A 288,358-nucleotide genomic window follows, 5' to 3' on the forward strand; every position below is an offset into this window, starting at 1 on the left:
TTCTGCCCAGTTGCCTGGGGGCTGCTAACCCAGGCACGCAGGACATCCTCCCCGATTTACTGCATGTGCAGGGCTGGCCGAGGGCAGTGGGAATCCACAGCTGGACCACATCTGTCTTGTCCACCACTGTATTCCCAGAGTCTAGCACAGTTTCTTCTCAATAAATATTTATTGGCCAATTAAACTAATTTTTCCAGCTTTCAGATAAACGCACAGATTCTGTCTCTTGGGTTGTGGAAAGAAAGTGGTGGGGAAGAACTAAGACCCTTCTCAGTACCAGCAGGCTTTTTTGACATAGAAAAGTCTTATTTCCTTGGGTACTTTTTTTTTTTTTTTTTTGCAGTGCGCGGGCCTCTCACTGTTGTGGCCTCTCCCGTTGCGGAGCACAGGCTCCAGATGCGCAGGCTCAGCGGCCATGGCTCACGGGCCCAGCTGCTCCGCGGCACGTGGGATCTTCCCGGACCGGGGCACGAACCCGTGTCCCCTGCATCGGCAGGCGGACTCTCAACCACTGCGCCACAAGGGAAACCCTCCTTGGGTATATTTTAAGCTCCCTGAGGAGAATCTATTTATATTTATATCTGTATCTATCCATATCTATATCAATTTTTATTCATATCTAAAGCTATATCTTTATCCATTGTGATTTGTGGCTCTGAATGAACAGGTAGAGCCCAGCTAGCTAACCATGTAATTAATCACGTAATGAACTAATATGAAGAATTTTCATATTCTTCAACTGATTTCATCCTTCAAGCAATCCAGGGTGATGTGCAACATCCTCTCCCATTTGCTGAAGAGGAAATCAAGGCCCTTTGAAGATGAGAGCTGCCCAGGTTGCAGTGGTGATAAATGGTGAAACTGGGATCCGTATCGGGACCCCTGACAACACATTCCATGATGCCTCCCACTCCACCCGTGGGTCCTAGTACTAGATTCTGAAGAGCTCAGGCAGGAAGTGTCGAGGGAGGACTCTGAAGATAAGCTCTTCCTACAAGACATGGGTGGGTTGAAGAGGGGAGACTCATAGCCAGGTCTGCAGGTAGCAGTGGAAGACTTAGTCCGTTTTCTGATTTCAGGGAATCTGTCTGAAATTCTTCTCTTGGTGTTGAGCTTACTCCTGAAAGCTATGTTCGAACACAAACATCCCTGGGAAGGGCAGTCCAGTGAATTAATAGCCATTGGGATTAAATGTGGATGCATTTCAGATGCTTCCCTCAGAATATATTTTGACGAGGGCTGGGGCGGTTTGAGCAGAGGGCATAAGATCACAGAATAACTCAGATGCTATTGAATGAAAGAAAAAATAAGCCCCAAATGTCTTTAATTTAGTCTTATTTAAAATTAAGTTGAGACCAGAGGCCACAGGCTTCAACAGCAAGAAACTTAAGAGGCTATATATCCTTAGAGAATGCAAAGCTTTGAATTAGCCATGGTTTATGGATTAGAGAAGAGCTTAGACGATATTTAAAGACCCATTATTATACATTGAAGTTAAATCTGTACTCATTTTGTAACTTGTTCCCCTAAAGTAGAATTTCTAAGTCTGTTTGCCAAGAAGAGTGAAGCGGTTTCTCATAAAATTATTATATTGACTTGTAAATTTGAGACTGTGAAAGTTGGTTATACAGAAAACCGTCCTTGTCCTAGGAGATTGACTTTACTCACAGACCCACTGTCTGGGACTCACAGATGTACTTCAAATCAACTCAACCCAACTCGAAGATCGGGGACGTTCTCCTAGAACTAGGAACATCGTTAAAGGCCTTCTGATATAAATATAAATAAAGTGATGTATTCATCAAGGTTCTCCAGAAAAACAGAACCAATAAGATATAGATGAGGGGATTTATTATAGGAATTGGCTGGTTGCAGTTAGGGAGGCTGAGAAATTCCATGATCTGCTGTCTGTAGACTGGAGACCCAGAAACACTGACAGTGTACTTTAGTTTCATCCAAAAGCCTGAGAACTGGGGAGGGGTGGATGGGTAGGGCGTGTACGTGATGCTGTAAGTCCTGGTTTGACTGTTCTAACCTGAGAAACAAGAGCACCAATGTCTGAGGGCAGGAGAAGACAGATGTCTTAGCTCAAGCAGCGACAGCAAATGCACCGTTGATCCGCCTTTTTGTCCTATTCAGGCCCTCAGTGGATTGGATGGCGTCTGCTTGCACGGGTGTGGCTGGTGAGGGCGATCTTCTTTCCTCAGTCCACCAATTCAAAAGCTTACTTCTTCCTGAAATCTCCTCACAGACACACCCAGAAATCATGTTTTACCAGCTAGCTGGGCAACCCATGGTCCAGCCAAGTTGACACATAAAATTAACCATCACAAGTGACTCTTGTAAAATAAAGTGACTTGTAAACTAACGTTACTCTGATTAACTTTTTTTAAAAAGGTGCGAAATTTCAGAATAAGTAGTAGAAAACAGATGATAAAGATTAAAATATAGTAACGACATAGAGAACAAAGATCAAATAGAAAAAAATCAACAAAGGCATAACTTGATTCCTTGAGAAAACTAATAAAATAGTGAAATTCTGGCAGTATTGACCAAGAGAAGAAGAAAAATGACAAAAACAGTATAGAATTTCAAAATTTCCCTGACAAAGGGGAGGGAAAGGACATCACAAAATTGGGGAAAGAGAAGAAAGAGCTTTGAGAGGCAAAGCTGGGGACACTTACTGAGTTTCACCTGCTTCTCAGTTTCATCTTGAAGGCGCTATGTATTGTCTCTGATGTCTGCATGCACTAATGATGTCTGAATGAACTAGTGATGTCTGGATGGACGAGGCAGGATTCATCTTGTTGCAATAAACCAAAACCCATACTCCGGCTAGTTAAACAAAAAAGGGAAGTTATTATCTCAGAAAACTGCAGAATTTAATGGGTGACTTGATCTGAGACCCAAATGATACCGTCAGGATTCCTCTCCTGGGTGTGGGGGGGGACACCTTCTCAGGAACCTGTGTGGGTTTCCAGGCTCACACCACCACAACTCCTCGGCCAGTGGAAGAGTGAGACTGCTTTCCAATATGTCAAGCATAGGTCCTGTCAAGCAGTTTTGTTAGCCCTGATTGCTCCAGTTGGATGAGGTAGTCACCACAGAACCAGTCACTGTGGCTGGGCGAGTGGAATGTTCTGGAATGCTCTAGTCTAGAGCCATGTGCCATGGGAAATGGAAGTATTCATCAAGTGAGCCACATGGATTGAATGTTGGGAAGGAATGATTCCCTCCAAAGCAAAACTGTGTCCTGTTGTCATGAGAAGGGGTGGCTCACGCTGGGCTATAGGTTTCCCACAGGTGTCCGTCCCGCTGGTGGTATGGCCAGCGTCTTGAAGGCCTTTCAGCTGATTCGGGAAACTGCATGAAATATCCACAGGCGGCTCTTCAAGAACATGACTGAATTCAAGAGGCCAGCCTGGAGCAGATTCAGAACGAATTCCAGACTTGTGACACCCACTGAGTTTATGAAGCAAGGAAATGATGGGAAGCCAGAAACGGCATCTACATTTGACCAGCAGCCAACCACAAGAGTGGCTTATTAGGGTGATGTGGTCAAAGAGGGATTGGCAAACTCTTTGATTAAACAACAAGAGAGAGACAAGACTCTGTTTTGTGTTATTTGGGGTTTTTTTCCCCAGAGAATCCAATTTGTAGCCATTCAAACCAAGTGCCTTTGAGGTTTGGATGAATACGTTTTCTTCGGTTGTTACAGCAAGCATCAGAGCCAGTTAGATGTTAGTGAACGCTTTCCAAAGCTTAGAGCTCCGGTGAGAACACCAGCAAGGTGGGAGAGGGGGTTATTTGGAAAATGGGGGAGGGGGCTAAGAAGCATGAAGAAGTCTCTGAGATTCTTACAAGATTTACAGTTTGGTTTCGAATTTGAAGATTATGCTTGGTTTAAAAATAGATCCCCAAACTGCAGTATTCTTAGATTTGCAGTTTTCTGCAAGATTTCTGTGATTCCTTGCTGATTGCACCTGAGAGATATTTTCTCTTGAATGTCTTTAATGTTCTTATGTACAAAATGTCATTCATTCATCCCCTCATTCATTCATTCAATCAACCAACATTACATTGAGGGCTCACTGAGGGAGAATCAAGGTTTCATCTTGAAGATGTCCTACCCACCACCCCCCATCTCTTCCTTACCATTTCCACTGGTCCTCTAGCTGCCAACTCAGCATCGGCATGTGGATGGCTCATGGGCATTTCGGAGTCAACACTTCCAATATCAAACCGTTGATACCTGTCTCCCAGCCAAACCTTCTCCTCTCCTAGGCTTTCTCATCTAAAGGGATGGTGTCTCCATCTACCCACTGGCTCCAGTCAAAACCTGGGAGGAGGCATTTTTGACTTTTCCTTCAACTTCATGCCTAAATCCAACCCAGCACCTAGTAGGCTCTGAATCAATACTGACTTAATGACAGGTGGTTGAATGAGAGTGAATGAATGAACAACGCTTTGAGCTGCCTACACATGCTCCTCCAGCCTGTGCCATTTCATCTCCCATAGGAATGTGTGCTCCTGCCATGGAGATGCAGCTTGAGTAACCGTACATATGAACAAGGATTTTTACATTTTGAAAAACTTGCTATTTCCTGGAAACAGATTGTGTCTCTCTGATTGTCTATTAAGTTTTTTTTTTTTTTAACCACTGAAGATCTTGGAATCAAACCAAAGTAATCTGCATTTCCATTTTTATATCTTAATTTATAAACTGCACCTTATAATTTACAAGCATTCACTTAGTGTCTCTAACAGAGATGAAACAAATACCAACCGTGCCAACTATACCACCCAAGTCTTCTCTCTGCACCCTTCCTATCAGGAACTTTCTAGTTTTTCAGGTTGGAGGGAATGGGTTGGAGCTAGACCTAGCTTGGGGAGGGTAAGGATAGAAGTAATAATGATATGTCACATTTATTTAGGGAAGAAAGAGGAAGGTCTCATTATACCCATTTTATAGATGATAAAATATAGGCTGGAGATAGGAGTGACATGACCAAGAAGGTTTGCTTATGAGTGATGGAGCCAGGCCTAGAATCTGCACCTCTGGAATTCTTCATGCCAAGGGTCTTTCTAGGATACTAGATTAGGATCTCTCCACTTTGGCACTGGTGGTATTTTGGGCTGAATCATGCTTTGTTGTGCATTGCAGGATGTTCAACAGCATCTCTGGCCTCTACTTATTAGATGTCAGTATCACCCACCCCACTGTGACAACCAAAACTTTCCCCAGACATTGTCAAGTGTCACCCCTGCTTGAGAACCACTGTGCTAGACTGTGCCCTTGTCCTTGATTAAAATGGAGGCACAAAGGTTAGGAAAATTCATCCCCTTTCACTGCCTCTCACACCCCACACCCCACCCGTTCCCTCCAGTCCCAGGGTTTATCTGAGATTTGCCCTGCCCACAATATCACACAGATCTCTGAACAAATACCTAGTACCTCTTGTGTGGCATTGGATCCTTTATAGTCTTGATCACGTTTAGCTCCCAAAGGTGCATACAACTATCCCATTTTACAGGTGAGGAGACTGAGGCATTGAGAGGTCATAACTTGCCCACAATTATACAGTTAGTAAGTGGCAGTCTGGGCTGCAAACCCACAGCTGTCTAGCTCTGGGGACAGAGAGTTTACCTTACCCACCCTTTTCTCCTTGCTCCTCTTCAACACAGCTGAGAACCTTTGCCTGGGTCAGCAGGAAGGCACTGTGTTTGAGAATCCCCGCACCCTCCTCTCCATAAAGCAGTAGCCCATCTCACTTAAGGCAAACATCTTTCAGGATGTGCAGGACACACACCCATGATTGTGGGTTCATGTGCCTATCACCCTCTCCAGACCGTGGTTTGCGTCCTCAGTGCCAGCACGGCCTTGCTGAGTAAGGCATGTGGGCAACGCATGTCCACACAGCAGTGAAGGCTATGCACAGCAGCCAGCTCTGGAGCAGGATTCTCCTGGCTGTGTCCTGTGTGACCCTGGGCAAGAGAAAAAACATCTCTGAGCTGAGTTTTCCCATCTATAAGATGGGAAGACCCATTTCTCAGGGCAGATGTGAATTGTGTGATGATAAATGTACACTGGTTCCCATGGATACTAGGTGCTGGCTAAATGGTGACCTGCCGCGAATGTCAACTCCCTCCATGAAGTTACCTGCAACAAACTGACTTTCGATTCCTGAACCCCTTTTGGTCAATGTGTGACCCCCCCCATGTAGCCACGTGGGGTTACTTCTTCAGGGCTATATGCCCAGCTAGACTTCAAGCTCCTTGAGGATAGGACCTGTCCCTTTGTTCCCCTGCCCCCTCCAACCAGTGGCCAGCCATACGTGCTCCAAATGACTGCTGAAGGAGTCTAGTATTGGTGATTCCTACAGTAATAATAACCTTTTGCATCAGTCACTGCCTTTTCGGGGTATAGCTTAACATATGAAATGGTTTTCCTTGGTTAGTAGCCTGATGATGGGCCCTTGATTCCCCACTCTGAGCAGCCCTGGTTTTTAGCCATTTTGATTCTGCTTTGGCCATTTTCTTTGATTTCTCCAGTTCACACTACCTTGTGGTAAGATTCAAGCTCCCTGCACCAAAGGTGCGGAGAGAAGAGGGGCCCAGTAGGGCCTGGTTACCAATCCCCAGCCCAGGCTCTCATCCCCATCTCTCCCCAGCCATTTCCTCCTTGATCACCGGCCAGTTACTGATGCTTTCGGTGCCTCAGTTTCCTAATTCGTAGATTAGGACCTGCCTCAAAGGGTTAGAAGATTAAATGTACAGAGCCTAGAACGTATCACACCATTGATCTCTATTAACAATTGCCCCCTGTCCTTTAACTGGGGTGAGTGCGGAGCCTAGTGAGCCGCCGAGGGAGGGAGAACTGGTACGGGCGTTTGAGCTCTGCGGCAAGCAGGCGGCAGGCCCCAGAGCAGCCGGGCGCGCACTGCCGTAGCAGCTTTGCTTGCCTACATGCCTTCAGGAGGGAAAGGGGGACGGCTTCAGTGAGCCCAGGGCGCTGTGGGCAGGGAGCCAGCCCCATCGCGCACCCCAAAAGACAAGCAAAGCCATGCCCGCTGAACTCAATGGCAGCATTCACGTCCTTTAAACATTAATAAAGGCTGCTCAAAATTCCGTACTCTTCAAAGACCCGGGACAAAGTCTCCCTTCCCAGTCATCAAGCCAGTTCCCCAGGCTCTACTCTTTCCGCCGCCAGCCTCTCACGTTTTGGCCCGGCTAAAAGGAGCCCAGTGTCTCCCCCAAATTATTTCGAGCCGGTGGAGGGACTGCGGGCTTCTGATCCCCAACCGCTCGGCCAGGTCCACAGAGGGTCTCCGTCCAGGCCGGCTCCTCCCCTAAGGTCACCCAACTTTCTCCTCTCTCCGCAGCTCCTGGGAAGGGGCCGGGAGGGGCCGGCGGGGCGCGGCGGGGGGCGGCGCGAGGCCCCCTCCCCCGCGGGCGGGCGCCCGCCCCGCATTATTCATTGGCCAGAGCTGGCTGCGGGCTCGGGTGCTGATGTCAGGCGGGCGCGGGCGAGGCCCGGGCGCTGGTGGGGGGGCGCCGAGTGGGGGTGACGGCCAGCATGCTGCTCGGCTGCGGCTCGGCCTCCCACACCCGCGGCGCCCTAGTCCTAGCCAGCAGCGGCGGCGGCGGCGGCGGCGAAGCAGCGAGCAGCGCCCGCGTCTGCAGCGGCGCGGAGTCCGAGCGCGCGGCGCGGCAGCGGGGTTCGCGGCCGGGGCGGGGACCGGGGACGCGGCATGGCGCTGCGGCGGGGCGGCGGCGGGGCGCCGGGACGGCTGCTCTTGCTGCTGGGAGCCGCGTGCCTGATCCCGCCGAGCGCGCAGGTGAGGCGGCTGGCGCGCTGCCCCGCCACTTGCAGCTGTACCAAGGAGTCCATCATCTGCGTGGGCTCCTCCTGGGTGCCCAGGATCGTGCCGGGCGACATCAGCTCCCTGTGAGTGAGTGGGACCCCGGCAGCCCCTGCCCCGTCCTGCCCCACCTGGCGCCCGCCGTCGCCCGGGAGTTGCCTCTGGCGCCGGGACAGCGCGACCCTGACCCCACTTCCCGGCCCCTTCCTTTGCGTTTGGGTTGGGGCGCGCGGTGGGACGTGGGTTGGAGTCTCGGGCCCCGGGGAGTATGAGGGGAACCCGAGATCCAGAGTCTGGGAAGCCAGACAAGTCCCTGGGGCAGTGTTTCTCAAAGTCTGGCCCGCGGGCCACCTGCATCAGATCCACCTGGGGGGGCTTGTGCCAATGCAGATTCCGGGGCCCGCACCGAATGATGCAGGGTCCGAGAGCGGAGCCTTGGAGTCTGCGTTTGGCCTCCCCAGGTGATTCTGAGGTGCATTAAAGTTTGAGAGGATGTGTGTTGGGGGTGGGAAGGTTGTGTGGGGGGCTTGTGTATGCAGCCGAGCATGACTGGAGCGCTTGCAGAGGAATGAGGCCTCACCGTCCCTCCTGAGGTCTGGGGCTGTGGTTTACACGGTGCCCTCCTCTGGACCTGTCCACACTGCAGGTGGGGCAGTACCTGGGAGAAGGCATGTCACCTCTAGAAGTGGAGATGCCGCCGCATGTGGCCCGGAAGAGGGAAGCACAGAGGACCTGGCGGAGCATTGGGGAATGTGGGCATCCAGCCCAGAGGGCAAGTGCTGGGAGTCAGCCGGACTCCTTGCCCTGAGCTCATAAGGGCTTCTTGCCCCCCTCCTCACCGCGTGTTGTGCTGGCTGCTTATTCAGTGCTGGAGGAACGGACAGGAAAGGGCTTCCCATTATTGGTCCACCTGCTCAGGGGCTTTCAGCCTGGCCTCACACAGCCACTCAAACCACATGGCCAGCTCTCATAATGGCTGGGGAAGGGGCTACTGGGCAATATCTTCACTGCCGGGAAATGTTTCCTGCTGAAATGACTCCCACATCCAGGCCAAGGTGCTGGGTGATGCCCACTCCATCGTAGAGGCAGGGATTCCCATGGGGCAGCAGGGGGTTGCTCTCACTTGCTCTTGTGCTCCACTTCCGTGTCTCCACCCCAGGCAAGGCGCTGGGGCCTGGACCCAGGAGTGAAGGGCTTCCTGTTTGCATTTATAGGCAGTCAGGAGAGTCTGGCTGAGCAGAAACAGAGGGCCTGTTTGACGCCTAATATTGCTAAGTCGGGTGACATGGAGCATTCCAGAAATGAGAATTCCCCTGGTTAAATCCCTTAGACCAGCAGCTGCTTAACGGATCTGCATATTAACTGAAATAATTCTGAAATGATGTATTGAGGTCCTACTGCGGCCAGAAAGGATAGGGGCCCTGGTGGCTAAAATAGTCAGGTTCCTTGTTCTGATTGGCCGTTAACTCTGGCAGATGGCGTGGCCTCCCACCACACATTCAAGTTCAGGTGTCTCTGGGTTGTTTCCCAAGGCTCTCACGGTGCATTTAATCAGAAGTGCTCTGAGCGACTTTCAGAGATGTGCTCCCAAGGGGAACACTTAATCCTACCCTTGAGTTTCGTCGGCCAACACTAATGCTGTGTCTACACGGACAGAATCATGGGCAGAGGTGAAGGAATTATCCGTCTTCAGCTAGGGCCTCCTGTAGTTAAGAAAAGGAAGTGAGAGGTTATTGATGTAAACCGGCTGAGATGATGTCTATGCAAGGAGCTAGACTGATAGTAACGGTTTCTGTTATTCAGTCCAGTTTTCCTATTGATCCAGTTCATTGGAAAATGGCTGGACTCATCTTGTTCTTACTCCTGAGAAGAACCTGGCCAACCATTTGAAGCCTCATTCCTGAGTGGAGGAGTTTAAAGCACAGGTAGAGGATAAGGCTTCTCGTCCACCTTGCCCGGCACTTCCTCAAAGCAACCTAGTCCTTGTTTTGTTCCTCTCTTGCCCGTAGGAGCCTGGTAAATGGAACGTTCTCGGAAATCAAGGACCGAATGTTTTCTCATCTGCCTTCCCTGCAGCTGCTGTGAGTATGGGAAGTCCTCTCTGGAAATGGCAGTCCTGGAGGTGCGGTCCTGGGAAGAGCCGTCTCTGTCTCTTGGGTATCAGTCCTTCCCAAGATACCCAAACTCCACAAGTAAACTGTGGCTGGCTCTTAGTGTTTACTTGCCCTGTTGTGTCCCCACTGAGCTGAGTCCCCAGTGCGCAGTGTCCTTTCCTTCTTTCAGCACATGTTTTCCTCAAGGGCTTTATTTATTTATTTATTTTAACATCTTTATTGGCGTATAACTGCTTTACATTGTTGTGTTAGTTTCTGCTTTATAACAAAATGAATCAGCTCTATGTATACATATATCCCCATATCCCCTCCCTCTTGCGTCTCCCTCCTACCCTCCCTATCTCACCCCTCTAGGTGGACACAAAGCACCAAGCTGATCTCCCTGTGCTATTCGCTGTTTCCCACTAGCCATCTATTTTTCATTGGGTAGTGTATATATGTCAATGCCACTCTCTCACTTCTTCCCAGCTTACCCTTTCCCCTCCCCGTGTCCTCAAGTCCATTCTCTACATCTGCATCTTTATTCCTGTCAAGGACTTTACTGTAGATGCCATCGCCCATATCCAGCAACTGGGGACATGATTACATTGAATTATGACCTGAATTTCACCTAAACGTACCATTTCCCAAACACCTCACTTTAAAAGAGAACCTCCATTTTTAACCTCTAAATGTTATTATGGAAATAGGAGCTCTCAGGTCATATTTACTGAGACCCGTAGGGAAGAAAGGTGAAATAATGGGGGTGACCAGAAAATCTGGCCAAAGAGAATCCACTTGCCATTGTCCATCAGTGTCTGAGTCAGGTTGCACACCGAATGGGCCAGTTTTACACTGAGAAGAGCCCGTGTTTGCCCACGGATCAGAACATAACAAAAGAAACAGAAATGGCTTCACTCTGTGACTCAAATTTTACACTTCTGCATTGAAACCTAATGTCTCTTCTTTTCAGATTGCTGAATTCTAACTCATTCACAGTCATCCGGGATGATGCTTTTGCTGGACTGTTTCATCTTGAATACCTGTAAGTTTTGTGCTTTGTCTATTTGCTGAGCGTTTGGTATGTCAGTGAAATGGCTGTATTGCTTTCCAAGCTGGGACAGCATCTCTTAGAGAGCTTAAGGGTGGAGAAGATTCAGAAAACCCCATTCTGTTTTCAGCGCTGACCTTTTATAGTTTACTTGTGTATAAACATGCTGAGACAGGAGGAGGTTGGAGCCAAAGAGGGGGAAAGGAAACAAAGAAGGAAAGATATTCACTCATTCTCTGCTGACATTTAATTTGTCATGTCATAAGCACAATTGGAAATTATATTGGATATTTTTACCTCTCAAAGCTAGACATGGATTTGCTGATCAGCCAGAAATGAAGCTGAAGGATTCTGAGGGTTACATACTTTTAAGAAAGTCTCCCTGTTTGGGGATACAGCTTCACGTTTTTAGTTTACCTGTCCTATATCCCGTTTGCAGTGTCTCCTGTGAGCTGCAGCTGAGGGTCTAATTTTGTTTTTTCTCCTTTAAAATAAAGGTTATTTTTCCCTTTTCAGTTGTGCATTTTTCCCCCGCAGCAATGCCTGCCTCTGATTTCTGCCTCTTCACACTTTCAGGTCATCTCTTTTCCCCTTAAGTTCTTCCACCCTTGTCTTCTGTCACTTTGTAATAATATTAATCCTGCTATCAGATGGGATTTCCTTACCTAGCATTCAGGGGCATTTTTTAAATCCGTGTCTCTGCTTTCTTATCTGAGGTTAACAGGTAGATGTTGGAATTCTAAGTACATCCTGGGTCTAAGAAAGCTCTCTGCTGATTTCCTGTCCTCAGGAAAGATGTCTCTGGAGAAAGTCTTTCTTCAGAGGATACATAATACGGGTACTCTCATAATACTTGATAGTCTATGTAACCTGGGAAGAGTGGTCAGGCTGAAGTGCTAGGCCAACTAGGTTCTAGCAGAGCACATCAACAGCCGATGGAGGCGGTGAACAAAGAACCATCCATTCTCTCTTTCAAGCAGTACATCTTCCTGTCAAGGTTACTGTGAGGAGGAAGTTCACTTCTCAGCTTATACTGAAGTCTATTACTGAATAGACCCCGATTTAAAAAAAAAAAAAAAAACAGGCACCGGATCATTCTCAGTCTACGAATCAAGAACTGTTTCACTAACGAAAAACATCATGTTGCAAAGTCTCCCTTGGACCATCTCATCAGAGACTTTCTTACATTTGAAGAAATGTGATGCCGTAAACGAAAATTTAGTTCTCTGTGGCCCTAGGGAATAGTCCTAGTGCATTCACTTCATGTATTTCCCATTTTAAAGCGTGGCTGGAGTTATTACTGCAAGGTCCTGTGTGCAAGCCCTAAGACATCTTAGCACAGAGAAAGAAGTGTGGCCCATGCTCAACTTCCTTATACTTTCTATTTCCAAGTAGCCTAGAGATCTTGAGAATATCCTTGCCTTGTCACCCACTTGTTCAGAGATGACACTGTGTAGGACATGATGAACTCAAGCTTGCCGGAAGCCAAGCTTAATGGAATTCTCCCTGGGCAAAGACTTTAATATGAAGAGGTAAAACAATGGGCTCCCCTCAAGGGGCAATGATGTTAACAGAAGTATTATAGCCAGGCACTGTGAAATGTAAGAAGGTTGGAGGGGGGAGGTTGTCTGGAAGTGTTCCAGTCTTGCGGAATTTGAGAATATCTTGCCTTTGTGTAGGGCTTTCTTCTCCTTTCCCGCCCAAGATGTTTTTACCCATGCTGCCAATCCTGACTTTGAAGACTTCCAGGCTGCTTCTGGAAGGAGTGCAAAGCACGCTTGTGTGGAGGCACTCTTGCACACACACCCAGCTCCCACTTGGAATCTGGTATAGCTGACCGAGCCTTTGGAGATGAATTTCTGAAATTTATAAATGCTTTTAGATTTCATTCTGAAAGCATCCCAGTATCGTTTTTTCGAGATATTAAGCAGAGAAAATTCAGTTTAATTATATGGCTGTTCTCCTTAGGTTCATTGAAGGGAACAAAATAGAAACCATTTCAAGAAACGCCTTCCGTGGCCTTCGTGACCTGACTCACCTGTAAGTCCTGTGAAAAGTGTTGTAAGCCCTATTTAATGTGTAGAGTGAGGGTCACTTCCCAGTGCCTCTCTCTTTCTTGACTGTTTTCTACATATTGTGATAGCTTCTGAAGGAAACTCATTGCCAGATTGCCCGAGCAGTTTCTGTATTGTCGATCAGACACCAGCCCATTGTGATCACTCACACACTCGGCTTTCTTATCTTCTCCGTCCTTCCGAATTGCCGTTATGGTCCATATGACTGCATGTGACAGGAGCGCTCTGAGCTGGGAGTGATGGACGAGGTGGGAAGGGATGGAACATGTATCATACACCTACTCTGTGCCAGGCCCTGGGCTGAGTGCTCACTAAGCCTTCTCTTCTTTATATTTCACCATAATCTGTGAGTCCCCATTGTACAGATTTGGGAACTGAGGCTTACCTGACTCATTGAAGAATGTTGAATGGAGGATCAACATTAGGGTGAAGTAGAATAGAGACGTTTTTGTGGTTCCTTTAATTTGGATGCAAATAGCTTTTCTTTTTTTTATGTTGGATTAATCTGTGGTTTAAGCTAAGCTCTCTGGGTTCTTTAATAGCTTTCTGGAGGAAAAAATTAAATTGATTTGAATTGGCATATCAAATAAAGCAAGCACACACACTTAGCAAATTTAGAAAACTGGAAGAATAGTGCCTGTGCTTATGAAAATGCGAACATCGTCATTGTCTTGGCAGGAGCAATTTATTAACCGTTTGCACGCTAGAAACTTTGTGTTGGAGTAGGATAACATCGGATAACATATCCCGTCTCCATAGTCAGCTTATCTGTGGTAAAAAGACAATTGGGGAAGTTAGAGGGCTTTGAGTAGGGGTATTAGGCAGGGTGGCAATACCTCCAGGGTGTGTAACCGAAACCGATACAACATCTAAGGAGATAATCATTCCCATCAGACCCTGATAGAGGCAAAGGTGTCTGTCAGGAGGCTCAGTAAGCACTTGATTCTGGAATGCTACCGATCTCAGAAGTCCTGCCTAAGTTACAGCTTGTAGAGTAAGGAGATGAGGGAGTGGAAATGGGAGTCTCTAAACATCTGGAGCAGCACAGCCGATCCTGGACAACATCAGACTCTTATTGGCATCATTCCTCCATGTTTTCTTTCCTTGCTATAAAAGTCTTGATTGTTTTTTCAGATTCAACCTAGATGCCAAATCCCCACGTTCTTGTAGGGGCGAAGACAATGGGCTTTGAGTCACAATAGACTCGAGTGCAAATCTCAAGGCCACCATTTGTTAGTATTACTTAACCTTTTCCGAGCCTCACTTTTCTCATCCTTAAAAATGGGGATGGTTATACAGACCTCATAAGATTGCCGCACGTAGTGGGTTAGTGCTTGCTTGCAAATCATCCGGCCCATTATCCACGGTAAATGTTCAAGGTCTGGTTGGCGTTGTTATCATCATCATCGTCATCGTTCACAACAATAGCATCATTCCCTCCCTCCGCTAATGAAGAAGCCTTGGTTTTTTCCAGGGGCTGCTGAGTAGCCTTGGCAGTTTGGGTGGCTAGACAGGGTCTGCTAGGAAGACAACTGTGGGGGTCTGGAGAAGAACAGCTGTGGCAAGACAAATCCAGTTCCCAGAAGTCAGGAATGAAGGGCTTTGTTTTTGAGCAAAGGCTCTGGGCAGATTATACGCCTAAAGTAAAGCCCGTGTGACTGGTTGAGTTCGCCCAGATGTCAACTTTCATCGGACCAGTTGGCTCTGGGGCCTTGGTCTGAAAACAGATGTAAATATGCAGGTATTGTGCATATGTATTTGCATATCTTTGTGCATGTGGGCCCTTGGGTACATGGACTTCTATTCACGTGTGCACATAACTGTGTGTATATGCTTGCACATTTGCACGTACAACCATATGCTGTGTATCACCCATATGTGTGCAAGAGGCACCTCCTTGTCTGTGTGACATGCAGGGGGCACACACAGAGGGAACAAAGGAGTCCTTTGTTTGGGTCCAGAGCGCATCTGATGCATTAGAGGAGATGTAAGCCCATCCAGTGTGTGTTCCCATCCCACAGTCAAGCCTATGGGGCCCACCTCCCCCCAGCTCTCCAGCTCATTTCCCTGAATGTGCCCACAACACTGGGCTCTCAGGGCGCCCCTGTGCACACCCAATTCACCCCATTACTGGGCCTTTCCCTTACATCCTTTCCCTTGCCCAGGATACAGTTTCTCCTGCCCATGATCTCCTGGAATCCACCTTTTCCTTCACAGCCCAGATTAAGTTCTGTCTTTTCCTTGGATTCCTGATCTCCCCTCCACACCTCTTGCAGCCCTCCTAGCTGATTCCACACAACCGGCACTTTGCTGTAGACACTGGCCATATTGGTTGGTGCCGTTTCACGGATGTTAGTTTCATCTCCCCAGCTGTGTTGAAAGCTCCCTGAGGGCAGGGCCCCTGCTGATCTTCCATTAGCTCTGCTCTTCCCCCAGGGTCTCACACAGGGCTAAGCCAGCAGGACATTCTTTCTGATTCACTGACTGACCAATGAGTTACTAAGCTGGGTTTTCCATATGTGCTCTACTGCAGGGCAAGTCTTATGACTTTTAAAGTTGACTCCTCTGGGCTGGAGATGTAGGTAGTAATAAAAAACATTTAATACACTGTTGAAAGAATGAACTGATCCTCCCAGCCCACCCCATCCCCTTCTTTTTGTAAACTTCTAAGCAAGGAGAACACATCAGCTCTCTAAAGTTCACTCCTGTGCTTAAGGAAGTAACTATCTGGAAGTTGCTTGTTTTAAGTATCTGCTTTTTTACCTTTATGAACTTTTCCAACACCTGCAGACTCACATCCATAGGTAAAGAAACATAGATCAGGTTTCAAAGCATTGAAGGAGCAGTGCCAATCTGTAACTAAAATCTAGGACATTTGTTTTCCAGCGGTCCCACAAAGCCCAAGGGACCAGTTGCTGTTAAGTAGTTTTAGAAATGAAGTACCATGAACTTGTACACAAAATGAAGTGGAAAGTGAGATGTTATGCGCGGAGTCTGGGCGGGGTAGGGGCGGGCAGTCCATCTAAATCATTCAGCTTTCCGAAATCTAAATTGAACACTTGGAACAGTTACTAAACATTCAGCTTTTTTTCTTTTGGCCTTCACCATTCCGTATATGCTTAGCACTTCAATCCAATGCGTTTCAATTCACTAAAAATGTTTAGCTAAACTAGTAACCTTTAATTAGCTAAAAATATTGTACTTTACTTTCCAGAAAAAGTGACTAGCAGCCAGAAAAAAAAAATCAAAACTGTCTCCTTTTTAAATTTCAAGAAACAACTTCTAGAGAACGTTCAGTCTGATTACAGTCTGTAGTCTATAATCTACAGTCTGTAGTTACGATTTCAATCTGTTCGGCCTGTTTTCCAACATGTTTAAAATTGTACCAATAAATCATTTAGGAAAGGAAGGTAAAATAATACATGAAATTGTATGTTAATCCATTCGTGGTTAACTGGATGGGAAAAGACATAATTTAGAAACTATAGGTCTCCCTGTATTCCGTTGCTCTCACTCAGCAAGAATGTTTGGATTTAAAATGGGCACAAACTTTCTACCCTAGTTGACTCTAAGGAGGAGCACCCTTTCGTTCCTACTTCTGGGATGGGTCATTATGATGCTACAAAAGATTAATTTCCTATATATTTTTAAAGAGGTTGGTGCTGAATTGCCTACATGGGGATCATCATTTATATGTTTTGCTGTTTGTATACTCAAATGTATAAAAGAAAACAAAAGTCAGCATCAGTTTTTTGGCTGACTCACATTAGGGCATGATGCCTGGGAGAAATCAGACTTGATGTACGTCATTTCAACACCTCTCATCTTTCTACGTCAGCAGCCCAGCACCATGTACATTCGTCTTCAGCAGGATGATGACAGGGCACTGCATAATCCTGAATCATCAGAGAAAGCATTGATGATGTTTGTTCAAGTCTGCTTCCTGGAGATGGGGGGTAGATTAAGACATTTTAGAAAGATCTCCAACACTAAGAGCAAAAATACAAAATATGGTTTCTGGTCAACCTTAATTAATGAGAAAATGAAATTGATCACAATCAGTCATTCCCTAAACATTGTGGTTCACTGAGATTTTCTATTATCATTAGTGTTAGAGCTGAGATTCTTTATGTAAAAGAGTATTTACATAAAGTAGATACTATTTTTTAATAGTCACAAGTAATAAAATTCACTTAGATGCCCCATGAGGGAACTTCTTAGGATAAGACTGTACATCTATCTTTTTATCATTCTCATTTTAGTGCTTAAGTCATCCATTCAGAAAGACTTTACTGAGTACCCACTATGTGCCAGGCACTGTTCTAGATGAAAGGGATACAGATATGGACAGACAAAAATCTCTGTCCTCGTGTTGCTTATGTATAGGGAGAATGCAGAGTCAGTAAACAAATAGATGGATAATTAATATATATTGTATGCTAAGTGACAGTAGTGCAGTGGAGATCAACAGGGCATGGAAGGGAGTTGTGTAGAGATCAGGGAAGGTGGTGAAAGTGGAGGACAGACCTAAAGGAGGCGATGGATGAACCACACCTAGGGCGAGAGCGTCAGGCAGATGAACACCGAGTTCAGAGAACTTGAGCTGGGAGTGTGACTAGCCTGTGTGAGCAATAGCAAAGGAGCCGGTGTGGGTGATCTGAATCCTCAGAGACTCAGTCCCACAGGTAAGTGGGAACGGAGGTAACTAGACAATGGAGGGCCTTGGGTGCCATCAAAGGGACTTTGACTTTTATTCTGCGAAACGTGAGATGCCATCTGAGGATGATTAATGTGTATCAAGAGCTTAATCAATGCTTGTTTTAAAAACAAAACAAACAACGGACACTGTATGCTCCAGCATCTATAATGTTATCTTTGTATAACTAAACTCATTTCTTTATCTCAGTATCAATGACCAAAGCCAGAAATTGAACTACCTTTTGCTAAAGAGGTTTAGAACTCTGTTTTAAGTCACTTGCTTTATTTAAGGGACTTCAGAGGGATAGGACATGAAGATAATAACCACATGAAAATGTGACTTTTTTGTTCTAGTTCTTTGGCCAATAATCACATAAAAGCACTCCCGAGGGATGTCTTCAGTGATTTAGACTCTCTGATTGAACTGTAAGTAATGAAAATTAAGTTTGTGTGTGCTTGTCTTGAAATCCCCTCTCCCCCTATACTGCATTTTTTTAATGTTGTACCTAAAAATCTATGACAAAGTAGCAAATACTGGGAAACGGCATATAGTTTGTATTGTGTTAGCTTTGCCGTATACTTAGTAGCATTAGGCCAATGGTAATTTGGCGTGCTGGGTCCGGGGGCTTCCTTTCTCCCAGAGAGCAGTAGTGTATCCATCTGCGTTGTCTCCTAGTGCTTGTCACTCCTTGCTGGGCAAAGTTTAACAAGATCTTAAAGTTTCAATTGTGTTTGTCAAAACTATCTTCCTGTAATGTCCTGTTTTTGCTTGTGAGAACCTATGCTGGGTGGTGTTCTTCTGTCACCTCTCCCCCATTTCCACCATGGCGTGGTGACAGTTTCAAGAGGATTTGGAAAAATGGTGCTGTGTCAGCTCTGAGCACTCTCTGCGTGCTATACGGTTAAAATCATGGGCACTGAAGAGTGTTAAATAAAGTCAGTGGTACGTAAAAGACATCGGATGTATTAAATACAAAATTAAAAAAAAATTCCATTTGGGGGAGTTATTAAGTATGTCAGGATATCAGGATTTCTGGAGTTTCATGTTAGGGCCAAAATATTTCCGACATGTCTGTTTCTCTGTGTCTGTGTTTGTTTTGTTTTTTAGAGATTTAAGGGGCAATAACTTTGAATGTGACTGCAAAGCCAAGTGGTTGTATCTGTGGTTGAAGATGACAAATTCCACTGTTTCTGATGTCCTGTGTATCGGTCCACCAGAATATCAGGAAAAGAAGCTGAATGACGTGACCAGCTTTGACTACGAATGCACAACTACAGGTATTCAGAACCTCTATCATCCAAGTCTGATATTTAGAATAACCCTTTGTTTTTCTTTTAGACTGTCAACAGGGAGTGGGGAAACATGGGGGTAAAAGTTTTCTATCAAACTTATTTTAGGGGAAATTTAAGCATTCTCAAAGAAATGATTTGATGTGGCAAGGAAAATATCTCAACAGTTTGGAAGGATTTTTGTTAACTGCACTGGCTTTACTTTTGATTCTTTTTGATTCTTTACAAAATTCAAATTTGTCTAAAGATTTTTTTTTTTTTAAGCTCAAAGGTGAGTTTGGCATGAGAACATTTTCAAAGCAGTCTAGGTTTCATATAAAGACAGTACAGAGAGACCTAAGTCACTGTTCTCTTGATTGAATACTATGAAATTTATAGGACATTTAACTAATAAATACCAGACTTTAAAATTTATAAATTGCTTTTGTAGTTCCATGTAAAATGAGATAGCTAGGCATCTTAATCAATGGCAAAGTAGGAATATAAGTTAACAAGTAGTTATCAAAAGGAAAAATTCACATTGAGGAAAAAAATGTCAAGAAAGTTTGATTTTGTTTTCCAGAGTCTGCCTCAGGGTTTCAGTTTATATGTTTTCAGGTTATAAGATAAAACTAAAATACTAACTGCCTCAACTGTCATATCTTGTAGAGAGCCCAAGAATATCTCCATATGAAAGGCTTAGATGGAGTTTCTATAGCTTCTAAAAGCCAGATTTTAAAGGAGAGTGGATCAGTCCACAGTCTGAAACCTGCTTACCGGACTTATAAAAATAAACACTTAGGCTGAAAGTTGGTATCTACAAAGCCTCAAGTCATGTCAGTAGGAGCAGCAGAAAAGAGAACTCAGAAAATAGTTATGGAAACTCAAAAGACAAAAAAACTCTAAGAACAAAATATCACATTTAGGCTAGTCCTACTGCTATCCCCCGATCTAATAAACAAACTCAAAAGTAAAAATTATTTCTCCATATCTTTGTAAATAAGGGACCTGACAAGTTCTGTTCTTTGCTGAGAGGAAACCTGCAGTCTCATGGAAATGCCCTTGTCTTTCATCACTGAACAGGGACTTATTCAGCTGTGTAATTGGCAGGTGCCCTTTAGCCAGCTGAGGCCACTGGGGGGTTATTTATTGTATTGTAGAGCAGTGCAGTCTATCAGAGGTCACAGTCAGTGACGTTTGCACCAAAAGGTGGCATTCAAGGCCATGCCGTATGAAATGTGAAACCCCAGCTCGCTGGGGTGCCTCTCTGCCTCTTCTCATTTTTCTGGAGAGTTCTCTAAACCCCATGCTGAAGTGAGCAGCTTTTCCATTGTTCTCTTCACTCCCGGCCCTAGTGTGTGACAACGTTGCCAATCTCAGAGAGAAATGGCTTGGACTATAGAGGGCCTTGGAAACTAGGAATCTGTCCTAAACCCAGAATCTCTGGGGCAGCATGAGCCCCTTAACACATTTGGGGGCATTCTCTTATACATATTTATCTTTGCTAACAAACTTTTTGCTAAAATTTAGGAAGTCCGCCCCCCCACCCCCGCCTGGAAACAGGGAGAAGATGATTCTGTCTTTGCTCTTGTTTTATCCCTTTAAGGCTCACGAACAGATGAGCTCTCACCCACGGTGTCTTCCATCACGAAAAAATCGTGCCACCAAGTTGTGACCCCCTCCCCCCAAATATAGTCCCTGCCTTGTAAGAACTAGGTCGATAAAGTATGAGTTTTGGGGGTTCCTATCTTCTGGCTCAGATCAAGCCTCACACGCTGGTGCTCTATTTAAGGCCAGGGAGGAGATAGGTGAGGATGGATGGAAGTTGGAAAGTCAAGTCTAAGACTCATGGTACCATGACTACATCCTCACTCGAGTTTGGGGAAGAAGCACATTTTCTGAGTGCACTGTTTTCCTCTTAGCTCGGGGTTTTAGCAAAGGAGTAAATTCTTCCGGCAGATGTCTCACCTTGTTCTTCCCAGGGAGAGGAGGGTACATTACCATCCTGTTCCTCAGCACAGGGGTGTAATTAACACCACAAAGCCACCCCTGGCCGGTTTCAGCTCTGCAGCTTAATCAGTCCCTCCATAACCCTCTGCTTCAAGTCTATTTTTAACCACCTCAAAAATCCCTGTTACCTACTCATAATTCCCCATGTTAGGTGGATAATTCACTAAATTCCTCAGAGGGTGTGAATTTTGCATCCTAATTGTCCCGTTAGTTTCCCTATTTCAGGGCTGATGAAAATGCAGAGAGAAATAATGCATTAATGTGCAGTTTCTCTCCCAATAGGATCAGCATCATGTATAATTTATTTTCTGCAAGTGCTATAAATAGGTATGTAAAAATCTGTTGATTCCAGTGGGAGCAAGGCCTAAATTGTAAGAGTCCCACTGACATCATGAACTTAATCCAATGTGAATGGAAGTGGAAGTGCTTTTTGCAGAGAAGGCCATTAATACTTTAACACCAGTAAATTGATGTCATATCAGCATGTGGATTGTTTGAGATCTTTCCACAATGAATGTGCTTTTGTCGTTTGTGAGAAATAACTTACGATGGTGATGGGGAAGATGTTTAAATTCCCCGAGTCCTCTCCCCCATTCACACAAACACACATTCATCAATCATATTGTTTCACCAGTTTTTTCCCTTCTTCCTTCTTTCTCTTCTCCTCCTTTTTTTTGGACAGGAGCGGCGAAGGGGGAGAAGGAGTGTCCTATTAAGAATTAGATTTATAGCTCGAATGATTTAACAGTCTGTGCTGTGCCAGATAGCCAGTCTATAGAAAATATTATGAAACCAATGTTTGGGGGAAATCAATGAAAATAGAACCATGAAAGGCTAGATTTGTAAAATGCTCTCTATATTTTTTAAAAAATAAAATTAAAATTCTGGAATTTTTTTAAAATAAAAAACTGAAACTTTTGGGTCTGCACTTTAAACGGCCTGCATTTTTAAGCTCACAAGTGCTCGTGTTTCTGAGAATTCAGAGTGTAGTCAGGAAGCTCTGAACGCAAGCAGAGGGGGTTATAAAGCATCAGGAGTGTTGGGAACCTTGGGCAGACTGGGATGAGGCAAGGCAACCGGAGATGCTGGAGGAGGAAATAGACGTCTTGGTGGTAATTAGAAGAACGCAGCTGTATTCTCTGAGTCCTCTTCTACCTCCAGGAAAGAAAGCAGACCGTGACTGCTTCCATTTCCCTTTTCCCATTTACCAGCCTGTGAACACGGAAGCCTTTTGCAGCGTTTTCCGACTTCTACACTGGGGCCACCAGGGCCCACAGGAATGAACCAGGGGTTTTTCAGGTTTTAGTCTTTGACCAAGCAACGCTGGTGTTTTGGGGGACTTGGTAGAGGAGGGGGAACTAGGATCCGTGGTGACTCTTCCCTAAGTCTTCACGCAGGCAGCTTCACACTGTCACTGTTACGCACGTAGAACTCCTGAGGGATCACCGCAGCCCAGGCTGGGCGCTAACACTTAATCCTCACTCTCCTATTCGGCCTCTACAGCAACCTTGTGAAATAGCCGTTGCCCTCATTTTACTCCTGGGGAACCTGAGGCTCTTGCCCGAGCTCCTGGAGCTGCAAGTGCAGGCGGGGTAGAAACCAGTCTATCTCACCTGCCCCAGCGCTTCCAAATGTTCCAGAACGGGGGGTACCTCCTCCACTCTTGCCGACTGTCCCCACTGTCCCTCGGCCACCTCTTGCTGTCGGGTGCAGAGGCAGCCTCCTCTTTGCTTCTCCCTCTTCTGCCTGTACCTGCAAGCATCCTTCATTCAGCCCCGTCCTCTCCCACCACAGTCAGGGGCGAGGCCAGCCCTCCCACACTCGCCAAGCCAGCAAGCATTTACTCAGCAGCTCCTGTCCACTGAGAACGAGAGGGGCCCCTCAAAAAGGTAGCATGTATTGAGCACGCACCTTGTGCAAAGCACTGTTCTACTTGAGTATGGATTCAACAGACGATGAAGAAACTGAGGCAGAGAGAGGTTGGGTAACTTCCCTAAGGTCACTCAGCAAAAAGGCAGAGTCAGCGCTCCGGCATTTTATCTTAGATGCCGTTAAAATGAACACTGTCCCCAAGAGATGGCCCAGTGGTGACCAGGACAGTGGAGGGGGACTGTCCTTGCTTGGATCTCAATTCCATATTTATCAGTCGCCTACCGTGTGCTGAGCCTGAGGTTGGCATGTCCACCACATTACCTAGTCTGTTCCTGCCATCGAGCCTGGATCATTGCCCCCATACTGCAGATGAGTAAACCGAGGCCTTGTAAGGGGAGGTGTGCACGCAGCCCAGGGATTCAAACACAGGGAGTGGTTTCAGGTGGTCTGACTCCAGGCGCAGCGCTCTTGCCAGTGCCTCACGCCGCCCTTACTCCTCAGCTTTACCTTCTGCCCGCTGACGGGCACCTGCTCTTCCGGCCCCGGCTCCACGCTTCCCACCTTAACACTCGCTCAGCTGCTCTGCCCCCTTACCTGCCTCTAGTCCTTTTGCACTGGCCCTCCGTACTCACTACCTGGTACCTGCCCTTTTAATGCCTTTCTCAGTTGACTTTTTTTTTTTTTTTTTTTTTTGGCGGTACGCGGGCCTCTCACTGTTGTGGCCTCTCCCGTTGCGGAGCACAGGCTCCGGACGCGCAGGCTCAGCGGCCACGGCTCATGGGCCCAGCCGCTCCGCGGCATGTGGGATCCTCCCAGACCGGGGCACGAACCCGTGTCCCCTGCATCGGCAGGCGGACTCTCAACCACTGCGCCACCAGGGAAGCCCTCAGTTGACATCTTTCATGAGGCTTCTGAGTCAATTATTTCTTGAGTGGCTGCTGTGGGCTTGTGTCATTGGAGCTCTGAGAAGTGTAGGACCTTCCTTAGGAAGCCCTTGGTTCAGGAGACACACCACGCTGGCTGTGTGTCCATGGCCGGGCATACACCCTCTCTGAGCTTCAGCTTCTGGCTCTAAGATCTCTCCCATTTCTTCAAATCTGACCCTGATGTCTCTATGTTGGAGACTAAACCCTAGTAAATAATAATATGTAAACAACATTGCCTGATTATGAGTCCAGCAAGTTAGGAAGGGTCCCTGATTGGACTGGTCAGGGCAGCTTTGCAAGAGGAGATGGGACTTCAGTGGGCATGGATAAGGATTGCGTGGGGGAAGAGGTGGGCAAAGCCAGGATTTTCTCATAGGAACTACTTTCCTAAGCCAGACGTCCACCCTCAATTTACCCTGGGCACTTTTAGCCTGCTAAGAAGCAGTGCACCCTGAAAGATCTCTGGCCAAAGAAATAACTTAAACTTTATTACTATTTTGTTTTTTTAAAAAAACTTCTTTCTTCATTGTTTCTCTAGCTACTGCACACACTAACCGTTCTTGCATCCGAGGGCATGCTAACCCTGTTCTTGGTAAGACTGTACATTCTGTACCAAGATTTCACAGAGTGAGTCATTGTAGCTCAGGGAGCGACACAGATGATGGGTATCGACTTGCCACTAAGTGTAAGAGCAGAATGCGTGCTTAAATAGGATGGCGTCTATATTGCTGGAAAATCGAATAGATCTCCTGTAACTGCTCCCTGAGCTGCAGAGCAGTACCCAGATCCCAGGCACAGCCGTACTTAGCACTGCTACCAATCCAGTAACCAGTAAACACACCTAGGTTAACTTCCCCGCACAGTGGGCTTTATCAACCTCCAAGACCTCGTCAAAGAGTTTGGTTTGATTTCCAAAACTGCAGCGTGCCCTTTGGGGAATTTACTTTTAGTTTTCTTTACTACCTGGACTATTCTGAGAGAGCTAAAAAGAACAGCATTCCCCAAGGGAATTTGACCACAGCAGCCCTTCTTCATAGAGTAAATTTCACCATAGTTTCAGGAATGTTGTCCTGCAGTATCCTTTCTGTCCTGTCTTTCTGAAAGCCAGGTCTCACCAAATTTGTTTAAAACTTTGAGATCCTCTAGCCAGACTTGTGAGCTATTTATCTCAAGGAAGCTGTATTAGAAGCTGTGCGTTCAGTCTGCTATTTCTGCACAAGCCAGAACTCTCTGGACTCATCCAGAGTGAAACATGCCATGATGTGTGTTGCTTCTCTCCTGCCCTCCCCCCTCCCCAGTCCTCTTTGGAACTGATGAGAGAAAGGATAGAAGGGGAATGGCGGTCCATAATGCCCACAGGAGAGCTCACGGAGACTTTTTTTTAAACACCCCTTCCCAGATTTTGTTGTTCATCAGACTCTGCCCTACCAGTCGGTTTCAGTGGATACGTTCAACTCCAAGAATGATGTGTACGTGGCCATCGCTCAGCCCAGCATGGAGAACTGCATGGTGCTGGAGTGGGACCACATCGAAATGAATTTCCGGAGCTATGACAATATTACAGGTGTGTTATGGCTTTGACTGGATGTACTGCCCTCATTTCAGCATGGCCTAAAGCCCGGGAGAGAAGAAATGTTCTCTGTTATCCTGAGGGAGCTTGGCTCTCTGGCTTGGTTTGATTTGGGAACACATTCCAGCCCACCCTCTTCCCTCCAACTTTTTCTGGACGTGGTCAGTTATTGGTGAGGGCAGAAACCTTAGGTGGTGATTCTGTTTATTGTTGGTGATCCTTTTGTAAAGGGAGAGGGTGATGGGGGCCTGTGGTGGGAAGCATTTTCCTGAAATGGTGAGAAGTCACTCCCAGAATCCCTTGATTTTGAGCAGTTATGACAGCCTCAGACTGCAGGAGCGTTTTAGCAGCTAAATGAATCTTTTGACTTTTGTAAGCTCTTAACGAATATGCTAATGCAGACGCGCACACACACGTGCTCACGTACACATAGGCACACGCTCACGAACACACACACACTATAGCTGTTTCTATTGCCCCCTTGCGAAGTTCTGGTGATCACGACTTCCTTTAATAAGTACATACAAAATAAGCATAAATGGCTTCCTAATTCAAGCCTTTGGGATAAGACTTAGAGCTTCATTTGGGGCCATGATTGAATCCCAGTGTCTTAGCGCTACTAGAAATGGACTGTCTACTTGCTTTTTAAATCAGTGGATAAAGTCAAAATAATCTTTCAAAGACTTCTCATTTATCAAAGTGCAATCTGATACTAATACTGACTTTACAGACAGCACCACGTGGCCTAACTCTTGCCCCACGTGAGGGTTTCCTTCAGTGATTCCTCCTCTGGTTCGAGCAGCGTCTTGCTGGGGCGGAGAGAAGCGTATCCAGGTAGCATTTCCAGATACGTAGGTTCTGGCCTTGCAGCAGGTGCAGGGATGCAGGGAGAGCATCGTTCACCCTCAGGGAGCAGAGCTGCTAATGAGGCTGATCTGGCAGCCCGGAGAGGTCTATGAGACGTAGATCCTGACGCTCCGACATGCCATCTGGCCTCCCAGTGCTGAGCCCACATTCCTGGGAGCAGCCCCGCTCGCTCCGAGCACAGACTCAGCACAGAGCAGTGCAGGTGAACCTATGGAGGGGAGCCCAGGCCTCAGGACCCTAAAGCCGGTCCATGTTAGAGGAAACGAGGTGAGAGAGGAACTCACCACCGCATGGTTTTTTGCTTCCATCTCTTCTCTGACCTGGAAGGTCGGTGAGGGCTGAATGAGCAGGCCCCTCTGCCTTCTCTCCTCCCTCTCACACGACGAGGTGGGAGCAGAGTGAAGCCGTGCTCTCGTGCAGGGAGTTCTGAGGCCAGTGCTTGTTGCCGGTGCTGGTTGTGGGCTTGCAGAGAGCCAGGTTCGGGTTAGTCTCGTTGGGGCTCATAACAGCTGTTTGAGGTGTTATTGCAGGTTCCCTGCCCGTAGGTAGAGGACAAGTGACCTCTCTTCAAGAGAGAGGAGGCATATGAACTATAAAGAGCTCAGGTTTTGAAAACCTACGAACATGGATTCTACTCCTGACTCTGCCATGTGCTAGGAAGTAGCTGTGGCCTTTGAGCCTCTGTTTTCTCATCGGTGAAATGGGCAGGAGATGTACCTCCCATGGATGTTGTGAGAATTGGGTGAGTGCCAGGCACAGAGAAGGCAGTTCTTTTTTTTTTTTAAGTGTTTCCTCTTTCTCTTTTTTTTTTTTTTTTAAATTTATTTATTTTAGGCTGCGTTCAGTCTTCATTGCTGTGCGTGGGCTTTCTCTAGTTGCGGAGAGCTGGGGCTACTCTTCATTGCTGTGTGTGGGCTTCTTATTGCGGTGGCTTCTCTTGTTGCGGAGCACGGGCTCTAGAGAACAGGCTCAGTAGTTTTGGCACATGGGTTTAATTGCTCTGTGGCATGTGGGATCTTCCCAGACCAGGGCTCGAACCCATGTCTCCTGCATTGGCAAGCAGATTCTTAACCACTGCACCACCAGGGAAGTCCCAAGCAGGCAGTTCTTAATGCTGGCTTCCTCCTTACCTTTCCGAAAGAAGAGAGGTAGGCTCAGGCATGTTGAATTACTCCACTGTTATTCCAAGGCAGAGCCCGGGACCTGTCACTGCTGCATCCCACCCTTTCCTTCTCCCAGGTTGACCTTGGTAGGAGGGGACAGCATTGCCCTCCACCTGCCCTTCGTACGTACAGCAGCTGGTCACACCCCTAGGTTCATCAAGTCATTCATTCATTTTTTTCACTTGTTCCCAAAGATTTCTTGAGTGCTTCCTCTGAGCCAGGCCCAGTCTAGGTGCTGGGGCCGTAGCAGTGAACAAGTCACAAGAAAACCTCCACCCTCAAGGAGTCTGTGTTATAATGGGAGAGAGAGAGACAATCAAATAAGACAAATAATTGTAATACGTACAACACATTAGATGGCAGCATGCTAAGAAGGGAAAAGGTGGCAGGGAGGAAAGATTTGAAGTGTTGGCATGAGAGGACTGAAATTTTAGATAGAGTGTCTGGTAGAGGCCTCATTAAGAAGGTGTTTGAATAAAACTCGTGGGACATGAGGGCTTGATGCGCATGGAGGGTGGGAACAGTGGGGAGAACATTCCAGACAGGGAAGAGTGAGTGCAGCAGTCCAGAGGCAGGAGGGTATTTTTCCTGTTGGATGAACAGGCAGGTGGCTGGTTTGGCTTGGACAGAATGATCCAGGGGCAGTTGTAGGAGACGAAGTCAGAGAGGTAAGAGGGCTGATCATGGGGGCCTTGCGGGTCCTACGAAGGACTTGGACTTTTGCCTTTGTGCAGAGGTCAGCCAGGCTGCATAGAAGATGCAGGTGCCTGCTACAGAATGCTGGGTTGTGTCCAGCTGCTGGGCTGAGAGTAGTCCGTGTGTGGGGAGGGGACCAAAGTGGAATCAGAGCAAGTAGTTGAGAGGCTATTGCAAGGATTCAGGCAAGTGCTAATGGCCTGGACCCAGCGGAGGCCGCAGAGCTGCGGGTAGGAAGTGGTCAGTGAGAGCAGAGTGGGTGTGGCCAGAGCCAGGACTGGAGCTTACTGGTTTCCAGGGATCCCTTGGCCTCTGAGTGTTGAAGTCTGAATCTTCTGAGAGGTGGGCAGCTGGACATGCAGCCCACTGGGATCCTCTTCACAGCCAAGCCCAAGAAGTGAGCTACAAAATTGTGTTCGTTAAGTTTATGAACTCCAACGTCACACTGGTTTTTCATAAATCTGTCTCTAGATCTTTCTAGCTGGTGACCTTGGCCAAGTTTTAATTTCCATGAGCCCCTTTCATCTGTAAAGTGGGAATTCCATCTGTAAAATGGTATCATCATAGTATTGGGCCCATGGGAATTTAACTGGGCAGCTTATATAACACTTAGCATGGGGCCTGGTGTATAGTAAGTTCTCAACAAGTGTTGGGATATCAGTTGCGGATAAAAAATAGATATTTGATTATTATTCCTTGCTACCACCGCTAGGCAAATCCACCAGGTTTGGATCTCTTACTCTTCTTAATTCATGAAAGCACACAGATTTCATACATCAGGGTCCCAACACACATTTCCGAATACATATTGCCAAATTCCTGTCACATTGATTTCTGATCACATCTTACAATTCAACCACCTCTCTTTTGTTTCTCCCTTCACCTGGGTTTCCAGGCTCAAATGCAGCCTCCTACAGGAAGCATTTCTTGATGACCGGATTGGAATGAAGTCTGCCTTCTCTGCTCCCTTATTGCATGAATTTCCATTAAACACAAATCTCATCACATAATTTTTCACTTAGAGGAAGGCAACTCACATTTACATACTCAGTGATTTATAAGCTGTTTCTTTCGTCAGCTACACAACCTCACAATGTGTACTTGTCTCTGTTTTATAGTGAAAAAAAAAATAGGAGCAGCCCTCCTTCTCCCATAGACCCTAATTCTTTGACTTCAATAAAATTGTCTCCACAACTTTAAAAGCATAGGAGTGCCAGGGCCAGCAGAGCATGGCCTGAGGGAGGCTGGGAAAGAGGGTGGTTACAGAAGTAGGGGCCTTGCTCGCTCTGTGGAGGAAAGAGTGTGGCTTGCTGGAATTCAGCCTGGTGTGAAGGAAGGCCCTGCAGCTCACACGGGCTGGGCAGATGACAAATGGATGAGCAAGGGCACAGCCCCAGAACCACTTGCCTCGAACAAGACCAAGGTAAACGTGGACCGTTCTCTCCTCGTGGGGCTGTGCATGCCTCATTTATCATCTCGTTTGATCACAGGGTGATCCCAGAGTCAGCAAGAGCTGGGCAGGATTTTCTCCATCCATGGCCGGCAAGTCTGGGGCTCCGAGGAATGAGAGGGACACATGTTTCCCGCTCTGTGGCCCTGCTGGGCATTGTGCAAAAGGGACATCCATCCTCTAGTGAGAGAGGGAGACCCAGCGTCATGAGCCGCCCCCCCGCCACTGCCAGGTTTTGCTCCTTTTTCTCTCTACATCTCTTCTCAGCTCTCCTGCTTTTGGTTCATTTTGTTTGCCTTTTGATTTCTGCCCACTAAGTATGTTGCAGCATCTCTCCTCCTAGATTAAAACACATATTCACACACACACACACACACACACACACACACGAGGATTGCTGCTGACACCTCCATAAGCTACAACTCCACAGGCTACACCTGGAAAGAGGACGCTTTAGGGAGCATCTCCAAGAAAGGAATTCTTTCTCACACGGCCCCTCGGCTGAGACCAGGATAGCTGCAGGATGCTTCTGGGTAGAAGGGACCTCCGTAGCCAGGGACTCAGGAGGACCATGCACCTCAGTTAGTGCTGTCAGGGGGGAATCAGTGCAGTTTCTGAGGAGCAGTTTGGTAGTTGAAACCCAGAAGCCTTAACAATGTGCACAATGTCTACCCTGCAATCTCTCCATTGAAGAGCACTGCCAGGTGGTTTTCAAACACAGATTTCTCTACAGGGAAGCCTATTACTTACAATAATGAAAAACTGGAAATAAGTGCAATGTCCAGCAGTAGGGGATTAAATAAAATATGGTGCCTCCATGCAATGGAATACCATGTAATGTTAAAAAATCAAGTTCTAGAAGACGCAATAACATGGGAAAATGTTCACAACATAGTGGTCAAGGGAAAAAAACAGGTTATAAAAAATCCATGTACACTAAAAGCCCAGATCTATTTTTAAAAGGCACATTTGGATATGTGCAGAGATTGGCAATTAAAGAAATATATCAAGATATTAAGTGTTATTTCAGCATTTGCAGTTCAAGTGATTTTGATTTTCTTCTTTGTACTTTTTGGTACATTGGTGGTGGAGTGTAGACTGGAGCCAGACTACCTGGATTTGGATCCCAGGCTCCATCACATTGCAGCTGTGTGACCTTGTATAAGTTACTTAACTTCTCTGTGCCTTTATAAAACGGGGTACAAAATTAAGTGTATGCTAAGTATATAATAAGCATGTAAAGTGCTTAGTATAGTGCCTTTATGTGTTACCTATTATTATTTTCAGAATTTGCTCTGATGAACATTAAAAACCTTTATACTCAGAAAAAATGCAATAATTAGTTTTAAACAAAGGAAAGGGACCAGATTCTTGCAGGAAAGCCAAAGCAGTGGAAGAGAAAAGTAAATACCACCCGAAAATCCACCAACCGTCTGCCCCCAATGTTAATACTGAGGACAGAAATTGGGTAATTATCCTTGTAATTTACAGACCAAATTCACTTTGGTCCAAACTGCCTAGAAAATTAGGGGAAAGAAATAACTTTTAATTGAATGACCTAGATGGCGAGCCAATAATACTCTTTGAGATGTGGGTGGTCTTATTGCTGTCTGGCTGGAACGGTGTGGGCGGGGGGTCTGGGTGCAGATAGGGAGAAGGTGATGGGAGGTGACCCAGACAGGGCAGTCACGACTGAAAATGTTCCCCTTTTCCTGCAAAGTTCTGGTTTGGTGCCGCCTGAGCTAGATCATTCAGATCATGGCTCGTGATCTCAATTGCCTCAATGATCCAATAATGAGAGCGACTAGTTATTGATCGCTTCCTGTGTGTGCAAGCTCTGTACTAAAAACCCTGACCGTGAAATTTCTCAGGTAGTCTTTACAGCGGCTGTGTAAGGTCAGGGCTGGCAGCATCCTTAGTCTCATCTGGTAGGGGAGGAGCCTGAGCACAGGGAGTTGAGGGAACTGCCACAGGGTCAGAAAGCTTATGAGGTGCTGGGCCGCGTGGTCTAGAGTCACAAGGTTTAACACTGGTCTGTTCTGCCTCCGCTCAGCTTCAGAAATCAGAAAAGGTCAAACGTCCTCAAGAGCTCTCATTACATTTTTTTTTTTTCCTGCCTCTAAGTCCTGACTCCTAGCTTTTTACCCCCCAAGAGAAGAAACCCGTTTAAATGCCTCATTCTCCCCTGTGGAGTCGGGAATAGCATGCAGACAATTCGCTTGGTGTCTTAGTGAATTTCCTGAATTATACACCTGCCTCCAAAGATGCCAGAGGCCTAGGTTACCAACACTTACCTATTTCGATGGAGGTACTTTTAAAACTATTTGTTTTAATTGTGGGGAAATATACATAACATTTACCGTCTTAACTGTGTTTGTGGGTGGTTCAATAAATGCATCAATCCCCAGAACTCTTCATCTTGAAAAACTGAAACTCGGTACCCATTAAACTGTAATTCCCCATTCTCCCCTCCTCTCAGACCCTGGCAACCACCCTTCTGCTTTCTATCTCTATGAATCTGACACCTCTAGGTACCTCATATGAGTGGAATCATACACTATGTGTCTTTTTGTGACTGTTTTTATCACTTAGCATAATGTCTTCAACATTCATCCATGACACAGCATGTGTTGGAATTTCCTTCCTTTTTAAGGTGTAACAATAATCCATTGTGTGTATATACCACATTTTGTTTATCCATTCATCCATCAGTGGACACTTGGGTTGTTTCCACCTTTTGGTTATTGTGAATAATGCTGCTATGAACACGGCGTACACATATCTCTTCAAAACCCTGCTTTCCATTCTTTGGGTACAGACCCAGAAGTGGAATTGCTGGATCATATGGGAATTCTTTGTTAAATTTTCTGATGAATCGCCATACTGTTTTCCACAGTGGCTGAACATGTTATATTTCTCACCAGCAGTTCATAAGGCTTCCAGTTTCACTGTGGACGGGCATTTTTTTTTTATTTACCTAAAGATTTTATTATTGTTTTGTACCAATTAGATTTACATAAAGATTTATCCTTTTCATTCTCTTGATTAAACGCAAAAAATTCTGATTGTTTAATATATTATTATTCAATACAGTTAATTTACCTAAAGAAATTTTTGTTATATATAGTTTAGATTTACATAAATAAATATTTACTCTGTTCATTGTTCTTTGTTATTTCTTTTTTTAAAAAAAATGAACTATAGTTGATTTATAATATTGTGTTAGTTTCAGGTGTACAGCAAAGTGATTCCGTTTTGTATATATATGTGTGTGTGTGTATATATATATTTCAGATTATTTTCCATTATAGATTATTACAAGGTATTGGATATAGTTCCCTGTGCCATGCAGTAGGTCCTTGTTGTTTATCTGTTTTATATGTAGTAGTGTGTATCTGTTAACCCCATACTCCTGATTTATCCACCCCCTTTCCCCTTTGGTAACCATAAGTTTACTTTCTATGTCTGTGAGTCTGTTTCTGTTTTATAAATAAGTTCACTTGTTTTATTTTTAGATTCCACATATAAGTGGTATCATATAATATTTGTCTTTCTCTGACTCTGGACGAGTGTTTCTCACGGTGGCTGCCCTAACCCCATCTCCCCTCTTCTGGAGCGCAGGTCAGTCCATCGTGGGCTGTAAGGCCATCCTCATCGACGACCAGGTCTTTGTGGTGGTGGCCCAGCTCTTCGGCGGCTCCCACATTTACAGATACGACGAGAGCTGGACCAAGTTTGTCAAATTCCAGGACATAGAAGTCTCTCGCATTTCCAAGCCCAACGACATCGAGCTGTTTCAGATCGAGGACGAGACGTTCTTTGTCATCGCAGACAGCTCCAAAGCCGGTCTGTCAACCGTGTATAAATGGAACAGCAAAGGATTCTACTCGTACCAGTCTCTGCACGAGTGGTTCAGGGACACGGATGCCGAGTTTGTTGAAATAGACGGCAAATCACACCTGATCCTCTCCAGCCGCTCCCAGGTCCCCATCATCCTCCAGTGGAATAAAAGCTCTAAGAAGTTTGTCCCCCACAGCGACATCCCCAACATGGAGGATGTGCTGGCCGTGAAGAGCTTCAGGATGCAGAACGCCCTCTACCTTTCCCTCACCCGCTTCATCGGGGACTCGAGGGTCATGAGGTGGAATAGTAAGCAGTTTGTGGAGGTCCAGGCTCTCCCATCCCGGGGGGCCATGACCCTGCAGCCCTTTTCTTTTAAAGAGAATCACTACCTGGCCCTGGGGAGTGACTATACGTTCTCCCAGATATACCAGTGGGATAAAGAGAAGCAGCTCTTCAAAAAATTTAAGGAGATATATGTGCAGGCGCCTCGTTCCTTCACAGCCGTCTCCACTGACAGGAGAGATTTCTTTTTTGCATCCAGTTTCAAAGGGAAAACAAAGATTTTTGAACACATAGTTGTTGACTTAAGTTTGTGAAGGTGTGATTGGTGAATTTAAAAGACGTGTAGCTTTAGCTGTCACAGGAGAGGACCAAGGGGAAAAAAGAATCCAGGTTCACAGGTCTGAAATTACAAATGCACTGGGGAAATAGTTAGAAGTTTTCAAACTTTTAGAACTCATATTTTAATCAGGGATTGCATTTATTGGCTAACTGCATGACATGTCCATTCTCCCACTTAAAAACACATCTGAAAGCCTGTAATTACTGAGAAAACAGTACAACGTTAAGTCTTACCATCTAAGGAAACAATGCGCCTTTTTTTCTTTTTAATGAGGAAGGAGAAAATCGGATAAGATGGGACAGCTCTTATAATGAAATAAAAACAAAAAAAGACCAAACACACTATGGGCCCTTCTCGTTCCATTTTAGCAATCTAGTGGGTAAGAACTCTTAAAGCCAAAGTCAGCTGAAAAGATTTGCTGATGATTAGTTTAAAAATCTGATAACACTCAGCAATGCTATTTTGAGCCTTCCCTGTTTCCTGAATCCCCCCTAATAGCAGAGCCTTGACTGTTTCATTGGCTCATATAGATGGATGTTCATCACGGGTGTGTTAACAAAATAACGTTTAGCATTGCTTCCTCTGCTACAGAAAAAATATTCTGCTGACACATGTATTGGTCCATCACAGGCTGTGGACCCAGGAGTGAGACAAAGAAGTTTCCCCCTCTTCTTGGGGTTCAGAGATGACCCGCATGGTGGCCAGAGCAATTGTGCTTGTTTGATGCTCTCCATGACTCATCTGCTTCTCTGGACCCATCCTTCGAGTTTGTGGGTAACCAGCAGACAGGCCAAAGACTGAATGGTGCTTTTTATTCTGTCCTTTAGAGCAATAGAACAGGTATTTTCATCTGTTGAGCATTTGGTAGAATTTTTGAAGTAAGGCTTTGTGGAGTCAGAGAGGGCTTTTTTATACAAGTCTTGATGTTCTTTGAAACCTAGAGATGATTCTGTGATGGATGGAATGTCCTATAAATATCAATTAAGTTCATCTTGTTTAATGTACCATCTAAAGCGTGTGTCTCCTTATTTATTTTCATTTTGGATGATCTGTCCGTTGGTGAAAGTGGGGTGTGAAAGTCCCCTACTATGATTGTGTTGCTGTCGATTTCCCCTTTTATGGCTGTTAGCATTTGCCTTATGTATTGAGGTGCTCCTATGTTGGGTGCATAAATATTTACAATTGTTATATCTTCTTCTTGGATCGATCCCTTGATCATTATGTAGTGTCCTTCTCTGTCTCTTCTAATAGTCTTTATTTTAAAGTCTATTTTGTCTGATATGAGAATTGCTACTCCAGCTTTCTTTTGGTTTCCATTTGCATGGATATCTTTTACCATCCCCTCACTTTCAGTCTGTATGTGTCTCTGGTCTGAAGTGGGCCTCTTGTAGACAGCAAATATATGGGTCTTGTTTTTGTATCTATTCAGCCAGTCTGTGTCTTTTGGTGGGAGCATTAGTCCGTTTACATTTAAGGTAATTATCGATATGTATGTTCCTGTTCCCATTTTCTTAATTGTTTTGGGTTTGTTATTGTAGGTCTTTTCCTTCTCTTGTGTTTCTTGCCTAGAGGATGATTCTGTGATGGATGCATGTCTTTGTCCTCTGGGCAACTTAATATTTCAAGTAACTGAATACCAGCCTACCTACCTGCCCATCTGCCTACCCGCCTACTCAAGTCACAGTCCTGCTTTGTCGACTTGCTTATATTGCTGCTGCCACTCCAGTCCTTCTGAAGGTGCTGTGGCACCAAATTGCAGAACCCCGGGTATTCGTGATGGCAATGCCCCTTCCTCTCCCAGCACGTTTGCAGAGGAAACTCATGCCCTTACACAGGGTGACGTGCTGGCAGGGGCTCATCCGGTACAGGCTGGGGCTGGGGGTGGGAAGGGTCTCAGGTTGATCCAGAGGGACCAGATTTGGAGCCAGACATACTGAACCCCGGTCCACACGCAGGGGACAAGATGGCCTCTCTGGTGTGGCCCATTTAGGAAGCTCATGGGGTCTGGTTTTGTAGAAGTTTCCAGGTAGATAGTCTGCCTGGTTAGCTGGTTCTCTCCGGAGAATATGAAATGAGTGCTTTCAAGAGTGGCTCTCAAAGAGAAACCCAACAAGTTCTCTTGTGGCTGTGAAAGTAGCACAGTCACCTTGTATTGTATTGCTCTTTTTGTTTGTTTGTTTGTTTTGTTTTGTTTATTTATCTTTGGCTGTGTTGAGTCTTCGTTGCTGCGCACAGGCTTTCTCTAGTTGCGGCGAGCGGGGGCTACTCTTTGTTGTGGTGCACGGGCTTCTCACTGCGGGGGCTTCTCACTGCGGTGGCTTCTCTTGTTGTGGAGCACGGGCTCTAGGTGCACGGGCTGCAGTAGTTGTAGCTCGTGGACTCTAGAGCGCAGGCTCAGTAGTTGTGGCGCACGGGCTTAGTTGCTCCATGGCATGTGGGATCTTCCCGGACCAGGGCTTGAACCCGTGTCCCCTGCATTGGCAGGCAGATTCCTATCCACTGCGCCACGAGGGAAGCCCTGTATTCCTGTTTTTTAATGATTGTTTGCCGAGTCATGAGTAGGTAGATGTTTTGTCACAAATATGGATGTGTTTGTTGTTTCCAGACTTTGAGCAGTGCAGATGGAGGCAATAAACAGCACTTAGAGAACGATGTGGCCATGTCACAGCAGCGCTCTTGGGAACGTTGTGGGACTGCAGGCTCAGGGCTTCCAGCCGAACTAATTCACCCACACATAGTAGCGCTGCTGCTTGAAACTTTCCTACTAACCATGGAGCAAACAAGAAAAAAGTGGTTTGTTTTCATTTTTAAGCACAAATCACTCTTTCTTCCATGTTCTTTTGCCTTCCTGGTTTATTTGCATTGACTAGAAATACCCAGATCCTCACATCGGAGGCTGATCTGCCTTTCCTCTGACTGTCAAGACGGGCAAGCTATGCTTTCTGGCGCACGGAGCCCCTCAGGCAACAAGCCTGGGTGGAAAAATGCGCACTTGGCAAGGAGTGTAAGAGACATTTAGATTGTCCTAGCACTCGTGCCGGGTTGAAACGTAGAGGAGACAGCAGGAGCATCTTTTCTCAGTGCTGCCTCCATGCAGCAGTGACCGCCTTCCCAGCCTTTACCTCTGAGGGCGGAGTTAGGGGCCGCCCTCTGCACTCACCATGCTGGGAACCGTGGCCTGGAATCTGGAAAACCAGGGAGCAAAGGGGGCGGGACTGGGAGTGGGGGGACTTGCTAAGTCCAGATGAGATACTGGAGAGTGAAAGGAAGAGCTAAAGCAACTGGGGATGGGGAGGGGTGTGGGGATGAGAGGGTGGGAAACCCACTCGGCTACGATCAGTTTTTCTTTTTTAAAAATTGCAGACAACATCGGAGGCTGCAATGTACAATCCCTGTGCTAAGGGAGGAGGTATTTGTTCTGGCCAACGCACCGAAACAGCAGGGATGTTCTTGACGGGAGGCTGCGGAAGCTTTGCTTCGTTAATTTTACTGCTCCGTCCCAAGAACCCCAAGAAAGAATTTCTGCAAGAAGCTTTCTTCCAGTAATAATGGAAGACTAACAAACAAAAAAACCCCAAAGAGCAGCAACAGAAACCCAAAGCAGAGAGACGCGTGGGGCCATCCCCTGTGGAGCTGGCCTTAGGAGAGTCTGCCTTTGCGTCTCCATTCCTCCCCATTACCCACATCTTCTCAGTTTGCTTCTTCTTTATAATCTCAGCGTCTAGGCTCCCAGATCGAGTCCCTCCACATGGCCATGTGGCCAAGCCACACAGCCTTAAATTGAGGACTTGTCCCCAAACTCCACGGGGTCAGGAATACATCTCTCACGAACACTCTAAAAACAAGCCTTAGGTGTGAGTATCACTGTGTTCTCAGGCAATGGATAATAAGACCACCCTGCATGTTGGCAAAACTTTATATTTTTCAATGTACATTTGTGTTCATCTCAGTTGTTCATAAATAGTTCTTCAGTTTTTGAAGGCGTATTGGAGGGCAGACGTTATTCTAATTTCAGAGAGAAGGAAATAGACACAGAAAACCTTAAGTCAATCGCTCAAGGTTATCCAGTTGTGAGTGGCAGAGCTAGAGCTTTCCCTCTGAACAGCAGGCTTTGTATTTTCTTTCTGTGACACTGCCATGCCCTCCCAGTAAAGACTTTTTATCCCAATTTTGAATATAGCAGCACTTTGAGATAAAATAAAAAATGCAACAAAATGTGCATAGACAGAGGGAAAATCGTGCTGAACAGACACCATTCCATCAACCGGTCCATTTAACAATTAAACAGTACAGAACTGCTCTTACAAGCAAGACCCTCTTAAAAGTCTGCCAGAAGTTATAGATAATTTTCTGTTCTAAGGAGAGTTTTTAGCTAGCATGATAGTTTCTCCCCAACCCCTTCCCCAGGTAGCTATGGGAGGGATGTTAAAGTTGAGACACATCTGGTTCTTGTCACAATGTCCACAAGATAAACAAGAAGAGTTCCATGAGGGAAAAACTAAAACCTCCAATGCACGAGTGATGATGAATTGCTCCCGGGCCGTAATCAGCCTTTGGGGAGCGTGCTGGAAATGGCAGTGTTGCATTTTTCTTCCCCATGGAGTGAGAGGCTGTGTATTTTTAGGCAAGAAATCAGCGTGGGATGCTGGAGGTTTGGCTGCCAGGAACACTCACGATAGAAATTTCTCCGACCTGGGTATAATGAAAGAGAGATGAAGGTCTGCAGGAGGGGAGTCTATTTGCATGCCATCTAAAGAAAATGTCCTTAGGCAGCTTCCTGATTCTTCTGCAGAGGTATCAGGCCTTCGCTCGTGGTTTTGGAAGAGAATTTTTTAATTAGGCCGTAGTCAAAGAATCTGTTAAACAGCATTCTGGAGTGGAATGCTATAATCTAGAAGTTGATGCAGTGAGCAAGGGGGCCCAGACTTGGGGGATAATGGAATGGGCAGAAAAGCAGGGCAGATGGCTGTGGAGGAAACTCTCTTGGGAAAGTAGAAATAAAGTGGAAGTAAAGAAAAAGTAATACTGGTTTCCTTTGCCTCAGCTGAGCTAGTAGAGTGTGGAAAGACCAGGCAAATTTAACAGCATCCCAATCGTTAATGAAGAGAACCAAGCGTAATGCAATTTAAAATAAGAATTATATTGTAAAGCTACTGAGATCTACACGGAGGCACTCCTATCCTGACATCATTCCATTGCTTGTATCAGAATCTGCCTTTTTTCTAGTAGGAAACTATGCATTCCCTATCAATCTCTTTGACTATCAGGAATGTATAAGACCTGGGACAAACTGGCCAATATGCCATTTGGTACCATTTCTATGTATTTTAAATGCATAACTTAGGCCAAATAAGAATAGTTGATATGTATAGGAAAGCAGATTTTGCAATCTACAATACAATGCAAGCTACCATGGATGAATTTTAAGGCTGAATATATATTTAGCTCTTGTTGGTAAATAGACTTAACGAATGACTTGCCTCTTAATTCAATATATTCTGTAAGCCTGTGAATAAAAAGTAACCTGTGCCTAATATGGCTTTGATTTCTGGTCTGCTTGAATCTGGATAGAGCCCCTTGAGTCGTGGAGTTGAAGGGCTGCCCACAATGGGCTACTGGGGAAGGGCAGTGCGTGCCCATTTCTCGTGGTGGCTTCCTCCCCGTTTACGTGGAAGATGGGCATGGCAGGTGCCTCTTGCTTCTACTTGCAAACTAAAAAGTCACTGAAGAACTTTTACGGTTATACCTTGGCCGGATCAGCAGAATCGTAATCTTGACAGATTGACAAAGAACTCTAGGGATCTTTGGGTATTTTCTGATTCTGCTGGTGAGAAGGAGATGAGATTATAAGATCCCATTGGCTGTGTTGAGCCATGATCAACTTCAGGTCAGGACTTCTGATTTGTTCTCTGCATGTCTGAGGTCTAACCGGGTACCCAGTAGTCATGCAGTCAAAGTCGGCCACCTGCCTTTAATCTAAGACCCATTTGGTTTAGTTGAACAAATGAAGGGTCAAAACCTCAAATCACGTATGACTGTGTCCCTACTGTGTGTCAGGTACTTTGATACGCTGTGGGGCTTTTTAAAAAATACAAGACCAGAGTTCTTGCCCTCATTGGATTTACAATCCAGTGAAGAGGAAAAGTCATAATTGCATGAAGCTATAGTTACAATATGAGGTTTAAGGAATATTCTGCAAAACAGTGTGTGACTGTGCAATGAATGGGACAGGTAAGGGTGACAACCAAATATTTAACTATTGGTATGGCGTGTGCCCTGAATTAGTTTAATAAATGACCACACATGTAGTGGCTAAAACAGAAGCACAGTCATCAGCTTCCAGTTCCCGTGGGTCAGGAGTCCTGGCCTGTCTCACCAGGTCCTCTGCTCAGGGCATCACGAGGCTGCAATCAGGTGTCAGCCAGACCACATTCTCATTTGGAGGCTCAGCTAGGAAAAGATCTGATTTCAAGCTCATTCTGATGGTTGGTAGAATTCATTTCCTTGTGATTATGGGACTGAGGGCCCATTTCTTGCTGGCTGTGGTTGGGGGGACACTTCCAGCTCCTCGAGGCCCCTCATGGCTCCATGCCACTGACCTTCACCATAGCTGTCTTCACAACATGAACTGTTGGTTTCTTCATGGTCATCAGGAGTCTTGGGCATGACATTCCATCACCTTTGCCCTGTTATTGATTTGAAACAGGTCCCACCCTCACTCATAGGGAGGGAATTATAAAGAGCATGACTCCTGGAGACAGATCACCTTAGACTGTGTCCAAAACAGGCACCAGCCAAATAGAATGGATGCCCTGCTGATCAGAGTAGATACTAGTCATGAACAACCTTGACCAGTGCATTCCAGTGGAACATGAGCTATAAATACAGATAATAAATTTGTAGGAGAAAAGGTCACTTCATGCCAGGGCAAGAACTCTTGACCAGGATAGAGGGGAGAAGGGCCTCGTTCCTTTTCATGATTGTTTTGTGTTAGTGGAGACGTGGAGGAAAGGACTGAATTTTTCCACACCTGCAAGTCAGAAGCTCATTCATCCCAGTCTCTCAGCGCATTTCATCTTGGAACTAAAATGCTCTGTGCAAGTTGCCCGGTCCTGACCATGTGCCCATTAGCAAGGCAAGCACGCTTATTTTCTGACCATGTGCCCATTAGCAAGGCAAGCACGCTTATTTTCTCTGTTTCCCTGAGAGCTGATTGAGGGGGACTAATTCTCTAAAAAGAACTGGAGGCATAAGTAATGTGTTACTTGCATTGATCACCTATTCTTGCAATTGGCTTCTCTACCTATCTCCCAGACACTACAGCCCTTTACTAACCGTGTCTAATTGGCACAAATGACTTCTTCCAACAAATTGGTAGCAGAGCTGAGACTGAAGGCCTTTGGCGAACCCCACCTCTTGGTCTATGCTCCAGGCAGCCTGTTGGTAAACCTGAGATTCTCCTTCACCCAGACAACAAACCAAAGCAACACAGGCAGAGAGGTCCACAGTAATGGAGGAACCACGCCAGAATCCCCAGGCCTTTCTGAAATTATATGTGAGCCCTGGAGAACATTCTCCTACATACATCTCCAGGTTCTGCTCCAGAAAGTCTACTAGAAACCGGCCACACCCTCCAGACCCCACCTCCCCACATCCAGCATCCCCAGAAATGACCCAGAGCCCCAGTCAGCATCTCCAGCAGTAGGACTGGGAGATTCCAGGTTGTGTCGGCAGCCCAGTTAGCTCTGTCATCTCCCTATTTGCTCTCAAGGGCAGTAGGCCTGAAGAGCATCTGAAAGTAAGGTGGTGGCCTCGGGAAAAAATAGCAGTCTTGACATTTTGCCTGGCCCCAAGCGCAACTCTGCTCACCCCTGGGGTGATTCGCTCCTGATCTCCTGCCTTTGTTTTTGCTGACCCACCTAAGAATTCTGGACACATTGCAACTCCAAAATATTTTCATTTCAAGTTTACCTTGTTCCTCTGTTCCTTTGGATTATAGCATCTTGGTTCATAAATTATGTGAAAATCCAAATGATCTTTTTCACTTGATTCTTTTCCGATAATATTGAGTACCCACTATGTGAACAGTGCTGTGCTAGATACCAAGAATACAAAAGTCTTTAGTAAGAGGCAGAAGCATTTAAGAAGCTTTAAAAATAGTATTTCCTTGCCATTTCACGTTCATGGTGAAAATTCTCAGGAAGTGTGAATGTAACCCGAGTACATAATGAGGCCCATGTGATCCAGTCTCACCACAGTGTAGCACTTAATGAAACAGCCCCAAACCAAAGCGTTAACACGAGTGATTCTGATCTCTACTTGTGTCCCTGAAAGGAGTGGAAAGCCTGTTCATAACCTTCTACACACTGCTTCCTAAATCCAGTCTCCCTCAAGCCCTTCACTCTCCAACAGCTTACCCCCAGCAGCAGCCCCAGTCCTGAGTCTCCACTGTTCCAAAAACCTCCCCTCCATCACCTTGTCATCCGCTGCCTGGTCCTCTCTCCCATTTCTTCACCTCAGTTCTTCTGGGACAACAGTAGAGGGAAAGAATCACTAACGCTCAAACATTAATATATTTTATTGCTGCTGTAGTAAATTCAGAAAATTTTAAGATTCTTCTTACTTTGCTTCTCTCTTTCTGCACCATGTTACTCAGGGTGGTTTTAAAATATGTGTACAAATTCTTAGATTTCCCTCCCCCCTCCCAGGAGCTGGAGCCTGATTTCACTCTCTGAGTGCAAGTTGTAGTGACTCGCTTCTAAGGAACAGAATGTAGTGGAAGTGTCAGTGTGTAACTTCTGAGAATAGGTCTTAAAAGGCACTGTGGCTTCCTTCTTGTTCTCTCTTGGACTGCTCACTCTGGGAAGCCAGCTGCCATGTTGTGAGGACACTTAAGGAGCCTGCTGAGAGGCCCATGGGGGAGGAACTGCGGCTTCCTGCCAACACCAGCACCATGTGAGTGAACCACCTTGGAGGTGGATCTGTCGACCTCAGTCAAGACTTCAGATGACTGCAGACCTGGCCAACATCTTGACTCCAGCCTCATGAGAGGCCCTGTGCCACTGAGCCACTCCTGCATTTCTGACTCACAGAAACTGAGATAATAAGTGTTATTATTTTAAGCTGCTGAGTTTGAGAGTAATTTGTTGTGCAGTAATGAATAACTATATAATGTTTTTATTGGCTTATAGGAATGAGATTGTTGCCAAGTGAGTCCATTAATTTGAGGAAGTTTAATAGCCAACATATACACATGCCACACAGCCCCACACATACATACCACATCACACACACACTACATGCACACATACCACACTGTACCACACTCCACCACACACTATGCCACATCAGACACACACACACACACACACACACACACACACACACACACACACACATTGTTTAAGGGACAGGTGCCATTTCCACAAATAGTTCATTCTTAGGTTGGTATATGCCTCCTGAGTAAACAGCTTTATTAAAATTAAAAGGAGAAAATATTCAGTTTACCTAAAAAAATCAGGAGAGGTTGCCTAAAGACATATGATCAGAATCTTGCCTGTGAATTGAGTGTGGAAGAGGAATGCAATTGCCTTAACTTCCTTAACCACTCCCGAGAAGAATTCTTAGTGACAGTGAGGCTTGTGGGTTGTGGTTGACCCAGAGAAAGATAGCGATGCTCTGAAGACCATCCAGGATACCTCAGAGACATCTTTGTCAACTCTTGGGCTTTGAGGTAAGCCTGTCACTAGCTGCTATGGACTGAATGTTTCCCCCTAAAATTCATATGTTGAAGCCTAATCCCCAATGGGATGATATTTGGAGGTAGGGCTTTTGGGGGGTGATTAGCTCATAAGGGCGGAGCCCTTAAGAATGGCATTAGTGGGCTTCCCTGGTGGCGCAGTGGCTGAGAGTCTGCCTGCCGATGCAGGGGACACGGGTTCGTGCCCCGGTCCAGGAAGATCCCACGTGCCGTGGAGCAGCTGGGCCCGTGAGCCATGGCCGCTGGGCCTGCGCGTCCGGAGCCTGTGCTCCACAACAGGATAGGCCACAATAGTGAGAGGCCCGCGTACCGCAAAAAAAAACCCAACAAAACAACAACAACAACAAAAATGGCATTAGTACCCTTATAAAAGAGGAGGAGACACGGGATCTCTCCCTCTGCCACATGAGGATATAACAAGAAGACAGCCGTCTGCAAGCCAGGAAGCGGGTCCTCACCAGACACAAATCTGTCAGCACCTTGATCATAGACTTCCCGCCTCCAGAACTGCAAGAAATAAATGTGGTTTAAGCCACCCGGTCTATGGTATTCTGTCCTAGCAGCCTGAACAGACTAATACACAAGCCCCTGTTCTCTGTCTGAAAGCTGTTCCCATTGAGAAATAGGAAAATGCCAGAATAGCACCTCTATAACTGATAAGGGCCACTTCAGAGACTGTGACTTATCTGCGGGCAAGTGGGCTTCTTAACACTGAACCCCAAAACAGACTGCCATACCTGGTCACAGACTTACAGTTTGGAGGAGCAAGGGACACGCTTGCTCTCTGCAGGCAGACCAGGAGGGAGAGGGTGTGACTGGGTTTAGCACGTCCAATTTCTCATCCTAAGTCACCAATTGCATTCAGGCATCTCACCCCCCTTTCCAGGGTGGAGAGAGAAAGCCAACACGCTGGTGCCAGGAATAAATGCTCCTGGGCTTCCTCCACGTGGAGGGCAACCTCAGGAGAAGGAAAGCAGCCTTTTCTCTGCCACCATCAACGCTCAGGATAAGGCAATGTTTCTTGATCCTTGAGTGGATCTGGGGAGCTCAGCTCCCTGTTCCTTAACTCTGTTTGCAAGTCGTCCACAGAGACCAGGGGAACATATTCTTAACCATTTGGAAAAGATCTTTTGGTATAAGATAGACCAGAAGAAAAGGGAAATTTGCCAGCACTGAGGGAGGATCCTCCCTGCAGGTGATAGGAGTAGATATGACTCAGTAAAGCTCTGTTCTCCCCATAATCCCTTTCTCATTTTTATTTGCTATTTTATCAGCTTTTCACATTGCGTAGCACCAAATATAGTGAAATATAATGTCATTCCAGGGTCCTGAAAGAAGAAGCAGGTCAACTTTAATTGTCTTTCAGTAACACAGAAATTCAGAAGAATTTTCTGGCATTCCATATTTTCAGCAAAGTGGAGTATCTGCTCTACTTACTAAAAATGACAATCTCTCCCCACCGTTTCCATCTGCATTTACGTTCTGTGCGTACTGCTGAGGTAGCTTTTTGCCCTGATGTTTACTGCCAATGCATTTGCATTTTCTGTCACAATAAATAACCCAGTAAAACCCTCCAATGAGTAGGTTCTAGCCCTGGCTCTTTCTAAGCATGGAATCACAGACAATGATTTATAGTCGTGATGGCCCAGAGGAAGGGATAAGTGGACATTTGTAAAGGAAAAATAAGTGAATTCAAACAAAAGCTCAATGGCTGTTAGGAAATGAAAGGCGTGGAACTTCTATAACCATTAAAACCGTGAGTGGAGAAGGAGGTCATGGCAGGAGGAAGCTCTCATTCCACGGGCTGTGTCTGTGGGTCACCACTGTTTCCCCAGCACCCAGTAAGTCACGAGCCTGTGAAGCAGACACTCTCATATCCCCACTTCACAGACAAGAGAATGGAGTCACAAAGAGTTTGAGGGCTTCTCTGGGTCACACTGTTAGAGAGTGGCAAAGTCAGGTGACTTGTTCACATTTGTTCAGCGATTAAGACCTGGGTTGAGAACACAATTACATAGTTCACCTCCAGACTAGGGTTAAAAATTCAGGATGCCCAGTTAGATTTGACTTTCAGAGAGCAACAGTGTTTTTAAGCATAAGGATATCCCAAATATTGCATGGGGTATACTTATGCTAAAAAATTATTCTTTGTTTTTCTGAAATTCAAATTTCACAGGTACAGTGTCCTGTACTTTTTTTTTTTTTTTTTTTTTTTTTGCGTTATGCGGGCCTCTCACTGCTGTGGCCTGTCCCATTGCGGAGCACAGGCTCCGGACGCGCAGGCTCAGCGGCCATGGCTCACGGGCCCAGCCACTCCGCGGCATGTGGGATCTTCCCGGACCGGGGCACGAACGTGCAGGTGGACTCCCAACAACTGCGCCACCAGGGAAGCCCTGTCCTGTACTTTTATTTGCTAAATCTGGCAACCCTAATCCAGAACCCACACTTTTAACCACTGCACTGCACTGCCTTCAAGATGCTCAGCTTCACTGCAGCTGGGGAGAAGGATCCCCCCGTCATTTTAGTTTGTATGTCCGGATAGTTTACGTCATATGTAAATTTTTGCATCTCATCTTCATAACCAATGTGCAGGGCCAATACTAAGAGGAATCTGAGGCCCAAAGAGCTCATGTCTTTTGCCTTAAAATCACACAGGAAATGCTAATTACATCTGTCCCTTACATGGCATTTGCCCAGTGCTGGTGCTCTTTTAAGAGTTTTATACCTATTTTCTCACTTAGTCCTCACAAGTCCTGCAAGACAGTTCCAATCATTATACCCTTTTCATAGATGGAACAATAGCATCACAGAGAGGTTAAGGAACTTGTCTGGAGTCACACAGCCAGCAGGTGGAAGAGCCTGGCTTTGAACCCAGGAAAATCTGGCATCAAAGAGTATACTCTCATCCACTGTGCTACATTCACGCTGTAATTCACAAATACAAAAAAAGGCTGTGGCTTTGTAAGTGCCGACTGCTGGTCCACACGTGTTTGACTCCATTCTAAGTAAAGCCTGTGTGTGTAGTATTGGATCGAGGAACACAAAGCGTGCTGCGTGGGGAACATGAAAAGCTGGAGACGTCATCCTTGTCCCCAGTCCTCACCACGGCAAGGACTCCCCTGATCAGCTCTGTCTGATTTTGTAAATAAAGTTTTATTAGAACACAGCCAGGCTCACCATTTATGTATCACCTGTGGCTGCTTTTGTGCTTCAACCACAGAGCTGAATAGTTGCGACAGAGATTCCACGACCAGCAAAGCCTAAAATATTTACTCTCTGGACCTTTATAGAAAATGTTTGTTGGCCTCTGATCTAAAGAACATACACTCGTGATCATCATTTTACATGTGAAGAAACTGAAGCCCTCGAGGGTTAAATAAGTTGTTCAAAGTCAAATAGCTAGTGAGTAGTAGCTCAGCTGCAATTCCAATCCAGAACTGTCTGAATCTCAAGTTTAGACCAAATAGTGCCTTTGATAAGCCAGGCTAGCATTGATGTTAAGTCGTAAGTTGACTTGCACTCCAGTTAAACATGCAAAAAATTAAGCTTCTGTATTTTCCTCTAATTGACTTAATATATTTTTAATGGATTCCACTCCAGGGGTAATGAGTAAACTAAGTGCAGGCCAATCTAGTAAACTCAGTCTAACCCAACAATTTAAATAGTCTCATTAGATCATTCAGGCTGTGGTGAGTCAAACACACAGTTTTACAGATTTCCACCCTCTCGGCTTCTCCTTCAGGAGAGCTTTCAAGGTCCTCATGGCAGTGGGATTGGGGTAGGGAGTGGTCCTCACGTACATGTAGAATTTTCTGGCCTCTGCCCTGCCCTGGTCTGGTCCCTGGCCCTGGGACCACTAAGGTCTGACTGATCCCAACTCTTCTCTCTGAGTGACCTTGCACAGATTCCCTCATCTACAAAATTGTGATCATAATAAAAGATCAGTGGCTTCTTTGTCCCCCTCGCAGGCCTCCCTGCCAGCCCTCTCAGCCTCTGCAACTCTGCTCCCCAAGGTGCATAGACGTTGAGAGCCCACGGGGCCAGAAGCTTCTCCGTCAGGGTCACCATCCCTCCCCTCGCGCCATATTGGAAGAAGCCACTAGGTGAGCTTCTCTTAGACCCTGCAGCCACCACTGGGACGTGTAGAGAAGTGGGTCACTGGCTCTGCTGAGTTGTTGGCCCTCACCTTGACCTTTGCAACACATCCTGCACAGCCAGGACCTTGACTGGTCCTTGGCTTCCCCTGCATCTTTCCCCTTTTCCATAATCTCCCAAAGTAGAAGAAATGGACTGCCCATCTTCTCTGTCTCATACCATGGCTTCTTTCTCCTCTGTCTTAAGGTAAAACTCTCTGTTCTAGTCAGCCAAGCTCTAACATGTAATCAAACTAGAGGAATTTAGACAGTGCCTTTTGACAGCGCCTGGCCGTGAAGACTGTTGACTTGCCAAGGAGGTCAAGGAAGGGAGCTTAGAGACTCAAGCTGATGAATGGCCTCTTTCTTCCAGATAGAACCTGTTCTTTTCCTTCCCTGGGACAACTGGGGTTTATTATTATCCCCACTGGAGAAGCACTCCAGCAGACCCACTAGATGGGGATGTTGTAGAAGGGAACAGAGCCCAGATGTCTGGTTGGCCTAGAGGTCTCCAGGGGCCTTCCTAGCTGGGGGCACCTGAGCCAGGCTTTTTGTTATGCCCTCAGGTACCGTGCAAGCCCAGACTGGGGGCTTCTCACAGCAGATACCGCCTCCCACCCCCCGAGAACCTATGTCAGGGGCCACTTGACAGGGTGTTGAGACACATGCTTCCCATCACTCACCACACTCATGCTTTCCCAGCCTTGACAGATGGAATCAGCCACTGGAAACAGCAAAGGTGGGATGAAGAAAAATCTATGAAAATAAATCAATGTTTCTATCAAGGCACCATGAGAAAATGTCTGACTGAAGAGTCATAAAATGTGGGTGGTATGTTTGGAAAAGCCTGTTTTACAAGCCATGCTGGTATTATGTAAGTTGGGGGGTGTCCTCAAAGGAACAGACAAACATCCTCCAGAGGGGCTCAAACAGGTCTCAGTAGAGGCCCATGTGAAGACCGCTTGGAGAAAGCATGCAGTGTAAACTAAGATGATGTAGATAAAGAACAGGCTACCGTTTCAACCATGAGCCACAAATTAAAGTTTAATTATACAGGTGCTACAGGCTGTAGTTTCCAAATTCGGTCCCAGCAATAACTCCCATTTCAGTGTTTGAATCTGGGTGGGCTTATGGCTCACTTGTCCCCAGTGAGGTGCAGCAGAAATGATGCTGTGACTTCCAAGGCTGGATCAGAAAAGATGGGTTCAGTGTCTATGCTGCGTAGTCAATTACCACAAATACAGCAGCTAACCACAACGCTCATTACGATTGCACACTCCCTGTGGGTCAAAAGTCCAGGCACAGCTTAGCTGGATTCTCTGCTCAGAGTCTCCCAAGGATGAAATCAAGGCATTTGGCTCTTGTTCTTGTCTGGAAACTCAACTAGGGAAGGAGCCCCTTTCCAGCTCCCTTGACATTCTGGCAGAATTTATTTCCTTGGGACTGTCCCATTCGCGGCAGCTGACTTGTTCAAGGCAAGGTCCTAGCTTGCTGGGGCTGCCATAACAAAACACCACAGCATCAGGTGGCTTAAAGAATGCAAGTTTATTTCCTCCCAGTTCTGGAGGCTGGAAGTCTGAGATCAAGGTGTTGGCAAGTCTGGATTCTTCTGAGGTTTCCCTCTCTTTGGCTTGCGGGTAGTTGCCTTCTCGCTGGGTCCTCACATGGTCCTTTCTCTGTGTGTGTGCATCCTGGGTGTCTCTTTGTGTGTCCTAACTTCCTTTTCTTATAAAGACACCAGTTGGGTTGGATGAGGGACCGCTCTCATGGTCTCATTTTAACTTAATCATCTCTTTAAAGGCCCTATCTCCAAACAGTCACATTCAGAGATATGGTGGGGTGGGTTAGGACTTCAACATATGAATTTAGAGAGAACACAGTTCAGCCCATAACAGCAAGCAATGGACAGAGACAGTCTCTGCTTCTTGGAGTCCCTCACTTCTGGAAAGGTCTAGGTCTTCTTTTAGAGGGTACATGTGATTAGGTCAGGCCCATTCAGGATCATCTCCTTTTTTATTAACTCAAAGTCAACTGATTAGTAACCTTAATTGCATCTGAAGAATCCTTACACGTTTCTCATATAATGTAACCTAATCATGGGGGCAACAGTCTGTTGCCTTGGCCACATTCTTAGAATCAGGGCACAATTCCTGCTACTTCAAGGCATGGGGATTACACAGGGTGTAGACATTAGGGCACAACAATCATGGGGGCCTCCCTAGGGGATATCCACCATGTGCACCCTAAAAGGTGTTACAATGTCCGTCTGGTTTGCTGGGATGCTCACCTGGAACTCTGTGCCATCATATGAGGGGTCTGATTGCACTGCGACCTCCATGCTGTGAGGAAGCTCAAACTACCTCACGTAGACAGACCTTCTGGAGAAACTCGAAGCTTCCATGAAGAGAGACAGATGTCCAGGAGGCTCCCAGCTGCTCCAGCCCCCATCTGACTGCACTGCAGGAGAGACTCCAAGCCCAAACCACCTGGCTGTGCACTTCCCAAATTCCTAGACAACAGAAACAATGCAAGATGATGAAATAATTATTGTTTTAAGCCACTACAATTTGGGGCCTTTCTCTATGTAGCACTAGTGACTAGAACAGCAGGCATTCCAAATGAGGACCTGCCCCTCATAGACGATTCTGGGATGAGTATTATAAGGAATTTATTTATTTGGCAAACCTCCCTTGCCTCCTAACCTCCACATTCCTCAACCCTTTACTATCTGACACACTCGATGTTTAGGTGTTTTCTTGCTGTCTATTCACCCACCCCCACCCCTAGCTCCTCCCAAAATGTAAATTTCATAATGGCAAACTTTGTCTCATCTGTCAAAGCCTGGCAGGTATGTATGCTCAGTGCAAACTTTATTATTTCAACTCTCAACGGCTGATCTAACAGCTGGAGGAAGGCCAGGCAAGTAAACAAGTGTTCAGAAAAGGTCAGAAGATCAGAAACCCATATAGAAATAGAGCAGAACTGGTCCTTAATGAGCACACAGTTCAATGCCACACTTTATCCTCGAGGAGATGGATGCCCGGAGAAAAGGACTCGAATGACACAGGAGGTTAACGGCAGAGCTGACTCCTAAAGCCAGGTCCCCGATCCTCCTTCCAGGTTCTTCCCACCAGGTCACATTCAAGGTGACTCCACAAGAAGGTGCTGGTATTCAGCCTGCTCATCTGGTCTTCTAGTAGAGTTTGGTCTGAACATGTACGAATTGAAAGACATTTTTTTTTTATTACTTCTTTTTATTTCTCCATTGAAATCCAGTTAGAACTCCATATTGATTTAAAAAAAAAATACGTGTGGAGGTAGGTTATGATGAATGAATTTCATTTCAGGAGAGCCATGGGGATCGTCTCAGCCTGGGTCCCCGGAAAGCAGGGCCAGAGACAAAAGCTTTGGTTGCAAGGACTTTGTGACCCTCGGGAGGAGGAAGAGACAGGTTGGCCGGCGCTCTGGGGGCTGCTACCCGATCCTACCAGGGACATCTAAGTGGCCGTGTGACCTGAATTTCAGAGCTGCCTGCTGAGGGGGTGGAAGTACTTATCCATCAGCTGTCACTCCCCACTGGCCAAGCGTTGCCTTGCAGGCATTCACTGTTGCCCACTTCTGGGTTGGGCAGCCTCTGGGGGTGCCCCGTACGATGGTATCAAGATGTATATGTCCTCCCAAGGAGGATTCCACACGATGTTTCCTGTTGCCCCCTGGGCAAAGCTGGTCAGGGTCTGCCTGGAACTGGTCACTGCAGAAGCAGCTGAAACAAGAGGCAAGGTCCAGAGAGCTTTTGTTTTGTTTTGTTTTTAGTGGTACGCAGGCCTCTCACTGTTGCAGCCTCTCCCGTTGCAGAGCACAGGCTCCGGACACGCAGGCTCAGCGGCCATGGCTCACAGGCCCAGCTGCTCTGTGGCATGTGGGATCTTCCCAGACCGGGGCACGAACCCGTGTCCCCTGCATCGGCAGGCGGACTCTCAACCACTGCGCCACCAGGGAAGCCCCCAGAGAGTTTTAAGGAGCATTCAGGAGAGGTCTGATCCCTAAACTTCAGTTCTTTCCTGCGCAGATGGATGTCGGCGTTCAGAAGAGGAAGGTGACTATGAGTCTATGGCGTTTCCGGCTAATTACATGGCCTGGGTTTCTCATCGTGGAGTTCTCTAGGAAATTCCATCTGCAGCCTCAAACTCATAGAAGTTCAATGTGCCCTTACATTGGGAAAGGACTGAAATAAAATCTCACCTCTGGGAATTTTGAGTTGCCTAAGGTTTCCCACTTCCTTGATGCTGCGGTGGGTGTCATAGTTGTCCCCAGATGGGCCCTGACTATACGGAGGTTAGCAAGCGAGTGGGGACTTATCCTGCCAGGGAAGATGCCACATGAAAATTAACCTGCGCCGACATGGGGCAGTTATCATTTGCTGAGATGATGCTATTTCCAGGCACCAGGCTAAGCACATAAGAGCTGTTTTCTCATTTAATTCTCATGGCAAACTTTTGAGGTACATATCATTCACATTTTATAAAGTAGCAGGACTACCTACATCATTTGCAAGGCCCAGTGCAAAATGAGAAGGCTGGGCTCCTTGTTCAAAAATTAAGAATTTCAAGATGGTGATAACAGAGCAGGAAACAAGTGGGGACCCTTCTAAGCAGAGTGGGCCCTGTGTGACCACAGCTTGCACGATCCAGAAGATGGTTCTGTAGAAGAGGAAACCAAAGCTCAGAGAGGTTACGTGTCCTGCCTACAGTCACACAGCGGTTTAAGTGTTGCTGCAACAATTTGAATCCATGCTGTCTAACTCTATATACATTTCCTTAGGTTGAAGGCAGAGGGCTGAGCTGAAAAGTACACTTCATTTGGAGTCAGAAGGCTGAGGTTTGAGCAACTCCTCACTTGTTAGGTTTCCCTGCAAAGGTCTGGTTTTTGCCTTAGTTTCCACATCAGTAACTTCAACTCAAAAAGCCCAGCATCGTGGTAGCCTCTGGGAATGAGATGGGTGGAGACACTAAGAACTGTCTTGCATTTTGTCTGTGTCACAGAAGTCCAAAGGAAGTGCCTGATCTCAGATCAGCCATTCCTGCTGAGGAGTCCAGGGCTCTTGTGTCCTTTCTTGAGGAATTGGAGTTTAATAGAGACTTTGGAGGAGCAGGGCTTTCACCAAGTCACAGCTGCATATATTGGGCCTCTAGGTCGCAGGTCGCAGGTGCTGACTTGGGATGACTAAGCCAAAAAGGAGCTTACTAAAAGCCTACTGGGGCATAACCCATAGATCCCCTTCTCCAGTTTCTCTGAATTGAAGTCTCCCTTACATATCGCCAGAGTCTCATGCTGGGAGGGGCCTGAGCATTTTTGTTTTCTGAGTTCTGCTGTGGGGATGCCCGTCTTAATGTCAGAATTTCCCCAGACATACCGAGGATGCTCCAATGTTTGGGAAAAACTGAAAGTGGGATAAATATCCACTGTATTGACTCCAAAAGGTAAAGATGATAATTGGTTAGTCTCACGTTCAGCTCGTGGAACAGAAACCCAGCTTCAGGGGCCTAACCAAAAGAGGTGTCTGTTCTGCTTACATCACGAAGAGTCCAGGGGTGGTGAGTGCTGGGCTGGTGATGCTGCACAGGGAACCAGTCTCTTTCCTCCTCCCACCATTCTTAGAGTGTGACTGTGAACCTCATGGTTCCAAGAAGGCTGCCTTACCTCTAGACATTGTGTCTGCATTCCAGGCTGGAAAAGGGGCGAAGAGCAACGGTCAAAAGTCACGTGTCAGCCAAATCCCCCTTTTCTCAGGTTAATGATAGCTTTCCCAGATGCCCCATCCAGTAGATTTCCATTTGTACCTTTTGGGCAAGAACTAGGTTACATGGGAAGCTAAGGAAAAGAGTATTTTTAACACAAGGCCATTCCAAACTCAATTAGGATATTGTTAGCACAGAGGAAACAGAATACAGATATTTTCTGGGCTGGCCCAGCAGTGTGCCTCAGCAGCTCTGGGCACCATTATGGCTCCAAAACCCTCTACAGCATCCCAGTCCATATTGGCAATGCCCAGTAAAAATATAACACAAACCGCAAATGCAAGTTATGGGCTACTTTAACATTATCTCATAGCCACATTTTTAAAAGTAAAAAAGAATCCGGTGAAATTGAATTCATGTATCTTATTTAATACAATATTTCCAAGGTATTATTATTTCATCATGTAATCAATATTACAAAACATTCATGAGATGCTTCAGGGTTTTTTCCGTGCCAAGTCTTCAAAATCCAGTGTGTATTATTTTATACTCACAGCACATCTCAATTCAAACTAGCTTCATTTCAACAGCCCCATAGTCACATGGGGCTGGGAGCTTCCATACTGGACAGTACATGCCTACACTGTAGCAGACAGGTACTCAGCTGGATATTTTAAGAAGTGCAGGGGGTTGGAATGTCATATGACTGAAAATGCACTCGCTGCGCTGGGTGGGCAGAGAAACTGAGGGTCCTGCAAGGATCTTGACATTCACACAATGCCCAGGACGGTCCCAAAGAGGATGAAGAAGTGTCCTGCCCAAGTGCTGAGAGTTCTTCTACTGAGACCCACTGCATGGATGGATTAATTAATTGATGCCTGAAAAGTGCTCAGAGCAGTGCCTGACTCATAGTAAGCACTCAATGCAAGTTTATCATTATCATTATTATTATTAGGTAGTCAAGTCTGGACTTCATCTCCCGGCATATAAAACCCTCTATAATCTGATCCCTATTACCTAGAAACTACACACACATGCACACACAATACTCATAATAATATATATGGGTAGTTGCTATATTTACTGTACAAATTATAGGTGTGTGTATCTATCTATCTCCATCTCTATCTGTCTACATCTAGCTATCTGTAGGTTCTTCAAATTTCTTTCCATTGGTCCTCAAATCTGCTTTGGGAATAGGAGAGTAAGTATTGTTTATCCCATTGTACAGATGAGAAAACTAAGGCCAGGGAAGTCAAGTTGCTTTCTTAAGCTGATGAGGGCAAAGCCACGACTTCAACTGTCTTTGTGAGAGATAATCCGTACACCTGGGAGCCATACCAAGACCAAGGCTACAGGCATCATGGCTGAAGTCAGTCCATCTTGCATTTCCAATGATCTGCCAGGCCCTTCCTTGGGCGACAACCAGAACAGTCCTCCTCACCCTGGCCTCAGGCTCACCACACAGTTTCTCTACTGTCCTAGAAACGAGCTTGGAGCAGGCAACAGAGAAATATCCCAGTGCAATTGCAGCCCCGACAATGACAACTGATGAGGCACAATAGCAGGCTCTGGCCTGTAATCAGTCTCAAACGATACTCAGCTATTTAGGCGTCCATTCTGCTCGCTCCAGAGAGAGTGGGGGGAGAGGCACGCACCCCCCAACCGCAGCTCCTTGCTCATCATTGTGTGCACCGTTGCCGAGAAGGACCCCTTTGTGACAGCACCGCAAATTATAGCCCCAGCCGTCTGGAGTCTCAGCTAGAGCTGATTCTCCTCTTTCCTAAAAGAAAAATCTGTCTTAAGCTTAATTATAGTCTGTCATTACCAGCAATCTTATAATGATCCAAAGTCCCTGGCAAAATGATAATAATAATAAAGAGAGAGAGAGAGAGAGAGAGAGAGAGAGAGAAAATCAATTCGAATATGAGTTGACAAGACCCAGGCAAGTGTGGGGAAGGGAGGTGATGGTGGCATTCTTCATAAACAATTGTGAAATGAGGATCAGAGGTTTAGAATGGTAAATAGTTATTCTGGCACGATTGTCAATTTACCAGGCCAAGGGCTCAGTGGTAACTTTACCCTTCCTGAATATTTAATCTTGTTGCTCCAGAATTCACCTTGTAAAATGTAGGGGCAGCTCCCAAGATAAACTGATGCCCAAAATCAAATGACCTAGATTTAATAGGACAATCCTTGTCAGATCCCAGGAGGATGCATTGAACAGACTAAAAGTGTTCAACGATTGTTCTTGGCATGTTAGCAAGAAGACGCTGAGGTTTATCAGAAGACACCTTTTAAATCAAGTTTTCTTTGTCAGTTTCCATGGACTGGACTATCATTTCCTTTCAGGTACAGCCAATCATTGGGAGCTCCCTCTTGTGGCCATATCAGGAATGGAACTGTATCTCTTTTCCCACCTCCCCACTCATCCCCCAAAAGCAAAACTGAGAAGAGGAATTGCCCCAAGTTGGTGGATCCAGGATTGGATACTGGAGAGGCAGGCTTTCTGGGAGTCTCAGATGTTATGCTAAATCTTCCTAGAGCCCAGATGTCCTCCTGAATCTTTGTGAATCTTTGTGAAATGATGTGAATTTCAAGAGAAATTTCTTTTTCTAACTTCTTCCTTAGTTATTTTTCATAAATTATTTGTAGAAATAAGTATTTTATATTGTATACAAATAACTCCTTAGTTATTTTCCATTTATTGTTCTGTAAGAATCCCTGAAGCATCAAAGAAACCTTTTAAGCCTTTGTGCTCAGAAGCAAGATTTTTGATGTGAATTCAGTTTTCTGGAAGAAACACTAATGCATTGGACATGGGATTCAGTTTGGAACATGGAGCTGACTGTGTTTAGAGAGAGCTGGGTGGGTTCCCCAGTGAGCTCCTCTTCACTGGAAGGGTTGCTGGGTCACAAGAAGAACTCGGCCCCCACCTCCTGCAGCTCCTCATTCACTTACCATTGCACTCTGGTTTCAGGAAGGAAATAATGGCGTTACTTACCCGTCAACCCTGATTTTGAAACCACAGGGAGTCTTCTCAGTTGTGGGAACAAAGTTAAGAAAGAAACAAGTTAGGAATCAATATGTTGCCTATAAAGGAAAACTCTGCTTTTGTCTATGCTTAGTATCATTCTCATTCTCAGGCAGGCTCTCCCCACAAGATAGCAAAGATCACCATCCTGCCAGCTTGGTATCCTCAATGGCAAAAAAAAAAAAAAAAAAAAAAAAAAAGAAGCCTCTTTCCCAACAGTTTCAGCAAAGGTCTGCAGAGGGATCTCATTGGTCTGGCATGGGCCCGTTCCCATCCCTGACCCAATAACTATATCCCAGGATTAAGTCAAGTGTCCACCTCTGGTGCCATGAAAGCAAGACAGAGTCGGGGGCGGGTCCCTAAAGGAGAAGGGAATAATGGGTACCGGGCAAGCAGGAACCACTGATGTTTCCCCCACAGATCTTGAGTGTCTGGCCTAGGGTTTGCCTCATTAGGGATGAGCCTTTTCTAACCAGTGCTCTGGGTTAACTCAAGCCTGGAAAGGAGAAACTGGGAAGTACAGTGACTGTGCTCTGGGGTGCTCCATGGACACTGCCAGATGTCCCCCTCAGTCAAGCATCACTTCCAGATCCCCTCTTGGCTCCCAGCCGGCATGAACTGCACAGAGCGCTTGACGATGCTTCTGGTGACGTCCTTCGGACCAGGGCATGGAACCTGCATGGGCTAGAGGATGGCTCCGTGTGGGTAACTGTCCTGGTGATACCTCTCCTCTCATGTCCACCTTCCCCTGCCGCCTATTAGATTACACTTCTACCCTCCAGCCAGTCACCTCTACCCACACAGATGCGCTTCCAGGGCTAAACCGTGCCCAAGCACAGGGGGCAACTGCAGGCTGCCTCAGCCAGGACTGCATTGCTCCCGCATTGCTTTTCTTGCCAAGTGGGCCCTGGGATGACTCTGCGGGGCCCAGATATATGAGCAGGATTCCTTTGAGTACAAGGTACTCTTCAAAAGAACTAAACTGACTTAAGGAAAAAGGTAATTTATTGACTCATGCAACTGAAAAATCCAAGGTAGACACAGCTAAACAGAGAGGACTCAAGTGACTGCTGCCACATCCCTTCCCTCCCCACTCGGCCTCTCCTGGTTCTGCTCTCCTCTGCTTGCCTCTTATTCAGTTGCTGCAGAAAAAGCCCCAGAGTGGGCTTTGCTTGGCCGTCCTTGAACCAGTCGCTGTGGCCAGGGAGTGGAATGAGCCGAATGGCCAGTCCTGGGTCCGATGGTCACCCGGATGGAGCGGGGGAGGGGAGGAGGAAGGTTCTCGAGGCCACATAGATTGGGAGTGAAGGAGAGCTGGCTCCTCGAGGAATCATTTGCTGGAAAGTGAGAGGATGGAGGCTGGGCGGGCAAAACCAGCCACGTCCTTCCTATGCCTACGTCGCAGACTCTTCTCTCCCCAGCTGTGGAGGCTCCGCTCCGAAGCTGTGTGCAGTCATCCGTCAGGAGCCCTGTCAGACCCGACCCCTGCTGCTGGGTCCCGCTGTCCCCACCCCAGCCCTGGAAGCCAGGGCCCTTCCAGCGGGCTGCCCACACCGGTGCCAAGTCTGAAGGGCTTCCTCCTGTCACCTTCCTATTGGTTCATTCATTCATTCAGCAGCTATGACTAAGCTTGATTGGATGCCAGCACTATTCTAAGCACTGGGCATAGGATTTGAACAAAATGGACAAACATTCGCATTTGGGAAAGAGAGACAAACAAGGAGCACACTCAAGGGAACAAGATCATTCCAGAGGTTGCACTGTTGAGGCAGGTGAGACAGAGATGGAAGGAGGGTCCCCTTGGGCAGGGAGGATGAGGGGGCGTCTCTGACGGCAGCTGAGCTGAGCCCTGAATGAGGGAAGGAGCCAGCCTCACACAAAGCCAGGGAGGGAATATTCCAGACTGAGGAAATGGCGGGAGCAGAGCAAACTCTGTGTGTGTTTGAGGAACAGCGCTGCTGGAGCGTGGGGACCACACTGTTTGCAAGATGAGGCAAGTTCACGATGGCTCTGGTGATCATGTGAGGAGTTTGGGCTTTTTCTGAATGCCAGGGAAAGCGACCAGAAGGTTCCAAACAGGGAAGTGGTATGATCAGAGTCACATCCATAGGCCCTGCAGACTGAGGTTCTTGATGTGTCTGTTCTGAGGCCTCAACCTTGACCCCATGCAGGCCTCAGTGAAGCAAACACAAATGGAGATTCAGAGATGCTTCATGCCGACTTTGAGTGGACGGTTGAAATAGAGACCCTCAGAATCAGGGTGCCTGGAGCCCCACAGAACTGCCCCAGCTGAGGCCAGGCAGTGCATACGGGAAGACGCGATTCAGTCCTACTCTTGTTCAGCAGACGTTTACTGAGCACCTACTGTGTGCGGGCATTGGTGTGGAGGTGGAGAGGTGACTGGGACACGCTCGCCCACCTACCCTCACCATATGGATACTTAAGAAGCTCAGAAGCCAGCAAGGAGGAAAAAGGGAAGTCCCACTGCAGGAGCCCTTCTAAGAGCTGGGGAAATATATCATTAAATCCTTGGCATAAGTCAGCCCGGAAGACACAGAAATTCCAGCAGTTTCCGTTGCCACAGAGGAGCTGGGAGTAGATGTCAGGTCTGCCTGGCTCCAAGGTGATCACACGTTTGCAACTCGACAAGACCACGTCTCCTGGAATTGCTGCGAGACAAAGCAGTGGGGCTTCCCTTTGTGGAACTCAGGGGATTTTCAGGCCTCTGGGTTCTTGATTGGGGTGGGGTTACACCCTCGTGGAAGTGGGGAGCATGGAGCCAATGACATCCCGGGTTTCTCCCAGGCCCGGGCGTCTCAAACCGCAGACGGCCGATTGGTGGGAAAGGCAGCCGGTACCTGCGGGTCACCTCCGGGAGCAAACTGTCAAAAGCAGTTGTGTACATATGTCCATGCCACTCTCTCACTTTGTCACAGCTTACACTACCAAACGTAAAACAGAGAGCTAGTAGGAAGCAGCCGCATAGCACAGGGAGATCAGCTTGGTGCTTTGTGTCCACCTAGAGGGGTGGGATAGGGAGGGTGGGAGGGAGGGAGACGCAAGAGGGAAGAGATATGGGAACATATGTATATGTATAACTGATTCACTTTGTTATGAAGCAGAAACTAACACACCATTGTAAAGCAATTATACTCCAATAAAGATGTTAAAAAAAAAACAAAACACTATGACTCACGTAGGAAAAGTGAACACCAAATCCCAGAATATGATAAGCACCCCGTTAAAGTTCGAGAGAGGTAGTTTAGAGCAACTTAAAGGAATTCTTCAGCCAACAGTGAAAAGCAAATTTATCCACCTCAAGTTATCCCACAAGAAGTAATACAGGCAGAAAATGTAAATATATTTTTTAAATAAATGAATGCTGGAGTTCAAAAAAAAAAAAAAAAGCAGTTGTTCCTGAGGCTGACCTAGTTTCACAGTGGCCGCACACAGATGCTCTCCTTTTCAGGATTTGTTCCAGGTGTTTGTTTATCTGCAGACCACCCTACTTGCTGCTAAAAATACTCCTCCAAAGCAGATGCACAACTGACTGTGACTCTCTGTGAGACAGCCCAGAGTGCAAGCACTGAAGCCTCCCCCTCGGGCCTCTGCACTCAGGCACCACCGGGGAGCAGGGCACGGCCTTCCTGCCTGAAGACAGGCAGCACTGGTCACTCCCATAATCCCAAAGTGAATCCTTCCCTAAGATAGGTGCCTAACGTGCCTTAAGAAGGGTCTCTCAGTCTGTGTCTGACTGTGGACAGTGTTATATGGAACTCTTTAGTTGCAGCAGAGAAAACTCAACTCAGACTGAGTTCCATACACACACACACACACACACACACACACACACACACACACACACAAGTGTTGTCTCAATAAAGAAAAATGTCAGGGATGGTTTCAGGCACAGCTGGATCCAGGTGCTCTATGGATCACCAGAATCTGGTCTTTTTCTGGCCTTCTTTCAAGTTCTATTTTCCTCTGGGTTGGCTTCATTCTCAAACAGGTTTACTCCTCATAATGTCAAGATGGCCACCAGTAGCCTCAGGCTTACATCCTTTGCTCCAAGTTGAACCAAATGAGAGCTTCTTTTCTTGGCTAATTTTTTTTTTTTTTTTTTTTTGTGATACGCGGGCCTCTCACTGTTGTGGCCTCTCCCGTTGCGGAGCACAGGCTCCGGACGCGCAGGCCCAGCGGCCATGGCTCACGCGCCTAGTCTCTCCGCGGCATGTGGGATCCTCCCGGACCGGGGCACGAACCCATGTCCCCTGCATCGGTAGGCGGACTCTCAACCACTGCGCCACCAGGGAAGCCCTGATCCTCCTTCTTGATGGGTGTGGGGAAAAACACATTCACCATCTTAATAGCCACATACCATGATGCCAAGGCTGTATTAATTTGCTCTAGTAAAGATACCATATATGGCACATTAGCTGAAACTGGGGCTATTACTTGATTAAATTTGTGCTAGTGTCTTTCCATCCACCATGATCCATCTGATTTTTGCAGGGGCCAGACTGGTAAATTAAATGGGAATCTGATGGGGACCAGGACCCCTGCATCCTTTTAAGTCTTTGAAGATGGCACTGATCTCTCCATACCCCTTCCTCAAAGGACCAGATAGATATAGAGAGAGATTCATATTTATAAAAGTCCATATAAAATATGTGTACTATCATGTCTTGGCAGGGCTGAAAAGATGCTGAAACTTTAGGAGCTTCCACTTGGTGTTTACAGACAAGAAATCAAGGTGATGGCTCTGTCAGTTGCTGAGTGTGCCTATTCACATTATACATTTGGAAACCAGAGAAGCTACCAGTGGGTAGTTTCATGGACCCAAAGTCTCACTGTGAAACAGACTTGCCCCAGGACTCCATTTATCACCTGACCCCGTATGTGTATACTAACAGTGATGCTTTTCACCTCTGAGTTTCAGTGTTAAGAGTGACCTTACCAAAAGCCCTTGGAATCTCTGGGTATCCCCCTCCCCCCGGTTACCTGAATTGATGGACATTGACCCTTGAGGAAGGATGACACTGGCTCAGCTGCTGCAGGATCCATCCTTACAAGACTTTTCCTCCAGGCAGCGGGTTCTGGGTCTGAGAACTGGCTCAGGTCTGGAAACCGGCAGAGGGCCATGACTTTCTACAGAGGTGGCTGACCTCAGTCTTCTCACCCAACTTCAAGCTCTTGATTTTCCATTTTAAACAGTTACCCTTGTTGGCTGCCCATCCAGCACCATGTTCTGTGAGCCAGAAGGAGGCGGTGAAGGTCTGGAGTAGCAGGGGGAAGGTGTGAGAGTGGGGTGTGTGCTGGGGAGAATTGAGGTAACTGATCACTAAAATAATTTGCACTGAGAGCATGAAGTCACCTAGATCTGGTTCAGTCCTCACAGGATGGTCATATAGCAAATTCACAAGTTCAGGCTGGAGGATGGAGTCAGAAGCCTGTCAGCAGCCTTTAAACAAAACAGGACAGCTTTAGAAGTCACTTTGAAAGTCTTTACATATGTTAATAGAAGGTCACCAAGAGGGTGTGTTGGGATCATCAGGCCCAGGGCAAGTTCAGAGAAATCCTTGTTATGGGGTCAGGTTGGGTTAACTAGGTTTTGCGTCATTTCCCAAGAACCACTTTTGCTTCTACCTCAGCACCAGGAGAAATGACTCAGCACAGATCCAATTAATTTGGTAGAAGATACATGAAAACCTTGAGATTTATAGTTTGGCTTCTTACTATTCTAACGATGGTGTCCATTTTTTTTCAGAACCACCTCTAGAGTCTAATATATGCGTTAAGCTTCCTTCCACCTTCTCGGGTGAAGATTAAAGCAAAGGTTGTTTTCCTCTCTTTTGGGGAGGAGGGCAGGTGTCATTCAACCAAAGTCCCTAGGAGAATTTTATCTTTGTTTCTTCAAAAAGCCTCCTTCAAATGTAACCTAGGAATGGCACTCTCCTCCTTTTCTTTCCACCAGGGGAAGTTGGTCTTATTGTCTCTCAGGCTGGAAGGAGTTATCCTGGCCCTCATGGGGCTTCCAGGGCAGACGAAAACCTGGGGCAGCTCCTTGCTAATCCAGGCAGTGGACAGGAAGTTGCAGCGAGGGATGCCTGTCAGCCTCAGCTCCGATGGAGTCCCCACCAGATGCGACAGAAGTGGTCTTCATTCCTTTCCCAGCTGTCACCCACTTGTCATCCTCTCCAGAGCAAAGAGCCAGTGGGTGACAACGGGAAGAGGAGCAAGCTTTGTCCCTGGGAGGTGAGCACTTTACTGGAGGGTCTGCTGGACCTCACGGAGCCACACAGAAGTATCAGCTATGTCTCCAGTGACATCATGACCGTCTCCTAATAGAAATTCTCAAATCCAACCTTCTTATAAAAGGCATTTACCAAAAGACAAATACTCTATGAATCCACCTGTATGAGTTACCTAAAGTAGTCAGATTCATAGCAACAGAAAGTAGAGTAGTGGTTACCAGGGCCTGGGGGGAGAAGAAATGAGAAGTTATTGTTTAATGGGTACAGAGCTTCAGTTTTACAAGATGAAAAAATTCTGGGGAGGTTGGGGAGGGATGAATAGGCAGAGGATTTGGGGGGTAGTGAAAATACTCTGCATGATACCCTACTGACTGACACATGTCATCATACGTCCGTCCAAACCATAGACTGTACAACACCAAGAGTGAACAGTGATGTAAACTACAGACTCTGGGCAATCATGGTGTGTCAGTATAGGTTCATTGATTGTAACAAATGTTCCACTTTGGTGAGGGATGTTGACGAGGGAGGCTATGTAGGTCTGGGGGCAGGGGTCTATGGAAATATCTGTATCTTCCCCTGAATTTTACTGTCAACCTAAAGCTGGCTCTAGAAAACTGTCTCAATTTTAAAAAATCCTCCCCCCTGCCCACAAAGTTCTGGAGATCAGTTTTACAACAATGTGAATACACTTAACATTACTACATACTTAAAAATGTTTCTGATAGTAGATTTTATGTTATGTGTTTTTATCACAATAAAAAAAATTTTTTTAAGTCATTTAAACTTCACAAACCCAGGTGGCTTCAGTTAATATACATATGCAGAGCGATATGTATGGACAAAGCTGTATGTTCAAGGCATGTCCATCTGCACACACTCCATATGGATGTACACACAGATGTTCCATAATACTTTCAGGAGACTGGAGTTGTGAGCGCCCCAAAGCCAGATGGAGGAAAATTGTTTGGGACACTGGGAATCAGTGCTCCTGTGTTGGGAGCCATGAGAGCGTGGCGGTCTAGCTGAGCTCAGGGGCTGGAGTAGAGGGAGGTGGGACCCCCTGGAAGAGGATGGCAGAGAGAGAAAGGAAGGGCCTTGCCCTTCGCGGAACCTCTTCGTCCTCTAGGATCTGAGGAGCCACATTTTTTTTTTTAACATCTTTATTGGAGTATAATTGCTTTACAGTGGTGTGTTAGTTTCTGCTGTATAACAGTGAATCAGCTATACACATACATATGTCCCCATATCTCTTCCCTCTTGCGTCTCCCTCCCACCCTCCCTCTCCCACTCCTCTAGGTGGTCACAAAGCACCGAGCTGACCTCCCTGTGCTATGCGGCTGCTTCCCACTAGCTATCTAAACACGCCGATCTCCCTGTGCTATGCCGCGTTTTATTTACAGCGCGGACCCTCGGCAGAGATCCGGAGGATGCATCTGCAGTGTGAGCTTTTGTGAAGATTTGGATTAAGATGCAAATTAATGATCATAATGCCTGGCCCTTAAATGGCACCTCTTCCTGAAAGGCCTCAAAGAACTTTCCTATTTACTGATCCACACAAAATGCTGCTTTGTCTAATAACACTGTGAGGTATAAACGGCCACAAACAAATATTAAAGGAAAACATTTTAAATACAGTCACTATCGCAGGTGTGTTTGGGATGGGACATGTATTTGGTCGTATAAATTGTTATCAGCTAGGTTTTCCCTTCTTTTCTCCCTTTTTTTTTTTTTTTTTTTGTGGTACGTGGGCCTCTCACTGTTGTGGCCTCTCCCGTTTCGGAGCACAGGCTCCGGACGTGCAGGCTCAGCGGCCATGGCTCAAGGGCCTAGTCGCTCCGCGGCATGCGAGATCCTCCCGGACCGGGGCACGAACCCGTGTCCCCTGCACCGGCAGGCGGAGTCTCAACCACTGCGCCACCGGGGAAGCCCCTTTTATCCCTTTTTAAGCCACCATAAAAACCCAGAGTAAGTTACCATGAAAATCTATAATGATGCTAATTTTGTTCCCATTTCCTGGCTTTTTCCACCAGACTTGAGGCTCTTTAATAGGACTTAACATTTTTTTTCCTATTAATAATACCCTTTCTCTTGGGCTCTGCACTTTTGAAGTTGTATTATTATTTCACTCTATGACTGACTGCGGCATATTTGCTGTTTAAGATCAACCCTTAATGCATGAAAGCACATTCCCAAGGGCCACGCTGTCCAACCTGAAGTTTAAAAGCTTCCCCAAAGAGTGGGGATGCATCATTCTGAATGGAAACGTTGGGGGCAACTTGCCCTGAGACCTCCTTGGGGACAGGCAGATCTGGAGTAGGGGTCCTATGTAAATGATGAAGCATGAGTCTCATCTGTCACTCGTCTGCCGTCCTGGTCACCGCCCAGGCACAAGTGGTACCCACACATGGGGAAATCATCCACTGTGGGCAACAATTTCCTGCACATTCCTGCCCATCTCTCCCCCTTCTCCCCAGCATGGGAACAGCTGCTTTTTCTCCAGAAGGGGTTTCTGAGGGAACACAGATGCTGCTGAGGTGAGGTGTCCAGGGAATCTGAGTCCTTGAAGGCTGGATGTGAGAAACACAGGGAGCATCTAACTAAGAAATGAGAATTCTGTCAACTCCTTGTGGCAACTTTCATCTGGCCCTGCTCTTCAGAGGCTCTGAAGGATCATTATGTGTGCCTTAGACCCACCCCAAATTGAGAAACAAGTTTGTTACCTTAATAAACACATCTAGTTTGGTGGGGGAAAAAAATCTGTTTATTGAATAAATGAATGAGCAAATGAAAAATAAAGGAACGATTTGCATTAAGCCTCACCACAACCCTCAGAGGGGAACACTATTAGTATGCCCATTTTATAGATGAGAAAACTAAGGACCTGAGAGGGTGAGCTCTTGCCAAGATCACAGAGCTGGCTTGCAGCAGAGCTGAGATTCCAGTCTTTGTCTTAGGCTGGGAAGCTCCACTTTCCCTTCCAACCCTGTGCTCAAGCTTATGGGCCAAATTTCCACCTCCAAGTCCACTTGACTCGGGGACCATCTTGAAGCATTTTTAGGACTTGGCAATCAATAAATGAAAATAGTCAAGTGGCGTGGAGTAACAATAATTAATATTTGTATAGCGCTTACACGGTGTGGGCACTGAGTGCTTGTGTATATTAATTAATTAAATCTTCACAGCCCGCTTCTGAGGGATGGCTAGAATTCACCTTTACATGTGAGGAGACTGAAGACAATAAATGGCTTGTCCGCAAGAGGCAAAGACTGGCTTGGGAGCCGGGCAGTTTAGCTCTGGACCTCGTGCTCACCAACTGTGCTGTTGGATGTAATGGAGGGAGGCGCTCCCGCATCTTCCCTCCGCCCCCTCGTGCGACAGAGGGAGGTGAGGACCAGTCCTGCCTCTTCCCAGCAAGATGAACGCTCTCCCTCTTCACTTTGCCAGGTGAGGAGGAACCACGGCAGAGGAATGGCCCTGACATACACACGGTGCCTTCAGCCACGCACCACTCGCATGAACCCGGCTCTCTGGTCCTCGGCACAGCCCACGGACTCTGCAGCCCATCATTCTGTTCACAATCACCTCTGCCACTCCCTCTGTGGTCCTTCAGGTTTCTAAAGCAACCTTCCATCTAAGCCAAGAGCCCCGGGGAGTCCGTGCTTGAATCTCTGATAGCTTCTCGAGGAGAAAAGCTCATCTGTCTCATCCTTCTGCCTCTGCCCTCTTCTCTCAGAAGGATTTGGGTCCTAACAGCAGGATTGACTCTTCTTGCTTGGAGGTGGGGCCTCCCTTTGACCTCGGGGGACTTTCTCAACCTCAGTGCAGACAGGGATGAGAATCTGAATCTTCAATATTCGCCTCGTGTGTTTTCAGAATGTGTGTGAGCCCTTGAGACCAGGCATCACGCCCTGTTTCTCTCTTAACCTCAGAACCTAGCACAAAATCTGCCTCACTGAGGTGTCCTATTGACGATAGCTGAATACGTGAATAAATGAATATAGGAGCTCAGCAGATTTTGATTACGTCGGTGTCTGGTGAGAGCCCTCTTCCTGGCTTGCAGATGGCTACCTCTCCTTATGTCCCCAAGGTGGTGGAGAACAGAGACAGAAATCCTGTGTCTCCCCCTCTTTTTATAAGGACATTAATCTCATTCATGAAGGTTCCTAATGACCTAATCAGCTCACAAAGACCCCACCTCCAAACACCATCACACTGGGGATTGGATCTCAACACATGAATCTTGGGGGATCACAAATGTTCAGTCTATAGCAGCTGGAGTACGGATCTGGAGAAGCAAATCAAACATTCATCCCCGTAAGGTGAATTCATTGATAAAAATCCTCCTACTATCAAAAAGACAAAACAAAACTTTGAAATCCCTTACTCTGATCCGTCCCCCTATTTCACAAGTAAGGAAACTGAGGTAGAAAATCAGGTCTTGAATTGATCCACATTGCAAACCTAGAACCCTAGCCACCTGATTTCAAATTCCTAATTTGTCTTCAAAATATCCTTCTAGGGCTTCCCTGGTGGCGCAGTGGTTGGGGGTCCGCCTGCCGATGCGGGGGGTGCGGGTTCGTGCCCCGGTGCGGGAGGATCCCGCGTGCTGCGGAGCGACTGGGCCCGTGATCCATGGCCGCTGGGCCTGCGCGTCCGGAGCCTGTGCTCCGCAGCGGGAGAGGTCGCAGCAGTGAGAGGCCCGCGTACCGCAAAAAAAAAAAAAAAAGAATATCCTTCTAGCTTCCCCTTGGGGACTTACTTCAGAGTCACATGCTCCTCTAAGCATTGGTGTTCGCAACCACTTGCTGATTTTTCACGATAGGTCTCTTAAATCACCAGCTGTAACTCACTGCCTGGCCACTCTGATGCCTCTGAATTCACAGTTCCAGTTAAAGTCACATCCATGAAGGGGCAGGGAACGAACAGCTCTCCCGTCCCCTCAAACCCCCAAATTGATTTGGCACTCGAAGTCACTGTTATATTTTATACTGAGTCTTCTGAATCAGTTCATTGAATTTTAGCTATAGCTACATAAAATCCTCTCAAGTGAAATGATTTGGCCATATTGCAGATGATTCTGCCATGATCTATCAATGCCACTAACTACCAGCAATAAAGAAAAAAAAAATCCATCCGTCACGTCTTCTCTTTTCATTATAATGAGTTTTCTAAACTCAGAATTGAACCTTGGGAGGCACTTTACTGGCTTTTTAATTTTTAAAAGGTAGCATTTTGTATTTTTATATGAAACCCGTGAGACGGATGGTGGCAAATTTTGAAGATTTCCTATGATGTAGAAAAGTTGCTGGGGAGATTCAGGAAAGCTTGGCTTGTATTTCTTGGGAGGAAAGGACAGACCTGGGGAGGGCTCATTGGAGTCCAGTTTGATTTGAACGCCTGTGATTTAGTGCAAGGCAGGAGGGAGGCATTTGGGAAGCAAAGAGCAGATACGGAAACGCAGCTGGGATTATTTTAATGCATTAGTGCCTTGATATAGGGGGGAAGTTGGCATAATGTATCCAATGCTTGTGAATATATATATTATTGTCCTTCTCAGGAACATGAATTCCAGGTCAGAGAGGAAGCTATTGACAAAGTAGCTTAGGTGGAGGAAGCAGGTGGCATCACAAAGAGGAAATGATTCACAGTTCAGGGAGGAAAATCTGTGAGTACGTGGAATACATAGGCACTACAAATAATTGTCTGTTAAAAATCAAGCCAAACTCTGAGAATGTATCTGGAGTTAACATAAATGAGATTTTAAAGGCAAATCTTAAGGCTGATAATGAAGTTGGAGTTACTATTAACTTGCCCAAAAAGGTGGCAGAGAGAAAACTCTCACCCGTTACCAGGATAAAGTGGCCACATGTTCACCAGGACTGTGGTCTTTTTAGACAGCCGTTTGATATACATTTTCCTTCCTTAAGGGAAATCGTTTTAGTTAACTGAGATTTTATCCTTTCATTATCTATATAATGAAATATACAATGGCATTTTAACCAATGGAAAGTCAAGCAAAAAGACTTAAAAGAAAAAGAAAAGAAAAAACTTCAGAAATGTTGCAACATTTGCATTACTTTTATAATTAGGGGGGAAAACCCCAAGATTTTTTTTTTTTTTTTTTTTTTTTTTGCGGTACGCGGCCTCTCCCGTTGCAGAGCACAGGCTCTGGACGCGCAGGCTCAGCGGCCATGGCTCATGGGCCCAGCCGCTCCACAGCATGTGGGATCTTCACGGACCGGGGCACGAACCCGTGTCCCCTGCATAGGCAGGCAGACTCTCAACCACTGTGCCACCAGGGAAGCCCCAACCCCAAGATTTTTAATTGAAAAAGTGTTATGTTTGAATGATAGGAAATTTGAAGTAAAAAATCAAGTCCTCATTTCTCTTCAACTCAGCTAATGTAGAACCTTCAAGGGCACATATGAAGACAACAGATATTCTGTATTAGTTTAGGTTCTTTGGTTGCAAGCAACAGAAACTGACTTGGTAATTTAACTGAAAGGGATTTACTGGAAGGATACTGGGGACTCACAGAATCTCCAGGAGGCTGGAGAACTAACCTAAAAATGGGCAGGATTCATCTGGAGAACCAGGCAACAAAACCATGACACCATCTCATAGAGCTGCCTGGTCACTGGGCTGGGAACGAATGCTGTATGATTGTGCCTGCATCTCTTGTTTACAATCCAAGGTCCAAGAAAAGAGTGTGATTGGCCAAGCACAGATCATGTGCCAAGCTCTAACTGTATTAGGTCAGGGACAAAAAGGACCCAGCTTCAGAGTAAAGCCTCCTAGAATGACCTTTTCAGTGACAATTCCACAAAAGAAATGTAAGGTGCTTTGGGGCAACCCCAAAACAGCACAGGTCCACTACAGAACCCAAAAGAAAACAGGTTAGAACTTCCCTTTTCTCAAAAATATTTTATCATTCAAATTCTTCTATACTTCCCTTTGGAAAGGGACTTGGCCTTCCTTCGTTTTTGCCTAGAACAATAATTCTCAAGTTGTGATCCCCAGACCAACAGCATCAGCACTACTTGGTGTGTCAGTTTCCCAGGGCTGCTGTAACAAATTACCACAAACTGAGGTGGCTTAAAGAACAGAGGGTTATTCTCTTACGGTTCTGGAAGCTCAAGTCTGAAATCAAGGTTTTGGCAGAACCATGTCCCCTCTGAAGCCTCTAAGGAAAAAATCCTTCCTTGTCTCTTCCTAGTTTCTGGTGGTTGCTGGCTGTCCTTGGTGTTCCTTGGCTTGCAGATATCACTTCGATCTCTGCCTTCACCATCACATGGCTTTCTCCCTGTGTGTCTCTGTGTCCCTTCTCCTTTTACAAGGACACCAGTCATATTGGATTTAGGTCCCAGCCTAATCTAGTAGGACATCATCATAACTAATTATTACACTTGCAAAGACCCTACTTCCAAATAAGGTCACTTTCTGAAAGTCTGGGTGGCTATGAGTTGGGAGTGGGGGCGGTGATGGGACACACTCTTCAACTCTGAAGATCTGGGAAGTGCAAATTCTCAGAAATGCAAATTCTCAGGCCCCACTCTAGACCTACTGAGTCATCAACTTTCTGAGTGGAGCCCAGGAATCTGTGTTTAAACAAGACCTCCAGGGGATTAGAAGAGCCCTCTAAAAGTGTAAGGACCATTGTCCTGGAAGGAGCTGCACATGCATCTCCCAAATTCAGCATTCATCCACACAGAAAACATACGGAAAGTTATCATTTTAAGGAGAAGGGAGTGTCTGATGGGAAGGAGAATGAGGTAGTAGGGTAGCAGGGGAGTAGGAATGTGGGGCTTGACTTTGAGTCACGAGTAGACCTGCACTTGAACTCTGACAACATTGCCAATGGTTGTAAGCTACTGTGTATTTATACTTACCAAAAATAACCGCCTTCATAGCCATCATTATCATCATCCACTCAAGTCATATATGGCAGAAAACGAAAGTCATCACATAAAAGCTCTCAAAAATTTGTTTATTAAAGTCAAAGGATGGTCCTTTGACCTTGGCAACCGATTTCATTTGTTGAAACTATATTTTTAGTCCTTAATGTTGCTTCTTTCTTCCAAAGAAATGAAGGCTTTTCTTAATAACCAAAAGAAAAAGAAATAATATTCTCTCTTAAGATTTCTGAACTCTTATTCCTCTGATTAGGGCTCTCTGTCGTTTCTCTTTAATGCCAGTAATTGATGTGTGGTATAGACTCATTCTCAGGGGTTGGCTGAATTGAATTTATGTGATGTGGAGGTCTTGGCTATTTCCCTGTGATTAAACTTTTATGCTACTTATCAGTCAATCTATCAGTCAAAAAGAAATTTCAAGCATATTCTCTGTGCTCCAACACTGTGTTAAGTATTTTTGGAAAGGAATAAGAAGGTACATACAAAAATGTAAAAATACCCCCCTTTACACATCATGTCCCCTAACCCCACCCACACACAGACCTATAATCCTTAAGGAGGCAGTGTAGTATTTAGGAAAGAGTGTGAATTTGGGGTTTGAAGACCTTGGCTGTAGTGCTAACCTCCTCCTTCCTGCTCTGGAACAGCCTGTCGGCAGGGACATTTACTACGCGCTGAATGCCAGGTGTGCCTCCAGATGTCCCTGCCCCCTTCCAGTTAAGCAGAGTCACACGACTAATTCTGGCCAAAAGGTGTGAGCAGAAGGGATGTGTGTCATTTCCAGGCCAGAGCGTTGAGAAGCCAGCGTGTGCCCCTCCAGCTTTTTCCTTCCTTTTCTGCAGCAAGCTCTGAAGTCATATATTGAGGCAGTGTGACCAGTACAACCTCTATCAGCCTGAATCTCTGATGACCAAATAGAGCAGAGCCTCCCGCTTACTTCCAAAGACTGAAAAAGAAATAAGTCATTGTTGGTTAAGCCCCTGAGATATGGGGTTTTGATATGTTATCGTAGCATGGCCTAGTCGATCCTGACAAATAGAGCCTCTGATCTAAATTTGATCAATAGGTTACTCTCCCAGAGCTTTGAGTCTTGAGTGCCTTTATACATGAATGATGCTGAGAGAACATTCATGGCAACCATGATGGTCCATTAGAGTGTTCCTGCTACAAAACTGATACCACAGCACCCCATGCCCATCAGTCCAGGCTTCTATTTATTCCTGCCCAGCTCCCAGCCAGGCTCTCTAGATTTTTGTCAATTCTGAGGGTCTCTTGATATCCCTCCAGTAAGTTCACCTTTGCTTTATTTAGTCAAGGTCTGTTTCTTCTGGCCTTCTAAGGCTCCTCCCCTTGGCTTTGGCACCACTGATAATGGGACTGAAAAGAGTCCACCTGTGCCCTTGTTGAGACTCAGCACTCCTCTGCTATGAGCACTGCCCACCCCACACCAAAAATGACCTCAGAGACCAAGCCCCAGAAAGAGCCTGAAATTAAATCTGATTATCCTTTACCCCCCAGGAGACCATCAGGACCCATCTCATTACCTCAGACACCGCAAAAGAGTTCCAGCCTCCCAGGCCATCCCTCAATGATCTAATTCCCATACAGCTCTGGGTATTTCCTGATGTGACTCAAGCTGCCAACCTTTCCCAACCTCCAGGTTCTTCTAGCGTGCCTCTCAAACTCATGCATGATCAGCAGCAAAACCCCACTATCCTTAGCCTCTTCCCTTATTAAAGGCTGCCTTTCCCAGAGAATGTGGTTTCCCTGAAGCCCTCTGCCGTAACCACTGGCTTTCTTCTGGAGGCATGGGGTATCTCCTCACTTCTCCTTCTAGACTACTACTTCCCATTCTACCTTGCCTCCCTCTCCTGAAAAGCTTTTTACTCACTGGAAGCACATCTACCCACTACTTTGCTATTGCACTTTCTACCAGCCTCCAAGGCATACCTCCTCATGCAGTGAAGAGTTCAACTAGCTTGGTTCCTTGTATTTTCTCTCTACCACTACTTGTCAGCATTCTCAGAGGCTTTGGTACTAATGTAGATAGCTCACCCAACACTCTGGCCTCTCAGTTCTATCTTCCAGTCGTCTTTTTTCTCATCCCATCTCAGCTACCCATTCCCAGAATCATGTTGCAGATCTTGACATGATCAATAACTCCACCTCCAAAATCTCTATTTCAAGAATCTCTATCTCTAAATCTCCAATGCCCACTCTCTGATTACCTCCTTCCATCTTTCCAGCTCACCCTTTATCATCCTCACTCCAACCAAAACCTTCATTTCCATTGGCCCTACAAACTCTTCAGTGCCCATCACTTGCCTTGTGTCTCTGCTTCCTTCCTGACCCATCCCTATTGCCTCTCTCGTACATTTCCTCTAGAGAAACATCACAGTGGTGAGCAGCACAGGATCAGGGGCAGACTGCCAAGTTCAAATCCTGGCTCTGTCACTTACTAGCTGTATGCCCTTAGACAAGTTCCTTAACCCTCTGTGCCTCAGTTCATCATCTATAAAATGGGGAGAAATAATAGTATCTTTGTCATAGGGTTGTTATAAAGATCAAATGGGTTACAGTATAGCACTTAGAATAGTGTCTGGCACATAGGAGTCACTATATACGTGCATGTTGAATAAATTTTTTAAACTCCTCAGTCATTTTTGGAAAAAAAAAAGCATCTTATTCCCTCCCTTTTACTCATGTGGCAAAAAGCAACCCCCTGAATTAACCCAATTCTCCATTTACTTCATATATGCACCTTAGCAGGTACAGGTAGCTAGAGAAAAATACACAACCGTATTTTTTTAATTTATGACCACATACCTCATATGGGCCCAGAATCCTATCCCATTCTCTAATCAATAAATTCTTTCACTCTACGTTTAAGGCATTCTCCTCTCTCCATGAATCTGTAACATCTCTACCTAACCCTTAGTTGATGGCCTTCTTTCTCCTTTCACTGAGAAACCAAATCAGCTAGAGAAGAACTGTCTTGTAATTTAACCACTATCTCAACCAAGCCATTTGCATCTGCGTCTGCATCTGCCTACTCTTCTGTTTCTAGCCAAACCTTCCTCTTGGGCACTGGATCCCATACCTCTTACCTATTCAAAGATTTGGTTTCTGCAAGTATCTTCTCCTTTCCCTGCAATATAAATTTCTCCCCATCAATGATGTACATTCCCATCAGTGTAAAAACATGCTCTAATATTGCCCATCTTAAAAAAAATTAAAGCCTTGCTTATCCACACCCCCTACTGACCCATTTCTCTCCTGCCCTTTTAAGCAAAAGTCTTTGAAAAAGTTGTCTATATTAGCTGCCTCTACTTTCTCCTCAGTTCTTTCCCCACTACTCCACTGAACTTGCTCTTGTCAAGGTTACTCAAGACTTCTGCACTGGCCAAAGCCAATAAGCGAATCTCAGTTCTCATTTACTTGACCATCATCAGCATCTTGGGTGAGCACTGTCTTATTCTCGAAACACCCTCTTTCCTTGGCCCCTGGGCATCACTCTCTTTCTTGTTCCTTCTCCTTCACTGGTCACCTCTTTTCTGTTTCTTTGATGGCCCTCCCCTCCCCCGCTTCACCTCTGAAGGTTGAGAATCCCAGGTCCCATTGAATTTCATGGCTTTAAGTGCCAGGTGTACATTGATGACTCCCAGATCTATGTCTTCAGTTCCCTCTGTCCTCTGAATTCTAGACTCATGTGTCCACTACTTAACTAAAATCTATATTTTGATTTCTAATAATCACCTTGAACTTAAAATGTCTAAAACAGAACTCTTTATGCTTACTACCCCTTACCCCAAACCTGCTCCTCTTATGTCTTTTCTATTCCAGTAAATGGCGCCATGATTAACACAGCTATTCAGGTCAAAAATTTTGAAATCAACCTTAATTCTGCCCTTTGTCTCAGTTCTATATCCAATCTTTCACAGGCCTTGCTGGGCCTAACTTGAAAATATACCCAGAATCTGACACCTCCATCACTTCTACTCTACTCTCAGCCACCATCATCTCTCCTGGATGACTGAGGAAGGCTCCCTGCTGGTCTCCCTCCTTCCACCTCTACTCCTTTCCTCTAGCCCATTTTCCACACAGCAGCCGGTGTGATTCTTCTAATACATACACCATTTCATGTTACTCTTCTATGAGAACTTCTCATTATATTTGGAACAAAATATAAAGACCTAGCCATGACCTTCAAAGCCCCTGGTAATCTGACTGCATCTCTGTCTCCTTCAATTGCCTACTTAACCTATTGCTCAGTCTTCTTTAGCTACTTTCCCTGCATCTTTGACCTCTTTGACCTTTTTATTAATTCCCAAACACATTGAGTGTATCCCATCCAAAGGCCTTTGTCCTCATGGTTCCCTCTGTCTAGAGCACACCACCCCGCCCCCTTCTTTGCCATGGCTCAGCCTCTCTCTTCATTCAGGTCTTTGTTCAAATGTCGTTTCCTAAGATCATTTTAACTAAAACAGCCTGGTCCCCCAACTCCAGTCAATTTCGGTACTAGGCATTTTCCAGCGATGGCTGCCATAGACTCTGCCCATCAGAAGGTAAAGTCTACCCTTGAGTCTGGGCTGGTCTTGTGACTTGCTTTGACCAATGAAACACAGAAAAGGTAGCAGAGTGCCCGTTCCAGGACTAGCCTTTAAGAGATCTGGAAGCTTCCACTTTTGTTTTCTCAGAGGAAAAAACAAGCTGCTCTGCTGTAAAGAAGATCAAATTGGCCTCCTGAATACCGTGTAGAGAGACAGCACACATAGAGGAGCATCTAGGCAACAAATGTAGGAATACATTCTTGGACCTTTCAGCCTAGTCCACTGCCAGCTGAATATGACCAAGTGATTGACTCCAGCTGATGCTACATGGAGCAAAAAAACCAGCCACCTGAGCCCTTCCCAAATTTCTGATCCACAGAATCATGAAACATAATAAGTCATTGTTTAAAGCCAGTAAATGTTGGGATATTTTGTTACAAAGCGATAGATAACTGAAACACTTTCTAATTCCTCACTCTGTGATAGATTGAGTTTGTCCTCCCCAAATTCATATGTTGAAACCTCTTCCCCAGTGTGATGGTATTAGGAGGTGGGGCTTTTGGAAGGTGATTAGGTCATGAGGGCAGAGTTCTCATGAATGGGATTAGAGCTCTTATAAAAGAGACCCCAGAGAGTTCTTTTGTTCCCTTTCCACCTTATAAGGACACAGGGAGAAGATGGCCATCTATGGATGAGGAATTGGGCTCTCACCAGACACTAAATCTGCCAGCACCTTGATCTTGGACTTCCCAACCTCCAGAACTATGAGAAATAAACTGTTATTTATAAGCTGCACAGTCTACAGTATTTTGTTATACCATATGTTTATGTATTTTGTTATAGTAGCCTGAACAGACTGAGACACTGCACTGCTTGTCTTCTTCATAGCAATTATTTCAGTAAGAAATTACACAATTATTACTTTATCTGTCTGTTGTTTATTATCAGGCTCTCCCTCAGAATATAAACTCTTTGAGGAAAAGGGCTTTGTTTTTTTTGTTCACCACAGCATTCCCGGTGCTTGGAACAATTCCTGGTCTATTTCAGGACTCAACAAATATTTGTTGAATAAATGAATATACCAAGAACCTGACTGTAGTGATAACCCTGACAGCTGGTGGTTTCTTTTTTCTTTTTTGTATTGCGACTGCCTGACTTAAGCTTTGATTGCCGAGGCATCCACTTCAAAGAGGTGACCGCTTCTAAGACGTGACCTCCAATAACACATTGCCAGCCGTGGACTTGATAGAGAGGTAGGCCACCTCCTCCCACTGAGGTTCCTTTGCTTTAGAGACCTTGACTGGTTTTCATAACTGACCATTTGGGCCGCTTGTTTTTCTTCTCTTCCCATGCTCTAAATTCCCATGCTTAGGTTTTAGATTCACCAATAAAGAGTGAGTCTTCAAAACCCTAGGCCACCACCGTTGACCCCAGTAAAGAGTCAGAACCCCAGGCCAACGCTCGCTTTCTCTCTCTCTCTCTTTCTCTCTTTACCCCAGACCTCACTGTGTGGCCCCAGCTGTACTGTATACTTTCTAGGTCCTGTAAGTAATAAATCTTTATTTTTTCAGTTTCCTGATGGTTATTGCTGAAGAGCATCTTGCAATTATAATAAGAACCACAAGGGCTGGTCCAACCACAACACTGGTTATTGACAGGCTGAGATGGACACAGAACGCTGATACATCAGCCTTCCTTTTCCCCAAAAATTATATCCATCTTCATGGAAACATTTTCTTTTAAATCCCTACAGCCAATGACATTTGCCTTTTAAACCAGAGATCTCTATCAGGTTACTATTAAAATATCAGGAATTTTTTTTAGTCCAGAAGAGATATTAAATAGTCTGCAGTGCATTTTAAGATGACTTGGGCATTAATACCATTCACTGGATAGTGCAGAAGAATCCCGTGGGTGGTTTAATGACAAAGTACCACTTAGTCCCCTATTTTCCCAGGATAGACTTCTGGTGCCACCAACCCCTCCCATTTAAATACATACAAGTCCCCACTTACAGGATAAAATATCCAAGCAGGGGCTGATAGCTCCTTACTAATTCCTGAGATCCCACCAATTTTTCCATCAAAACATGAGAACAGTCCCTCTCTGTTAGTCACTGAAGATCCTTTTCTAGCGATTTTCCTCCCTGACTCACCGGCCCTCACCGTACATGACATCGGACGCTGTCTCATTGGGGAATGCCTTCCTCTGGAATAGGTTTTACTGTGATTTCTTTCATGCCTGGTTGGAACACAGAGTCATAATTAGAATGAGGCTCTTCTCCCAGCTCATTGCTCTGATGCTTCTAAATTGGTTCGCACAACCCTATTTCTTTCTAAATGAACAAGATCTTTGCCTTTCTGATTGTAGACGTGTGAGATTGATCGAGGGTCCCTGCCACTTCCCTCTGATGAACATTTTCCCCCGTGTTTTCAGGTACTCTGCCCTGTACATTTCATTTGGGGAGCCACATTGCTTGGCTGTAATTTAATTTTTCTAAATTTAGTTTGTAGACGGTTCACGGCCAGTGGAAGGGGATTACAGTTTACCGGGAATCCACATTTAAGCAAAGAAAAGTCCCCTCTGGGGATGCAGATTTATTTACGGGGTTTGGGGGCTCAAATGAGGACCACATAGACTGAGGAGCCACCCTCCCTGCAGCTCTGTAACAATCTCTTAGGCACAAAATCAAACACAACATAAATAAAGTGGCTCGAGTCTTTCCTGAGTGTCTTACCTTAACTTCTTCTGCCTTCTGTCTTGCTGTCCCCTAGATGTCCCCAAAGACCCCCTTCTATCTTCTTGAAAACCTGTAGCTGTTTAAGGAGAAACAACTGCATCTCCTAAGATGCTTCCTGATAACCTTAGAAGCAATCCAGCAATGCAGAAAGTGGAACTACTAAAAGTAGACGTGTTGAAGTAAACTGGCTGGGCTAGAATTCTGTTAGAATACTTAGTCTTTCTGTGCTTTAGTTTCCTTACTTGTAAATCAGAGAGAGTAAGAGTAGCTACCTCATAGGGTTATTATGGGGATTTAAATGAGTTAAGAAATGTCAAGAGGAGAGTGTCTGACATGTAGTCAGTGATTTCTATTTTATATAGATATAGATATGGATGTGGGTATGTGTGTGAGTATCCATATAACGTAGAAAATACTTATTACAAGAAAGGGACACGTACAGTGCTCTCAGAATTCAGAGGCAGGAGACGTTGTTTGCAGATGGAGGGAACCAGGGAAGTTTCCTGGAAGAATGGCAAAGACATTAATGTTCACTCAGTATTACATTTGCTTTACCTACTTTCCTGCTCTTTGGTCAGGGTCACATGAGAAGTCGAGATATGTGTGACAATGCTGGGCTTATTTGGTCCCTCCTCTCCTGCTGCAGTGAAAGAGAAGGCCACCCATCCCAGATGCTGCAGCTATAAATGGTGGAAAGGCCATCCGCCTGGTACCTGAGGGCTGGTGGGGAGTAGGGATGCCTCCCCCAACCCAAACACTCATACTCAGCCCCCGTAATGGACGTGCAGCACGAGCAAAATAAAAACCTTTTATGTGCTAAGCCATTGGGACTTGGTGCTTAGCTTGTCACTCTAGTGCAACCTAATCTGTCTTGACTAAGGTTTTATACATACGTATATATATCCTTATATAATAGATATAAATGTTTATTAACCTTATGCATATAACCTTATACACATAACGTCATACATATATGATGGCGCTGAGCCCAAGAAAAATAATGGAAACAGGGCAAAGTCCAGCTTATTGGACAAATATTTGTTTGACTGGAAAGAAAAACTGGGGTCAGATCATGGAGGGCCTTAAATTCCAGGCTAAAGAGTTCAGACTTTAATCCATAAGGCAACAGGGAACAATGAAGTCTGTTTCCTGGGATAATTACATTGGGCAGATAGTAGCAGAGAGAGCTCTTTGAAGAGCAAGAGGCTTTCATGAAGTCCAATAGTTTCAGGTGGTACCTGCTTGGGCCAGAGGTTCCTCCCTTTCCCAAATACTAGACATTTGTTCTGTAAGTCAATACCAAAAAGAATTGGGTCTTATGATCTCTAAGATGGATTTTTTTTTTTTTTTTTTTTTTTTTTTTTGCGGTACGCGGGCCTCTCACTGTTGTGGCCTCTCCCGTTGCAGAGCACAGGCTCCGGACGCGCAGGCTCAGTGGCCATGGCTCACGGGCCCAGCCGCTCCACGGCATGTGGGATATTCCCGGACCGGGGCACGAACCCGTGTCCCCTGCGTCGGCAGGCGGACTCTCAGCCACTGCACCACCAGGGAAGACCTAAGACAGAAATTTTTTATCATGATTCCTCACCCATCTCCATAATCTCTCCCTGTCCACAGTAGAAGGAACCCTCTTTGCGTTTGCTATCCAAACTGGGACAACATCTCAGTATGACAGCTTCTAGGAAGAGTGACCCCAAACTGTCATGCTTCGCTTCATTGGGTAGGAGCATTGCTGAGTGAGCACGTGTCTGGAAATGGAGTGGTCTTTAAATACCTCCCTCCACAACCAAACTTAAAAGGGGACATATTTGTGCCCAAAGTGGGAAACCAAGTTGCTTAAGTACCACCAAGAATCATGGTTTTTGTACTTTTTTTCTAGAAACACTAAAACCTATTATATTGGTTAAGGTAATCCTAGCTACTATAACCAATAAACCCCAAACTGAGTAATGGCTCAAATATGGTAGACATTTATTTCTTACACAAAATCCCAAAGCGGTGTTCCTGACGGGTAGGGGGACTTCTCTCCACGTAATGATTCAAGAACCCAGGCTCCTTCTAAATTGTGGTTTTGTGATCAACAAGCTGGTTTCCGAGGTCACTGTGCTCATCTGTATCAAGCTGGCAGGAGGGGAAAGAGAACGGAGGGTCATACGTGGAGGTTTAGTGGGCCACGCCTTGAAGTGGTACACAGCATTTCTGCTCACGTTACGCTGACCAGAACTTAGTAATCGGGTTTCTTCTAACTGCAAAATAGGCAGGTAAATGTCATTGACCTGTGTGTCCAGGAAGGAGAGGAAAGATGTTTGGGGAATAATAGCAGGCTCTGCTACAGCTGGCATTGCTCCCCCCAAGCCCTTTCCTCTTGACTTCTGTCTATTAAAAGAATGAGTTAGTAAACTTCTGGTTCCTCATTCTTTCAACAGACATTTATGGAACACCTACTCTGTTCAAAGCACACGCTTGATGGCTCGGGCAAGGGAGAAGAATGCAAAGGATGTCTTTCACGGAGTTAATAATCTTTGCAGAGAAGAATGCAACGAATGTCTTTCAAGGAGTCAATAATCTAGTAGAAGGAAAAAACTATATATCTATCTATCTTCTATCTATCTAGCTAGCTAGCTAGCTAGCTCTACCTGTCTATCTGCCTATCTATCTATGTATCCATCTATCTATCTATCAATATCTATGGCATATAATGACAAAAGCTCCAAGAGAGGTTCAGATAGGGCTTTTGGGGCATTCAGAAGAGAAGGCAGATGGAGGAGTCTGTGATGGGAGTGGAATACTACAGGCGAAGCAGAAGCAGGGTCACAGAGGTAGGTGATCAGGGAGTCTTTATGGTAGGAAGTCAGAGATTCAGTTTGACTGCGCTGAAGGGTGTAAGAAGACGAGAGAGCAAGTTTCAGTTGGAAAAGTTTCTTGGGGTCCAAGAAAGCCCTCTAATTCTCACTAATCACATACGATCACGTGCATTTCTGAGAGAGGCTACTCAATCACCTATCTTCACAGTTTCTATTTTTTCCCATTTATTTTTCATTAAGCAGGTACCCTGCTTCCTTTGCACTTCAAATAATTATAAAGATGATTATGAAAATGATAGTAGTGGTGGGGCTAATGATTAGGAGGGAGAAGAGATTCTGTAAAATTTCCTAATCTATCCAGAAATCTTTCCGTCTCACTCTAAGAAGAATCCTTGAGATCATCATTCATGAACTGCCGTGGGCCGATTTCCGCTCCCTGGGGGCCCACATGAGAAAAAGTGCAGCAGATTCTGGACTGCTTTTGAGCATCAGCAGAGCAGGGCTGCTTGGCAATCCATCTGGAGAACACAGAGGTCACAAAACGGCACACTCAGGTCAGGTCTGAATGGGACCAAACATCTTCACGTCTGATGGGACTGAAAACCACTGCTGTTGAGACTGGTTTCCTCCACCATCAGCCTTTCAAAAAAGCACCAAAGAGCGCTATGCTAATAAGGGTGCTTATTCATTTAATGAGGCAGGCAGACCAGCTAAGTGCATGACACTGTAGCTACCTGGAAGATGAAGCTTAGCAATAATTCAAGATCATTTCCGTTGACCACACATGTCACCTAACAAAAGGGTGTCTGCTGAAATAGAGTTACAGATGTAGAAGACAAACCTATGGTTACCAGGGGGGAAGAGGGGGGAGGGATAAATTGGGAGATTGGGATTGACATATATACACTACTATATATAAAATAGATAACTAATAAGGACCAACTGTATAGCACAGGGAACTCCACTCAATACTCTGTAATGGCCTGTATGGGAAAAGAATCTAAAAAAAAGTGGATATAGGTGTATGTATAACTGATTCACTTTGCTGTACACCCGAAACTAACAAAACATCGTAAGTCAACTATATTCCAATTTTAAAAAAGGGTGTTTGCTGCCCAGGCTGCTATGTGTAGAGCAACCTATTCCTCTTGTTCTTTGCCTTCCTTGCCTTCTAGACTCAGTTCAGCTCCCAGACACATTAGGGAATGACAGGAAAACATCTCTATTCTGTGAAGACCATGGCGCATCTGTATGAGTTTTCTGGGGCTGCCACAACAAAGTACCACTAACTGGGGGACTGAAAACCACAGCAATTTATTCTCTCACAGTTTTGGAAGAGCATTCAGAGCAGGAGGAACAAAAATGCCAAGGCGCTGAGGTGGGAGCGTGCCTGGCCAGGGTGATTGGAGCAGAGAAAGAGAATAAGAGCAGTGAGAGCTGAGGTGAGAGTTCTGCGTTGCTCAGTACTGGTCAGGTTCCCACACGGGCAGTGATAAGGAGTCAGGGAGTTCATTAAGAAAGGGAGAGAAATTCAGGACGTCAAGGCAAAGCCTCCTTTCTTTACACATAGCATCCACTCTGTTGGAATTCCTAGGCATCCTTCCAAACCAGTCTGTGCCCACCTCCCCTGATTCTGCCCCCTCCCCACTTCTCTTCCATCACCTCCTCCTTGCTGGGCATCTGCCCCATCTACACACAGGACACCTCTTGATCTCTTTTATACCAAACCATCCAAGGCACATATGTCTAGAAAAGCACCTAGCATGTTGCTATAGACACATTAAGCACTGAATGGTGTTTCCCTTCTTACCACAGCTGTAGGGATTTTCACTGCAAATCAAATTGGAACTGAGTTTTCAGAGAAGGTCTTCTGTGCAGAGAAGTTTATGTGCAAAGACATAAAGATGTAACAGCATCCTTACAAAGAGCTCTCTTGCTAATGATAAGTCGTAGGCAAGAATGCATTCCTGACATGTTCAGCTTCTCAGACCAGAGATAGAATATGATCAAGGGGGGAAAGGGGTGAGCGGTTCTATGAGGATCTTTGGTTCCATTCTTCTTCCAGATGAAATCTGTATTCATGGGGCAAAAGGAAGAAATTCACAGAGTAAAATAGACCTCATGGATGTCCACAGGTGTATGTGCCCTGACTTTTGTCCAAGCCAAGTCTTAGCTATGGAAAATGTACCTTTTCTATAAAGGATCTAAGGAATCCTAAAGGGCTCCAAGGGGATATAGGAAAGTTTGTGTATGTGAGTGTATGCATGTGGAGAGAGGAGAGACTGAGTTCTTGTGTGTTGGAGATCAGGGGACGGATGAGGTTGGGGGAGGCGGGCAGGGAGGTTGGGTCAAGAAAGTTTAACAGGCATTTGACTGCTTAGCCAAATATAGAAGCGGTACCTAGAGAATGACGTCATTATACGGGAAGGGGATTGTTTATAAGTGGAACACTTCAGACTAGGAGGTTTCAGCACCTGCTTTAATCAACCTTACTACTACTTTTATGATGATTTACACTTATAAAAGTTTGAGTAGTTTTCTCGAGTTCCTTCCCTTTGCTTATAGTTTGGAATTTTTCCATGTTTTTGGACCCAAATAAATGCAGCTGTTTGCTCTGTGAGAGCTGTGGAAAACATATATTTATGCTGCATTTGTGATATAGAGAATGTTCAATTGAAACTGAATTTGGCGTCTTGCCTTATGTTTCAACTTTTCTTTTAAATAACATAAGGACCTTCATTCATGCAAATAATGCTATTGACTCATCAGCACGGTACAGCAAAAGAACGGGGCTCTGGGCTTAAAAACCGAGTTTCAGTTCTGCTGCATCAGGAATGACCTTTCTGGATGGCAGATTACATTTTCAAAAGATGGCCTCAAAAATCTCACATCCCATGTACTCTTTTACAATGTGTCCTTGACACTCTCCCATCAAGAGGAAAAGTCTATGTCCCTTCCTTTAGAAACCAAATGGGCTGTGACTTCCTTATAACCAATGGAATGTGGCAGAAGTGCCCATACATGACTTGTGAAACTGTGTCATAAAAGGCAGTGCAGCTCCTGCCTGTTCACCAGAGAATTTGTACCTGGAGCCAGGCTGCCATGTAAGAAGTTGACTATCCTGAGGCTGCCATGCTGTGAGGGAGCTAAGCAGTGTGCAGTAGCCACACGTGGGCCCTCCAGTTAAAAGTCCTGGTCTTTGGGCTTCCCTGGTGGCTCAGTGGTTGAGAGTCCACCTGCCGATGCAGGGGACACGGGTTCGTGCCCCAGTCCGGGAAGATCCCACATGCCATGGAGCGGCTGGGTCCGTGAGCCATGGCCGCTGAGCCTGCGCATCCGGAGCCTGTGCTCTGCAACGGGAGAAGCCACAACAGTGAGAGGCCCGTGTACCGCAAAAAAAAAAAAAAAAAAAAAAAAAAAAAGTCCTGGTCTTTGAGTTCTTCCAGCCCAGGTGACAGACATATGATTGAAGAAGTCTGCAGATGATACAAACTCCCAGTCATGGAGTAACTCCCAACCTTCAAGTATTTCCAGTTAGGGCTCCAGACATGCAGGAGACAAGCTATCCCTGCCATGCCCTTTCTGAATTCCTGACTCAAATTATCTGTTGGCACAGTATTTTATGCCACTAAATTTGGAAGTAATAGGAATAGAATTGGCATCAATAGAAACAGAAAATTTGGAATCTGGAAATGGGGGCTACTGTAACAAAAACCTAAAATCTGTGGCATTAGCTTTGGGACCCAGTGGCAGATGGGTCCCAGGAGCCCCTTGCGAAGGCAGTTAGCGCAAGCTGGAAGGGCCTCAAGGAGAGCACTGATGAGGGTTTAAAGGAAAATGAGGGACATGTTATCAGAAACTGAAGGAAAGGAGATCCTTGTTATGTAGTGGAAGAATTTCAGCAAAACTCTTCCCTGTGATAATGTATAAAGTAAAAAATATATCTAGTAAATTGACTTCCAGGCAGCGTACTGAGGGTGCTGCCTGACTTCTTCTAGTTGATGATAACAAAATGAGAGAGGAGTGAGATAGGCTAAAGAATAAATTCTTAAGTTTTCAAGTGTAATTTGGAGACTATATAGAGGTCCCAGAACAGTCTCTTCAGCTAGAAAGTATCTCAAAGTAAGAAGTGGCTTCTGGGACAATATAGATTCAAGATGTGGCTGTAAGATCCTTTGTTTAAATCTCAGAAAGATCTAAGGTGCTACCTCAGAGATTCTTCCAGGAAGATAAAAGTCCTTCTAAGGATCTTACTGTGTATCTTGTAGAACTTCTTCATTAAAAAATAACTTCTAAGAATCTTGAAGGTATTGTCTCACAATAGCCACACAAGGGTCCGAGAGAGAAGGGCCTGACTAAAAGAGATTTGTAAATGTGGTTTTGTCTAATGCAGTACATTACATATTGATACACACATACAAATTATATATTTGATACAAAAAAACCCATGAAGTTTTTTTTAAACTATGCAGCTTTGACTGAAAGGAATAGAGACAGTATAAAATGAAGAGAGGTTTTTTTGACTCCCAATCTTTTAAGGACAAGAAGCAGGCTGAAAGCCTATTCAAATTCATGCACAAGTCATTCCTTATGGAAAAGGAGAGATAACTCAGAGGGCAGAACCAAGAGCCACGAAGAAAAACCCAGAGAGTAGAGCTAAGTCCTGATATGAGCCCAGATTTCAGAATTGTTATGGACCAGTGACCACTGATTCCTTCTGTTTTCCCTACTTTTGAATGGGAATGTTGACAGCAGTTATACAACACCTGTCCTACTCTTGTCTGCTGCTTGTATGTGGGAGAGACAACTCATCTCTTTAGTTCATAGATGTACAGTTTAAGAGGATTGGTACTTAAGGAGATCAACTTAAAAACTGTACCTGAGGAGCATCATCCACACTTGGACATGACTTTTCATGACTTTTAAGATGAGATTCTGGACTTATACAACTGATGCAATAATGGGATACGACTTTGTGCATCTTGGGAGAGAGGTGATTCATTTTGCACGTGCAATGGGCATTGCGGCCAGTGGGTGTGGTCACTGTATTTCCACCAAATTTGCTGGAATAGTCATCCTTGCAACTCCACAGCCCCACGTGAGAAATCTCCACCCTGAGGCTGCCGCGCTGTGATAAAGAAAATCTACACAGAGAGATCACATGTAGGCGCTCTGGTCAACAGTCTTAGTCTCTAAGACTAGAGGACTTAGTCTTAGAGGACTAAGACTCAGGCATGCAAAAGAATGAGCCTTCAGATGATTCCTGACCCACTGTTGAGTCACTCTGCCTTTGAATCTCTCCAGCTGAGACCCCAGGCATCACAGAGGAGAACAAGCTGGCCCTGCTGTGCCCTTTCTGAATCCCCGAACATGGAATCCGTGAACATAGTGACATGTTTTACATCACTAAGTTTGGGATGGTTTGTCTTGCAGCAACACTGACTGCTGCAAGAGAGCCCTGATCTCGTTTTGTTTTCACATCTGTAATTTGAAGAATTTGGTCTACATGACTTGCAAGATCCTTTTTCAGTTACAAGAACTTGAAAATCTGATCTTATCACTTAAAAGCCTTTGGGTCAGGTTGCTGGCTGTTCCCCTCACCCCAAATCTGTTTTCTTCTTTATGGTCACAAGACCCCTCTGTTATTTCCCAGGCTTCTTTACAGTGGTATGTGACCATGATTCTAAGTTCTCATTGAGGGAACATGAGTAGAATGGATATCTACCACTTCCCTCTCACTTGCTTAGAAAAAAGTCACAGGCCCTGGACTTTTTTCCCTTCCCACAAGCCGGAGCACAGTTAGGCCAGCAACTCAGCTTCAAACCTGCACTTGAGGATGGTGTCCTAGGTGAAGGAAGAACCATAACATGTAAGGAACCCAGGACCCTGAATGGCTTTGGGAGCAGGGCTGCCTGCCAGCCTGTCATGTGCAGGAGAAATTAAATTCTTTCTTATTCAACCCACCATATATTTGGGTCTCTGTGACTGAAGCTTCACTTTAATCCTAATACACCCTTCAAGGACTCCCAGTGCTTGTGGGACAAATTCCAACTTCCTTAACATGGCTAAGGCTCTGGTCCTCCCTCCAGCCAGATCTCCTGTCACTCACTTCCCTGCTCTTTGGTTAAGCCAACGGCATGAAGTTCTTTTGTTCTCATGTTGTTGTCTCTGCATGGTTGGCACATCCTCTTGCCTAGCTAACTTTTACACACCCCCAAGGTCTTGCTTTAAATGACACTCAACTTAGATTCCCTATCATGTTCTCTCAAAGCATGCCTGTACTTTTCTTTCACAGCACTTATCACCTTGCTACTTAAATAATCCTCTGTTTGATATTTGCTTCACCATGACATTGTAGACATCATAGGGACAAGGCTCATGTCCTTCTTATTTCTTGCTCTATTCCCAGTTTCTAAACTGTGCACATAGTAGGTACTCAAAGAGTATTTGTTGAATTTTATTGAATGAACTTGTAAGATAGCTGATCAAGTTTTGCAGTTTAGGCTTGTGGTCAGAGAAGTAAGCAAAAGATGAAACTGCCCATATGGGTATCAAGTTACGACCTTGGCTTCATGGTTAATTATGCTCACAAATCAGCTGAGCTCACTCCTACCAGGCTATGGGCCTCCCGAGTTTGCTCTCTAAGGGCCATCTTGACTGTCGTCAGGGATACTTCTGATAATAGAATCTCTCTCTTTAAAAAATTGGTTTATGGATGAAAAAGTCCCAAGTATATAGGATGCTGAGTTTAGCAGAATCTGTATGTAAATTGGTATTTTGCTGGTGATCAATCTTGTGCTAAAAATGGAAAATCAATACAAAAAAGAAAATCTAAGGGGAAAAATAAGTTGTAGACATTTTTGGTCCAATGAGTTTCCCAGTCCGAGGACACTGCATCTGAAACCAAGGTTACTGTCTGTTTCAAAGGCATGTGCGAAAGCAGACCAGACCACCCTCTCACATACAGACAGTAGAACTAAAGCTCTCAGTGACAAAAGAGTTTCAGATAGCACTTCCTGGGAAAGGCCTTTGCAGTAACTCATTGAGACTAAGAAGGGGCTCATTGTACATGAACTGCCGTTCCAGGGTCTCTCGAGCTGCAGAGTTCACTGAATGGCTGAAGGGACAAGTACTAACCTCATGCATCCGGCAGTGATTGCAGAAACAGCCACGAGCCCCAGGACATTGAAAGAGCGTGAAAAAGAATAAAAATGAGCAAAGAACACCTCATCTCAGAGCCTGCAACTGGACATCAGAAGGGGTTGGCATAATGGAAAGATATGGACTGCATGGGGAGAAGGGCAAAAGTCGCTGAGTCAGTATCAATTCACACTGCTTCTGATTGAAGTAAAGGGGGCCTTGGCAATGGTGAAGCATGAATTGGGGAGCTAGTTGACCTATCCATCATGGACTTTCTCCGGATAATTTATGTAGACACCTAATTAACTTTGTTACACAAAGATGAGGAAGTTGCAATAAAAAAAAATTGTGTTCCTCCCCCCAAATTCCTATGTTTGAAGTCCTAATCCGCAGTACCTCAGAATGTGACCTTATTTGGAAATAGGGTCATTGCAACTGTAATTAGTTAAGATAGGGTCATACTGGAGTAGGGTGGGCTCCTAATCCAATATGACTGGTGTCCTTGTGAAAAGGAAAATTTTGGACACGGAGACAGACAGGCGTGGAAGGAAGACGATGTGAAGAGACAGGGAGGGAATGGCCTCTAAAACCAAGGAGGGAGGCCTGGAACAGACCTTTCCCTAACAGTCCTCGGAAGGAACCAACACAGCTGATTTTGATTTCACACTTCTAGCCTCCAGTTCTGCTAGACAATAAAGCTCTGTTGTTAAAGCCACCCAGTCTGTGGTCCTTTGTTAGAGCAGCCCTAAAATACTAATATAGTAGCTTAGTACAATAGCAGAGCACGTGGTGCTAGAAGGCAGTTTAGTCCTGGATCCACCTCTTACTAGCTATGTGACTTTGGTCAAGTCATTTAAAAACTCTTTAGAATTCTCAGCTTCTTTTTCTATCAAATGCAGGTAATCAAGAGTGATATTCAAAATACCTAACGGCCCATAAAGCACTCTGTAGAGGCTGCCAATCCCATAAGTGGCCACAGGGCCTCCAGCACATTAGTTCTTGAAGATCCATCCATCCATCCATTCACTCTTGAAGATTCTTGGTTGGATGGGCACCAAGCACTTACCTGCTGAGGCACCAACACAACTACCAAGCTCTGTCTACCCCTTCAGCATGCGGTCAGCTTAGAACAGGGAGACACGCGGGGATGGGAGCCAAGGTGGGGGAGGCATACAGGGCTTCAGACGTGATGGGGGTTCCCCCTTGGCTGTGCCCACCTGGGTCCCTCTTGGTCTGGGGTGTTCAGTGGGGAGGTATAAAGGTCAGTGGTTTATTTCAGGGGCACAGAGCAGCTGTTATTTACCAACTCATATGGAAGTATTTTACAATTTCGACAACTAATAAGGCCTTCCTGGCTTTTACCTACTGAATATCAGGCCTGGGATAATTACAGATAATTATACAGTTTTGTGAAGATCAGACGAGGTGACACACGTCAAGTATTTAGCAAAGTGCCTGGAATATGGTAATTGCTCAATAAATGCTAGTTTACATTATTATTGAGAAGAATGGTATTTAAATAGAGCTCAAAACACACTTATTAAGCACCTGTTATGGTTTGTTGCATAGTAATAGATAACCAGAATCCTGCTCTTCAGGAACCTCAAGCTTCAGGGCATTGTGAAGCAGCCAGGGCATGGGAATTGGAAGTTCTGGACTCTGGCCACAGCTCTGTCCCTAACAAGCTCTGTGACCTTGGGCACAGTGTTTTATCACTCTGGGCCTCTACTTCTTCTCTTGTATAGTAAGGGGTCCAGCTATCTAAGATTCCTTGTCTTTGTAACACTTTATGGTGCTGTAATCTTTCTTCGATGATGTTAACAGTACCTTCACTACCCTTTTGTACAGAGTCCACCCAAATGTAAAATTAGGCTTAATTTCGTGGAATCATAGACCTTCAAGGTCATCTGGCCTGATCTGCTCATTGTACAGTTAAGTCACAGAGAGATGAAGATACCCCAGCTCCCAGGGTCACTGCTCCAACCCACTGCTCCCTTTTGAAAGTATTTTTTGTCCAATTAAAACTTTCCTTAACCTTGGAAAGGGGTCACTGCTGCTTCTTTTTCAAATTGATGAGTAAACTCACCAACTCATGCTTTCTGGGTCTTTGTCACCTTTGCTCTTGCCCTCTCCCAGCTTGTCAAATGGACCTGGTTTTTCTTTTTTGTGTTTTTTATTTTTTCAAGTATTTTTTAAACTTTTTTTTTATTATGGTAAAATATATATAATATAAAACTTGTCATTTTAACCATTATAAGCATACCAAATGAACCTGGTTTCATGGTTCACTCCCAGTCCCTGAAGATGCTGACTATATGATGTATCATAGTTGAAGGGTCCAATTCTGGAATACTTCTCCATGTTCTGCAGTGTTCAGCTGCTTGGGGAACTCAGCTACTAGACCAGGAGCCTCGAGGCTGGAGTGGGTCTTAGCCTCGTTGTCACGCCCACTGACTAGCTCAGCATTTAGGACCAGCTCAAGAAATGTTTGTCACGTGAATAAACAACCCTGCATGTTAAAGGAGACCCTCCTCAGGCTCACTTGTGTCACCTTAAGATTATTTTTCCTGTCTCGTGGGAACAAACAGCGTTAATAAACGGCAATCGTTGTGTCACATGTGGGCATATAAGGGGCATATATGTGCCTCTCTCCCCAGAGGTAAACTGCTCAGTGAAACAGCAGGGGCATGATAAGCTCGTAAATGCCTTGTTGACAGTCTCTCTTTAGACATCATGTTTACTTGCCATGTTGTGTTCCTGTTAGAGAACAAAGAGAAATTTGCCCTTTGGTGACTGAATGAGGTCAAAGCATTATAAACAGTGTCACCAAGGGCTGACAGTTTCTACCCCGTGGATGTAATCCAAGCGAGCAGATCACTGCCATCCTTGGAAACATTTGCTCAAATACACCCACAAACCATGGCTGTGGGCTGTAGGCAAACGCCTCTGTCTGCCCCCAGACCAGCTGAGCACGGCAGCTCGGGACCTCACAACTGTTTGGATATTGAAAGGAATCCCTGCTTTGGTGGAAAGCAAGAACCAGTGCCAGTAAACTTTCTCTCTAACGGGAATGAAGGGGCTCTAAAACCATTTGGTCTGGCTTTGTATCTTGGTCTCTTGAATTTCTTGTCTCATTGCAACTGCAAGTTGCAGAGCAAGGTCTGGCTCAGAGAAGCTATTCCTAAGCTGTGAAAAGTTCTCTTGGCTGTCAGGGTCACGGCCAAGCCAGAGAGGCTGCTACCAACTGGGAGAGGCACATCATTAGACAAATGCCATGACCTGGTATGAGGGGGAAAGATAGAAATCAACATCCAGCGTTCCGAAGGACAGCCTAATGGACAATAAATATTTGACCAGCTCCATCCATTTGTATGGAATGCCACCTTTTCACCCTCTCTAGCAAATTGTTTTCTTTCCTTCTTTTTTTCTTTTTCTTTTTTTAACCCCAGGCCCCTGATTCTTCCACAGTACAGGAGGAAAAACACTTGTGTCACTTCACTAGCGAGATCTGTGCACACAGTTGGTCCTAGATAATGTTAATTCTCTTCTTTGTTTTCCTCCCTTTCATTGAAATAAGCCTGCTCATCTCTACTGGGTAAAAGTTCTTCCCCCGACCCTAAGACAAAAATCAGATAAGAAGACAGTGTAGGTGATACTATTTTAGACAGTCATTAGCCTTTTTTTTTTTTTTTAACTAAGCCTTGCAGAGCGACAGGGTCAGTCCCTCTCTTGGCCTGTAGGAGAGGCCAGTGGCCCCCAAGTCAGACGTTTCTATTTTCAGCTCCCCAAGTCCAGAGAGTGGTAACCTCCACCTGGGTGAAGGCCGAGCTGCTAACCCGCCAGCAGCAGGGCCTGCAGCCGCTCTCTGCATTTCCATTTCCATAAATTTACATCAAATTTGTGCTGAATCATAGCCCCCCATGCAGAAGAAATGAAATACATTATCAATAAGTACAACAAATTTGAATAATCTGAGAGCAGACTGCCTTTCCCTGTCTCTTTTCCATTTAACTGCTTCCTTGGGCTACAGCTCACTCCACTGCCCCCATGGGCCAGGGTTGGATTTACCCCCATCCACTGCTGTGTCCAATGTTTTCCACTCTTCTCTTGTGGGTTGTTTTTTTTTTAATACATATATACATTCTTTTTTATATTCTTTTCCATTATGGCTCATCCCAGGACATTGAATATAGTTCCCTGTGCTATACAGCAGGACCTTGTTGTCTATCCATTCTATATGCAATAGTTTGCATCTACTAACCCCAAACTCCAGTCCATCCCTCCGCCACCCCCCTTGGCAACCACAAATCTGTTCTCTGTGTCTGTGAGTCTCTTTCTGCTTGGTAGGTAGGTTCATTTGTGCCATATTTCAGATTCCACATAAAAGTGATATCATATGGTATTTGTCTTTCTCTTTCTGACTGACTTCACTTAGTATGATCATCTCTAATTGATTTCTCTAGTTGATTTCTTGGCCTCTTATCCGGAGCGCAAGCCCTGCATCTACCTCTGTCTCTCCTTTTCTTCCTTTTCTTCTCCAGCTCAGGGCCCTTTCCTCCTGACATCTTCCTCCCCCTTGTCGGGACCCTTCCACAGGTAGAGAAAAAAGCTGCCCGTCTGCCTCCACCGGTCCCCAGCCTCCTGCCCTCAACGCTCCAGTCAATCACGCTCCGCCCCTTCCGGGGATGGCAATTGTGGGTCCACAGGCCATCATCAGCCCCACTCGGTCATTTTGAGCACCTCGGAAGAGATTCAGCGGGGAGTGGAACTTCCTTCCACCCGCTGCTGCCCGGCTGACTGGCAGCTGGCTGGGCTGGGGGCAGGGTGGAGAGGAGCAGCATGCAACTGATTGTTTGCTGCTGGGCTGGGAGGGCTTGGTGGCAGCACAGAGACGGGCCAGGAGTTCAGGGGGCTAAGAGACAGAGAATGCTCTGAGTCAGGAACCCAGCCAGAATCCCCTGTCTGTCTGTCTGTCTGGTGTCTGGCTGTGGGCCCTGGTAGGGAAATGATGGATGAGGCCCTTTGCAGAGTATCCCCAGGTAGGGGAAAAGAAAGGAAGAGAAGAGGCTTATCTTTTACAGAATTGAGGCCAGTGGCCCAGAGGACCTCGGGTCTCAGGGCTCTGCAGGAGGCCTGACTGCAGTGCACACTGGGACCTGCAGTTCCCTGCCCTGGGTTAAAGTCACGAACAAAGGAAGCCATTTAGCAACCGGGTCATAGGGACTCCTGGCAGGACCTGTCAAAACGGCCCTCCCTTGACAAGAGAAAGAATTGAGGATCTCGGCTCATATAGAGCAAATTAATATATAAATTAAACATACACACACACACACACACACACACACACCACTATAAACCACAGTCATTAAGAATCATTTTCTTCCCAGGCTCATCAGACTGGGTTTCCTAATTCAGGCAGGAGAAAAGTGACTGGAGAAATGAATGGCCATAAATATTGCCCCAATTGTACATTTCAGAGAAAAGCTGAGCCAAAAATCTCTACTGGAGATTTGCTCAGTTTCCTTTAATGAGAATGCTGACATTCTGGCTTGGGCGGCCAGAATTTGAACTGAAAATGCTGTCTGGAGAAGTTGTATCAAAAGCTTTAGGGCTTTCCCGTGTGTCTGAGGCTGCTGAAACTTAGCCAAAGTTATCTTGCAAGTCGATAGAGAACCCGTAAGGAGAGGCTATGTTTCTAACAATAACTTCAAGCCATCCTTTCTTTCCCAGTCTCTCCAGAGATTTGTTTTGTTTTGTTTTCATCAGTATCTGCTCGTTCAATTTCTTAGATTAAGCTATTTTGGAGTTTCCATATCTAAAACCCTCCCAAACTTTTGAAAGTTTAAAGCATCACTCAAAAGCACCTAAGCACTTTCCTCTAACTACACGTGCAAATAAATAAATAAATATTGATAGAATTGGCCCTGGGGCTCTGAATATATATATAAGAAAAATTGGGTCCCTAGAGATTTGTCAGAGAGTTAAGGGGATGTGAAAATAGAGGCTGAAAACAATGTTTCAACAGTTAGTGTCAGGGTAGCAAATTTAAGACCAGGGTCCCTGGTTTTAAACTGGTCCCATGCAAATGGACTGTGGGATGGAACATTTAATGTACTGCTTTTATCAGAGGTGAGGACAGTTGATGAGCAGTTTTATTTTTTCCTTTGAAAAATGTAAACCACAATAGTATTAGCTTCGTTTCTGTCAGCCTGGGCTGCTGTTGATGAGGTGTCTAGAGGCCTTCTGGTATAGGTGCCTGAAAGCTTAAACCGCGTTTAATTATTATTATTACTCAATGTCAGGCTACATAAATGAAAAGAGATAAAAAAGAATCGTTCACAGCTACATTGCCGTGGTTTGTGATTTCATCACATCTCACAGGCTAAGCAGGTTCGACCTGGCACTTGGGGCATGAAACCTCTAAGGGAAACCCAGGCAACTGGAGATGCCGTTTCAACTGAGTTGCAAGTTTCTCCACACACTGGGGAGGGTAGAGCCTTGGCGCTCTTTGATTTTCCTCCCCAGTTTTATTTTTAAACACCTTAATAACTGGCTGACTTACTTCAGAGAAGGAAAGCCAGTAGGCGCAAAAAGTCGTCCAGAGAGTTGTCGCAAAGGTACATGATCCCTCTCCTGAAGGTCCCTTGGCTCCCAACAGCTTGCTGATTGTCCTGCGGCCTGAAATACCAGTGAAGGCTCCAAAGCCACAGCAGTACTGAAAGCCTCAGCTAAACATAGTAACTAGAAGGGGCGGGCTGCTTTCCCACCTGAATGCCAGCCGAGAGCAAGGCGCAGACCTCGAGGCAGTGGAAGGCAGATGGACCAAGTTATGCCCACTCTTCCTAAAGTCTATCTCATTGACAGGTTGGAATGAAACCAGATGGTTTGCCAGAGGGCAATATATTGGCAGACAGTACCTTTCTTCTTAGCATGAGACATCGATCAGGCTGTTAGGAACAAGTGTTTGGTGCTGAGTTAACCCTAGACATTCAACTCAGGGGTGACCTTCTTTCCACCCTCTTGGATTACAAAGAATGGATTAGGTGGCCCAGCTGGTCAGAATACCAGAAGCATTAGCTGTATTCTAGCCCCTTCTTTTTCTCTTGTTCCCTAGAGCACTTGTTTGCAAAACTTTAATGGTAAGCCTCGCAAATCCTCTAGGACAGGGACCGTGGTCTGCAATGCTATTGAATGCGTTCAGGATGAGTACAGGATTTGTACACAACAGGCACTGAATAAAAGTGCTACCTACTAGACTGGCTCCTTCCTGTAGCCCCTGGTCTGCCAGAATCTGCTGTAGAATCTTCTTTAGATGAGGACCCAACAGGTCATGATGCCAGGGCTTCCAGAGAGAGTTCAGGCCATCCAGGCTCCTCATTAGTGGTGTCACCTCTTATATCAGTTATCTATTGTTATATAGTAAACCACCCCAAAACTTAGGGGCTTAAAACGACAACAGCTTATTTAGCACGTGCTCTGTAGGTCGGCAAATTGGGCAAGGCTCAGCTGGGTAGTTCTTCTGCTGACCTCAGCTGGACTAATGCAGGCCGCTGGGGGTCAGTGGCCTCACTCACATGTGGCAGTTGGCTGGTTGTTGGCCACGAGTCCTTCATCATCCAGCAAGCTCTTCTGGGCTTGTTTCTATGGTGGTGATCAGAGGTTCCTAAGAGCGTAAGCAAGAATAAGCCCTACTGCACAGGTATTTTACAAGCCTCTTTGTGTAGCACACTTGCAAACATCACGTTAGCCAGAGCAAGTCACATGGCTGAGCCTAGAGTCAAAGACAGTGGGTGCGACATGGGAATTATGGACACCATTTTGCAAACAGCCAATAAAACAAGACCAACAATAGAATGCAATATTTCCACCTCCCAGGGGTAATACTTCATTTTCGGGTTTCCAAGAGGCTGGGAAGTGTCTCTGGGAGCTAGGAGTCCTCGTTGAGTCTCTGTTTCTCCACCTTTTCTCATAAATGGAGGTAACATCCATCCTGCAGGATCGATTCAGGATCAACAGGGACTAAAACAAATAGATGTTGGTTGCGATGTGTCCACAACTAAAATGGGTTCACAACTTCTCAATCTGTATGCTCATCTCTACAGGCAGCGCTTCTGCAAGTATGGAAAGCTCACTACTGGTAGTGGTTCAGGACAGGATTTTAGGTGGCTGGGGAAAACCACCTTGAATAATATTGACTCGTGTGAAGATTCCCCTGTCCTCTGTAATTCCCTTTCAGCCCTTCCTCTTAGGAGAAAGTCTCAGTTTGATGCTAATATGTCTTCAACACCTCTCTTGACCCATGTTAAGCATCACACTCAGAGCTTTCGGTCCTATTTAGAATTCATTATCGTTTTATTTTCAATGTTTTTATTTATGACAGCTGATAATTTAAGAAATAGAAATAAACATTAGTAGCTTAAAAAACCATGTTAAATATGTAAGAACATGTGGTTCATTCATCCACAGGTTCAGCAAATATTTGTAGGGCACCTACTGTGTGCCAGGCCCTGTACCCAACATTCATCCGAGAGGGAAGCAACCCTCTGCCCAGGTGGGGCTTACATTCTAATGGTGAGAGCCGTGATAGTGGTCAGGGAATGGCTGGCTTTGGGGATTTACTTCTAGTGGGGGACGCCGAGCCGCCTCCCGCCGGGAGAGCAGTAATCCTGCGGTCAGCAGCTCGGCCGCTACGAGCGCGGGGTCCGGGGGCTTCGTGGCGCTCTCCTAGGCCGGCTCGGCTGCGGCTGCGGCCCGGCACCGACCGCGGCTCCTCCTCCCCTTCCTCCCGCGGAGGCTGACGTTGAGTCAACAGCGCGGGCGGCCGCAGGAGGCGGCGGCGCGGCGGCTCGGAGGCGCCGGGCCCTCTCGGGGCCGCGCGGGGCCCGGGTGGAGGAGGCGACGGCGGCGGCGCGGCGGGAGGAGGAGGGCGCAGAGGAGGAGGGTGGCGTCCATGAGGCCGGCCCGTGCCTGGAGGAGGAGGCCATGAACGGCGACCGGACCGAGAGCGACTGGCAGGGGCTGGTGAGCGAGGTGAGGCCGAGGCGCCGGCCGGGCGGGATGGGCCGGACCGAGCGGTCCCCAGCCCCGAGCCCGCGCCCCCCGGGTGGCCGAGCCGGGCGGAGACTCGCGGGGGACGCGCACCCCGCGGCCTCGGCTGGCTGCTCTCATGCGCCCCTCCAGGTGCGCCGTTCCTCCCGCCCTTTGCGGTCTGCCCGGGCGCCACTTTCTTCCAGGCCAGCTGGTGCCAGCCTTTGGGGAGGGGCCTTCCCTCCGGGCAGGGCTGGGCACTCGATTGGCGAGAGGAGAGCGGGGATCCGGGAGTGGGAGCCAAGCCCCACCTGCCTTCTCGGTTGCCGCTGTTTTGGAGCCAAGCGATTGGACGCCCAGTGCTGAAGCGGAAAGGTGGTGCCAGGGGGAAATCCGGGTTCTGGGGCCACGGCCGGGCCAGGTGGAATCACCTGCAGCGGAGCTTTGTGGGGGAGGGGAGTTCCATAGGGTCCTCCGTAGCCTTCGTTCATTCAGTTATTCAATTAAGTCAACACGTTTACCGTGGGCCTTCTGTGTGTAAGGTGGCGCGCCGTTTATCAAAGGAGTGAAACACTGGTGCAGAAGTCATTCGATTTGTGGAAGCAGAGAATACCGTGCCTTCCCCCCCACCCCCGCCCCCCGGCCCAGCGATTTTGTCAGAAACACCCCTGGGGTCGGCTTTTGGACTCCTATGCTATTCCCTCTTCAGCCCACCCTAAGAATGGTTTGGCCTGGGAGGGGCTGCCTGACTTCTCCAGGTGAGAGAGAGTGCTGGTGTCTCCCCCTCACAGGTAAATTGTTCGTCCTGACTTAGCCACCATTTGTGATGGCGTTAGCCACTTACCCAGCTGTGCCGACCACGCCCCGGAAATTCTCCATTCTCTCCCTCCTGAGAACCATCCCCGTCCCCAAGGCCAGCTTGGGCCTCCGTTTTCTTACTTCTATACGCACAATGCAGGGTGTAATGGTTTGCTGGCTTCCTTCCCACGTTGGGTGCTGGAAGGGAAACGTTGTACCGTCTTTCTCCTTTCACCATTTCCTGGGCCTCCAGGTCAGTCTGATAACAGTACTTAATGTCCAGTGTATGCAAAGCGTTGTATTTCTGAAGGGGAATGGGGAATGGACTGTCACAGCTTCTCCCCAAGTTCAGTTTGTTCCCTCTTGATCTGTATGTAATAACTGGACAGTATTATCATATGTTGTCATGCAGCCTGTCCCCATCTCCTCTGTCAGGCTTTATGTTAAGGGACAGATCCTCTGGGGATCTTTTCTCTTGGCTCGTCAAGAATCATACCCAGTGGTCAAGGAGGCTGGAGGTGGTTCTTCATGGAAGTCCAGTGCTGGGCTCTGAAATAGCAGAATGTTCACTACTCCAGCAAATACTTGTCGAATGCCTATTAGGAGTCAGGTACATTGCTCGGTATTTTGGGATACAATGGCCAGGAAGACAGATGACCCCTTCTGCCCTCAAAGAACTCCTGAAGCATATGGTATAGTGTGGAAGGAGAGTCACACCATAAACACTAAGAGAATCCTAAAGGGTGGACTGGGAAGGATGGGAAACCAAAGAAGGAAGTTCTTATTGGCATGGCTGTCCCTGGACCGAGGGTGCCTCTGTCTTGCCCTGACCACACAGTATTGCAGTCTAATGGTCTCCCCACTAGGCTGTGTATTTTATTTGGTTTTGTCCCAGGTGCCCACACGCTGAGCTCCATACACAGCAGGTGCTCAAAAAATGCTTGTAGAATAAGTCAAGATCCGGATATGGGTCTTTCCGTAGTTGTCCTTCCTATCCCAGCTCTGTATCTCCAGAGTAATGCTGTCTTGCCTTCAGACATTCGTTAAAGCTTAGGACGCAGAGGGCCCTCAGCTCGGGGCTGTGGGATGTGAAAATGAATGCAAGGCGCTTCCCACCTTCGTAAGAGCTAACGGCCATTCCCCAAGTCCATCCTTCATATTTAACATTTACACAGCCTCATAGTCACAATGGTATAAGGTAGGAATTATTTCTTATCTTACAGATAAGGAAACTGTGGCCCAAACATGCTAAGGAACTCGCTCAGAGCCTCACATCTGGAGGGGGCAGAAGTTGAACCCTGGTGCCTGACTCCAGAGCTTGGGATCATTAGGCCGCACTTTGTATCTTTTTTTTTTTTTTTTTGCGGTACGCGGGCCGCTCACTGTCTTGGCCTCTCCCGTTGCGGAGCACAGGCTCCCGACGCGCAGGCTTAGTGGCCATAGCTCACGGGCCCAGCAGCTCCGCGGCATGTGGGATCCTCCCGGACCGGGGCACGAACCCGTGTCCCCTGCATCGGCAGGTGGACTCTCAACCACTGTGCCACCAGGGAAGCCCCACACTTTGTATCTTAATCACCAGTTCATCTGTGTGTATCTTCCCCTAGACAGCAGATTCTCAAAGGAGGGGTCTATGTCTTATTCATCTTTGAATCCTCAGCAACTGGATCATTGTTGCTCAGAGGACGATTTACAGATCATCAGAGTCATTTTGGGAGCAAAGAGTAAAAAGAGTCACTTGGCATTTGGGGGAAAAAAATACAAGTTTCTGGGTCTCTCCTCAAATCCACAGTAGTGCACTGAATTGTGTTCTTCCCCCCATGGCTACATCTAAGTCCTAACGTCCCAGTAGCTATAATAAGCCCTTATTTGGACACAGGGTCTTTGCAGATATAATCAAGCTAAGGAACTCAAAATGAGATCATCCTGGATTTAGGATGGGCCCTAAATCTAATGATTAGTGTTCTTAAGAGAAAGTAGAGATAGATTTGAGACACAGAGATACAAGGGAGAAGCCTATGGGGAAGCAGAGACACACAGAGAGGAAGTCCATGTGAAGAGGCGGAAACTGGAGATGGGCAGCGACAGCCAAGGGATGCCAAGGGCTGCCAGCAGCCACCAGAAGCTGGGAGAGGCTTGGAATAGATTCTCCCTCAGAGCCTCCGGAAGGAACCAATCCTGCTGACACCTTGATTTTGGACTTCTGGCCTCCACAACTGTGAGAGAATACATTTCTGTGTTACAAGCCGCCCAGTTTGTAGTGATTTGCTGTGGCAACCACAGGAAACGAATTCCCTTACTTCATGAAAGTGCCTGGGGGTGTAGCCCCAAATCTGCTTTTGTTGCAAAGGGAGCTCACCAGGGGATTCCCCTGCACGCTCAAGTTCAGTTGCCTGGGCTTCCGTGGGAGTGGAGAAATCGTGTTGGCCCTAGGCAAGTAGGGTTCAAGGAAGAGAATGGTCCGTGGCTAGTGGCGTTTGAAAGTGACTTTGGAAGCCAGTGGAAGGAACTGGGGAAGGCATCACCACCCATGTGACCTGGGTCAAATGGGCTCCAGTCTGTTTCTACAGAAGTCCCCGGTTCTACCTCCCACCCTGGGCCCACACTCCATGGCCCTTCCTGCCCAGAGCCCTGTGCTCTCTTTCAATCAGTTTGCTTCCTCGGCTTGCCTCTAGGAAGCAGTTTTCATTTAAATGATCCTATAGAGATCAGTTTTATTTTCACATTTTTAGCATAACAAGCTGAAATTACAGCCTTCTCTCAGGTCGTGAAGTAAACACGGCCATGCGTGTAAAAGGAGTGTGGCTTCTGTTCTATTCTGGAAATTAAATGTCTGGGGAGGGGGAAGCATTCTTCTCATCACCACCTGAGGTGATCTTTCAAATCAGGGGGAAATCTTGAAACGCAGTCGTGCAGACAATCCGTAACTTTATTTCTAAGATAAAAATCCTGGTCATCTCTCAGCCTACTGCCCTGCGATAAACCATGACTAATTCGGTTTCACTATTTGAATTTTGGTGAATTAATTAGATAGCAATCGGTCCTGTATTCCGTGAGCATGCTGTATGCAGTGAGTGACTAGGAGGCAGATATAGAAGATGGTTAAGCCTGGGCCTCTGCCCGAAGTAGAGCCGCTGACATTTGGGGAGGGAAGCTGAACAGGCTTGCAGTCTGAGCCTGTGGATAAGGGCGCAGCTTTGGGTCTTGTTTGTTGACTGAGAACTGAGAGTAAGTCTTGGCGGTACTTCTTTCTCGGTGCAAAACCCAACCCAAGCGGGTTCAGCTCAAACGGAATTTATCAGCTGATATTGTGGGTTGAATTGTGTCCCCGAAAAGATATATTCAAGTCCTAACGTCCTCCCCCCAATACCTGTGAATATGACCCTATTTGGAAACAATCTTGCAGATGTTCTCAAGATGAGGTCATTTGAGTGGGTTCCTAATCCAATGACCAGTGTCCTTATAAGAAGAGGGAAGTTTGGCTGCACAAAGGGAAGACGATGTGAAGACACAGAGGAAGGAAGGCCGGGTGATGACAGAGGCAGAGATTGGAGTTATGCTACCACAAACCAAGGAAAGCCAAAGATTGCTGGCAGCTACCAGAAGCTAGGAGGAGGCAAGGAAGGGTCTTCCCCTAGAGTCTTATTAGGGATCCTGGCCCTATCGACACTTTGATTTTGAGCCTCTGACCTCCAGGACTATCAGAAATTAATTTCTATTGTTTCAAGCCACCCAGCTTACGCAGTTTGTTACAGCAGCCTCCAGCAAACTAACACAGCTGCCGTGACTAATCATTCCAAGATAGGGGTGGTGTGGGGCACAGCTGGATTCAGTGCTCAAACAGATGCTTTCTCTCCATCTTAGGCTCTGCTTGGGGCCTGACTTCAGTCTCAGCCTCCCACCCTCTCAAGCTCAAGTCCAGAGGGGAAGACAGAAACTCTTTTGCAGGAGACCCCATAGAACCCCAGGAATCACTCCCTTTGCACCCACTTAGATCCCCCACCTGCCCTGGAGGAAGTTATTCAGGAGCACGGCGACCTGTCTCAGGCCTGCAGTTGTGCACGGGGCCCTGCCCAGGCCACATGGACTGAGAGTGGGTCAGGGGGGTGGGAACAATTGCCAGAAGAAGGGGAATGGGTGTTGAGAGAATCACCGTGCCATGCAACTCCTCCGAGCCTCATTTTTCTCATCTTTAAACAGGATCGTAAAGCACCTACTCGTAGGTGCTCTAATTTGAGGATCCAGTGAAATCATGCTCGTTCGTGTTTTGCTGTCTTCCTGGCAAGCAGTAAATGTTCAGCAAACATTGGTACAGTGAGGGTGGAGCTCAGGGCACAAACTCAGGTGTTCACAAACCGAAAACTTTATTTTGCTATAACACCTTAATTATGATTACAAACTCCCCTTGTAAGGCGGTGGGGGGGAACGTAATCTGGATTGGAATCACACCTCTGCCTGAACTTGTATTTGAGTTCTAGGGGTGGTAAGCAGTACTCAGCCACTGGCAGGGGTGATGGGGTAGGGGGCACACAACTGGTCTGGGCTAGTTTTGTTTAGCCACACTCTCCTCATTTCAGTCTAGCATCTGGTCATTGGTCACTGTCAGTCACTGTTGTGTCTGCCCTTGTTCCCCTCTTCTGGCCCTTTGGTGTCTGTACCAGACCCATGCTACTTTGGGTGAATGAAGAACAAGGTGATCTACTGCTACTTCACTACTCTGGGCATGGGGGGCTTTGCTCCCTTGCCCAAGGTGGGGGAATTCAGTCGTGTTCTGCTGTCTCTGAATCACTCCTGAGCTGAGGGAAACTTTGAGAAACCATGGTGCAATTTTCCTCATAGACACACCACACTACACGAGGCTGGGTCCGGGGAATTGGGGATTATTTTTTACTTCCTAAGAAAGAAGGGTATATTTTTTAGGGTAAAGTCTAAGCCACTTAACAAAGATACCTACTCCCAAAATATAGTGGTTTCAGTGAGGTAGATATTTAGGTCTCTTTCGTGTCATAGTGTGGTTGTCCAGGCTGGGAGAGCAGCCCTGCTCCATGAGTCATTTAAGAACCCAGGTTTCTCCCATCTTGTTTCTCTACTGTTTCTTAGGGGATGGTCCTCAACTGTATAGTTAAAGCTAGGTTGTTGCCGTGTTTTGTCCCAGTCCATGGAAAGGGGAAGGAGAGAAAGGGGAAGTCCAGGGCAAAGGGCTTTTCTTTAATTAGGGATGACTAGAGAGCTATACGTATCACTTCTCGCATCCCATTTGTCTGAGTGTAGTCACATGGCCACAGGTAGCTGCAAGGGAGGCTAGGAAATGTCATCTTAAGCTGGGTATGCCCAACTTAAATTTGGGAGGGTTCTATTAAAAAGTTAGAAAGGTATACAGGACAGGAAAAACAAACTTATAAAGGGAAAAAAAGGATAAATTGGACTTTATCAAAATAAAAAATGTCTGCTCTTTGAAATACTCTGTTAAAAAAAAATGAAAAGACAAGCCACAGATGAGAAATTTTGTGCAGAACACATATCTTATATCCAGAATATACAAAGAACTCTCATAACACAATAGTAAGAAAACAATCTAATTTTTAAAATGGGCAAAAGAGTTAAATAGACACTGCACTAAAGAAGAGATTCAGATGGTAAATAAGCACATGAACAGATACGCAGCATCGTCAGCCATAAGGAAAATGTAAGTTAAAGCCACAATAAGATGCCACAACGAATCTGTTAGAACGGAAAAACAGACACAGAAAGAAAAAATGGGAAAACCAAGTGCTGATAAGGATGCAGAGTGACTGGAAGTCTCCTACGTTGCTAGAGGAATAAAAAATGGTACAACCACTTTTGAAAACAGTTTTACAAGTTCTCATAAAGTCAAACCTACACTAAACCCAACAGCCCAGCAATCCTACTCATAGGTGTTGACCCAAGAGAAATGAAGACACGTGTCCACACAAAATCCTGTATGTGACTGTTTATAGCAGTTTTATTTATAATTGCTGAAAACTGGAAACACAACAGTGTCCACTAACTGGCACGTGGATAAATTGCTACATCCACATCATAGAATCCTGCTTAGCATTAAGATGGAACAGACTACTGATGCATGCAGAAACATGTCAAGTGAAAGCAGGCAGAGACTCAAATGCACTGACTGTAAGATTCCACTTATATGAAATTCTTGAAAGGGCACAACGGAAAGGACAGAAAAACCAATCAGTGGTTGCCAGAGCCTGGAGTGAGTGAACAGATTGACTGCAGGGGAACACGAGGGAGCTTTTTAGAGTGATGGACATAGTCTATGCCTTGATTGATGGCTACATGATTGTATAAGTTTGTTAAAATCCATAGACCTGTACACCTCAAAAGGGTGATTTTTTTTCTCTACGTAAATTATACCTCAGTAAACTTAAGTCTTTAAAAAGGGGCGGAATGGATATTGAAGACAGTCATCACTATAGAGAGCTTTACTCTTTACCTCCCTGATTCCCCAACTCATCAGGTTTCCGTCAAAACTAGCCACGGCCGCTACATCTCAGTCCCACTGTCCTTACTCCACTCTCCTGACACCAGGCTGATAAGTGTTCATTCTTAGACATTCAATGATAACCAGGCTCTCTTTCCTTGCACGCTGTCTGCCTTTTCCTCAAATTTGGAGATCTTTTCTAGTCTTTTGGAGAGTCATGGGGGCGGGAGTTATGGGGAGACTCTTCTTTGCTCTGGTATCTTCTGGTGAAGGACAAGGCCTTCAAAACTGAAAAGCCAGTCACTTTGCTACCAGTGTTCCGCTGAGCACTCTCTTCCTTGGAGAAGGCAAAATGTCTGGCTTTTAAAAGGGAGAGAGAGGGGCTTCCCTGGTGGAGCAGTGGTTAAGAATCCACCTGCCAATGCAGGGGACACAGGTTCGAGCCCTGGTCCGGGAAGATCCCACATGCCATGGAGCAACTAAGCCTGTGCACCACAACTACTGAGCCTGTGCTCTAGAGCCCGCGAGCCACAACTGCTGAGTCTGCGTGCCACAACTACTGAAGCCCGTGTGCCTAGAGCCCGTGCTCTGCAACAAGAGAAGCCACTGCAGTGAGAAATCTGCACACCGCAATGAAGGGTAGCCCCTGCTCTCTGCAACTAGAGAAAGCCTGCGCGCAGCAACGAAGGCCCAATGCAGCCAAAAATAAAATAAATAAATTTATTTTAAAAATAAATAAGAAATAAAAGGGAGAGGGATATGTAGAGAGTAACAGGGTAGGAGTTATAGGAATTTGAGGCAAGGTAAATAGAGTACCATTTAATATTTCAAAGCATTATTCACATTCATAATACTAAATGAAAAAAATAGTGCAAAATAATGAACAATATATCTTAGATACGTATATAGGCAGTTGGTGAAGCTGAAGAAGTGGGGAAAAGCTTCTTAGAAGAAGTAGAACTGGGTCCCTCCGCGTTGGCTGAAGAGAGCATGGTGGTGGTGACAGGAAGCAGGCCTGAGCACTGGACTGGTGGTTGGCCTTTGAGGAAATGCTCCAGATAAAGCCTGAAACTAGTGGGTTGAGGTATAGCAGAAATGGCGGTTGGATAGCCAGGGTAGACCAGATGGTGAACAACTTCAAAAGCAAGACAGAAGGGTGTACTCTAATGTAGCTGGTAATAGCCTCTGAAAGTTTTTTTAGCTAGAGTGTAAGTTGATGAAAGTACTTGGGAAAGATTCATTTCCACTGAACTCAGTAATCACCGAGCCTTTGTCATTCACAAGGCACTGTGCCAGGCAGCGGGAATATAAAGACAAATTTGGTAGCTCTCCCAGGAGTCAGGGAAAGACAAGTGAAGATGAGCTACCAGTAATCTAGTCTCTTCTCTGTCACCATCAATATTCCCAATTACCTCTATTGCACCTAGGTCATACCACTTATCATATGGTTCTTTGATAAACCCTTGACTTCTCTCTCTCTCCACTGGGCCCAAAAGATCTTGAACTCCTTGAGGGTAGGGACCACATGTTATTAATTTGTGACCTTAACGCTTCACACTGTACCTTGCCCTTTGTAGGTACTCAGTGAGTGTAGAATATGTGAATGCTTGAATATTTGAATAAATGAAGTGATAAGGAGTTATGGCATCAGTGGAGAGAGAGAAAAAGGGATGGCTATGAGACAGATTTTAAAGGAAGACCCATACAGGATTTCATAGCCAATTGGATCGGGAAGATGCAATAGCATGAGTCCAAGATGACCCTCGAAGTGTGGCTGGAGAGTGGTGGTGATGGGTCTGACAGAGGGTTGGGGGTAACTGAGTCTGGTGAGAAGAGGACAAGTTCTGCTTAGAGCTCCGCATTGTTCAGAGTTTCCTAGGAGCGCTTGAACTCTTGCGAGGCAAGCTTAGTGCTTCCTGGGAACATTTTTGATGAGCAGCTATCCTCATAGTGGCAGGCTAATTTTAGAGTAAGTTTATTAAAATTAGCATGTGGGGGAAAGTGAGCACAACTGCTATTTTTAAGTAATGGGATTCATGTTCTCTCCTGTGCAGGGAAATTCGCATATGTGCTTCTAAAATTGACAATTGCTACTCTTATCATGTTAAAAAAATTAATTTAGTGACTTTCACATTGAATAAAATACATTGGCTGAAGATAAGAAGAGGACTTTGGCTAGTCCCTGAATGAAAATGACCAGAGTGAGCAACGTTTCTTACCCACTGCCTGGTTTTCCACCAATAAAACCATAGCGGGGCTTTGGGTGCCTCCTGGCAGAGGACTTTGCTTAGTTGAGAGTCTGCCTCTCTTTCTGGTCCTTCAGGTAAAAGGGCACCGGTGGTAGGGGACACCTGGTCCCCAAGGAACACAAACCTTTGGCAGATTTTTTATTTTGAAGTCTTCTCATCTTCATTTCACTTCTTCTAGGCTACTCTGTTTCCATTACCTTATGGTATTTTTATTGTAATGAACATCTTACATTTGTTCAAAATATCATATCTTCTTCAAGCCAATATACCTTCTATATGACTAGCCTATTAAACTACCTTAAAAAAGATACTTCACCAGGACCTCTTACTCAGAAGCCTTCAGTGGCTCCCCATTACTGGGTATTCAAGGCCTGCCCCAAGCTGGCCTATCTTTCTAGCCTTACGCCTCGTTTTCCCTCATAAATTGGTTGTTCCAGCCAAACTGATCTGTTCCGCATTCTGACTTCTACTTTATTATCCTGACCTCATCTGGGTGGGCCTTCCACTTCTTCCCTGACCACAGCCTTCACCAGTCCTTCAAGATGGAATAGACACCAACATCCTTCATAAAATCATCCATGACCACCCAAGCTTGAAGTGAGCTCTTCCTCCTGTTGCCTTATGTAGTGTAGCTTACAAACCACTCATGTAGAATTTACATGCTCCCTGAGAAAGGAAAGGACCTTCTCTTTGTGTGGATCTTAACTCCTACACAAATTAGTGAGCTCCTAAGGGGAGGGACCATGACCACCTGTGTTGGGGTAGGAGACAGGAGTTCTAGAATGATGAGGCTTCGCGCTATGACTCAAGAGGTGCAGGACCTGAGTGAGGATACTGAGAGAACATCCCCCAAATGACCTAGTTCTGGCCCATTTGCAGGGCCTCGACTTTGATTTCACATTCTCATTTATGGGAAGAGAATCTTGGACGTGCCTGCCCACCTATAGTTTACTAGTGACAGACACACAGGTGGGGGGTCAGTGATGTCAGGATGGATCCATCACTGTGATAGGTTGGTCAGTTGGCATAAAAGAAGAATGAGGCACAGCCCGGAGGTATTTCAGTGGGACAGGTGGATAGCAAAGAAGAAGGTCAACTATGTTGTGTTGTGTTGTGTTGTGTTGCACACAACTACGTTGTATGCATAGCCTTGTGCTTTGCAAGGAAGTTCATTTGGATTGGGGGATTGAGGAAGGTTCTTGATGACGGTAGCACTTGGGCCAGGAAGGTTAGGCAGGACTTCTGCAAGTGGAAATGTAAAGGAAAGGTGTTCTAGGCAGAAGGAATGGAGATAGCAAAAGTGCATAGATGGCAAAATACAGGGCTTGTTTGGGAAATCCCAGATGTGTTTCTGTGATTGGAGACACACAGTGGGGCATCAGCTGATGATTGTTAGGCTGACCTTGAATGCCCGGTTAGCTGTCTAGAGAGTGCTGGGGTCCTGAGTGGCCTTCATTCTAGAGGCAACTCAAAGGGCATGACTGTACGCTTTGAACAGGGAGAAGCTGCCTGGGGATGAGGGCTGAGCAGGACCCAGGAGGCCCCCTGTACCTGCACCTGTCCCTCTGTGCCCTTGTCCTCCTCCACTCTCATCCCGCCTGAGCCTGCCTTCCACCCCACGTTTACTCCTGAAAATGCTCTTGCCAAGGCCGCCCAAGACCAGCCTCCTACTTGCCACATACGGCAGTCTTTCTTCAGTCCTCTACCTACTTGACACCTGGCTGTGCAGCCTCTGACGCTCCGCTGTTCTCCCCCTACACGCTGGGCTTTGCATCCCTCCACAGGGCTACTGGACGTGTCCCCCAGGCACCTCGCACTCGGCGTGCCCTGAACTGAATTTACCCTCCCTCTGTCTTCAGCCCTTCCCATCTCTCTTCCCTTCTTCTATCCCATCGTGAATGACATCACTGTGGAATCTGCCTTGATTCTTCTTCCCAACTTACCCCACACCCATCTAATTATCCACAAAGACCCATATTTTCTGCTTTGGTACAAGTCCTTAATAAGGGCTCTGTGTCACCTTTCCTACTATGCCACCATGGCCCAGGTTCTCATCCACTCTTCCCAGAATATCTGCATAAAGACCCTCTAAGATCTTCTTTATTCCCTGCAGTTACTTGAGTTGTCATTCCAAGCGCTGAAATGATTTACCACTCCTTTGCCTAAAGCCCCCGATGGCTTTCCAGGGCCCGCAGAGTGAAAGCCATTCCTCAGGTGGCCTCCAAGGGCCTGCTCTCTCCTCATCTTCAGTAACTCCTCTGTACCCCTTATGCTACCACCTCCCTCACGCTCTATAGAATTCCTGTTACCAGATCATTCCGTACCGTGAGACATCTCTAAGCCTTTGCTTGTGTCCAAAGATGATCTCCTACTCACACTTCACAGCCCAGCTCAGATGTCATAGCCTCCACTTGGGTTTCCTACCTTTTGTGGGTCTCAAGAGATCGGGACGTGGATGGTATATTTCAGTTGGGAAGCCAGCATGGGGCCTTGTGAGCAGGTATGGCAACTGGGGTTCCTGAGGATGAGGGGCCTTCAGAGGGGTGGGAGGTCACCAGTGTCTAGCACAGTGCCTGGCACATGATCCTTGGCGGGCACTCGTGGAAGAAAGGAAGGGAAGGAGGGGAGGAATGAAGAGAAGGAAACAAGGAAGGAAAAACGGTTCACCTCGTCATTTTCAACATTCTCTTTGAAGCCAGCCCTACTCACCTGCCAGTGTGCCCCACTTCCAACGTCTCCCTGGGCTGACCATGGCTGTGAAGGAGCATGAGTGTCCACATGGCCTGGCAGATGCCTGGTGTCCCGGGCAGCTTCCTTTCTCAGGCAGCAGTGGGTTATGTAAGTCATCAAGCCCCACCACTACATAGCTACACGGTCTTGGCCAAATCACCTTACTTGTCCAGACCTCAGTTTCTCTGGACTTTGTACAATGAAGAAAACAATACCTGCCTTGTGTCTCTCATCTAAGATGAGGATAAAGTGAGATGATGTACGTGAAAGTGTGTTTTAAAGTCCCCCACCCTCTACCGCTGAGGGGGTGGTCCTGCCCTTGCCTAGGCTTTAGGAAGAGGCTTCCCAGGGCTTCAGGGATGGTTCATCCGAGGGAGGTGATGCGTCAGCTGCCGCTGTCAACATGATGCCATTGAAAATTCATATTGATGAAGTGCAGATTGACGTACCTGCTTGCTCTGCCGTCTGTAGACCCCACGACCAAGGAGATATTGGAGGTGGCAGCGATGGGACTCCCTTTTATTTAAGCCAGTTCCAATTTGCTTTTTAATTTGCTCCAGACTGGTGAATGCTGTCAGGGTCAATCTGTAACCTTTTCTGCTTTCCCAACAGTCTCCAGCTTTGCCAGACCTTCTAATGTGTTTGCAGACTGCTCGATCAATTCCTGGGCAACTTCCATCCCATGGCCTCTTCTGCGCTCACCTTGTTCACCTTGTGACTTTGTACCCTTCTCACTCTCCCTCAGTCCAGTCTCCTGCTGACCACTTTACCTTCCTCATTTGTTGGGGTTTTGAATAAGCCTCGTATTCAGCCGATTTCGGTGCCCGAGACCCAGCACTTGCTCACAAAGAGCCAGCAGTCAGCTCCCCACCCTGGATTCTTGCAGGTGCCTCCTCATCAGCCTCCCTGCCTCCTGCATCTCTTTCTGCCTTTCCTTCCAGTCCATCCCTGCCTGGTCAAGGGTCTGGAAGCAGGACCGTGATCCTGACCTTCCTCGCTCAAAGCCCTCCACGGCCCTGTTGGCTCTGCCTTTGTCTCGGACTCCACTGTCATTTAAGGCCTTTCTTACTTTCATCCAAACCAAACATTCCAGCCTTATTTTGCGTTTCTCCTTTTCACATGTCCCGTATTCCTGGCAAACAGAACCACTTTGGGGGTCTTTGCTGGAAGCCTGTGTTTCCATGTACCTGGCCTTTGCTCAGGCTGTGCCCTCTGCCAGGAACTCTTGTTCTCTCACTTCTCCTCACCCTTCTTTCAAGGTTTCGTCATGACCACCTTGACCCCCAACGGAAAGGTCTCCTGCCTTCTGCAATCCCAAGCGTCTAGACACACCTCTGTGACCAGCGTCTGCCGGGTTGCCTCACATTGGAATTATTTATGTATGTCTTGCCTCCAGCCTGGAGTTACTCAACGCAGGATGGGTACATTCATTTTTTTAATTTCCCGCTGTGCCCAGAACAATGTGCTGCATGTAATGAACAAACGTAAAAGAGATGACAACCCCACTGGATTCTCAGCTAATACTTGAATTGAAAAACTGCTGAATTAAAACAAGGACATCTTTTTTTTTTTTTTTTTTGGTCAGAACAATATTCTTATCTCTTTTTCTCCCCCCAAGTCCCCTTATCTCCATTTGATCTTACAGGCCTTCTGACTCTCAAAATACAGATTGTGATCTTTTAAAGGTAGTTAAGTCAAATCTCCTTTTAATAAGCTCTAAGGGATTTATGAATTTACTAGAAGTCAAGTCCCTCCCACTCTCCCTCCCACCTTCCCTTCTTTTCCTTCCTTTCTTTCAAACTAGAATTTTATTCTATCAGATATATTGCTTGAAAAGAGTCAGGCAGAAGCTGCGGGTGGGAAATCATTTGGTTATAAAGAGCTACTTTCTGTATTGGACTCTGACCTGTACTATAGTGTGTCTGAACAGATGCCAGCCTTTAACTCTGCTCTGGACTAGAATTTAAGTTTGTTCCAAGGTTATTTGCCACCCACGGTTGACTCTCATGCAAAGAAAGTGTGCGATTATTTTTTTTTTTTTTGGTCCCTATGGCCATCTTCTCATCATGAGCTGTAACAAATAAAAATAATTCCTTACACTTGCCTTCCCTCCACTGATATTTAAGAGAATTAACTATGTCCCAGGCACTTTGCTAAAAGTTGGGGTACAAAATGCAACACGATGTTGTCACCCTCCTCTGTATTCCTTAATCAATGTCTTATAACTACTTTACCAGTTAGCATGAGCAGGGGGTAGGGTCTTTATAGATGAAGAGATGGAAATTCAGAGTGTTTACGAAATATTCAGAAATTCAGAGTCCTTTTTTATGGTCACTCAAAAAGAAGCAAGTGTGTGGAGCTAGGCTTTTAAACTTGAAGGTTAGAAGGTTTTCCCTCTGGGAGCCTTGGGTTCAGACCCTCTGTACACTCACGTCAGCTGACCTAGCTCTAAACCTAAAAACCTGAGCTGAAAAAGAGGCTTTTTGGGTCTGGTTCCAGACTCCTGCCATGACTTCAATTTCAGTTGGAAGTTGAGCAAAAGTGGTGTCAGGAGACCTGCAGTCGTAACCACATCCCGAAGGACGGGCAGGACACCACCTCTGTGCTGTGGGTGGAAGGCAGGTGTGCCAGGTGACCCAGCCCTGTCCAAGCACTGGCTCCGTGGAAGTGAGGGGCTCCAGCCTTCCACCCCTGCCTGTTCACCCCCATCACAGAGTGTCCTCATCGCAGCAGCGAGTCCCTGCCCTTGATGGCCTGAATCTGTGAACGAGGAAAGGTTGGGGAAGAAAACTGAGTGGCTGAAGGTATTATTGATGCCTAGAGATGATAAAACCTTGAGTCGTGGTGGATGTAACTTGAAATATCCAAGTAATCTTGAGTTCACTGCACCCCTCCACGCCAGATTTGGAAAATATAGATATGTGCTATGGGGGCTCACCATTTGTCAGGGATCCAGGCACCTTCTGTCTCTCTACTCTATCACTCCATTCCAAGAGTGAGTACTGCCTATGTTTTCTTCTAGAAGTGTTGTGGTTTCAGGTCTTATACTTAAGTCTTTAATCCATTTTGAATTTATTTTGCATATGGTGAGAGGAAGTAGTCCAGTTTGATTCTTTTGCATGTAGTTGTCCAGTTTCCCCAACACCATTTATTGAACAGGCTGTCTTTTCTCCATTGTAAATTCTTGCCTCCTTTATTATAGATTAACTGTCCATATAAGTGTGGGTTCATTTCTGAGCTGTCTGTTCTGTTCCATTGACCTATGTGTCTGTTTTTGTGCCAGTACCATATAGTTTTGATGATGTAGCTTTGTACTATAGTTTGAAATCACCTTTGTTCTTTCTCAAGATTGTTTTGGCTATTCAGGGTCTTTTGTGTTTCCATACAAATTTTAGAATTGTCTTAGTTCTGTGAAAAATGCCATTAGTATTTTGGTAGGGCTTACATTGAATCTGTAGATTGCTTTGGGTAGTATAGTCATTTTAACAGTGTTAATTCTTCCAATCCATGAACATAGTCTATCTTTCCATCCATTTATGTTGTCTTCAATTTCTTTCATCAGTGTCTTACAGGTTTCCAAGTACAGGTTTTTTTTACCTCCTTATTTAGATTTATTCCCAGCTATTTTATTAGTTTTGATGGGATTGCAAATGGGATTGCTTTATTAATTTCCTTCTGAAATTTCCTCAATATCAGTTGTTTGGCATATCAGTATATTATTTAGGATTAATTTTAATGTAATAGAAATAACAGTGGTTTAAATAAGATAGAATTATCTGTATTTCTCACTCACATTGTTGAAGGTCAGAGGGAACAAAAAGTGCCCACTGAATTGAGAAGGCATCTGGAGACCAAAAAAAAAAAAAAAAAAAAAAAAAAAATGAGGCAAACAGCTCCATACAGTCAATGGATCAGTTTATTATAGGGTAATTTACTCACAGGGTGGGATGAGTTAGGGGACAATGATCTGGAAGCATTCACAGCTGCACCTGCACTGCGTAGGGGCCATGGGGACAGTTTTATAGTTAAAGGGGTATTGGGTTAGGTGCTGGGAAACAGGACGTGCATTTCTAAGTCAAGATTCATGAATGAGTAACTAGTCTCGTGGGCACAAGGAATACGTCAGTGAAGGTTTTCATCATTGTTTGGGGACTAACAGAGCATAGAGGCCACCTGGTCCTAATGATTATTAAACAATATCTATTAACTATCAATACAAAGCCCTTGATGACAAAGAAGTGACTTACTGCGCAGTACAGTCCTGGTAGGGTCAGCAAAAGGGCAGGAGAAACTTTAAGGGCCCAAGATTGCCTCAGTTATGCTAACAGCCATACACACACATGTACAATAAATTTGGAGGTAGACAGTTTGGGCTGATATGGCAGCTCACTGTTTGTCAGGGATCCAGGCACCTTCCATTTCTCTGCTCTACTGCTCCATTCCAAGAGTGAGGTTTTCTATCTTGTGGACCATATATTTCAGGATGAGGAAGACATGCAAGAGTGTACCTCTCCCCTTAAGGCAGCAGTCCCCAACGTTTTTTGGCACCAGGGACTGGTTTCGTGGAAGACAGTTTTTCCACGGACAGGGTTGGGGGGAGGATGGGTAGCAGCAGATGAAGCTTCGCTTGCTCGCCCACCACTCACCTCCTGCTCTGCAGTCCGGTTCCTAACAGGTGCGGACCGGTACAGGGGTTCGGGACCCCTCCCTTAAGGAAACTTCCCAGAAGTCCCAAAGGTCACTTCTGCTTCCATCTTACTGACCAGCACTTTATATGTATATAGGGGATCATAGTAGTACCTACCTTGTAGGGTCTCATGGTGAGGACGAATGAGCTAATGTGTGTAAAGTGCCTGGTGCACCGTCACTGATAGAGGAGGGTCTGCCCTCTGTGTTTGACTGACGCTTCCATGGTCATATCTGGGTCTCCAGATCAGGGTCTTCCTCAGCATATCCACTGTCCTCCATATACTTTTAGGTCTCTCTCTGCCTCTGAAATGTCATCGCCTTTTGGAGCGGTCAGCCCGATCATATATTTAGCAATTAGCAATTTGTTGCTGCTGTCTGTGGTGATGCTGTGATTATCACTGAATTTTCTTTAGTGAAAGAGAAATGCCCAAACTTGGATATTACCTGCATCAGTGATGTCTGTGCATCCTTCTCCAAGGAATATTTTGAGTGTCAGGTCTTAATTCTGTACTAGGAGAAGAGTAATCACTTTATTGTCATTTAAATGCTATCCTGAGGAACGATGATGACAGAGGTAGTGGTGTTGGTGGACCAACTGACTGTCAAGGAAAGCAAGTACAATTATACCCAATACTGCCTTGTGGTCCATTGGTGATTTGTAGCTAGTGAGGATTTTGCCATCTTCCCTGAAAGCCATAATTAACTCAGGTCGCCCACGGGAGCCTTTCACTAACATAATCAACTCATTTGCACAGTTATCAGCCAGAGAAACAGACCTGGACAGAGTCCCCGCCTTAAGAAGCATTTACAATTTAGTCTGGTCTCTGAGATCTCTGGTGATTCGACTCACCAGGATCGCACACCCATCCGTGTTCCAGAATGAAGCTCCACCTCACTTTTTGCTGTGGGGCTGAGTTCTGAGCTGACAGTTCTTGGGGAGGAAAATTTCTCACTAATCAGTACTGCCTGGAGTTGGTGGAAAGGAAGTAAGAACAACAAAGATGAAGTTACTTTGAAGGAGCAAATTAACGGCTTTCAGAAAAATGTGAGCAAGGTGTAGAGAGGGGAAAAAACAGCTCCGAGACACATGCTTCAGCTGGGGACACCTTCATCCTGTAGGCGGAAATTTGGGCCCAAGTGGCCCTTTAGCAATGACTCCACGGTTCTCATCCAGAAAGAACTGCTGGGGGAGCTTAATGAACACGACTGGTTGAAATCTCGGCAGATGGTGGTAAGAGCTCTATTTACTTGGATAATTAAAATGGTGACGGATTTGCATGGCTGATTTCAAGATCTCTAGTTTGCAGATGACTGCCTTCTGGGGCAGACGGGGATGGAACACCTCCTTGCTTTAGAGCATCTGCACCTGACTCAAGTATCAGAGAGAAGGGAGCCAGGGAATAGTCCCACAGAACGCACCATCTTGAGCTGACTCTTCATCTTGAGTCCTCTGGCCCTCTTATGGAACTATTCATCCCAGCAGGGAGCTAATATTTTTCAGAGAGGCGAGGTCTGCTGACAAACTTAGGAGTGGAGATTGTTTTCTTTCTTTGAATAGGGCAGACACAGTTCTCTTGATTCTTTTGATACTGTGATAATAAGATTGATGCCCTTAGACTTTATTGAGTGCTTTTTTTTCTTTTTAACATGCATTGCCTTATAAAATCCTTAGAGTGTTCTGTAAGAGAGGCAGTGCACTGCAACAGAAAGGACATGGGGCAGACTTGTGTTCAAATCCCACCTTTGTCACTTACAGGCTGCACGCCTTTTTTTTACCCTCTTAGAGCCTCAGATTCTGTATGTGTAAAAGAGGGTAATGACATCTACCTTTTGGAGTTGTGATAAGGATTAATGATCTATATATGTGAAATGATGACTCATCTTTGGGCACTGAGTAGCTTCCATAAATGATGGTGGTTATTGATATCATCATTTATAAAAGAGGAAACTGAAGCGCAGAGTGGGTGCGGGGCTTCCCATGGCCCAGTGGTAGGTGATGGCAGTGAAACCCACATTTCAGTTCTAAATCCCACGTGCCACATTGTTTCTATTAATGGCTCCTTTGTCTGTATCTCCCGAATTCCCTCTTGTTAAAGGATGGTCCAGGAATCAATTCTGGTTCTGCAAATGCCACCAGTTAGTCCTCTCAGCACCTCATATATAAAGTGAAGACATGGCCACAGGCCCCTCTGCTCCTGGTGTTTCGGGGCAGAGCTGAGAGGTTAAGAGCTGATAGATATACAAGGCGGCGCCTTATTGGGGAATGTTAGGGTTTTTTATGATTTCTTTTTTGAGACAAGGGGAAGGAGAGCCACAGCATTTTTACAGTTTTGACAGGCAGTTTGACCGAAGTGTTGTCCATGCTTTGCTGGCTTTTTGCTGCCACCCAGCCCACAGGGGGAGCCTTCTGCAACTGAATCGAATTATTATCATATAATGACGTAACCAGCGAATCTATCATTACATTCCATATGTGACTGTTATATGTTATAATGGGTCATTGCATATGTGGGAGTTGGTGACGTGGGCTGTCACCTTCATGCAGCATATCCCAGGCTCTTGGCAACCTGGATGGAAAAGGGAGAGCCTCAGATGCACAGGTAGTTTTTGTGCTCTATCCTGAACACCCAGTCTCTGAAACGAACCAGAGTTGCAAGCTCCACCCTCAGCATCTCGGCCCAAGGCAAGGTCGGATCAGCCTAGCACAGGGGAGAGAGCAAATTCACTCCAGGCAAGGGATGATTTTTAAAAACATATGCTCTCTTCAGCAAATGGGAAGGGGTTTCCTAGCCCACGTACAGCCAACTATAAGGAAACCCAATCTTCTTCCCTTGCTTTTTTCTCATCTTTATCGGCCTGAAAAGAATAAGAATACACTCTTTGGAGAGTGAGAAGATGGGTAGAGGGAGGAAAGGAGAAATAACAGGAGTGAAAGGATTGAAATAGATATTCAGGCAAACCTTCTTACTCAAAACTGCAGTTAACCAAGACTGTCAGTGAATTTCACATACCCCCCAGCTACAGTGGTTCACATTATAAACTCTTCCAATTACCTGAAATCTCACTTAACTTAAATTTCAGCACATCCCCTGGGGCATTCAAATAATCAAAGTTTGCCTGTCGAAAGTAATACCAGAGAGGGGAAACTGCCGTGGTGACTCTGAGAAAGGTAAATCATAAAAAAAAAAAAAAAGAAAAAAAGTCTTCTTAGAGAAGAGCATTAGAATCATTAGGTTACAAACTTGAAATTGCTGAAATGTTATCTAAAAATCACAGAAGCGAATGCAGATTTAGAAGAAGGCTGTGGACTACTCAGGGAGCTGTACAATTGGAGACAGGAGATAGGCATGGACAGGAAAGACTCACACGAAGGCACCAGCGGGTTAGCGGTGCGTGGCTGGGATCGCCGCAGCTGGAGGACTTCAGCCAAGTGGACATCAGCGTATGGTGGGCCCCAAATGGCATGTACGCTGTAGATGCCCAAACTTGGTCTGGTGGAGTTATAAGTATACACACGTGTATCTGCAGGTCACAGTCCTATATTCTATCTAGAGCAGTGATTCTGCAAGACTTCGAACAATAAAGGTGGTGAATGGAGTATATGCCCAGATGATGTAGGGAAGTGCTCATTTGAAGTGATAAAAATGAGGTTAAATACAAACACCATTTTGCTAATTCTATAGGAGCTATCCTGTGCCCTCTCCATACACATCGAGTTTATATAAAACTGGACGTTTTTCCCCCAAACATGGTGCTAAAATGGAATTTAGAGATTTAAGCTTAATAAAAATTGGTGGCTATCTTGCTAAAAATATATATTATAAATATCTATAAATAAATTTATAGATAATATGTATATAAATATTTTTCAGCTTCATGGAAACTGAAATTCATTTATTTCTCAGATATTGTGTGGGTATTCACTCTGGGTCAGGAGCTGTGCTTGGCTTTGGAGATGCAAAGGTGAATGAGTTGGCTGCAAAGAGACCTCAGTCTGTGGGGAGGCAGGTGGGTGGGCAGGTGACAGTGATGCAACGTGTGATACTCTAATCAAGGTGTACCCAGAATGCCGTGTGGCCGCCAGCTCTTACTCTGCCTGGGAATGGCAGAGGGCTTCCCAGTCAGGGGCTTGTGAGCTGGGTCCAGGAGCTGACAAGAAAAGAGAGAGGTTAGGGAGAGCGAGTTTGGGGTAGCAGTAAGTGGACCTTGATAGAAACATAGTGGGCGGGAAAAGTCAGGGAATTGGATTTCAGCCAGACATTGAAGGGCTTTTGTTTGCCACTCTCCTTAATGGAGATTTTTTTTTTTTTTTTTTTTTCCAGTACGCGGGCCTCTCACTGTTGTGGCCTCTCCCGTTGCGGAGCACAGGCTCCGGACACACAGGCTCAGTGGCCATGGCTCACGGGCCCAGCTGCTCCGCGGCATGTGGGATCCTCCCGGACCAGGGCACGAACCCGTGTCCTCAATGGAGATATTTTTAAAGAAGAGTGGCAGGTCCCAGTTATGGTTTTCAAAGGGACTGGTACCTGGACTAGACAGGTAGGCAGACAAATGATGGTCCCAGCTAGCGATCACTGAGCAGCACAGAGTAGGGGTTCCAGGAATGGAGGGAGTAGCTTTTTGAGGTTGGAGCAGGTCTGTTGATTGTTGAATACTGTTTACCTAGCGCTACTTAGTGGATGGGGGAGGAGGTATCCCTGAATGGGGGAGAGAGGGTAGGGTAGGAAGAGGAAAGTAACAGTAGAAAGCAGAGGGGGACCAGGGGAGGAAATACCTCTCAGACTAAGAGTGTGTGCTGTTGAGAAGTTTCTAAGTTATTCCTGAACATGAACCCTTCAGCCACATGTGTTTATCGTCACGCTGAGAAGGCTTTCTGGATTAGCAAGCCATGTTCTTGCAGCAGTTAATGAGAGCTAGCCTGATCTCATCAGTAAAAGCCGCCAAGGCCCACGAGTCATTGTTTGACAGAGAGGGTCACTTGGCGGAGAGGTCCCCTCCCTGACGCCCAAGCTACCTTCATCTCTCTCAGCCGTTATCTGGTTGTAAAGCCATCCAAATAGTAATGTAGTATGTCAGATAGTCCTGTAATTATTATGATCTTCCTTGTAGCAATTATGACTTGCTTTATTGCAGATAACAGTAAATGGGTAGATAAAAGCCACTCAGTGGTGAAAACAGTGGGTTTGGGTTCTTGAGAAGCACAAGGCTACCTTCAGGTGTCTGCACGTGGGCATGAGTTAACATCGACAAATGAGTGATAAGCTCTGCTTTAAAAATATAATTGAAATGCAATTCAAAAGAGATCTGTTTTTGAGAGGATAATGAAAACATTTCATGATATCTAGTATACATGCCAAAAACTGGGCATTATTTTACCAAGTTTATTCCATTCACGTTTCACTGATTACCCATTGTACTCGGTGGTGTCTTCTTTATTTTCCTTTCTCCAATTGGTAGGTGTATATACCCCACTGGAGCCATGTAAACTTCACCACTGTATCTGTGTTTCTGTGTATGATGAGTAGAGGCTCAGAGGTTAGTTCAACTAAAACTTGCTATTAAATGCTCACCATTTTTTTTTTTTTTTTTTTTTTTTTTTGCTCCCCACGAGGCTTGTAGGATCTTAGTTCCCTGACCAGGAATTGAACCCGGGCCCTCGGCAGTCAGAGTGCCGAGTCCTAACCACTGAGCCACCAAGGACTTCCCTAAATGCCCACCATTTCTTTTCCACCCTTTATTCATGAAGCACTGGAAGGGGAGCCTTAGCAAGGTTGAGAAATAAGCTCAATAGGATGGATCTACCTAGGTGTATGGTCAGGCCACTCAAGATGGCTGTTCTCTTGCTCCCTGTGCATCCCCTGCCCAGCCAGTGCCTGCTTCACCTACACCCTCCTCGTAGGACTGACCTTCCTACACACTTGCCCCAGGTCCCAGCCAGTGATTGTTCTTATCAAAGGAGTGGTGAGGGATGTGCTCCTCTGCTGGTTTCCCTGGTAACCGTTGAGCCAACCTGACATCAGTTCCCCCTGTAACTGGCAATCTCCCCCTTCCCCCTCGGAGCGAAGCCTGCCGCCAAGTCCTGCCTGCCAGCTGCTGCGCACAGGGTGTCGCTCCAGGACCTTGCTTCAGATGTGTGAGCTCCTGCATCCATTAAACCACTGATGTCTCTGTTGCTGACTCCGGGTTCTTTCTTTGGTCTTATGGGCCTGCGGGGAGCAGCCCAACACTAGGTTATCGTGGTGAACATTTGCTGTTTTCTCACTTCCCGGCATTCATTTGTCTTTCTCAACAGCACCCCAGTTTGGATGGCATTACCACTGGGTATAATCTGGAGGGACAGGTTGGAGGGATACAGTCTGGGTGTCCTGTCCCCCAGGCACAGGATGGCACGTGATCAGCATTAGGCCAGTTGGAGAAACACTTGAGCAGAGAGACAAGGAATCTGAAACATAACGGAGTTCATCTCTACCCCATTCAGTAGCCTCTAACCCAAGCTTTCTTGCACTGAGACCTGGTGGTTCCTGGTCCTGCCTCCAGAATCACCTCAGTGCCCACCTGTTTCTAGGTCTACTTCTCTGTCTTCCTGCCAATTCTGTGAGTTCCAGTATCCTTCCAACATGTTCCCATGAGACAGTGTGAGTTACTGTTGCCTACAACCGAAGGATCCTAACAGATACATGCAGAGAACGGTCTGCTCGGCTACTGATTACCTTTGTGATGAAGGATAAATTGACCTCTTTGAGAGCCTCAGTGTCCTCAGCTCAAAATGGGGCTAATCAAACAACCCATTTCACAGGGTTAAATAGGATGTTTCAAATAGAGCGTCTGGCACAATTTGGAAAATAGTAATGTTCACTAAATAGCGGCTGCCCCACTTACTCTTATCATCAAATAAAGGTCGTCTTCTCATTATTATTACTCCTAACAGTGTCTAGCACATAGAAGACATTCAAAAAGATACTAATTTGTTTTCTCCCTCCCCTCTCCTGAAAACAAACCCTCCTTTTCCAGGGGAGAGAAGAGTGCAAGTATCCCTGGTCTGTACACTACACATGAACTTGACAAGCTGAATTACACCTTAACTGTAGAGCAAAAATGGAGACCTAAGGAGAACCCAGTGTGTATCCCTTGGTCCCACCCGAGTGACCACAAAGTGCTGCATTTGCCTGTTCAGCTGAGCCCTTTGGAGTGTGGTTGGGCACCCACTCGCCCACTGATGTGATTCTGATGCCAGCTGCTGAGGCTGAGGCTAAACCCATGAGTGCATCTGGTTGCCCGGGTAGCACCCTGCCTGTCCATATTGCATTAGACAAGGTGATAGCAGGCCCCGCATTAAGAAACAGCAAAGCCGGTGCGTTCTTTGTAGGCCCGAGAGTTTGGATCAAAACGCAGGATCCAGAGTTGTGTCTACACGGGGGACCCTGAACCTCAAATCCTTTCCCTCCCCTTGTGAGCTTGGCAACCAATTCTACCCAAGCTGTATAGTCCAAGATAATTTCCACCACATGATGTCAGGATGAAACTGTCTTCCTAAAAGGATTCTTAGTGTCACTCCCTTCTTCAGAAACCCTCGGGGCTCCTGCTTGCTGACAGAATAAAATCTGTACTGCTCAGCAACACTTTCTGACCCAGCCACCATCTATCTCTCCTTCTAGCTTTATCTCACACAGCTTTTATTCCCACCCCTCCACCGAAGCCAGCCCAGCGCGTTGCTCGTTGCTTGCTGTTCTGACAATATGTCTTCCTACTTCTCACCTTTGTGCTTTGCTGTGGCTCTTTCCCTGCCAGCAGTATTGTTTTCTCATCACCACTACCTGTCACAACTCCGTCTATCCCCAAACAAAACACATCCTTCTACCTATTCTTTGGAATCCATTTCAAATGTTCACATCTTGCTCCAACTCTTTGAGTACCTTCTTTGCCAAGCTATGATCACTTGCCTCGTGATAGAAATAGTAGTAATAACAATGAATGTGGATACAGCACTTACTATTTTAAATGTTTTACATATGCAAATTCTTTTAATTCTCACATCTGCCCTGTGAAGATACTATAATTATACGCATTTAATAAATGGGGAAACTGAGGCATGGAGAGGCTAAGTAATTGATAGCTAGTGAGTGGCAAAGCCAAGATTTGAACTCAGGCATTCCAGCTCTTTCTGCCATGCTCCCAACCATTACGCTAAACTCCTTTTCTCTGTGTTCTGGGAGCTTTGTTTTCATCTCTTTATAGAACTTAACATACTATAGTTAGTAAGTATTCATGAATGATCATTTGGCCCCTTACTATCATCTATTATTATCTATTTTATTGTAATAATTATTATGACTATAAAAAAGTACCAGGTACCCTTGTAAGTTTATAGACATTATGTCTCCCCAGCCAGGAATGTGTACCTCAACTTGGTAATGTGAAAATTGTGCTGAACTTGGAATGAGAAGAGTCCTCAGTTTAGGTTTTAACTCTGGGGCCTACTAGCCAGCCTTGGATAAGTCAGTTCACCATTCTGAGTCCCAGTTTCCTCATCTGTAGAATGAGGGGCCTGACTTAGATCATTCCTGAGGTCTTCACTAGCTGTGAGTTTGAGAATCTGTAAAATGGGTACCATACCACGTGTGTCACAGGTATGTTGAAGATGTAGTAAGATTGAATTTTGTCATTCACCAGCTATGCACTATGTGCTGTTTTCAGCACTGGGGATCTGGGATGAAACAGCACAATTCTTGCTGCCATGGAGTGGGACATGTTGAAAGTAAATCAATAATTAGTTATGTGTAACTCAAGGTCAAGTAATAAGTGCTGTGAAGGAAGGTAACACAGTATAAGGGGATTGAGAGTCTGCGTGGTGGCAGAGCTTCCTGAGAAGGAGACATTACAACAGAGATTTGAACGAATCCAGGGAGGAAGCCACACAACCTAAGCAGAGGGAAGTGCAAAGGTCCTGAGGTTGGAATTGGCTTGATGTGGTCAAAGCTAGCAAGGAGGCTAGTGAGGGTGGAGAGCAGTGAGCAAGGGAGAGTGGAAGGACTTTGGATTTTGCTTTAAAAGTGGTGGGAGGCCATGGGGGATTTTGAGCTACCACATGTTGCCATCATTTGAAAAGCATCTTTCTCGTCACTACTTGGAAAATAGACTGTAGGTGGGTAGAAGCAGGAGGTAGAAATAGGAGGCTAAGGCCACAGTCCAGTCAGGAGATAATGGTGGCTTGAAGGAGGGTGACAGTGGTAGAAGTGGGTGAGAAGTATTCGAATTCAATATGTCTTATGAAGGTAGTGCCCATAGGATTTGCTGATGAATTAAATGAGGGCTGGCAAAGAAAGAGAAGAGGCAAGGATGCTTCCAAGGTTTTCATGGAAAACCAAATATGGTGTGTACCACTTATTTACCAAGAGGGAAGTTTCGGGGCGGGGCAGGTCCGAGGGAATATCAAGGGTTCAGTTTAAGATGCCTCTGAGATGTTCAGATAGAGTTACACATTCATAGCAGAGCAAGAGGTACAGATGAGAGGTCTGAGCTGTGATATCAGTTTGGGTGAAATCAGCACAGAGATGAGAGTGTAAGTCATTGGACCGTATGAGATCACATTGTTGCAGGGCTGGGCAGGGGTAGAATTCGAGTTAGCCAAGAGGGCTAGGGCCTGAGTCACAACTTAGACAATTATGGGTTCAAGTGCTCTTTGAAAAATAAAGTGTCTCATGCCCGTGATTCAGCTGATGAAGACCCCAGTGTGGTGAACTGCCCATCAGCCGACACTCGGCTGGCCAGAGCACTTGGGACATGGAGTTGGCTGACCACTGAGCAGGACTCTAGGTGGCCTGTATCTCCTCAGCTGCTCCCCATGGAATATGATTGAAAAGGCCCCAGGAGGGCTGCCTGTCTTCCAAACAGGGTCTCAAAATACTATGAATTAAAATGCATTGCTTTCAGTTACACAATTATCTCCTAGAGTGTCTTGTTAAAAATATAGTTTGACCCAAGAGAGGTAATCTGTGGAATTGCTAATAATTTAATTGGTACCAATATAGAATACTAAAAACAGCCTGGAATTTGTAGTTAAGAGCCCTAGTTTGAGCTGACAGTTGTTAGCTTTTTGACTCTGGGAAAGACAATCTCAGCTATCTTGTCTGTAAAATGGGAAAAGCAGTTTTTGTCACACTTGTCATATAGTGTTGGCCATCGAACGAGAGAGTCTTTGGGAAAATGTTTTGTAAGTTTTAACTGCTGTAAAAATAATGCCTTTAATTTTGAGAACATTTCCAAAGCCAGATTTTAGCATAGTACGTTGGATTTCCAGCTCATGGTAATCTCAGTAAGGTGGGCAGAGCAGGTATTAATTAATCAGAATTGTGCTTCAATCCCAAAGAACTGGTTAATTATTTCTATTACATAATGGCTTTTATTCGGGTGCCTTTTATACCTACTCATCTCTCCAAACTCATTTCAAGCATCATCTCCTCTGTGTAGCTTTTCTTTCCTGCCCAATACCTACCCCCCAGCCCCCCTCTTGCCTCTCGTGGTGCCTTTTACTAACTATTGGTTGAATGAATGAATGAATAAATGTGCAAAGTGGCTTATTATAGAAGAGTCATTTCCAAACTTTTAAAATGGCAGTCCACCATAAATGTGTGAAAACATACATATATGTATGTTTATTTGTATACACGTATGCAAAAAGAAAAGTTTCAGGAAGCAATGCTTACCTTTACTGCATGGGATTCACGCTATTTTCTGTTCTTTAGTTTTTAAAGAAAATGAGGGTTGCAACTGAATTGATTTCACCACCCAGACTAATGTATCGTGACCCACAATTTGGAAGACACTATCATGGAAGATGCTGGCAGCTGGGAACCTTGTTCTTTGCAATTGGGCAAGTCACTTGGGTTATCCGGGAGGTTTCTTTTCCACTCCAGCATTCATGCTAATTCTCAAGAATAAAGGCATTGTGAGGTGATGGGAATAGGCACGTAAGCACTGTGGCAGCTTGAACATTTACTGCATATAACACACTTTTGGTTTTTCCTGGCCTACATGAGGAAGTCAAAATCTAATAAATTCTTAGGTTTTGGACAATTGCTGCTTGAGAAAGATTTGATTTTAGTCACCAGTATGTCTTTGAGACTATACAGAGATTTGCAAGGGTGACTTTCAAATGATAGGCAGGTTCCATATCTGAAATCCTTGGGCCCCAGATATGTTTTAGAGGCAGGAGTTTTGGTGTCTGAAAGGAAATGTAATAAGTGTACTGTATATCGTGTATCAACCCCAGTAGAGTTCTGGGCAGCAACTGGAAATCAAACACATTGATTTGTCTTCAGCAAATGTATGAATATTCACAATCAGTGGCATAAATACAGTAAAAACCCTCACATAGGCTGAGGTCACTTACGGGATGCGAACACATTTTCAGTTTTCAAAACTTTGGGGGTTTCAGAAAAACCCATAGGGAATTGTGGAAGTTATATTTTGTTATCCAAGTATCATGTTTTTCCATTTCAAAATCCCCAGGACCATTTATCCCTTTAGGAGACCAAATGCTTGGCTCAGTGCCTAACACATAGAAGGCACCCAGGAAATATTTGTTGAATGAATGATTGAGAGCAACTACAGCTTATAGAAAATTGTTAGGACCAAGCCACTTTTGAGAAAACAGCCTCTAGTTTTATCCCATGTCATTTAAGTGGATGGAAACCTTGTTGCCTCTACTTGGCTCCCTCAGGAGGAGCAGAGGGGAGAGATGCTCGTGGATTCTTTGTTTATTTTTTCCTTCTTTCTTCAGGCCTTGCATCTAGTTTTGGAAGGGGGTGGGTCAAGAGATTCTAGGTATAAAAAGTAGTCAAATTTAAAATTCCCTTTTCTTAGCTTCCCTATGCTGAAAATACCAACTAGATGTAGTAACCAATTCCATGAATACTCTGGTTGTCTTTTCACTGAGTGCTTGGTTGGTCAGGAATTGGGGTTCCACAGGCTTGGCTGTACAAAAACCTGGGCTCGAATTCTAGCTCTGCCAAACCCTTGGCATATTACGTAAACTCTTTCAGTCTCACCTTCTCATTTAGAAAATGTACATGATAATAACACAGTAACCCCATTATGGTTTTGTGAGGATTAAGGAGATTATACATGGAAAGCATTTGCCGTACAACTTTCATTTTTTTTATTAATAGTAATAATAATAGTGCTAATGTTATTCCTCTTCATCATTGTGGTAACTCAATAGAAGCACAGAGCAGGGGCAGCTATGATCTCTATCAGCCTTCCTACCCTTACACTTTGCTAGGGACTGTGTTAGTCAGGATGGGCTAAGTTATGCTCTGATAACAAACACCCCCAAAATCTTTGTACCTTAAAAGTACAAAAGTTTATTTCTGGATCACACAAATTTCTCTGTGGACCCAAATGACTCTTCAGGGCAGTTGTCTGCTGTGCCGGTTCCATGATCCAGGTTCTGCTGGTAGTTCATACCTTGACTCTTGAGAGCTTCTACCCTGGAAGTGACTCATGTTCCTTCCAGTCCCTCTCTATTGGATAAAGCAAGATACATGGCTCTGCCTTACTCCAAAGCAATGGGGAAGAATAGTCCTTCCGAGCACCTGCAAGGAAAGGAGAACTAGAAATACTGGAGAGGGGCACTAATGTTGACCCCTCAGACATTTAGCCTTTTCTCACGCTATTGTAAATTGTTATTGCAAACACAGCTTCAGCCCCAGCACCCTTTCCAACCAGGTGGCTGCCCTGAAGCCGCAGCTGTCTGGAGATTCTGGAACTGCCACTGCTGCAGGTGATATTTGGAAATCATTGAGCTGGCTCTGCCCTAGACAAGGCAGAGGAAGCAACTTCTAGGTGCTTGAAGTGAGTCATACCTCCTGGCCTGGAGCCCCTCCCCGCAGTGTTCTCCCCAGCATCCCAGTGATATTGGATGGGATGTTAAAATCATGGGTTCCTCAGGTTGGAGGGCACTCTGGGAACCCCATTCATTTTCCAAGTGTGGAAACTGAGGCCCAGGCAGTGTGACTTTGTTTTGTTCCTTGCGTTCTGTGGCTTTCCCAGGGTCCCAACGGTTCATGATTAGCCCCTTGGTAGACTTATATCTGGACAGAGGCCTCCGGACTCTGCCTGGTGATTTTCTGCTGTGCACCCCCTCCATCGTCTATGCTTATTCATCCTCCTTTAGAAGCGGACACGTCCCAAGCGCAGTGACTTGGCTTGTCTCGCTTTCTCTTCTATTTCCGGTCCCTTCTAAGGCAGAGGCCGAGTCCATGCATTTGCTGGTTGTCCAGAGCTGCCAACGGAAAAGGATCTTCAACACCTTTTTCTCTCTTTCCAGGCTTTTGCTTGTTTGTTTCCAGTTGGAGGGATAGAAAATGGGACAATTTCGCAGTTGCCACCACAGGGACTAAACTGTCACCATTTTAGAATAATAACAAGAAATTCCATCCCATTCTCTGCTAACACTCCCACTGCCCCCCCCCCCCATACACATCCCAGAGTTTCTATTGATATTTTAATGAGACTCTGCATGTTTAGACTCTTTGGCCAGATGGTAAAATGTAGTCTGTGCTGTACTTGTTCAGACCCCTCTGTGCTCCGACAACCCTGGAATGGCTCTGAGACGGAGCCTTGCCCTGAGCTCCTGAGCTGCCACTGGCCTATCAGTCCCTCCAGACTATTTTAATTGTTTCTAACTTTTGAGACACCATGAAGCTGGAGGCCTCCAGGGCTTGGGTTTTCGAAGTATGGATGGAGTAAGAATCACCTGTGCCATGTGCTAACCGCAGATTTCTGAGCCAGCCACCAGAGATTCATGATTCAGGCAGTATGGGGGTGAGCTGAGGGTGAGTAGTCTGAGCTGGGACCCAGGAATCTGCATTTTCACCAGCATCCCAGGGTGATGTAGAGCAGGGCTCCTTGTGGATGCTGCCACGCGAGGGCGGCAGGACTACAGGGGAGGTGTCCCATCTTCAGCCAGAGCAGCGCCCCTTTGAGCTGTTTATAAATGAGGCTTCAGTCTAAGGTTTGTTCTGCTGATCAAAATAAATGACGCAGAATAACATTTTTGAAATTCGCTGTTCTAGACCACACTAAGCAAAAGAAAGAACAGTCCAGCAGTGGCTTTCTAAAGCCCGCCCTTTTCTTGGTGTGGCTTCATCTTCTATACAGAATCAGTTTCTTACCCTTTGATGGAGCTTATAATTGTCCTGTTTTCATGCCCTAAGGAGACCCGAAGAGCAGTGATGCTACTCCTCAAACCCCAGGTCACTGGGTCTTAGCAGAGGACTCTGTGCCTGTTCGTCTGCCAGGTGTCTTAGACCCAGAGGGAATGGAGGCCTATTACTGCCCTTTAAGCAGCTTCCAAGGCCCTGTTTGGACCATGCCTTGGGAGAGAAACGGCTTCTCTCTTGGACCGTAAGAGATTGCAGTTCAAGGTCAGGGAACCTGAATTCTACTTTGCCCATAAGTGGTGACCCTTCCCTGGTCCCCTTCAGTAGACTGGATGTGATTCTAATCTTGCCTGCTGTCCTGTACAATGCCTCCACACTATTGCGATTTTCTTCCCCAAAGTTGGAAGACACGGAATATTTTTGAGGCCTTCGATTTGGATCTGATACATTGAAGGGACAAAGGTGACTGTTTTTGTGCCACCAATGCCAATAGCACTGCCAACCGAGGCCGCTGATCACAGGCAGAGAACTGAAGGCACAAGGGCAGCTCTGTTAAACTGTGTGTAAATGGTATTTTTTCCTGTGAAATCTCAATACCTCCCTTAGGACATTGCAGTTCAGGTTTTTGGGCTACTCTCCTCTGATAGTTACTCGTTGGGGATTTTACTCTTGAGAAATCGCTGTGGCAACAGAACCGTTTGCCTCCACGAAGACGATGTCAAAGTGTTAAAATCCAGGATGTTTTAAGGCAGGATTCCAGCCTCATTACTGCCAGGAATAAGATTCATCCAAGGTGGAAGTGTCCTCTCTTAGAACTCAAATCCGTCTCAGAATGGCTTTTCTTTCCCCTTTGTTTTTGAAGCTAAGCAATTACTTTTTTTTTTTTTTAAGGAAAAAAAAATGTGCTAATGCACAAAACTCTCTTTTTCCCCTTTCATTTATTTGAAATTGAACTTAACAAAGTCAGTTCCAAGCAAGCACTATATATGAGTAATGCTTTTTGTCCATGAAAGAGCGTTGACTCAAATGGTATGGGAGTACTGATCCTGTCTCTGCTTTGTGTGAGTATCCGTAATGACAAAGTGCTCGTGTCAGAGTGTATAATGAAACTATAAATTGTTTTCGTGAATGCTCTGAATTTGGTCTTTTACGGGGCAAATTCAAAAGGTATTTAAGTTCCACATTTCACATATGCGAATAACACCAGATGGTACTATAGATCCAATAAAAGGACAGAATCCCAGTCGGGCTCACACTGGTCCGGGTGGTGGGTGATTGTCAGGTGAGGGTCGGTCGCAGTGTGGGGAGTGGGGAGATGGAGGAACGAAGATATCCCACAACTCTGAGGAAGAATTCCAGCAAGATACACCCAACTTTGGGGGGATAATTCAAAGTGTGACTAAAATACTTAGCTCATAAACTTGGTCTCTGGGTGGTGGGTGTCTGTATTGGAATCATAGGAGAAGGTGCACACCTCTGACCGAATTTATTGAACCAAAATTCTCAGGTGAGAAAATGTCTGCTGGGTTGCATGGGCAGGTACAATCTATTGCAGTAATTTATGGTTCAATTAAATTATCTTTCATTACATTTTTGGTACTTTTTTTTATTATAGAAGCCATATAGGTGTGTTCTATAACATTTAGAAAACACAGAAAAGTATAAAGGATTAAAAAAATGCAAATAATTTTGCTCCCAAGAGATAATTCTTAGTAGTATATACAATTTTTATTAAATCTTTCCGTGTTATATCATTTGGTAAAATTTTAATAGAACTTTACATCATCTTACCTGGATATCTAAATCCTTTTTTTTTAAATAAAATTTTGGGTCCAACTATCCATTTATTTAGCTATCTGTGTAATTGTCAAAAAGGATTCTGCTTTTTAACTTATTTATCAATTATTTTTCCGGTCTCAGTTGGCCAAAGTTCATGAATGTCCAAGGTTTTGGTTCTGTCATGAGGGGACTATGTCGGGTGCAGTAGCAGCCTTTAGGCTCACATGTCATTGACTGACAAATGATTCTGGGTATACAATCTCTTAAAACAAAAAAGGCAACAAAACCGACTCTGCAGGGTGTGTGAACCCCAGCGCAGGTGAGAGGAGGGAGGCCTGTTGACGGTTCTGAGCAGTCGCCTGCCTGTGTTTGTTCTGCAGTACCTGGTGTGTAAAAGAAAGCTGGAGAGTAAGAAGGAAGCCCTGCTGATCCTTTCCAAGGAGCTGGACACATGCCAGCAGGAAAGGGACCAGTACAAACTCATGGCCAATCAGCTTCGAGAGCGCCACCAGTCCCTAAAGAAGAAGCACCGTGAGCTGATTGTACGTATTACGTCACGAAGAGTTCCAAAGTGGAAAAATTAAGACTTGAAAGTCTTCACCCTACTTATTCCACGATCCAGTCCCACTTGCTAGTTGATAAGTACATGCTTCCGGATAATTGCTCCGGCGCCCGTGATCTTACACGCATATCTGAATGTGTCTGTGTGTGCCTATTTACTTAAAACTGTATGGAGGTGTTTTTTTTTTTTTAAAGAGGATTTGTGTTATAAATCTGCACTAATACAGAAGCCACTAGCTGCATGTGGTTATTTAAATTTCATTTTGAATTAATTAGAATTAAATAAAATTGAACACGGTCTCACTTATCACATCTCATGCCCTCAATCGCCATGGGGGGCTGGTGGCTACCGTATGGGACTGTGTTGATATAGAACATTTCCATGGTGGCTGCTATATTGGACAGTTAGCTGTAGGACATGTCCCTCATTGCAGAGAGTTCTATTGGACAGCTTTATATAAATGTTGTTCTAAAACTTGCTCTTTTCGCTCAGCACTTTATTTTGGACATCTCTCTAGGCCATATATACAGATTTAACTCACTTTTTAAAACAGTGCATAGTAATATTTCCATAATTTTTAAACCTTTCCCTTTCCTGGGCAATTAGATTTTCTCTAGTTTTCATATGGCAGGATTTTTCAGGATGCAAATGTTACTGAAATGGAGGATACCAACTGCATAGCGCTATTTTGCATTCTCACTTAGTTCTTTCTCACGGATGCCATCTCTTTTTTTAAGTGCTGACACTATTGCTTACGTTTAACCGTCTGTGCTGGGGTCATTGAACTGTCCTGGAACACAGAAGTACAGTAGAAAGATTCCTGAGGTTAAAATAATGTTGACTTGTATGTGGACGGCATCAGATAGAGAAGTGCTATTTCCTGAGCATTTATCGTTCACCTGACATATTTATGTATTCCCAGATGGCACACGAGGGAGAGGAATTGAATCCTTTTAAGACAAAAAGTCTGATAGGACTAGAAGTTCTCAGTTAATTTTCTTTTATTTTGAGCATATCCTATCCCCACCCCCCAAATTGTTCTGCCCACAGAGAAAACTCAAGTATGTGTCCATTACTGTTCCTCTGGATCTGTTTAAAAGAGGAGCTCAACTCAAACCAAATGAAATACTATTTCTGTTTAGGCTCTGCTCAAAAGTAATTTTGATCAATCCAGTTTATTTATTTGGCTCACACAGGTTTAGAAAATATACAGATTGGTCCTAATTGGAAGTGATTCCTTAGAGGTTTTCCCAAAATGACTCTGGTTCAGTTTATAGTTTAAAATTTTTAAAGTATATTTGAGTTTGGTTCAGCACATTGTTGGTTGCAGGGGGCGGGAGAGGGGAGGGTCTGAATTTAGCTCATAGTTCGGTTCAATTTCTTGAATCTACACGCATCTAATTTTTAAAAAATAAAATGTAACACTGGTTTCTTTGTAGGATGGAGATCCATCACTTCCCCCTGAAAAGAGGAAACAGGTAAGACTTATTCCTGATCTTTGACAACTCTCAGAATGTTCGTATTGATGCCTTTCAACAACTGGGGGATTAGGGAATCCCAAAATGTATAGAGAAATCTTCTAACTTCCCAGAATCATTCTGTATTACTGGGGGGAGTGGGTGCTAGAGAAATACTGCCTACAGAGAGGGCCTAAGGACTGGGCGAAGGAAACGCAGTGAAGTCTAACGGAGTGGAAGAGGGCACACCAGTTGACTGTGCTCCCTTTCTTGTTGGGACTCCTTTTAGAAAACCACAAGTTGAGAGCACACTGCTAGAGGACTTTAGCTTACTGTTCTGCGGATGGATGCCGTTCTGCTATTCAGCTCCTGCCGCTTCAGACTTTTAAAAGCCATCTCACTAAAACTCATAAGCCATTTATGTTCTTTTCTCCTAAATGGTAACCAACATCGTTTATTGAGTATCCACTGTCCCCACGGATTTTGGAGGCCCACTTTTAGCAATGGACAAATCCGTGTGTGTGTGTGTGTCTGTGTGTCTGTGTGTCTGTGTATCTGTGTGTGTGTGTCTGTGTGTCTTTCTGGACTTTCTGTTCTGTTCCATTGAGCTTCCTGTATTGTCCTGTTTGTACCACATTATTCTATTTTTTGTTTATAATACTTGTAATAATACCTGTTTGGGCTATTCTCCTTCCCTTTGCTCTTTCTTTTCAGATGTTTCTTGTTTCTTTTTTTAGATATAACTGACAAATATTTTATCAAGTCCTCCTCTGATTCCCCCCCCCAAACCCATCCCTATTGGTATTTTGATTGGGGTTTTGTTAAATGTATAGATCAATATAGGGACAGTTAATACTTTCATAGCATTATGTCCAGGAATATCGTACATCAAATTTTTTAATCCGGTTGCATGCATATATATAGATATACTGCGTTTTAACACTTTCCTCAACTTTACAATTGTTCTGTACTGACATACCCTGACTTACAGGCTTTTATGGGCTTGAGGGGAGCCTGGATGATGGTGATGTTAGTGCTGTGTGTACCATGTTATGGGAAATGCTCTGCATCAGAACAGGACTTCAAAACTGGAGGATGAAAATAAGGACGCAGGAATTGTTTGCTGTCTTCATAGCTGTAAAGGCTAAGACAACATCCTATTTTTGTTCATCGATCATATACCTGGCACAGCATATAAACTCCTTGGATTCATTACCTTGTGATTTTTGATGCTGAATAAACAGTAGACGCGCATGCACACATATGCGCGCGCACGCACACACACACGCGCACACACACACGCGCGCGCACACACACACACACACACACACACACACGACGTTCACCCTTAAATAACAACTCAGTCCTATGGCTATCCTTTCAGTCATTCAGTTCTGCTCACTCCCGCACTCCTTTCCTATTTTATTTGATTATTTTGTAATGCTCCAGGTTTGATTTAAAGTCAAAATTTTCTATGGAGCTAATTGATGTTTTGTTTTTTTTTTCCCTAAACAAAATGACACGGAAAGTTAGCATAAATGTTTAAAAATTGGGATCCTTAATGTGGAATTGCTAATGTTTTTGTTTCTGTGTTTTTGGTGGCTACGAACCGTCATCTTTGCTGCGATTTTAGAGTTTGTTAGTATTCATGAAGGAGTTTTACAGTGTAAGTGGATTCACGTTCCGTGACTTTATAATAAAAAATTTACATTGACTGAAGAGAATCTGATGAATTCCAGTAAGTCTGTCAAGCTGCATTCTTACAGCTCTAAAAAACAAACAAACAAAACAAGTTCGATGTCCTAAGCGCTGGCTTTGTAGCTTTTAATATGGCATTTGGTTTCTGTCCCTTTAGGATTTAGTGTGGTGGTGTAAGCTTGCTCTGCATTCTTCCTGCCTGGGGTGGATGACATAGGACGGGCTGGGGTGCAAGTGACAGAAATTCTAAACTGCTGAATCAATAAAGGAATCGATGCCCTTGCATAACCACAAGTTGAGAGGTAGTGGAGGTCTCAGATGCTGTACTGTCATCATGTACTCATTCTCTCCTCTCTACCACACTTAGCAAAGAAAAATACAGGATACCCAGGTGAATCTGAATTTCAGATAGACAATGAATACTTTTTTAGTATAAGAGTATGTACCATGCAATATTCGCGACATACTTATGCTAAAACATTATTGATTATTTATCTGAAATTCACATTGAGCTGGGCATCCTATATTTTATCTGACCACTCTACCGTTATGCCGATTTTAACGTTAGCTTCCTCTTGAACTTAACATCAGCTTTCCTCGGAGCAGGAAAGGCAGGAAACCCAGCCATGGAATGTGAGTCCTTCCCTCCAGTTTCATTGGGCCATTGTAGGACATACTCCCATTCCTGGTCTACTAACATGCACTGGGAGGGTACTATACATTAATTGGCTTAGATTAATCACCTGGGATAGAAGGGCTTAGGGAGCCAGCAATGACACCCGCCAAACTAATTGTGTAGCCTTGGGAAGATTCCTTTGGGTGTCTGAGACTCAGCTTTCACATCTACAAAGTGGGAATAAATACGGTACCCACCACATAGGGTGGCTGTGCGCAACAAATGAGATAACGTACGCAAGTAGAGTCCTTAGCACAGTGCCTGGCACCGGGTGAGCGTCAATAAATATTTATCATCTTCTCTTCCTTATCATCTGTTTCTTTTTTAATCAATCATATATTAACGTGCTGTTGTCAGGACCCTTTTGGCTACCCTTGGCAGCTTGAAATAGCTTGGGCCAAAGAAGAAGTTCCTGGCTCATAGGACCTCAAAAGGGTTGGGTAAGCAGAAATGCAGCCAGGCCTCAGGACCAGCTACCACCTGGACTCAGGTGCCCCCAGCTGTCTCCTCTGCCCTCAGCATTCTCTGTGTCAGCTGTCATTTCTTTTTCTGGACCTGCTTTCTCTGTAGAATAGGAAACGTGGCTGCTGGTCACATGAGGGCTACAGACCCCACGTCTTTGACCTGTAGGAAAAAGCTGCTCCCTGAATCCCAGGGGAGAGCTCGCCTAGGCCAGGCTCAGGCCAGGGGTCCATTCGAGTCAGCTGGGCATGGCCAGGCATCCTGTAGATACAAGGCTGCTTCTACTGTTGTCATGTTGACGGGGTGCTGGGTAGACCATGTGTTAACCATCTGCCGTACATGCCTTCTTGAGAGAGTCTTGGAATGATAGGTAATAACGACGGCAGCCAGTGTTTCTGAGTGCTCACTCTTGCAGTCTGTCAGAACCTGTGCCCAGCATTGCAATGAGGATGATCCCATTTGATTCCCCCACAACCATGGGAGTCAGCGGTTATTATTATGATTGCCATCAGACAAATGAGGAAATTTAGGCCCATGATGGTCAAGTAAATTACCCAAGGGAAATAACATGAATAATTGGTGGAGCCAGGGTTCAAAGTCGTGCAGTCCACTCAGAGCTCATGCTTAGAACTCGCCTTGTAGCTCGGGCGACCAGACCTTCCATTTACTCAGGATCATTGCCATTTTTACCTCTTGTCCTGGCATAATCTGTATTAGTGCTCCCTGTACTCTCCAAAGTGTCTTGGTTTGGATGATAAATAATATAGTCACCTTAATTCTAGTAGGGATGCTATGGGCAGACAATCAACAAAATGATTGAAATATATAGGATGTTAAATGGTAAGCAGTGCAATGGAGAGAAAAATATAGCCCAAAGCCAGGGAGGGAATTCTGGCTTAGTAATGGAAGAAACATCTCGATTAGCAGTGGAGGAAAATAGTTCCAGTATTTGGAAAAATAATCTTACCTGTTTAAAATATATGTTTTCAAATTTTATTTACATATAGTTAGTTTATTTATAAAAGCATGGGGTTGGTTTTTGGATGAGTGAGGGGAAGTGTTAAGATGTCCTCTTCATGAGCTCAGTGTGGGGAAGAAAATGCACCATTGAATTTGCAGGCACTGGTTACAATGAAACTTTCCATTTAGCCTGAAGCAGACAGCTTTGGCATCCATGTATCCGGTACCGGAAAGGAGAGGCACAGTTACCTTCTTAACTTTTTCATCAGCAGGAACAGGGGTAGAAGCTTGCACCCTGACGTGGTGTCTCCTGTCTTATATCACATGTTTATCCCAAAGGCAAAACAGTAGGTGAAGTATTTACCCCTCCAGCTGCAAAACAGATGTACCTTGTGTAAGCGGAAGGCACTGGAACGACAACCAGCTGCTGGGGTAACAGGTGGGACCTGGGGGTCAAAAGATCCACATATCGGAAAAGGAAAAGATGCCACATTGAGCATCTTGTTGCCCATCAGCCTTGAAACCGTGGCTTCCTGTTCTTGACCTGAAGGAGGAATGTCTATGGACTCCTCCCCTGTTCATTTCTCAACTCAGGAGAGATTACAATCATCACTCTGTTATGGACTGAATGTTTACATCCCCCCAAATTCATATGTTGAAACTCTGGTCCTCAATGTGATGGTATCAGGAGGTGGGGCCTCTGGGAGGGAGTTAGGATTAGATGAGGTCATGAGGGTGGAGTCCTCACGAGGGGGTTCAGTATCCTTATAAGAGTCACAAGAGAACTTGCTTTCTCTGCTCTGCCCTCTGCTGTGTGAGGACAAAACAAGAAATCTGCACCTGAAAGAGGGCCCTTCCCAGAACCTAACTGTGCTGGCACCCTGATCTCAGATTTGCAGCCTCTAGAACTATGAGAAATAAATTTCTGTTGTTTGTAAGCCACCCCGTCTATGGCGTTTTGTTGTAGCAGCTCAAGCTGACTGTAAATGTATTGAGGGTTCTTCTCAAATATAAGTAGAAACAATACCCCATCCTCAGGCTTGGCAGTGCTTTGTGCTTTTCCAAGACTGTGTATGCATGTGTGTATGCACGTATATATCTATGTATGTGTGTCATCTCCCAGCTGTCTTCTGCGGCCACACTGCAAGTTAGGTCTTGCATAAAGTCTCAAGGCAGCGTCATGGATGGCAGTAGATAAAAGCTTGGGTTCTGGCATCCAATTTTGTGATTCAAATATAACACTTCCACTTGCTGGCTGGGTGATCTGGGGCAAGCTGTGTTACCTTTCTGAGACTCAATTTCCTCCTCTCCAAAATGAACAAAAGCATGAGATATATTCATAAATTTTTTATTAAGAATCGGTGTGATAATGCTTATAATGCCCATTGCCTTCTACTTAGTGAGCGCTCAGTGGGTGTTGGCTGTTTTTTATTTTTCCTGTGACTTGTCCAAGGTCACACAGCAGGTTAATAGAGCAGGCCTAAAAAATCCAAATCTGCTCACTTGTAGTTCAGTGTTTTAGTTCAGGGTTTTGTTCCATATTTAACTCTTAGGCTGTAATGGGGAAGAAGCATAATTGACATTTAATCCACCCATTTTGGAAGTTCAAAGGTGAAGTGCTTTATCTGAAGCCCTCTGCTTAGGAGGGGTTGAGAAGCAGAAACTGAGCTAGGAGTCTTTACCCATTAGGCCAGTGTTCTTTCCTGTGGCAGCCAATGTCTGGCCATAATGTCTTCCTGATTTTTTGTCTCCTCCTTACAGGACAGCCAGAACTTTCATGGTTGTAGTTCTAGAAATACGGTTGTCGATCGAGGCTCTCTTTTAGAATTTAGAGTCCTTTTTAAAACAACTCAATTTCCAATGGCAAATCATCCGTTGAAGAAGCTGTGAAGAAATCGTGACAACAGTGATTTCACTAATAGCTTCTCGTGGGATATTGAAATGAAAATTTCTTCTTGATACTCCAGGCAGAACTGTGCACAGAGCACCTCTCTGCACTGCAGTGAGAGATCACCAAAAGATCTCAAACGACCCTTTCAGTATTTTTCTTTTGCAAAACAAGCAATTCCTCCAAAGGAGATAAAGGGGAATTTAAATTATCCTGGGTTAATCTTCTTATAAGTTGGGATTCTTTGGGGTCACAGCAACACATTTTTCCCCATGCAAACTCCTCCTTGAATAAACAATCAAACACATCTCTGTCTTTCCCTGTTTTGATTTCAAGCCGAGGTACCATGGGAGGTATTCCTCCCGGTCCAGGAGGGAGCCTTGGCTTTCTTCCCTTAAAAAGTGATGACTTATTTAGATGGTGACATGCACCAGGATGACAACCCTGGAGAAATCAGAGCACAGAGTGGCCCTTTGTGGGATGGGAGGGAATCTTTTACTTCAATAGAAAAGTCTTCTTGGTCAATCTTATTTTAGTCCCCCGTGACCACAAATCAGAGCAACTTTGTATATGCATCTCGGTTTGATGCTCAGAACCTAAAACTTCCTTCAAAGATCTCAAGGGCTTTGGGATGTTTCTTTTTATACCACTTCGAACAGTACAACTTCACTGTTACACCAGGGAAGCTGGGAAGAAATCCAGGGTTCAGCCTGCGGGAGTCCTCCCAAATCATAATAACAGTAATTTCATTCTGAGCATTCACACCTCCTGCTCAGAAGCCCTTCGGATCCTTGCAGTGATTTTTGTCAGGAAGGTGAGAGCATCCCCCAACTTAAACACGGAGGGATTTAGGCTCAGTGCATCTAAAGAACTCGGGAACTATTAAGGGAGCCACTAAGTGGCAGATGCGGAGCCATAATGGCCAAGATTAAGCAAACATTTATTTAAATAGCAACCTTCTAAACCTACCGAAGAGCATTTGCCTGTGGGCCTGGAAATGCCTGCATCGGCAAGTGTGTGCTTGGAGACTGTGGGGTGAGAGTAGGCTGCCGAGGGCTCCTTGCACAGCCAAAAACTGTGTGTGGAATGAGTTCTTGCGTGGTTGTTTCTTGTAAATAAGAAAGCTGTCACTGTAGCGGAGGTCATCGCTTGGGCAGTTGCTATGAATAGGGGGCGCTTGCTCAGCAAAGCAAGTTTCACTCTATTACTATTAACACAGAAGTCGCCGTAGACCAAAGCAGCGGGGTAGAAATTGCAATTAAATTTGCTATCAATCACACTGCTCAAGTACACTCCATGTTTTATCAGACATTTTTTTTTCACATATTCTTGCTTAATCGAGTACTTTACCCTATTGAAGGTGTGAGTTTAAAGGATTCAGGGGTCAACACCATGTTGTTGAGGAGCATTTTATAAATCTGGTCTCCTTTTCTCTCTGACACTCTTTTTTTTTTTTTTCAAAACAAAACAAAACAAACAACGAGCAAAAAACTCTCCTTGAGGAAGTGCCTAGGCCAAGGTTTTACCTGTCTCTCTCATTTTTTTCCCCTCCCATTTTTGCATTGAGTTTTAATATGTCAGCAAGTTGAGAAGGAAGTTATAGGATTTTCCGGTATACATCATTTTTACATTATGATGGAAAATGACTTTTCCATGGCTAGATTACTGAAGTGGTGTATATCTAATAAATTACAAAGATTTCAGGGTGACTTGAGGGATAGTAACTGGAATGTTGCCCCTTTCCCCTCCTGGTGTCTGGGCTGAATTATTTAAGGACTTAGGAGAAAACACACGGCCTTCCCGTTTTACTGCCCTTCCCAGTGTCTGGCTAGTGCAAGGTTTGAAGGTTAATCTTAAACTTTTCATCACTTTCTTTCATTTTATTTTTATCTGTTGGAGAGGAAAAGCTTTTCCTCTACCCTCTTAGGTTCAGTGCATGGAGGCCTGCAAATTTAACTGACAAAAGACAGATTAAAAGGAGAAAAAAGCAAACAATTTCATGAATATTTTACATGCACAGGAGTCCAGAGAGGAGAAGTGAAATTCAAAGAAGTGTTAAGACTTGGGGGCTTATATAGCATTTTAATAAAAGAGAGGGGGTTTGGGCCTTAAGAGATGATAAATTGTGGGAAAGTGACTAGGAGATATATGGGAAACTAATGGAAGATAGGGTTTTATTTTAGTTAGGTTTGTTTATGCAGACTCATCATGGTACCAATGCTCTGTGTCCAGTGATTAGAGTTGCTATTCTCTTCCTGGTACGGAGGGGATGGGACAATTCACAAAGGGAAATGTATGCCCTTATTTTTAGGCTGAAAAGGGGAGGGAAGAATATTCTCTGTATCTTCTGATTCTCAGTTGCCTTCAGATCAAAATAATCCTCATGGTAAAGGAGCATATTTTGGGGTGGCATATTCTGATCTTATCATATCCAACTTTTCATTTCTTACATCAGGGAGGAAAATGGTATATAGTGGATCCTTTTCTCCCCATCTAAAAGATTTAGGGCTGTTTCTTACAACTGGTATCCTGAACTCCCCCTTCCTTGTAAACCAGTCTTCGTTACTTGATCATTGAAAACGGAGTTCCTTCACAGAGACTGTCATTGCCAAATGTGATGTACCATTAAAAAAAATCTCCTCCCACTTCTCTTAAGTTTTGAAAATGTATTGCATCTATAGTATAAATTTGGATGTATTTTGTGACATTCATTCATAAGGGAATTCAAATACAGTGGTAGAGGCAATCTAGAGTTTAGGATGCAGCAGGACCTGAAGAAAGGGAGATCCCCTTGTCCCCATTACTAATCTACCTCAGTGAGAATTTCCACAAAAAGGCAGAGAGGTTGGGGCGAGATGCACACAGTTCTCTCAACTCCCAGATCTCTGCCTTTGCAACAACTGTCAGGACGTGTAGTCTTCATCTGTGTGCAGAGAGAATTTCCCCGAGCCTCAAAGTCCCCACGCCAGGGGCTGGCCTTGGCGGCATACTTCTGCAGACATCCGTTGTGATTGGGGGTTGACTTGATTCTTGACAAAGGAACGTGTGTTGGAATGGACAGCTGTAACGTCCTTTTGGCCTTGAGCCTCCCAGCTATGTTTTCATCAAATCTGTCTTCTCTCCCTTCCCCATCACAGTTTTAATAGATAAACTCTGAGCTAGAAAGAGTGACTTAAGTATATAGATTCTACAATATACTCCAGGATATTCAACATCCCACTATTATCTGAGAGAAGATGTCAACCTTTTAACGTCAGCCCTGGCTATATCTGAATATTTAAAAGAGGCTTCTTTTGAAACCTTTTCATGTTTTGCTATTTATGCTACCCACCCTGCCCCAGAGATTTAGAGGAAATAATCTCTAGGTTTTGTTTTCCTTCCCTGTGAAATCCTTTCGAGTGTTAGACGGTCTGCCACTTTTTCCCTGACATTTTCTTTACATAGTGCTGCTATTCTAAACTGATGGTCACAGAGTCCTTCTCAATAACACAGAGACAAAACGGTCTACATAGCTGATAAATTATAAGCAGGCGCCGTGTGTTAGCTTGATGGGTGGTTATAGTGAATGTGTGTGAGTCATGGGGGTTTTTTTTGGTCAAAAGATTTATGTGAATTTTTCTCCTCTATTTTGAGTGCTTTGAAATGTACTACTTTTCTTCCTTTTCTTTTCTTTCTTTCTTTCTTTTTTTTTTTTTTTTTTTTTTTTTTTGTTCTTTAAGGTGTATGTCAAGGAACTAGGCACCGTATCAGAATACTCATTTTCTAGTTTTCAAAGTTATTGTTTGGGAGTTGAGGAGGTGGAAGGACTGAATAGAAAAGAATTGTGTGTTGACAAGTAAGCCAGCCTGTGAAATGTGAAAGAAAATTACAGTCACCTGCTTTAAAAGGGGGGTCTCCCTCCCCCTACCCTCCCCCAGGGGGTCACTTTGAAATCTGGGGTAGATTTACAGTGAATCCTCTTGGAGGCGCTGTGATTTTAATTAACCATTGCTTTGCAGCTACTGTAGAAATGCTTGAGTTTATTTGGGTAGATTTCTTTTCGGCCAGGCTGCAGAGTAAATAATGTTTGACAGTCACATCACTGGGTCTCTGACTCGCTGTCTCCTAAAGCAGCGCTGTCCTTTGCTTCATGTGTCACTGGGACCTTTGATATATAACACGTGGGTGCCTGCTTTGCTGTAACCTCCAAATACTGGGGAGTATCGCTGGGCTCAGTGCTATTCAGAGTGGGGCCTGAGGACCAGTGCCAGGCTGCAAGCTGCCCTTTCTGGTCCCTACGACAAGATGAGTGCAGAAACTGAGAGGAAGGGCTCAGAAACTTTTATGGCAATCTGACAGTCTGTATGATTTTACGTCAGGTGAATCTAACAAACACTTGGGGCCTTGATGTCTTCTTAAATTTGTTTTCCTAGGAATTGATTTTTATTGTATTTTGCACAAGTACTGATCTGTGACGGATCGGAGGTTGAGGTCTTTCACCACTGATAGTTTGAGTTGTACGGGTTTAGCTCTTGTGGTTACATTGGTGAGCAAATGTCAGGGTCTTCCCACCCACCTGAGGGGCTCAAGCCATTGTTGATTCAAAAAGGGAAGGTTAGGGACGTTTCAGATTTTTTTTTTTTTTTTTTTGGTCTTTTGTTAAATTTTTCACTGTTGCTCTTACAAACATTTCTTTCTGAACATCTCTTCCACTGTTTAAGAAAAGCAGCCTCCTGTGAAGGTGAATTTTGCTGTGTCTCCTGCAGATGGGGTGCTGAGATGCAGTGTGCAGGTGGCAGCAGGCTCGCGGAGGCCACTTTTAGCCGCATGCCAGCACCTGCCCCGGGTGGCTTCTCCCGCCCCACCTCTGAGCCAGTCGCTCCAGCCTGGGGCTTCTGTCCCTGCACCTGGGGGAGGGATTATGCTTGCTGAGCTAATGTCTGGGAAGTGTTCTGGAGTTCCCGGAAGGAAAAGGAGAGGCCGCCCACTTGTCATACCTTGCCGCTAAGGCAGGAGAGCTGCAGGACAGAGGGGAGGGACCAGGAAAAGAAAATTAGGAATTGAATCACCTCTCCACTTCACTGCAGTCCCTGGGGTCCGCCTGCTCTAGTGGCCTTGAACTGCTTTCCAAAATGGACATCTTGTGATGTGAGGGAGAGAAGGAGAGAGGGAAGCCGCTTGCCTTTGCACCTACCTGGAACTTTTTCCGGGATAGCCACAAGGCTCACGCTCACACTCTCTCCTTTCTCAAGTCTTGGTTTAAGACTTGAAGTGTGGCCTTCGCTGTGACGCCTTCCGTGGCCTTTCCCCAGCACACACTGTTTCCTTTACCTGCTGTATCTGTTTCCGTAGTACTTATCATCCAGCTCCTCAGTCATTATTCATTTTGTTGTAATATAATGTAATTAATATAATATCATCTATTAAAATGTAAGTTTACAAGGGCAAGAGGCTTTGTCTGTATGGCTCACTGCTGTATCTCCAGAATCGAAAACAGTGCCTGACACGTAGTAGGCACTCCCTAAATATTTGTTGGGTAGATGAATGGATGAATAAGTGAAGGGGCAGGATGACAAGGGAGCCAGCTGTGTCCAAGGAGCCATTCGGCCAGATCCATCCAACCGTCCACTGAGTGATCGAATTGGAGCCACTGCAAGGGCAGAGTCAAGGGGAGGTGACCAGCATTTAACCAGTGCCTGCTGTATACCAAGCACTGTGGTAGGCATCCTAGGTTCATTATTCAATGTAAGTATCGGATTACTACATGAAGTATGTATGGTTAGCTCCAGTTCACAGGTGGGGAAACTCAAGAGGTTAATAATCTTACCCAAGGTCACCCAGCCCAGTAAGTGGCAGAACTGGGACCCAACTTAGTCGATCTGATTCCAAAAAGAAATTTGAACATTTCCAAGAACAGTCAGCGGATCACAGTGCCTCTTGTCTTCTTGCTTTCCTGCCTGTAAAACGGGGTTAATTTTCCTCATCCTTCACCAGATTTTTATCTGATGAGAATGGAAATCTGGGACAGTTGAAACACAACGACTACAAGATATGACTTGAAGGGTGGCTTTGCAAATATGGGGCTGAGAATTAGATCACATTATTGAGTAATGTTCACAAACAAGTGAGTGGAAATCAGAGCTAGATTAAAGCCAGCCAGTGGGGATGAGGGGGGTTTCTGTGCAACGCTGTGTGCCAGGCGCTGGTTTCCATAGTTTATTATTCCAGATATTTCCCTAGGCTGAGATCACAGCCTCCAGACTCAGCATATTATCTTTCACTTAGATATATTTCTGGAGCATCCACTAGGTGCTTGGGGGAGACCAGTAGAGAGAACAAAGTTCCCTGCCCTTCATGGAACTTCTGTCTTAGTAGGGAGAGAGAGATAGGAAATAAACAGTAAGTAATAAACATATGTAAACATATGGCAATAAACTGTAAAGTAAATGACATGGTATATTAAGAGATGGTAAGTGCTATGGAAATAAAAAGTAGTGTAGGGGAAAGGGCTTGGGCGTTCAGTGGGGAGGTGGCCAGACTGCAGGTTAGATCAAGTGGTCCAGGTGGGCCCCGTCGAAACGGTGCCGTTTGAACGAAGACCTGAAAAAGGCAAGGGAGTGAACAAGAGGTACCCTGGAGGGAGAGCAGTCCAGTCCAGAGAAAAGGCAGAGAGAGCAGCGCTGAGATGGACTCCTGCCTGGTATATGTGGGGAACAGCCAGGAGGTGAGCTTCGGGGGAGCTGAATGGGGGGCTACCCTGACGGTGGAGACACTGGATATCCCAATGGATGGAATATGGGAGATAAGGCAAAGTGAGGAGTCCAGGACAAGCCAAGATTTAATCTCTATATTCTTTCACTTGATTCCCTTTTGATTACCTAACATAACTCAGTATTCCCGAAAGCATTAGCATCAAAGTCTTTGGAGATTTAGCCACTATAGTTGTACTCATCTGCAATGTCTCTGGATTTGGGTTTCTTCAGCTATCACATGGAAGGAATCTAAAAGATAACTTTCAAATCCCTTGTGTGACTGTTTCTGAAAGATTCCTTTTTAGGAGTCACATTCCGATCGCTGGCTTGCTTCCCTCCCTCCTTCTTTCCTCCATTTATTCATCGTGGGTCTTTAAAACATGTGCTGGGACAAGAGCACTTCTTGGAGCAATGTACGTGGAGGCTGAGAAGGGAGAAAACGAGAATCTCTGCCTTTCAATAGGTCATTTCTTCTTGCTGAGGTTAGATAAGAGTGCAATAAGCAAGGTGAGAATGAGAGCAAATTAGCAAAATTCAAATAGTATAGAAGAAGCAGCCGTGGAGGTAAAGTGGAATAGTAAGTTAAAGGCTTGAGTGGAAAAAGCACGTAGATAGTTTGGGAGCATATGCAGGTTCAGGTTCAGGGAACCTGAGAAGGGTGAGAGCGTGGTAAAGGGTGCTTGCGTGGTTCCGGGAAAGGGGCCGAGATGTGTCGATGAAGCTGGACTGAGAAGGGGAGGCGGTGTGGTGGAGAACTGCGCACGGGGGCCAGAGGGATCTGCTCTGAGCAGGAGGAAATCTGAAGGAAGGGCTGACATCATGAAGATGGACTGGAAGGCACTCACCCTGGCTGTTTGGTACCCTAGGAACTAGAACAGGGGAATAAGGAGGTGAGAAAAACAGCCCAGGAGACTGCTGAATTACCTCTGGATCCTGATGTCTGAAATCGTGACACCTCACTGGTCTCTTCTCTGGCTGACAATTTTGATCAAAATTCTGGGCATTAAGGTGGCAAAGAAAAGTTCATTAAACACGATCTATTTGAAGAAAAAAAAAACTATCCAAACAAGGAAATGAAATTATCCAAACAAGGAAATGAAATTTTTCCTATATTGTGGATCCAAAGTTAGAATTGAACTAAGACTACTTGGAAGAGTTTTTGTGAGGAGCTCTTAAATTAAAAAAAAAAAACAAAAAAACCCCAACTCCTCCATCACTTGTCTGTGAGCCATTCTGGAAACAAAGAACATCCCCAAATTGAGGTTCACGGCCAACTTATTTCTCTCCATGCAGTTGTAGTGGTGTGATTTGCACACTTGCTGCATTCATACATGTGTTTATTCTAATGGTTCAGCTGGGCTTGGATGATGGCTGCAGTAAGCCTAAGAAAGCCCTGCATTTCTCCACTCCTCCGTTTCTGATTATATTTCATAATGTGTTAATATTTGCAGGCTAATCTTTTTTTTTGAAATCTAACTTTTATTTTTATTTATTTATTTTTAACATCTTTATTGGAGTATACTTGCTTTACAATGTTGTGTTAGTTTCTGCTATATAACAAAGTGAATCAGCTATACGTATACGTATATCCCCATATACCCTCCCTCTTGCATCTCCCTCCCTCCCACCCTCCCTACCCCACCCCTCTAGGTGGTCACGAAGCACTGAGCTGATCTCCCTATGCTATGCAGCTGCTTCCCACTAGCTATCTATTTTACATTTGGTAGTGCATATATGTCAATGCCACTCTCTCACTCTGTCCCAGCTTACCCTTCCCCCTCCCTGTGTCCTCAAGTCCATTCTCTATGTCTGCGTCTTTATTCCTGTCCTGCCCCTAGGTTCTTCAGAACCCTTTTTTTTTTTTTTTTTAGATTCCACATATATGTGTTAGCATACGTTTTTCTCTTTCTGACTTACCTCACTCTGTATGACAGACTCTAGGTCCATCCACCTCACTACAAATAGCTCAATTTCGTTTCTTTTTATGGCTGAGTAATATTCCATTGTATATATGTGCCACATCTTCTTTATCCATTCATCCGATGATGGACACTTAGATTGTTTCCATCTCCGGGCTATTGTAAATAGAGCTGCAATGAACATTTTGGAACATGACTCTTTTTGAATTATGGTTTTCTCAGGGTATATGCCCAGTAGTGGGATTGCTGGGTCATATGGTGGTTCTATTTGTAGTTTTTTAAGGAACCTCCATACTGTTCTCCATAGTGGCTGTACCAATTCACATTCCCACCAGCAGTGCAAGAGTGTTCCCTTTTCTCCACACCCTCTCCAGCATTTATTGTTTGTAGATTTTTTGATGATGGCCATTCTGACTGGTGGAGTTTTGATTTACATTTCTCTAATGATTAGTGATGTTGAGCATCCTTTCATGTGTTTGTTGGCAATCTGTATATCTTCTTTTGAGAAATGTCAATTTAGGTCTTCTGCCCATTTTTGGATTTGGTTTTTTGTTTTATCGATATTGAGCTGCATGAGCTGCTTGTCAATTTTGGAGATTAATCCTTTGTCAGTTTGCAGGCTAATCTTGCACAACTATTGAGAGATTCTCAGGACCGAAATAAACGTCTGGGAGAAGAAATTAAAGAACTTCAGCAAAGGCTTGGAGAAGTCCAGGGCGACAATAAGGTACCGTGAATATTTAAAGGCAAAAACCACTCCTGAGTAATTTTGTGCCAGAGGTTTATGTATGGTGCATCAGAAGAATGTAATGCAGCATTTGCAGAAAAATTTGTTATAGATTTTTACATTTGCAATGAAAATTCACAGTTTAGCATTTCTTATCTTTATTACCTTCCCTTCGCGTGTGTGCATGCACACGCGTCTGTGTGTGTTTCTGGGTTGCTCTAAAATATTGTCACAACCCATTGTAGAAGTTTCATCATGTTCAGCTTGGTGCTGAATAACATTGTGGTTGAGGGCAAAATAAAACCCAAATGCTATACTTTCTCCTTTCTATACAGATAATGGATTTGTGGCTCATATGATTTGGAATTATTCACATTCAGTTTTGAATTTTAAGTAGTCATCCTACTAATTATGTTCACATAACCAATTTATTTTATTGCTAAATTTGGCAATTTGTATGGAACATTGCTCAAAATCCACTGCTTGGTATTAATCAAACTCCCCTGTTGGCAACGTTAATTATAAAATATGAACTCATAAACTCCAAATTAATGTGAGCACTGTCTCTCCCAGCTGAAGCTGTGAACAAAAGTACAATTGAGAAAAGGAAGAAAAACTACCGAAGTTCAATTCCATCGCCCCCAAATAATTTCCCATTTTGCCAATAGATTCAATTTCAACTTCTTGCCAGAGCCAGCTTTCCCAACAGGGATGGCCTTTGGAGTTTCACGCAAGCAAACTACATGGCGGGGAGGAGGTGCTTTCTTGGGCAATGTCTTTTGAACGGTACCAAATTCCCTGACAAATGATGGGGATGTTTGTTGTTCCTGGGAGTCACTGGTTATTGGAAGGCGCCATTTTGAAAGATGCTCATTCTTTAAAAAAAAAAAAAAATGTATGGAAGTGTCTGGATTATCTCGAGAACTCTTCCATGACAAAGAGCAGAGAGGATTGTGTGCTTACTGCTGGCTTAAGGGGCTCAATCTAAGGGCGTACTGGTGGGACTTCCCTGGTGGTCCAGCAGTTGAAACTCCACACTTCCACTGCAGGGGGCACGGGTTCGATCCCTGGTCGGGAAACTAGGATCCTGCCTGCCACGAGGTGTGGTCAAAAAGTAAAAAAAAAAATAATAATAAGGGCATACTGGGAAGTCTTCTTTACATAGCCTCTTGTCCACTTAGTCTGCCTTTAAAAAAATTTTTTTAAACCTCTTGGATTTAACATACTATATTTGAAAAATATTTCATGACTATTCTCCGTCATGAAATAGGGAGTGGGCGAGAATGCTAAGAAGGGTGCTAATTAACCCTGGACAAGCTAATCGGGCCTCTCAAAAGGATTTAAGCTCTGTAACCTAGGTATTTGGTCAATAATTAAAGGCCAGGCCTTCTTAGGTGTTATCAAATGATAGCACCAGGGCAAGGTTTCCTAGAGAGTAAAATCAAGTATGTGCAATCATTTCCTTTTAAACCCATAAAAATACTGCAGGAATTTTGGAGAAGTTATAAATCCAGAAAATACTGAAACATTTTGAGATGTGATTTTTGGAGGCATGATTCTTCTTGACTGATTGTTTTTCTTCTTCTTCTTTTCTTTTCTTTTTTATTTTCTGAGGTACCCGCCCCCCCACCTCCGACTGTCCTAGACACACCTCTGCCTCATCTTTTGGTCACTTTTAATTGTATCGCCTTGTAGGCCTGAGATATTTTAGGAATTGACATTTGCGACTGATATTTCAGGGAAAGAAAAGGAGGGTATGTGTGCGTGCGTGTGTGCGTGAGTGTGACACTGAGCGCAGGTCTGGGGCTGCTTTTGCATCGGCACCATCTGAGCGTCATGATTTGCCTGCATTCTGGGTCTTTATTCCAGTAGCTGGACACATTTATCAAACTTGGTTTTCTCACTCAAGGTTTAGAATTTAGTGACTCATATTCATGGCCTGTGAAGTAATTTTCCTGCCAGCAGATACAGGCAAGATGGTAAAACGTTCAGTAGACCCTGTATCTCGGTCTCCAGTCCTCTCCTCCTCAAAAAAGACCAACTGCAGTGAGCCCCAGAGACTCTGTTTATTCTCATTTGCATCTAAAGTTATAGGGCTGGTTTATTTTCATCCCCCTGTGAGTCACGGTCATCCTCCCCCCACCTACCCCCAGTCATCAACATTAAGGCCGGATGACTCATTCAGTAATGACACCAGCCATCTTGAGAAACACAGAGGCCTCTCTTGAAGGGTGGCCGTGACTGTGTGGTGGAGAATGGGTTAACCCTTCCTTTGCTCTCTTATTCGTCGCGTCACAGCTCCAACCTTTCCATCGCCTTTGGAATCTAGTCCCACCTCCTTACCATGGTGTGCTTGGCCCTCCATTATCTGGCCCCTCCTGATTTTTCCAGCCACATCTGTTGCCATTAGTCACTTCACACTTCATTCCTGCAGGACTAATTTCAGCCCCTCAGCTGAGCCATACTGCAGTTGTGCCTCAGGGCCTTTTGCACCTGCTGTCTGCTCTCTGGAACACTCTTCCCCTTTACTTCCATAAACTCCCACTCACCTTTCAGGTCATAGGTCAAATGTAGCCTTCTCCGGCTCTCAGGGGCAGGTCCTGCACACACCCACAGTGCCCTGCTCTTTTCCCTCTGCTTGTACTTGTTTGGCACCCCTCCCCCAAAGGTAAACGCTTTGCAGGCCAAATTCCTGTATCCCTAGGAATTTGCATCTTAGTTCCCGATGCACAGACATTATTTAATAGAACTTTATTGAAGGAATGGAATAGGATAAATGAATGAATGAGTGAATGAATAAAGGGAATGCAAAAAGGTTCAATAAAGAGGAAGAGGAAAAGAAAAAGGAAGAGCACAAGAAAATAGCAGACTGACTGCCCCTGTGGTTGTCATCACTAACTCTCCTTGTGGGGTAAGGAGTAGTTTAGAAACCTGGAGAAAGGAGCTAGAAAAGCAAACTATTCCATCCAAGAAAAAGCAGAAGAAAGCCAGACCTAAGGTGTGAGACCTCAGGAAGCCCCTGGAAAGGTCAGGGGATCCGATGCTGAGCCTTAGTGGATGTGGGGTAAGAGTCCTGCTCCTAGGCTGGCGCAAGCCTGTTAAATTCAATAATACTTAATAATGGATGTTGTGGGATTCCTAACTCCCCCCATTCCGAACAGAAGGGCTTGTGGCATCACTTTATGAGCAACTATTGAAGTGGAAGTTTTTTATCTCCAAGTTGTCATTTTAACTGATGACCCTTAGCCATATTTTGGGAAGCCCAGATTCTAGATGTTAAGAACATTTAAGAAACAAGGTGATAGGAAATTACTTGCCTTGGCTATTTTAAGGTAGACTAATTTTTCCATTTGTTCAGCTAGAGCCTTGTAACCCTACGTGCCATAAAGCATTTTCAAACAGCCTCTTGAAAGATGTGTTACCACCCTGTCTTACAAGCAGCTTAGCACTCACACAGGGTTGGAGGTGGAGGGTGGGATTCCATGATCAACAAACCTATTATCTCTCTGAGAAGCACCCCAAGAATTTCTTGAGGCTTCTGGACAGACACAAAGGCCCAGTTCAAACCAGAGGAGGGGTGGGAAAGGGGAAGCCTAGTAGACACCCTCCCCTTCCTTGCTAATAATAGCTCTGAAAGGTTAAGTGGGGAAGGGAGAACTCACACCTCCACAAATCACCCTGGGGAAAGCTTTTCATGAGGGTGGATTGTCCAGGGTTCTTTGTGTGGCAGTCTGTGAGGAATAAGGACCAATTACGTGGAAAACCCAGGCAATGCTAGGGCCTCAAGTGTGGAGAGCAACCCACCCAGAGAATTACAGCTCCCCTTCTTGCTCCAGAGGTATGCCTGCTTCCTCTTCTGGGCATTAAGAAAAGAGTGGATTTAGGGAAAGGGGACCGGGGGGAAAAGGAGGCCTCTGAGAACTTAAGAATCAGTAAGAGGCAATCCACAAAACTAGCAGAGTACACTTGAATCACAGATATCCAGAGGTGAGCTGGTGAACCAGCTCTTCTGAAGAGGAAGCCTGGCTGGTAGCACTTTACCAATTTCCGTGGTGTAAATACTGATGCCATGGCATTTAAACATCAGGCTAGCAAAGTGAAGTTACTGAACTGGGAGTTAGAAAGCTTGGGACTCCAGAAAGAGCTAGCTCCAGCCTCCCACTGCCAAGTGGTATAATCTAGAATAGTCCAAGAGGTCCATCTTTAGAAACTGCTAGACCCAGGTTTATATTCTAACTCTGCCAGTTATTATCCGTGTGGCCTTGAGCAAGTCAGTTGTCTCTCTAGACCCCAGTTTCCTCATCTGTAGAATGGAAGTAATGATACCTTACATAGAATTGCTGTCAGGTTTCATCATTATTCATCAATACATAATTGGGGACTCACTGTGTGCTGATTAATGTTCTAGGAGCTGTGACTACGTCAGGAATAAGAAAGACAAGGTGCCTGTTCTCACAGAGCTTACAGTCTAGTTGGGGAGACAGAGAATAAGAAAATAAAATACCTAGGTAAGATCATCAGACAGTGGTTAGTGCTGGGAAGAAAAGCAAGCAGGAGATTTAATGGTTGGGAGTGTGTGTGTGCATGCAATATTATGTTTATAAAGGGCGTAGCATAGTAAGCATCCAGTAAGCACTCGTAAAGGGTAAACATTGCTGGTATCTTTAGCACAACCTGGGCCCAGATTGGCCTAGTGTCCTCTTGTATCAGAGTTCCACCAGGAATCTCAAGGTCTTCCTTTCTGTTGATCAACTGTTTCCAGTGAACCCCGGGGGTATGTGCCTCCCAACAGAGACAGAGATTGGGGGTAAGAAGCCTGGCATCTGGCATCTGGATCCCCAAAACTCAGCCCTCCTTATCACCACCCGACTTTATTATTTATCACCACCCCAAACGTCATTGCTTTGGTGTCACGCTCCCGGGAGCTTCCTTGCATTTTGTGTACCCTTGTGGAATAAGCACCTAATAGAACAGGCCGGGAGCAGCATCTCATGTTCCTGCTGGGTTTCCTTGTCTGCTTGCTTTTATTTTTCCTTCATTTTACAGACTATGGCACTTTAAGTGCAGAAGAACAATGATGCAATGCGAAGTACTCAAAAGCAAGGAACTTCAGGTGGACAGTGTCAGGCAGTCACACTTCCTGGGCCCCTGCTGGCCAATTTAAATGTAACTGTTTGCAGTGGCGCATAAACACGGGGTTTTGCCCTTAATAATGAGCTTTATGTTACACCAGCTGAAGGTCTTTAAGTACCTCTGTTTTATCTGGTGTTGCCCCATAAAATGATAGACCCCTTCTGTGAACGTACCTCTATTGATGTGGGACTTCTGGAAGGATTCAGCAAGCAAACCAGTTAAGTCAAAGCCACCAGCTAATTCAGGCAGACCAATGAGCATGCAGGTGACTAACTGAAGTATACTCTGTTAAAAAAAAAAAGTGTTCAGCTTGGATGTTCGTAACAGTCCAGGATGAGGGATCAGAGAGCTCTTTGTAAACATTTCCTCTTTATGCTTCAGAGGAGCACGGAGGTGCCCTAGCTTGTGGGAAACCCACATGAAGAGGGCACTCTAATGAAAAGCTCTCACCTTGGGGCATTATAAAAATTAATTACAAAGAATTAAAGTGAGTGATAAGGGCCCTTTACCTGCTCCAGCCCCATCATATCTTATTCTAACTGGGATCTTGATGGTGAAACACAGGCAATACTCAGTTCAGCAAGCAGCCAGACTAGTGCACCGTTTCCTCATGTTTTATTGTCAGATGAATTAGACAAATGAATTTGGTCTCAGACACCATATTTGAGCTTGTTCTGGCTTATATGAGCACACAGTCCGGGTAGACCAAGCGACAAAAACAGTGTGGTTTTGGACATTCGTCCCCTAGACAATGCACTGTAATTACACTTTGTAGAGAACTGATTCTGAAAGATATCTCTGCCTAAGACTTATTTTATAGTATACCATACCCAAATTACACTAAAATGAAAACAAATTGAAGCACCTTTAAACTGCTTGGTGCGGGCTTCCCTGGTGGCACAGTGGTTGAGAGTCCACCTGCCGTTGCAGGGGACACGGGTTCGTGCCCCAGTCCGGGAAGATCCCACACGCCGTGGAGTGGCTGGGCCCGTGAACCATGGCCGCTAAGCCTGCGCATCCGGAGCCTGTGCTCCGCAATGGGAGAAGCCACAACAGTGAGAGGCCCGCGTACTGCAAAAAAAAAAAAAAAAAAAAACTGCTTGGTGCAACTCTCTACACTTGATCTTAGCCAAAAGGCCGAGAAGCGATTGGTGCAACTCTCTAAAGATTGTCGCTCTGGGAGCAATGTGTTCTGAACTATCTGAAGGTAATTCAGGGGCTTCCTAGCTGTGTAACCTTGGGCCAGTTGCTTGACTTCTCTGTGTCTTCAGTTCTCATCTGTACAATGGAGATAACTTGCCTATGGAGGGTAGTTCAGTTCAATTCATTTCAATACATCTTTACTGAAGACTCAACTCTATGGTCTGGGAATAGGGTAGTAAACAAAAACCAATGAGTTCCTGCCTTCATGGAGCTTCTATTCTAGTGGGGACAGATGGGCAGTAAGCAAATAAACAAATTAATATATGACATTGCACAGATTCTGAGAGGCACAGGCTTTCAATTTGAACATCTCTGATGTAGTTATTGGTATCATGTAGTGATGACTGGTATTTTTCAGTCTTTTTGGTCATGCATAGTGGTGGGTCTTAGAGTTGATAGAGTCTTATATTTGATGAAATACAATATAATATGTCAGAAAGTACTAAGTGCTTAACAAGTTACTGCAGGCTAGGGGGCTGTACAGTGCAGCCTGGGCTGCCGGGGATAGGGGAGGAGGGCAACTACTTATACTGGGTGGTCAGGAAGGCATTTCTGTTGACACACCCTTTGCTCAGAGGCCTGAAGGAAATGAGGTGGGAGGTGGTCAGATAACCGGGGGATGAGGTGCAGAGACCCTGAGTGAGCGAGCTTGGTTGACACAGGCACGACATAGGGGGCCAGCGTGCCTCCTGTGAGGATTAAGTACAGGAAGTTATACAGGGCACTTAATGCAGAACACCCTCCACAGGGGGAGCGCCAGGCAGTGAGTGCTATCGTCGGTGTGGAGAGAGGCCGCAGAGCATCCACTCCAGAGCCCTCGCCTGCCTGGGGTCAGCTCCCGACCCTGCCATTTCTAAGGTCTGTGACGTGGGCAACTTACTCCAGCTCTCTGTGTCTCTGCTTCTCTTCTGACAACGGGGATTGTAACAGTGCATCACAGAGTGTCTGTTGGACTTACTGGGGCAATGTGCGTAAGCACCTAGGACAGGGCTTGTTGTGTTAAGGGTGAGGGGACACTGCAGCCTCCTGATCTGAGCATGAGCCCCAGGCAAGGAGCCCTGGTTTCAGAGCCCTGCAGCAGCCCCTATGAGCTTCTCCCCTATGAGGAGGACGGGGCAGTGTCTGCCTCCCGGGGTTGGGAAGCAGCACATGAGAGACTTCCTGTATTTAAGGTGTATCTGAGGACTCCCTGCGGTTAGCCAGACACTGCTATGGGTGCCGGCTATTTCAGCGCGTATGAACAGCCAGGTTCCTGCAGTGGAGCTGACAGGGGGAGGGACAAACAGATGAACCAGGTGATTTCTAGCAGTATGATGAAGGCAGTGGGGCCCTTGAAGGTGAACGGCTTCAGCGACAGTGTCCAGGGAAGACCTCTCAGAGGAGGTGACATTTGATCTGTGACCTGAAAGAGACAAAAGAAGTGGGTTCTGGATAGACCTGTGGGCAGGCTGCTCAAGGGCAGAGCAAGTGCAAAGGCCCAGAGGCAGGCAGGAGCAGGTTGTGCTTGAGGCACTGAAGGAGAGCCAGTGTGACCAGCAAACAAGGGAGGTGGTTGGAGGTTGGGTTGGGAGGTGGGCAGGGGCAGCTCATGCATCAGCAGCTCTCATAAGGGCTTTGCAATTTATTCCAAATTTATTCCATTGCAGTGAAAAGCCACTGGAGGTATCATGTGTAAGGAAAGCGTATAGCATGTTGTTTGGCCCAAGTTGGGTGCTCGTTAACTGGGAAATATCGACACACGTTAATGAGTGTGTGCATGATAATCTCCAGAGCCTGGGAGGAAGAATATGAAAACTGCTGGGTTTCTTTTTTAAGTGACAAATTCTTTTGTTTAAAACTAGAACTAGATTTGCCATATAGGTTTAGGAATTTGAACTTTGGTATACACAATAGAGTTGCCTACTTGGAGCCTTTTAAGCTCTCCTGTCTAATTTTATCAAGGGTATTTCAAAAGGTCAGGGGGCAGTTGGAGAGGATGTGGAGAAAACCAACAGGAAAAGTAAAGAAAAGATAGGCAGGACCTTGTCTGTTAAGTCGCCCAGCACAACACTGGCAGATGAATGTTTGATCAATGGCTTTTGGTGTTGACCTCTCCCTAGGCGTGCTATTTGCAGCAGTACACAAGGACCGGGGGTGAGGAAGGGCTAACATCCACTCCTATTAATTCTTGCATCTCATCTTCCCAGTAACTCTGACAGATAGAGAGTCACTGTATAAGAATTATAACCATACCAGCTATAACTGGGGATTGTACTTTTAAAGCTCTTCAGAGAGTGATTATTGCATTGTATCTTCACATTGCAAGGATGGAAACCCCGAGAGCTGGAGTTGTGCAGTGCACAGGCTGGGCAGCCGTACATAGCTGTTCTGTCTACAAGATAGCTTTTATTCTTACTGTAGACTGAATGTGCCCCCACCCCAAATTCATATGTTGAAACCTGATCCGAAATGTGATGGTATTAGGAGGTGGGGGCTTTGGGAAGTGATTAGGTCATGACAGCAGAGTTCTCATGAATGGGATTAGTGCCCTCATAAAAGAGACCCCAGTGAGCAATTTTGCCCCCTCTGCCATGTGAGGACACAGTGAGAAGATAGCTGACTATGAACTGGGAAGTGGGCCCTCACTGGACCACGAACCTACCAGTGTCTTGATCTTGGACATCCTAGACTCCAACTGTGAGAAGTAAATGTTTGTTGTTTATAAGCTACTCAGTCTATGGTATTCTGTTATAGCAACCTAAACAGACTAAGACAGGAGTTGGTACTAAGACGTGGGGTGCTGCTATAACAAATACCTAAAATGTGGAAGCAGCTTTGGAACTGGGTAGTGGGTAGAGGCTGGAAGAGTTTTGAGGTTCCTGCTTGAAAAAGCCTGTTGTCCTTCACAGCATTGCTGTGAATGGACCATTAAGGGCAATTCTGGTGAGGACTCAGAAAAAAAAAAAAAAGAGAGAGCTGTGGAGAAAGCGTCCACCTTCTTGGAGAATACTTAAATCATCCTGAACAGAATGTTGGTAGAAATATGGACAGTAAAGGCCATTCTGATGAGGCCTCAGATGGAAATGAGGAACACGTTACTGGATGCTGGGGAAAAGGCCATCCTTGTTATAAAGTGGCAACAATCTGGCTGAACTGTGATCGAGTTCTATTGTTTTATGGAAGGTAGAACCTGTGAGCAATGAAACTGGATATTTAGCTGAGGAAATTTCTAAAAAATGTGTTGAAGGAGCAGGCTGGTTTCTCCTGACTGCTTATAAAATGTGAGACGAGAGAGATGATTTGAAGATGGAATTGTTCAGCAAAAAGGAACCAGAGTTTAAAGATTTGGAAAATTCTCAGCCTGTCCATATTGCAAAAAATGAGAACGCTAAGGGTGTTGGCCAAACAGCCATGTGGTAAAGAGATTAGTATGGGTTAGAAGCCGGGCGCTGTTTTTCAGGGCAAGAGAAGAATGACACGGAAGCTAATTTAGAGCCCAGCAAGGCTGCCACTCCCGCCACAGGCCTAGAGTACATAGCTCTGGGGGACAGATTGCCTTCACCTGGGTTAGAATGGAGGGGGCCTCCCGGAGCCCCAGGGCTGAGACCACAGCCCAGTAGAGCTGCAGGGCACCAGAGCAGAGCCACTGCAGGGCTGTCCTGCCAAGCCTTGGCGGTGATGTTGCCAGTGGGCCTGGAAGGCAGAGCATCGAGCCAGAGGATTAGTCCTAAGCCTTAACATTTAACGTTGTTTGATCTGTTAGGTTTTGGACTTACTTGAGACCTGTCACCCCTTCCTTCTTTCCTATTTCTGCCTTTTGGAATGGGAATGTCGCTCCTGTGTGTGTCCCACCTTTGTATTTTGGAAGCACATAACTTGCTAGGTTTCACAATTTCACAGGTGGAGAGGAGTTTGCCCCAGGATGCATCTCACCTCGAGTTTCACCCATACCTGAGTTAGATGATATTTAGATGAGGTTTTGGACTTTAGACTTAAGAGTTGATGCTGGAACCAGTTAATTCTTTGGGGGTTATTGGGATACAGTAAATGTATTTCACGTGTAAGAAGAACATGAATTTGGGGGCAATCAAGGGTGGAATGCTATAGACTGTGTCGCCTCCCCAAAATTCATATGTTGAAACCTCCTCCCCAGTGTGATGGTATTTGGAGGTGGGAGCCTTTGGGAGGTGATTAGATCATGAAGGTGGAACTCTCATGAATGGGATTAGTGCCCTTATAAAAGGGACCCTAGAGAGCTCTCTCACCCCTTCCTCCATGTGAGGACACAGAAAAAAGACAGCCATCTATGAACTAGGAAGCAGGCTCTCACCAGACACCCAACCTGCTAGCACCTTGATCTTAAACTTCCCAGCGTCTAGAACTATGAGAAATAAATGTTTGTTGTTTATAAGCTATGCAGTCGATGGTAGTCTGTTATAGCAGCCTGAATAGACTAAGGCAATCTCCACTTTCAAAAACACTAAAGTCACTTGGGGCTCAGTGAGGCTAGATGACAGCCAAAGACATGTGACTAGGATCCGCAGATACAGGATCTGAACACAGATTACACCTGGAGAATCATAGCTGCTCCTGCTGCCAGCTGCCTTCCTCCCACTCTCTGTTGGGGAAAATGGATTCAGGCAAATGAAAACAAGAGGAGGGAGAGACTGTTGAGGGCTATGAGGGATGAAACCCAAGAAGAGATCAAGGAAGAAGCGAGTCATTCTGACTGGGGGGCCTTGGCGGGACCAGAGTTTGAGCAGGGCTTTGGCAGAGGAGTTGGACTCCATCGGCAGGGTGGGGGAGAGCGCCCAAGAGCCTTTTGTCACATCGTTTTGCAGCCCTGTCCCTCAGCCACATCCCAGCTGCAGCTGCACCTCATGCATAAGCGGGCGATTCACACCCATAATTCATTCATAAATGTTTATTTCCAGCTAAATCAGCAAATGGATGCATCTCCTGGTGGCCGTGTGCGTGCCTCTCAGGGCACCGATCCACTTCAAGCGTTGGCACAGGGAGGCTAGCCGTGCAGTGTTGATGGCCCCATTGTAGGAAATCAAGCACTCCAAGCAGTTGCTTCATAGAGCTTCCAAGGGGGGAAATCAGCCTCACTGCCTGCAGTCTACAGATAAGGTTGGCTCAGCAGCTCGGCTTCCTCCAGCTTAGAAGAAAGATCGACTTCCCCAGTGGGCATGTGGGTGGGGAAACTCACGTGGAGGAGGACACCAATGAGCACAGCAATAATCGTAATAGCAGCTGACATTGATCAAGCACTTTGTATGTTCCGGGGGCTGTGCTAAGTATGGTAGAGAAATCTCATCTTCTCTTACTTGGGACTAGGTTCTAAAGTCAGCGGATAAGAGGCAAAACCTTGTGTCTAGCAGAAATTCACCTTGACGGTCTCTTAAATTGTCCATGAAGTTCAGGGCAGGTGGCCATGTGTCTCCTGAATAGGAGTCTTATGTATAAATATGAACAGTATGATTTTGTCTAAATGTATTATCAGTCCCTCTCCCACCTTGCTCTCAGTCTGGGACATTGAAAGCAGGGGTGGGTAGAGCCACCAATTTAAAACATTTTTATTTCTCTCCCATCCCCTCTTCTCCATCTCTCTCTTCCTCCACTTGGTTCTCCCCATCATCTTTTTGCCAAACACATACATTTGAATTCTCCTAAATTAAATGCTCATTTAATACAACGTCACTCTCTTACTTTGTGTTTAATGTTGGGTAGGGGAAATTGCCCCCTCTACTCCTCTTGATTTCTCTGTTTTTTTTTTGGAGTCCCACACGACGTGCAGGATCTTAGTTCCCCAACCAGGGATTGAACCCTGAAGTGGAAGAGCAGAGTCCTAACCACTGGACCAATAGGGAATCCCCCGCTTCTTGATTTCTTGTGGCTGGACATGAGACAGATTAACAGGAGAAAAAGAAACACATTTTAAATTCATGCTGGTCCCATAGACATGGGACCTAAGAAGTGCCCAAAGCAGATAACTTTTATACTTTTTAGACAAAGAAATAATAAATTTGGGAGGAGTTGACAGGACAAAGAAACTTAGGTTCGGGGTGCCCAATTAGTGAAGAATCTAAACCGAGTTTGGGCTTGGGGTAGTAAATTAAAGCAGTAACAGGGTTTGTTTATACTGGTTTCTCGCCCGAATCCCCATCTCTGGCGATAAGGGCATCCTTCTACCTCCAGATGCAGGAGGGCACCCTTCACATGAGAGATTTCTTTTTTCCTGCTTTCGGGGTGACAGAAAGGAGGGTCAGAGTGTCCCTCGTGTGTTGGGCATTTCTTAAGTAACTTTAATTCAAAATAATAAATATGCCATTGAGGCACATTTGGGGGCAGCCTACTCTGGGCCCCAACAGTTACAGCAACCTTGGCCAGGAAAAAACTGTACTGTTACTGTCGTATTCTTACAGTGAAGGATACTAAGACTCAGAGAAGTTCAGGCATATTCCTGAGATTGCACAGCTCTCGAACTTGGCCCCAGAACACCCCCCCGCCCCCGACAGATGGACTCCAGAGCCCATCAGCTGTCAGCTGGGAAGGCAAGAGAACTCTCCCTGGGGCTGCCATCCCTATCGCGATGGCCTCCTTGGGCCCCTTCAGCTGATTGAACTTGAGTGTCAGACCCAACCAGTGATCCAGCTTTTACCAACTTGGGCCTCACTTTTAAAAATAAGTGTTTCATCTAGTCCAGCCCTGAGATTTAATAGCCGATATTGTATGCACATTGAACACCAAATGATTGTTAACATGTTTATTGAAGCTTAACAGGCATCCAGTATATAAAAGATGACTCTCTTATATGGCTGTCAGACCTCAATAAACATGTTTAATAATTAATTGGCATTAAGCAAACATAATTGTGTGATTCTAAATTAAGTGTTCGGCAAGTGTACTGTGAATGGAAAACCTCAGTGGTGTTTTATTACTTAAAGTTCAGGCTGTCAGTCTGGCTTTTCACATACGAGGAAAAGCGCCCCGCTTTCAAAGCCGTGTTGCAGACCTCCTGTTGCCTCATGCCAAAAGTGGCACAGGCCTTCTTGTTCCTAGACCCTTTCATCTGAGAAATGTTTCTTGCTTGGTTAACTGTTTGTCTTTCTGTGTATTCACCTGGGGTTCTGAGAGTCCTGAGCCAAGACTGTGATGTGAAAGATGTTTTCACATATCGTCTTTCAGGTAAATTAACCAGTTCTGACATAAACTCCGTTCCTCTCACAGTACAGCCGATTCTTGACATTTGCTATAGTTACATTCTCTAAAATCACTGCAAACACTGAATTAGGGAATATTGAACCATTGTTCCTAGGGGAAATAGGAGATTAGGTTCCTCTGAGCCTCTGGTCACAATATTTTTGTCACCTGATCAATATAGAACTGTTTTATATGTGTTTCTCTTTAAAGTCACCTTATTTAATTTATATTGTTGATTCTTTAACATTGAACTCACAGCCAATAGCACTGTAACTCGTGCCTGAAGGAAGCTCATCTAACACACGTATATTCTCTGTAAGGCGCATCATGGCCTCTCGTGCTCAGGAACACGAGACAATACTCCAGCACTGCACAGGAGGGCCATTCTAAATGGCAAAACACCAACAGAAAGCACAAAAATGTGAAAAAAAGTGGCACGAAAGAAACCATGAACAGGACACTTGTTTACAGTATGAGCTAAAACAAGAAAGCAGAACATTGCCTTGTTCCACTTTAGCTGGGAACGTTCCTGTGGGATGCTTCCCAGTTTTTGCAGCTCTGTGTTTATCTGCACATGTCCCCTCATGATGCAAAAGCACCATGAATGCTGATTTCGAGACTGCAAATAAATTTGCATTAGGCAAGTATACAAATTCAGAATCCTTGAGCTTTGGAATGGGGATTCCATTAAGCACGGCCATCTGTGTACCTAAGTGCCGTATGTCCCCTGCTAGGCCTTTGTACAAGCTGTTCCACCTGCTTGGAACATTGTGTGCTGATCCTAACGATGCATTTGCTCATAGTAGATGCACAATAAATACACTTCCAGTTCATCTGACTAGTTTTCAAATAAGGACCCCAAATATATGTCATTTGCAGGAATAAAGACACAGACCTACTAGAGAATGGACTTGAGGATATGGGGAGGGGGAAGGGAAAGCTGTGACAAAGCGAGAGAGAGGCATGGACATATATACACTACCAAACGTAAGGTAGATAGCTAGTGGGAAGCAGCTGCCTAGCACAGGGAGATCAGCTCGGTGCTTTGTGACCGCCTGGAGGGGTGGGATAGGCAGGGTGGGAGGGAGGGAGACACAAGAGGGAAAAGACATGGGAACACATGTATATGTATAACTGATTCACTTTGTTATAAAGCAGAAACTAACACACCATTGTAAAGCAATTATACTCCAATAAAGATGTAAAAAATATATATATATTTATATATGTGTCATTTGAAAATGCTCTTTACTTTTCAGTAGTCATCATTTCCTGCACAGTTCATTGCTGTTATTTATTATTCCTATATAGTTAATATTCTACCTTGGCTTTTAACTTTCTCACCTGCCCCTAAATCCTTAGGGACTTGAAAAATAAAGCCATTCTGTCTGTTAGCAACAAATCCCTTAGGATCCATGCAGGAACGAGGGAGAGCATACCCCAGCAGGTATTCCTGGATGGGTTGGATCTGTGTGGCAGCAAAAAACTGTCCCCAGGATTTCATCCATATATGAAGCCCATCTGCACACACCCTACAGGGAGGTGGAGGAATCAGTCTTGCGACCTCTTTTGTAGAAGCATCAGGAAGCAGTGCTGTAAAGTCAAAAAAGCACTTTTTAATGGCCACCTGCTTGGCACTGAACGGCATGTAGGGGATGCTCTGGGACCACTGGACCTTCCTGGAGTTTCTAACATAGTTTCCATCATGGCCCTACTGGAAAGTTTGGAGCTGCACATGGAGCTCGGCCCCAGAGACTGGGAAAGCCAAGGGTTCTGCAGGGATGCTTTGGAAAATTACACTTTTAGGACTAGAATTTAGTTCCTAGGGATTTTAAAACATTTAAAAAGTACGTTATGAAAGTCATGTATACTTATTTTAAAAGTTAGAAAACAAAGAACAGATAGCATACACAGTCTTGCATCACCTAAACTTACACACACACATGTAAGGGTTTTAGTGTATTTGGTAATTTTTTTCTTTTGTATGTGGGTTCTTAGTATAATTTCAATCATACTGCATATTTTGTTTTCGGCTGTGCTGCACGTCATGTGGGATCTTAGTTCCCCGACCAGTGATCAAACCCGTGCCCCCTGCACCCCCTGTATTGGAAACTCGGAGTCTTAACCCCTGGACTGCCAGGAAAGTGCCTTTATTTAAACATTTTTTAAAAATATTTATTTATTTATTTTCTGGTCGCACTGTGTGGCTTGTGGGATCTTAGTTCCCTGACCAGGGATTGAACCCAGGCCCCCAGCTGTGGAAGCATGGAGTCTTAACCACTGGACTGGCAGAGAAGTCCCCAAACTGCGTATTCAAGTTAGTTTTCTGCTTTTTTTCCCACTTAGTGTGGCAGCATCCGCATGTCCATGGTACTACATAGTTCATATCAACCTCATTTTAAACAGCTGGAAATTTGCTGTTTGATTGATTGATCAAACAATCAATCAGTTGATTGATTGCATTATCATTTGCTAGCCATTCCACTATTGTTGGACATTGTTTCTATTGTTTTTTTACTCTTTCTATAAATAACAGCACAGTCTACTTTTTTCTTTTTTCCTAAAGCTAGTCCATGTCTGGGATTATTCTTAGCCCAGATTATCAGAAGTAGAGTTACTGGATCATTGGATAGGGACTTTTTTTTTTTTTTTTTTTTTTTTTGCTTTTTAGAACTTTATTTCAACATAACTATGGGTACAGAAATACACTCATATGGGTTAATAGAATGCAATTTAACTTATATTACACAATTTGGACCAAAAACCTGGTACATGGTTTGCTTCAAAAAAAAAAAAAATGGGATTTGCAATCTGGTTTATTTTTCATCTATTACAAATGTATATATATATATAAAAAGATCCTCCATCAAATGCTGCTAAAGCAAACAGCAAGAACCTAGAGAAATTAACCTTTGGTTTGTCTCTGAAAAGTAACAGGTATTGCACTGTAAAACTTTACAAAACTGGAGCAGCAAAACATTGGAATGTTTCAGTGCCAGTTCACAGAGTTCAGTAACTAATGGATGTTGATGAGGGTGAGGAGAGCCTATGTATACATGTGAAAATATAAGAGGTATCCGATCTAGTTAATATTGCCTGTAGATCCCGAATCTACTCAAACCAAGATTCAGATAATTTCTTAAATCTGAATTAACACTGTCAGTCCAGTTCATCTGCTGAGGTCAGAAAGGAAACTCTGCACAGTAGCTGTTTTCCTGAGTTGTGCAAAAAAGAAAATTAAGTTTCTTCCCCAGCGTTTTAGTCCAGAACTACAGCAAAGTATTTCATCCATTGTCAACATTCATGGGGTGAGAGGCGATGAGGTTACTTAGGCTTAAATCTGAATTAGCACTCAGATGCAAGAGTCGGATAGGGACATCTTTAAGGCTTTCGATAACATAGCCTAATTGTTAAGAATGTGGGAACATGCCCATCTCAGCAGATACTTTACAACATTGTGTTATCATTTTTTAATCTTTGCTAAGTTTAAAAGAGACACAGAGTTTTTTCCCTCACTGTGGCAGGGCTAAACAGGCTATCCCCCTTCAGATGCCCAGGCCTGTGTTCCCGTTAGCCTCATAGGTGTGTGTGTGCACACATGTATCTGTACATATAATATGGATTTAAAAATTTTTTTAATTAATGATATTGGCAAGAAATTTCTTTGTCTTGTGCCTTTCTCCAGTATTTCTTGGAAAATCTTAACTTCCAGCACTTTCTGCCTAGTATGCTTGGGGTTTCGTTTGGATCTCCTCATTTTAACTCTCTCTCCCTCTCTCTCTTCTTTTTCTACCAATGGAAAATGCAGCTCTTGAGAATGACAATTGCCAAACAGAGGCTGGGAGACGAAGAAATCGGCGTGCGGCACTTTGCAGCCCATGAGCGTGAAGATTTGGTTCAGCAGCTGGAGAGAGCAAGGGAACAGGTTATCGCCAACATCTGTTAGGAGTGGGGGATATGTTTGCACAGCTGAGCGTGACACAGAGAAGAGTAGACTGTGCCCCAGTTTCTCAGAGACTGTGGGGTGCTTGGAACGCGGTTAGAGAAGGAAGATGCAGTTTGAATGCATTTACTCCCTCTGTTCTCTGCTAGGTTCCCAAGCAGCCTTTTGCATTTCTGTCTTCCAGCAGGTCTGCTCTCTTACTTTGGGTGCCATTGTTCTGAACACAACAAGAAACCTCCCCCATAACCAGGATAGACAGGGAGAGAACAAACATGACAGACTGGCCTTAATTTGCAAGTTTCCGCTGAAATGCTGAGTGGATGCTTTTTAGGCAAAATCTCAACGGGTACCGAGCCCTAGTTAGGGAACAGCTTAGAGAGCCTAGGCTTCGTTTTTCTCCTCTCACTAATTGGTTTTGAAGAGCAGAACATGATTTCTGGGTCTAGAGTGGTTTGAAAAAGTATGTATTTGTAAGACACTGGCTGTTGTTCCCAATATCTGGATTTGCCCTCTCCAAGCCCCTGGCTTTAGGGCAGGCTGCAGTTGGTAAGTGATCAGTTCTGTGTTTCCAAGCTGCTGCAATCCATCTCATCTTGGATATAGTAAGTGTCTGGCCGGAAGTTGTTCCTTGCTTTCAGCTTTTATCATATTCCGATGTGTGGCACTTATGGTTTTATAGCAGACGCTGGTATTGATAAGCTCTCTAAAAGTCAGTCAGCCAAGTGGAAGGCTCGTCTCTAACCATAAGGCTGATGCCTGCAGAATACCTTGAGTAAGGGCACTTCTCTGGTTTCAGATTGAGTCTCTGGAGCATGACCTGCAGGCCTCTATGGACGAGCTTCAGGATGTTAAAGAAGAGCGGTCTTCCTACCAGGACAAAGTCGAGAGGCTCAACCAGGAGCTAAACCACATCCTGAGCGGCCACGAGAACCGAATCATTGACGTGGATGCCCTGTGTATGGAGAACAGGTAAGTGACCAGTCCCAGGCTCGTACTGGGGTAGGATGCTGGCTCTCCACTTGCCTGCAGGCTGGGAGTTATTTGCAGCCCTGTTTATATTTCAGAAAATAGCCTTACAGTGAAAGGAAAGTCTCAACCCTAAAACAATGATATTAATGTCACACGTTAATTGTAGCAGTAAGAAAAGAAGAACCACATGCTTACATGCCTACATCCATACCCTCTTTCCCCCTGCCCTCCCCGGTTGGGTGAGAAGGGTAGGGAACCAGTGAAAGCTGCTTATTATTGCTATCAAGAAGACAGAAAAGAATAAGAAAATAAATTGAGAAATTCCCTTAGCTGTCTCTTTTCCCAGAGGCAAATTTCAGTGTGTGTATGTGACTAACTTAATGCTGTGTCTGGTATTGCCTCTTGCTGCCTTGCTTCCCAGTGGAATCATCTTAATGAGAATTATGTGAAAACTGTGTTGATATCCCTTAGGGGATCTCTGCAGAGGGCTGTCCTAAAGTGAGGTTTCAGTGATTTGGGCATACTTGACCTTGATCACATCCATTTAAGAAGAGGTCACCAAGGTGCACTTTTTCTGCTTTCGGTGGTGGGAAGGCACTGTAGGTCAAAGGTGGCCCTTTGGGTGTGTGGTTTTCTTTTTATCCTCTCCTACTTGAGTGTATGTTTTTTATTTTGCCTCCAAACTCTTCCTAGTTGTATATATTCTTTTTCAGGTACCTTCAAGAGAGATTAAAGCAACTTCATGAAGAGGTCAACCTCTTGAAATCTAACATTGCCAAATATAAGGTAGAAAATCATGACGGTGACGGTGATGATTCACTCTTGTACATCTAAGTGTCATTCTATTTTAATTCCCTTTTATGTGCCAAAGATACTCTAGTGCTTGCCTGCCCTCCCAGATAGTTCAATAAGAGCTTTAACTGAGGAACCAGTAAGAATTAAACCCCAAACGGCAAACACAACAAAAACAGGTTTTGCAAGAGCTGCTTCTGTTATCTGGACAGGGCACACTGAGACCACCAGAATCTGGATGTGACCACTATACAGCCTCGGTCTATATTAAATTAGGTTTCCTATCCAGCTTTTCTATAAAGTGTTCTGTCATCAGATGTTCTTTGTCCCCTAATCATCCATAAGAAAATGATTTCTGAGCAATGAAGAAACAAAGATTGGGAAATCACAATCTAAACGATAATGTTCACGTCACACTAAAAGGACAGAATGTTTAAATTCTCCCCACTGTTATTTAGTCTAATTCCAGTGCCATTCGTTAGATAGTATGTTTCTGCAGATGTTAGTTGTAAGTGTTATAATTAGCAAAATCTCCTGGGTTTCTCTGCTTTGAAAATAGATTGATTTCTCTTCCTGAGGGTGAAGTTTTACAGCCGTCTCTGTGCTGGGGCAGCCATCTCATATTCCTGGCTTTTGACGTTCACTTTTTTCTCAGAAGTCTCCATGCTGTTCCTCCTTTTCCAATCTGGGGCGGGGGGGCCCACTTGAGTTTACACCCATCTATATATACACACACAGCCAAAGAAGAATACAGCTCTTAAAGTTGTATAATTAATACATAATTTAAAAAATGTGTATATGCATTCACTTAACAACATTTATTCAGTTCTTCTATGTGCCAAGCACTGGCTGTGTAGCACATATCAATTTTAATGTAACGTTCTGTTCTAGGAATGACACACATGCACTTCCTTAACCTTGAGTCCATGGCAGATTTCATTAATCAATCATGGCTTTGCTTCCAGTCCAGCCACAGAAACCTTCCAGACACCACTAATGATCTTTTGGCATTGCGCCATGAAAGTAAACCTAGTCTCCATCTCATGTCTGTTTGGAAGGGGTTTCCATAACTAGTGACTTCACACATTAGACTGAGTTCTTGCTTCAGATTTGATTTAATTTAACGAATATGCATTGAGTACCTTCTATATATAGGAGGATATAATTGCTGTAATTCTGCTGGGCACCAACTTAAAAAGAAAAAAACAAAACTCTTTACCAGGTCCATAAAAATCATAACTCTCTGGCAGGGACTCTGAATTTTAAAAGTTGGGCTAGCATTTGGAGTTTGTAAAGAGTTCTTGTGTGCTGGATGGGAGGATGCATCTACCGGAATTAGGTATTTTTCCATTATTGGCTTTTCTGACAGAGGTTTTTGTTTTCTCCCAATGCTGCTTTAGAATGCTCTTGAGAGACGGAAAAACTCAAAAGGCCAGGGCAAATCCAGCAGCAGTGCTCTGACTGGAGTCCTGTCTGCAAAGCAAGGTAGGGGTCATTTTCTGGGAGGGACCACCTATGATCACAGAATGCGAGCACTGTGGGTCCACATCTCGTTTTTTGAATTGGGAATGGAAGTGATCCTTAGAGCAGTCACCCCCAAACTTCCACCTGCATCAGCATTGCCTGGAGGGCTTATTAACACACAGATTACTGGGTCCCACCTCAAGAGTTTCTGATTTACTAGGTCTAGGGTGAGCCCGGAGAATACGCGTTTCTAAAAAGTTCCCAGGTGATGCTGATGCTGGTTCGGGGACCCTGCTTTGAGAGCCGCTGCCTTAGAGGTCTCTCTAATGACTGGACCCCATTTGCATCTATTCCCCTAACTATGCTCCTCTTGCCAGAATGTTTTCCCTTCTGTAATCACCAGGTTAGCATCTCCAAGTGTCCGTTCCATCCTCATTGAGTTTCTCCTTTTCCTGGCCTCTATGGTCAGACTAGAAAAGTCTCACAGCTGCTGAAGTCATTTTACCATGGCACATGTGCCTTTTTCAAAGAAGCTTTTATTTTTTATTTTTTTTGCGGTACGCAGGCCTCTCACTGCTGTGGCCTCTCCCGTTGCGGAGCACAGGCTCCGGACGCGCAGGCTCAGCGACCATGGCTCACGGGCCCAGCCGCTCCGCGGCATGTGGGATCCTCCCGGACCGGGGCACGAACCCGTGTCCCCTGCATCGGCAGGCGGACTCCCAACCACTGCGCCACCAGGGAAGCCCTAAAGAAGCTTTTATTGATTGCAATTTTGTTCCGCCTTCTTGTCGATTCCAATGAAAAATAATGATCTTCCAGGAACAGTCAGGGGAAATAAATAGCAGACAGCTTGCTTCTGACACTTAGTATTTGGGAATTCAGTTCTAAACATGACCCTCAAGTGGACCGTGCTGGACTGGCCTGTTTTGGGCTTGTTGGCAGTGCAGACCAACAAGGATCAAATGGCAGTCCTCATCAGAGCTACGGGGGATTAAAAAAAAATGGTGAATCTCCAGACTACCTAATAATCAAGGCACTTTTCCAAGCAACTTCTTTTTTTTTTTTTCACTCAGCTAGAAAAGAACACCCTCTATACAAACGTGAAGTAGCCCATCTAAGTATAGCTCTGGATATCCTTGATAGCCTTTGAATGTTGGATGTTTGAATGTTGAGACCCAATCCTGTCACCGACCTGGGGAATGCTAGCCACACTCAAACACGCTGGCAGGACCGTCAACCAGGCACAACCTTTCTAGAGAACCATTTGGTTCTGTTATAAAAAGCCTTAAACTGATCCCCTCTGAGCCAACAAGAAATGATTACAGACATGTGCAAGCATTTTGCTTCAAGAAAGTTCTTCCTACGTTAGTTATACTAAAAAACATTGGAAACAACATAATTGTCCAGGAGTAATTAAATAAATTACTGTAGATCTATGCATGGACTACTAAGCAGCCGTTACATTTTATATTTTAGTAGATATTCATGATGAGACATAAGGTTAAGTGAAAAAAGCAGAGCTTTTTCCCATTTTTGGAGAGAAATGTGTGAATTTGTGTGTCTACATATAGGCATATAGGAAATGGTGTTCAAAGATATATAATGAGAGATTTATATTATTTCTTCTTTTTTCTGTCTCATAGGAATACAAGTGGTTGTGGTCTTTTGGGGTTATCTCTTAGTTTCTAAAAACATGCATATAAAAAATATATTTTGTGTTCTAAATGATCTCCTACATTATCTTACCTCCCACCAAGGGTACTGTGGGAAGCTGTGATATAAAGCCAGGAGCTCAGGACTAGAGCCATTTGCATTTGCACTGCTGTGTGACCTTCAGCTAATGTTTTTAATCCATCAGCGCCTTGCTTTTCTGTCCATGAAATGGGAATAAATAACATTTTCCATGTTCTTTTTAAAATTTGAAGCCTCAAATGAGTTAGTCAGCATGAGTGTTTCAAAAGCATAAAATACTGGACAAATGCAAAAAATTATTATCCTTTAAATAAAAGGTGTTGCTAAAAGTCCATGAGTACTTCCTCCTTTCTGTTTAACCCTCACACTAAATTTTATTTTTTTTCACTTTTGACACTTGAAGTGGACCCTTCAATTACAACACAGTAGCGTGTGGAAACTGGGAACTGATCCCAGCTTCATTATCCAGGAAGAACTGACATTGGTTTGCATTCCAACGTTCCAGAAGGATTTAAAACTGAGTTGTAAATTTTATATCCCACCCAGTTCAGGATCTGTTATCTGAGGATCACGGGTGCAGCCTCCCAGCCACTCCACAGTCCATTTCTGATCTGAAATCTCTGGCAACAGCCCTGTTGGAGACAATCCATGAGAAAAACATGGTGATCCAGCACCAGAGGCAGACCAACAAGTAGGTGGCTGGACCCTGGGGTGCAGGGCGGGCGGGAGATATGTGATACAATGACTCTCAGCAGTGGGTGGCAACCAGGTGGTGGGCCTGCCGGCCTTAAGGGAAGAAGAGCCCTTAAATCTGGAGGGAAACTTATTGAGCTAGAACTGTGCTTCTGCATTATGACAGCATCTTGGCTCTCAGCTGGAACCAACATGGAAATAATACTGGTTCTTGCTTATTGAATGCTTCCTCTGAGCCACTCACAGAGTAATGCATATTACCTGGCTGATTTTGATGGTATGCTTGCCCGGGGGATCTTAATCTACTCTCCTCCACATCTTCTCTAGGGGAGGCACCTCCTCGTGCCATTCTAACCTCACAGCACAGCTTTCTTGGGCTCTGAATAGCAGGAACACCCAAGCATCAACTTTCAGGCAGCTGGGCCTAGAATGGAGTCTCATGCCACTTTTCCAGATCAGCAAAAAACAATAATTAAAACAGAATGTCTTATTTGGTTACTATAAATATGTTGACTATGTTGGGCAAAATCAAGCAAGTTAAAGTAGCAGGTCAGGACAACAGAAGCAAAATTGGAAGAGTTCAGAAAACGGTGAATAAACAATAAATTAAAGCAAAACACATTGCAGACAGGGCCAGCTTTGAGGACCAGAGACTCATGCAGTCACACATGGCCCAGTGCCCAGAAGGTCCCTGCACTTGGTCTAATCAATGCTTTGCGTCACCATTTCGAAAATCTTAATCTTTTTTGAATAAGGGGGCCCTGAGTTTTCATTTTGCGCTGAGCTCTGCCAATTACGTAGCTGGTCCTGCTTGTAAGACCTACATGTGGAAGCAAAATGTAAGCGTGGAATACAGGAGCAAGTGCCCAAGGCTGGGCTTCCAGCACGAACAGGGAGGGGTCAGGGAATCGGGGGCCCGGCGAGGCGGGGTGCAAGGAGAGAGGCAACTGGAAAATGATGGAGAGTATTGTAAAAACAAAATAACAAAAAGAGAGGCCGGGAGTAAAGGGAAGATTGAGCAGGAGATTAAGATATATATAAAAGAAGGCAGAGAGCAGTGGAGGGAGTCTGGGCAATCTCAAAGGGATGACAGGGGTAATTTATTGACAGAAGAAGTTCTAAAAATTCCTTTGAAAGAAATCTTAATCAAGGACTGAAACAGCCAGATGCCAAAATGGAGATATGCCTCTGGGGGAGGACGAAGAAACGGGAGTCTCCCCAGAATAGGTACCAGGTCTGTTTTATTCAGGTAGAATCCCCTGCCCCCGGCAGTGTCCCCAGGAGCCTTCTCTGTCCTCACCAGCTCCCTATGAGGCACCCACTGGGGCTCTTTCAAACCTCCTCAGGTCTTCTAAACCCTAGTCTGTTCCCAGCAGGTGACCTCAGCTCCTCTTTTACTGAGAAAACCAAGCCTGCCTATCCTGAGCCACAAGGCTTACTGCTCCCGCCAAAGCAATGTCTTCCATCCTAACCCTCCAGTCTCCGGGAAGCACACCAACACACTGTCCTGTGGGTCCACACCGTCCTCCCTCCTTTGGGGCCCAGCTCTCCTGTGACCTCCTCTTTCAACCTCTTCAACTTCTGCCCCTCATCCTGCTTCTGCATCTTCACCCAGAAACCTCCCAGGTCTTCCTGAACCCCCCAAAGGGTTCCCGTGAGCTCCACTCACCTCCAATCTTTGTGAACAAGAGGCCACCTCTACTTCTTCAATAGCCACCCCCTCAAAGTGTGTTCTGGGGGGCACCTGTGTTAGAATTACCTGGAGGGGGTGCTTGTTTAGAAATGCAGATTTAGGGGGGTTTCTGGAGGGAATATCAGGATTCTGGATTTTAGCGAGCCCCCAGTGATGCCACTGGGCAGGAACAAAAGATCACCTCGCTTCAACACCTCCCAAGCCCTCTTGTGAATTTTCCATAGCAGTCTTCCTTTGGAGGTCACCAGTGCCCCCAAACCCCACTTTCTCACCCTCATTGACTCACTCACATTCAATGAGTCTGGAGTCTGGAGTATCCATCCCTTAATACATTTTAAATACTTTGAAATGCTTGTGCCCTTTGACCCAGAGGGTCCGCTTCTAGGAATTTATCCTAAAGAAAAGAATCAGAATGATGCCCTAGATTTATACATAAGGTGGTTCACTGTGGATTCATTTATAAGGGTGAAAAAAACGGAAACAACCCAAGTATTTTTAAATTGGAGAATGGTTAAGATTACAGTAAATCCATAAGGCACAATACCATGCAGCCATGTAAAGCGTGATTTGAAGAATATTTAACGTGCTCTGCTCACCATCCTAATACCTAGGTTTGACCAACTTCCACTTCACTCAGGTTGAAGCTGTCCCAGGGCCAGTATGTTTGTCCACTTTGGTCACTGTTCTCTCCCAGTATGTCGGATAGTGCTGGGCCCAGTGGGTGCTCGTGATTACTTGATGAAGGGATGATTGAATGTCCTCTAACCCTTTGTTCCTGTTCCCTTAATACTCACATGCAAACAGGCATTAAGTTTTATGGTTTTCATGCATTCATTCACTTATTCAGTATATATTTCCTGAGTGCTTGCCAAGGTCCTTCAGTGTACATCTCCTACCTGCCCCTTCTTCTTCCTTCCCACCAGACCATTACCTTGTCCTTGGGAAGATCCTCCCATCAACCCTCCATCCTCAGACCCCAGCTCACCTCCTCCACTGCTTGCCCGGCCACACTCAGACCCACCTGCCAGCTACAGTGCCGATCACGACACAAGCCTCCACCGAAAAGCCCAGCTGGGTCCCACCGCCTGCCAAACTCAGTATCCCCAAGCTGCTGGCCTGACACTCCCGCCTCTTGTGACAGATTGATTTCCTTATACGTTCCTCCCATACTCCACTGCAACCACACACATCCCCAGGTGCCCTGGGCTCTCGCCCTCTGTTGAGAGAGACAGACATTTTCATTTTACTGGCTTTATTTTTTTTAATGTACCTTTCCATTTTTAACTACTATTTAATAATTTTGAACCATCTGTTGATTTACGTTTTAAAAGGTTGAGCAACAATATATCTCCAAACTACTTTATCTCTCAGCCACCCGATTCCCCTGCCTGGAAGAAACCACCATTCCTCCTTTTTTATGTATCCTCTCCAAGGATGCATATATAAGCAAACGCATAGTACATTTATATAGACACACGTAAATGCTCATATATATTTATATAGACATAGATTTTCTTTTAGTTTTTTTTTTTACAAATGGCATCTAGTATTCATCAAAAAAGTTTTTTTCACTGTCTTCCACCTTGCTTTCTTCTCTCATAACAATAGATCTTGAAGATTGCCTCATGTCAGTACATAAAGTACCTAATGTGCCATTCTTAATCCTTTGAGGGTCTTAAGTTTCACACTTTCAATAAATGTTTTATTTGGGGGCATGGAAAGAAACGAATTATACAACAGATGGAGTGAGGGCTAAGAATAAAATGTGCATTTGGTCTGCTTGCTGTTGTCCCCCATGATTTAGCCTTTTGTACCTAAGATTTAAAAATAGCTTTGTTTGTCTGGAGCATTAGAAGTAGGGATACAGGTGCTCTGTTCTGTAAGAGTGTGCTCCCCCTACTGCTTCTTCACTGCCTGGCCCAGCCCCCCTCTACCCCCCCCCCACCCCCCGACGCTGAGAAGGCCCAGTGGGAGCCATCTTGGAGAACTGATGAATAAACCTAGGACTTTATATTTTGAGAGGAAGTTCAATTAATAAGCATTTTGCTTGAGGGACTTCTTGTGAGTTTGCAGTTGTCTAGCTACGGTTAAAGAAGGGGCGGGGTTCACGTGTCTTAGAAACAGGTGGCAAAGCATTAATGAAGAGACAGACGTTAAGAGTTATGTCTCACAGCACACCACCTTTGGTCCTCCAGCCCTTCCCAGCAAGCCATCACTCTGCCAGTGCTGGGGTGATAACCGTGGTGGTTAGTACGTGAGGATACGCTGGCCTTTTGCTACCCTCTGTGCTTTGCCTAAAACTCTTCACTGCTCTCCCCACTCCCTGGCCAGTGGTAGTTCAAGGTAGTGGTAGTGGTGGCCAGTGGTAGTTCAAGACCTTGGAAGTTCAAGGTCTTGGAAGCAGCGGGAGCTGTCGGGGATCAGAGCAGAGATTCAAAAGAAGGTCCCGTGGGATGGAGGTAGGGGGGCACGGCTCTCTCCAGTCTGCGGGGGGCCACGGCCACCTCTTCCTCTTTGGGATCGGGCTCCCCCCAGGGCCCTCACTCAGAGATTCTTGCTTGCTGTGTTGTCCAGAGAGCAAGGACAGCGGCACAGTGGTGGCCGGCTCCTGGGTTCGTTCTGTCTTTGCAGATTTCCTGTGATGTTGCTATCATCAGAAACTACTACTGAAAATCTCTCTAGAAGCCTGGCATCTGGAGGATTTTTCTAGACTACTGGGTAGACATATGCTGAAATCTCCCCTATCCTAAAACAAGCCACCGCTAAATAAAAACTTTATTTTAAAATCTCTCCCGTCCTACAAAAAAAAAAAAAAAAAACCTCTCTCAAGCCTGTTTATGCCTCAGGCTACTGCCCTGGCTGTCTCCTTGGATTCCCTGCTAAACTACTTGAAGAGTCATCTATATTCACTGCTTCAACCTTCTCATAGGCAGCTTTTCCCACCCTGTCACTTGGATTCTGGATTTCACCCCTTCCTCTGTCTTGTAACAGCTCTCTCAAGGGTGGGGCATGTCTTCTTAGTGGCCTTTTTCATCCTGTGTGACCACCTTCTAGAATAAGACGATACTGACCATGCTGCCCCACCGGGAACCTTCTCTCCCCTTCCCCACATGCCCCTGGTGCTCCTCTCCCCTCTCCACCTCTGCCTCTCTGGTCCTTTCTCACCTTCCGCGGGTGGTGCTCTGGCCCTCCCTTCTTCTGACATCTCACATTCTGCTGGGGAGCAGACCCACCCCCAGCGTACACTCTCATCTTCGCTCTCCCAGATCCTCCTGTCTCCCAGTTGTGCAGCTGTCTACCCCGATATCCCGTAGACACCTCCAACTTCTCATCTTCCTCCGTATTATTACTCCATCCCTTTGGCTTCCCTGCATCCCCTCTGCCTCCTTTGAGCCATCGTCATCACTGCCCAGTACAGCACTCTCCTAACTGGTCTTTCTGCTTCTACTCATCCTCCTTCCAGTTCATTCTCAACGCCACATCAAAACCAGTTTTCCTAAACTTCCTTATGCTGCTTCTCTGCTTATAACCCTTCAATATCTCCTTGTGGCCAATGAAAAAATGTCTCGCCATTCTCCATATGGAGAAGATCATTCATGATCTCGGTCCCTACAAGCCACTCTGGATTCATCTTTCATTTAATCTTCACAGTCCTCTCCACAGTTCTACTGAAGGACTTATGTATTTCCAGGCTCAGGTTTTGATTCGGGACCCTCCACTTACCAGCTGTGTCACCCAGGGCAAGTTAGTTGGCCTCTAATAAACGTAATAAGAGCTACCTCATCTATTGTCACAAGGGGCTAAGGGAGATAATATTCGTGCAAGGCTTAGAGTAACACCTGGTACAGAACAAGTGATTAATAACTATCAGCTGTTGTTGAAGCCTTCCACTGTACTGTACTTGTGTGTGTCTGTCTGTGTGCATCTGTCTGTCTCCCACCAGAATTTTAGTCCCTAAATGCAGGGACAGGGTCTGCTTCTCTTCAGTGTCCCCTACAGCCTCAGTAATTGTTGGATTGGTTGAACTTCATTGAACAGACCCTGTTTGTACTTCTACTGTCTCCATCTATGAGTACTGCCAGCTATTGAGACTCAGATAACCCCCTTCTCTCTGTGGGCTGCATCACACCACGTTCAGTGGACCACCTGCCATATCTGTTCAGTGTGAGGCCAGTTAGAAGACTCTCTGTCATTTGAAGTATCTTGGGTTATATTTTGCAAGACCAGCTATGGCTGCATCCATATATCAGTTATGAACGGTTTTAAAGAGACCTTGCTTTAGGTGTGAGAATGCTGGTTTTCTAGTGCCATTAGGGGGTTATTGGTTAAGAGCATGCACTTGGGAGGTAAACTGAGGTATAGGTTAAAAATCCAGACTCATCACCAGCTGAGTCCTACATGAGGTTTTGGTTAAGTTAACTAACTTCCCTGCCTCTGTTTTCTAATGGGAGGAGTCGAGTGTGGTGGATGAGAACACTGGGGGTTGGGAAAAGACACAGCTTTGAGGTGAACTGTGTGTCCTTGGACAAGTTGCTTAACCTCTCTGTTTGTTAGAGTTCACACGTGTCAAAGGAGGATAAAAATACAGTCAACGCTGCAGAGTTTTTGCCAGGTCAGATTAAAAAATGCATATTTAGTAGGTGTTTGGCATAGGCTCTGACTCAGACCTGGGACTCAGGAAAGATTAGTTGCTATTTGTGTTAACCGTAGTGTGGTTGTTATTGTTATTGATGGCATTATTGTTACTATTACTACTACCACAACTTCTGCTGGGTCCATTTTATCACCTCCAGCCCTGCATCAGATGCTTATGTCAGGCTAAAGAAGAAAGCAGTCAGCCCTGACAAACTTAGGCAGAGTCCCTGAGAGTAGGTTGTTAGGGACCCCAGCAAATTCACCTCAGTGCATTTCTGGGAGACATGGCTGTGTTATCCAGGACGATCAGAAAAAATGCAGCCAAATGTCTCTGCACCACGCCTTTGAACATTGCCCTGACGGCATCCTTCATTGTCCACAGAAGAGTTAAGCCTTATCTTTTGTTTCCAAGAGGCAGCCACATACAGATAATCTGATCTCGCTAAGAAGCAGGCGTCAACTTGAACACTGCTGTGATTGCATCTCAGACCCATCAGCTGGTGAAAAGGGAGCTCGGATCAGAGGGTCTGAGCAAAATATTAAAAGTGAGATTACGAAAAGAGGTGTTTATTGAGGGGTCAGAGACATGAAAGCAGAATAGACCCAACACATAGAGTGAAAATTGAAAGTAATTGATAACGACTATGGAGAATTTAAGACTTAAGGAAAAGAAGAAAAGAAAACTCTAAGTACCTAGATGAACAAAACCACATAGAGTCATGTCAAAGAGTTTTCTGTGAACTCAAAGGGAATATTAATTAAGACGCCGCAAGTGAATTCAGGTAAAATAAGGATGAATTCAAAGCCACATATATATGTGCAGATATATACATATTCATGTCTCGGTATGTATGTGGGCGTGTGCAGCTATGTCTGGAATATAAAGAGAGGTAGAAGCACAGTTCTGGTGTTCTGGTTTCTCCGGCTGAAAGGATTTGAAACTTGGCTATTAAGGTGATTTCTACATCATTTTAGCACAGCAATGCCAAGAAAATCCGCCAAAGATAAAGACTGGTTTTTCAATTTCCGGGCCAATGGAAAATGATTGAAGTTTTAGATGACTATCAAATCATTTCCCAGCTATATTTAATTTTGTGTAGAGTGAAGGAGGGAAAATATATGCCCACATTTATGTCTTTCCATGCATATAGACAAAGTTTGGCTTCCAAGTAAACAGAGTAATCTGTTCAAATACACATTCTAGATCTTATACATCACAGTGAGTCAGAATGGGCACCTTGGAAGGCAATGTAATTATTCTAGTGATTCTGTAATTTCTGAAAAGTTTTTGATATGCCTATTTTTTAAATTCTCTCCGGAGATCGTTACAAGCCATGAAAAAAAGGAAAGCATTTATTTAATCAAATATATTTATTGAGCACCTACCATCTACCAGACATTATGCTAGATATCAAGGATATGGACATCTGTAAGCCATAGTTCAGGTCTAAGAAGGCAGATCTTATTATTTTATTACCTCTAAGTAACATTACCAAGCATGTTCTTTCATACTATTTGTTAGACTTGGTTGTTTCTGAAACTCAGATCCACCCTCAAAGAATCAGGGCGTGATACTTGTAAGAGTATTCAAAATTAAGTGTCATCTTTAGCACTGAGCAAATAGAAATGATGTAAGATGTCTGGGCAATGGTAGAATCATTGTTTGGCTGTGCAGCTACCTTTGTGTGAGAAGATTCACTTGAATGGCAACATTTCAGTAATTTTAAAATCATTTTTAATTATTCACTTTATATTTTCATATGTACTTCCAATAGAGTATGTGTGTGTGTAGCAAACACACACACACAGTTTTTCGCATATATCTTAAGTCTCAAAGCATGTTCTCTCTATTAGGGCACTAGGGGGCTTCCCAAGTATCCTGCTCACAGCCCTGAGAGCTGATGAGATCCATGTTCATTGGTGTCTATTGTCATTCTCTCCCCTTTTCCAGAATCCTAGGGAATCGGGTGGCTGAACTGGAGAAAAAATTAAGAACTCTGGAAGTTTCTGGTTTGTGGAGTCTTCCAGGTAAGTAGAACTTCATGAAAATTTTCTTTTTTTGAAAAAAAAGTTTCTTGTTTTGAAAATTTGCAGAGCAGACTTTACCTTTTTAATGTTCTTTTATTTGATGATCGTTGCTGAGAAATCTACAAGTGTTTTAAACTTAGAAGCCATCATTTTGGAGGAAATCAGAAAAAAATAATAAATATGCAAGGTGAACTATAAAGTTTTGCTAATCTAAATTCTGAAATTGTCATTGTATATGTCTGTATATATTTTATTTTTAACTTTTATGAGTATGGTAAATTGCTTCATTTTTTTCCCCTGTAGGTGTCTTATAGAGATGTATTCAATTTAATCATCACCCCTAAAAATGAATATAGGAACTCACAAAAATTTATTCTAGTTAATCATCAGTTCTAAAAATGAATGTACAAACTTACAAAGACTTTTCAATTTAATCATCAGTCCTAAAAATGAATATAAGAACCAACAATTGTCTATCCCAAATGCACTTTATAACCTCCTTCTCTCTTCGCCCCCCCCCCCATCCCATTTGTTACATAGATCGAAAATCAAAACTTCCTCTGGAGATTATTTTTTGCAGTTGTACAGGGTGTGAAGAAACTGATGTTTCACTTTAATTAGCTATATTTACCCATTTGTCCTGGTAAACTACCCCCTCCATGAGACCCCTGTCAGCTATTCTTTCTCTTCACATTCTCCAGAAAGTTATATTTATCATTTCCACCACCTCCTCTTTCCCTGGAAACAACTTTGTACGAATATTTTTAGTTACTTAACCTTTCTGCACAAACCCTTTTCTACCCTTGAATCATATTGGTTGCTTCCTTGTAATGGATGAGAAATTAACATTGCCACGGGGACATGGACAAAACCACATGCTTTCTTAACATAAATCTGAATAGCCACCTTAGGTTGCCTGGAAGTGTGTTTCATAAATTGGAGTTTTTAGTAGAGATTCCTTGAACTTGATGTCAAAAGACCTAACAGACCTAATTAGTGGCGGGTGCCATCCTGGGGATTTGAATGATCCATTTTGCACAAGAACATTTTGATGCAGTTAAAACCTTATCTCCTTTGAAGGCTTTTCTTTTATTGCATTGAATTTCAACACAGTCAGGCAAATTTTTCGTTTATTTGTGCAGTCAGATTGCTATTTCTGTTCATGTACTGGAGTTTGGATTTTTTTTTTTCTCTCTCTCCAAATGACTTAGTGAGATTTCACAATGTTTTATTTCTACAACTTATGTAAAAAGATGGAAGTTGAATAAATGAAAGAATGCTGAGAATTTCCTATCTCCGCTGTTGTTTGGTCTAGGTTAGAATGGCTATTATGCAATAACAGTTGTTTCTTTCCTTTTTTTTTTTTTTTTTTTTTTTTGCTGCCTGAAGGCCTGAGCTACAATGTTTCCGTAGGATTTGGGAGTACGTTCTATTTGAAATATCTTTGTTTGTGGCTAATAGCAGTGCATTAATATCATCCCTGCATGTAAATAAATAGAAATGCATTCTCTATGTATCCTTGCACTTTTCTGATTAGAACAGCCAATTGAAATAGAGAATTCAATTAGCACAAAGCAAATATTAAATGGTAAAATTAGTTTGGACGGCAGTAACTGAATGGATTTTATGTCCTAGCTATGTTTGTTCTAATCTCTGGCCTCCACATAGATACAAAGTGGGAAGACAGAAATAAAGAGTGGCAATTCCCCCTGATCTGACACAGTTTATGTAATGGCGATAGCATTGCCCTGGTGCAGTGATGAAGGGGGTTGTAATGAGGTGTCACCTTATGATCATTTTCAAACCATGGTGAGATTGGGGGGTGGGGAGTGGCCTCTTTTAGTGCAAATCAGACCAGTCTCTCCTGTCTGCTCATTGTTCTGTGGTCTCCATTTAACCTTCTGAATAGCGGGGCAAGAGGAAGTATGTTCTTTTTTCCTTCTCTTCTTCCTCTTCCACCTCCTTTTCCTCTTCTTATTCCACTTTTCTCTTCTCTTCTTCCTCTTCCTCTTTCCCCAAGTAAGAGCCAAATCACAGGATTTCAGCCAACTGGAGGGGATTGAGTCCCAGTGGTTTCAGAGAATTGCTAGCTCTCTCTTATTTACCAGCATCTTGAAAGGATCAGCGGCTCCTCTAATAAATCAACCTATAATATACTGATACCTTGTTGAGCATCGGCTTTGTGAATGCAGTCCTGTACCAGGCATTCTAGACATGCCCCTCGCCCCCTCCAAGCATCTACAGTCCCACTAGGGAAGTAAGATGAATATGCATCAGTGAAAAGAAAGCACAAAATATTACATAATTAAGTATCAATTAAGTGATAAAGGTGTTAGTGTGTGAGGGAATAATGTGCCAAGTCATCGAATGCTGGACTTAGAAGGACAGATGAGAGCAAAAAGTTCAAGGATGGCAAATGCTTGGTGTATATAACCAACACCATTCTCATGCCAGTGGCAGGCATTGCTAATCAATCACATCACTCCTTGCCGATCTCACATGTGGCCCTAAAAACAGTCTTGCATTTTTGCTTTCCAAGAAGCCACCTCTTGGTCAGAGTAGATATGTGAGAGAAAACATATTTCCCTTTCCTGATCTAGTCTGATCCCCTCATTTTAGATAAGGAAACAGAAGCTCAGGAAGTTAGGTCATACCTAAGACCACAGAGGCTGAACTCAGGTGTTCAGATCTTCATTTCAGTGCTCCACCTGCACTGGGGAAGTACAATTCAGAGAAGAGAGACATACACAGGGGCTGGGGGTTGTAGAGTGTAGATTAGATCAGCTGGGGATTGGTTCTCAAAGCAAGTTGAATTGGAGAAGAAAAATTCAGAAGCTGGAAGCATCTATCCTGAGACTTTAAAGGACCATTGTGAAGGAACCCATCACTCATTACTATAAGGCAGAATTACTCTTGGACTTGGAGCATGCTATGATTTTCCTTTGACTCTCTTCTCCCTCCCTCCTCGCTCTCTCAGCCAACAATATATAGCTCTTGATGGTGTCTGATAAAGTTGGGGCAAATGTGTGATCTTGCTGGGAAGTAGACAAGTCTAACAGATGTCACAGCCCACATGGAAAAATCATCTGGAAAGCAGAGTGTACTCCAGACTGTTTAACGGGTCCCTGAGAAGTGGGAAAGGCACGGGGCTATTTTGAGGAAGCCAGGGGGTGGGCTGGTTGGCCATGCCCTTCAGGGAGGAATGACCCTCCACCTTCCTCAGCCCCTACCTGTCAGCCTCATTCTCCCAGCCTTATGCTAGAGTCTGCAGGTGAGAATCATGCTTGGGGGGAGGGGGGGACTGGGGAGATTTCCTGGATGTGCTCATGCTCTGGAAAGAAATACTGAAAGCCAGAAAAAAATCTGGCAAGAGCAGAGCCTGGCTCTTTGAGCTTTTTATTTGAATTCTCTGTTCTCCACTCTCAACATCAGCCTGAGGAGGAAAATGTGCATTTTGAAAGTAACTGGCACATTTTGGAGAAGGGGACGAGGGACGTTGTATTACAGGGAATGAGGAGGGCTTCCAGAAACTCAAACACCAGTTGAATGGAAGGGCCTGTGTGACCTACATTGGTTGTGGTTCACGTCTAGTTCGTGGATCTCCCTCACCCCACTCCCCAGTCCCAAGAACCAAAGTGCAACTAGGAGATAGCAGACCATCAGTTTAGAGCTCAATTTAGTCAACACAGATAGAATCCGGGCTTAGATGGAAACAGTAGAACTGAGAGCCTTCTAAGGAAGGTCTTTGAATTCTTCAAATATTTTGCAAAAACCAAATCTTGGCATCTTACCATCAGATAAGGAAATGATCTCTGCAGGCAGGGATTTAGGGAGATTTTTAACTTCTCCCCAGCCCCTGCTTTGACTGGAAATGGATGAATGGCGGCTTCTGTTTCCCTTGTCTGCATGCCTGTTGCTCAGATTCTTGGAGAAGTTCTATGTGCTGGTACCAGTGTTTTTGAGGAGCCATTGCGGAGTGGGTAGTCCCTGTGGTTGGAAACAGCCACGGAGACATCCTGCCCTGGAGAATTCCTCACAGTAGGAAGGGCCGAGGCTGCCCGCACCATCCACCTGGTGCCTTAGTCACTCGGCTACAGCCAGCTCCCAACTCTGCCCATAATTCTGATTCCTTGGCCACAGGGCAGAGGGGACTTGGAAGGTTTGTTGGGACACAGAGTGCAGAGTGTGCCTCTTCTTGAGTCCCCTTACGGTTAGAGAGCTTCCAGCCTACCTTCTAGAGAAAGATGGGTCAGGAATTGCAGTCCCGTCCCTGACTTGAGGACAGTAACTGTTGCCTTGGTGGAGAGAAACAAAAGAAGCCCACCTGCGGCATCTGCTATGGCTTCATAACGACCATTAGTTCCTCATGGTGTTTCTAGATTTTATCTTTGCAGCACAAAAGAGTGCTGACTGGGTCGACTTCATTCTGAGAGCCTCTTAAAATATCCCAAGGTATAGCTCAAAGGATTCTCCTTGGGAAACCTCTCCAGACTGTGGTCCTGAAGATTTCGGGACTTTTTCCACTTGAGACAATAGCTGTGCTGGTGGAGAACTTCAGGGTCAGCTCCTATCAGATTTCTCTTCTGGGATGACCCTCATATAGCGGAAACCAGAGACCAATGGCTGCTAGTAACATACTCCATCTGCCTGTGGCAGCTGCAAGCCCCCATGCCCACCAAGACATCAGGATTTCCAAGAATGCATCAGCCATTTTATGCACAGTTATCAGCTGTTTATGAAGCACCTGCCATACGCCAAACTCTCTACTACAGTCTTGGAAATCAAGTTAATAAGACGTGCATGGCCTACAGGGAGGGTAGTATTATAAACAAGTTGAGGGCTCCGAGGTGCAGACCAAGGTTCACCTGGCTATCCAAGGGAGTGGACATCTTGACCCAAATACCATTCTGTGCTCTGCACAGAGTACAGAGTAGAGCCATAGAACTTATGGCTGAAACTGAGTAGAGCCATAGAACTTTAGAGCCTCTGATCTGAGCCCCAGAGACGTTCAAGTGACTTGGCTTCAGATAAGGTCTCATCCAAAGTCAGACAGTTGAGGCTGGAGCATGGGCTGGGCCATGGCCCGCAGGGTCTTTGCTGTTGGCATGGTGGTTCCCACCGAGAGAATCTTCAGGGCTCATGGGCAGGAGTTTGGGATCCAATCCTACCTGCAGGGCTCTCCTCATCACTGGGGCAGCATCACTTTCTGTGCACGTGTCTTGTGTCCATGTGTCTGTGCTCATCAGCTCATGTTTCAAAGCCACGCTTCCCTCATCCTCACCCCCGTACCTTGCCATGGCCGCAAAAGTAGAGTTGTAGTGGTTTCCTTTCCTCCTTCTCTTTGCCTCAGGCTTTCTCTATCCACTCAGGGAGTTCATGTGAATCCATAAAAGGCTTTGGCTGGTGCAGGTCTCTGTGTCCTAAGTAGAGTTTAGCTGTGATCATTTAGGGAACCTGATGCTACCTGCCTTGTGACATACTTATGATTCGATCTAAATGACCAAAGCTAATTAAATCAGAGATACGTGTAGGGCAGTTCTGTCTCCACCATAAAGTAATAATTCAGTGTGTGAAATTTATTGAGCGCTGACAAAATGCCTAAGTGCTTTACATGAATCAGTTCATTTTATCACCACCACCCCATGAGGTGGGTGCTGTTATTCTTCCTTACTTTACAGATGAGGGCTCTGAGGCTCAGAGAGGTTCAGTGACTTGCCCAAGGCCGCCCAGCTAGCAAGCGATGGGGTCCAGGACACAAGCGCTACAGCATGGCTCCAGAGCCTGCGCTCAAAGCACTCTACTGCTGTCGTTATTCTTGTTATTGTCTCACCCAGATCAAAGCCACTCAGTTTTTGGCAGACATAGCAGGCTACCCCTTAACGGTGGCATTTGTGGGCAGCCATGTCCTGAGCAGACTCTAGGACTCATAGACGGCTGGTCCTGGACCTTTCTGCTGGGTCCTTGCACTGCAGAGAGGGTAATGCTGGCCCTGTCCCTCCCACAGCACTCCCTACAACTGAAGAAGGTGCCTTGTTCACCCAAACAGCCAGCCCCTTGTGTGGGATGAGTGTGACCGTGACTCCAGTGGTGACATAATATGTCCATTTTCCTCTTTTCCATGACAGGAGGCAAAGACACCATACTGTTTGGTGACCCCGCTCTTCCCACCACGCAGAGGTCGAGATCCCCACTGCTCAAGTTCGTCGAGCAGCTCACTGAGAACAAAGCGAGTCCCAAGGATGGTAAGCGGCCCTTGATTTCTTGCTCTTTCTTTGCCTGGCCAAGCCCTCCAGGGGCTTGGAGGACATCAGTCCCTCGCCTTCCTGCAGCTTCTGTGGCACTGTTGGGTCATCCCTCGTGTTTCTTCTTGTTGCCTACGTGGGTTTGTCTTGTTTGGAGCTTCCTGCAGAAGAACAAGCGTCCCTGCACTCTCAGCATGGCGGCATAGAGGTTAAGAGCGAGGGTCAGGATTTGAGCAACCTGGGTTCACATTCCAGCCCCACGTCACACTGGCTGTGAGAACTTGGACTGGTAACCTCAACCTCAGTTTCCCTACCTATAAGACGGTGAGATGTGGTACCAACGTCAGGGAAATCTTTGCACATTGCCTGGCAATGTGGTAAGTGGTCTAGGAATCAGTTGGATGGAGAAAACAATTTCTTTACCAGGCACACTTTCTGGAGGCAGTGTGTTTTGAAGGGGATCAAGGGCCCATTTAAGGTGCCAGATGAAGCAACAGGGTCGAGAACCAGATCTCTTCCCAGGTGGCAGTCTCATTTCCCTGACTAAACTATCTTTCACATCTTTCTGAGTTTTGCTCATCTGCTCCCTCCGCCCCCAGTGTGGTTACCAGCTTCCAAGATGGCCCCAATTGATCTCCACTTCCTGGCATTTGTGCCCTGTGTAGTCCTCTCCCACACTGCATCAGTGTTGGTCTGTGTGACTGATGGATTACAGCAGAAGTGATGGTATGTGAGTTCTGAGGCCGAGTTACGAAAGACTTGTGGAGTCTGCCTTACTGTCCCTACCTTGGATCCTTCACTCTGGAGGAAGCTGGCTGCCATGTCCTGAGGATTCTCGAGCAGCCCTACATGATCTTCACGTGGCCTGGAACTGAGGCTTCCAGCCATCAGCCACATGAGTGCGCCATCTTGGAAGCAGATTCTCCAGCCGCAGTCAAACCTTCAGATGACAACAGCCCTGTTTAACATTTTGATGACAACCCCATTGGAGACCATTCACAAGAACCACCCGGATAAACTGCTCCCAGGCTCCTGAGTCTTAAGCTGCTAAGTTTCGAGACAATTTGTTATACAGCATTAGATAACTAATATACCCAGCACACGGGTGTCACGCTTCTTTCCTGGATTTCTACATTTCCTCTCCATCTTCTCTTGCTCAGAGTCATGCCTGCAACCACACCTCTATGAAAATATTTTTGACATTTTTTCCCAGTGGGTCCCATCTGCAGAGTTACAGTCCCATATTTCCCAAAGCACAAATTTTCCCACCTGCATATTCTATGGACTTCTCAAGTATGACATCACAACTCTTCCTGCTTCCTCTTTTTGTCACTTAGCTATCCAACAGAGTCATCATCAACCGCCGTCCACGTTCCTTCTCCATCCATATCTAGTCTGCTGCTACTCTTTCTTCAGAGCTTCTTGTATCTCCATTTCTACCACCTCTGGCTTGGCTTGGGCCCTCTTGACCTTCTTGGCAAGGCTTCCATCCTGGTTTTCCTGCCTCCCAGAATCTCCTTACTCCCTTCCCGTCTTCATCCTGCTGCTGTGGGATGAAGCTTCTGGAGCACTGCTTTCCATCATGGTTGTACCCTGCTCAAAAATCTCAAGTGGCTCCCAACTGTCTCTTGTTAGCTGTTGAATAATAAAACACCCCAAAGCTTAGAACTTCAAGCAACAGCTATGTATTATTTATCCTGAGTCTTTGGATCCGATGGGTGGTTCTGCTAATCCGAGCTGGGTTCGGCAAGGCTCACTCCTGCTTCTGTACAGGTGTGTTTTGAAGCCTAACCAGATCACTCATACTAGTGCATGGAATGGTAAGAAGAGAAGCCTGGACGGGTCTAGGATTTCAACAGAGAGGTTCCCCAAGCACATGTGGGAAGAATTCCTGGAGAGAGCTCCTGACTTGTGGGGTTCCCACACTGGCCAGAAGACAAGGCAGGGACTTTCTAGCCAGCAGCATGGGGCTGTTTGCAAGGCTGGCCTGCTGAGCCCCCAGGCAGGCCCAAGCCTGCTAACCTGACATGGAGTCTGAGCCTGGCTTGATTTTCAGAAGGGTAGCGTAAGTAATGGCCTGATTCAAAATGATAGCTTTCAGAGTTCCATCATTAGCTCTCATTGTTCCAACCCTGTCCTTCGCCAGCACGGGTGGCAACAAGGAAGCATTTATGTAACTGCTGTCAGTGTCTGGGATGCCCTCATCACGGCTGCATCTCTGATTAATTCCAACTGAAAGCAGCTCACACTCAGGAAGACAAAGCCCATCAGAGACCAGTTCACAAAAGAAGATGAATGTGCCCTTCGGGCCAATGTTAGGGGGGAGGGAACACATTTTTAGAAGACCAGCAATCCTTTCTACAAAGAGCTACTGTTTTTTTCTTTTAGAGAAAATATTTTTTCTTTCTGCACTATTTGTGTCCTAAGGCATTTGTATCAGTTGATTGCCTCATCATTATTGATATGTATATTGTTATTAATAAGTATTAATGATACTAATTCTGTTTGCTAAAGCAGCACGGAATAATTACTATTTGGGGGGTAATAATATTTTCCAATTCTGAGCCAATTCAGAAATCTTTCTTTTATGGAAATGGCAAGGGCTTCCCTGGTGGCGCAGTGGTTGAGAGTCCGCCTGCCGACGCAGGGGACATGGGTTCGTGCCCCAGTCCGGGAAGATCCCACATGTTGCGGAGCGGCTGGGCCCGTGAGCCATGGCCGCTGAGCCTGCGCATCCGGAGCCTGTGCTCCGCGACGGGAGAGGCCACAACAGTAAGAGGCCCACGTACCGCAAAAAAAAAAAAAAAAAAAGAAATGGCAATGCTATGTGTCTGTTCTCAAAGGAGAAATAAAACTCCCACAGCTTAAGCATCAACATTCCAGAATCACAGAGTTAAAGGAAGATTCTGCTCCCACAGCAAATAACCAGAGGTCCTCCTTATTAGCTCAAGAGTTGTGGTATTTTCAGTAACTTTTCTTTATCTTCTAATCACTACTTGAGTGTACTTTTTAGATATCTTTTGGATAAACAAAAGCGAGAAGAGGATTGGCAAATCCTGCTGTTGAACCATAAGCCAGTCTCAGAGCCTGGTCTCTATATGTTTATGGTCCTGAGACTCTGAAAATCTAGGCTTTCTTGGAAAAAAAAAAAAATCCACAATAGGACCAGACAAGAGAATTACAGCCATGTCCATCCCCTTATTACGACTGTGCCTTGACCTATAATGATGACAGCAGTGTGGCCCCCGTTCCCCTCACCACCCAAAAGTTGAAAAGTTCTACCTGGTAATCTCAGAGGTTTGCCATTTTAAAAAAGATTCATACATTTGGATGTGAGCGGAATGTCATCTAAAAAAACGGCACAAGGCAAAGGACCGGCGAACCAAAAGGCCTCAGTGTAATTTAGACCACCCTCCCTTAGATGTAAATTAAGGTAGAGAAGAGTAACCTGACCTACAGTAAAAACAGCGCAAATGGTTTAGGGGTTAGGTTGTTATGGATAAGGTTAATTAATTTTTCAGGGGCACCAGAATATACTATTAAGTGTCCTGGAAGAAGTAATTTCATAAGAGTAATTTCCAGAAGGAGTTTATTCATCTCACGTTGGTGAAAAATTTAGCCGCAGAAAGGACCATAATTTACTCCTTTTGAATAAAGCTTCTTGCACTATGCTGGAAACTGGCTCATTTTGACTCCGTGTTTCCCCGTGTCTCCTGTATAACCACTATAACATTTTTTCATTTGTTAGTATGAAAATTATGTGATTGCTTCCCTGAGCTACCACAGATGTAGCTAAATGATTGTGTGAGTTAGAAATCTTTTTTTCTCAAAGTGCCATTTTAAGAACTTTTAGTAACCTGAACCTGGAACAAATAAATCCAAGGACTGCTTTCATTTATTTATGGATGGTATTGAAATATATGTACAAACATATTCATTTATTCATGCATTCATGTATATGTCTATAGATTCAAACATTTAATAAGCTATTTACTGAGCCCCCCCTTTACTGGCAAAGGTAAAAAATTAATCAGGTAAGATTTTATACTTCAGGTGCGTTTTATAAGCTAATTATACATAAGTAACAATTTAAGGGTTAAAAAAGTAAGAAGTATGAAGTTCCCTTGGAGGTTCAGACACAACCTTGTGGGGATTAGGACAGTGGAAGGATTTAATCAAACAGCCTTCACGGCGGAGGTGGAGGTGGGGCTCACTCTTGAAGCTGGTCATCTTGACGCATCAAGGAATGATGGTCACGGAGGCATCAACCATGTAAGCAAAGACGCAGAGGGCAGGGCTGGGTGCCATGAAGGGTTCGGTGTGGCTGGAGTATAAGGACACGAGGAGAAGAGTTGGCATGGCAGGTAAATGGATGTTGGGTCACTGAAGGTGTTGAATGTCAGGAGAAGCTAGGGCTTTGTTCTCGGGGTGGTGGCGGCCTTTGGAGGTTTGAGAGCTGGGGAAAGGCGTAGTCATATTTGTGTTTCAGCTCTAGTGTGTCTCACACTGTCACGTGCAGCCACATCGCCTGCGATCTTACTAAAATGCAGATTCTGAACCAGTAGGTCTGGGATAGGATACTGCATGTCTAACAAACTGCCAGGTGATGCCACTGCTGCTGGTCCACGGACCCCACTTTTAGTAGCAAAGCCTTAGGGAAGGTTCCTCTCCTGATAGTTGGATTACAGCAGGAGGAGCTGGGGAGCACAGGAACCTATTAGGAATTAACATACGTTATCCTGGCTGAACAGATCTGAAGAGTTACTTTTTTAAAAATCAAGGCTTGCTTTAGTCACTCATTTATATATTCATGAATTTCATTTAAGCACAAGTAATGTCTCATTTTCAGGTACAATACTTACTGAAGTCAGTGAGCTCTTAGGAAAGTAATACATAGTGGTCCATGACTAAATAATACAGGCTTTAGAGTATATACAAGATTTGGTCGAATGTCTGTCCCTGGGAAATTTCTATGGTCATTAAAAGGACTTAAGAGAAGGAAAATGGCTTCTTTTGAATGTGAGAAGCAAATCTGTATCAGAACTAGAGGCTTGGGGTGTGGGGACAGCAGTCAAGGTCTGCCTTGACTTCTGAGAACCACAGGGTCTAGTGTTGAACACACATGTCTGGGTGCCAAGAGTTCACTCCCCAAGTGCTTCCCAGGCATGCAGAGCCTCTTTTGCTTGTTAGGTCCGGAAGGGCCATCAGAGAGTCCTGCCCCTCATTTTGTATCTGAAAAAAAGAAGGCCATGCTACCAGAAAACTACTAGAGCTAATCAGTGAATTTGGTAGAGTACCAGGATACAAAATTAGTGCACAGAAATCTCTTGCATTCCTATACACTAACGATGAAAAATCTGAAAGAGAAATTAAGGCAACACTCCCATTTGCCACTGCAACAAAAAGAATAAAATACCTAGGAATAAACCTACCTACGGAGACAAAAGACCTGTATGCAGAAAATTATAAGACACTGATGAAAGAAATTAAAGATGACACAAACAGATGGAGAGATATACTATGTTCTTGGATTGGAAGACTCAACATTGTGAAAATGATTCTACTACCCAAAGCAATCTACGTATTCAATGCAATCTCTATCAAACTACCAATGGCATTTTTCACAGAACTAGAACAAAAAATTTCAAAATTTGTATGGAAACACAAAGGACCCCAAATAGCCAAAGCAATCTTGAGAAAGAAAAATGGAGCAGGAGGAATCAGGCTCCCAGACTTCAGACTATACTGCAAAGCTACAGTAATCAAGACAGTATGGTACTGGCACAAAAACAGAAATACAGATCAATGGAACAGGATAGAAAGCCCAGAGATAAACCCGCACACATATGGTTACCTTATCTTTGACAAAGGAGGCAAGAGAATACAATGGAGAAATGACAGCCTCTTCAATAAGTGATGCTGGGAAAACTGGACAGCTACATGTAAAAGAATGAAATTAGAACACTCGCTAACACCATACACAAAAATAAACTCAAAATGGATTAAAGACCTAAACGTAAGGCCAGACACTATAAAACTCTTAGAGGAAAACATAGGCAGAACACTCTATGACATAAATCACAGCAAGATCCTTTTTGACCCACCACCTAGAGAAATGGAAATAACAAAAATAAACAAATGGGACCTAATGAAACTTAAAATCTTTTGCACAGCAAAGGACACCATAAACAAGATGAAAAGACAACCCTCAGAATGGGAGAAAATATTTGCAAACGAAGCAACTGACAAAGGATTAATCTTCAAGATATACAAGCAGCTCATGCAGCTCAATATCAAAAAAACTAACAACCCAATCCAAAAATGGTCAGAAGACCTAAATAGACATTGCTCCAAAGAAGATATACAGATTGCCAATAAACACATGAAAAGATGCTCAACATCACTAATCACTAGAGAATGCAAATCAAAACTACAATGAGTATCACCTCACACCAGTCAGAATGGCCATCATCAAAAAATCTACAAACAATAAATGCTGGAGAGGGTGTGGAGAAAAGGGAACCCTCTTGCACTGTTGGTGGGAATGTAAATTGATACAGCCACTATGGAGAACAGTATGGAGGTTCCTTAAAAAACTACAAATAGAACTACCATATGACCCAGCAATCTCACTACTGGGCATATACACTGAGAAAACTATAATTCAAAAAGAGTCATGCACCACAATGTTCATTGCAGCTCTATTTACAATAGCCAGGAGATGGAAGCAACCTAAGTGTCCAGCCACAGATGAATGGATAAAGAAGATGTGTCACATACATACAATGGAATATTACTCAGCCATAAAAAGAAACAAGACTGAGTTATTTGTAGTGAGGTGGATGGACCTAGAGTCTGTCATACAGAGTGAAGTAAGTCAGAAAGAGAAAAACAAATACTGTATGCTAACACATATATATGGAATCTAAAAAAAAATCAAAGGGTTCTGATGAACCTAAGGGCAGGACAGGAATAAAGACACAGATGTAGAGAATGGACTTGAGGACACGGGGAGGGGGAAGGGTAAGCTGGGACAAAGTGAGAGAATGGCATTGACATATATACACTACCAAATGTAAAATAGATAGCTAGTGGGAAGCAGCTGCATAGCACAGGGAGATCAGCTCAGTGCTTTGCAACCACCTAGAGTGGTGGGATAGGGAGGGTGGGAGGGAGACGCAAGAGGGAGGGAATATGGGGATGTATGTATACGTATAGCTGATTCACTTTGTTATACAGCAGAAACTAACACAACAATGTAAAGCAAGTATACTGCAATAAAGATGTTAAAAAAAAAAAAAAAAAAGAAGGCCAAACAGGTCATCCTGACCACAAAGCAAGCAAATAGGAAAATGGGGTCTGGATGCTGGCTCTCAGGGCCCCATGCTCTCTCCCATCCCCCTCCAGTTGCAGCTAGAGAATTTCTGTTGTACAGGTTTAGAAAGAACAGTTTAGAGAGGCGGGGTAGGGAGCTTGAAGTTGCTTTTGCATACAGCACTTTATTGAAAGTGAGAAAGCACAAGTGGTCTGCATCAAAGAATGAGGTGCTGATGGAGATGGGGGTGGAGGTGCTCAATCCCTCCCTAACTCTCCTTCTGTTTCCCACACAGAGAGCAGCGAGAACCTCTTTTCATTACTAAAGAGCCCCAGATCTTCCCTGAGCTACAGAACCTACAAACCCTTTGTCCTCAGGTTAAATATTTCATGGGCACAAGGAACCACCATCAGAGAGCGAAGCAGCCGATAACCAGGCGCCTGGAAAGGAGGGGTTACAGACATGGCCCACGTGATCCCTTTCCCTCCATTAATGACACAGGAATCACCAGAGTGGCTGTTTTCTTTTTTGTGGGTCCTGTGTTCCCTTCAGCAGGATTTTCTATGTCGGAGGCCTGGCAGAAGTGGGCCTGAGGTTGGGAGGAGAGGGGAAGTAAGGGCTGACTTCCAGCCAGAGGTTTGACGCTGTCCCTGGTCTGTTTCAGGGGAGGCTCAGAAGCAAGAACGAGATGAAAGTCGTGCCGCTGCCGAGGCGTTGACAGTGCGGGAGGATGCTGGGATTCCCGCCGTTAGCTCCCCAGCAAATCAGAGTCACAGGAACCAACGCAAGCACTTTCATCCCTCATTACCCCAGCTACCTTCTGAGGAAGAAGAAGTAAACAGGCTTGGAAGGGAAATCGTGAAACTGGCAGAGGAGCAGGCAGCTGCCAAACCAGAAGGGGTCACAAGAGAGGGTCCCGTGGAGAGTCGGAGGGACGAGATGGGGCCATCCCCGCCGGACCTGGCCGCCAAGGGGTCGTGCCCCAAACCTTGCCCGGACTCTTCTGAGTCCAGCCAGCGTGCAGCAGAAGCTCCCACCCTGGAAGATGGCAAGGAGAGACCCCCGAGAGTGGAGATAGAAGGAACACCATGAAAACTTGAAGGGGAACGAGGTCAGGCATGATGACACATTGAAGGCACCCGGGTCGGTAAAGAATTAAGCATCAGAACAGCTCACCGAAGTCACTTTCTCCTAAAACACCTCCAAGTCTGCAAGTGAAAAAGGACACACAGCTCCTGCTGTAAACTGTGAATATCCTGATGATGCCAGCACAGTTCGATTTATTAAATGCGGGTCCTCAAGCTTCTCAGTGTCATCTCTTTCTGCGGAAGCTGCACGCTGTGAACATGGCCAGGCGCGGAATCGTGTCAGCCATATGGCTGGTTTTCGACATCCATCTTTCTGTCAGCACTTGTTTTATTAGAGATAAGATGTTTTTCTATTTGCGGTTAAAGTTGTCGATCAGAATTATGGGAAGGGCTTGAAATGGATGGGGTTTTTAATCAGATTCCGGTCTTTGTAATGATTAGGAGGCTGTAGAGTAAGGTGTAATTAAGCACAATGGGTCCAGAGGGCCCCCAGCTCCTCTCCATCACGTCAGGGCCCGGAAGGACCTCCCAGCGTGGGTGTTCTTGGCATCCTGCCCGCAGCGCTGTCTGTAGTGGCACCGACTGGCAGGCGGAAAGGGGCTTAAGTGGGCTCAGAAGGTTAGGCTTCCGGTCTGAAATCCACAGCCCCTGTTGAGACCTGTCTGCTGACTACTAGAGCTGAATTTTCCAGCCTGTAATTCTAGAGGATTAATCGACCTGGAGTGACTGGGGAGGGCAGGACAGGGGGGAGTGGGGCAGGCTGTGGATACACAGGGAAGATGGGGGGGACTCCAGTGGTGTTTTGATGTTTTGTTTCTGAGATGAGATGAGAGCCAGAACCTGGGAATGCTGGTTCTCTCCCTTCATCCCAGGCTACATATAGGGTTTTATGGTTTTATGGTCCTGTAGGGTTGGGGCAAGATATAGCTGCTTAGGGGCCAACCCACAATCCCCCCACCACCTGAAACCTCTAGCATCACTCCTCCAACAGAATGCTGCGGCTGCTTCCCCCTGTGCTGCCGGCTACTGGAGTTTTAAAGACAGAGCTCGTGGCCCTAGAGTGGAAAGAAAGGGAAAAACAAAGTAACTCATTACAGCCTTTGTGATGATGGGGAGGGGAGGGGACGAGGGAACCAAGTTCAAGCTCCAAGAGTGGGAAAGCAGAGAGTGGTCACCCCCACCTGCTTCTTTCCTTAGGGATAAAATTAACTTTTCTAGGCGGCATCTGGCGCTGCAGCACTTGAAGCCTCATCAAATGACAGACCTTTCTTTGTGCTGAACACAGTTCATTTCTCCAGGAAGACCTAAAACTAGATCGCAAAGCTCAGAACATCCCTGAGAACCAGAATGACTCCTTTGAGAGACTCTCCTGCAGGGAAAAGAGAAGTTCCCAAGGTGGGAGAGGTAGAAAATTCCTCAATTCATCCTAGAAATCAGAGGTTTAGACCAGGCTTGGGATCCCAGGTGTGAATCCTGCATGCACGTGGGTGACCAGCTGCCCGCCCCCCCCCCGCCCCCAAAACTTCCCTGCCACGTTTATCTCCTGACATCACTCTGCCAGCTGGGTGGGATCCATCAGACTTTGCATGTCTTGCTCTGAAGGAGGGCAAGGTGCAGACCAGAGGGTCCCATCCTCTGCCAAATGCACCCTGGGTGGACCTCCAGCTGCTTTCTTCCCACTCACCTGAGTCCACCCTCATCACCTAGAGGGATGCAGGCACGCCTGAGTCAGAGCACTGTGGCTCCCGGTGAACAGGACATGACATCTACCCCTGCCCGTCAGGCCCCAATGCCCCATTCATCCCTCTATGCTCCAGCCTCTCCCCCTTCCCAGACTCATCCCCTTACCTTTCCCTCCACGGAGGTCGCTTCTGCAGCTGCAAAGTTTGCCCAGGCCAGCAGCCACAGAAATCACTTTCCTGCTGTACCAGGCCTAAACTCTCTGCAAATGTTTAACACTACTGCATAGGACGCCAAAGCCACCAAAGGAAAACACAGCCAGATTTAATACAATGATAATAACAAGAAAAATCTCTCTCCACGGAAGCCTTGGTTTTGACACACGATTGGCCAGGTGCATGTTTTTAGGGCCCATTCATCACCTTCTGGAAAGCAGGGCTTATAATAAACTCCTACACATTCCATCATGGGCAAGAAAACTGCCATGAGTCCCAGAGTATGGGGTTCAGGGCAGGGGGTCATAGGGAGCGATAACATAAGCTCTGTGTATCCAATCAGCCTGTGTGGGGGGGGGGGTGGGTCTTCTGTTATTAGATGGAATTGGAGCCAATGAGATTATCCTGTCATATTTGTAATCTTGACATTGCCCTGTACATACATGTGACACTGTCCCACCTCTGCTATCCCAACTCAACATGGTTCTTCTGTTCCACAGACATTAAAAAGAGTTTCAGCAATTACTTATGGTTGTCTTTTGTCTTTTTAAGAGTCATTGTGAAAATGTATTTCATTCTGTGCCCTACTCCACCAGATAACCCTGCATCAGTTGGGGTACTCTCAGCTACAGTTCACACTTTAAGAAACTTAAACAATAAGGAAATGAATTATATTTCATAACAAGAACTTAAGAAGTAGGGAATGCCAGGCAGGGCTGGTTCATTCAAGAAAGTTATCAAGGATCTGAGTTTCTGTCTTCCTGCTTTGCCTGCCTCGGTGTCATCTACTCCCTCATGATAACAAGATGGCTGCAACAGCTCCAGCCATCACCTGTTCTCACATCTGTGTCCAAAGGCAGAAGGAAGTTTCTGTGTGTGTGTGTGTGTGTGTGTGTGTGTGTGTGTGTGTGTGTATGTGTGTGTGTGTGTGTGTGTTTTAAGAGCAGGTAACCCAGTTCTTGTCACATTTCATTGGTCAAAATTGTCACATGTCTATATGACCATGTCACATGTCTATGTCTAAAACAGTCCTTAGCAAGGAAGATGAAATTACTCTGATGGGCTTAGATTCATCAAGATTATCCTCTGAATTGGGGAGGAGACTTGTCCCTGGACATGCAGACTCTAAAAGGGTGAACACTAAAACAAAATCAGATCTTGGGAAGTGTAGCAGAGTGGGGGATAGATTTGAGTAGATTTGAGTAGGCCACCAATAGCATTGTCTCTGAACCCCACATGTCTGTTCTTGTTTTATTTTTTCTTTTAAAAACCAGAATATTGCATTACTGATGAGTGTGGAGTTGAGGGAGGGGTGGTTGTTATTTGTTTGTTTGTTAAGAAAAATGCCATCTCATCTCTCCCATTCCCTGACTTCTTTATTACCTGTCCTATTTTGCAGCTGAAACGTTCCCACCTTTGTTTACCTCTTCAAGTGTATCTGTCCTTCCATTATTTTTCCAGCTCAGTTGCCAGCAGAATGCTGAACAGTTTGGATAAATGAAACCGAGCTGACAGGTCTCTTAATGAAAGCTTGTTTGCACACTCTGCATTTCTTGTGATCGCTCTGTACCTGGGAGCCTTTAGGTGTGGATTTTTACATATGAGTGTTTGTCATTCTTTTAATTAAGGCCTGTGGAAATGGATTGGTTTTTGTAAGCCAGACATTTCTCATCCCTAACTCCTCTTTCCATGCCTCCTCTGCACCTTCCTCTCCCCCTCCCCCTTTCTCCTTCTCCTGGAACAGCCTCTGTCGTTAGGAGGCCCCCGATGGCATTCAGCTCAATCCCTGCTGGAACCTGCTCCCAGTTGGCAGTCTTAAGGAAGCAAAATTCATTTTCCCATCATTTTTCCTCTCTCTGTGCCCTCACTCCCAGACACACACCACCATCATGACTTGAAGCTCTAAAAAAAGAGTTCTAGTATCAGTCATTCATGTGTTGGAGTGAATTTGGGGATGTGTTATTCCTTCTGGGAGCATTTGCACCCCAGCTCACCATCTGAATTGTTCCAAATGCATGTCCAATCTTCTCTCTAAAGAATTTCGAAGACCAGCTACTTGCTCATTGGGGTTACCTTTTCTGTCTCTTTCAAATCACAGCATGCCTTTGCCGCTCTTGGTTTCCTCTAAAACCTGTGGCTCTCTCCTGGCTGGTTTATTTCCTGTAGCCCTGTGACTTGATACCTTATTTCTCTTTGAAGAAGGTCTCTATTTGAGTCCCTTCCATCTCTGCCCTCTGCTTTCATTTTGGAAGCCTCCATCTGGAGCAATCTTCCTCCTTAATAATACTGAGGGTACCTTCATAAGGCTCAGTTAGGATGTCAAAAAGCCAAAGGATTCCCCTCAACCCACTACATTAATATATTCCTTGTTTTCCAGATGTCTTTCTGAACAGAGAAAAATTTGTACATTCTACAGATGCAATAGAGAGCGAGGCAGTGAATCTAATTAGAAATAAGCAGAAAAATAAGAAGGACCCATCTCTCGATATTACAGTTGTTCACAGAAACAAAACAAAACAAAACAAGCTGATACAGCCTGAAGGTAATTTAAAACGATAGATACAGATGTGTCGCCTTACATTTCATAACACCTCTTTACCAAATGAGGATTGTTTTTTCGGATTCTTAGGGCAAGTTTGCATAATACTGACAAGTATGATTTTCTGGAATTATATGAGCCCAGGAATATATTTGGGGATCTTGGCAAAGGCCAGTGATAGCCTATTAAATTTAAAACAACGGACTTAAAAAAAAAAACAACAGATCAGGTGCTGTTTTGTAATTTGATTTAAACAAAGTAACTTCTATTCAGTTGTAGACCTTGATTTAGTGGATCTATGATCATCATGTATCATAACTGTATCTTTTTTGTTACCTAAAATTAAAATGTAATTATCCTGATGTAGGCGATTAATCATCGGTATTATTTACATTATCCTCCTCCCACCCTCGCCGACGGCCGAGGCTAGGCTGAGCATAGCTTTTAGCATATTGCAGCAACTTATCACTTGCAATCCGTCCCTAAAATTTTTAGATCATATGCTAGTCGTGAAAAATGTGGAGAATGTAAAGATTTTATGCATTCAGTCAAAAACGCCAGATCTAAAATCAGTTAGTTAATTTCCTGCCATCTTTCAAGTTGACCAAAGCACTCACTGATTTGCTCTATTTTCTTACGTTTTTAGTATTTCTGTATATACACGCACTGAAAAGCCCCACTTGGAAGAAAAATTCACTGCAATTCGGAGAAAAAGCTTATCCTAAACATCTAAAGATAGCGTTTCTAATTATTGTCGACATTGTGTTTAAACTGTGCAAACTGGAGCATTATTCTCACTTTACCAGCTGCGTCTAGGTAGAGTCATTACATCAAACGCTTCTAATTTTACAAAAAGAAATCAAAACAAGTGTGTGTTTAAGTCTCAGTGACAAACGCAAACCCTGTGAGTCAAATAGGCAAACTGATTAGCAAGCTGGCTGGGAAGTCAAAACAGCAAATATAAGAAGATTAACAAAATAGATCTGTAAGAGGAGAGGAGTAAAAATAGCCTCCAGGGGCCAAATGGGGTCCTGTGGGCGGGTCTGGTGGCACACATCCGGTTCTGTGCAGGAACCAGATGCCTGCCCTTATGGGCACCAGTCTTTCCTTCATCTTGGCCCCTCCCCCCAAGAGTTGGGATCACAGAATTCATCTCAGCTGGCCTCTTAATGGATGCAGAAATCCTTCTTCCAAACCGAAGAGGTAGCAGCCTTGCCTTTACTTGAATCCTTCTAGTGACACGACACTCACTACCTTTCAAGGTCATCCAATCCATGACTAGGTAGCTATTTTTGACCTTAGCCATTCATTAGCTCCTTAGGCCTTCACGCTATGCTATACACCTCTCATGAGTAACTCTTGATTTAATCTTCACAACAGTCCAATGCGATAGTCTTATTTTACAGATGAGAGAGCTCAGGCCCAGAGAGGTGAAGTGACTTGCCCAGGTCACACAGCTTATAAGTGCGGCTGAGCTGAGGTTCCAAACAGGCCTTTCTACCTCAGCCTAAACTTTCAGCCCCTGTGCTGTATACATTCCTGGCCCTTACAGTGAACGGTAACTTGCCCCTTTATTATTTCCTCTCTTTGTTTCTTGGCTCTGGAGGCCCATAGAATAGTGTATCAATCCCATTCCCATGAATGGACACGACAGAAATGAAGCAGATCTGCGAGGGTATTTCTTCAGTCTGGGGGGTGTCAAGGGTAGTGAAGAGAGAAACTAAAAACAGAAGGTGCTGTGGTCTGAATGTTTGTGTTCCCCCCAAAATTCATACGTTGAAATCCTAACCCCCAAATATGATGGTATTAGAAGGTGAGACCTTTGGTAGGGGGTCCCCAAGTCATGAAGGGGGAGCCCTCGTGAATGAGGTTGCTGCCTTAAAAAAGGCTTGAAAGAGATCCCTCATCCCTTCTACCACGTGATAACACTGCAAAGAGGTACGGGCTATGAGTCCCAAAGAGGGCTCTCACTGACGATGCTGGCGCCCTGATCTTGGACTCCCAGTCTCCAGAACTGTGAGATAGATTTCTATTGTTTATAAGCTACCCAGTCTCCAGTATCTTGTGACAGCAGCCTGAACAGACCAAGACGGAAGACAAGCGATGAGACGCACCAGCCCCCTTCTGAAAACTACGTGCAAACTTCCCTTGATGATCCTGAATTAACCTATAATCTGGGCGGCAGAGTCGAAGATGGGGTGTTGGTTTTTATTCCTGTCCATCGTGTGCTATGTAATTGCTGCCTTGTTTTCACAAATTTTAATTGCGGGGGTAGGCAAATGCCTCTATGTGAAATCAGGCTATTTAAAGACTCAGTTTGCTAATTCCCTTTTCAGTGCTGACCCGTACATTTCAAGTTAATATTTCAAACCATTACTGAACCAAACTTGGTACCGCTCGCCTGACATGCGGTAAAGCCAATCTACGGACACTGCCTCGTGGTGAGGGAAAGTACAGTGTTTATTGCAAGGCACCCAACGTGGGACCAAGCAAGGAGAACGGGCAGCTCATGCTCAGAAGACCCAAAGGCCCTGATAGCTTTCAGGGAAGGGTTAAAGGCAAGGTGAGGGAGAGGGTCACAGGGTGCACAATCAGCTCATGACATCCTTCTGGTTGGTTGGTGATGAGGACGGGGTGATGTTTCAGGAATCTCAGTCATCAACCTTCTGGTTCCAGCCGGTCTGGGGTCTACCTGCTGGTGGTCAGCATGCTGTTAACTTCTTCCACCTGGTGAGGGTTTCAGTATCTGCAAAACAGCTCAAGGATATGGCCCAGGATGTTCTCTATAGCACTTGAGGAGGAACTAAAGGTCCTTGACTTTGTTTTATCACTAGACTATTATTGTCTTGCTTGACTGTTTTCCTTTGTTTCTGCATTTTCTCACTTCTCTGATTAAATTTGCTCTCTGGAACCTGGGGAAGGCCTAGGAGGCTAGAGCTTTTATACAAACTGGTGTGTGTGGGGGGTGGGGGGAGGACACAAGGGGTCTGTCCCTGGGAAGGCCTCGCAGAGTCCTGCTCCGTTTCAAAACCAGTGAGAACCGGTTGGTGGAGCAAATTCACCAGGCAATAGCCTTTCTTCCCACTTGTCGCTTGGGCTCAAGGAAAGGGTTTTAAATAACAAGGTAGTCCTAGTAAGAGGTAAAAATAACCACTGGGGATGGCTTTCTGGCTAGGGTTCAGTTTGACTCACTGCCTTAAGAGTCTGGGAGAAACAGAAGCTGCCTCTGAGGAACCAGGGTGGGAAAGCCACAGCTAGGAAGCGGGTCTACCCCAGGATGGATACTTCAGTAAATGAAAGTGAATACACAAGACTGATCTAGTCTGTGTATAGATTATAATTTTCACAGAGAGAGGCAGAACCTCCATCAAGCCTTAATTAAGACCAACCTGCCTTTGGACCCCACTGCTTCCAACTGCTTTTGTATCAAGAAGTCAAGAAGGGCATCGTCCTGGCTGTGGAGAAAGCTGACAACCTTAGCTACCAACACCAACCTCCCTATAACTTGCCCAGGGACACTGCCTCACCGGCCCTGTCTCCGCCATCTGGGAAATGGACCTCAGGCTTCCCACAGAGGCAGATGTGAGAGGCCACTGGGCCCAGTGAGCTGGTGAACCGCTCATGCCAGGCCAGTGGCTCCAGCATCAGAATCGCTGGGAACTTGTTGCAGATAGATTTTCTCCTCTCCCTTTGGACTCTACAGCTCTGGCATGTGGCCCAGGAAGCTGTATTTTTTTTCCCATTTCCCTAAGTGATCCTGGTTTCCTCCCTCTGGCGAGCCACACCCCAAAGGCATGATGATCAGTGACTGAGCCTTGCAGCCCACAGAGCTGGGCAGGGGAGAAGGAGAAGTCCTAAGAGGTTTGGGAAACATCTTTGCCATTCCCCAAAAAATAGCTGAGTGGGGAGAGAAGCCTCAAATAAACCACAACAGTAACCAAGGCCCCCATGCAGTACTGAATTGCTAAGTTTTTAATGCGCAACACGAAGACTGCCAAACAGCCCACAAAGGAGCAGCTCTCTGGGGTGTGGGGTTGGGGGAATAGCTGGAGACACCGGGCAGGGGCGCCAGGCTGCACTGCACATGCTGGGGAGGGGGAGGGGGAGAGGCAACCTCAGGAGGGGTCTCAGACTGCCTAGGAGGAACCTAAAGGGGGTGGGGGTAGGTAGGTTCTTAGGGCATTGAGGGATCTCAGGGCTCACAGGGTGAGGGCAGGGTTGCCAGGGTGGAAGGGGGGGAGTCTGGAAGACCCTCAGGGTAAATGAGGATATTTCAGTATCTCTGGGGGTCCTCCGAGCTCAGGGTGCCCTCTGGATGAAAGGGGGTGTCTCAGTATACATGGTTTGAGACCTCAGGGTGGAGGGGATTTTCGGGGAGATCCTAGCCATGGCAAAAGTGGTACCTCAGAGTAGGGAGTGTCTCTGGGAGCAAAAGGAGAAAAATCAAGATGAGAAGGTGGGGACTTGGGTCACACGGAGGGGATCCTGGGCACTTGGAGAGGTGTCAGGGTGTAGAGGTGTCCCAGGGTTCTTGGAGTGCTGTCAGGCATGGAGGGATCCTGGGATGTGTAGACGGGGTCCTGGGTCACATGGAGGGCATCTTGGGCACTTGGAGGAGAGTCAGGGTGTCGAGGAGATCCTGGGGCACTTGGAGGGGTGTCAGGGTGTAGAAGGGGTCTCAGCGTGCTTGGAAGAGGTGTCACAGAACAGACAGATCCAAGTAGAGGGGGCCCTGGGCCACATGGAGGGAATCTCAGGAGTTTGGAGAGGTGTCAGGCGTAGAGGGGTCTTGGGGTACTCGGAGGGGATCTCAGGCACTTGTAGGGGTGTCAGGGCGTGGAGGGGCTCCCAGGGCACATGGAATGGGTCTGGAGCGTGCAGGGAGCTCTCGGGGCGTCCGGGTGGGGGGCTCAGCTGGCCTTGCACTCGCTCTCTCGCCGCCGCTTCTTGCGCTCCGCGTGCTCCTGTGCCTGGCGCGCCCAGGGCCCCGGCCCGCACAGGCCCACCACGCAGCAGGCGAGCCGGCGGCCCGCGTTGCCGTTCTCCAGGCTGGCCTGGTTGCCACCGCGGCCCAGGTCATCCTCGCCCTCGTGGATCACTACGGCGCGGCCCGCGATCGAGTGCGGGCCGAAGAGCGAGGCGGCCAGGCCGGAGCGGTACTTCCAGATTTGGCCGTCGCGCACCACGAAGTTGCCGAAGTCGCCCGGGTGCTGCGGGTGCGGCACGCCCAGCGGGTTGTAGTGCGCGCCGGTGGAGTCGCAGCCCTGGCTCAGGTCCCCGAACTGGTGCACGTGGATGGCGCGGCTGGTGCCGTTGGGCTCGGCCGGGAACCCCTCCAGGTGGAAGAAGGCCTCGAGCAAGGCGCCGGGCCGCAGCTGCCGGAAGAGCACGACGCCGCTCACCCGTGGCTGCGCCGCGTCCAGCGTGGCCGACGGCAGCACGGGGCAGGTGGCGTGGAGCGCGGCGTCCTGGCTTCCGCCCGCCGCCCACCACTGCGTCAGCTGCCGCCAGATCTCCGTCACTTTGGCGTGCATGTCGCGGATCTGCTCCTGAATGCGGGAGCCGGGCTGCTCCATGTCCGGGTCGGCGGAGACTTCCGAGGTGCGGGATGTCAGGAGCAGGTAGGCACAGAGCAGCGCCAGCATGGCCGGAGTCGGGCACCTGCGGGCACCCCCAGGGGGTGGGGGCAGAGCGAGATTTAGTCACTGGAAACCTGGAATCCCAGGGACCCGGTGCCCTTGAATCCAAACGCTGCCTGCCAAGGGGCTTCCTTGCCTAGCGTGCTTTTTGTTCTTTCGGCCCCTGTCTCTTCAGGGCCTGCTGCGTTCCAGGAACTGTTAGGTGCTGTGGTTGTAAAGATGGGTGGGACATAATCTCAAGAAACTCAGGAGGGTCTTTCTGAGCCACAGATCTGATCACGGTCCTCCCAAGTCCCATCTCCATTGCGTGGGGAGTCCAGGACAATTGGCCCGGGGTGGGGGGTTGTCTCAGGATACAAGAGCGAGGCTCTCATGGCCCTTTCGATGTCCTCCCTCTCCTTATCTCTGCCTCTCATCTTCTGCTGCTCTCTTTCTGCATCCTCTCTTACACAGGCAGCATAAGGCTCGCTGCCGCGCTCCTTGCACTTGCGGTGCCTTCTCTCTGAAGTGCCCTATCCCTTCTTCTCTGCCTTGCTCAGTAGACTAAAGCTAGAAACTCAGTTTTATTCATCAGTGTCCGTAGCATCTGGGCCTGCACTTGGCAGTAGGACATGTTTAATATGTGAAGGTTGAATGAGGAGTTCACTGACAGACAGATGTGTCATCAGATCATTCCAATGCCATCCTGTAACTGAAGATGGAGCCTTGTTCTGGGGAAGGACAGAGTAAGGGGTGCCCATCTCCCTGGGAGACTCCAGGAGGGCTTCCCAGAGGAGGTGACTTTTAAGGGTCTCACAAGACAAGGAGGAGTTTTTCAGCCAAGCCAGGTCAGAAGTCCATTTCAGGCAGGAGGCACAACATGATGTGTTCACAGGCTGTGAAGGGACACAGTTCGTTTTGGGGATGGGGTAATTCAGTGTGGCTGGAACATGGCCTGTGCCACCAGAGAGGAGTCGAGGCTGAAGAGGGAACGCTGAGCCAGGGATGGAAGGGCTGGCTTTTCTGTACTAAGGTGTGTGGTTATTAGCCAGGAGGCTAGTGCTGGTGGAAGTTTTTAAGCAGAAAAGTGAGTGTTGAGATAGTTTTTAGTTCCTTAAGTCTGGCAGGAGAAAGGATGTGGGCTGGATTTGGGGAATAGAGAGGACAGGGGAGAAGGACAAGAAGAAATGGAGACACAGCGGAGAAATAGAGGTAGTCAGAGGGTGATGAGTTAGGAGGCAGCAGCAGCAATCCAGACCAGAAGTGGTGAAGGCTATTACCAAGGTGGAGGCAGCATGGATACAGGAGACATTTTGGGTACCACTGGCAGTGGGGAAGAGGAGTTGAGGATGACTGAGTTCCCAGCAGGGGAGACTGGGTGATGGATGGTGGTACCAGGCCCCGAGAAGAAGGGAGAGAGGGCAAGTTCAACCCGAGCCTGCTGAGATGCGAGATCCCAGGTGGGATGTTCAGCAGATGGTTGTAAAGGGGGCTTCTGGCCTTTGTAAGAGGCAGTGTAACGGGGAGGGGTTCTCAGTGTCGGCTGCACGTCAGATTCTGGTTCTTAAAGTTCAGACGCCCAGGCACCACCCTAAGGGATTCTGATTCAGTGGGCGTGAGTTGCTTTGTTTTGTTTAAAGCTCCATCAGAGGTTCGGGGACCCAACCAGGAATGTTATGGTGAGACACATATACCATATTGCATAACCGCAATATCATGGGGGAAGTTACTGACTCTCTCTTAGCTGTAAAACAAGGCTGGTAAGACCACCAAGGGCCACCAGGAGGTGTAAACGAGATATGAGATGCCAGGCTATTTTCACATTTTTCAGTCTGCCCACAGGGATCAATGCTGCCTCCAAAGAGCTGGTCTGAGGGTCAACTGCACTTTCAAAGGCCTTCTCCGACCCCCAAGCAGGTGCCATTTTAAAATTAAATTCTGGGGTTGAGTGTTTATTCTTTCCGTAACCATTACAGGAATGCAGTCTAGTGTGGTGATTAAAAGAATGGATTCCGGAACTCACTGGACCTGAAGCCTGACTCTGCCACTTCACTTACTCTTTAAGAGTTAGCATAATTGTTATTTTGGTTACAGAGTAGCAGAGAAACTGCTGGACTGCAAACTCTAGTTGGGCTCCCCCCTCCTCTCTGAGCCTCAGTTTTCTTATCCGCAAATAGAGATAATAATACTTACCTTGGAGTCTTGCTGTGAGGCTTAAGACACAATTAGAATTGCCAGCATTTACTGAACACACTTGAAGGCACTGTTAAAAGCACTTGGCATGTGTTAATTCATTTAAGTCTCACAAAAACCCTCTGGGGTTTTTGCCCATTGTTATGCCCATTCTAAAGTGCAGGAAACTGAGGCACAGAAAGGCAGGTGTCCTGCCTGTGGTTACACATACAATAATAGCTGAGGCAGGATTTGAAAGGTGTGGTCTGCTCCAAGCCCAAGGTTTAGGCACCACACTGAACAGCTCTCATCAAGGCACTTAGCCCAGAGCCTGCTACATAGAAAATTCCCAGTAAATGGCAGCTCTTAGCTATCAGAGAGAAACTGCAGATAAGGATTTCAGGACCATCAGCTGAAAGATGCTATTGCAGCCCTGGGAGGAGGAGGTGGCCAGGAAAGGCGCCAAGAAGGAGGGACAAGTAGGAGGAGAAGTCCAGAAAGTGACATCAAGGGAACCCCCTCTGTGGCCTGGTTACTACGCTGAAGCCCCAGGGAGTGGGGGCGGGAGTGGAGGAGCATCCCTGAGGCCAGACCTTGGCTTCAAGGTCTCCATCGTCACCCACCACCCCTCTCCTTCTGAACCGGTCGTGGCCCTCAGGTGGGCTCTGCCGATCGGAAGGTACTTCCTTAAAAACATACAGCAAAGACAGATTGTTTTGGGTGTGTCCACAAAGCTTTCTTTTCCAAGAATGCTTGGGTCATAATGAACACTTGAAGGAGATGTTTTTCTCTTAAAAAGAGAATTCTTCTTAAATCCCAGGTAATCCCTGACTCCTTGGGTCTTATTAAGCTTTTCACTCTAGCCCTCAAGGCCCGCCTGCATAAGGCTCACCCTACTGGCTCAGTCTCTCACTCAATTTGAGCTGTGGACGACTGAGTGGTTTTTGGAGGGCCCACTTGGTCCAGAAGGGAGAACATAGTTATCAGAGACAGGGGACAAAGCAAGCCTCCGGGCCGGTGCCTCCTTCCTGGGTCTGGGTCTGGGAAGACTGCGGCCCCCGCGAAGGCTGCGGTGTGTTCTAATGCCTGGGCGCCCTCCGAGAAGGGGTCCCAGCTGTGCGCCTGAGGCAGCCAGGCCCTCCCTTTGTGCCTCCCCTAAGCAGGTGGCTTTTCCTCACCACCCATACAGGCAACATCCAGAAACATCCGCCTTCCTCACTCCAGATTTCTTTTTTCTCTAACCCGGAGGACGCTGAGGTCCTCTTGGCCTGGCATTAGCAGATCCGAGAACAGTCAGTTTCTCCTCCCCGGTTGCCTTCCTCACCCCTCTCCCCGCCTCCCCACTCCTCTGCTTTACAGCAGCTGGGCTCTGTCAAGAAGCGTGTTTAGATAGCCAGTGGGAAGCAGCCACCTAGCACAGGGAGATCAGCTCGGTGCTTTGTGACCACCTGGAGGGGTGGGATAGGGAGAGTGGGAGGGAGACGCAAGAGGGAGGAGATATGGGAACATATGTATAGGTATAACTGATGCACTTTGTTACAAAGCAGAAATTAACACACCATTGTAAAGCAATTATACTCCAATAAAGATGTTAAAAAATAAAAAGAAGAAGAAGCGTGTTTCTCTCCCACGAAAATGATCGTATCCTTCTCCTGGGAGAGGCTGGATGCCCCGCCCCAGTTTCAAACTCAGTAAGCACACTCCGAGAAGAACGAAATGAACCTCGACTTCGCACTTACCTTTCCAGCTCTTCCAAGAGAGCTTTCCCTCCTGAGACCTGGGGAGCAGTACCCCGCCAGCCGCCAGCCGGTCGCAGGAACTCCAGCGGGCTCCTGGGCTGTTTGTGGCCGCGCAGGGCAGCCTCGGGGGGAGTGGTCACCGCGAGGAAAGAAAGTCATTGGGCCGGGTTAGGGAGGGAAGGCGGCTAGGCAGTCCTTGTTGTGGAATTGCCTCACCTCCTCCAGCGCTGTCACCTCCCCCCAGCCCCGCGTTCCCTAGCCAAGTATTCCTTTTCGTGACTTCACTGGTTTGTGCAGACGTAGCAAGTGACCTTCAGGGTGTAGCAGCGGAATAAAAAGTAGACCGAAAATAGCCTGTTTGGAGACGTGTACAATGGTCTCTTTCTTGAGAGGCCCTTTGCTCTCCCCTGATTTCCTCAGCTATTGATTTATTTTTGCTGGATGCATCTAAGATGGAAACGCCCACAAATATGCGTGATGTTTCCTCCAGAACTGTGCGGCCACACCTGTGAGAGGTGAGACGCAGGCGGGGACTCAGGCTGCAGAGTGTCAGCTGTGTCACTTCCTAAGGATGTGCTCCTGGACCAACTCCCTGTGCCTCTGTTTCATCATCTGTAAAATGGGGAGGCGAGGCTAACCCGATGCCCCAAACGTTATCACTCTCATCCTGTTCTCGCTTCCTTATTAAAGTTATGGAAGAGTCTTTTAAAAGAATGTGGTCTGAGGCACCCATGAATCTTTCTTCCTTTGCGGCCATGATCTTTTCTCAATCACAGCAGCTCTTTCCAAAAGGAGCTTTTTTCCCCAGAAAAGTCCACATGGGAAAAGGCAGCCTGCCTGTCTGCTTGTCTGCCTGCCAACCTTCCTTCAATAAATGCTTAGTGGGTGCTCGCTCCATTGTGTGCTGGTACCCAAACCTGGGAGAGTCCCTGCCCTTTGGGGTTCATACTCTGGGGAGGGAACAGCGGTGTCAATAGATCCATCCAGTACAGAGTGGGGACTGTAGCTGGGGAGGGATGGACAGGGTCCCTAAAGACCCAAACATTAGTCCTGGCCGCAGGACAGTGTGTTCAAAATCTAGACTTCCAGGCACCATCGCAGGCTGAGTGAATCGATTACCAGCAAGGACTTTCTGGAATCATCTTTTTAAAAGCTGGTTATTCTGGGGTACAACCATGTTTGGGAACCTCTACTTGGCAGGAAGAAAAACTAAAGATCTTTGTCCCGGGGCAGACATTTCGCAAGATAAGGTGGAGACTTCTGAGAACTCAGAGCCTCCAGCCCTCTGTCCCAGACATCAGTCCTTCTGGTTCACTGGGAACTCGGGCACCATCAGCTCAATCCACGCCTCTCTGCGTTCTGTTGATGGGCATAGGTGCCTTTGACTAATGACTTTTCCAAGTTCCAGATGCTGCCCGCCACTCTGCCCCACCCTGAAACATCTGGTTTCTCTTTGTGACTCTTTCATCCGACTAAAAATATAATCTGTATTTCATTCAGTTCTTGAAGTAATAATTATATCAGTTTGTAACTACTGTATCCGGTGGCACTTTCTTCACTTAACCTAATTTTATTTCTTTTAAGGGCCAAGAAAGATTTCCTCCATTATGGTATTCTAGGATTGATATTAAAGTCCATATTCACTTTCCTTTTTATGGCATTCTAGGGGAAATTTGCTTTTTCTCCCACCCGACGCCACCAACATTCATGGCCCTTTCCTTTGGCAACTGCATGCCAGTTTCCTGCTTGGAAACCACTGCGTTTTCAGTCCATGCAAGTGGTGTTGATTAACCCCTTGCTCCAGAGGTGGGCTCCTGACCATTCATAACATTGCCTTGGTTCTGGGATAATCCATTCAGAGCCAGTGAGATTCAATGACATTTTTGCTGGGACTGTTGTAAGAGAGGTATCTTCTCTTTCCCAGTGGACTTGAAACTGGAGGAGAAAGAGTGGAGTTATTTCAGCCCCTAAGGGAGAATCTGTCTGAGGATAGGGCCAATGGAGGGAAGTGGAATAAAAGTAGAGTGAAATTTGGACCTAATTGCAGTGTTTGAGCCCCTGGATCCAGCTGTACCTGAAACTCTGTTTTCTTTATGTGAGTCAAATATATTCTCTTTTTGCTTAAGTTGTTTGGGTTGCATTTTCTGCACTTGGAAGTGAACACTTTATTTAATGCTTGCAATAATTTTGTGGGATGGGTGTTAATTTGCCCACTTTGTAGATAAGGAAAGGAGGTTCAGAAAGAATAATTATGCTTTCTGAATAATAGGTCAGTTATATTTCAATTAAGAAAAAAAAAAGAAGTAATAGGTCCAAAGTTTCAGAGCTATAAAATGGCAAAGTCAAAATTTAAACTCAAGATTCTCCGATTCCTAATCCTGACCCCTTAATCATTACACTTTATTACCTTCCAGTCCAAAGGGGAGATGAAAGAAAAGTTAGAAACAACAAATGAGTCTACACCTCACAGTTATCTCTGTAACATCAGTGACCGCCTTGCAAACAAGACACCTACACTGACCTCTGTTCTTTCCCCAGTGTTAATGTGTAATACAACAGAAAATCAAGCAAACGTTGTAAATCAGCCATTAATAGGAGATGCATTCAAAAGCACTTCTATCTGTATAGAAGAGATCTCTGCTAGAGAACTTGGTAGTTCTTCTATGCAGGGATATCAATTGTAGATAACTTCCTTTTCATTGTGTTCAAAAAACTGATAGGATTAAATTCTACCAGGAAATAAAGTGGTTACCATGAGGATAAAGCTTTGAAAGCAACAATTACGGTTGCAGGTTGCATCCCTAGAAGGCCAGGTTCTGTGTGATGACAGTTTATCCAACCAGAGTAATTCAGACATACCTGAGAAAACTTCAAGCGTGTCTTGCCTGCCTGAGGTTCTCTCAGAAGCCCCCCAGAGAGTACGAGTGGGACCAGTGACCTGTGTGGTTCAATCTTGGATCCTGTCATTTTGTCCAAACACGTCAGGGTAATATGGAAAAAAGGAGATGCTATTGGCAAGGTGGGCAGGGAGAAAAGAAACATCATTCTTATTAACAGTCATAAAATCATACCATCTCACATGTATTCAGTGCCTCTTGCATGCTGGGCACTTGTTAAATGATTTTCATGTGCCTTTTCGTTGCATTAATAACACTGCTTTTCAGTGAAGAAGAGAGATTGCATTCTGTGTCCATGCCACATTCTGGGAAATTTCCTTTTCACCGTGAATGTGTCACCCTTCTGTTCAAATGTGCGTGAATCACAAGGTAATGGAAACCAGTCAGAACCAGGAACTTCTCAACTAGTTACACTTGGCTGGCCATGTGAGGAGAAGACCAATTGTAGCACACGAAAGCAATGCCTTTCTGATCAGAAGGTGAGTGTGTGCAAAGTATTCTCTCAGGAAAATATCAAAGTGAAATCCCTCCAAGCTAAGTCCTTCATGAACTCTGACCCTGCCTCTAGTTCCACTTCCTGCCCATACCTGTGAGGGAACACATAGGTCATTCCTGTTTTGCCACATAAAAAAAAAAAAAAAAGCAGTATGAATAATTTAAAAGCATACCCAATGAAGCGCTTCTTTCCTCAAAATAATTGCATGGTACATTCCACTTGGGAAAAGAGAAGCATTTTTTCAGCTTACTTTCTAGTCGTATTTATTTTAAAATATTTGTTGACCCAATGGCCATATTGACCCCTCTTCTTGCTGCCTCCCACTATAGAAGCTGGAAAACCAGGCACTTGCTTTCCCAGCATCCCTTTCAGCTAGCGGTGGTCATGTCACCCAGATATAGCCAATGAGACATAACCTGATGTGGCTCTGGGGAAGGCTCTTACTTTCATTATGAAAGAGACAGAAATGGTTGGTGCTGCCTCTTTCTCCTTCCTCTTGTCTTCAACATGTTTTTGATGCCTAGCAATGTGGCAGCTCCCTTGGGACTATAGTCGGTGAGAATGAGAACAAAAGCCAGCATGCACAGGATGGAGGGGAAAAGAAGGAGAGAACCTAGGTCCTCAAAAACCTCACTGAAAAAATAAATTAAAAAATTAAAAGCTAAAGGGAGGGAAAGTGTCTCACTGAGCACCTTAACCAACACCAGTACAGTTGTAGTTTTCTCGTAATAGGAGAATATAACCTCGATGTGTTCCACTATTAGTGGGTTTCCGTTACTAGCAGCCAAATTCATGCCTAACTGATACAATTATGTGCCGGATTCTGCACTGGGCATCGTGACTGTGAAGATGTAGAAATCATAGCCTTAGTTCAGGTGGCTTATAATCCATTTGAAGAGACATATATATGTAGGACCATAGATCCTCCCCAGTGTCACTCCCATATTTTACAAATAACGACACTGAGACCCACGGTGCTTAATTGACTTGTCCAGTGTCACACCCATTAGGTGCAGAGGAAGAACTTGAGCCCAGTTCACTGAACCTTCAGATTGGTGACGTTCTATCTCACCAGTTCTGAGGCTTCATAGACCATCTCTTCACCTTTGCCCTGCTGACCTCTTCAGACACACACCCTGAAACCTCACCACGTTCTGGTGAATATATTCAGGAAAGAAGAAAAACTCTCTGCACTCAGATGGCCAGCCTGGCACTGTTCCTTTTTTCCACACCTTCAGAACAACCAGACTAACAAAAGAAGATGGACAGAAAACCCCCAGGGAGCTTGTACAAAATACACAAACTTGCAACATGTAGAGAATAGAATCTAGGGGCAGAAGTGATATAACATTCTTTACTCCTAGGATTATAGAAAATTGATGCTGGAAGAAACTGTACAGGAGAGGTCCTCTGACTCAGCCTCTATTTTAGAAAAGGAATTGGGAAGTCTAAATGCTGACAGAATTCAAAAAGCCTCAGATTTGAAGCCCAGGGAGGAAAATAGAGAAGCAGCCACGTGTCTCACTTAGAAAATGAATCCAGTAGGGTTCTGGCCCTTCTTAAGTGACGGTCTCAAATGGAGTGGATAGCAACTCCCATCACAGCCTCCAAACCACCATCACCCACCAAGGCCACCCAGAGATAAATCCAGGGGGGCAGCAGCATCTGGAAGATTAGATGGTCCTGCGTTAGGGCCCTAATAGTATACTTTGACTTTCATTTCACGGAATTTTGGAGCAATCTTATAAAGCAGTCAACCTCCTGACAGTTCTTCTGGGCCCAGGCCCAGCTGTGCAGGATCCATCTTGCCCTTCTTGGAGAGAACAGAAGGAGTAGGGTTGGGTCTTAGGACATCCTCCTTACGGTGGTGATGTAATAGGAGCTGTTGGCAGCCCCAGCTGGGGACCAAAGCATGGAACTTTTTGAATGTTTCTCCAGCTTTTGTCCATCTTAGCATCAGAAACTTTTCACACTGGTCTTTCTCCACAAAACTTTGACATCAGAAGCAGGAGTTTATCTCTCGTTGGCCAATTTCCCTCAAAGACAATGCAGAAGAGCTGGGATCTAACTATTGGCTCAACTACTTTATTTTACTTATGGAGACGTGTTTTAATAATCAGAGCATTGTTCTGGTTGGGTATTATTGATCAGAATAAAGTTATCTGCTTATTTGTGAGCATATGTTTATTATATACACACTAGTATAGACTTGACATTGTTTTTAAAATGCATTACTAGGAGAGAATAGCCATTTGTAAAAGAAAATGCCTATGTCTAGGCTGAAACCATCCTCTCTTTTTTGAATTCTAATGCTCAAAGTTATATCATCTCAAAGAGGACTTGAGTATTTACTACAACAGGAATTGAAAACTCCAGCACTTGTGGTAGCCAGATAGGCTGCATCATGAATAAAGTGGGCCAGGTACGTGTTGTCTCCTTTTTGTCTTTAAACGTACAACCTTCCTATCTACATTTTGTGTTCATATTCTAGTGGAGATATTTGCCTGAAAAAATATTTCTTTTCTATAAGAAAGACAGCAACAGCCCATTAAGACATGGCAACTCAGCCCCAGTGTCTGGGAAACACTAGAGAAGAGTGGGGACTGGAGAGAACATTCTGAATCTATAGGGAGGCAGCAGCTGCCCAACCAGACATTGCCTATGGGAATGCTACCTATTATTGCCAGATCTCAAGAGAGGCCAGAGATTCACATTTCTATGTGATATTTCTTGTTTTTTAAATGATGGCTCAATAGTGTTATTTACTGCCTGTAAGAGATATACATCAAATATCAAGATACAGATAAATTGGCAGTAAAAGGATGAAAAAAGATTTACCATGCAAACAGTAAGCATAAGATGAGCATGATTATATTAATATCAGACAAAGTAGATGGCAAGACAAAGACGATGGCTGTAGATAACCTCAGCAACTGGACATTTCATGATGATAAAAGGCACATTTATTAGGAAGACAATAATGCTAAATGTTTATATACCCAATAACAAGGCATTAAAATACATTAACAAAAACTTGACTAAAGAGAAAAATAAGTACATAATCATAGTTGGACATTTTTTAACATACTCTCTTATTAATTGATAGAAGAAATAGACAAAGCAGTTGGCATATAGATTATCTGAACAACACTATCAACCAACATGACTAAAGTTATATTTTCCCAACGATTGCAGAATAAATGTTCTTTTCAAGTTTACATGAAATATTCACCAAGATAGATCATATCCTAGTCTATCCTGGTTTCATTATATTTAAAAAGGTTAAAGCTTTATAGACTATGTTATCTGATTATAATGAAAGAAAAATACAAATCAATAGTGATGAGATATCTAGAAAATCCCCAAATATATGGAAATTAAATAAGGCACACTAAATAATCCATGAGTCAAAGAAGAAACCATAAGGGAAATTAGAACATATTTCCAAGTGAATCATAATGAAAACAACAGATCAACATTTGTGGAATGCAGCCAAAGCACTTATTAGAGGAAAATATATAACTATATCAGAAAAATAGAAAGGTTTAAATGTTAAGAAGCTAGAAAAATCACAGCAATGTAAGAAGACGGAAGGAAATAATAAAGAACAGAAATCAATGAAATTGCAAGATAAACTTTACAGAAAGTTTAAAAAGCCAAAAGAAGATACTTTGGAAAGATTAATGAAATTGATGAAGTTCTAGTAAGACTAACTAAAAAAAGAGAGAGAGAAATCCTAATTACCAATATAAGAAATGAAAGAGGGCATATCACTTCATATCCTATAGCTATCAACAGGGTAAGTAAATATTCTGAACAAATTTATGTTTATAAATTCAATAACTGAGATAAACTAGAAAAATTCTTGAAAAACACTTCTTACCAAAATTGACACAAGAAAAATAGTTTAAATGGCCCTATACATTTTTTAAAAATTTATTTTGTAATGTAAAAATCCTTTCCACAAAGAAAATTATAGGCCCACATGGGTTCACTGGTGAATTCTACCAAACGGATATCAAATATTTAAGAAAGAAGTAATACCACACTTACACAATCTCTTTCAGAAAATAGAGAAAATTCTTCTCAATTCGTTTTATGAGACTAGCGTAAACCAGAAACCAAAATCCTAACAGACCAATGTTCTTCATGAACATAGAGAAAAATTCCACAGCAAAATATTAGCAAAACAAATCCAGAAAATATATAATATGGAAAATATATCATGACTGAGTAGAATTTAGCTCAGAAATGCAAGATTGGTTTAACACTTGAAAATTTGCTTATGTAATTCACCACATTAACAGAATAAAGGAGAAGAATCACATGATTATCTTGATAATGGAAGAAAAAGTATTTGACAAAATCCAACCCCCATTCATGATAAGAACTCTTATCAACTGAGGAATAGAGGGGAACCTCCTCAATTTCACTAAAGACAGCTATGAAAAACCTACAGGTAACAGCGTACATAATGGAGACATACTGACTGCTTTCCACTTAAGATTGGGAACAAGGCAAGGATACCTGCTCTTCCTACCTCCATTCAGTAATGTACTAGAAGTCATTGCCAGTGCAGTAAGACAAGAAAAAATGCATGGATATTGAGGAGAAAGAAAGTAAACATTATACAAACATTGTGATTGTCTACATAGAAAATCCCAAGGACAATTTTAAAAAGTAAATAGTAAAAGAATTTAACAAGGTCACATAATACAAAGTCAGTAATGAAAATTAATTGGATTTTTTATATACTGGCAATAAACAATTGAAAATGAAATAAATACCATTTATAATAGCATTGAGAATAAAATATTCAGTAATAAATTTAGAAAAGATTTTAATACCTCAGCCCTTAAAATGTACAAAAATACAAACTGTTTCTGAGAGATATTAAAGTAGATCTAAATATACAAGTACTTCATATTCATGGGTTATAAAATACAGTATTGTTAAGATGTCAGTTATCTCAGATTCAATGCAATTCTAGTCATAAGCCCAGCAGACTTTCTTGTAGAAATTGAAGAGGTCATTCTACAATGTATGCGGGAAAGCAGAGGATCTAGAATACCTAAAATAATTTTGGGGAAAAAAGTTAGAGGACTTATACTACCTGACTTCAAGACCTATTAGAAAACTCTATTAATAAAGTATAGGAGATAAATCTTTGTGACCTTCAAGTAGGTAAAGTTTGCTTAGTAGAACAAAAAAGCATAAATCATTTAAAAAATGGACAAATAGCATTTCATCACAATTAACAATTTTTGCTGTTCAAATGACACCTTTACAAAACTGAAAAGGCAAACCACAGACCAGGAGAAAATATTATTAATACACATATCTGTCAAAGGACTTGTATCCAGAATATGTAGAGAATGCTTACAATGAAAAACTAAGAAGAAAGCTAACCCTGTTTTTAAAATGGGATCAAAGAATTTCACCAGTGCTTCAGTACAAATGACCAATAAGCATCTACATCGGTCATCAGGAAAATGCAAAACAAAACCACAATCGAATGTCACTGTACCTCAATATGCTTGGCTATAAAGAAAAAGACTGATGTAAATGTTGACGAGGATGTAGAGTAGCTAGAATTCTCCTACGTTATTGGTGAGAGTGTAAAACGGTGAAGCACTTCGGAAGAGACTTCAGAAGTTTCTTATAGGGTGAAACGTTCACTTAACATGTGATCCAATCATTTCTTTCCTAGATATTTACTCAAGAGAAATGAGGGGCTTCCCTGGTGGCGCAGTGGTTGAGAGTCCACCTGCCGATGCAGGGGACTCGGGTTCGTGCCCCGGTCCGGGAAGATCCCACATGCCACGGAGCGGCTGGTCCCGTGAGCCATGGCCGCTGAGCCTGCGCGTCCGGAGCCTGTGCTCCGCAACGCGAGAGGCCACAACAGTGAGAGGCCCGCGTACCGCAAAAAAAAAAAAAAAAAAAAAAAAAAGAGAAATGAGAATGTATGTCCACACAAAGGCTTATACAAGACTATGCATAAGAACTTTATTCATAATTGTTCCACTGGAAACGTCACAAATGTCCATGAGCAGGTGCATAGATCATCTGTGTTATATTTCCATAATCGGATGCTATTCAGAAATAAGAAGGAATAAACTGCTAGTACACATAACAACATGGATTGATGTCAACAACAGTACCCGGAGTGAAAGAAGCCAGACACAAAATAGTACATATTGTATGATTCTATTGAAATGAAGTTCTAGAACAGGTTAACTAATCTATTGTCATAGAAATCAGAACAATGGCTTCCTAGGATGGGAGTTAAGGGGCACTGGGTATGGATGTGTGTCAGAATTAGCTACAAAGAGACGTAAGAGATCTTTCTGGGATGATGGAAGTGGGGTGATCGAGATGTTCTATATATTGATATGGGATGCCTACATGAGGGTTCATGTTTGTCAAAGATCATGCATGTTTATTGCTTGTAAATTGTACTTCAATAAATTTGAAAAGCAAAGACATTTGTAAACATCAGCAGAATAACCAGCAGCTGCCTGGATGAGGATGGAATACACTACTGTGTGATAGGCCCACCCCTACCAGGAGCTGGGTCAGCACCACCAGAACCACATGGGGAGAACGAGAAAGACATAGTTCCCCAAAGGAAAACACAGATGCCACTCTGTCAAAATTCTGCACGTCTGGCAGGTGGCTCCCGGAACTAGGAATTGTTCTCCCCGACGGATGCCACACTGAGTACCACGGTGGATTACGCACAAGCAGGTTGGTGTTCTGAGAAGAAATGAACTCCTGTGAAGCTGCCTACACATCATGTGATCCTTCACTCAGCTTTCACATTTATTCCCAGTGAGGTGCCAGTTGTTAAAATTCTTAAGAACCTTAGCTCCACACTGAAAAAAAGACTATTTCTAATAAACATCCATGACTATGTCTTGTTATTAAACAGACTTTGGAATCTCTTTCTTTTCATTTAAACAGGGTTTGGGTTTATTCGATACTACCAGTGAAGGTGGCTTAGTTGGGAGGAAGAGAAGGAAGGAACTGTTTGTTTTTTTTTCAAAGATTCCAATTTTACAAGCGGGCTGTTTGATCCCTTGGGATATTTTAATTACTTCCTGTTATGAGACCAGTCAAATGGGATGAATGAATCAGACCATTCAGTTGGAAGCCGTAAATGTTAGCTGAATGGACAAGAAAACAAGCCCTCTTTTTTTTTCAAGTGGCAGCAGAAGAATGTATTCAAACTAATGCTGGCACTAGGCTGGTAGAATCATCATCATTTCGTACTTTGGGACTTTCCGCATTTTGCAAATCATTTATCCAGCATGTGTGTCGTGGACCCTTTGGTTTGCTATGATTATCAATCCCTGCTTTTCCTTTCTAATAGGCATACATTTTGTCCAAGTATCTAACTCTACCCAACAGGGTTCAGGGGGTTACCAAGGATAGTTCCTGATTAATTTACTTCAACGAGCACGTGGGGTTCCCCAAGGATAGTCAGGCAGAGAGATGGAATAATCTGGACTCCTAAGGCTGTGATGGTTCTTCACCTGTGTCTTTTTTACCTCTGGACTTTCTACTCTGTGATTTGTTATATAAGTTAGTGCAAGTCAGGAGTTTCTTTTATATGTAGCCCAAACTAATACAATGTACCCCAAACTAATACAATGTACCATACCCTGTAAGGAATTGCCCTTCATTCAGGCAATGTCCAATTAAGACTGCTTCTTCCCTAACCTACTCTGGGCACTAGAACCCAGACTGTAATTTTCAATCGGATCAACCCAAGAGTAACTGCCAAGAGTGCTTTTGGCTGCAAATATGATAAAAAGTTGCTTAAACATTTAGATGTTTGTCACATGGAACAAAAATTCACAGCTGGTAGGGTGGCTTTACCTTACCTTTGGGCTCGGGGCGTTCACATCTTTCCTTTCTGTCTTCATCAGCAGTGTGTAGACTTCTGACCTCATGCTTGTAGCCTCATTGCTGCAAGTTGGCTTTTATACCTCCAGAGGTGCATCTGATTCAGCAGAAGGGAGGCAGTGACAGCACTGGCAGATTTCCCAGTTGCCTTCAATTTATGTCTCATGGCGAGAAACGTATCACAGGGCATCCCTAGGTTCATGGGAATCTGGCAGAGCAACTGTTCTTAGCCTAACATACTGCTACCCTAACAAAACTGAATTTTCCTTATTAAGAAGGAAGAGAATGTTTATTAGGTAGGCGGCTCACAATGACTGCAACACTAGTTCAGATATTTATCTGTAGTTCTTTAAGAAACTAAGGAGGTTCTTTAATTTGAGATTTTTACAAAGACAGCAAGAAGATTAGCTGAGAAGGACCAAGCTCATTCCATGGAATTAACTACTTATAGTTAACTTAAGCATGAATAAAGAGGACCCAGACTAGGAACAGCAACAAAATCTTGTATATCCCTCCTTACCTGAGGGGAGTGATGTAAACCTTAGCCAGGTGCAACTAAAGGAAATGTTTCACCCAGATCTTCCTTCCTCATCATCCTGGTTCTGCACCATTCACAGACCTTCTCTGGGTCTCACAATGTTATATGGTCGTTTCCCTCTAGAAGAGCTGGTGGGCACATTGCACTCTCTCTGCCCATCATGGGCATCCGGCGATCCATCTATCCGTCCATTTATTTATTCAATATAAGTTTTCTAAAAATCAAAGTACAGAGTCCTGTCAATAATACTTCTACAACTGTTAGATTCAGTTTAGAGGGATATTCTTTTCTCTGGCTTTGCTGTTTATGTGTTTATGTTATTTTGTTTGCCATCTGGCTCTACAATAGCGTGTTGGGACGTGAGGAAGTAAAAAAGAAAAAAAAATACTTCTAAAACTTTAGCTCTGCTAGTGATGAGGCTACTGCACAGGTCTGTGTAAATGTTCCTTCAATACGCTCACAAAATTCTTTGTTTTGCTTTCTGTCTAGCAGAGCTGTATGGCTGTTTTCTGCCTCCCTGCCACTCCCTGTTTGGAGCAAGCTCCAATCTTCACTGAGGGGGTAGGAGCAGGTTTGCTATCTGCCCTGACTTTTGACAGGAACAGAAGAGCTTTCAAGTTGAGGATTACTTGAAAAGTCCCCTTGGAGAGCTATCACTGACTCTAAAACTTAGGGAGACATCCAGGGCCGCGTAATTAACCAATGACTCTCACCCCTCTCCACCACCAGCCCTTAAGCCCGGGGTTCTGCTATTTAATCCCACGCGGGTATATTAGTGCTCTGAATTTTACACAGTGGGAAAACAAGACCAAGAGCAACTTAGTATTTCTCTCTTAGCTGACGACGAAGTCTGCTGTCTCATCTCCAAGAATTCCAGTGACTATGATTATTTTGCCAAGAAACGGAGGGAGAACTGCTTCCGTGAGCACACGTGAACACACGTAGAGGATTTTCCCAAATGTGTTAGAAGATACCTTGGAAATGCACAGAGAGGTGCTCAAGAGTGGGTGAGCAGGGACACTGTCAAGGGGAGGGGCAGAGAGGAGGCCTTTGGGTTATTTATTGCCCTGCAGCACGCACCCCAGCAACCCTTTTATCGTGTCTCATGGGTGGTTTTGATAGTGGGTTGGCTGGGGATTGGCTGCTGGCACTTCCTCTACGGGTCTCGCTTGGCTTCTCTCTTGTACTGCCGTCAGTGGGCAGCAAGGCTGGGTATCTGAGCCTCAGGTGTTCTTCCATGTGACTGCCCTTCATGTGTTGACTCATCCTCTAAGGCCTCTCCCTGTGGCCTTGTTTTCCGATTGGGGTACTCCAACTTCTTACTTGGGAGCTCAAGGCATGGCAAAAGGTTCAGGCCTTCTTTTTTTTAACATCTTTATTGGGGTATAATTGCTTTACAATGGTGTGTTCGTTTCTGCTTTATAACAAAGTGAATCAGTTATACATATACATATGTTCCCATATCTCCTCCCTCTTGTGTCTCCCTCCCTCCCACCCTCCCTATCCCACCCCTCCAGGCGGTCACAAAGCACCGAGCTGATCTCCCTGTGCTATGCGCTGCTTCCCACTAGCTATCTACCTTACGTTTGTTAGTGTATATATGTCCATGCCTCTCTCTCGCTTTGTCACAGCTTACCCTTCCCCCTCCGCATATCCTCAAGTCCATTCTCTAGTAGGTCTGTGTCTTTATTCCTGTCTTACCCCTAGGTTCTTCATGACATTTTTTTTTCTTAAATTCCATATATATGTGTTAGCATACGGTATTTGTCTTTCTCTTTCTGACTTACTTCACTCTGTAATGCCTGGGCTCAGAATCCTGTAACGTCACTGCCCCCAAATTCCATTGGTCAGAGCAGTCATGGGCCAAACCAGATTCGGTGGAGGCAAATGTCTAATGCTTAGGAGTTTTCATACTTAGACTGTCTCAAGGAAGAGAAGGCCCTGAACAAAACTGGCCTGTTTTTACAGCTTGACTTGTAGCCAGTACCAATGTCCCCCAGCAGATTAGTTGATGAGACAACACTGACTTAAGGGACCTGGCTTGTGAAATAGGGTTATGCAAGATTTTGGAGTCAGGCTCAGAGTCAGAGAAGCTCTTCATAACACACTCATTTCCACATATGTTTTTAATAATCCTTTCCTTGGTGTGAAGATAAACCCTGCTTTAAAGCATTTGAAGAACATGCAGAGCCGTGGCCCCATTCTGCTACGGCCAAGGCAGCCTTCACAATCACCTGTAGGAGCACCCTATTTAAGTAAAATGTGTTGATTATTTTTAGCACAACTTAAGCCCCGGGAGACTAATGAGGTGTTAACAGTGTGTGTTAATTATGTGATTTTTGTTGTCCTCATTAAAGTTAAGATTCTCCATCCTATTTGCCACCTGGAATCCCAGAGGAGCCACGTTGCTCTTCTGACCCTGGCATCTTCTAGTTTCCCGCAGTTTGCACAATCACATAAACATATTTTGTTTCCCCTGTGGAGAATCAGATGAGCACAGCTCCCATACTCAGAAGACCTTTGTTACCCCCTTCTTAATTATTATCCGTTTTTAATCACCATTATTAGCGGTTGGATCTTACAGTAATGTCATGGTGCAGGAAGCTAGTGACAGTAGCTCATTTTTCATTGTTTAGAGCTGACTGTCCTTCAGCTCAACAGAAAACTGCCAAAGAAGCTGAAAACCAGGAAGAAGGAGAAGCACAAAAATCAGCTTTCATTGCTTTTTGCAGCGCTTTAATTAACCGAGGAATTGTGTTGATTATTTTTAAACTTTTGCAATATATGCTACACCTCTGTCCCGAGTGACCATACATCCCATCCAGAATAACCTTTTCTCAGGAAGAGATAATCACCTATCCCAGACTCATCTGAAGCAACAATCAACATCCCTTTCATGACTTTGTCTGCATCGCTGATGTTCTGGGGGGACTTTATTTGGCAATGGTGTTGGGGGACTATTGTAAGTCCAGGAGGTAATGGAGTCAGGATTTCAGCTGAGGATGTCTTAATGATGGCCTCCTCAGGGTGTATGAAGTTGTAATGAAAATAGAAAGTGCATCCGACTGGCAAATAGCACATTGTGAGTCTTCCTAGTAATTAGAATTGCCTAAAAATGGAATGGGCTGTCACATGAGGTGGTGAGCTCCCCGTCAAAGAATCAGGGATGTTGAAGCGAGGGTTCCTTGTCAGGGGAGGTTAGACTTGATACTCTTTGGGGAGTCTTCCAACTTTCATCTAGATTCTGTGATTGTTGTAGGCCACACAGAGCAGTAGCCTTGACTTCGGAAATTTGCAAGTTGGGTCCCATGATGGAGTGTGATAGAGTAGAAGGTCAGGCAATCCTGGGTTCCAACCCCTGCTCTCTTACTAGGGCTGTGTTATTGTGAGCAAGTTACTTAAACTCTCTGTGCTCTCTAAAATGAGGATTGAAATATATTGCTTCTAAGGCTGTTGTAAGAGTTAGAAACAATACATTTAAAATACAAGACCCAAGGTAAGCACTCAGTAAATCACAGCTCTAGTTGCTCTTAGGAGTCTAATTCTTAAATTTTGTTCATTCTCCACTTCAATGATGCAATCTTGATTTGTAAAAATGGAAGAAATGGAGGGCTCAGAAAGATATTGGAGAAAGATCAAGCTTGTAGCTGGACTAGTTGAACAATGAAGGGAGAGCAAACCTTCATGCTGAGTCATCAGGTAAGGTCTCCGGAGCATGCAGAAGAAACCTGCAGCACTGGCCCCTTCCTGGGAAAGGAGATTAGCACTGAGTGCCTGTAGAGTATCAGGAACATCCTCATGTTACCTTAATACTCTATAATATTGTCATACCAACCCTGAGAGGTAGGTCTGATCATCCCCATTTTACAGAGAGAAAATCAAGTCTCAGAGAGGTCACATGCCTAACCTAAGGACATATGGCCATTCCCCCAAACTGCCTCACCCACTCTACCACCAAGTCTCCCAGGTGTTCTGCAGTATCTTCCGTTCACAGGGCAGAGTCAATCCAGATGCCCCGTTGCCCTCTGAAAAGATGTTCCCACCTGATGGGATATGCGAATTTAGCCCAACCGATGGAAGCCTCTAGAAAGCTAGCATTTGGAGGACTGAGCTAGAATCTGTGTTTATAGACTTTAAATATGATCTGCCACTAACTCGTTCTTTATCTGTTTATCTTGGGCTTTGTAGAGGGGACACATACGTCTGTTAGACCTTTGTATCCCCTTTTGTCCACACGGTTCAAAATCTTGAAGTACAAAAAAGGCATACACGACACAAATGCACATATTTACGAAACAGACTCCCAGACATATAGAACAGACTTGTGGTTGCCAAGGGGGAGGGGGGTGGGGGAGGGAAGGATGGGGGTTTGGGATTAGTAGATGCAAACTATTCTATATAAGATGCATAAAAAACAAGGTCCTACTGTATAGCACAGGGAACTATATTCAATATCCTATGAAAAACCATAATGGAAAAGAACATTAAAAAGAGTATATGTATGTATAACTGAGTCACTTTGCTGTACAGCAGAAATTAACACAACATTATAAATCAACTATATAATTCAATAAAATTATTTTTTAAAAGGCATACAATGAAAAGGCACCCTGATGCCCTATCTCCCAGGTATACAGTTCTCCTTCCCAGAGACGACTAGTTTATACAATGCAGTTTCTATGTATAGGTTCCCAGAGTTTTTTTTTTTTTTTAACTTGAGGTAAAATTCACATATAGCAATTTTAAAGTGTACAATTCAGTGGCATTTAGTGTAGTTACAATGTGCAACCATCACCTCTCTCTAAAACTTTTTCATCCCCCCAGAAACAACAAGAAGCAAAATTAACCATTATGCTATCACTCCCTGTTTCCCCCTCCCCCTATTCGTAACCACTAATCTGTTTTCCATCTCTATGGATTTGCCTGTTCCGGATCTCTCCTATAAAAGGAATCATGCAATATATGACCTTTTCTGTCTAGCTTCTTTCACTTATAATGTATTCAAGTTTCATCCAAGTTGTAGCGTGTATCACTACTTCTTTCCTTTTTATGGCTGAATAACATTCTGTTGTATGTATATACCACAATTTATTTATCCATTTATTTGTTGATGAATGACATTTGGGTTGTTTTCACCTATTTGGTTATTATGAATAATGCTGCTATAGTAATTTGTGCACAAGTTTCCACGCAGACATATGTTTTCATTTCTTTGGGGTATATACCTAGGAGTAAAATTGCTGGGTCATACAGTAATACAATAGAATTTAAATATTGAGGAATAAGAGGTTTTTAAACATGGGAGTTCCCCTATTTTCACACTGTTGCTAGCATACTAAGCATATTGTGTTACACTTTGCTTTATTCATTTGACAATGGGTTTTGGAGATCTTTTCAGTAGTGTGCTAGTAAATGTTCAACAACTAGGTCTCGTGGGGTAGGGAGATCCTTGATTGGTAGCATTTACAGATGTCCATGGCATAACTGCCACCATGGTCAGTTTCAAGCTTTGTGAGGTCACTGACTGCAGAGTTAGGAAGAGAAGCTAATTATCTGCGCTCACGAATTGGTCCAAGCGACCTCCAGCACACAACTGGATCCTTCCCTATCAGAGCATGAAGAGCTGCCTCATTCCCTTTTATGACTGCATAGCAGGTCATTTTAGGATGTACTATAATTTTTAACCAGTCCTTCATAGTAGACACTTAGGTTGTTTCCAGTCTTTTACTTCCACAATCCAGACTTTAATGGATAACCTTGTATGCGTGTCATTTGCTCATGTGCAAATATAGCAGAGGACATGGTTCCATGACTTCTTAAGAACCGCTATGGGAAGAAATTCTCAGAAGACAATTTATTCCTTCACTGGACAGTTTGGGCTGTTAGGAAAAATTCTATGCAAAGAAATTGTCTGTTTTATCCCAGTCTATTTGTGAATAAAATAGACGCCAATTAACTAGCCACTTGCCAGGTCAAATAATTAATGTAAAACTTTGAAATGAAAAGCATGTTTTTCTTCTTAAAGATTGGAATTTGTGTAAATACAAAGTAACATGGTTTATACTTGGTGACCTCAAGCACTCTCACAAGAAAGAGAAAAAGAGAAAGAGAAAAAAATCCATTCCTGGGACACTGTGACCCTGCTCTGGAGTCCATAAGGGTGAGATTTGCAGCAGAGGGAGCCAATCAGGGGATTAGGAAATAGGATAGTTGTAGAGTTTCAGCCCAGCTCTTCCTTAGATTATTTGATCAAGGAACTGGAAGGTGGTGTTTCTCAACCATCTCATTGCACTTTAGAATCTTCTGGGAAGCTTTTAAAATCTTAATGTCCAGGCCACAGCCTAGACAAATCAAATTAGACTCTGCAGTTGGGGACGCAGGCACTTGTGTTTTTTAAAACTCCCTTGGTGAGTCCACTGTTCTGTCAAGATTGAGAAGAGAATATGAGCAGGGAATCAAATTAGGGAAATAGGGAAACACGTTTGTATTAGTCAGGGTTCTCCAGAGAAAAACCAACGGGGTGTGTATGTACGTAGAAAGAGATTTATTCTAAGGAATTGACTCATGTGACTATGGAGATGGAAAGTGCAAAATCTGCAGAATGGGCCCACAGACGAGAGACCAGAGAAGAGAAGATGTTGCAGTTCAAGTCTAAAGGCCATCTGCTGCTAAATTCTCTCTTGCTTGAGGAGGTTGAGTCTTCTGTTCTATTCAGGCCTTCAACTGACCGGATGAGGGCCACCCACGATATAAAGAGCTATCTGCTTTGCTCAAGGTCCACTGGTGTAAATGTTAATGTCACCCAAAAACACTGTCACAGAAACATTCAGAAGAATGTTTGATCCCATATCTAGACACTGTGGCCCAGCCAAGTTGACATATAAAATTAACTCTCACAATTTAACAGGTGTTAGGGGATACTCAAAAAATTTCATCTTTAGGGTGTAAGGACAAGAGTTCAGCGGTTATTTGAAGGTATATTTCTCTGGTTTGGTTACAAACAGATTCGATTTAAATTCCTTAGCTGCTCCCCCAATTATTGATGCCTTATTAAAAGATTAATTGATGCTTTTGTTAAAAGATTATCAACTTTTTTTGCCAGCAGGAGTGAGTGTTAATTGTGGAAGGAGATTCACTAGAGTGGATGTAAAAACGTTGATCTTAAGTCAGGAACATATTCCTTTAAGAAAATCTGATTCCTTCTGCTCTCTTGAAAGAACCCCAGTATCAAAACCCAGAATTAAAAAGATCAGTGTTGAGAGTTCTATTGGTCTCAGCAGAAAGGAATATGTGGCTTATTGGGAAGATCTAAAAGGGGTTCAGAGCCTTTCTATGTCACCAGCAATAGAGTTTACTTTCTTCCGTAGTAACTCCCCATGTTTGGAAGTTTAGTTTACTTTAGAATCCAGTTTTTCTAAGCAGCTGACCATCATGTTGCCTGAATATCTCAAGGTCTTTGATTTCAAGTAGGCTTTGAATTGAGTGAGGAATCGGAGGCCTTTGGCCCAGTAGCTTCCATCTGGCTTTGTACCACCCACTCTTGTTCACTCTCCCATTTCAGAGTGCAAACTGGAAATATTCAGCCCAGTGAGAAGATCCAGACCGTGAGGACAACACAGGGAGTCTGAGGACCACACCGAGTATCTCCCAGTGGCCATATGCGACGCTCTGATTCCCAGAGATGGTGGGTTCTGCCAGGAGCCACTTTTAACCTGTGGAACCAGCTGACTGATAAAGCCGGGACTGCTGTGAGTTAGCAGGAAACTGAGTCAACTTCATTGATTTGTAGTAGGAGGGTATGGGTTGAGTTTGTGAAGACCTTGAATGGGGTTTGTTTGAGCAGCTGAGTACGGATGCACAGCCGCCCTGCCTACACATACCTACACACAGCACAGGTGTAGAAAGCTACACACGGGCTTTCTTTAGTTGCATCGAGCAGGGGCTACTCTTTGTTGCAGTGCGTGGGTCTCTCATTGCGGTGGCTTCTCTTGTTGTGGAGCGCCGGCTCTAGGCATTCGGGCTTCAGCAGTTGTGCCACGTAGGCTCTAGAGCGCAGGCTCAGCAGTTGTGGCGCACGGGCTTTGTTGCTCCGCGGGATGTGGGATCTTCCCAGACCAGGGCTTGAACCCGTGTCCCCTGCATTGGCAGGTGGATTCTTAACCACTGCACCACCAGGGAAGCCCCAGAGCCTCAGTCTTCTATCTGTACCCTATGAGGAAATGGCGTCGGGGTGAGAGCACCTGTGTTGTGTGTAGGTATGTGTAGGCAGGACTGGTGTGTATCCATACTCAGCTGCTCCGGTTGTTAAAACATTGTAATATTTTCATACTCCTTGGTAAAGAGACACTGACCCAGGCCCCTCTGTTTGCCTCCCTGCTACCAGCTACCCAGCAATACCTCCCAAAGTAGGTTCATACATTCCATTACCATCAAACTCTGTTTCCTCTGTGAGAGAATTAAAAGGAGAAATAGATCAAGTGATGCCACTGAGAAATGGTATAAACCTGTCCAAACAGAATGTGCTTACATTCTATCACCCAAGCAATGTGGAGTCAAAAGCCACCCATGTGTTACAGCTGTATATACTACACCACACCCATCTCCCCACACCCCTCACTTGGGTCAGTACACTACTTATCTGATTTCCTTGCCAGCACCAGAAACATGCCATGTATAGTCTAGGCAATCTCTTTGGTTGCCCATGTAGATGCGAATCTATCCCTAGGTTGTAAATTCCTTGAGGACAAGGTTCATGTCTTAAGCATCTCTGGCTTCCCCTCAGTTCCAGGTTCCATGCCTCACTGTAGACACATTGGAGTTGTTCAGAATCGGTTCATATGTTACATGCGTTCCCTCAAAGGGTAGTTTTGAGCCAGTACTTGCCTCATTCCAATGGCATAAGCCCTCCATTTCCCCTTACTACCCACTTAGGGTCCATCCACGGCAGCTCTGCACCATCTTCACTTATCTCTGCTGTGCAGAGACGGTAAGAAGTGAACTGTCTCATCCTCAGGCCAGCTCCTCATTTTCTTAAATTTCAGTTAAGTTCATTTTCAACATTTCTCTCATTAGGAAACATTACAAATGTGTGTTTTTCAGAATTCTTTTCTTGGTTCTCTTGAGGGAAATTTCATATGGCAGCAGATGTGCTGGGCTGATTGCTGTCAAGGTAACCTATTCACAAACTTGGAGGATTAAGATGTGGACATCTTTGGTGGGGGGAGGGGGCATTGTTCTGTCTATTACAGGCAGCGAAAGCATTCGATTGTGTCAGAAAGTAAAGAAGTGATCAATAAATAATGGGGACATGTCAAAATGACACCAGGAACCAGTTTGATGGACCTTGTATTAGTCTGCTCTGGTCGCCATAATGAAGTACCCAGACTGGGCGGCTTAAACAACAGAAATTTAGCTTCTCACAGTTCTGGAGGCTAGAAGTCTAAGAGCAAGGTGTTGGCAGGTTGAGTAACTCCTGAGGCCTCTCTTCCTGGCTTGCAGATTGCTGTCTCTTTTCTGTGTCCTCACATGGCCTTTCCTTTGTGTGTGCGCTGAGAGAGAGAGAGAGAGAGAGACATCTCTGGCATCTCCCCCTCTTCTGATAAGGACATTAATCCTATCAGATTAGGTCACCCTGATGACCTCATTTAACCATAATTACCTCTTTAAAGATCTTGTTTCCAAATACAGTCTCATTGGGGGTTAGTGCTTCCACATAGGGATCTTGAGAGTATACAATTCAGTCCGTAAGAGTTCTTCCACTTGTATCATGATCCAGGTTCTAATGTGTGAGCAAAAGCAGATCAAGGAAGCTCTCTGGATGCCACAGTGGGGATGGGACGGGGAGGGGGCAGATGGGTGTGGTGTAGTATATACAGCTGTAACACATGGGTGGCTTTTGACTCTACATTTCTTGGGTGGCTGAATGTAAGCACATTCTGTTTGGACAGGCTTATACCATTTTTCAGTGACATCACTTGATCTATTTCTCCTTTTAATTCTTTCACAGAAGAAACAGAATTTGATTGTAATGGAATGTATGAACCCGCTTTGGGAGGTACTGAGCCTGCAACTAAGAAGTTAACACTCAGGCTTCCCTGGTGGCACAGTGGTTGAGAGTCCGCCTGCCGATGCAGGGGACATGGGTTCGTGCCCCAGTCTGGGAAGATCCACATGCCGTGGAGCGGCTGGGGCCGTGAGCCATGGACACTGAGCCTGTGCGTCCAGAGCCTGTGCTCCACAACAGGAGAGGCCACAACAGTGAGAGGCCTGTGTACCGCAAAAAAAAAAAAAGTTAACACTGAGAATTCCCTGGTTGTCCAGTGGTTACAACTCTGTGCTCTCATTGCCAAGGGCCTGGGTTCGATCCCTGGTCAGGGAACTAAAATCCCACAAGCCACGTGGTGCAGCCAAAAAAAGAAAAAATAAAAAAAAAAGGTAACACCTGTGGGCTTCTGCATGGCCCTAAATTAGATAGTATCATATAAAAGCCTGCAGACCACTGCTCAGTCCAGGACTGCCTCATGTCCAACCAGTCATCTTCTCAATGCTCCCCATCTCATCCCCAGACCCAGCTTAAAGTGATTCTCATAGCTATACTAATTGTAAACTCTAAGAAAAATGGAACAGAGGTTAAGAAGCAAAAACACGGAATCACTTAGATCTATGTGGTATATGTTGTTTTCTTTCCTTCCACCTTTCCTTCCTATTATAAAATAAATGAAGAAAAATCATCCATAATAACAAAACAGTTACAATAATTTTTGCATTTCTTTCTGATGTTTTCCATATCCTCGTTCCTTGTGTATTGCTCCAATGACAGTATACATTCAATTCTAGATTCTATCTTTTGTACTTAATCCTAGAGAATTTAATATGTTGTCTGACAGTTTTCAAACATATCTGCAAATTATTTGCCACTCCTCTCTTTAAGAGGTAGTTTCTATGTCTCCACCCCTCTAATCTGGGATGACTTATGACCTCCTTGTAGCCAATAGAATGCAGTAGAAGTAATGCTGCATAACTTGCAAAACTGCTTCAGAAAAGTCTTTTGCCTGGTTCTTTTGGGATGTTAGCTCTAGGGGAAACTGGCACCATGTAAGAAGCCCAAGTATCCTGAGACTGCCATGCTGGAGGTCCCACATGTAGACACTCTGATCGACAGCCCAGCTGAGCTTGCAGCTGACAGCCAGCATCAACTCTTAACCGTATGAGTGAGCCGTCTTGGAAATCCAGCACAGTTAAGTCATCAGATGTTTGTAGCCCCAGCTGACATCTTATTGCAACTGCATGAATAACCTCAAGTGAGAACTGCTCAGCTAAGCTCTTTTCAAATTTCTGATGCACAAAATCACGAGCAAAATAAAACTGTTGGTTTAAGCCCCTAAGTTTTTTGAGGCAGTTTTCTACACAACAATAGTAACAAAAATGAATTTTGGTACCTGGAAATGAGCGGCTGCTCTAACAAAAACCTAAAATGTGTGGCATTGACCTTGACACTGGGCAAGGTGTAAGGGCTGGAAAGGCCTGAGACGTATGTCAGTGAGGACTTAAAGGAATGTGAGGAAAATGTTACAAGAAGCTGAAGGAAAGGAGATGATTGTAATGCAGTGGTGGAAAGTTTAGCAAAACCATCACCTGCAGCGATGTGGAAAGTAGAAAGTACACTCAATGAACTCTATGCTCCAGCTAAGAAAACTTCTAGGCAGAGTGTTTAAGATGCCACATGGCTTCTTTGAGCTGCCTTTAATAAAATGAGGGCAGAGAGATATAAACAGATAAACTGATAAACCAACTATTCAGTTTTCAAGTGGAATTTGGAGGATATACAAATAGCCCAAGAGAATATTTTTAGCCAGCAAAGGGTTCTTAAAGTAAAAAAAAGAGCCCCAGGAAAAAGATTTTCAGGAAGTTGTAGTCACAGGGTCAAAATGAATCCAGAGAAGGTGACTTAAAAACATTCTTTTAAAGATTTCAGAAAGATCCAAGTGGTATCTCATAAACATCATCAACCATATTAAAAATGTCTAAGGATCTTAAGGTCATGCTTTGTAGACCTTACCTCTTAAATAATTGAGCTTCTAGACTCTTAAGGATATTGCCCTTAGCAGTCTTACTGAGAGTCCAAGATAGAGAAGGGTCTGCCTTAAAGACCCTTTGTGGGTTTTGCCTAAGGAAGGAAACTCTAATAAGATTCATAAAGACCCACAAAATTTTCAAGAGAATTATATTGGCAGAAGCAATACCATCTTGAACTGAAAGACAGAACTAGCACAAATTGAAAAAAGGCCTTTGGATCTCCAACCTTCGTGGGAAAGAAGCAGAATGTGAAAGCTATCCAGCTGCAAACAAAGACTATTTATTATAGAAAAGGAAGAACTGCCCAAAGCCACCTATAGATTCAATGCAATCTCTATCAAAATTCCAATGGCATTTTTCACATAATAAAAAATAAAATCTTAAAATGTGTATGGAACCACAGAAGATTCCAAATAGCCAAAGCAATCCTGAGAAAGAAAAACAAAGCTGGAAGTCTCACACTTCCTGATTTCAGCCTATACTAAAAAACTATAATAATCAAAACAGTATGGTACTGGCATAAAAATAGACACACAGACCAATGGAACAAAATAGCAAGCCCAGAAATAACCCCTCACATATATGGTCAACTAACACTTGACAGGAAGTCAAGAATACTCAGTGGGGAAAGGATAGTCTCTACAATAAATAATGGTGGGAAAACTGGATAACTACATACAGAAAAAATGAAATTGGACCCCTGTCTTACGCCACTCACAAAAATTAACTCAAAATGGATTAAAGACTTAAACATAAGACCTGAAACCATATAATTCCTAGAAGAAAACAGAGAAAAGCCTCCTTGACATCAGTCTTGGCAATGGTTTTTTGGACATGACACAAAAAGCAGAAGCAACAAAAGCAAAAAACAAGTGGGATTACATCAAACTAAGAAAAATAAATAAATAAGGAGGAACCCTTGTGCACTGTTGGTGGGAATGTGAATTAGTTCAGCACTTTGGAAAACAGTATGAAGGGTCCTCAAAAAATAGAACTACCATATAATCCAGCAATCCACTTCTGAGTATCTATCCAAAGGAAATGAAAATAAGATATCAAAAAGATAACTGCATTCTGTGTTTATTGCAGCATTTTATTCACAATCGCCAAGATATGGAAGCAACCTAAGTGTTCATCAACAGATGAGTGGAAGAAGAATGGATATATAAAGTGGTATATATCTATATATACACACAATAGAATATTATTCAGCCATGAGAAAGAAGGAAATCCTGCCATTTTTGACAACATGGATGGACCTTGAGAGCATTACACTAAGTGAGATAAGTCAGACAGATAAATGCAAATGTTGTATGATCCCACTTATTTGTGGAATCTAAAAAATCCAAACTCCTAGAAACAGAGAAGAGAAGGGGGTGGGGGAAATTGGGGAGATGTTGGTCAAAAGGTACAAACTTGCAGTTAGAAGATGAGTTCTAGGGATCTAATCGCAGCAGTGTGATTATAGTTAACAATACTGTATTACATAATTGAAAGTTGCTAAGAAAGTAGATCTTAAATGTTCTCACCACAAAAAAGAAATAATAATTATATAACATGATGGATGTGTTAGTTAAGGCTACAGTGGTAATCATATTGCCATATATGTATATCAAATCAACACGTTGTACACCTTAAACTTATACAATGTTATATGTAATTATATTGCAGTAAAAATTTTTTAAAAATTCTGTAAATCACTACAGCTGCCTCCTATTTTTTCTTCTCAAATACGGGTAATAAAAATAATCACCTTCCTTATTTTTCCTCTTTTGGATTATTTCTTTAGAATAAATTTCCAAAAGAAAAATAACCAAGTGAAAGCATATGAACCTTTTCATAATGTCTAATCCACACTGCCAAATTACTTCCCTGAAAGATAGGACCCATTTTCCACCAAAAACTTATGGGTATAGCAGTTTTATTGCAACTTCACAGCTTTGGGTATTGTAATTTTGGGTATATTTAAAAGCACCACAAATTCAAAAGCTGTTCTTGTGTGTCTATTGTAAAATTCCAATACCCTAATCCTAGAAAGGAATCCATCCTAGTTGTAGCCATAGATCTCCCTCAGCTCAGTCTAACTCAGTTCTTTATTATCTGGTTGATGTTTTCCTTTTTATCCCAACAACATTCTTCTATCATATTCTGAGCCTCCTTCTAGAAAGCTGGCCAAGAAGAAGGGCTATATCTAGCCCTCTGCATTGCTTACATGTCTCTCAAAACTACCACTGAACTATAGTGACTTTCTAGTCTACCTCTATCCTGCCACCATTCACTGAGAGTTCACTGTGAGGCATATGTATGTTATTTCACTCTTTCCCTCAGCTACCTTGCAAGGTAGACTTTATTCCTCTTTTTCAGGTAAGGAGTAGGGATCAGAGTCATTAAGTAACTTACCCAGATCACATGATTTGTAAGTGATAGAGACAGAATTTGAACCCATTCTTTTGTCCACTACGCTTCACTGCTTCACCTGAACTGCCACTCTATTGATTCCTTCCCATTCACCCAGACTTCCTGGAGGGAAGGAAGAGGGCAGTGGAAAATTCCCATTTGCTCCCTTCAAAACTGTCTACTTCCTCCAAACGCTCTCCTGATCCGCATTTTTGGACCATCCCAATTTAAAAGTCAATGTCTATGTTTTAACCATGTCTGTTTCACCACATGACAGTGATATTAAGATTCATCTTGATGTATATTTTGTTTAGAAATTTGGGGGAAAAAGTAAAAGTGAGTATGCCTATGTAAATATATGAACATCTTTTCTGAAAAATTTATTTGTAAGTCAAGAAATTTTATACTTCTTAAAGTGGGAAGAAAAAAGTATTTTAAGTTATTCTACTTTTCTGCAGTGCTTTGTATTTCTTCTCCTTCCTCAGGATAAGCTGTGATATAAAATACTGAAGCCAAAAGAAGAGGTCTCTGAGAGTTTGGAGAGTGAGCTGTTAAACATGACTTGGCTTCTCTGGAACGGGAGCTCCATGAACGCGAGGTCTGTGCTTCTTCACTGCTATGTCCCCAGCACCTTTACCAGCAGCTGACACTCAGTAGGCACTCATCTCTGTGAAATGAATGAATGAGCCACCTGGCTTCCTGCCCAACAGTCTTCTAGTCTCTACAGCCGAGATAACTTGTTACATGACTCAGCAGCTGCCATGGAACTAGTGCTGTGCACTTGATACTCAAAGCCTGGCTCCTGGACCAGCCCCTGGAAGCTTGCCCAGAAAACCCAGAACCCCAAGCCTCCCCTCCCCAAACCTGATGAATCAGAAACTACATTTTCACAAGATCTCCAAGTGATTCAAAACCACATTAAAATTTCTGAATGACTGTCTAGGCCAGTCTCAAAGTGTGGTCCCTGAAGCATCAACATCAACCTCACCTGAGAGCCTATTAGAACATCTACTGAATCAGAAACTTTGAGGCAATATATGCTTGTAACCTCCAGGAGGTTCTTATATACCTTAACATTTCGAAACCACCGACACAGCCTTACCACTCTGCTCCTAGTTACATTCAAACTTTAGATCTTGGTTGTAGTAACAAACTGTTTTCTTACTTCTTGTAACCAAACCTTTGCTTGAACCCCTCTAATTATGGGGAACGCACTTTCTCTTAAAACTTTACATTTCAGATGTGGATAGCTCTAAAAATTCTTCATTACCAGTTGTATGTTGTATGATGTATCTCTCTCTCATTCAATTCCAAACACAATGAATAACCTCATTCTTATGACCCCATCCTAAAAGAGTCCAGAGATATAAATGGGTTTCAGAACATAAGAATAGATCATGTCAAGATCATCCAGGTCTGGAGACAGCTATTCCCTGCACATAGATGCTCAGAAGAAGGGGCATAAGAAAGGGAAAGCCTGGCCAAGTTTCACCGCAAGTGATTCATTCACCTACAGGGCTGCATGTGCCCACTAGGGGTCCTTTTTCTAATTCACTCAGAAGTGTTGGATGAGCCAGCTGTGGTTCTGAGTCTTACTCCTGTGGCGCATGGATGACCATTTTAATGGTTTATACGGTAGGGTACCACAGTCTAAGGTTGGTGCCGTGCAGACAGTTTTAACATGTTCTATGCTGCGCCCATCCACCTTGATTACAGCTGATGGATTATTCTCCTCTGCTCCTTCTAACTGACAGTTGTAGAACTGTTTGCTCTTCTTCTAATTCCCACTCTTTCCTCACTGTTAGTCTGTCACTTGTCGGCTACTTGATCTCTTCTTTAAGGTTTTATTAGTGTATCGTCTTCCATTTCTCTGAGCTCTTACACATGGTTCTGCAAATTCCTTTAAAACTCTTAAACATCTTTCAGCAAACAGATGCCTAAAATACACATAGTTCTTTTATAAATAGGGTGTGTACAGTGAGCTAATTTAAAATAGGAAGCATATATTTGCTATTACAGGTTACAACCTGTAGTACAATTGCTAACCTTAATTTTTTTAAAGAGTAAGTAAACAAAACCTTAGATGTATATATATACATAAGTCATATAGACATCACCTACCTGTCATTTATCAGTGTAGGTACTTATAAATTAACAGCCCTAGTCTTTACAAAGATACATTCATTGGCTGGAATTCTAAGATGCAAACACATTTCCAGGTGACCTGTGGGAAAATATATTTAAGTATTTCACTTAGAGGGGTATGGAATTAAAATGTGTCTATGTGTAACTTCTGCCCATTGATCCTAAATCTGTCACTGGCAACAGAGAGAACAAATGTTATCCTTCCTCCAACTGTCAGCCATTCAGTTCTCTAAAAATAGCTATCATACCTCCCCTTCTCTATTCCACCCTCTTAATTCCTCCTCCATAAACGAAATGCCCTCTGTTCCTCCCATTGTTCATCACATGGTCAGTTTGCCATCTTTTTTTTTTTTAACATCTTTATTGGGGTATAATTGCTTTACAATCGTGTGTTAGTTTCTGCTTTATAACAAAGTGTATCAGTTATACATATACATATGTTCCCATATCTCTTCCCTCCTGCATCTCCCTCCCTCCCACCCTCCCTATCCCACCCCTCCAGGTGGTCACAAAGCACTGAGCTGATCTCCCTGTGCTATGCGGCTGCTTCCCACTAGCTAGCTACCTTACGTTTGTTAGTGTATATATGTCCATGCCTCTCTCTCGCTTTGTCACAGCTCACCCTTCCCCCTCCCCATATCCTCAAGTCCGTTCTCCAGTAGGTCTGTGTCTTTATTTCTGTCTTATCCCTAGGTTCTTCATGACATTTTTTTTTCTTAAATTCCATATATATGCGTTAACATACGGTATTTATCTTTCTCTTCTGACTTACTTCACTCTGTATGACAGTCTCTAGGTCTATCCACCTCATTCCAAATAGCTCAATTTCATTTCTTTTTATGGCTGAATAATATTCCATTGTATACATGTGCCACATCTTCTTTATCCATTCATCCGATGATGGGCACTTAGGTTGTTTCCATCTCCGGGCTATTGTAAATAGAGCTGCAATGAACATTGTGGTACATGACTCTTTTTGAATTATGGTTTTCTCAGGGTATATGCCCAGTAGTGGGATTGCTGGGTCATATGGTAGTTCTATGTGTAGTTTTTTAAGGAACCTCCATACTGTTCTCCATAGTGGCTGTACCAATTCACATTCCCACCAGCAGTGCAGGAGTGTTCCCTTTTCTCCACAGTTTGCCATCTTGATTGTTCTCCTCTGAATGTGTTCTTGTTAGTCTATATCATGCAAAATATACGATGCCAAAATAAGACGTAACTTTGAGTGCTCTGAGAAGCATGGAATAAAGAAGAATTGTCATCTCCCTTGTTTAAGGTGATATACCTCTATTAATGCTGTTTAATATCACAGATTGCTTACTTAAGCATTCACATCCTGCTGCTGGCCCTCATGAAACAAAACCCTAGATTGTCATACATGATGTTGATAAGTAAGCCATTGCTACCCAACGTTCCCTTGCATGGATTTCAGTAGGACTTCCTTCTACCATAGCCTCTGTGGCTTTCCTCCCAGCCTTCTGCCCCTCCAGAAAAGACTACCAGCAGCCAAGTCTCTCTTTGCCACGTTCCTAGGCCCTGTCCCAGTTCAGTCTCGTGACAGCTCAGGACAGCCTTTGTAACAATTTCTGGCTGCTAATTCACCAGCAGACTTGAACACATGATTTTTAACAAGAGCAACAAAAATGAAGTGCTATCTACGAGGAAATCCAGTGACAATGATTTGTTATTATTACTGCTATTCCCAGCCCAGATGGTTCTCCAGATGAAATGGATAAAAATTGGATCCTCTTTGTGACTGGTGACAGGTGCAGACTTGGCCCATCCAGTGGGATCTCATCAGACACACAGCACACCACCGCTTCAGGAGCTTCCATAGGCACATGTGTGTTGTAGCAATCCCGAAAACTGTCAAGTGAATAACTGGCCTCTTATCCAGAGTCTTTAAAAGATTCCCTTCCACACATCCTTTGAAAAGCTGTATCAGTCAGGTTCTTTGTTTGCAAGCAACAGAAACAGGGTCTGGCTCACTTGAGCAGGAAAGGTATTTTTTGGATGAACATAGGTGTCCTTCCACAACTGATAACAGGCCAGACAACCAGGCTTGGTACATGATGGGAACCAGGGGAGCCCCAGAAATGTAGGTAGCAGGAGATAATTGAGAATCTTGTCAGAGTGTGTGCTAATGAAGCACAACTTTTTATTTTCTATTTTTGTATCATTTCCACCAAGATTTAAAATTTGAGTCCAAAGAATGTGATGACTCAGCTTGTGTCTTAGGTGTATCTCCTGGCTAGAAAAGGGCGGGGCCTCTGGTTAACAGTCTCAGAAAGCAGCACACAATAGAGACATAATGACATAAAATTATATTGAAAAGTTGGGATTACCAGAATGACAGGGAGAGAAACTTAACAAATTCTTCCCTCTCCCCACACCAAACAACTGTAAAACTGGACAGAATTGTCAAAAACAACTTTGAGACACTGGAAACTGACCAAAGGCATACCAAAAGATTGAGAAGTGTTTATTCAAGTAAACCTACTGAAACTTGGCTCTACTGAAACTGGACTCTATGATGTTTTAGCTTTCGACTGTTCCTATCATCCCTTCAGTTCCATCAGTATAATAGGTCTACCAGGGCAGGGCAAGCTCTAAAAACCAACTGCATTTTTTCCAGAGCAGGTTGATATGATTTGGAGGGAACATGGAAGAAATCCCATGCCTTCAGACATCATGAGAAACAGTACTGATTTTATTAGCAAAGATTGGGGGAAGGTCAATGTCACTGTTAGTCTGAGGTTGTGATATCGGTTGGGGTATTGGTTGGGACATTGGTAGGAGACTAGAAGCATAGCCAGAAATTTGATGAGGACATCAAGGGAACTAGACAGGCATAGTGGGCCTCAATAAGCCCAGATTATTCCTAGAGGTCTCAAAGGCTGTAATGCTCCAGGCTAAGTGCATATTCAGGAGAGACTGGAGAAGACTAGCTATCTACATAGTTAAATACATATCCCTGAAAAAATGTGAAGTTTTGTGTACATTCAGAGAAGACACAAACAAGGTCAGAATAAAGTAAAAGCGAAGGAAGTTTATAAACTGCCTGAACTTTAAATGTGTTTCCAAATCCATATAGAGATATATCAGCAAAAGGTGGAAGGCTTACTGGCTCAATGTGCTTGAGCACAACCTCTGATCAATTAGTAACCTGTACTGAACTAAGGGTGAATTGTCGGAAGGCAAGCTTAGAAAGACAAACAAGAACAAAAAAGAAAACTTAGTAAAGACATCAGCTGTCACACACTGAAGTAAAGAGAGACTCTACCAAATAAGTCCAAGCAAGTCAATAAACAAACAAAAAAACAATGATAACAACAACTCCCAGAGAGGGAATGAGAATCCAGAGTTGCTACAATATATTATCTAAAATGTCTAGTTTCCAATAAAAGATTATAAGACATTTGAAGAAACAGGAAAGTGGAAAAATCTCAGGAGAAAAAGCAGTCAATAGAAACTGTCTCTGAGAGGTCCTATAAGACAGTGGACTTAGCAGAAAAAAAACTTCAAAGCAGCTAGTAAAAATATGTTCAAAACTAAAAGAAATTACATTTAAAAATTAAGGGAAAGTATGGTGACAATGACTCATCAAACAGAGAATATCAACAAACAAATAGAAATTATGTTTTGAAAAGAACCAAATGGAAAATTTACAGCTGAAAAGTAAAGTAAGTGAAATGGAGCTTGAATATAAATCAACAAAAATTATAAAATCTGAAGAACAAAAGAAGAAGAAGAAAATTGAACAAAGCCTCAAACAGTGGTAAGACTCCATTGAGCACGCCAACATGCATATAATGGGAATTTCAGAAGGAGAGAAGTGAGAGAAATGCCATAAAAATATTAGAAGAAATAATGGCAAAATAAAGTCCCCAAATTTGATAAGAAACATGAATCTACAGATTCAAGAAGTTCTATGAACTCCAACTAGTATAAATACAAATAGACCTACATCTAACTACATCATATACACACACCTACAGTCAATTAATCTTCAACAAGGGAGGCAAGAATATAAAATGGAGAAAAGAGTCTCTTCAGCAAGTGGTGTCGGGAAAGTTGGACAGCCTCATATAAATCAATGAAGTTAGAACAGTCCCTCACACCATACACAAAAATAAAATCAAAATGGCTTAAAGACTTAAATATAAGACATGACATCATATAACTGCTAGAAGAGAACAAAGGCAAAACATTCTCTGACATAAATCATAGCAATATCCTCTTAGATCAGTCTCCCAAGGCAAAAGAAATAAAAGCAAAAATAAACAAATGGGGCCTAATCAAACCTATAAGCTTTTGCACAGCAAAGGAAATCATAAACAAAATGAAAAGACAACACATAGACTGGGAGAAAATATTTGCAAATGATGCAACCAATGATGGCTTAATTTTCAAAATATGCAAAGAGCTCATACAGCTTAATATCAAAAAAACAAACAACCCAATCAAAAAATGGGCAGAAGATCTAAATAGACATCTCTCCAAAGAAGACATATAGATGGTCAACAGGCACATGAAAAGATGCTCATTATTGTTAATTATTAGAGAAATGCAAATCAAAACTACAATGAGGCATCACATCATACTGGTAAGAATGGCCATCATCAAAAAGTCCACAAACAATAAATGCTGGAGAGGGTGTGGAGAAAAGGGAACCCTACTACACTGTTGGTAGGAATGTAAGTTGGTACAGCCACTATGGAGAACAGTATGGAGACTCCTTAAAAAACTAAAAATAGAATTACCATATGACCCAGCAATCCCACTACTGGGCATATATCCAGAAAAGATGAAAACTCTAATTCATCTGTTGAAAACTAAAAGCAAGCTCGAAAGAAACAAGAGAAAAATGACTCATCACATACAGAGAGACAACAATAAAGTTAACAGCTTACTCCTTATTAGAAACAGTGAAAGCCGAAAGGCAGTGAGAAGACACATTGAAGGTGCTGGGGGAGGTAGGGGGCAGTTCAATAACAAGGAATTAAATTAAAATCCAGCAACAGAAATAAAATCAGGAAATCCATAAATAGTTGGAAATTAAATAACACATTTCAAAATAACCAATGAGTCAAAGAAAAAAAATTACAAGGGAATTTTAAAATATTTTAAAATGAATGAAAATGAAAACACAACATACCAAAAATTTATGGGATGCAGCTAAAACAGTGCTAATAGGAAAACATATAGTTTTAATGCTTATATTATAAAAGAAGAAAGATCTCAAATCAATAACCTAAGCTTCCACCTTAAGAAACTAAAAAAAAAAAAAAAAGGAACAGACTAAACCCAAAGCAAACAGAGAAAGGAAATAATAAAAATTATAGTGAACAAAATAGAAAACAAAATAACACTGAAAAAGTAATAGAATCAAAATCTGGTTCTTTGAAAATATTTTTAAAAATTGACAAACTTTTTGCTACATTGACCAAAAAATAAAAGAAGAGAGAGAGAGAAGACAGAAATGACAAAAATCAGAAATGAAAGAGAGGATTCTACTGTAAAGGAATTATAAAGGATTAGTATGAACAATGTTATAGCAACCAACTAGAAAATTTAAATGAAATTGACAAATTTCTAGAAAAATACAATCAAAATGGACTCAAGAAGAAATTTTTAAAATATGAAGACCTATAACAACAACAAAAAATTGAACCAGTAAATAAAAATCTTCTCCTGAATGTGCAAAAATACTCCAGACCCAGATGGCTTCATTAGTGAATTCTATCAAGTATTTAAATAATAAATGATACCAATCCTTCAGAAACCCTTCCAGAAAATACAGAGAGTGGAAACGCTTCCCAAATCATTCTATGAAGTCCGTATTACCCTGATGCCAAAGTCAGACAGAGATATAACAAGAAAATAAAACTACAGACTAATATCCTCAGGAATATAGATGCAAAAATCCTCAACAAAATATTAGCTAAATGAATCTAGAAACATATAAAAAAGAATTAAATACCATGACCATGTAGGATTTATCTCAGTAATGCAAGATTGGTTTAACATCTGAACATTAATTAATGTAAAGCACCATATTAAGAGAATAAAGCCACATGATTGTCTCAATAGGTGCAGAAAAAGCATGGTGAAGAAATAAGTCATGAACTGAGAGAAAATATTTGCAAATTGTATATCTGGTAAAAGACTTGTATCCAGAATAAATAACAAAACAAAGAAGACAACAATTCAATTTAAGAACGGGCACAAGATTTGAATAGACATATCACCAAGGAAGATATATCAATCACTGATAAACACATGAAAAAATTCTCAACATCATTAATCATTGGGGAATGCAAATTGAAACCTCAATGAGACACCACGTTGTACCAACTAGAATGGCTATAATCAAAAGACAGACAATAACAAAAGTTAGCAAGGATGTGGGGAAATTAGACCCCTCATACATCGCTGGTGGGAATGTAAAATGTATCCAGCTGCTTTGGAAAACAGCTGGGCAGTTTCTTAAAAAGGTAAATATAAAGTTAGCATAGGACCTAGCTATGCCACTCCCAGGAATCTACCCAAGAGAAATGAAAACATATCTCAACAAAGAGACCTGTTCTTGAAAGGTCATAGCAGTATTATTTATGATAGACAAATATTGGAAATGATCACATGTTCATCAACTGATGAATAGATAAACAAAATGTGGTATATCTATACAATGGAATATAATTCAGCAAAAAAAGAAAAGAAATACTGATACATGCTTGTTGTATAAATGAGCCAAATATGGCCTCTGTGTATTGGCCCCTAGGTTGTTTATGTCTGCAGACTGAGATCCATTAGCAAAAAATCCTGATGAAACTCAATTTCTTATACATCCAATTATTCTAGATATAGTCTAAACAAGCAGATTTTTAACCAGTTAAACTTCCCTGCTTTGCATGTTCCACTAAACCTCACCCTATATCTGCTAGCAATTGAAAAGATATGCCCTGGGCCAGAAAGACCCCAAGCTGCTGCTGTCCATCTCTCTACCCAGAGACTGCCATGCATTGCTGAGTGACGTCACCTAGACACACAAGCCCCCTTTATGATCCAGCTCTCTCTTAGTTCCCTTGCTCCCCTCCCCTTCCAGATGGTGGCCCCAGACCCATAAACATCTGGATGGTCGCATCCTGAAAGGGACTTCCCGTTTCATGTAATTCTAAGCACCACTCAATGAAGCTTGTTGTGTGTTACTGTCCCTCCTGGTCATATCTTTTTCCTTGATCAGCCCCCAAATCCTTTGAACCCCCTATAATGCTACAACATGGATGAACTTCAAAAACATCATATGAAATGAAAGAAGCCAGACACAATAGACTATATATTGTACAATTTCAAATGTTCAGAAAAGGCCATTATGTAAGACAGAAAACAGATTAATATTTGCCTGAGGCTGGGTGTGTGAGTGGGGATTGACTTCAACCAGGCATGAGGTGATGGAAATGCTGCATTGTTGTGAGGGTTCCACAACTCTATAAATTTACTGAAAATCTTAATTGTATGTTTAAAACTGGTGAGATTTGTGATACGTAAATTAGATCTCCTTAGGTTGTTTGAAAATTATGTCTGAGTGCTGATTCCAAAAGAAGGAGGACTCAATGTTGGGTATCAAAACACAGCAGATGCCCAGGGTTCCTTGTTTCTCAAGCTGTCATTGACACCCACTGTCCTTGTTCAGAGTTGGATGTGTCCAGAGTCATACAGGACCATTGGGAACAACCCTCCTAATCATTCTTGTCACTCATCAATGTAACTTTCCATTCTCTGCCTTTTGGGCACGTGGGATGATTGAACTTTCTGGGCCCCTGTGGTTGATAGAACCTTGTGACTAGGTAGGCCAATCAGTCGTGAGTGGAAGGGAAGTGGGTCACTCCTTGGCTGGGTGTTTGCCCAGAAGATTCCTCTTTACCCTCATGGTGAGTGGCAATGTTCCCTATGACTGAGACTCTGACAGCCCCCAGCCACACTGTGATGGACAAGTCATATGGGTAAAACTAAACCTTTGCTGTGTTATACCCCTGAGATTTAGGGGTTGTTTGTCACCACAGCATAAGTTAGCCTATCCTGACCGATACAATGCAGCCAAACTGGAACTCAGTATTTTTTGCTCCAAATCTGAGCAATACCATTGCCACTAATGATGGTATTACCATTTTATTAATCAACTACAATACACCGTGTGCTGTGCAAGGTACTTGGCATATTTGTAATTCTCAAAGCATCACTTCAGGTAGAAATGTCTTTTCTCATCTTACATCTGAGAAAACTAAACCTCGGCAAGTTGCAATAACCCAAATAAGGAGATATAAGCTATCCGTTGCTAATATTAAACTCATTTACTCACTTATTCCACAAATATTTGCTGTTGCCTGCAAGCATGGTGGGCAAGACAATCACAGTAATTCCTCTCCCAGGCTTGAGATGCTTCAGAATCACCTAGATGCCTCCGCTCTACTGCTAGAGACTGGTTCGGTTGTCTGAGGAGCTGCTTCTGCCATCAGTGTTTCTTAAAGGCTCCCAGGTGATTCTACTGAGCATTAAGGGTGTGAGACACTGGTTTGAAATCCCAAAGACCCAAGTTTTTGACTCCAAACCCCTAATGTCCAGTCTCATCACAAAGCCTCTTGCTTCTGGACCACCTGGACCAGGTTTGACAGGACCAAAGTGATTGGCTGGGTTGCCAGGCTCGCCTCACTTCCTCTCACAGACGTTGCCATCATCACCTTTGTTTCCTCATCCATCTCCCTCTCTTCATCTGCCTGTGTTACAGCCGAATCTTTGCGCTGAACAAGACTTTAATTAGAAAGATCAATGGTTTTCTAACACTTTTAAGCGCATAATTCCTCTTTTTCCCCCCAACTCTGATGAAATCCCAATATATGATGCAGATATAAGTAAGATCTGAATGGAATAAGAAGATGGGATCCAGAGGTTGTCTTGCCCTCCTTTTGCTCCTTACTTGGGCCCTGTCTCTGGAGTCCCTGGGCTCTGAAGGGCATAGTTTTGAACCCATTGATATAGTCCTCCCTTATTCAATAGGCAGAGCGACTGACACCCCCAAGAGGAGAAGGGACTTCCCTGAGGTCCCACAGCTTCCTTAGTGGCAGACTCCAAGGTGGGAACTTAGTTCTCTTCACACTCTCTCCAGTGCTTTTGCCACCATAGCAAGGAGTCTCCCATGCCATGTTCCCCTTAGCACCAGCATTGTTTCTAGAACCTGAAAATACCCAACCGAAAAATAGCAGCATGTCAGAAAAGGTCTCCTGGAGGAGGAGGGAGTGTCTGAGTTGAGGCTTGAAGAATGAGTTGGCCAAGAGAAGTGGGTAGAATTTGATGACATACTGAAGATCACTCAAAAATCAAAATGGAGTAACCATGGTTCAGGCATCCAAAATAGAGGCGGGTGGCCATGGTGGATGTGGTTTCAGACACATTCCTGCATCACTGAGAACTTGAATTTTCTGAACTGTTATCAAACTCAAGGATACCATCAGCCGTTTTCAAAAACAGTATCTGCTAGCAGCAGCTAGCTACAACCTTGTAGTTTCAAAGCACCCCCCTTCAAAACTGTGCAATAATCATTTAGAACCCCAACTAATCCTGACTTAACAAGCACCCTTACTTCTTGCCAGCTCCAACCCTAATTCTTGACAAACAATTTATGTAATCTTGGCGGACGCGGCGGGGTACCTTTATAAGCTTCCCCCATTTTGTAGTCCAGCAGAACACAATTCAAATGCTTCCTTGGATTTGTGCTTCCTGGGCTGCAGTCCTCACAAACCCCAGAGAAACCCTTTTTTCCCCTCCATTCTTGGAATTTTTGGTTAACACATTTCATCTTGAGGGAGCTGCATGTGCAAAGACCCTGAGGCAAGAGAGAGAGTGATAACTTCAACAGCTTCAAGTCTGACCACAGGATGAGTGATAAAAGATGAAGCTAAGATAGCAACCAGAAACCAGATCATGAATGGAAATGAACACCGTGCTAAGGAGTTTGGGCTTGAACATTGTCTTAAAGGCAGTTAATTACAAATAAACTGCAGTTTCACATGGCTCAAAAATGGATCCTGTTTTTACATGTATGTTCAGGTTCTGAAAGAACAAGAAAGGGCCATGTCCTTAGTTCCACCATGAAAAGCTCACACATATATCACGAAGTACTTTAAAAATAGAATGGGGGCTTCCCTGGTGGCGCAGTGGTTGAGAGTCCGCCTGCCGATGCAGGGGACACGGGTTCGTGCCCGGGTCCGGGAAGATCCTACATGCCGCGGAGCGGCTGGGCCCGTGAGCCATGGCCGCTGAGCCTGCGCGTCCGGAGCCTGTGCTCCTCAACAGGAAAGGCCACAACAGTGAGAGGCCACAACAGTGAGAGGCCCGCGAACCGCAAAAAAAAAAAAAAAAATAATAGAATGGTCTCCTTTTGAACAATTCTGTTTATATTTAGGATTAGTAAAACAGAATGAAACTTATGAAATTAGGAAGTGATATCTACTGATGGTTTGGAGTATGGAAAAAGATGAGAGACAAAAGGGTATGATCTGCCCTTAAAATCTGCCAGGAGATGAGAGACTCTGGAACTATGGAGTGCAGAGGATGTGGGTCTGGTCAATTTCCATCCATTTCAGGCTTAATGCACAACTGAACAACTTCCTGCCAAGCAGAGGTTGGGACAGTTATACATTATAGAATATCACTCTGGCTCTGGTGAGGAGGATGGTTTAAGTTGATCAGGATTTGACACAGAGAGTCCAGTTAAGCTGCTGTGGTAACACATGTAAGGGAGGACAGTACCAAGGTATTGATGCCTGGGCAGACTGAAAGCCAATAAAGAGGTAATATTGTCAGGGCCTGATGAATGATTCAGCTGGGGAGATGAAAAAAAGGAAGGCATCAGAGATGACTACTGGTACTTCCCTGGTGGCGCAGTGGTTAAGAATCTGCTTGCCAATGCAGGGGACACGGGTTCGTGCCCTGGTCCAGGAAGATCCCACATGCAGCAAAGCAACTAACCCCTTGTGCCACAACTACTGAGCCTATGCTCTAGAGCCCGCAAGCCACAACTACTGAGTCTGCGCACCCTAGAGCCCATGTGCCACAACTACTGAGCCCGTGTGCTTCAACTACTGAAACCCACGCCCCTAGATCCCATGCTCTGCAACAAGAGAAGCCACCGCAATGAGAAGCCCATGCACCGCAACAAAGAGTAGCCCCCGCTCACTACAACTAGAGAAAGCCCACGCACAGCAACGAAGATCCAAAGCAGCCAACATAAATAAAATTTAAAAAAAAAAAGATGAATACCAAGTTTCTCCTTTGTGAAACTTGGGCATCTGGTTGGATGGTAATGCCATTCACTAAGACAAGGAACACAGAAGGAAGAATCTGTCTGAATTGGGAAGCTATGGGATCCATCCATCAGTCAGATGCACTTGTCAGCAAATATCAGAAAACTCAATCCCAAATGGTTGAAAAAATAAAGGTATGTACTATCTCATATTACAAGAAGTATAGAGGCGGGGGTCTTTCTGAGCTGGTTATTCCAGAACCTCAACAAATTTACCAGAAGACCCAGGTTTTTCCGACTCTGCACTGTCATTCTCAGTGTGTCATTCTCAGGCCCCCTCGTAGTAGCAAGATTGTCCAGAAGCCCCAGGCATCACACCTTCGCACACTATGTTAGTTCCCTAGGGTTGTTGTAACTAAGTATCTCAAACCGGGTGGTTTAAGACAACAGAAATTTATTGTCTCACAGTTATAGAGGCCAGAAGTCAGAAAACAAGGTGTCAGCAAGGTTGTTTCTTTTTGAAAGCCCTGTTGAAGAACCTGTTCCACACCTTTAGCTTCTGGCGCTGCAAAATCCCTGGAGTTCCTTGGCTCACAGCTGCATAATTCTAGTCTCTGCCTCGATCGTCACACGGCGTTCTCTCTGTATCTGTGTCCATATTTCCCTCTTTTTATAAGGACACCAGGCATATTGGATCAGGGCCCACCCTACTCCAGTATGACCTCATCTTAACCTCTTACGTCTGCAATGACACCATTCCCAAACAAGGTCACCTTCTGAAGTACCATGGGATAGGACTTCAATATATCTTTTTAACGGGATGCGATCAACCCATAACATACACTAAGGCAGAAAGAGAATGTGATGGTTAATTTTATGTGTCAATTTGACTGGGCCACCAGTTGCCCAGATATTCAGTCAAGCATTATTCTGGGTGTTTCTGTGAAGGTGTTTGGGGATGAGATTCAATGACTAAGGCAGATTGCCCTCCCTAATGTGGGTGATCCTCATCCAATTAGTTGAAGGCTTGAACAGAGCAAAAAGAGTGACCTTCTCCCCAGGTAAGAGAGAATCCTTCTGCTTGACTGCCTTCAAACTGGGACATCAACTTTTTTCTGGCCTTTGGACTCAGACGGAACCATCAGCTGCTCCAGAATCTTGGGCCCACTGGCTTTCAGACTAGAACTACATCATTGCTTCCTGGTTCTCAGCCCTCAGACTCAGACCGGAACTACACCGTAAGCTCTCCTGGGCCTCCAGCTTGCTGACTTACCATGTCACTTTTGGAACTCACCAGCCTCCGTAATTGCAGAGCCAAGTACTTATAATAAATCTGTCTCTCTCTTTGTCTGTATATACATCCTATTTGTTCTCTGGAGAATCCTAGTAATAAAGGGGACCAGTTCTTCTTGGTATCTGTTTTATCTTTCTTTCTTTCTTTTTTAAGAGTTAAGAAACCTTACTCAGAAGTTCTATTCTCACTGGCCAAATTTGGCGAATGGGACTGCCATGATTGGCTTAGACCAATCTGAATTCATCTAAGTGACTTGGGGAAGATGTGCAAATGTAAGCAGCTCTTTACAGGAAACTGCCCTCAGCAGGAAGCCCCGTTTCCTGTCACTTTAGCAAAGCTATACTGTAACTAACTTTTTTTTTTTTTTGCGGTACGTGGGCCTCTCACCACCATGGCCTCTCCCATTTCAGAGCACAGGCTCCGGACGCACAGGCTCAACGGCCACAGCTCACGGGCCCAGCCGCTCCGTGGCATGTGGGATCCTCCCGGACCGGGGCACGAACCCGTGTCCCCCGCATCGGCAGGCGGACTCTCAACCACTGCGCCACCAGGGAAGCCCTGTAACTAACTTTTAAACCAGACACCCCCATGCTCTACTCATCGAGGCCCAAGCATACCTTTCAAATCTTTTAATCACACAATACCTTGCCTAACTTCTCAGTTCTTTCAGTAGATCAAAGAAGTAGAAATGAAGAATAAGTTCCTCTTCAGTAATCTCCCGAACAAACTGTGAGACCAAACCGGGTGAACAAGATAACAGCCAAAGAAGATCACAGGCAGCTGAAAAGCCTGCACACAGCCTGCACACAGTGGGGGATGGCAACGACCCTGACCCCCATCTTGATGATTAACTGACCCCCTATCTCAACGACGAACTGAGATTACTCTTCTGTGTCCCTTTACAATTTTCTTGGCCGAGCAGAATATTTGGAGGTGATTCTTTGGCATCTCCCCAGATTGCAGGCTTCCTGATTAAAGGCACCTTTTCTTCCGACCGACATTTGTGAGTATTGATTGTGTAAGCGGTGAGCAGTGGGACCCGATTTATTCGGTAACACAAACCAGAACAAAATGAAGACTCCTCCAGCACAGAAGCAGGGGAAAGACGTCATGTCAGCTACAGCAGAGAGCAGGAGTCGGGAGGCAAGCAAGCGAGCCTTAGGTCAGGACCCAGGCAGCCACGTGCCAGAATCCAGGAGACACCAGTGAATGCTCCTCGAGGCTCTAGGCCAGCAGGACCTTGTCTTGGGTACCGTGTTGGGGCCAAAACCTGCCCCAGCTAATGAGACTCTGGACTCCATATGTGAGACCTGGAGGACAAATGAGGAGGTGCCGAAGGCAAGTCCTGTCACCCAGTGGAAACAGGGAGATATTTCCTTGGCCATGGAAATGTCAAGATTTCTAGATGTTGCCCACTTGCGTCACTCCCACAACTCATTCTTACCCTTCAAATGAACCCAAAGATGCTGCTGTTCTCAGCGCCTCCTCTGAAAGGCAGTCACGTTATCTGTCTCTGAAAGGTAGGCTGTAAATGTCTGTTATCGCAGAAAATAAGGGCATCTCCACGTGCCGGATGTTGTGAAAGATGGTACCCACCGGTCCCTTCCCTCCAGGAGCTTACACTCTATTCTGGACCCCAAAGCACGAGGCTGTAATTAATATTGTTCGGATTTATAAGTACTTCCTACATGCCGGGCAATGAGCTGAGAACCTAACATGTGTTCTGTGGTTTACTTCTCACGACAACGTAGCAGATAAATACTGTTAGGCACATTCCATTGTCGGAAGCGGAAGCTCAAAAATATTTCCTGACTTGTTCAAGTTTAGATAAGGACAGGACTTGGGACTCACGCTCAGTTCTGTCTGCCACCAAAGCCTGTGTTCTTGTCCGTAAATCGTGGGACAAATAATACCTATTGGAGTTTGAGAAAGAGAGATGTTTTTCTGGGTGGGGTTGAGGTAAAGAGCAAAGATCTCCTGAAAGGAGAGTAGTTTAAGGAAGCTCACCTTGAACGATGAATAGAATTTATTATTAGCTTTCTTTTTTTTTTTTTCAAAGTGAGGTGGTGAGACACAGCAGGGGGCAATGACTCTTCCAAGGTCACTCCACAAGTCGCTAGCCAAGCTTAGCCTGTCACTCAAAGTTCCCAATTCCCGGCTCACTGAATTCAGCGGTTGAAGCAGTTGGGGCAGAGCTTTGTCAAAGACGTCTGGAATAAAACACCCACCTGCAATCTTTCCCCTTCTCCTTTCCCAACTGTGTCCCCTGACACCTCTGCAAACAACCCTCTTATCATCCCTTCCACCGATCCGTAAACTGTCCCAGGAAATGCCAGGATCTGAAAACCACATTGGCCATGAGAGACTCGGTCAACTTCTTTGCCTTCTGGCTGTTCTAAACAAACACAGGGCAGTGCACAAGTTATTAGTAAATACCAAGGCTTCGTTTATTGTATAAAACTTCAATCCAACAAATAAATGAGCCATCAAGTTTGAATTTATGTAGCATTCAAAACACATTAAAGCCATCTGACCATGACAAAGGCCTTTCCTGCTTTGAATGATGAAACCAGCACGGCAGATACCCTTCGGATGAGACATTAAGTGAGGTCCTTTCAGTTTGTCTCTGAGGACTGTCAAGGTGGAAGGCAAAGGTTCTGGCACTCTTTCTAAAGAATCCTTTTGGGAAAATCCCATCTTGGCGAATGCCTCCTTTCTCTAAAGAAGGGGTTGTGAGCCAATAATGGTCAGAACAGAGTCACTCAGCTACGGGTCATCTAGCTGACTGTCACGAAGCCCTTATTTACTTTGAGATATTCCCAGGAAGACATCAAGGAACACACAAGTTCTCATTAAAGGGTGTTGGTAGCTGATCACAAAAGGGTCCAGCTGCTGTTGTGGCCTGTCTCAGAGCAGTTTCTTCATCTGCAAATTTGTTAATAATACCTCAAAGGGGGTGGTGAGAAATGAATGAAATAATACAGGAGAGAGTAGTTGATCAATTCCAAAGCCTTTTTCAAATAAAAGGTGTTATTATTAATAATGTGTAAGGATAATAGTTCACCCCCACCTTTTCACTCCATTTTAGTTTTACTTGCTTTTGCTTCAAGCAGTGGAAATTGTCTCATTCTGCTGACAGTCGTGCTCTTGCTGGAAACTCCTGGGGCCTGCAGCTGCTATTAATGATTGCTATTAATGATTCATGTGGGTTGAGTTCCTTCTGGCCAAAGACTGAGCCTCCATGTAAACAGGGGATTTTCAAGCAGGCATCACCTAGAGACATGGAGAGTCCAGGAGAAATATTTGTGTGGTCTTCTTCCCAATGCACCCAAATGAAGATCAAAGTCAACCTTAAAAGTACCCCCTACAAGAAAACACGCCAAAATAGTAGAACTCCAATGAGTCTGGGTATGAGGAGTTGGAAAGGGAATATTCATTCAACAAACTGATTGGGCACCCACCATGTTCCAGCACTGCATTGGCTGCTGAGTTACAAAGATGAATAAGACACAGGCCCTGCTTTTCAGGCAGTGAGACATAAATAGATGTGCCCAGTAATAGATGTGCTCTGGTTGGAAGCTGTAACCAACCAGCTGTGACTTTCGAAGTCCAGTTCCACTCCCTTTGTTTCCGGGCCTTTGGGGTTAGGACTGCTGTGTGTGTATATGAGTTCTAGGTCACTTTTAGTGCCTCTTTCTTCCACCTGCAGGGCCCTAGGTTATTACCTTCTTAATCTCAGCTTGGGGTGGTTGATCTCTGTGGATGTACCTTAAGGTACATTCCATACAAATCCTCTACTACAAGGAACACTGGGTGATCCAGGAGAGCTAAAAACAGCCAAGGGTTCAAAGAGGACAAAGAAGACAAGGAGGCTGAAGAGAATAAACCCAGTTCCTGGTCTCCAGAGTCTGCACTTTTGTGTAAGAGCTGTAAATAAACACTAATATTGACTAAATTCTTGTGCTATACTCTCAATCTCATTAAATTGTCACAACAACCCTGGGAAACAAATATTCAGTTCCCTGATCTATGGCTCAGAGTAAATATCTTTTCCAAGATCCATAGCTAATAAAGTCAAGATTAAAACTCACATCTCACTGACTTCAAATCTGCCCTCTGAACTGTGCACTGTGCTATCCCCACCCGAACCCTGGACTCCTTGTTAAAGGACTGATCTTTTGAAAAATATACTTTGAATATTAAAGTTCAGATGAGATGATGGGTGTAAAACTCCTGGTACAATAACTGGACCTACTAAGTGTTGAATATATGAGAGCTACTTCTCCTTCTACTGTTATTATTATCATGCCATGGCAGGAGCTCAGAGAATAGAATCCAGCTCTGACAGAAGGCCTTGGGAGGAGGCCTAGCAGATTATCAGTACACAGAATAGAGCCCAGGTCCTAAAGAAAAGACAGAACGAACAATTTCCTGAGGCTGTTTATGGAAAGGCAGAACTTTGTGCTAAGCAACAAGGTTCCAGAGTGTGTGTGTGTCCATCCATCCATCCATCCATCCAACAAAATCTTTCTAAGCGTATCTCATGTGCCTGGCACTGAGTATAAAGTGATGAACAAAACAGATGTCGCTCTGAAGCTCATAGGTGGGGAAGATAGACAACAGTAAACACAGAAGTAAATAAATACGTCGTCACAAATTGAGAAAAACATTATGAATGTGATGTACAGGTGCTAGAGAACAGTGGAGGAGGGACTCTACTGAGAACAGATGGTCAAAGAAGACCTGTCCAAAGAGGTGACATTTAAAACAGACTTGAAGGATAAAAAGAAGGACGGGGTGGGGCAGAGTGCATCAAGACACCCTCGCAGAGCTGCCCGCGAGCCACCTATAGCAAGTCCTTTTGCCATAACAGCTCACCTGCAAACCTTCAACCAAGGTGGGAGTGGAAACTTTTGTGAAAGACTCTCCCTGCATTGTGGGTTCAGAGACAGGGCCCTCTGGTCCTAAAGGTGGCCCCAGGGAAGGTCCTGTGGAGCTGGGATCTCAAAAACAAGGGCACCAGTAGGCACAGATGAGTGGCTGTCTAAGTTCTCCCCCAGTTCCTCCTGAGATACATTGAATGAAGGGGTTCAGAGTGCGTCTGGGGAACCTGGTGGGGACAGGCCACCCAGTGAGCTTTAGTCAGTGTTTTCCAAAGCCCCAAAAACAGCACTATTGCTATTTACATTTCAGCGTAAATCAAGCTGCCTTCAGCTAGCGAGGCTGTGTAAACTCGTGTTTAATGTCAGGTTTATATTAATATTTGCATTAACAAGATTGATCGTTTACATAACAACGCATACGTAAAGTCTGGGCTAGGTTTGCGTTTACACACATTTGCATAATGTTTACAGATTGATTGATTAGACAAACTGCGCATAAATCCAGGTCAACTGTTAGTTGTTTGTTTATTTTTCCTATTGGGACTTTGTAGCCTATATCTTAATAAATGGGTGAAACTGAACCTGAGTCCTCTATTACAACCTTTATAGGAGATTTAGTCATTCTGAAAAGTAATTTTCACTGAAAAAGAGTGAGATGAAATCATTGAGGCTATTTTTTCCTTTAATCTCTAGCACTGAGTAGTAAGAACAGGGATACCGGCTTTAAACTATGCTCTAATGGAGATAAAACCCGGCCGTAGGCAGAAAATCTAGATTCAAGACTACTTCTGGGGCTTCCCTGGTGGCGCAGTGGTTGAGAGTCCGCCTGCCGATGCAGGGGACGCGGGTTCGTGCCCCGGTCCAGGAAGATCCCACATGCCGCGGAGCGGCTGGGCCTGTGAGCCATGGCCGCTGAGCCTGCACGTCCGGAGCCTGTGCTCCGCAACAGGAGAGGCCACAGCAGTGAGAGGCCCGCGTACTGCCAAAAAAAATGGGTTAAAGGTACAGGGGAAAACGAGAGGAATGGTAGCAAGGAGATGAAGTAGAAGTTCCCATTGAATAAGGCAGTCTAGAATTAAAGAGTGTCAGTCAGCACCTCCTGGGGGACGCATACCACTCTTTTCAAAATACTTTGCACTCTTCAGAAGATTCTTTCTTACTTCAAGTGTGTTGAAGAATTGGCAAGGCTGGTCTTTCTGGGAAGAACCCCAAGGGCAATATTTTAGGGCATTTGAGCTCATGAAGATGATGGACATTGGCAGACTCCCATCCTGGAGCCCATTCAACACCTACCAGTGGGTCTTGGTAGTGTGATTTTTAAGCACCCATAAAGATTAAGCTTTATTGATGGGGAAAACATACTATGTCTTTGGAAGCGGTGCGTGTTTTGTGCAAAGAGAGTATACACGATGTTCCAACTATAGATAACTGACCCAGGAGTCCTCTGGGGCTATCTCAGCTTCGAACATAAACGTCTGAAGAACTCATTAAAAACAGCATGATTGACATCTAAGTTATGTCGCTTATGCCTGCATTTCAGTTGCTCCGTTGGGTCAGAGACCAAATTATTTTCACTACGTGGGATGAAAAGATATTTGCAGTTCTTTTTCAGTTTGCTTTGTGCATGTGTGTGTGTGTTGTTGCCTGTTTGTTATTTTTTATCTTCAGTTCATCGAGCTTGAATTCTTTTCTGTACCTTTACATCCCTACACAGGAAAGAGGGGGTGAGTATTGACGTTGACAGTGCCCTGACTTGCTGGGGAGATGTGCAACCTTATATGTAGCACTTGGAGAGGTTATCTCCTACATGCCCTTCCCCTCTACCTAATGTATGTGTGCACATACGTGCGCGTGCATAACACACATACACACACATACACGTACACACAGAGTTGTATACTAATGCCCCAGACCGCCTGAGCCCAGCCTACCTCTTGCCACTTGCCACCCTCCTCTGTCACTCCTGCCAGGGAGAACATGGGCAGACATCACCGTGTTTTCCTCTCAGCAGCCCTTCTGTTTGGAATACTGTTCCCCTGCCCCTCTCCTCTCTCCTTCACCTCCCCACTCACCCTCTTTCACTGGCTGACCCATAGCCACCCTTCGGATCTCGTTTTCTCAGAGAGGCACCTACTTTAATTAGAACGCTGCAATTTTTTTCCGGTCATCCTCCATGTTCAGAGGTGCCCTGGGGTTGCAGGGGCAGCCTCTTCAGCCACAGTGTGGGACCTGGTCAGCCTGGGCAGGGGTGAGACTACAGCACCAGCAAAGGGGTTGCCTCTGTTGATTTCTCTTCCTGAATTGTTCTTTCACTTCAGCCCTGTTTCCTCCATCTTGGTTCAGATCACCATTAATATCCCATGAACTACAACAGCAGCCTTTTTACTGGCCTGCCTTTCATCTCACCCCTGCCCAACCTGGTCAGGAGAAACAGCATCATCCTTACTCTCAGGCTTCTTTCCTGGACTGTGCACTGCATAGGGTCCAGCTCTGGCTCTCCTCAGCTGTGCCCCTCCCCATAAACAAAGGGTCTACCTGCTAAGGTGATGTTCTCACCAAAGCCTGTGGACCCCTACCCCAAGCCCAAATACACAAATAATTCTAGACTGTGGTCCAGACACCCAGGACCCTGCATTCCTGACACTCCAGCCCTGAGCCCCTTCTGGTCCTGCAGAGGACCCCTCTCTGGGTCCATTCTCCTGGAGGCAGAGTTGAGACCAGTGTACACACCACCAGGCCTGAGGGGTCTGCCTGGGAGTGAACTGTGGACAGAGCCAAGTGGGGCAGAGACTGGGGTGAGAAGACATGAGGAACAGGCAGCAGGCAGAGGGTCCCGCTGGTGGGAAGGGCAGGCCTGAGGGCACTCCCCTGCTTTGAACCCTCCAGGACTACCTGCTGCCCTCAGGAAGCCATCCAAACTCCTCAGCATGTGACGTAAGGCCCAGAAGTGTCTCTCCTTTCCATACTTCTCCAGCTTCTGCCACGTCTCCAGGCTTCCCTCTCAAATTGGCAATCCAGAATTACTAAATGATTTGCATACACTTCGCAGATAATTTACCCTATTCTAGCATTATTTCTTTACCTTCTGATCCCCTTCCTCCCCTCTGCTCCTTCAGGGCAAGCACCAGGATCCATCATGCGCTAGTGTCTCCCCAGCACCCAGGACTGGGCTCGGCATATAGCAGGCTCCCGGGAAATATAGGGGGACGGGGGGGAGGGAAGCAGGGAGTGGCCACAAGAGCTGGGTTTTCTGCCTGTGGGACCATAGCACAGAACCTCTAAGCGGCCCCATCCATGCTGCAAGCTTCCGAGAGTGATACCTGGTATAGGTTTGGGCTGGGAATGGGCAAGAGAAATGACAGAGGTAAAGAGCACATAATAGCACATGTAACAAGAAATGTTTACATGGAGAAAACAGTGAGAACAAGTCCGTGTTAGAAGTTCCTCCAGATTTGGAAGCCCCAGACCCCGCGCTGGCTCCACCGTGAGCTTGCTGAGTGGACTATAATTCAGGGGTTGCCCTGGGTCTAAATTCTCAAACTCCTTTAAGCTCTAGGTCTAGGACACTGGTGTGTACACAGTGAGTCCTGCATGAGGAATACAGAGAAATGGTTTAGGTTAATTAAAAACACAAACAAAACACATTTTCAGTTATTTTTCCATTTGCTGACACCTTTTTTTTTTCCATTTTGAGAAGCACGTCCCCAGCATAGCCCAGGATTTAGGCTTTGGCAGACAGGTACACTATTTTAATCCTGGTTCCACCACTTACAATCTGTGTCAGAGGTCAGTGAACTTTTCCTGTAAAGGGACAGATAGGAAATATTTTAGGCTTTGTAAGCCTGAACTTCTCAACTCTACCTTTGTGCAGCAAAAACAGCCACAGACCATGCATATGTGAATGGACATGGTCGTGTCCCAATAAAACTTTATTTACAAAAACAGACAATAAGCTGATTTGGTCCACTAGCCGTAGTTTGCCAACCCCTGTTCTCAGTGATCTCGAGTATATCAAACCTTATCTGAAGAAAAATTGGGAGATATAATACCCACTGTATAGCAATTGGAACAATGTTATACGAAATTACCTTGACATTTTTAATGAACTAAACCACTAGAGAAATGTACACCAGTAGTAGTAACAGTAATGTAAATATGTTATAGTTAGTCCTATTAGTAAATCACATGGATTAAGTACCCACTGTAAAGGAGGTGCAGTGCTTTCATTATTTTCCTCCATCCTCACCAAAGATCTCGCAAAAAACAGAAAGCGTTACTGTCCAATTGACTGATGAAGAAACTAAGGCTCAGAAACTGGCTCAAAATTTACACAGGTGGCTGGCGGCAGGGCTGAATTCTGACTAAGAGCAGTTTCCACATCCAAAACAGTGGCCTCAAAAAAAGAAGTGGAAATGTGTGAGGGGTTCAAATAATAGATGAATAAATGGGCTCAAACAGATGGGCCCTGGTTGTGTTTAGACAGGAGGGCAGGACCAGGTAATACGCCCTGGCTATCGAATGATGGCCAGCACTTGCCATGGCATCTGGGGCTGGACGCACTTCCCTGGAGGAGAGAGGCTTTTTCTGAGCAGGGTCCCATATTTAAATCCTGAACAAAGCAAGCTACCTATGGTGGGCTCTGCCAGCAGTGGAGGGCTAGCCTTCCCTACAAGGGATTTCCTGAGTCACAAGGCAGCCCTCCAGAAATTTCTGGGCCTGCCTCAGCCCCGAGGGGAGGCTGGAGCAGCCGGTACCACTTGAACGCCGAGTCCCCTGCCTGGAGGAGGCCAGATTTAGCAATCTGTGACACACAGCCCGCCTCATCGTGACACCGGTCTCAGAGAGGCAGGCAGCGCGGGCAGACAGAAAAGCATCTGTCGGCATGCCATGCAGACAGGGATGAGAGAGGCCGGGGGAGGATAATGATGGCTTTTGCTTTCCTATAAAGTGCGTGTCAGGAGGAAGGGATTAAGCTACCTGAAGAAATCTCCAGCACTTACGTCAAAGGTGGCTGCAAAGCGATTGCTTTATCTTGCATCTCACCTGCTTCTGAGAGCCCGGCTTGAGGAGGCCTACCCACATCTCCGCTTTGTCCCCAGCAACTCTTTTCAGAAATAGTTTGAGTTGGCGTTAGCCATTCTGCAAAAGAGATTGGAGCTAAAAATAAGCTCATGATAAGGAGGATTCCTCCCCGTCTTTTTCTTTTTTTTTTTTTTAACTTCCAAAGCTCACATCATGTTTCCCAGAGAGAGATGGAGAGCTGATTTTCCCAAGGTTTTACATATTTGTATATGTGTAACAGGCAAAATAAATTTCACTGAGGGTGCGCATGCTACACAGGGACAGGTGGCAGCCGTCTCAAACTCTTTTTTTAATCTCTCTGGAACATTAACTTATGCTCCTGGGGGTCTTGTCATGTGCAAAGGAAACACAGACTTCAGAATCATTTACCACTGATCTCCCGTCCTGTACCACCTCCAGTCCCAAACATCTCCAAACCCAGAACCAAGCTGAAAGGCATAGGTTTTTGTCTTCTGTCACACGAATGCAACTTGGTTTTGGGGGTTGCCATGTGACAGATTTTGAGATCTTCTTTGTAATGAATTTGGAAACACAGTATATCATCAGAAAGGTTTCCTCTTCTTTTAGTTCAAGGTATGATACTATGTCTACTCAAACACTGTTTGACAAATGACCTATTTCCCAACAAATAAAATATCACGTCTGAAAAATATAGCCAGGTGCCTAATTTTTGCCATGATGTATTCTTCAACTGCCTTAGAAAATGGATTGCCAGATGAACCCAGAGATATTCGTGTGAGTGCTTGGGACTGGAAACCGGCTTCACTCTCTGTCACTTTCTAGATTTCTGACCTTGGGTGAGTTATGTCCACTCACTTTGACTCTTCATTGGTATCATGGAGGAATAACGCTGACCACACAGAGTTGTCATGAAGGTTAGATGAGATGCTCAAGAAAGGCAGGTAGTAGGAACTAACCTCACTGTCTTATCTGCCAGAAAGGCATGAGATATTGTATTAGTCAGGGCGCTCCAGAGAAACAGAAACAATAGGACGTAAATATGTATATATATATATAGGTTCATATATATATAAAGAAAGAGAGAAGAGAGTGAATTTTAAGGAATTGGCTCCGGCAATTGTGAGGGCTGGCAAGTCCAAAATGTGCAGGGCTGGCTGTCGGGCTGGAAATTCCTGCAGGAGTTATGTTACAGTCTTGAGTCCAAAGATAGTTGGGAGGCAGAGTTTCTTCATCTTTGGGGACCTCAGCCTTTTTCTCTTAAGGGCTTTAACTGATTGGCTGAGGTCCATTCACATTAGGAAGGATAATCTGCTTTACTCAGACTCTTACTGATTTAAATGTTAATCACATCTTTAAACAATTTTTTTTTACAGCAACGTGTAGACGGGTGTTCGACCAAACCCCTGGGCACCATAGCTTAGCCAAGTTGACACGTCAAATTAACCATCACAGGTATGTTATCTCTTACTTCAGGGAACATCATACCTAACCAAGCAGCGAGCATGGAACAAAGCTTAGATTAACACACCATTTATCGAGGCACAACAAGAACACAAAAGGTACAGCAACCCATCACCTGCTTAGCCCCTGCCTCCCAGGACCTATCAAAAGTCAAGAAAGAGGAAGACGCCCCAGTGTGAAGGAAAGCACTCCGTGCTCACAGCTGGCCTCGCTCAGAGCTGGCGTCGCCAGTTCTAGCCCCCTCTGCCCCGGGTGAGTGTGTGGCTTTCAGGAAGTTCACTGGATGTCTCTGAACTTCCTCAGCTGCAACTCATAATAAACACATCTGCCCTGCCTACTGCACAGGGCAATTGTGAGAGTAAAATGAGGCAACTGTTGGGCGGGGCTTTGTAAGTAAGCCATCAAGAGTCCTAATCTAAGTAATGCATTATCCTACAAGGATGTAATGCTCTGGACATATGGAGTCCAGTTATCTGTACCAAAGTAAATAAAAGGCAACTCTACTAGGTCATAATATTAGCTGATATCATCATTAATGTTTTCAATTAAAGTTAATCTTCTCACTGTCTTGGGATTTCAAATGGCTTTTTGGGAGGAAATTCAGCAACCGAGTTGTCTGAACACTGACTTTCCCCCGCCTCAATAACTTTTCATAGCATTTGAGCAGAGCTCAAGCATTTGAGCAGCGAGTATTTCATTGCATTTGAGCAGGGCTCGAAGCAACAGGTCTAACAAATGTTTGTTGTGAGTAATTCATTCACTACAGAGATATTTAAGGAGCCCTCACCATGTGCCGGGCACCATGCTGGGCTTTGGTTGGAGGGGGTGGGGACTTTGAGTGCTGAGCCCAGCCATGGCACAGCGTAAGTGCTTGACAAATGCCAGTTATTTATTTTTTGTTCATATCTTACTATGTGACCGTTTTTGAAAAGGAAAGACAGGATTACTGCTTTAAAATATAGACAAAATATAGACAAGTCTGAGCCAACCTTCCTCCCAACCTCGGCGTCTTTTCCAGGCCTGCAGCTCAGCTTCCGTTCAATATCATTCAGGAGCCCAGATGACTGAGGCAATCATTCTTTGGAAAGCTTCACCATCAAAGGAAATTGTCCTGTGTTGTCTCTTAGAACACTTCACACTTCATTGGGAAGCTATAAAAACAATTACCAGGTCATTAGTAAAGGTTATTATTTTTTTTAAGATCCAAAAACATCTCTCCCAGAATGACCTTAGCCAGCCTTTCAGTGAGAGATGGTTGCTGCAGTGAAAAGAGTGAGAGCTTCGGAGTGGAGACTGAGGGTGCCAGCACTGGGTGTTTAACCTTCTCCAAGCCATAGTCCCTTGATGCTATGCTGAAGCTGGGACCCCTTCCCCGTATCATTGGGATGTTTGTGCAGTTGAAATAAAGTGGCTTTGCGAATAACACCCTGAATTACCCTGGGCACTTGGAAAGCACTCTGTAAATGAAATTCCTTCCTTTCCCTGGTTTCACGTTGCCTGTGTCTGAAGTCAGAGGTATGAATGGATAAAGCAGGAAGGATTGAAAGAGACACTGGATCCATCGGAATAGGCTAGGTTGTGCTACAATAACAACGTGAAGACCTCAGCAGCTGAAAACCATTGAGTTCAAATTTCTCACTCACACCCCACGTCCATCATGGGTTGACAAGGGAGCTCTGCTCACCAGGGCCACTCATAACCCGACAGAACTTGAAAGATGCGCCATTCTGTTACATGATTCTAAGAACACAGAGGGGCAAAAAGAGAATATGATGAATCGTTTGCTGGCTCTTAAAGTTTCTGCCTGGAAGTTATACACATTAATTCCACTCACGTTTCATTAACTAAAGCAAATTATGTAGCCACAGTTGAGATCAACAGGGTAGGGCTACGTCATGCTGCCATGGCATGGACTGGCGGTCTAAGAATGGACCATCGTATAGGAACTTGGACCAAGCCAAAGCCCATCTGCAATAAACAGTAGGTGGAAGTCTGGCAAAAGCTGAGGCTTTGAATATGGTCCCTCCTATCGCACCAACTCGGGAGAACTTTTTCTTCTGTTCCAGACTCATGTGAGGATCTGATGAATGGTATAGGATCCCTCCCCAGGGAAAAATGTTCACGAAACATAGTGGGAAAAAATTACATGCAATGAACTTATTACATTAGAAATCTATTTACTCCATCTATGTTCAATCTTTAAAAAAAAAAATTTCTCTCACTTTTATTTGATTATTCAAAAATTAATGATTCATTCCAGGAAGAAAAATAAGTGCAATAAAACAAAAGTCAACCTTAAATCTTCTCAAAAGTAAATTTCAATTTAAAAAACTTGATGTTTGCCTTGAAATAGAAGTTGAAACTGTAATATACAGTTTGAAATGGCCTTTGCATGTCGTCTTTGATATCCAGTCATTTTGATTTTTCCTTTGGAAAATATTAAATGCTAACTTACAGAAGAATCAGCGCCCCTAAAACTTTTTGCCAATTGAGGGAAGACTTGTGCCAAGGAAAAACAGCATTCTCCAAGACAAGGTTTGGATCACAGATCCTAATTTTGGAGGGCAAGTAACAAAATATCTAGGTAAAATGGTTTAGATCCTAAGAATGTATGTTTCTAAGCAGGTAATCTGAAAAGAAGGAGTTCCAGTGTTAGTTTAGTAGCTCAACAATGCCAGAATTCTGGGTCAACTTCTCTACATGTCTCTTAGCCTCCCCATCGTGGTCACAAAATGGCTGCAGCAGCTCCAAACAGCACATCTTCATAGGACATTGTATTAAAAGAAATGTAAACAATTCCAGAGGGTTGTTGCTATTTGACAGAGGTATCGCTTCAATTTTCTTTATCTGCTCCAAGTCCCAAATAAACTAGGTCAAATCCACAGAGCAAGGAGTTCCTCAAATCTCTCTAACTATATATGGCTTCTTTCACTTGAAAGGTGAATAAGCAATTGTGTAAGATATTTCAACAAAAGAATTTTGTGCTGAGACAGTACAAGTTTCCACACAGTTTGAGCCTTTTAAGATCAAGCCTTCTCATGAAAAATGTCTGCATTGTCCAATGTATTCTCAGGGTGGACAGACATAATTTTGCCACACCATGGGCACTGCAGCTTTTTGGGGGTAGTGGATGGTGGGAGTCCTTATCATGTTCACTGATAAAAATCTGAACAAAGGATATATGTAAATGTGGACATCACTTTTTTTTTTTTTTTTTTTTTTGCGGTACCCGGGCCTCTCACTGTTGTGGCCTCTCCCGTTGCAGAGCACAGGCTCCGGATGCACAGGCTCAGCAGCCATGGCTCACGGGCCCAGCCACTCTGCGTCACGTGGGATCTTCCCGGACCGGGGCACGAACCCGTGTCCCCTGCATTGGCAGGTGGACTCTCAACCACTGCGCCACCAGGGAAGCCCAACATCACTTCTTTTCCTTGATATTTTCCAACTTAAGCTGGACCCAACTTAAGAAAGGCAGGAGTGCAGACTCACAATGACGGGGAATATTGTGGTCCATTCCTATCAGAGGGACGCTCCTGTCGCCAACAGGAAGTCAGGGTAATCTCTAGTGTGTCTATTACCAAGTAACATCCTTCCCATGCTACATTTGTTTGTAGTGAAGCCACACATCAAAAATATTTTTACATTTAAAATGAATATGTTATTCTCACAAAGATAATCTACAAAGTGACACCAAAGAAAAGAAAAGACTTATCTTCCCACCAGGAGATCACTCATGGACCACAGGTCAGGAAATCTGCTTGCGAACAACTCCCTTCTTTTCCTAGTGGAACAGAATAGTAAGTGCTACTCTCAGAGTTCTAAGAACTAGTTTTCAACCCTTCACTCACCTCTTGCTCAAGGGGTAGATAAATCAGGATTGAGAGAGAGAGTGAGGGTCTCTTTGGATGCACCCAGTGGAGAGGGGAAAGTATAGTCTGCAGTGATGCACATGGGGATCATGGGTTTGAATCCCAACTTCCCTGCTTTCTACTTCTGCAAACTTTATTCAATCATCTATTCTCTCCAAACTTCAATTTCCTTATCTTAAAAAATGAAAGTCATCATTACCCTCAGGGGGATTGAGCAGTTAAAAATGACTAAAGTTGGTATTGTGTTAATGACTAAAAGTGACCAAAGAATATCTTATTATCTGAGAGTGACTGGTGAGTTTCCACCCACAGGCAGGGGAAGGACCCTTCTCTTACCCAGGGAGCATATTTAATGGGAAGGTGGGAGAATGGCAAAGCTGGTGTATAATTCTATCCCCTAGACTTGTTCACAGCATGTTTCCTATAGAAATGCATGTGAGATGTAAGCTGAGTGCCCCTGCCACTCTGGGTATTTTATCCCTCGTTAGAGGCAGCAGTGCAGGGAGAGCAGTCAAGACTCAAATTTGGGGCTTCCCTGGTGGCGCAATGGTTGAGAATCTGCCTGCCAATGCAGGGGACACCGGTTCGAGCCCCGGTCTGGGAAGATACCACATGCCACGGAGCAACTAGGGCTGTGAGCCACAACTACTGAGCCTACGTGTCTGGAGCCTGTGCTCTGCAGCAAGAGAGGCCGCGATAATGAGAGGCCCGCGCACCGTGATGAAGAGTGGCCCCTGCTCGCCACAAATAGAGAAAGCCCTCGCACAGAAACGAAGACCCAACACAGCCAAAAATAAATTTTAAAAAAATTAAAAAAAAAAAAGACTCAAATTTGTAGGCAACTCACATCAGCCCGTCAAACCCACCAGGAGAAAATGTTCTGTCACCCTTTGGTCTCTAGATGCTTCAACTTAGCTGCGGCAACAAATGGGATGGGCAAGACAATGTGGAAGGCACCAATACTAGGTTTCTTTATCTTAGTTTAGGCCAGAGGGAGAACCAATAGCCACGTGAAAGTCCAAGCTCACAGCTCCATGTCTTGGGCAAGTCACTCAGCCTCTCGTCTTCTCCCACCCTTTCCATTCACTTTAGCTGCGTGTGGTTTGGCTCCTTATAATGTCACTAGGATGAGCAGAGGAGCACGATTAGCAGGGTGACCAGGAAAGAAGCTGGTGCCATCCATTCTTAGCTGAGACCACTAACCCACATGACAGTCTCCAGCTGTGTCCCAAACGCACTTCCTCTTGTTGTCAGATTGTGGTCTTATATATTTTCGCCATATTGCTCATATGTCTTCCTAATCAAATATATTCTTCCATATTCCACTTAGTGAATATACTCATTTCCACATACACAAGCATATGGTTCTTTATGTGTAAAAATGAATATTTGTAGGTGAACCGTCTTATCTATAGGCTTTATATACTTATTATTTAATCCAATAAATGTCCTTCCCCCTGTACAATAGATTAAGATCTTGAATACTAGCCATCTATCCCCCTCTTGTGATAAGACTTCTGATAAATGTTTATCTCCCTTTAAAAGAAACCCGTTTCGGGGCTTCCCTGGTGGCGCAGTGGTTGAGAGTCCGCCTGCCGATGCAGGGCATACGGGTTCGTGCCCCGGTCCGGGAAGATCCCACATGCCGCGGAGTGGCTGGGCCCGTGAGCCATGGCCGCTGAGCCCGCGTGTCTGGAGCCTGTGCTCCGCAACAGGAGAGGCCACAGCAGTGAGAGGCCCGCGTATAGCCAAAAAAAAAAAAAAAAGAAACCCATTTCTGCATTTTTCCATACACTGATAGTACCTCATGTTTCCTACCTCTCAAGATGTTAAAGAAATTGGATCACAATTCCTGCATTGCCAGGGTCTGTGCAAGTCAAAAGTTGCCAAGGATTCTGTGAATTCCTAGGTGACCTTAGGTTCTTGAGGTCACCTTCAGATTCCATATATTCTCATGCTGCCTCCGATCTGCTGCCTGGTGTGAAATGAAACTCAGCACCCTTCTCGATTCCCTCTCTGTGGTCACTCACATCAAACATAAGAGAAGGGACTTCCCTGGTGGCGCAGTGGTTAAGAATCCGCCTGCCAATGCAGGAGACACGAGTTCGAGCCCTGGTCCGGGAAGATCCCACATGCCACGGAGCAACTAAGCCCGTGCGCCGCAACTACTGAGCCTGCGCTCTAGAGCCCGCGAGCCACAACTACTGAGCCCGTGTGCCTAGAGCCCGTGCTCCACAACAAAAGAAGCCACTGTAATGAGAAGCCTGCGCACTGCAGGGAAGGGTTGCCCCCGCTAGCCACAACTAGAGAAAGCCCGCACACAGCAACGAAGACCCAACGCAGCCAAAAATAAATATAAAATAATAAATTTATAAAATAAAAAAAGAGAAAAATATTATCTGAAAATGCAAATTCGTGGCACTTCTCCCACCCCCTCATCCTCAGTTAACAGGGCAAACTCTGACATAATTTACGCTGCATCTTTCTGTCTTATCCTCTCCACCGCCCTTCTTGGCCCCTTGCAGACAGATCTGGGTACTCCTTGGGTGGGGGAGAGATGAAGCATCCAAGGTGGGGACTGCATCAGAAAATGCAGAGCTTTTTCTCAGAGAGAGGGAATAAAAGAATAGAAAAGTGATGAGGGAAACTAGAAACACCCTTTTGGGTCGAGTAGCAGAGAAAGTGGATCCTAAGATGTAGTTATTTATTTAGCAAATGTTGATGTAACTATTCCTGCGTGTCAGGTACCGTTTTGAGGGCTTGACAAGTATTAACTCATTTCATTCTCAACGTCATCCTAATAGGTACTATAATATCCTTATTTTACAGATGAGGAAACAAAGGCACAGAGAGATAGTGATTCACTAAAGATCTCACGGCTTGTAAGTGGCAGAACCAAAATTCAAACTGAGGCTGACTGGCCCTGAGTCCATGCTCTCAGCCCTGCTCTGTAGTCCTCCACATGTGGTTTACTAACTACCTTTCCTTGTACGAGATTACAGCCATTCAAGTAAAGCTTGGAATTAACCATTCGTTTGGGATAGCAGATTGCATTATTTTGTCCGTCACATCAGCTTGAGACTGAGCCACGTGTGGCCCTGGAATGTATTTGGCTTTTAAAGGAGCACCTGGGGTTGGTGGGAGGGATAAGTGAGGAGTTTGGGATTAACAGATACACACTACTATGCATAAGATAACTAAACAACAAGGACCTACTGTATGGCACAGGGAACTATAGTTAATATCTTGTAATAACCTATAATATAATGGAAAAGAACCTGAAAAATATATATATATATAATATATATTGATATATCTGAATCACGTTGCCATACACCTGAAGCTAATACAACATTGTAAATCAACTATACTCCAATAAAAAGTTGCTTGTTCTGAAAAAAAAAAAAAGAGCATCTGATTGGTGGGATCTTCTGCAGATGGAGGGGTGTGGTTCACAGAGAGGAGTCCTAACACACCTGGGCATCCTTCTGCCTCCTGCCAGCCTCCCTCCTCCTTCTTCCTTCCCTCTCTCGCCTTCTTACCTCTTTGCTTCAGGATTGCCTTGGGAACTCCAAATTCTTCTCCTTCTATTATACAACTTTTCTCTAGGGTCTTCTCTCCAATACACATGCCCAAATCCATCATTATGCTCAGATGGACAAATTTTACAGAAGTCACTCTCCTTTAGACAATTTTAAAAGTTTGCCTTTGGTTCAATTCTCTTGTTTCTTGGGTTCTGAAAAGATGAACCAGAACTCAGTTTTACTAGAGCCTTATCCATAGAGTGCTGACAAAGACAAAGGGAGAATACCCAGAATTATAAAGAAGAAACATGTAGAGTCACCCTTAAGAGTTGCCTTCGAAAATGCTCCCTCCTGACTTTCCTATGTTATCCAGTTTCCCTTCAATTCACTCTTCTGATAAGCAGAATCTAGATGTTGGTGCTTCCAGATATAACTGCTTATTGCTGAATCCCTGAAAAGACAAGGCAGAGAGATTTTTCAAAAATCGGGCTCCTTTGATATCAATGGTGACTTGGGCCCAGTGGAGAATGTTACTTCTTATTGCCAAATTGCAAAAACAGCCTCTTGAGTTTCCAAAAATACCTCCTCGCTGAAGAGTTCTTTGCCTCAGAGAGGAAGGGTGATGGGTCGAAACAGCCACTGAGTAGAAGGCAGGAGGCATTAGTCACACAGGGGAGAAGTTGCAGATAAATTTTAAGAGCCACTGCAAACACAGGCCCATATGGTGTCCGGGGGGCACTTTTGTTTTAGCAGATATATCTTGGGATCTTTGAAGGAATGGTTGCACTGCCAACTCGTCAATTAATCAACCCTCCCAAGGTCACCAGGGACGCTGTGGATTGGGCCCGGGCAACAGGGGCCTGGAGGAACTGGCTTTAATTAAAGGATTTGTGCAGTAACGGAATCCCCAAATCCTTTGAGCAATGTTGCATGAACTGGGCCTTTCAATCCCTGTGTGCATTTTCCATGGCTGCGAGAAAGTGACAAATATCCTGACCAAGCACTTTGAGGGAGGGTGTCGTTAACCCATTTAGAAACTCCGCTGAAGGACACATGATTTGGAAATACGCCCAAGCAAATGAAAAAGAGAAAAGAACACTGTATTCTCCAGCAGTGGTGAGGACTTCCATTCTCCAGACTCTTGTGATAAAGTCCTGCTATGGTCATTACTGTTTTAAAATATTGCTTTGTGGACATTACCAACTATTCATTGGAATTATTAGCCATGGTTTGGATGGATCATTGAAATCTGAGGGTAACAGTCTTGTAGTTTGTAAGGACTAGGGGCCCTCTGGATGGATGCTGCCCGTAGATGGTTTGGACATGCAGAATGTTCTTGCAGTGCATATCTTGGCTTCTGAAAAAGTCAGTTGCCTCCTTTTGACCAAGGGTGTACCCGCGGGGCCCACTCCACACACAAGCCCCACCTGTGTGGTTCTTGAAGGTATTTTTGTGTGTGTGTGACCTTGATCAGACATTTCTCTGAAGCTGTGCTCATTGCTTTGCTGTCATTTGGCACATGTGAAATTCACACACATACACACCATACTCTCATGGGTTTTCCAACCTGTGGGCTGCCACACAGAAAATATGGGCTGGAAATAATGCCAATTCCTGGATGGTGATGGGAACTCCAGCTGTCATCTGATTGTTGCACAAACCTATTACCAAATCCCAGGAAGCTCAAAACTTGTATGATATGACCTGATCACCAGAGTCTCTTCAACGAACTGTAATTTAACTTCCAGGCATTAGTTATTTTACCAGGAACTCTTTAAGGTCATCTTTTTGAGAAATAGCTATCAAATTTTAATATGCTGTTGGATGTCTTATCTTAGTAACCTGCAGGCTGGGTTACTCTCAGAGCTCAGAACTGGGAAAACAGTTCGCTTTCTGTCTTGAGAACCAGACATGTACAGTACATATGTCTTAGCCCAGGCTGCCATAACAGAATACCACAGGCTGGGTGGCTTAACCAACAGAATTTTATTTCTCATGGTCCTGGAGGCTGGAAGTCTGAGATCAGGGTGCCGCCGTGGTTGGGGTCTGGTGAAACCTCTCTTCCTGGCTTGTGGGTGCCACCTTCTCACTGTGTCCTCACATGGCAGAGAGAGAGCTCTCTGGTATTTTTCTTATAAGGGCACTAATTCTATCAGGTCAGGGCCCTACGCTTATGACCTCATTTAACCTTAATTACTCCTGTAAAAGTCCCACTACAAATACATCACGTTGGGGGTTAAGGTTTCAACATATAGGCAGAGTGGCACAATTGGTCCATAGCAACACGTGTACACAACCCATCCAAGTTTTTTTCTCCCTTAATGCCAGGAATATCATAGCAAAGTTTTGAACTCAATTCCATTAGCCTCTTTAATCTACATTTTCATTTATAATTTGCTTTGACCTCTTGCCCTCATTACTCAGCTCTTGTTCTTTCATCCTTACAATGATATAGGGTTTTGTTTTATTATTGCTTGTTTACTTCACATGTGTAGATATGTTTTAATGACAAATTTTCCAAATACATTTTGGAAGATGATGGGATATGAGAATGATAAATATAAGAAAAAATTTGTATCATGACACTGTGAGGAAAGACACACTTCAGATAATGTTTGTTTGTCTTAGAAATCGGCTTAGATTGTTTCTGAAGGTCTTATCTTGCAGCACCCATGAAACTGAATTTGGGCTTGTTGAAAGGTCCAATAACAGTGGTTGGTAATGCTGAAAAACAGGTGAACTCTGTTTTCTGCACTTTTCTTCAGGAAAGTTACTCCCAACAAGAGTATTAGGACTTGGTAACTGGATCCTTCATCAACCACTGACTCAATAACTAGCTGTCTTTTGCTTAAAATCATAGATATTTGACTAGTAACTAGATTCTTCCCTCTTATTCATGCTTCACACTCAATCTCTTACGAGCTTTTAGTAATTCCACCTCCTCACTATCTTTCAAGTATGTTTTTTCCTCTTCATCTCCTGTCCCTGCTCCTAAGTTTGGGCCTTCACATACACTGTTAAGTAAACTCTGTAGTAGACATTTTTCATGTTTGGGGCCACCCAGAATCCTTTCTGTATTTGGAAAATGTCCTCACCTTCATAAGACAGAAGCCAAAAACTGGTTTTCCCAGCATCCCTTGCAGCCAGGACACAGACATTAGCTTGGCCTCCAATCAAACACCCACACAATGGACTGACTCAGGAGAGGTGATGCAGTGAAGCAGGTGCCACATGGAATTCACCCTGGCAAAGCTGATGACAGAATCTTCTGGTTTCCAGAGGCAGTGGCCCTGGAAGGTAGGTTCAGCATCTGTGCCCAGGGCTGGGCCCCATGATGGTGGCAGAGAGGTGTCACCACTGCAGCTGTTCCCAAATGTGGTTTGGGCCCGGTTGCTTGTTTCACAACTCTTCTCTAGCTCTCCGAGAGATTCTAGGGCCTGCCTCCTAACCTCTGATAGCCACTCGAGCTGAGTCAAAACTAGCCCAAGTGGTTTTCTGATATTTACATTAAGAACTCTAGGTCAGATGAGATCTTAGTTTTAAATAATAGAATCTGACTCTGACTGACTAAGTAGAAGTTGATTATATGTGGGATATAAAAAATACAACGAGCTAGTGAATAAAAAAACAAACAAAAAAGAAGCAGACTCACAGATATAGAGAACAAGCTAGTGGTTACCAGTAGAGAGAGGGATGGGGGAGGGGCAATAGAAGGGTAAAGGGGGAAAAAGGGTTAATGTGGGATTATATGAAATCATCTGTATGAAACTTTTGAAAATTGTAAAGCACTATAGAATTTAAAAACCTTTCAATCAATAAAAATTAATTAAAATCAAAAAGAAAACACAAAAAGGATATTGACTAACTTGCGCTTTCAGAAAGATGCAGTAGACATTCTTTCTCCCATTCCTTCCACCAAGTACAACTCAAAACACTAGACATTATATGGACAGATGTAAGAAGTCTCTGAAAGAAAGCTGACTGGTTAGGGAAATTGGGATCCCAGGAATGACATACTGATGAGTTCCCTGGGTTTTCTTTTTGCCTGGTGTATCCCAGATTGAGTACTTGAAGAAGTTAGAAATCCAGAAGCACCAATGGATACAGACCAAGAGGCCCTCTGGAAGCCTGTTCTCTCTGTCAAAATGACCAAGACAGGGAAACCAAGCAAGACAGAAAAATTTGAGACAATAATCACCCTACCCCAGCCAAACACCACAGGAAGCACTGCAGCCCCACCACCACACCCGCCAGCAAAGGCCCAGAGCCTAGACTCCCACTCTTGCCAGTCTGCAGTGAGATGCCCCAACTTCCCTCCTGGGGTGACATCAGAAAAGACCAAGTAGGGAGCCAGGATTTCATCCCCAGCAGGTAGTCCTATAAGGGAGAGAGGGAAGAAGCCATTCCCTGCAAGGTCCGGCTATGCTTCCTACCCTTGGTTTCTACTAAATTCCTCCTTTTCAATTTAAGCAGTTTGAATAGGTATCCAAGTCTCACAATCAACCATACTCAGGCTCAGACAAACAAAACTCAACAGGACCCCTGGTATGTGGACATACTCATCGTTCAAAAGATGGTGTTGGTCTCGAACCTGCCTCTTAAAGTATTCCCCACACCTCCGACACAGCCCTCCTTTCTCCAGTGAATTGTCACTTTCTCTAGAAAGTTAGAGAGGGCTTCTCCAGCCCAAGGCTCCAAATCGTGCCTCTCTAAGCGGCCTCTGGTCCCCCTTTGGGGTCCTGATCGCATGTGTATTTGTGACTGTCCTCCACACCAGCCAAGGTCCCCTGGGAAGAGGCAGCATGTTAGTGCAACTTCGCACACCCAGCATGACACAAAGCACAAGACACATAGTAGGTGCTCAATAAATAGCACTTGAATTAACAAGCCTCTGAATCAGGAGCTTAGTCATTCTTCCACGTACCTCCCAAGCTTTTCTTGATGACAGGGGAGGTGATGCAGGCACGGAATGCAGATGCCGGAAGTCAGCCTCTTAACAGTAATGCGTCTTCTACTTCCCCTCCCTGCTCCCTGCCGAGCCTGCAAACTCCCAAAAAAGGAGGAACTGGCCCTGATCTCCCTTCCTTACTTAGTCCATTTTCCGATGGAGAGGTCAGGTGAGGAGGTGGCACTTACACACCCATTTTCCTCAGAGGCAGGACCTGCCGGAGGGTTGCTCTCTGACAATTTGGCAGCTCCTGCGACCATGTTGGGATGCTTGAGAGTGAACTCTGGCTGACCTGCAGCTGTGAACTTCATTCTGGTGTCAAAACAACCCCCTCCATCTTCCAGAATTCTAAATATCGGTGATTTTTGTCGACCTCCATCATTTTAACTTGGTCACATGAGTGTGTTGCAGTGGCTGTTTTTTTTAAGTGGGGGGAAGATGCTTTTGCACCGAGACCTCTTTTTGGCCTGTTGCTGCCCAGAACAAATGTTGCAATCAAATTACCATCCCCTGGAAATAGCAGCCTAAATGGGAAATGCTGACAACTTCTAACGTGAACTGTGTACATGGCGTTGATAGAATACCTAAAATAAGTGAATACAGAAAAAAAGAGAGAGAAAAGCCTGAGGTATGGGTTTCCTTAACACAGCAGAACAGGGTGGCTCTGTGCCTTCTATAAATAAGAGGGAAGGAGATACCGCAGCGCAGGGTGGGAAGTCTTTGCTGACCTCTGCACGGCATTGTGTGCCCCTGGCATTGTTCTGAGTAGTAAACCTGGCTCTAGAATGAGGTCTGCTCATCAGAGAGGTGCCAGGATCTCCCCAGCCATGGCCACGGGACTGTGCCACTCGTATCACAAGGAGTGCATGTGATCTTATGTGCATTTATAGAGCTTTGTATCTTATTCTAAGTTCTTTTTGAAAGTGGTGTGACAGGTATTTAACACTGTTTTACAGGTAAGGAAACCAGCAACAAGTGCATGGCTCCTCCATGTCTAGAGCACAAACTTTCTGATTCCCAATCCGATGCTCATTCTACCAAAATCATGCTTGAAAGTTTCAATAATAATGATGATAATAGTAATAACGGCTGACATTTATTGAGCACTCATGATGTGACAGGTACTCAAGTAGGTATTTCAATGCATATTATCCCATTCGTATGAAGTAGGCACTGTTATTATCGACATTTTATGGGTGAAGGAACTGAAGCCCAGAAAGGTTAAGTAACTTGTCCAAGGTCACACAGCTAGGAAGTGGCAGAACTCAGAGCCAGAATTCTCAACCCTTATACATGAGGTCTTGCCAAGTTCAACATTAAGGGAAAGGGTAACGCTGTTTAATTTATGTATTTTATTTAATTTATCCATTTCCTTATTCTAAAAGTGATTTAGTTACATGGTTTAGAAATTAAGGGAGGTTCACTCAATGGACAATTCCAACAAAATTTTGAATTTTACTTCATAGCATAGAGAGGTATATCTGATAAGCATTTACATAAGCAGGAGACAACATTGTAAGTACACTAGAATTACAACCATGAATAAGCATGGGAAAATTAAAAATTCTAAGGACACACACCAAGATATGATCAGTCATTGTATTGAAGTGATATGATTATGTGAGGATTTTTTTTAATGTTCCCTATTTCTAAATTTTCTGGGTTTATTTTTTCTTTTTGAAAAAATTTAAGGAAATGTGAAAAGGCTCCCCAAAACGTAGCTTGACTTATTGCTTTGAATCTCTGTCATTTTGGGACCCACAGAGAAAAAACAGTCTTATAAAAAAACAAGAAATGTGGGAGCAGCTCAAGTTTTTCATTTTAATTCTATCAAAACATCAAGGAATTTGTCTTGGTAATACTGGTAAAAACTTGTCCACACTGCCTCTCCAGAGAAAGAGAGAGAAGGGGAGGGGAGCGGGGGTGGGAGAGAGAAGGGGAGGGGATGGGAGAGAAGGAAAGAAAAAGAGAAAAGGGGGTGAATTTTGTTGCACAGCAGAACCATTAAATTTCATTGTTTTGTTTGCGAACTACTTAACAAGTCCACAAACACTAATCTTGCTGGGTAATTAAAACAGTGTAAATGTCACTATTCCAATTTTTGACATTTGGTTTGGGTCCTGACAGGGCACACTGAATAATAGAGAAGGAATAGCCCGGTTGAGAACACATGTGTTAATAATCCTGGCACAAGCCTTTAATATTCCTCTAGATATTTGAAAAACTCCGTATAGCTACATATGTGCCATTCCTTTGGCACTTCATCACACGCTGCCTTGAGGCGCCTCGTCTATTGCTGTTTTGTATCGTATGGTTGTCTTGAATCATTTAAACTTCCATGAGTCCGGATTTGCCGAAGACATGGCATCTTTCCTGAGGGCACCGATTGGGTTCTGCTTCCTAGTAACACAATGTCATATACATCAGAGAAGGTCAACTGCATTTGAATAATAATAATAAACAACAGTAATAATGGCTACTATTTATTGATCACTTACTATGCACTAGGCACCGTGCTTGTGCCAACACTTACTCATTTAATGACAAGCAGTGTGTTAGAGCAGGCTGCCAACCAGACTAAATCCCAAATCGGCAATTTACTGGTTTTGACACATTTCTCAGTCTCCCTGTTTCTTAGTTTCATCCTCAGTAAAATAAGGAAATCATGGTACCTTATTTCTTAAGGTTGTTGCCGAATCCAATGAGTTCGTATAGGTAGAGTGCTTGCACATGGTGGTCACTCCGTAAACATTAACCTCGATTATGCTCATTTGATCACCGTGATTGTTCATTTCTACCATGAGAGAACTCTTGCCTCTCCCCACCCAGACTTCTCCCCAGACGTTCCCATCTCCATAGACGGCACCGCCTCCCTCCTCATTGCCCATGTCAGGACACGAGGCTCCGTTCTCGAGTTCTTTCTTCTCCCCCAAATCCCAAATCATTTAACAAGTCCTGTCAGCTCTACCTCCAGAATACCCTGAATCCTCTCATTGGATTCCATCCGGGGAAGCGTCATTCTGCGGTGGCCCTGCCTGAGTTAGGAGCCTTCCTCTACCACTTCCTAGGTACGTGATAATGGGCAAAGTACTTGAACGCTCATTTGGGATAGTAATAGAACTTACATCATAGGGTTGCTGTGAAGGCAAAATCAGATTACCCACGTAAAAGCACTTGAAACAATGCCTGAACATAGAAACCACTCAGGCAATATTATCCACTGTTGTTGTTGTTGTTATTATTATTATGTCCACTGATTCTAGGCCAGTCCAAGCTGCCATCAGCTCTCATTTGAACGGAAGCTACAGCCTCTTAATTAGCCTCCCTTCTTCAATCCTGTCACCACACAGCAGCCAAAGGGACATGGTTACTATGTAAAAAAACCATATCTCTCCACCACTAAGAATCTTACCATGGTTTCCCATTATTCTTGGATAAAAATCCAAACCCTTAGCTCTGGCCTTAGCTCTGGCTCAGTCCACATATGAGGTGACCCTGCATACTTTGACCATAGCTTGTACTGTTAACCTCTTCTTATTATAATCCAGAGACACCAGTCATTTTTTAGTTCCTTGAATATGTCAAGCTTCAGCCTGCCCCAGGGCCTTTGCACTTGCTGTTACCTCTCTCCCCTCCCACCCCCAGAACAATCATTCTGGCCCTTTCATGTATGTGCAGGTCTCCACAGCTCACACGTTCTCTCTTCTGCCAGGATTTCCTTATCCTGTCTGGGATTTCCCCTCCCTCCACACTCTCCAGTCACATCATCTTATTTTCAGTTCTTTATACCCATGTCTGACAATACCTTGTTTGTTTATTTGTTCACTGGCTTATCTTCTGCCTGCCCAACTAGTATAGAGCTTGTTCTAGTCACTAGGGTAGCATAACAAATCAGCACAAAACAACCATTTATTAAGCTCACAGACTATGTAGGTAAAGAGGTCAGATAAGGCACAGTGGAGATGGCTGATCTTTCGGGGCCTCAGCGGAAAGACTCAAAGGCCGGAGGCTGGAACGAGTGGGGCTCTTTGGGCATCTTTTTATGTCTCTATGTAATCCCGCCACATGATCCCCCCAGCACTGCAGCAGTGATGTAGCTGGACTGCCTATATGCCAGCTCAGGGATCCCAAGGCACATGTCCCAAGAGAGGGCCAAGAGAATGTTGTCTCACCATCTATGATGTATACTTGAAAGTTATACAGCACCTCTTCCACCACAGTCGTAGGCCTGTCCTGTTTCAAGAAGACAGAGAAATGCCAGCAGTGTCATAATTTGAGAAGAGAATGTGATATTGATATATATCTGTACCTATCTATCTGTCTATATGATGGAATATTACTCAGCCCTAAAAGAGAAAAAGAAAGAAATCCTGCCGTTTTCAACAACATGGATGGACCTGGAGGACATCATACTCAGTGAAATGAGCCAGACACAGAAAGACAAATATTGCATAATCTCACTTACATGTGGAATCTAAAAAAGTCAAACTCATAGAAGCAGAGAGCAGAATGGTGGTTGCCAGGGACTGAGGGGAAGGGGAAATGGGATGACGGTCAAAGGGTACAAAGTTTCAGTTCTGCAAGAGAATAAGTTCTGGATATCCACTATACAGCATATATATATATATATATATATATATATATATATATATATGTATATATATATAAAATATGCCTATAGCTAATAAAACTGTACTATATACTTAAAATTTGCTAAGATCCTATGTTACGTATTTGTACCATAAAAAGATAAATAATAAAGGGGACGGGAGGAAACTTTGGGAAGTGATGGATATATCTATGGCCTGCTGGTGGTGCTGGTTTCACAAGTACATACTTATCCCCAAACTGATTGAGTTGTATACATTAAATGTGTATAGAATTTTCTACGACAATCACACTTCAATAAGGTAATTTTTTTAAATAGACATTTATTCATGATTTGGTTTGTTTTCATTGCTTGCAAGGATGTTTGACATAAAATAAAAATAAAGTTAAATTTAAAAAAAAGAAGAGAATATGGGATGGAATATATGGGCACAGCCATCTTCGAAAATACAGGCTGCCCAAGAGCTCCGTGAGAGCAGAGATCTTGTTTTGTTCACATGGTACCCACAGTTCTAGAGCAGTGCCTGGCACACAGCAGGTGCTCAACAAATGTTTGTTGAATCAAGGAATGAAATGCCCTATGATGTAAGTATATTGTCTTCGTTTTACAAATGAAATAATTGAGACCCAGGGAATGGTTCCAGTAGAAACCCAGGTCTGCCTGACTCCAATAGCTGTTTTGTTTTGTTTTTTTAATTAGATTATAGTTGCTTTACAATATTGTGTTAGTTTATACCATACAGCAAGGTGAATCAGGTATACGTATACCTATATCCCCTCTTTTTGATTTCCTTCTCATTTAGGTCACCACAGAGCATTGAGTAGAGTTCCCTGTGCTGTACAGTAGGTTCTCATTGGTTATCTATCTTATACGTAGTATAAATAGTGTATATATGTCAATCCCAATCTCCCAATTCATCCAACAGCTGTTTCTTAACAAATTATACACTCCATTCCCTCCCTAATGTTGACAACTGAAAAAATGAATAAAAGAATAAAGGGTGGGGGGCTTCCCTGGTGGCGCAGTGGTTGAGAGTCTGCCTGCCGATGCAGGGGACATGGGTTCGTGCCCCGGTCCGGGAAGATCCCACATGCCGCGGAGCGGCTGGGCCCGTGAGCCATGGCCGCTGAGCCTGCGCGTCCGGAGCCTGTGCTCCGCAACGGGAGAGGCCACAACAGTGAGAGGCCCGCGTACCGCAAAAAAAAAAAAAAAAAAAAAAAAAAAAAAAGAAGAATAAAGGGTGGAATTATATTTCTTCCCTAGTAAAATTATCCTAATATCTCTGGTTAACATTCAGATTCTATCAAGTCTTCCAATTCACCTTCCCAGATTTTCCCAAACTTTTTAGTACTGATTAACACTGGTATGTACCAAGCATCCTTTTTCAATAGGATCCCATAAACTCTGGTCTTAGGATACCTAAGATTTCTGCTTCCAGGTAACAGGCCCTGGAAATGGTGAAACACAGCTCTCGAAGGACTCCAGTCAAGGTCAGTCAAGCAGTCTTCAAAACTAAAAGCACCTAACGACTTCTTTTATTGTCACTTTCAGAAGGCTGGGCCTTTCTGCTGGCTGGTTTCTGTCTTAGCTGGGGGTGGGTGGCACGTCTGGGTAATGATTCAGAGGAAGAGCGCCACCTACTGATGACCTGCTCCACCTCCAACATCACCATAGCTGGGCTTAGACCTTCCTGTTCATGGCCAGAAGGGTGTACCGGGATCTTCCGAGCAGAACAGTGGAATCTTGTTTTGACTTCTAACTTGGTTTGAAGTAACACTAGGATGGACAAAATCATAGCACACTGAATACAGGGCAGGCCCATGTGGTTCTGACAGGCAGGATGGTAAGTCAAGTAGGACCAGATTCTTTCCAAAATACAGCTTGCCTTTTTTCTGGCAAACCTCTCCACTGAATGTTCCTTTATTAAGCAGAATAATTCTGTAGCATATTTAATACCATTCTAGCAAGGCATTAACTAGGTTATTATTTCCACTAGTGCCTTCACTTCCATTTTCAATGTGCTCCTAAGGAATTCCAATTTATAATATAAGGCAAGAAAGGTCAGCTTCAAATAGTTCTTGTATCAACTAGGAGGCCTGTAGCTAGAAAAGGAAGCCATAGCAACTTGACTTAATAGTTTATGATATAACTCTATTTATATGAAATTCTAAATAGGCAAAACTGACATATAGTGATAGAAATTAGAACAGTTGTTATCTGGGGTAAGGGGTGGGAGGGGGTTAATTACAAAAAGACACAAAGAAGGTCTGTGGGGATGAAAATTTCTATATCTTGGTGAGATTTGGTTACTCAAACGAGCATATTAGTCGAAACCCATTGGATGGTACAAGGAAGATTTGTGCATTTCACTTATATCATTTTTTCCTGGAAAAGAAAAAAATGTAAATAAATAATGAATTCTAGTTAATAACTGGCATGCTGAAGTATTTAGGAATAGAGTTTACTGATGTCTGCAACTTACTTTGAAATCCACTAAGAAATAAAATGGGATGACAGGTGCGTAGAGAGATGGATTGACACGTGAAAAAGCAAATAGGGCAAAATGTTAATGGTTGTAGGATTAAGGTGTTGTATATATGGGTGTTCACTATACACCTCTTTCATCTTTTCTCAATGTTTGAAAATCTCCATAATAAGTAAAAAAATAAATAAAATAAAATAAAAACAGAACAAAGCCTAATGGAAATAATACATGTAGCCACCTTCGGATTGAAATGACTTAAGAAAATATCAAGTTTGGGCTACTTTGGGCTGGAATTAACTCATTTATCTTAGTAAGAAGGACAAATTGGGTAGTTCCGATGTCACCAATTAATTTTTCTGAATGAGAAAATTTCTAAATTTTGAAATTTAATTTAAAAATTTTTAAATTTGGGGTGCCCCCGAGCTTTCTGACACATCACTGTAGTACTGGTGGGCTCTCAAATTAATCTGATGAGGTCAAGGAAGAGGGTATTGTTTACCAATTACTTGTACCTTTCTGTAACCTCTTGACTAGGCAGAGTGTTTTAAAGAATGGCTGGGGGGCAGCCATTGCACAGGCCTTCTAACCTCCTGGTTAGAAGGAGAAGCAGGAACTGGGATGTGGGGCTAAGCGGAGGGCAGAGAAGAAGGGATGTGTGCAGGGAAGGGAAAACTTGAGGTGGTGTATGTGCAAATGGACAGAGCCTGGAACAGCTCCTGGGATGGACTGCTGATTTCTGAGGTCTCGTGTGGGTGAGATTGCACAGGCCAGGTTCACTCAAAGAGTCCAAAATGAGATGAACACCAAGAAACCACATTGAACTGCTTCCAATAGCCCATTTTAAATTGATATATATAGATTTATATTTATATATAAATCTATATATATATTTAGGTTTAATAAAAGGCAAATTTAAAATAATTAATATTTCATTCTGATTATAAAAATAATAAATAAAACTGAAATAAGATTAAATATCCATTCATAGGGGAAATGTTCAATACACTGTGATACATCTGTACTATAGAAAACTGTGCCATGGTTAAACTTAACGTGTACAGTGTGATACAATTTACATCAAAAAGAAAAGCCCCACACTACTGCTGTGCTTGAGAATGCTGTTACGCAAGTAAATGTACAGGAATCAATATAAAAGGACCCACGAATCAAACTGCTAAGTGTGGCTGGGCTGGAAGGGGAGGGAGGGAGGGGTGATGGTACGGATTGGGGTGATGGTTAAAGAGCTTTAAAAGCAACAGCTTTCCTAGAATAGGATATAAATAACATTTGATAAAAATTAAAAGATGTTGAGCATTCTTTCATGTGTTTGTTGGCAATCTGTATATCTTCTATGGAGAAATGTCTATTTAGGTCTTCTGCTCATTTTTGGATTGGGTTGTTTGCTTTTTTGTTATTGAGCTGCATGAGCTGCTTGTAAATTTTGGAGATTAATCCTTTGTCAGCTGCTTCATTTGCAAATATTTTCTCCCATTCTGAGGGTTGTCTTTTGGTCTTGTTTATGGTGTCCTTTGCTGTGCAAAAGCTTTGAAGTTTCATTAGGTCCCATTTGTTTATTTTTGTTTTTATTTCCATTTCTCTAGGAGGTGGGTCAAAAAGGATCTTGCTGTGATTTGTGTCATAGAGTGTTCTGCCTATGTTTTCCTCTACGAGTTTGTTAGTTTCTGGCCTTACATTTAGGTCTTTAATCCATTTTGAGCTTATTTTTGTGTATGGTGTTAGGGAGTGATCTAATCTCATACTTTTACATGTACCTGTCCAGTTTTCCCAGCACCACTTACTCAACATCATTAATCATTAGGGAAATGCAAATCAAAACTACAATGAGATATCATCTCACACCAGTCAGAATGGTCATCATCAAAAAATCTAGAAACAATAAATGCTGGAGAGGGTGTGAAGAAAAGGGAACACTCCTGCACTGCTGGTGGGAATGTGAATTGGTACAGCCACTATGGAGAATAGTATGGAAGTTCCTTAAAAAACTACAAATAGAACTACCATATGACCCAGCAATCCCGCTACTGGGCATATACCCTGAGAAAACCATAATTCAGAAAGAGTCATGTACCAAAATTTTCATTGCAGCTCTATTTACAATAGCCCAGAGATGGAAACAACCTAAGTGCCCATCATTGGATGAATGGATAAAGAAGATGTGGCACATATATACAATGGAATATTACTCAGCCATAAAAAGAAACGAAATTGAGCTATTTGTAATGAGGTGGATAGACCTAGAGTCTGTCATACAGAGTGAAGTAAGTCAGAAAGAGAAAGACAAATACCATATGCTAACACATATATATGGAATCTAAGAAAAAAAATGTCATGAAGAACCTAGGGGTAAGACAGAAATAAAGACACAGACCTACTGGAGAACGGACTTGAGGATATGGGGAGGGGGAAGGGTGAGCTGTGACAAAGTGAGAGAGAGGCATGGACATATATACACTAACAAACGTAAAATAGATAGCTAGTGGGAAGCAGCCGCATAGCACAGGGATATCAACTTGGTGTTTTGTGACCGCCTGGAGGGATGGGATAGGGAGGGTGGCAGGGAGGGAGACGCAAGAGGGAAGAGATATGGGAACATATGTATATGTATAACTGATTCACTTTGTTAGAAAGCAGAAACTAACACACCATTGTAAAGCAATTATACCGCAATAAAGATGTTAAAAAAAAAAAGAATGAGGTGGATCTGTTTGCACTGATAGATACAGTGTCTTTTTCCTGCCTTGAAGGGAACTATCAACTGTATTTACCTTTGTGGGCGATGGACAGAGGGAGGAAGCAGATGGAAAACTCCACTATTAACTTTGTACTTCTCTATGCTTTCAATTTTCTAACCATGTTTATATGTTGCTTTTTTTCCCAACAGTTTTCTGAGTGATAAAAGTATGGGTCTCTTTTTGCTCTTTTCTTTAAATTCAACTCTATTTAATATAAACTAATAGGATGTTATTTAAAAGGAAATTACACTAAGTAATATGTGATCAAGGTTGATAGTTTTGAAAATAGAGGAAAGTGCAAAGAACAGAATTTAAATCACCAATATTCTCCCTAACAGATATGAAGGTCATTAATAACATTTTGATGGTTTCCTCCAGTATTTTCTCTTATGTCCATTAATATCTATTTTAATAAAATTGAGTTATATTTTACATTTAGTTCTGTATTGTTTCTTTTACTTAATATGATATTATGGGTATTTTCCATGCCATTAAAAATATTTTTTAAACAATGTAATTTGTAACTGTTATTATATAGCAGCTACAAATTATATTGTATAGTACTATACATATACAAACATCTCATACGATATATACATATATAAAATCATAGTTAGGATGCCATTAGTTAAGCACTCATAGTGATCAGGTACTACATAAGGGCTTTACTCATGTTGTCTCATTTCATCCTTCCAAAAGACCCATGGGGTAATGTATCATCCTCGTTTTATAGATGAGGAAGCAGAAGCTCAGCTGGGTTACAGCTAGAACTGACCCACGGTGCCAAAGCTAGTGAGTGGCTAAGCCAGGTCTCAAACTCACATCTATTGTCTTAACTACTATGTTAAACAGCATCTACCACAATTTTTTAACCAATTTCCTATTGCTGGACATAGGATTGCTTTAAAATTTTTACTGTGTTGTATAATCTAGTGATGAATATCCTTGTGCATGCTGCTTTGGCCACATCTCAGAAGTCCTTGCTTAGGCTAAATGCTTCAAAGTGGAATTACCAGGCCACAATGAGAACATCTTTCAGCTTCTTTCAACATATTCCCAGACCCTTTCACATGCTTACTTTGGAGCCGTAGGCAAACCCTTCCAAAAGAAAAGGGTAACTCTGCAGGAACTAAGACCTGCAGCAATCACGGCCCTCCAGGGTTGAGGGCTGAGCTGGAGCCCGCTGACATTGTCTTCTAAATGATGGCACTCAAGTCACACCTGGTGCCTGGAGAGGTGTATTGAATTTCCCTGCAATGCCATTATGCTCCATAAACAGCGAGTCAGGCCCCTATTACAGCAGGTAAGCGCACATCTTGCTACGCCTCCTCACAAGTTTCTATTATTTCAAATGTCAAATGCACTTTGCCTCAAGCTTTTTCAGCCTTTGATTTTTGAAATCCACATGCATTTAATTTATTTGTTGGATTTCTATAAGACTTGAGGGGAAATTTAATTCATATACTTCTGGTTCATCTTAACTCATTTGATGGCTTGAAAAGCTTTGTTGGCTCTATTAAATAAGAACTTGTGTGTGTGTGTGTGCAGCTTCTTTCCAGAGACAGGATGCTGAGGAGGGGGGATTCTCATTGAAAAGATCGGTACAAAGCTAGGAAGGTGATCAACTTGGGGAAGGGCAGGTCCCCGGCCATTCTTTTTGTTTGTTTGTTTGTTTGTTTTTTGCGGTATGCGGGCCTCTCACTGTTGTGGTCCCTCCCGTCGTGGAGCACAGGCTCCGGACGCGCAGGCCCAGCGGCCATGGCTCACGGGCCCAGCCGCTCCGCGGCATGTGGGATCTTCCCGGACCGGGGCACGAACCCATGTCTCCTGAATCGGCAGACGGACTCTCAACCACTGCGCTACCAGGGAAGCCCTGGAGACATTTTTGATTGTCACAACTGGGGCAAAGATGCCTCTACCTACTGGTACCTAAAGGGTAGAGGCCAGGAAAATTGCTGAGCATCCTATATTCATAAGATACACCCCACAACAAATGGCTCAAAATGTCAATACAATAACAGATCATAGAGAACAACAGATGAGGGGATTTTTCCCCAAGGAGTTTAATTCTGGTCTAATCAAGAAAGCTGGCAGGATTGTATAATCTATGGACTATGGACCAATGACTCCCATTCCGTGCTTTTCTGAATGGGACTGCTTGTTTCCTTGTTCCAACCCTGTTCCATCATAGCACATGGGGTACATGGAGGGTGGCGATAGATAACTTGTCATTTTAGGTTAAAGATCAGTGGGCATGAAATATTGCATCTGGACTTTGTGGAGATGTTATATGTCATCTGGAGACTCAGAACACTGAGCCGGACACAGTAACTGGACTGGACTTTCAATTGTCTCCTTTATGGAGGGGGTCAGTGTATTTTCTGCATGGGAAAAAGTGTATGAAGGCTATTTGGTGATCAGAAGGGCAGATTGCAGCAGAGGTCCTCAAATCCTAGGCAAGATGGCATTCCTCAGTCTCCCTTGTGGTTTGGTGTGGCTGTGGACTAACCACTAACCCATAGAGTGGGAGCACATGTCATGCTCAGTACTTCCAGGCCTGGCCCCTAAAACCCTCCTGCCAAGCCCTCTCGCCACTCCCACCCCCACCAGGTTGATGCAGAGGAACATAGGGAACTTGGAAAACAAATGTTGAAGATGGCAGAGCCACAATGTGGGAGGAACCTGGGTCCCTGAAACGCTGTTTGGCAGAGAGTTGTCTACTAATCTGAAATACCTGTTCAGGGATTTATGTGAGCAAGAAATAAACTTTTCTCGTGTTAATCACTGATCTGTTTATCTGTTACAGTCGTTAGCATTACCTTAACTAATACACCTACAGAAGGGAATCTGGTTTAAATGAAGCCTGGAACACAGTCCAATTTTCCTAGTACAGCCAATCGCATCCTATCACACAGACACTGTGTGATCAGAGCTCAGAGTAACCCTCAGCACACTTATACTTGCTTGTTCAATGTCTATCTCCCCTAGTAGACTATAAACTTCATTGCAAATGTGTCTGCTGTATCCCTCAAGCCTGACAGAGTGCCTGGCACACTAACCAGTCAATAATTATATCTTGACTGAATGAATAAAGTATTTTCGTATTCTCTTAAACACCATCTGAGGAAGATTCTAAACCACTCATAATAACAATAGTTAGCATTAATTATGTGCATATGCAGTCAATGTGCTAAGCACTTTGAGTGGATTGTTTCATTTTATTCAATATCCAACCAATGTTTGCTGAGTGCCTAATATATGTCCTTTACTGTTCCAGGCTCTGGGGGTTTACCACGTGTACAAAAGGATAAAAATTCCTGTCCTCAAGTTGCTTATATTCTGAAGGATTTAAACACTCACACCTTTTCCCTTTTATACATGAAAAGCTACATACCTTGTCTGAGGACTAACAGTGGGGAGGGGGGAAGGGCGTGGGACTCCAGAGCCAAGGTATTAACAGGAAGAATGACTAATAGGCAACATCGATGCCTCTCCTGGGGAGATTTGTAAAAGAGAACAAGGTGCTGTCTGTCTGTGTTACTTTGTTACAATGAATCCTATGGCCTCACTTGGGTTCCTATGGTATTAGGAGGTGGTATGTTTGGGAGGTGATTAAGTCAAGAGGAGGAAGTCCTCATGAATGGGATTAGTGCCCTTATAAAAGAGACAGAACCAGGAAGTGGGCCCTCACCAGGCACTGGATTTGCTGGTGCCTTGATTTTGGACTTCCCTGCTTCTAGAACTGTGAGAAATAAATTTCTGTTGTTTATAAGCCACTGAGTCCATGGTCATTTGTTACAGCAGCCTGAAAAGACTAAGACAGAGAGGCAGCTCTGCACTGGCTCAGTTGCACATGTCTTCAAGTAAACCTGGGGAGCCTGGGCAATCGATAGAGCCTCAGTGGTTAGAGGGCAACTCCAAAGTATGGGCTCTTTAAGAAAAATATGGGGCTGCCTTAAAAAGAGGGGAGCCTGGGCTTCCCTGGTGGCGCAGTGGTTGAGAGTCCGCCTGCCAATGCAGGGGACACGGGTTTGTGCCCCAGTCCGGGAAGATCCCACATGCCACGGAGCAGCTGGGCCCGTGAGCCCTGGCCACTGAGCCTGCGCGTCCGGAGCCTGTGCTCCGCAACAGGAGAGGCCACAACAGTGAGAGGCCTGCGTGCTGCAAAAAAAAAAAAAAAAAAAGAGAGGGGCCTGCTGTTCAAAACCAGTCCCTTGGGCCTCTACAGGCCCCTCTGATGGTGCCAGCCTGCTCCCCGGCACTTGACTGTCCCTCCACCAGCTCAGATCCACATCCACATCCCCTGGCTGCCCAGGCTCTGCACTCCTGCTGTGCACTGGAACGGCTGGGCATTTCACCACCACATACACCGTAGTCAGGTTACCTCTGAACCAGACGTCCCAGGAGATCAGTTCTGCTTAGAACAGGGAGTGGGGTTGGGTCTGAGAGGTTAAGAGCCTCCGTTGGGAAAGGACTGGAAATCCTCTTCAGGTGAGGATGCCCAACAGGGTCTGGAGAGTGTGGCCAAATCACTGAGACCTCTGGTCCACTCCCCAGGAGCCCTCCAGCCCAGAGGTGACCAGCCACGGTCAGACCTGGCCGAAGCACAGCCCCACTCACTCTAAGTGGGAGTCCTGTTGGGTTGGGGCTGGCGGCTTGACAATGGCTCAGGCTGGGGAAGGCTGGGGAAGGCTGGGGAAAGGAGGTGGCTGGCCCAGTGAGGGGGATTACATCATCTTCCAGGGCACCAGAGCTCCCAGAACCCCTTTCTGGCAAAGCATCCGTTATCCTCACAGAATATTCGATTTGGAAGGAACCACAGAGACTATCTAAGCCAACCCCCTGCAACAGCCTCCCCTACAGACTCAACGTCTAATTCACCCTTGGCCATGAGGGACCTTGGGCTGCAAGACACCATAAGACTTAGGTGGTGCACATTTGAAGAAAAAGAGTACTAACTCAAACACTTTGCATCTTGAAAAGCTTACATCAGTAAAATAACTCCGTGCTTTTCCAAGACTCTGAGCTCTTTGAGTACAGGGAGTGTATTTTACCCTCCTCTGTATCTTCTGGGGAACAGACACCTGCCCTGTACGCAGTGAGTGCTCAATACGCTTGTTGAATTGAATCTAATTGTCCTAAGTAGAGGAAGATGGAGGTTTGGGAGGTGGGCAGAGTTTTCATTGTAAGGATTTCTCCCTCCTCACAATGTGTTTTCCAAATATTATAATATGCTTTTTTTCTCACTACACTTTTTTATTTTTTTACTACTTTTTTTCTGGGTATTGCTGGGGCTTTGGACTTTGAAGACCTCCACACTGCTCTTACTACGTTAGGCCAAATAATACGTACGGTCCCTGGTCTGTAATTTCAACCTCCATAAAAGGAAGCCATAAACAGGTGCCAGTTGTGACTTTACTGATATGTTGTCAGATGAAACGGGCCGCTATTTGTGAAAGCATCTTGTACACTGTAAAGCCCTCTATAAAAAGTCTTCTTCTCCTACTTCTATTTCTCTTCTCCCTAACATTAATTGGACATTATTTTGTGACAGAAACTGTGCTTGGCACCTTACAACCATCTTCTCATTTAATTTCATGAAAATCCCACGTTACCTCCATTTTACAAGTCAGGAAACCCAAGCTTAGACAGGCCCAGGGTCATGCCAGGAACACACCGCTAGGAAATGACAAAGCTGGGATTGAAACCAAAGTCTGTTTGATTCCAAAGCTGCTCCTCTCCCTTATCCTCCTCCCTGCTTTTCTCTTTCCTCCTCTTTTTTTCCTACTCTTCCTTCCCTCCTCTTTCCCAACCCCAAGGTAGGGGTGGGAGGGTGGTTAGGAAAGAGATGCTATTGGTAGTCCAACATTCATGTCCCCATCCCTCTTCTTTGAATTCAGACTCTGATTTTTTTTCAGGTATGGGGTTTCCGCACCTCAGGGGAGGCAGGGTCTCTCCCCAGCTCCAGGGTAAATCTGGATTGTTGGGTTCTAAGCCAATGACAATAATTTTATTTCTTTGCTAATGATTGGTTTTAAGCATGGGCATGTGATTCATTTCTGGCCAACGTGACTTTAAAAGAAGTATTTGAGGAGGTCCTTATTGGAAAATAAAAGGTATGCACAAGAGGAACACTGACGTGTAAAGACATGATACCTGAAGCCATGGCAGCCATTTTGTTACAATGAGGAGAATTGCCCAAAGGGGGAAAAATGAAAGAGATGTGGGTCTTTAATGACATCAATGAGTTGATGATTTATCCATTCCTGAAGCTGCTGGTATTACACTGGGATTCTCTTCACATTTGTTAAATCATCCTCTTATTGTTTAGGTTGGTTTGATTTGCTTTTCTCTTATTTGTGACCAAAAGTCTAACTCACATATGATTTCCCCTCTTCGTTTCCTCTTTCATGCCTGCCTTCTTGTGTTCTTAAGTGTTAAGAAGTATTGATTGGGGAACTTGATTACATGAGTTTGACACTCTCTCCACTGTTGAAACTGTGCCAGAAATGACAGAGAAGAAGGCAAGGGGGCCTCTGTTCCAGGCTTACATGGGATCCATAGATGCCTCAAGGTCCAC

The 288,358-nt window shown here is 44.6% G+C and overlaps 3 protein-coding genes across 4 annotated transcripts; 2 read left to right on the plus strand and 1 right to left on the minus strand.

The window, feature by feature from the left end:
- Window positions 1-7,553: 7,553 nt before the first annotated feature.
- LGI2 (leucine rich repeat LGI family member 2) lies at window positions 7,554-34,041 on the plus strand (the record flags this gene model as incomplete). 2 transcript variants are annotated; one of them, XM_082653408.1, is made up of 8 exons in its annotated part: window positions 7,554-7,948; window positions 9,872-9,943; window positions 10,929-11,000; window positions 12,975-13,046; window positions 18,134-18,205; window positions 18,888-19,057; window positions 25,256-25,420; window positions 33,224-34,041. In XM_082653408.1, the coding sequence occupies 8 exons, from the start codon at window positions 7,752-7,754 to the stop codon at window positions 34,039-34,041; spliced, it is 1,638 nt and encodes a 545-aa protein (XP_082509534.1). The 2 variants fall into 2 exon arrangements, with proteins under 2 accessions (XP_082509534.1, XP_082509533.1); XM_082653407.1 differs by lacking the exon at window positions 18,134-18,205 and having other exon boundaries at window positions 7,752-7,948; window positions 18,888-19,121; window positions 25,230-25,420.
- Window positions 34,042-97,045: 63,004 nt separating this feature from the next.
- CCDC149 (coiled-coil domain containing 149) lies at window positions 97,046-195,572 on the plus strand. The gene is given in 14 exon segments (XM_082653767.1): window positions 97,046-97,166; window positions 130,411-130,572; window positions 132,032-132,070; window positions 147,003-147,110; window positions 164,440-164,556; window positions 165,371-165,543; window positions 166,257-166,329; window positions 167,736-167,820; window positions 170,038-170,182; window positions 178,464-178,540; window positions 179,930-179,962; window positions 184,666-184,782; window positions 192,762-193,150; window positions 193,153-195,572. Coding segments are annotated over 14 exon segments (1,611 nt in total). The 5' UTR covers window positions 97,046-97,118; the 3' UTR covers window positions 193,198-195,572.
- Window positions 195,573-201,441: 5,869 nt separating this feature from the next.
- On the minus strand, window positions 201,442-207,251 carry SOD3 (superoxide dismutase 3). The gene is made up of 2 exons (XM_082653529.1): window positions 207,149-207,251; window positions 201,442-203,280 (listed from the first exon to the last, which is right to left on the minus strand). The coding sequence occupies exon 2, from the start codon at window positions 203,262-203,264 to the stop codon at window positions 202,530-202,532; it is 735 nt and encodes a 244-aa protein (XP_082509655.1). The 5' UTR covers window positions 203,265-203,280; window positions 207,149-207,251; the 3' UTR covers window positions 201,442-202,529.
- Between the last annotated feature and the right edge of the window lie 81,107 nt (window positions 207,252-288,358).

This window comes from Grampus griseus (genome assembly GCF_964374135.1).
Source record: "Grampus griseus genome assembly, chromosome: 4".
Taxonomy (NCBI): domain Eukaryota; kingdom Metazoa; phylum Chordata; class Mammalia; order Artiodactyla; family Delphinidae; genus Grampus; species Grampus griseus.

What these genes read in the sequence shown, in the direction of transcription:
- SOD3 (XM_082653529.1), bottom strand. Translation starts at nt 203,264, where the DNA reads ATGCTGGCGCTGCTCTGTGCCTACCTGCTCCTGACATCCCGCACCTCG.